General features: G+C 36.6%; 9 protein-coding genes, 2 long non-coding RNA genes and 1 other non-coding gene across 17 annotated transcripts; 8 read left to right on the top strand and 4 right to left on the bottom strand.

Annotated features, from left to right (window-relative positions):
- The first annotated feature begins 51,861 nt into the window (after positions 1–51,861).
- On the top strand, positions 51,862–51,933 carry Trnad-guc (transfer RNA aspartic acid (anticodon GUC)). Its single transcript has one exon. It is a non-coding gene; the product is annotated as a tRNA-Asp (tRNA).
- A 4,107-nt stretch (positions 51,934–56,040) lies between these two features.
- Positions 56,041–85,118, top strand: LOC126976182 (probable serine/threonine-protein kinase clkA). Its single transcript, XM_050824429.1, has 6 exons — positions 56,041–56,156; positions 68,777–68,924; positions 75,867–76,059; positions 82,255–82,341; positions 83,373–83,450; positions 84,352–85,118. Exons 2-6 carry the CDS (start codon positions 68,779–68,781, stop codon positions 85,033–85,035), a joined length of 1,188 nt encoding a protein of 395 aa, XP_050680386.1. The 5' UTR covers positions 56,041–56,156; positions 68,777–68,778; the 3' UTR covers positions 85,036–85,118.
- A 9,676-nt stretch (positions 85,119–94,794) lies between these two features.
- Positions 94,795–95,890, top strand: LOC126976201 (uncharacterized). Its single transcript, XM_050824454.1, has one exon. It carries the CDS (start codon positions 94,984–94,986, stop codon positions 95,521–95,523), a length of 540 nt encoding a protein of 179 aa, XP_050680411.1. The 5' UTR covers positions 94,795–94,983; the 3' UTR covers positions 95,524–95,890.
- A 3,255-nt stretch (positions 95,891–99,145) lies between these two features.
- On the top strand, positions 99,146–105,761 carry LOC126976202 (lactoylglutathione lyase). The gene is made up of 5 exons (XM_050824455.1): positions 99,146–99,332; positions 99,453–99,525; positions 100,082–100,305; positions 103,672–103,782; positions 105,477–105,761. Exons 2-5 carry the CDS (start codon positions 99,457–99,459, stop codon positions 105,598–105,600), a joined length of 528 nt encoding a protein of 175 aa, XP_050680412.1. The 5' UTR covers positions 99,146–99,332; positions 99,453–99,456; the 3' UTR covers positions 105,601–105,761.
- Positions 105,762–113,185: 7,424 nt separating this feature from the next.
- On the bottom strand, positions 113,186–166,095 carry LOC126976155 (mitogen-activated protein kinase kinase kinase kinase 5). Of its 3 annotated transcripts, XM_050824371.1 has the most exons (23): positions 165,854–166,095; positions 152,332–152,535; positions 149,821–149,927; positions 148,814–148,952; positions 147,081–147,153; positions 146,467–146,657; positions 145,460–145,567; positions 144,330–144,448; positions 143,575–143,723; positions 140,994–141,105; positions 140,209–140,259; positions 134,534–134,572; positions 132,859–133,697; positions 132,052–132,176; positions 131,438–131,519; positions 130,624–130,746; positions 129,925–130,068; positions 128,539–128,663; positions 123,619–123,751; positions 121,593–121,711; positions 120,850–120,982; positions 119,346–119,472; positions 113,186–118,532 (listed from the first exon to the last, which is right to left on the bottom strand). In XM_050824371.1, the coding sequence occupies exons 1-23, from the start codon at positions 165,962–165,964 to the stop codon at positions 118,433–118,435; spliced, it is 3,453 nt and encodes a 1,150-aa protein (XP_050680328.1). In that variant the 5' UTR covers positions 165,965–166,095; the 3' UTR covers positions 113,186–118,432. The 3 variants fall into 3 exon arrangements, with proteins under 3 accessions (XP_050680328.1, XP_050680329.1, XP_050680330.1); XM_050824372.1 differs by lacking the exon at positions 140,209–140,259; XM_050824373.1 differs by lacking the exons at positions 134,534–134,572; positions 140,209–140,259.
- An 8,203-nt stretch (positions 166,096–174,298) lies between these two features.
- On the bottom strand, positions 174,299–193,072 carry LOC126976190 (seipin). Of its 3 annotated transcripts, XM_050824440.1 has the most exons (9): positions 193,054–193,072; positions 192,471–192,705; positions 186,660–186,805; positions 185,670–185,754; positions 183,618–183,735; positions 182,045–182,183; positions 178,264–178,349; positions 176,501–176,582; positions 174,299–174,953 (listed from the first exon to the last, which is right to left on the bottom strand). In XM_050824440.1, coding segments are annotated over exons 1-9 (969 nt in total). In that variant the 5' UTR covers positions 193,055–193,072; the 3' UTR covers positions 174,299–174,876. The 3 variants fall into 3 exon arrangements, with proteins under 3 accessions (XP_050680397.1, XP_050680396.1, XP_050680398.1); XM_050824439.1 differs by lacking the exon at positions 193,054–193,072 and having other exon boundaries at positions 192,471–193,047; XM_050824441.1 differs by lacking the exons at positions 192,471–192,705; positions 193,054–193,072 and having other exon boundaries at positions 185,670–185,731; positions 186,660–186,801.
- Positions 193,073–197,281: 4,209 nt separating this feature from the next.
- LOC126976158 (valine--tRNA ligase-like) lies at positions 197,282–203,600 on the top strand. The gene is made up of 4 exons (XM_050824380.1): positions 197,282–197,598; positions 198,873–198,982; positions 199,956–200,446; positions 201,487–203,600. Exons 1-4 carry the CDS (start codon positions 197,367–197,369, stop codon positions 203,570–203,572), a joined length of 2,919 nt encoding a protein of 972 aa, XP_050680337.1. The 5' UTR covers positions 197,282–197,366; the 3' UTR covers positions 203,573–203,600.
- Positions 203,601–206,724: 3,124 nt separating this feature from the next.
- Positions 206,725–216,895, top strand: LOC126976046 (valine--tRNA ligase-like). The gene is made up of 2 exons (XM_050824189.1): positions 206,725–207,114; positions 214,810–216,895. The coding sequence occupies exons 1-2, from the start codon at positions 206,756–206,758 to the stop codon at positions 216,893–216,895; spliced, it is 2,445 nt and encodes an 814-aa protein (XP_050680146.1). The 5' UTR covers positions 206,725–206,755.
- Positions 216,896–223,917: 7,022 nt separating this feature from the next.
- On the bottom strand, positions 223,918–231,184 carry LOC126976213 (uncharacterized). The gene is made up of 3 exons (XR_007731860.1): positions 230,858–231,184; positions 229,868–230,102; positions 223,918–228,227 (listed from the first exon to the last, which is right to left on the bottom strand). It is a non-coding gene; the product is annotated as an uncharacterized LOC126976213 (long non-coding RNA).
- Positions 231,185–233,900: 2,716 nt separating this feature from the next.
- Positions 233,901–235,426, top strand: LOC126976215 (uncharacterized). 2 transcript variants are annotated; one of them, XR_007731863.1, is made up of 3 exons: positions 233,901–234,071; positions 234,621–234,888; positions 234,972–235,426. It is a non-coding gene; the product is annotated as an uncharacterized LOC126976215 (long non-coding RNA). The 2 variants fall into 2 exon arrangements; XR_007731862.1 differs by lacking the exon at positions 233,901–234,071 and having other exon boundaries at positions 234,079–234,888.
- Positions 235,427–244,795: 9,369 nt separating this feature from the next.
- LOC126976195 (macro domain-containing protein RSc0334-like) lies at positions 244,796–252,778 on the bottom strand. Its single transcript, XM_050824447.1, has 4 exons — positions 252,421–252,778; positions 251,095–251,187; positions 249,609–249,684; positions 244,796–245,142 (listed from the first exon to the last, which is right to left on the bottom strand). The coding sequence occupies exons 1-4, from the start codon at positions 252,757–252,759 to the stop codon at positions 244,832–244,834; spliced, it is 819 nt and encodes a 272-aa protein (XP_050680404.1). The 5' UTR covers positions 252,760–252,778; the 3' UTR covers positions 244,796–244,831.
- Positions 252,779–253,295: 517 nt separating this feature from the next.
- Positions 253,296–287,260, top strand: LOC126976160 (neutral alpha-glucosidase AB). Its single transcript, XM_050824382.1, has 20 exons — positions 253,296–253,452; positions 253,530–253,764; positions 257,502–257,629; positions 265,604–265,805; positions 270,502–270,613; positions 271,708–271,852; positions 272,852–272,989; positions 273,446–273,554; positions 274,188–274,327; positions 275,684–275,871; positions 276,179–276,321; positions 276,543–276,640; positions 277,155–277,277; positions 278,618–278,783; positions 279,908–280,044; positions 280,469–280,581; positions 281,598–281,755; positions 282,868–282,981; positions 284,045–284,154; positions 284,885–287,260. The coding sequence occupies exons 2-20, from the start codon at positions 253,531–253,533 to the stop codon at positions 285,093–285,095; spliced, it is 2,769 nt and encodes a 922-aa protein (XP_050680339.1). The 5' UTR covers positions 253,296–253,452; position 253,530; the 3' UTR covers positions 285,096–287,260.
- Positions 287,261–288,358: the final 1,098 nt, after the last annotated feature.

Raw genomic sequence — 288,358 nt, 5'->3', positions numbered from 1 at the left:
TGCTTATAAAAATGGTTGTTTCTTAAAATTTTAATAACTTTTTAATTAATGAAGATATCGAAATAGTTTTAGATAAGGACAAAATGTCTTACAAATAAAACATAGAAGAGTTAATCGAAATCTATCCAGTCGTTTTTCTGTGACGCGCACAAATGAAAAACTATCATTTTACTTCAGTAATCTAAGAGTCTTAAATCTTTTGTAATCTACATCTGTAGATTACAAAAGATTTATAATTATTTCTATTTGGTAGGTATACCAGTGGGAGGCACCTTTGTACCGGATGCCGGCTAGATTATGGGTACCACAACGGCGCCTATTTTTGCCATGAACCAGTAATGTATAAGCATTACTGTGTTTCGGTCTGAAGGGCGTCGTAGCTAGAGAAATTACTGGGCAAATGAGACTTGACATCTTATGTCTCAAGGTGACGAGCGCAGTAGTAGTGCCGCTCAGAATATTTGGGATCTTGAGCGGCACTGCATTGTTATGGACAGGGCATATCAATTACCACACAAAATACAATACAGCCAATTTCTGGTCAAAATTCTCTTATAAATATAAATCTCATTACGCTTATGACAGCAATTTTGTTAGCGCAAAGCGAGCAAAACTTTCTAAATAAAATTTGAGACGGTCATATAAGCGATAAGTTTCAGGTGAAACTTACATGGAATTAAGTTAGGACAAGTCTGTGCCAGATTTTCGTAATATGTTCCTATGAAACTAACAATAGCATAACTTAGCGCTAAACTTAATTGCATTACCCACAACCCAGATTTTAGGAAAATTATGATTCGACCGCAAATTTATCTTACTCTTAAGTATTAGGCGTATTTTTTTTTAACTGACATAGAATAGAGCCCAATGGCAAGCGTCCTGATGGAATGAACCTAATGGCTTGGGACCCTGGTCGACACTCTGGCTCCTTCTTTACCAAGCTCCTTCAGTTGGTGCCGGGGCTGCTGCTTCTACTGCAGACAGCAACCGTCGCAAATAATCAAATCAAAATCACTTTATTCATGTAGGTCACGGAAATGACACTTATAAATGTCAAAAAATCAACTCTTTCATATCAAGATTTACATTTCCATCGACTTACAAATCATTGCAATTACAATATAATATGTAAATGATGCAACAAACATACTCAAACGTCAAATAGTCAATGCCTTACTTACCAAAGTTATTGAGTACAGTAGCTGCATCATCCACACACACCAGTAATAAATAAAGGTATTGTGTGAGCATTTTATAAGCAATTATATATATAACTTTTAAGAAACTGAAACCGAGTCACCGGCAACAGGATCATCCTGCCACCACAAGCAGCGCCCGTTCGCGAGCATGACGCATGAGCCAGCCATCGCCTCCCTCAACCATATTTTAGGGAAGAGGACGACCAGTCCCATGTCGCCGCCACAAGGAGTGACATTTAAGCGAGCATGGCGAAACATGTTACGAGAACTCAAGCAAACAACAATAAAAGAATCCTAATCTACATATCATGCAATACTCACCAAATACCTCTACTTACAATTTGACAATTCTGCTTAAACTTGTAATTAATATTATATATTCATATTATATTTTGACTAACAGTAATCAAAAGCTCAATCCTTTAGGGCAGGGGTGCTCTAACGGTCGATCGGGATCGACAGGTTGATCGGGAGTGCTTTTTGAGTCGATCTCGAGAAAAAAATCCGGCATATTAAACTAAAATCCGTAATTACGTACCATCTTATGAAAAGTATGCTCAGGACATGCAGTATCACGCTTCAACATCCAAAGTCACTATTTAGTTAAGCTTAGAACTTTAGAACGCGTTTGTTTTGTAAGAACCAATAAACTCGCAATTTTAAATTATATTTATGAGTTTTTTCATTGACATTTAAGAGCAGACCTACACTTACCGTGACTAAAAAAATGCATATTTTGTGCAAAACTAATATCTATGTCATCGTGACACTCTACCTAGACGACAATCCTTCATCACACATACTCGAAGCCTCTCAGAGCCGATCGATCGTAGTCTAACAATTTTGAGGTTAGCCAGCAGTTCAAGCTTGAGCACCCCTGTTTTAGGGTAATCAAATCAAAATCACTTTATTCATGCAGGTCAAGGAAATGACTTTTCTTTTTATATCCACCGCCTTTGAGGGTGAAATATGTCGGTCTCAGTGTCTTATATATTTGTCCCGTTTTTTTCGATACACTTGGGGCGTGAAGCCCAGGAGCGCGGAGAATGTACAAAGTACTATATACGCATCTCAATAGGGCTACTAGCAACCCAAGCACTGGCAGCTATTCGGATCAGCCTAGCTATCCATCGTGGAAATGCTGCCAGTATTCTTAGTACATTTCCTCGTAATAATAGTCTTAATTTAATGTCAATAGTTAATATAATTATAAGATTTGTTTTGTTTTGTTTGAATATATTGAATACTTTTTTATTTTCCGTGAGTAAACCCACCGTGCACAGCTTGTATTTCAAAATATCCAAAGAAGTAATATCAACGGTTGGGACTTAATGACAATTCCAATTCTCGCTTATTCCGAACAAAAGAAAAAGCATTAAATTCGCATAGAAAAGTTTTATCATAATTTTGATTATTCAAATGCAGTGGGTTTATTTGCAAGAAATTGAAGATCGTATTTAGAAGTGAAAGCTCATTTGAATATCAACAATATCTTTATGACAGACATTTCAGAAAAATTCGCATTCATTTTAATATTGAATACTGCGAGGTATTTATAATTATCATAGATATACAATATATCAGCCTGTAGACAAAACAGCGTCTGAGAGAGAAGAACATCTCTAGCGGAGATAGAAAAGGACACCGAATCTATTGTTAATGTAACCGATTTATGTTCATGAGTCGTAAACAGTCAGCCACGCTTGGCATTAGCCTGTTAGGCTGCGTCACATCAACTGTATTACATATTCTTTGTATGCCCCGGGGAAGCACAAGGCATGCTTACAATGTTACCCCTAAAAGTTGCGATATAGTAATTAGTACACACGTAAAGAATTACATTTGGTTTTCTTTCTTATTGTAATGTTACTAAATTTTGTCTCCTATCATTAACCCCATATTATAACTCGTCTCAGATGAAGAAAACCAAAGCAACAGATGTAGCCTTATCTGTTCTAGTTTTAAAATGGAAATGGGCTGGACATAGACAAATAACAAAAGATGAAAGATGGTCCAAAGTAGTAATAAACTGGAATCCTATAAATAGGAAACGACATCGAGGCAGGCCTAATAAGAGATGGAGCGATGCCATAGTAGAAACAGCAGGAAAGTTGCAGACAAGAATTGCAAGAGATAGGAACGAGTGAAACTTAATGGAGGAGGCTTTTAACACTAAAGGCGGACCTTATATCGAAAAAAATGACTAACAATATTAACAAAACACTTTTACTTAAACAATGAAATATTAACATATGCTTACAAATTATATTTATAATGAAATACGTAAATGTTGACATGTAAGATAATAAAACTCTAAATAAATAAGGTATCACCTAATATTTTAAAGGCCTACCGAATATACCAACAATAAATGAAGTATTCGTACACGAACGTGCACCCTCAATCGACACAAGCCGAGTATACTCAAACGAGTGTGACAAACACAAGCGCGACAGTTCAGTCAAATTCAATACCAACAAAATAAAATGCTCAAGTTGCCTAAAGAAGTTTGCACTTCAAAAATACTATTTGAAATTCAAGTAGCTTCCCATATCTGTATTATTTAGGCTATAACCATATAAAATCAAATCAGATGAATCAGATTAGGTGAACCCACGAACTAGAGGTTTACGGTACACAATAATAACAATGATAAGTCATCTTCATAAAACTGTCGTAAAAGCTGTGTGAAGCGGAGATTCATAGAAGAATTTTTATTGCTTGTTGCCGCATAAGAGACTTGAACCTTACTTACGATTGCAATTTACTTACGCCCAGAGTTATTATTACTAAAGAAAGAGAAGCTTTCCGAAGCAATGCCATTCTTGGTTCTGTAAAGATGAAACAAAAGTTTGCTCCAACCCTGAAACAATCATTTTTAGGCTTCACAAACTGTACTAGAAATAACACTAGAAATAAGGGATTGCTTGTAACTAATTCTAGAAGGCTTCATAAGATACATAATAGCTTTAAGGGTAAATGTATACACTTCTATAATAAAGTCCCAGCCACTGTTCAGGCATCTATAAATAAATTTAAATATTTTATAAAAAAATCCTCCACTGCTGAATATCTAAATGATCGGACAGCCTAAGACTAGATTGTGATTATTTTATAGCGATAGAAATGACTGTACATTATTGTATATTTTCATTGAAAAGAGCGCAAAAAAAGAATGCTGGGAGAGTTTCTTGCGCCGCTTCCTCTCTCTCAGAGCGCCATTTGTTTCCGAAGCGATAGTAGTATCTAGTAGTTATTTGAAATGACATCAAAAATAATTCTAAAGGAATCAATTTTGAGAAAATAAATGCCTTCTTATGCCTTTTTACAAACACGCAGCGATAGGTCCCTTATACGTACAGTATTCCAACAAATAATATAATTTTAGCTATGTCATCATATAGCTTCATGTTTCTGAAAAAATTGTAAAGACTACAGCCAAAGTTTATCAAGAGACTGAAAGATCGCACTTGACCACAAGGCAAGACATCCAAGCTTGGCTGGAAATCAACGTTCCAGACTTTATAAGAGCTGAAGACTTACCCTCGTAACATGTGATCTAGTGACTAAAAGACAAAACCTGCTCTAAGCGTAGAAATCTCTACAACAAGCAGCGACAAAATTTCCCAGCGAAACACTGCATAGATTCATAAATTCGTGATTTGACTTATCAAAAGCCTGAATTAAATCCAAAAGTTATGATATCAGCCCGAAGACGTCCACTGTTGGACAAAGGCTAAAAGAGGGTTTTCGCCATAATCGCCGTTCTTAGCAGGCGGGTTGGCGATCACAGTTAATGCTGATAGTCGCTGGTAAATATGCTACTGCCCATCCTCCGTTCTTTGCATCCCTTCTTTGCCTTTTAGCTACACGCGATGTTTCTAACGCGACAAATTTTAGTCGTGAATTTCCTCAAATATAACACTACTTATTATAAAGTAGCAACATTCTCCTACAAAGTATGTAAGTAAGAGAGCATTCGTTTTCCGTTTGTCGGGAACGTAATATGAGGAGCGTATATCAAGCCCCGCAAGACAGACGTGAATGAAGAATGATGTGCCATTTATATGATACGACACGATTACTTAAAAAGTCGTATAGTATTTTTATGGCTGGATTTATTACTATGCCAGAAAAAGCAATAACTCCATGACGTATGTAGAAATGGAAATATATTTATTTGCAACAAACACAATATTTACATACAGAACAAATTATACGTTAGAGTGTTTGTCATAAGTCAAACTTCCGCATAATGCTGATTACTATCGAAACCAGCGCTGATCTTCCTGTAGAACCAACAAATGACGCCACACACGAATGCCATAAGTAGCGCACGCCTTTGTATAATAAATGATTGATATCAAAATAAAGGAACATGTTATTCAATTCTTTCACCATACCTTCGTTAGCAGTACATAAAGGTGCATAAGAAGGTAGAGAAATGCCGCTCTGTTTCTAGTTGCAACGAGCATTTCCGGGTACATTGAGGTGTGCTTGCTGCCAACCTAACTTTGTGCGATAAGACGATGTTTGATGACTTATGACCCCGAACAGGTTTCCAAAGGTTCTATCTAAGAAACGGTGTCCAATATGCCTGCCATGGTATGAACAGGATCTGGCACATGCATTCTACACTCGTTGCACAATATTAAAAAATAGAAATAATTAAAAAATAGAAAAATAGAAAGATTTTGAGTCAAAGTCATTGACAGTTAGAACTGTACTAAGGTGGGTCTCTCTTTTCTACAAAAACAGTGCAACAAGGCTGTAATTAGTGAGACGTAATTTCGAGACATAACAAATTATTTTAATTAGTTTCGCCGACCAATATTTTATCAAGAAATCGGACAAGCGTCATGGAAACACCTCATGTGAAATAAGTAGAGGCATTTTGGCAGCTTACGTTTTGTCACTCGCCAAAACTAGGTGGTCGTGATCAACCAATGTTCTGATTTAGTAAGACTTAAACTTAATGTATGTTAAGTGATGCTTGAGTCGTTTTCACTATATCAACTCTCCCTATCCATCAATATTACTGTGAGTAGATTCAATTTATCTATCTTTTACACAGAGAGCGGATGATGTGAATAGGTTTACTTTAACAAAATTTCTTTGTATTAAAGGTGGTTCGTAAGGCTAAAAAGTATTTAAGTTTTCTATGTAAATAGATAGACATTGTAATAAATATCACAATGGATTTCTCTAGCATTTCTGCTATTATTAAAGGCAATTTATTATTCATTATCCTTAATATTGGCTAACTTGTCTTTCTTATGATGAAGTGGAAAATCTTCTGATCAGACTGACATGATAAACACACGCATTGCATAGATGGACCCAATCAAAGGTCCAATTCAAACCCACATCCACACACTCACTCACTCACTCACACACACACACACACACACACACTCACACACACATACACACACACACACACACACACACACACATACACACACACACACACAATTAATTGTAAATTGTAAAATTTATTCTTTAAATTAATTCTGTTTATTTTTATATTGTTTACTAAATAAAAAATTATCTGCTAAGGAAGTTGCGAGATATTCCCAATACAAGTGTCCTAAGACAACTTACTGGGAAGTCTCAACGACTAAAAAAAAATGTATATGTAATCTTTGAAATAAACGATATTATTTATTATTATCCTTAATAGATTGCAACGAGATCTCAAACAAAATAGTGCCCGTCAGATTATTAAGTGCGTGACCAAAAGCAAATCTAATTGCGGTCCGTCATTCAATTGTAATGTAAGGTCGAAGTCAGTAAAGTTTGTTTGTTAAACTTCTTGCAAGATTAACACACTCTGTGTTATCAATAAACCTGAAGTAAAGTTATTCCAAGTTTAAAACTTTGTGTCTTTAGCTCACCTTTGTCACTACAGAATTACATGACAGGGAGAAGTAATTGTAGCTAGGAGTAACTTTACACTGTGTTGATGGTGAAAATAGAAACTAACTACCCGTAATTACATATTACTTATTAGGTATTAGGTACTCAGTACTGAGAAGCGCCAAAATGGTAGCAGGCGCCATTTTCAAATTATGTCGAGGATTAATAAAACAAAGCCATATCACGATAAAAGAAAGAATAATATACTGACTTTGCCTAATGTGTTACCTAGATTGTAATGTTTACGTTTGTTTTAAGAAAATTGATTGAATTAGCCGTTATTTTGCGGAAAACCATAATTATCCAAACGTTAATAGTTTTTCTTGAGTGTAAAGCGCCTTTAAAAGAGGCATCTTCAAGAGATGTTGACAGGCCGAATTTTAAAACGAGACTGAGTCATATATAGCTCATAACATTTGTTTGGTTAAACTAAAACATTTTTTATGCAATATTTAAACGAAGAAAAGATAATAATATAATTCTATAACTGTAAAAAAGCGGCAGACGCGTCGCTATGAGCATTTACTAAAACTATTTTTACTTTAATTTACTAAATATATTTAAATACCTTAAATTATTAATAAAAAAAAAATCTTAAATATATATCAAGGAGCTTTCTTCCACGTACTACAAAGCTGTGGAATGAACTTCCTCGTGCAGTGTTTCCGGGACGATACGACATGGGTACCTTCAAAAAAAGCGCGTACACCTTCCTTCAAGGCTGGCAACGCGCCTGTGATTCCTATGGTATTGCAAGAGAAAGCGTTTTACCCGTTCCAAATTTGTCGTGTACGATATATTATAGTTATACGCATCGTGTAAAGGAACCCTCCGGCATTATGGAGATTAAAATTGTTTTTTTCGCTGACAAGACGGTGATGGCTGTTGTTTTATAAAGGGCTATAGCGTTAGTAATATTTCTGTTTTTGCAGTTTTCTCTTTATTAGACGTTTATTGATATGGATTAGGTTGAAGGATATATTATTTCGTATTGTTTTCTGTGTGTTAATATTATAAAGCATGGTTCTTTTATTTGATTGTATGTACGAATGGTAATCTGTGATAGTGCTACAAAGCTGTGGAATGAGCTTCCTTGTGCGGTGTTTCCGGGACGATACGACGTGGGTACCTTCAAAAAAAGCGCGTACACCTTCCTTAAAGGCCGGCAACGCTCTTGTGATTCCTCTGGTGTTGCAAGAGAATGTGGGCGGCGGTGATCACTTAACACCAGGTGACCCGTACGCACGTTTGTCCTCCTATTCCATAAAAAAAGTACTACTGCCTTTACAGATTAACTAATTTTAAAATACTTTTTTTTAAATAATATAATATAGTTAGTTTACACCGGGAATGGTAAAATATTATTCAGTTTTATTACTAAAAAGTGGACTTTGTGTGTATAGAATGTGTTATAGAATTTGTATGAAAATCGTGCACCGCGACTTTTCGAGTTCCACACCCGAAGCGTCCGACCGTCTGTCTGTTTGTCAGTGGACTGTCTCATAAACCGCTATATTTAATCCACAGCCAAAATTTTGACAGTGTCTGTATGCACAATCGATAAGTAAAACGAAGATAGAAAACACCAGAACTTCCGCCATGAAAATTACAAAAAATATATTTAAAAATAAAAGTTTTTAAGAATTTCACTGCCTGCTTCGATAATTTGTACGTCTAGAATAATAAGATAGAGCCTCTTGCTATAAGGCAAAGCATGACAACAGGCCAAGCTTATTACTTTAGTGTGCATGACAAGCTACGTCCTACACTCGCGAAACGGCAGTCACTTTGTGTGTGTGTGTGTGTGTGCGTTACTGTAAGTAGAGGTTAATACAGGTGTACATATCTGTCACAGTCTATCCAGACGTATAAATTATCTAAGATTCTCTAATATCTTTCTTCTTCGTGTTGGAGTACATTTCGCACGATCTGTTTTTGTTTCATTTTTAAATCAGCATGGTCATTCAGTGAATAAGGAACTGATGAAATAAACGATAAAAACGATAAAATAGTTACTCGGTGTTATAGAGACTTTGCTGTCAATATTATTCAGGCGCTAAAGTTTTTGTTTCGTTTCACACTCGAACCTACACTAATGTAAAAAGATCGTAACAAATTAAAAACGGTACATTGACGATTTTTTACAGGAAAAAGATAACCAAGAAAATGGTTATATTGTCTATATCTATTCACACACCCATCCACACACTCACCAATACATACAATCACACACACGTTCACATACATACATACACACACCCACACATACACACACAGCACATTAAGTTTAGATTACAAATAAATCAATTTTTATTATGTTATTATTGTAAGTAGTTTTCTTTCCCTTAGTTAGTTAATTATATTTATGTTAAGGTCAACTTGTTTATTATTACATCATATTATTATGTTTTTGCTATGGAAGAGCGGGGCCTCCTACTACAGGCAACTCTTTGCTTAAAAGGAGACCCCAACACTGATTGTAATATATATTTGTAATTTTGTATATTTGTCTATAAGAAAAAAATGTTTGTAAATTGATACAATTCATGAATGAATGCTAACAAGCGGTCGGTACAACATTATAGGCTACGCTAGATGCAGGCATGTTATTTTGTTTCATAAGAAACACGTGGATAAACGCAGACGACGTCGCTCGCAACAGCTTGTATTTACTTTGTTTTTTTTTTAAATGAAAATAAGAGGCGAGACGAGCAGGACGTTTAGTTGATGGTAATTGATACGCCCTGCCCATTACAATGCAGTGCCGCTCTGGATTCTTGAAAAACCCCAAAAATTCTGAGCGACACAACAACTGCTCTCGTCACCTTGAGGCATTAGATGTTAAGTCTCATTTGCCCAGTAATTTGACTAACTACGGCGCCTTTCAGACCGAAACACGGTAATGCTAATACACATTACTGCTTCACGGAATAAATAGGCGCCGTAGTGGTACACATAATCTAGCCGGCATCCTGTGCAAAGGAGCCTCCCACTGGTTGCATGCTATTGATTGTACCCTACAATTGAGCGTAAGAGTAATAATCTTTATATATATAAATCCATCGTCCTGATGTTTGTTTCCAGTGAACTCCTAAACTAATGAATGGATTTTAATGGTGATTACTTCATGGAGTGCAGTTTAGTCAAACTTGAGAAAAAGGATAGTTTTTATTTCGATTTGTGACCCGTAATTATTTTTATTTCCAATGTTTTTTTTGTATGGGCATATTTTCTATGAGAGAATAATTTATTAACGTTTGGTTTGATAGTTCTTTTGTGAGACAATTTCATTATAATAACGAGCATATTTTACGAAATAATTCTTGATGTTATGAAATATTATTGACAAATTCATAAAAAAACAGTATGTAATATTAAAATAAATATTAGAATAAATATTTTTCATATATTTTGACCTTGTGGTGTAGCATCAATACTTAATTGAAGTCAGAAAATAAAGGAAATTTCTGATTTGTAGTTTTAAGAGAGCTGTTGTAAGAAATTAGTGATAAGTCCGTACTTATTATTGGAACTAAATCTATTTCTAGATCTGGCTGTATTGTTTGTGGCTTTGCCTGTTTCATACTGAACGATTAAACAAATATTGTTTTTACGTAGTACTTACCTATACTTTATTTCGGCATTTTCTGAAAGTTTGTTGGAATAAATATATTAAATAAATTATATTATATATTTAATCAAAACAAATCTTATAACTATATTTACAATACTACGACTACATAAAATTAAAACTATCATTACGTGGAAGCGTACCAAGAATACTGGCAGCATTACCCCGTTGGATAGCAAGGCTGATCCGTTGACCGAAATAGCTGCCAGCGCTTGGGTTTCCAGTAGCCTTATTGAGGCGCGAAGATAGTATTTTGAACATTCTCCGCGCCTCTGGGCCCCACGGGCCAAGTGTCTCGACACCAAACGGCACAAAGATGTATGACTCACTGAGACCAACATATTTGCGACGCTTGCTGTCTTCGGCAGTCGAAGCAGCAGCACCAGCACCAACTGACGTAACATGGACATGAGAAGGAGCCAGAGTGTCGACGCAAGTAGCGTCCCACACCAGCGCCCTTCCCCGTGCCCAAGCCACCAGCGTCATTCCATCAGGAATAAATTGTTTTTTTTTTTACTTATTACCACAACTGTATTGGAATACGTCGTGTATTGCAAACTCGTGTCATTAAAAATTATTACCACTCATAAAAGTCATAAACTTTAATTTTAATTTATTTTACTCCTCAAAAGATTAGATATTGGTTTTTAGTTTGTGTACATATTTCGGCAAGCCAATTCCATTTACGGACGATCACAAAGGCTGGCTAACTAACTGCCTTTCAAAACGCCACCTAGCTACTTTGCCAAAATGCATGTACCGACAGCATATTCACAAACAAAATTAATTTCATTTTTCGTAATTTACACAAATCTATATGTATAAATAGAGGTGTGTGTCCCTATATTACACTTTGCATCTCAAACTACACGTCGCAAACGCATAGTGTTTGTATGTTGCAACAGGTACAAGGCTCCTATCCCATCGTGAATGATTATGCGTGTAGACGATGCTGAAACATGTGATTTCAAAAAATGTTCGATTATCATTAATCTAAAATGATTCGGATTATTCTAAAGAATTCTAGAATGATCTAGAGATATCTAGAGTTACTTGGAAAGTTTTCAAATGTTAGCAAGCCTGTACTCTAATAAAATGAAAATGTTTTAGAAATTATAGAATGATCTCGAACTTTTTTATGTGAAAAAATTGTGAAGTAAGATGTGATAGATCATTGACATTAACAAATTACCCATATAAAACTGATAAATCATTTTCTTACAGGCAATAAAAGACTCTGATTTTTTTGTTAAAAAACAAAAAACATGGTAAAAATCTGTCAGTTATCTACCTAGTTCCTTGAGGGACACACCCTCCGTAGACTTAGAAGAGCAGTGGTGAATTCGTTGCGGACACCTTTTTGTCTCAAACTATTATTAGAACAATCTATGCCAATAGTGACAACGGACTATGATGACGTACTGGAATACAGATTCAGCATTAATTGGAACTTAACGATGAATTATAATTATATTACGAGGAATTAATAATGCGAATTATAAATAGTCTTCAATATGTGATCAAATACAGACTGAATAATATAAGATTGACAGCGCTTTGAATTTCTGCTTTCACCGATGCCATGTTCATTTTGGATGCGTAACATACTTCGAAGATAAATGAATTACCTTCTGTTTATGTTGTCGGTACGATTGCCCAGCACAATCATGTCGTCACACAAATATTTGTTCGTTAGTCGCCGCAGTCGAGCGCGCCTGTACTCGATGTACTGAGCCTTTGTTCAAGAATTCACACACAGCCTGCCAACAGTTTATGCTCGCCTAGTACTTTGATTCCAGAGATCGGATCTTGTCAATACACTCTGAATTTAATTTTAGGGATTGGTTGCTTCTGATATTCACTAAAAACATAGAGACAGCCCCACCACTTTTTTTATGAAAATAAGGGACGAGACTAGCAGCACGTACGTTCAGCTGATGGTAATTGATACGCCCTACCCATTACAACGCAGTGTTTTTAACAACAGCAACGAAAAATTCAATTCTAATAAATTACAGTGAATTTGGGACATAAAAAGGTAAAGTTTCACCAAAGTTCGTGAAAAAAAAATGTTTTGGAAAAGAAAAACCAAATTTTTGGTTTTTTTAAGTTTCCATATAAATTTAAAGGTGAAAAAATGAAAAAACACCTTTGCGATTTCACTTTTTTCCATAGGACTTGCAGTTTTGCCGGAAATCGAGATAAACCGTTTTTTACCTTAAATCCCCCCCCCCTTTTCCACTTCCCGACCTCAGATCGCCTGGATTAATTTTTCCTTTCATTTTTGTTTTATTCTCTTCCGTTTCCAATGAGCTTCATCGTACTAATTGTTTTTTTTTTTCACTTTTTATCATTTTCAAAGGCTTCAGCACTGGTCTATAAATGTATGCCTAGTATTTCTAATTCCAATTCAGTTGGTTGGACCAACCTTAGGGGTATTAAGTGTTCCGTTTTAGAGTACCCCCTACCTGGACACCGCTGAGCGTTTGTCAGTTCGTCTGAAAAGGCCGGCAATGCTCCTGTGATTCCTCCGGTGATCACTTAACATCAGAACAGTATACTCTTTTTACGCTATTTTTGTAACGCTCTTTAAAAATCGTCTGACATCCAGTGCAAAAATTTATAGAGGCATTTTTCACACTCAGTAAATTCAAAAGTCTGAATGCGTGTGGTTTACAATGACCTTCCAAAACACATTAAAAAGTTGGGTTTAAGTAGATTAAGCACCTGTTTCAAAATGTACAAGTACAGTAGTAAATTGTCGTAAAATAGATAAATTAATGGCTTCATAAAAGTTCCAAGTAACACAGACTGCGTTTCACAATCACTTCACCGCTATATTTATTTACTATGACTTTGGTTATGAGGTTTGGCAACCTCGCATTCTGTAGTTCCATTTGTCAAAATGAAAAATCTAAAATAACTTTCTTATACCAGTACCTATTACCAGTGGGCGGCTCCTTTGCACAGGATACCGGCTAGAATATGAGTACCACAATGGCGCCTATTTCTGCCGTGAAGCAGTCATGTGTAAACATTATTGTGTTTCGCCGTAGCTAGTGAAATTACTGGGCAAATGAGACTTAACATCTTATGTCCCAAGGTGCGTTTAAGAACTTTTGGGTTTTTCAAGAATCCTGAGCGGCACTGCATTGTAATTCGCAGAGCGTATCAATTACCATCAGCTGAACATCCTGCTCGTCATGACCCTTAATTTCATAAAAAAAAAAAGTATCCATATATTTTTTGATTGACTTGAGATGTCATTAAGATTTTTTTATACGCTGGTTATAAAAAAATCTTAATGACTTTTAATGCGAATTTTGCAACATCTCAAGTCAATCAAAAAATATATGGAGCCACAACCTGAGAGTTGAAAATTCCAATGAGGAAGAGTCCCACTTTAAGAATAGCAAATTGATTATCTATCTACACTGGCCTTCAAAAGTAAGTATCACACTTTTAAAATTGAGATAACTTTTTAAGTTCACAAGATATACTGTCGAAATAATAAGGACTCCAAAGAGAATTTAATTTTGTACGTAAAAACTTTATAGTCGGTAACCTTCTTTTAAGAATTGGCTGAAAAAAAAACTTCAAACACAAAACCATTCCTTTTTCAAAGTGGACGTTTCCGAATTACAATTTTACCATTCATATTTTTCTTTCTGTTTTAAATTTTTTTCAAGATCGGTGGGTCTTGTTTTAAAAATTTATGCTTAAAAGCACATAACATTTGTTTATCATGCCTCTTTCAGTTGAAGAATGTGCTAGGATCATGGCTTTTCTGGAACTCGGCATCAGTATGCGTCGCACTGCAAGAATGGTGGGTGTGACGGTACGAACGGTCCAGAAGGTAAAGCGAAGGTACGAAGAGACTGGACACCATCGGATGCACCATGTAATGGCAGACCCAGGTGTACCAATGCCCGAGAAGATCGTTATATTATTTCCACTGTGTTAAGAAATCGCCACCAAAATGCAGTTGAAGTCCAGCAACAGCTACTTCAGACCCGGAGGGACTACATTAGTGACGGTACAGTGAGAAGAAGACTTGCTGAAGCAAATTTGAAACCCCGAAGACCAGCGAGTGGCCCAAAACTCGAGAGACAGCATTGAGTAGCGAGACTGCGATACGCCCGTGAACACATGCAGTGGGATGAAGAAGAATGGTCAAGAATTTTGTTTGCAGATGAGTCTCGATTCTCCCATTACACTTCTGATGGAAGGCGAAGTGTTTACAGGCGACCTGGTGAGCGATACCTTCAAGCCTGCATCTCAGAAAGAGTCCAATACGGTGGAGGCAGTGTACATGTATGGGCTTGCATATCTTCAGAAGGTCGCACAGAGCTAGTAGCCATAGAAAATGGCACCCTCACTGGGCAAAGATATGCTCAAGAGATCCTCAATGAGTATGCAGGGCCGTATTTAGCAAATATGGGTGATGGATCGATGCTGATGCATGATAATGCCCGGCCACACACGGCTCACATAGTACAAGAGTATATTCAGGAGGTCGGTATCAGCGTGATGGCTTGGCTATCAAGAAGTCCTGATCTCAACCCGATTGAATACGATTGAACACGCCTGGGATGAGCTTGGGAGGCTAGTCAGAAATCGCAGACCACCACCTACTACCTTCAGGGCACTAAAGCAGGCCCTGGTAGAAGAATGGGAGAATATTCCCCAACATCGGCTCCGAAACCTAGTATTCAGTATGCCAAATCAGCTCGAAGCTGTAATCAGAGCTCGAGGAGGCAATACCAGTTATTAAAAATTAAATAACATGTAATACATTTTAGTTGAATTTTTTTTACACTAAACTAAAAATGTCTATTTTCATTGTTTTATCTTTTTTAAGTTAAAAATGTAACTAATGTAAAATTTTAGTTTCTACGAATTAAAGCCTATAAAATTTGCAACAAACGTTTTTAATCCTAAATCTCTACCTTCTATAGTTAAGAAAAAAAAATTTGAAAAGTGTGATACTTACTTTTGCAGGCCAGTGTATATATATAAAAATGAATTGCTGTTCGTTAGTCTCGCTAAAACTCGAGAACGGCTGGAGCGATTTGGCTAATTTTGGTCTTGAATTATTTGTGGAGGTCCAGAGAAGGTTTAAAAGGTGAATTAATATGAAAGTGTTCGGAATTAAATAAAAACAACAATTTTGTTTTTCCTTTGATGTGTCCCCCGTCGTCCGATATTTGTTTTGTATGGACATATTTTCTATGAGAGAATTTATTGACGCAAGGTTTGACAGTTCTGCTGTGAAACAATTTCATTACAACAACAGGGAGCATATTTTACGAAATAATTCTTGATGATATGAAATATTATTGACAAATTAATAAAAAACATTATTTTATTTATTACTCAGCAAGTAATACCCCGCGGCGTCGTTCGCGTACGTATTTTTACACCTTGGGTTACATTACTGGACTTTTAGTAGGGATCCCTAATTTTTTTGAAAATGTTCAATAGCCTCTAACACTCGGGGATACTGTAGCTTCCCAACAGTGAAAGAATTATTCAAATCGTTTTAGTAGTTGCGGAGCCTATTCAATGCAAACAAACAAACAATAAAATCTTTCCTCTTATACTATTAGTTTTGATATACAGAACAACTTCTGTCGGGTCAACTAGTTAATTATAATAATAATAATTAAAGTGTAGTACAGTCCAGTGCTCTGTGAACGGCTGGATCACTTGGCGTTGCGTAGAGACACGGGGGAGTGATCCGAAGAGTTGTTTCACCTGATTCCCGCCGCCGATTTCATCTTCGCACGACTCGCCATTAATTAGGATATTATACGCACCATCTGGATGTGGTGGTCCTCCACAGTGCGGCTGACAAGGAATTTTCATCCACGAACTACAAAGCTGCGGAATGAGCTTCCTTGAGCGGTGTTTCCGGGACGATACCAATGGGTACCTTCAAAAAAAGCGCGTTAACTTTTCTAAAACTCCGGCAACGATCCTAAGATTCCTCTGGTATTGCAAGAGAATGTGGGCGGCGGTGAACATTACTATTGACTATTACTGCCAGCTAGATTATAGGCTCCACAACGGCGCCTATTTCTGCCGTGAAGCAGTAATGTGTAAGCATTACAGTGTTTCGGCCTGAAGAAAGCCGTAGCTAGTGAAATTACTAGCCAAATGAGACTAAACATCTTATGTCTCAAGGTGACGAGCGCAGTTGTAGTGCTGCTCAGAATTATCAATAATCAATTTTCAAGAATCCTGAGCGGCACTGCATTGTAATGGGCAGGGCGTACCAATTACCATCAGCTAAACGTCCTGCTCAACTCGTCCCTTATTTTCATAAAAAAAACTTAACATCAAATGACCCGCACGCTCGTTTGTCCTCCTCTACCATAAAAAAAATAAACTTATTAATAATTGTTATCGTATGTTTACTCTTGCTAATAATTACAAACGAATTTATGACATTAATTATCATATGATATTAATCCGAGGCCGACATCGCCGCAAATGAAACAGCAAAATAATCGGATCATATAAATAACAAACGATGAGAAAATCCTCTCGCTTCTAATAATTATTGGTACATGATATTCTATATTTTGTTTCGTTATAACAAAGAATTGATTTCCTTATTCTTATTCGGTAGCGGACTTAACTTATAATCTATATATATATATATATATAAATAAACTGCTGTTCGTTAGTCTCGCTAAAACTCGAGAACGGCTGGACCGATTTGGCTAATTTTGGCCTTGAATTATTTGTGGAAGTCCAGGGAATGTTAATAAATATGAAAATGGAATGAAATAAAAACAATAATTTTGTTTTTCCTTTCATGTGTCCCCCGTCATTCAAAAATCAAATTGAAAGAATAGTTTAAAATGAATAACTAATTAGAATCTTTCTAACTTTGTCAGGAGCTAAAAAACAAACTTAATTTTAGCTAAATATGTTTGGTAGATTAACAACAGTTGTTAACTATCTATCAGATTATTTTTATGTAGATAAATCTTAAGGTTTGTCACCAATTTGTCACAAATTAAATTTCTGAACACAACCATTCAATTCAATAATTTTTTTGTTTTATGGCGTGTGGCTGCAACAGTTGGGTGCAAAATGAAAAATGATTCAGCATTAAAAAATACATACAACTTCAAATTTTCATCTGTCTTCAATGAACACCAATTTTTGTATCGTGATTTTTATATTTTTCTGTTCCATCCACAGAAATAGGGTTGCAAGCTGGCAATATAATAATTATTGTAGTACGATACATTTTATGTAGAATTTAATATTTGGTAGGTCTGAGAATCGTTCGTCATCTACTTTTACACCTTAAAAATTTTAATTATTGATTTTCTTCTTATTACTTAATACGGCAATATCCGTACGACCGAGCCTTGCTCGGATTTTTCAGGATGTACAAAATTTGAACAAAAAAAAAAATATAGAACACCTGGATTCGGACCGGGGTCTTCTGCATTCCGGATCACCCAAAGTCCCATCTGAGCTATTATAGTCTTGTATATAGTTTTCACTTCGTGATGACCACGACCGCTCTATCAAGAGTGTAACGACCTTTACCTTTGTATTCAAATGTTATTGTAGCTGTTTTTCATTAAAACACGGATAAAACTACATTTTTTTTAAATTGAAACCAAGCTAGATCGATTTATCGCCCCCGAAACTACCTCTATACTAAATTTTATGAAAATCGTTGGAGCCGTTTCCAAGATTCAGATTATATACATATATATATATACAAGAATTGCTCGTTTAATGATATTAGATTACAAAGTTTGCTGCGTCAGCTAGTATATTATATTTATTTGAAGTACTCATGCGGGAAAACTAGTATCTTGGCGCTCGCTGTTGCGGTTGAAAAAGAGCCGTTTGCCCATAATAAAATTACGCGTGAGTTTTTTCGTAAATGAAACCCTTGTTTGAGTGCACGCAAATTATACTTGGCACACGCAAATTTAGATAAAATTGCCAAAATAAATAAAATAATAACAAAAGAAAAATTGAAATATCAAAACTGAATTGAGGTTGACGCGCCTGATTTTAATTTATAGTTACAATTATAATTTGAGTTACAAAAGTTTAAAAACGAATATGGAGTCGGAAATAATACATAAATCGTCGCATTTGTAATACAATATACAGGGCGTCCCAAAGTTATGGGACATGAAGGGAAAGTACCTTAAATATCGTAGATAGGGTATTTTACTGAAATAAGACTTTATGTTATTTTTAAAATTTAGTAATTCTGCATTCAATGATTTTCTAAATATTACTTGCCTCGTCTGCGAATCGAACCGACTTTAATGTAAAAAAATATAAAAACACCCCTACTTTTATGATGCCAATTGAAATAATGGCCAAAAACTAATAACTCTTCTTAAGTAACATAGTATTTTAAAAGAAAGGAACAACGTCAAATGTTTGAGTCAAATTTCAAGAAAGTTATTTACTGCCGACGACGACGTTCGAAAAGTAGCGATATTATCATTCCATAGATAGCATTGATTATTTGAGGCAAGTAATTCTTGGAAAATATATGAATGCAGAATTACTAACTTTTAAAAATAACATAAAGTCTTCTTTCAGTAAAAAAACCCTATCTACGATATTTAAGGTACTTTCCCTTATATATACTATAATAGATACTATATGTATAATATGTCTATTTATTTACGGTATGTGTGGATTGATGCATATCTACTGTACTCAATAACTCTTGTGTTTATAAGTATTAATTTACTTTTTTTTCTTTTTTGCCTTACTCGTGTAAGCCTTTCAGTTTTTGACATTTGAGTATTTTTGTTGTGTCACTTTGCATATATTGAAATGATTTGTAAAACAATTAAAATGAAATTTCTTGATTTAAAAGAGTGGCAATGAGTTTCTTGCTACTTCTTCTCATTAGCTCAACCCTTTACGAAGTAGCGGTTAATTCAATAAGAAAACATATTTTTATTTTTAAACATTCATAAGTGTCATTTCCGTGACCTACATGAATAAAGTGTTTTTGAATTTGAATTTATTACATCTTTACAGGTTATTAATATATTTACAACTTCTTAGATAATTTATACGTCTAGATAGAGGCTCTTAGAGAATGCACTACAACAGGCCAGGTTTATTACCTTAGTGTGCATGACAGCTATTTCTTACACTCGGGATACGTCACTGTAGGTAATTTAGTGTGCATGCGTTGCTGAAAATAGAGGTTACCAGCTAGCTGCTATGTTTTCAACGTGTTAATAGCTGTTACAGCCTATCTGGTCGTATAAATAATCTAAGACCAGTTTATTAGAATTGTTATGAGACATACTCTTTCTATTCAAAAAAATTGAGGTTGACTGTTAACCTCTATTTTGTGCAATGTACGCACACTAGCTCAAAGTAACTAGCACACTCACACGAGCAAGAGACTCTTTCTAGATGTATAAATTATCAAAGGCTTCTACTTTTTACTTTCAGCTAGATTATGGGTACCACAACGGCACCTTTTTCTGCCGTGAAGCAGTAATGTGTAAGCATTCCTGTGTTTCGGTCTGAAGGGTGCCGTAGCTAGTGGAATTACTGGGCGAATGAGACTTAACATCTTGTCTCAAGGTGACGAGCGCAGTTGTAGTGCCGCTCAGAATTTTTGGGGGTTTCATTCTTGAAAGGATTCTTCCTGAGCGGCACTGCATTGTAATGGGCAGGGCGTATCAATTACCATCAGCTGAACGTCCTGCTCGTCTTGTCCCTTATTTTCATATAAAAAAAAACTTATTACGCCTCAGATGTCTCAACATAAACTTAAAGCTTAAATGAGTATAGTGATGGTTTAGCGAAGTGATAATTATTAATCAAATGGATGGAAAAACTTGCCAATATGTTGTCATCGAAAACCGAACGGGTGTGTGAACCGAATGGGCGTGGAGCGACCGCCCTCAGGCTATTAAATAATAAGTTTAATTGTACAATATTAATTTGTAAACATATTTTTTCGATGAAACAAAAACCGAGTCGACAGAGTTTGTTGCACCCGTTCTTCTCAGGTTTGAGGCATTAGTTTTGGAATGGGTGGTAGTGCTTAACTTTCAATAAGTGGTATCACATCCTATTTGAATAAAAATATTTGAATTTGAATTTGAACCTCTACACGTGCAAAACATAATAAACTATGGGACTTACAGCTTAAAGTTAGCACGAATAGCTTAACTAAATAAAGTGAATTGTAATCTTGTATCTGACAATGCTATGTAAATATTCAATTGGTATCGATTTCGAATGCGGTTGAACACAGTCCAACTAAAACAAAACTGCTTCAAATTTAATAAATTCCCGCTGTTTTTAATGCCAAGAAATAATAGGTTGGGGAAAAAGTATTTTTTCGTATAGTCCTTTTTGCATAGAAACCCGTTGGCACGTACATCCCCCCTCCTTTATAGCATTATCTTCAACGTAATCTAGGTTAAAAAACTTCCCTTGTCTTCTATATACTCTTTGTCTTCCATCATACCTGGACAGCATGAACCTCGACACTTCCGAAGAGACTAATTTTAATCAGTCATCCAGAGTCATTTCATTGGTTCAAAACTAGTACCGACACAGACTCCACGTGACTGTAGCCATTTTCAAAAACATGGCTTCAGATTTCAAATAGCTTACATACAACAAACATATTTTGATTTTAGTTTTTTTTTATGGATAAACAATAAGGTACGAAATGAGCTGGACGTTACGAGCTAATGGTAATTGATACGCCCTACCCATGACAATGCAGTGCCGCTCAAGATTCTTGAAAATCCAAAAAATTCTGAGCAGCAATACAATTGCGCTCGTCTGCTTGAGACATAAGATGTTAAGCCTCATTTGCCCAGTAATTTCACTAGCTACGGCGCCCTTCAGACGGAAGCACAATAACGATTACACATTACTACTTCACGAAAGAAGTAGGCGCCGTTGTGCTAACATAATTTAGCCGCCATTTTGTGCAATGGAGCCTCCCACTGGTAACGTTTAAAAGGATTATTCAAATAATTTATAGCAGTTTTATAACCAACCCTAATGTTTTGCTACACAATATATAATTATATATGTACACATGCCATTCGACGGATAATCTCATCTAAACTTAAATCCGAAAAACCTCACCTTAATATAGTTTGTGAACGGTATTATATATTGGTTATCTGACTATATTTGTAACATACAAACTAATACAAAGCCGATACCGTACAAAACATTGATTACAACTAACAAGTATTCTTCGCGAACACAATTATTTCTTTTTTCCGATCTCGTAGTTGGCAACACTTAAGTCGGCGACAAATCCTCGGGGCGTCGGAACTTTGTCAGATTAAGTTCATAACTTGCTCTTGTTGTTTTGAAACTATTGCGTTTTTATACTTACCTGTTGGTCTTAGAGTCGGTAATTTCATTTAAGTTGCACTTAAGTGTAATATTTTAAATATTTTATTCAAGGGAATATATAACTCGAGATGAGTTTGTCTCGCAAGAGATTTTTAGAACGTCAAAATAGGTTTCGAACATAAGTATATAATAAGATAAACTTTTAAGCATCTGTTTGTTTTGGTTGTCTAAAACGGATTTACTTACGATTTGACTGGTTTAGGGCCATTCGCAGGTCCTACATCAGGGTGAGTATAATGCCGTCGCAAACTATATTTCTTTATAATGTCTCACGAAAATTTTAATAATTTTGGCTGAATGATTTTCTCACGCTGAAAGTTTCTTGTTTAAATTAGTTTCTTGTATATTTTTTTTAAATTAAAGTTATATTTTTTTATTTATACATGTATATAAAAGCTAATAAAATGCTCGCATACTGCCTTTATTTTATTTACGGTACGTGTGGATTGATGTATGTACTGTATTTTTTTTATATTGACGCACTTTTTACACAAATTATCTTTCCCCAAGTTAAGCATATATAGCCTGTGTTGTGGCTTACAAGACAATGATATATTTAATACAATATACTTACTTAAACATACATAAATTCATTTAAACATCCATGACACGGAAACAAACATCCATATTCATCATATAAATGCTTGCACCTACCGGGATTCGAACCCGGGACCTCTAGATTAGTAGGTAGGATCGCTAACCACTCGGCTATACAGGTCGTCTACTATATGTATGTACTCAATACCTTTAAGTATGTTTTTGCTTAATCATTTACATTTTTTTGACTTACTCGTGTAAGGCATTTAGTAATTTAGTTATTGTTGCACCACTTAGCATATATTGTAATTGAAATAATTGGTAAATTGAATTGAATAATAATAATATAAGAACTTTTTATACCATTCTGTTTTGAAAAAAGCAACCATAGAAAATTTATTGAAGTAGGCGTTACTTTGCGGAAATCCATAATTATACAAATGATTTAAGTTTTCTTTAGTGTTAATTCCGCCAAAATTGTTTTTAAACAATTTGACACGTGTTTCGCCTCTACACGAGGCATCCTCAGGACGTTTTGTCTCGCCAAAATCTGGCACGAGACTCGTAAATCATGTGTATAGCAACCTTAGAGTTTCTTTCTCGTTCTTCTCTGAGGAAATCTGCCTTCCGAATGAGCTATATGAAAAAATTACATATTTCAAGTGTAATGCAATTTTCCTGCGAAATAAAATATTTTTGAATTAATTTGTATTTAACGTCTTTTATAACAGAATATATCTTTTTTGCTATATGCATTTGATTTATATAAGAGGAGCGACTGGGGAATAGGCTCACGTTATGGGAAATGGTGAGATGAAGATCCGCAACACCAGGGGTCTAGAGATGTTATTTTCTCAAAATTGATTCCTTTAGAATTCTATTTGCTGTCATTTCTAATATACTAGGTACTACTAAACGAATGACGCAAAACACACTGAACAAGAAGCGACGCAGGAAACTCTCCCAGTATTCTCTTTTTGCGCTCTTTTTAATCAATATATATAAAAATGAATTGCTGTTCGTTAGTCTCGCTAAAACTCAAGAACGGCTGGACCGATTAGGCTAATTGTGGTCTTGAATTATTTGTGGAAGTCCAGAGAAGGTTTAAAAGGTGAATAAATAGGAAAATGCTGCTAAATTAAATAAAAACAACAAATTTGTTTTTACTTTGATGTGTCCATACATAATTTCTATGAGAGAATTTATTGACGCACGGTTTGACAGTTCTGCTGTGAAACAATTTCATTACGACAGCAGGGTGCATATTTTACGAAGTAAATTTTGATATTATGATATATTATTGACAAATTCTATAAAAACATTATTTTATTTATTATATACAGAACAATGTCTGTCGGGTCAGCTAGTAAAATATAAAATATTGTACTGTCATTGTTATTGCGATAAAATAATCATAATCTAGTCCCAGGCTGTCCGATCACTTAGATATTCAGCTGTGGAGCACTAGGATTAACAACAGAACCTTTTTTTAATAAAACATTTAAAATTATTTATGGATAATGCCTGAACAGTGGCTTTATTATAAAATTGTACTATTTTATGTATAGTCACAGAATAATCTTATAAAACATATGCGTCTTGATACAGCCTCTTCCTGCTATGGAACCGATGAAAACAGGCCAGATTTATTACTTTTGTGTGCGTGACAAGCTACGTCTTACACTCGCGATTTGTATGTCACTTTATGATTTATAACCAACTGAGCTGAGCGTCCGAGTACCGCCTCGTTATAAAATTCTGTTTGCTTCGTTCAACTCTCAGGTTGTGGCTTCATCTACAGGATCCACTTTACAGTTGATAACCTGCTCAACCCCAATTTTTGCATATTAGAAAATTGACTTGAGATGTGGCTCTTGTAAATCTAAACAATATGTTATGTTTTTAAAGTGATAGCCCTCACTTCTAGGATTAATACACAAATAAAATTTGAAAAACAAAATTTTATGAACGAACGGTTAGCTCAGTTGGTTAGAGCACCGGCACGGAACGCCGGAGGTCGTGGGTTCGAATCCCGCATCGTTCACAAAATTTTGTTTTTCAAATTTTATTTGTTTTATTATATATTTACTTTAAAAACATAACATAATGTTCATACATATGATTCTACCATATCGATCTTGATGAACAGTAAAAAAATTCTATTAAATATTACAATAATGAACTTAATCTAATGAAAGTCAAACTATACACATACGTTACATGTTATTAATACCATTGTACCTTTATTTGAATATCCCGAATGTGCGTTAAAACCATTTTAATCAGAATTATATCTCTCAAACAAATCTCATTTCGGGAACGCTATAGAGTGACTTTCGGAAAATGCGGTTTCAAGAACAAACGTTTAGGGATGTGCTAAATCTATATCGATAATCGATAAGTTGGCTTCGATATTCGTAGTTCGACAGGTACATCATTTGATGCTCACATTCACACAAACTATATATAAACTAAGAAAATTTATTGAATTAGGCGTTACTTTGCGGAAATCCATAATTATACAAATGATTTAAGTTTTCTTTAGTGTTAATTCCGCCAATATTTGTTTTTAAAACAATTGGACACGTGATTCGCCTGTACACGAGGCATCCTAAGGACGTGTTGTCTCGCCAAACACAAACAAGACTCAAACTTGAGACTGTAAACACGTGTCGAATTGTTTTAAAAACAAATATTGGCGGAATTAACACTAAAGAAAACTTAAATCATTTGTATATATAAACTATTCTTACTACGACATTTAATAAAAGTGTAAATAATATTTTTATAATGATATATCTGTAGAGTAAAAATCTTGGGGGGAGGCAACTTCCACTTCCAAACGTAATGCATATAGGCAATAAAAAAAAATCCAAATCGTTACTTAAGCGAAGTTTTTGAATCTCCATTTTGCACGAGATATAAATAAATGGATTTCGAAATATTATGGTTTATTTTTTCAACTTAAGTTAATGGACGCATTGCTATATAATTTTTCCGTGTCACAAAACTGTTTTGACATACGTAAACATATAGTTTTGGAATGCGTTAGAACTTAGTTCAATATTGTTACGGTCATGGGCAGTTGATATCACATCAAGTAGGCAACATATACTATTGATTATTCATATAAAAAACACGAAAGTTTACTCAATTTCAACATATAAGATATCATACACGGCATAGTATAATTATTTTAATGACCAAAATTGAAAAGTTTGCCTTTGTCTTGAATGTCTGTCCCGGTCTACAGATTCGTCATTCGTCAGGTGTACAATCAACTAATTGAAATAATTACTTTTTGTGCACAATGTTATCTTTTACTCTCCTATGTATTCTATCATCCGATTGTGTTAACTTTACAGAGTGTCATAAATGTTGTAATATTTGGCCAATAGAAAATGCAATTATGCCTGCCCTAAATGATTACCAAATTGCTTTAAACACCTCAAACTAAAATGCATCTTTCTTTGCGCAGATAATCTATTTTAGTCAATCAACACATTATTTTATTATAATATCGATATATCTTTCAGTTCTGCAGCATCACTATATACAATGTAAAGGATCTCACATACAAACCAGAGTAAACTAGCTTTTTTGAAAGTGGAGTGCCAAAGTTTTAATCCTTAATAAGCAAAGGAAATATCCTTTGCTTAAAAGCAATATTTTTACTACACTGACTGCCATTGGCAGATGTCATTATACAGATTTATAAACAAAAAAGGGGAAGGTACATTTTAATTAAGTTTGAAGTAAGTATTAAATTAATTAAAATTAAAAAAAAAATTGTTATAATAATGAACAGGGCGTATCAATTACCATCATCTGAACGTCCTGCTCGTCTCGCCCCACTTTCATAAAAAAGAACTCCTAGAACAAGAATACAACTTACCAATAACCACCAAGTTCACAAATGGAAAACATGCCGTCATCTTTGTTCTGAAAATCTTTCTAATCCTATAACTAATTTTGCCACTTGTTTGTATTAATAATTTAATTAATTTTCATAAAACACCTATTTTGACTTACGAATAACGTAAGATTTAAGTGTTAAGGATCATGTTTGTAAACATGGTATTTACATTTCACTAATCGCACTTTTTCTATTTGCTTTACTTGTCCAATTTACTTGTAAATCGCACGCCAAGGACTCGTAGATAGTGATTTCATTACTATAACACTAGAAGTAAGGGATAGCTTGCGTCTAATTGTAGTAGGCTTCATAAGATACATAATAGCTATAAGGGTAGATGTATACACTTTTATAATAAAGTCCCAGCAACTTTACAGGCATTAAAAATGGCACTGTCGTAATCCCAACTCCACAGCTGAATATCTCAGTGATCGGAAAGCCTGGAACTAGATTATGATTATCTTATAGCAATACCAATAACGGTACAATATTGTATATTTTATTACAAAGAGCATAAAAAAGAATGCTAAGAGAGTTTCTTGCGCCGCTTCATCTATATCAGAGCGCCACTTGTTTCCTAAGCGGTGGTAGTGTTAGAAAAGAGTTCGTTCAAACAGAGTTCTAAAATCAATTTTGCGAAAATAAATGCCTTTTATGCCTTTAAATGTGTTCTTCTCGTCACTTCTCTTCGTATACAGTGTCTGTTAGGACCGATAACATTATTTTGACCTAGTATCGCTACGTGTCCGCCACTCGTTCACTCTGCGCGTCTTAGAGCTAGAAACTAATATAAGCTTACACCCGACATCGCTCGCACGGATCACTGCACAAAGGCTCGGTCAAGTGATATTACATTTTATACTAGTACTGATACTAATATGTTCATGATTCTATAAGATATTTTATCTACACCGATGCTTTAAATGCTCTATTAAAGATTCTGAAACAGTTAGCTTATTGACAACATTAAAACACCCAATGTTCTAATAACCATTACATCATCCAAACAAGTGTTGTAATGTTGTACTGAATTTCATAACAACACTCCTATTCTTTTTTTCAATCCCTTCATGCTCTTAGAGTTTGAATAGACAGCCACATTGTTATTGCACGATGCGTGGTATCTGTAAATTTAGAGTAATTCACAAACACACACACACACACACATGCACTCACACACACGCACTCTCACCAAACCCCACACGCACAAATATCATGTCTTATTATAAATCCGTTATTAGATGTAAGTCCTACAAAATAGTATTATTATAACCTAATTTAAGTTCTGTGGATTTTGTGATGTTTTAAATAAATAAATAAATAATCTGCATGAATTTCAAAAAAAGAACATTTTCGTTTACGCGCGTTCCACACTACCAGAACGTCGCATGCCGTAAAAAAGTAGGTTATTCGAATCCCCGCCATTTTTCTTCGATATTTTTATTGTTTTGTTTACAAAAAATGAGCAATTCATTTTTAAAGCTGCAAAACAACATAATATTCAAGTGAATTTTAATTATTGCACTATACAAACTGTAAATTACTACTAAAATAAATATTTTTTTCATTAATACTTAGTTTATTTGTATATAATCGGTAATGGATGATATAAGTGTTACTACGAGGACTAACTGTTTCAGAACCTTTAGAGGATTCATATTCTGGGTGTAGATAAAGTCTTGTATGCAACTGTTGATAATTAGGTATTAAAACACTCAAGTGATACTATTATCACATTCGTGTTTTAATACCCCTTATTACACAACAGTTGCATAAATAACTAATATCGCTTCATCGTGTGTCTTCGTGTGTTCAAAGAGTGTGATGTTTTACCTGCCTGATTTCTTCTGGCGAATTACGCGTTACGCTACGAACTAATACACCATTATTTTGTTCCGGATTTATGGCGTTCCACATCATCATTAAACGGGATCTATCTTTATCTTTATCTATCGGTCGCCCAAAGGTCATAATTTGACCATAGCTCGTAAACCTTTTAAGATATAACGTAATGATGTTTCTTCAAAAACAGATGAATTAATTATTTAATCTTTTAAGCTGAATTTTGACTTCTGCCATTAATCTAGTCTTGTTTGAAATTATTAAAAAGGACGTAAACAGTGGTTGGATTATCTTATTTTATTTATTATATATTTATATTAATTTTCGTAAATATGATACAATGTTATTCGTTTTACCTTTTGCACATCTTCATGTTAGCTTTCTCTAATTTCATAGTATCGACAATCGGCTATTCAGTCATAATTAGATATTCTCCCTTTATTATGTGTCTCAAGAGGCATTTTTCTACTTATTTGTAGCATCACAATACATATTTTGTAATCAAGATATTTTTTAAACAATGAAGCTATAAATGTTGGTTTAAAAGAGTGGCTGTGAGTTTCTTGCCACTTCTTCTCATTACTTTTTTGGATACAGAGATTTTTGGATAAACATTGAATAAATTTCACATTTGGGATATGCTCGAGAGATTGATTAAATCTGTTTATAACAAAACCTTGACCAGCTTCGAATTCCTGCAGTGACTGCCACGCTAGACATACTTAGGTACAGCAAACCATCAAAAACGTGATCCAAAGACTACCAGACCAAACGCAGACAGTTATTAGGGTTAGAGAAGAAAATATGCATTATTGAAAACTACAGGGACTCACCAAAATCAAACAGTCCGAATTTACAAAGACCGTAAACTCCAGTGTTAAATTTTGTTAAACTGTAATCTTTGATAAAATGTTATTATCAATGTGAATATTCGAATATGAATAATTGATCTAAATGGTTAAGCGGATGTGTTCAGGTCGGAATTGGTCTAAATACTTGGGTCATGTTTTCATAGGTACTGATATTTTTTTTAAAAGCCACACAAGGTTTGAGTACCACAATACAAGATCCTCATCTTGAGTGTTTGACGTTTGAGTATTATTTGTGTTGCTTTGATGACGACGAAGCTGTGAATGTTGATTTAAAAGAGTGGGAATTAATTTCTTGTCACTTCTTCTCGATAAAGCACAACCTTTTCCAAAGTGGTGGTAAATGTAAATATAAAACTTTTGACTTTCACATGTATCATTTCCTAGGCCTACATGAATAAGGTGATTTTGATTTGATTTAATATATTTTACCTGTACATATATATATATATGATTTAATCTGGTGCACCCCCGCATCATCTCCATCGATTTGACCGTATGCAACGCAGAGCAGCTCGAATTGTTGGGGACCCAGTGCTCTGTGAACGGCTGGATCACTGTTGATTGTGTGTCTTCTACTGCATTTATCACGGAAAGTGTTCCGAAGAGCTGTTTCACCTCATTCCTACCGCCGAATTCTACCTTCGCATGACACACCACAAGTTAGGATATCATCACCACCATCTGGATGTGTGGCGGTCCTCCGCAGTGCCGTTTTCAAGGAGTTTTCTTCCACGTACTACAAAGCTGTAGATTGAGCTTCCTTGTGCCGTGTTTCCAGGACGATACAACATGGGTACCTTCAAAAAAAGCGCGTACACTTTCTCCTCGGCAACGCTCCTATGATTCCTCTGGTGTTGCGGTCGGCAGTGATCACTTAACAACAGGTGACCCATACGCTCGTTTGTCCTCCTTTTCCATGAAAAAAAAAACAATATGTATATCTATGTTTTACAGAATATGTTTAAGAAAACTGTTTATTTTTTTATTTTGGGACTACACTGACTTTTTCAGTTTATGAGATACAACCGGACATACATACGGGCGGATGGAGTAAAGGTTTCGTATGCATTTCGTATGAACGATAAATATAAAATAATCATTGCATTCTACTTTAATATAGATTGGTATTGTAACAAAGGCGTATTGGAATATGTATCAAACAACACAGAAATTTATATGTTTTCAATACTGTGAACACGGATATAGAAGCAGGATATAGTGACTGAATACGACTACGATTTTAATTCTTTTATTAAAATGTGGCACCTAAAAAATATTCAGGATTTCAGGCATACTATGTGCAGGCATTGGTTTTCTAGCTAGTTAGGCACTGTGGCACTATACGTAGACTAGCTTTGGGATAAACTTACCGGAAAGATTTCTTACCAGAGATATTTCGTATCTAGAGTAAAGAAAAATTTTATGGGTGGGTGTTAAAGTTTGAATATAAAATAACCAAATTAAACTAAATTAACTTTAACACTATATTCATTAGGTTCATAACGAGGTAGGCACTGCCTAAGAAAATATTAAGCTGTTCATATGTTCAAAGTAAGATTTTAAATCAGATACCAATAGTCACGACATCAATAGAGCACGACAATACTTCAAGCCGGCCCATATTCTAGTGCTCTACAAAGCGCAGGTCCGGCCACACATGGAGTATTGCTGTCATCTCTGGTCTGGCGCACCCCAGGATCAGCTCGACCCATTTGACCACGTGCAACGTAGAGCAGCTCGAATTGTCGGGGACCCAGTGCTCTGTGAACGGCTGGATCACTTGGCGTTGCGTAGAGTTCATTGTGTGTCTTCTACCGCATTTATCACGGGGAGTGTTCCGAAGAGCTGTTTAACCTGCTTCCTGCCGCCGAATTCCATCTTCGCACGACACGCCACAAGTTAGGACATCATCCCCACCATCTGGATGTGTGGTGGTCCTCCACAGTGCGGTTTTCAAGGAGTTTTCTTCCACGTACTACAAAGCTGTGGAATGAGCTTCCTTATGCGGTGTTTCCACGACGATACGACACCTTCCTTTAAGGTACCTTCAAAAAAAGCGCATACTCCTTCCTTTAAGGCCGGCATCGCTCCTGTGATTCCTCTGGTATTGCAAGAGATTGTGGGCGGCGGTGATCACTTAACAACAGGTGAACCGTACGCTCGTTTGTCCCCCTATTCCATAAAAAAAAGATACAATTTCGTTAGACTAAAATTTAATTATCAACGATACCAAAGAAACTTTTTTGTACAATTCTTTCGAAATACGTAACACATTTGTTTTGTACAGTTTCCTACTAACACTTACAGACTTACGGACTTAATCGAGTAGTTACTGGTGTTAAGATTATCACATTTTCTAGAAAATTCACTAGTGTGCCTATGAAGAATATATATTTAGAGGCAACAGTTAACATATTGTTTACTATATTCGACTTACTTGAGTTCTGTGTGCCGTTGGTCATTATCCTTCAATAGCTCTGACGATAAAATTAATGTTTATTCTATCACTAATTTAGCGCATAATTCTTTTTAAGTGAAAACATTATAAGTAAAAATAAAAGTTATGCGTAACTTACAAAAAACAACATGTTATAACCAAAATATTATGTTTGTTGCTATTCAAAATACTCTTCTTTACATTTTAAACAATTTTTAAAACATTTTTTAAAACAAGAGGACCACAGATCTGTCGGCATGTTTTCTACATGGTGATTGAACGCTATCACTGCCTCTTCGGAATTAGTAAAAGTGGAACCTCTCATCAAATCTTTCATTTTGGGGAAAATACAGAAATCACAGGGTGCTAGGTCAGGGTTATGTGCATGATGGGTGACGAGTTGTAGTTTTTCGGAAGCTAAAAATGACTTACTTTTGTTGGCCGTGTGTGATGAGCGGTGTCATGACGTAGGAGAACGCGGCGTTTTGATCGTCTATCGTGAGTTTTTTTTAACACCCTGGTTAAAAAGAGGTAAAACATGGTATAGTCATTTATTTATTTAAAGTCATAGTTAAAACCTGGGTAAACAAATGGTAGAATACCACTCGGCATTAACACTCTCTTGATCTTCAAGTGGAATTGTGTCGATGGGACCCGTAGCTGAGAAAAAAATGCGATCATTTTTTTACCAAAGTTCCTCGCCTCCCTCACTGTTGTTGGCCTGTTCTCATTTTCAAACACCCATTCACAAGATTGCTGTTTTTTTTTCGGTTTCCAAACAATAAATCCACGTTTCGTCTCCTGTGACAATGTCATAAACAGCATTAGATTATCCGTAGTAGTACTTTATTAGCATCTGTGAGCACCATTCCACGTAAGCCCGCTTCTGCTCCACTATCAGTTCATGAGGGATCCAACGACAACAAAGTTTCCGAACTTTCAATTCTTCGCGTAGAATTTTCTGAATTTGGCTCATACCAATCCAATAGTCCTCGAATTGTCTCATAGGTAATCCGCGGCTTTTCTTCAATTAGCCGCTTAACAGTAGCCACATTATTTTCGTTAACGGCAGTTGAAGGCCGCCCTTCACGAAATTCGTCATCTAAAGAAACCCGACCTCTCTCAAGTTCAGCAAACCATCGCCTCACGGTGCTCAAGCAAGCTGCTTCTCTCCCAAAGCATTTTGAAGACGAGCGGCACAGTCTTGCGGAGAGAGAGAACTTTTAAAATCATAAAAAATCATCGCTCTAAAATCTTTTCGACTTAATTCCATTTTCGTTGAGTACGTAGAACTTTGATGTGTGATAAAGGACAATTGACAAATGATATCCCGTATTGTTTTTATTATTACTAAGAAGGTTGCAACGTTACAAAAAATATAATAATTAATTCAAATTGTTCCGACTAGCTAGAAGTGCAAAACTTTAAGTGTGCCTCATACCTAAAAATTGTTTAGGTAAAGGGTGGACAAACGAGCTTTCCCGTTACCTGAAGTTAAGTTGATCACCGCCACCCATATTGTCTTACAACATCACGGGTGCGTTACTAGCTATATAGAATAGTTTACGCGCTTTTTTTCAAGATGTCCATGTCGCATCGTGACATGACTGATTCTTCCAGATTCCTTAAAATCTTTATGTATCATATTCTTTATCTCCTTCTACTATTAAATAAATGTCAGGTGCTATATTTGAAGATTTCTATTTGAAGTCAACTTTCTTAAGTTTTAAAAAATGATAACATCTAGTGTTTCTATATCCGAACAATATGCAGAGACACGTATAACCTCTAAAGTCCTTAGTATCACGAGGCGTTCGCGCTTGTACGCGGTATTTTTACGCGATTTTATGTGTATCGTCCCTGTATCGTGCACACGTGCTTTATTAGGGGACTCTCTACATATTATCTGATTCTATTTATAAACGGATAATACTGCTTTTGGAATTGATTTTTATGAAAAAGGACGATAATAGAGCAACTTATGCGAAGTCATTACTGCCGCCGACACCCTCTTGCAACACCAAAGGAATCACAGGAGCGTTGCTGGCCTTTAGGGAACATTTTTTAACAACGCTAATGGCTTGGAATTTTCATGAGAAGTAAAATTAAATAACATTAAAAATACAAGTTAGCCACCGATCATAATTTTCCACGCACCTATAGAGATGTCGTTTAAGGTTGTCGAGATGGCGAAAAACGAAATTTAGATAAGTTATCCACATTTGGATCTCGGAGTAACTGAGTGTGAATTTTATATACGTGTATGTGGGCTCCTGTTTACACTATTAAGACCCCTTATGCCAACCCAGCATTCAAAACAGACCCACTTGCCTGGTATGTTTCTTGGACAAACCTCGTATTTCCGAGGATTTTTGCCCATTGGTCGACTAACTTGTACATTCCAGAATCTATGATAGAATATGAACGATGTTTCATCCTGAAACAGATATTATCTGCACGCAGGACTGTCCGTTATGGGGATTGTGAAAAGGTGTTTGTTTGTATGTGTGAGTGTGTCCTGATATTCATATATCGTGATTTAAGTGGACAACGTTTCAGACCGTATCAAATGTTTCCCACTGAATTTTATGTATTTTTGGTAAGACAGCAAATCCCTGAAAGTATAGTGGAATAGGACCAGTATCCTGTGTTATTTTACCGGTTCATCCGCGGAATCACTAACCCACTGAGCTGTTGTGTCCCTTAACCCATTGTTGAATCATATCGATACCAGAGGTGATTCGTTCCGTGGATTGGTGATATGATGGATTAGCACTACAATGTGAGCCTGCTGCAAGTATTGCCGTACTCTATTTATGACGTCCAGCTTTTTCGAAGCCAATTTAGCTTTGCCGTCCAGATGACCGCAAATTTGAAAATTACAGATTTGTTTTGAGAGCAAATATAAAAAAATTACAATATAATTAGTAACGTACAAATGTGTCAAGTCCCTCATTATCTAAATAGGATCACGTTACACATATTCGATCCGCTCATTCGGGATCAAATCGATTTTGAGAAAATCAGACAATCAGTAATATGTTACCTATACGTAACAAGTTGACAAATCAGAACTACACACTACATACATATTTATGTTATTACACACGTTATATATGAACGTATATAAAAATATTTCATTTTAATTTAATAGAAAAAACAATAAATGCACTTTTTTCATAACAACATTATTGCCGGCGAAATTATAGCGTCGATTTTAGAGAATTTCATCAAAAAATACTTAAATTTTTTATCTGTCTGATCTCATTTACTGAGCACAAGCTAGTTATAAACGTCGTTAAAATAGAAACTATTTTTGATATCAATCATAACATTGCCACCGGAAAACAAGTGGTCTGAAAAAGTCCTAACTTTGCAATATATTTCTGAAAATTACAATCAATTAAATCACGTTACTTAATGATGATTAACATAATCTCAATAATTATAATATAATACACTAATAATGTCATCTGAGCTGTCAAACAGATTCTTTAATTCTTGAACAGATACTTTCGCTACATATCAGCGCTTTCTACTCCATTCCAGCCGAAGGAAGTGGTGCAGCATTGATGCTAGACCTGTCTGATGTCTCAATACAGTAATAGAACAATACTATAACTTCATACTAGAGCGCCCGAATAGACGCACACATACACACGATTTACAAGGTCGCTAAGCAATCTTGGGAAGACAAAACTATTGGTCGTTGTCCGAGTTATTCCCGGTATCCACCAAAGCGGAGAGGAGATAAGAGCTGTGCAAGGCGGAGATGTGAGCTAAGAGAGATCGAAATCAGTCAAGTGATGCCTAGATCAAATAACGCTTTCGGGTATGCGAGGTGCGGGTAGAAGGCAGCGGCCTCTTGATCGCTCGAGGCGGCACATAATTCTGTAGAAAAATGAGACATCTCCTCTGAGAGGAGAAGTGGAAATAACGAAATCTCATCGGTTATCAAAATACATCTCCTTTCGGAAACGTTTTTTGTATGTACCAACCCTAGCACTCCGCCCAAACGCCTACGTTTCTCCTATAAATTTACAGGAGACCGCTGAGTTGAGCTACTGTTCTATGACTTGTATTGTACCAGTGTCGGTGTTTCGATGTCGCAACCAATCACAATGTTTTAATCTGAATTTAGTAATCAATCAAAATTTATCATTTATCATCAAAACTTAAATCTGCAAATAGTATATTACAAAGGCCGGCAAATAGGCAATTGCAGATCGAGTATGAATTTGGAGGCCGAGCCGTAGGAGAGGACTTCAATAAATTCGAGGCAGGCAATTGCCATTTCCCGCCGAGGCATATATAGTGCTTTTCTCAAAAGAATGCAGGGAAATAAAACGCACATTTTATAGTATACATTAAATTTAATTTACCTTTGACTTCGCTGGAAGCAGGTTTTCCATTGTCAATTTGGGTTCTGATCATAAATATGGTGAAGTACAACCAATCTCTATTTCACTCTCTGAACCACTGGAACTCATTTTAATTATAATTAAATTTATGTTTATTATTTAGGTATGTAAATAACATATCAAGACGAATTTTCAGCTTTGCCGCCATTTTTTTTTATCATCTGTGCCGACAGGCAAACTCATTTATGGCTATACAGCCACGTAAACGCAATTTGTACTAAGTAAAGAGACTATGGCATGACAAGAATGACAAAAGAGATCCGATCAAAGAGTATTTAATAACCCCAGCACACCGTTTCATACAACATTGCAGGAGCGTTGTAATGTTCCAAATTCAAAAAACGCTCCTGCAATGGATTTGATTTTATTTGTCCGAAAATTCGATACCTCACGTGTTCTTTTTTCGAAAATAATGACAATATTTCCATGCATGTTTGTGAAAAAGTATTTTGTTTATATCATTCCCTTACAACAAAAGCGGGCACAATTTGAGATTTGTTCCGCGTTGTTGACCAGGAAAAGAGATTGCTTGAACAATTAAGTTGGTATTTGTTCAGGTTTTGTCCAGGTTTCAAAGTTTGGGAAGAAGCCAATACAATTATAGAGACAGAGCTGTTGATCTGACCTGCTGACACAACCATAGACCTACGAATTGTTTTATACAATTAAACAAAGCAACAATATGTTTATATATTTTCAGATTTTAATACTGCTTGTCAAGTACATGTCGGTTTGGGCTGAAAATAAAAATAAAAAAATAAAAAATACTTTCCCACCTTTCTAGGAAGAAAAAAAATCTATAAATAATAAAAAGTAAATACTGGCTAATCATGCTAGAATATTGATTACATTCATTACAGCCGGAGGACGTCCACTGCTGGTCATAGGCCTCCCCTAAAGATCGCCATGACGATCGGTCCTGCGCAGCCCTCATCCAACCTACTCCGGCGATCTTGACCAGATCGTCGGCCCATCTTGTTGGGGGCTTACCAACACTACGCCTTCCGGTACGTGGTCGCCATTCGAGGACCTTACTGCCCCAACGCCCATCTGTCCGTCGAGCTATGTGCCCTGCCCATTGTCACTTGAGTATCGCAATCATTTGGGCTATGACGGTGACTTTGGTTCTCCTACGGATCTCCTCATTTCTGATGCGATCTCGCAGGGAAACTCCGAGCATAGCCCTCTCCATTGCCCGCTGAGCAACAATGAGCTTACTTTGCGGATATCCATAATTATCAAAATGATTTGATTTTTTCTTTAGTGTTAATTACGCCAATATATGTCTTAAAACAATTGGACACGTGTTTCGCCTCTACACGTGGCATCCTTACGACGGGTTGTCTCGCCAAAATCTGGCACGAGACTGAAGACGAAGAAGAAGACTGGCAGTCTCGTGCCAGATTTTAGCGAGACAACATTTTTTGGAGAATTTATTAGATTTAAGATAAATAATTAATGAGAATATCTTTTGTTTTTTAGAATCTTAAGTCTTTTGTTTTCAGTTTATCAAATTGAACTGCATTGTAAATCTTAGTTCTTGGTTGCATCAGTCTTCACAATATATGATATCAATAAGATTTGAAGCAATTCTTTGACCTGTCTGTTCAGCTATTTGAGGAAAACGATGTCTGTACTCGATTACTTCTGCACAATGAAGTTGAAAGCTATCAAGAAGCTCTTATTTAGCAAGACATTCAGATATTTTTCAACCTGAGTATTTGGCTGAGTATAACCTTTGTTCAACTTATTGAACAAAGGTTATTTTCACGGTGAGGATCTTAACTCTTCTTAAACAATCAGCTCAGATTAAGAATTGTAATAGAACTCCGCTGCGTTTCAACTAGATACCGTAGGCGTAGTCGCAAAGTTCGGCAACTACGATTTATGAATACAATTGTAAATTGCACGAGCATAAAATTATAAGTATTGTAAATGTTATTACTTTTAAAATATAGCACGAAAAATAGTTGTTTTAAAGATAATGTTACTAGAATATAGGATATAAATTTGCGCAATACGAACTCAGTACTAGAATATCTAAACACTAATTAATACAGGCAGTAAATGCAGGTCTTGTGATAAGTAAGAAAATAGCTTGACTGAGCTTCGTTTGTAAGTACTACGCATAATAATATAATAATAATATTGACACACTTTTTACACAAATTATCTTGCCCCAAGTTAAGCATATATAGCCTGTGTTATGGGTTACAAGACAATGATATATTTAATACAATATACTTACTTATACATACATAAATTCATATAAACATACATAAATAAATTTAAACATCCATGACTCGGAAACAAACATCCATATTCATCATATAAATGCTTGCACCTACCGGGATTGGAACCCGGGACCTCTAGCTTAGTAGGTAGGATCGCCAACCACTCGGCTATACAGGTCGTCAAACAAACGTATAAAGCGATGTAATATAAAAATTCAGTCAAGTGCGAGTTTGACGCATACACGAAGGGTTCCGTACTTCATAGTACATGATGCAAGACTAAGTATATATCTTTATACCTTTCTAAAATTAACATTATATTTATATTTAAAGTGGCTATTTCTGAATATACCTTGTACTTGGAAATAGGAATGACAGGGGTGAAAAGTGGCTACAAATCTGCGCTGAAAACCACTAGTAGGACGTTCAGCTGATGGTAATTAATACGCACTGCCTATCACAATGCAGTGCCGATCAGGATTCTTGAAAAACCCAAAAATTCTGAGTGGCACTACAATTGCGCTCGTCACCTTGAGACATAAGATGTTAAGTCTCATTTGCCAGTAATTTCACTAGCTACGGCGCCCTTCAGACCGAAACACAATAATGTTTTAATTTGCGAATGCGTGCTCTATAAGTTTATAGGTCTACGTTATATATGGAGTGTTGCCAACATAGGAAACAATGGGCTGCCCGCTGAATCGCTGATATTGTAACAGTCGATCAATACATACATACATATATTCAATACCTACCGCTTACAGAGAAACGACAGCTATCGACGGCTTACACCGACCGATAGCTCATGTTATAAAGGCATAAAAAGGCATTTATGTTCTCAAAATTGATTCCTATACAATTATTTATTTTTGATGTCATTTCTAATATACTAGATACTACTACCGCTTCCGAAACAAATGGCGCTTTGAGAGAGAAGAAGCGGCGCAAGAAACTCTCCCAGAATTCTTTTTTTGCGCTCTTTTCAATAAAAATATACAATATTGTACAGTCATTTCTATCGCTATAGCACAATCATAATCTAGTCCCAGGCTGTCCGCTTAGATATTCAGCTGTGGAGTAGTAGGATTTACGTTTGTCGTAAATCCTACTACTCCACAGCCATTTTTTAATAAAAACATTTAAATTTATTTTTAGATATTGCCTGAACAGTGGCTGGGACTTTATTATAAAAGTGTATACATTTACCCATGTAATATGATTGTAACATGATTGATAAAAGTCCGCGATGGCGTATTTCTATCCATTAAGGATAACATACATCCATTTTAATATTTTAGAAATTTGCAATTATAAAGCGATTATATGAAAACTGTATGTACAAATACGATATTACACAAATATAATTTGAAAAACAACAAAATTATATGAACGATGCGCGACTCGAACCCACGACCTCCAGCGTTCCGTGCCGGTGCTCTAACCAACTGAGCTAACCGTTCGAGTGACGCATCGTTACAAAATCTTGTATGCTTTGTTCAACTCTCAGGTTGTGGCTTCATATACAGGATCTACTTTACAGTTGATAACCTGCTCAACCCCAATATTTGCATATTAGGAAATTGACTTGAGATGTCGCTCTTGTAAACCAAAACAATTTGTTATGTTTTTAATAATAATAATCATTTCATTGTTACATATTATAAAATCTTGCAGAAATACGTTTCTGTATCATTTTTAGCTCATTAACTTTGATTCATTAACCAACTTCAAAAAAAGGAGGAGGTTCTCAATTCGTCGGTATTTTTTTTTATGTTTATTACCTCAAAACTTTGGACTGGTTGAACCGATTTTGATAATTCTTTTTTTATCTGAAAGCTGGTGCTTCCCGTGTGGTTCCATTAGAATTTGGTCCAAATCTGACAATGACAACAATGACAAAAAGATAAAAGTCTTTAATTTGCTATAAGTATGTGCGCGACAAATTTACGAATAACTCAATATTGCACCAACCGATTTCGATAATTCTTTTTTTAATGGAAAGGATATGCTTGAAGGAAAGTATGGTTAGGTTCAGATTCACTAAAAATCTAAAAATTAAATAAAATTTTAACAAAAAACAACCTATTTATAAATAACAATAATTACTAGAAGTAGATTAATTATAAGAAGAAGATTGTATAAAAACACGCAATTATTTTCATACTTTTTGTGCATATTATATCTATTGTTTTGGAATATATATCCTATGACATTACATCTATGCAAAAAAGCTTTAAATTATTGGCTAACTTGTCTTGCTTATGATGAAGTTGAAAATCTTCTGATCAGACTGATATGACAAACACACGCATTGTATAGATGGACCCAAATAAAGGTCCAATTCAAACCCACATGCACACACTCACTCACTCACACACACACACACAATTAACTTTAAATTGTAAAATTTGGTTTTTAATCATTTCTGTTTATTTCTATATTGTTTACTAAATAAAATGTATCTGCTAAGGAAGTTGCGAGATATTCTCAATACAAGTGTCCTAAAACAACTTACTGGGAAGTCTCAATCACTAAAAAAAATGTATATGTAATCTTTGAAGTACACGAAATTTATTTATTATCATTATTATTTATTTATTGTTTTGGAATAGTGTTGTTGAAGTCGGTTGTTTTTTTGTTAAATTTTTTTCATGGCTTTAGACTACATGATTCCCGAATACTTACATCATATTTTTTTTCTCTTAACAGAAAAATGTCTGTTGGGTCAGCTAGTCTGAACTAAATAAATCGCTATTACAGTTCACGATGCCACAGACTGTGCTCACGTCGTGATAAGAGTACAATACAAATTAGTTTCAACCTGAATCGACAATCATGAATAACTTGTTTCTATTATTTTACTTCCGCACTGATCTCATAATTTCCTAGTAGCATAATATTTTGACAACAGATATTACTTTCAATTGTTAAGATTTTTTGCTGAGTTCTGTTGTTGTGAATATAGGCCACAGCTAGCTGTTTATCACTAAAAATAAGTATATGTTTAAGAGGCCGTCCCGTAAAATGACTGATCTCGGTCAATTTTGTTCCGTGATTCTGAGAATATGTTTCCATTATCAAAACTGTGCACGTTATGGATAGCATAACTCTTCATTTTGAATGTGGCTGGAAGGGACTTACAAATAATCTTCACAATAAATGGTAATCCTTAGATAATCTATGCCATTTTCTTCAAAAATGACGTCAGAGTTTTTTTATGGAAAAGGAGGACAAACGAGCGTTCGGGTCACTTGGTGATAAGTGATCACCGCTGCCCACATTCTCTTGCAATACCAGAGGAATCACACGAGCGTTGCCGGCCTTTAAGGAAGGTGTACGCGCTTTTTTGATCGACCCATGTCGTATCGTCCCGGAAACACCTTGGGAGCCGCACTGTGGAGGACCGCCACACATCCAGATGGTGAGAATGATATCCTAACTTGTGGCGTGGCGTGTGAAAGTGGAATGGCAGTAAAAGAGTGAAGTTTGACCATCGTTTCAGTGGAACTACGAGAAGGTTTGACTATATCACTACATATTATAAAACAAAGTCCTCAGCCGCGTCTGTCTGTCTGTCTGTTCGCGATAAACTCAAAAACCACTTCACCGATTTTTATGCTTTTAGCACCAATGGATAGTGTGGTTCTTGAGGAAGGTTTTTAATATATAATTTGTTAAGTTTTAGTACACGTATTTGCATACAATAACGATATTTGTTGGAGGTCTCGGAAAATATTAAGCCGTCTGGGAGCTTTCAACGGAAAGTCTGTCTAAACCCTTTGATATAAAACAAAATAATGTATGATGGAATTGTGTATCCTATATAGGTCTACAGAAAAGTCCTCGATGGCATATGTCTATCTTTTAAGAATAACATACTATATCCATGTTAATCCCACTCGTATGAAGTATAAACTGGATGTGACATACGCGTACACCGGAAAAGGACAAAAAACCTGTCATCATCATTATATCAGCCGGAAGATGTCCATTGCTGGTCAAAGGCCTCCCCCAAAGATCTCCAGGACGATCGGTCGTGCGAAGCCTTCATCGAACCTATTACAGCGATTTTGATGATCTCGTGGGGGGCCTACCAACACTGCGTCTTCCGGTAGGTACGTGATCGTTAGTCGAGCACTTTAGTACCCCAACCGCCATCTGTATGTCGAACTATTTGCCCTACTTACTGCCACTTCAGTTTCGCAATAAATAACACTTTTACATATTAATGGAATTCTTTATCACGTTTTCAAAAGCTACTTACTGCTCTTATTATATATTTAGAAGGCCAAAAATATTTTAATTAAAAATCATACTTACGTTTGAAAAGAAGTGTTTTCTCAATAACTCTCAGTACGGCAATAGGCTTTCGCAGTCTAATACATTATAACATTCCATGTTTCTTAATATGAGTTGCGCGAAATACTCAATTACTGTGTTGGTCGCAAGTGAAGGTTGAGACTAACAAAAAGATCATAATCTCTGACAAAGAAAGAAAATATTGTTTTCGCCTTTTTTAGTCCTAACAGTTTAGTATATTGTGATCTCGTTCATGCACAGTACTGGTATTTATTTATCACATCCAGGTGTATTCTTCATCCTAGAAACATTAGAAGCAGTAAAGAAAGCGCAAACTAGAGCAAGAAAAATTCAAATTATGTGAAGTCAAACTATCCTCGAAATCATTTATGTTACTATCGAGTTCATAGGGAATATCAATCCCAATCATCGTACAGGCCATGCCTAGTTTGGGTCAGGATAACAAAGAGACAACATAATTTTTAATTATTGTCAATTATGTCAATCACAATTAATAAAGGTAAAAATTTTGAAGAGTTCAATTAGAACTTTTTTCAATAATCTGGACTTATACGTTTCAAACTTCGAATCGTAAAGATCTTTGTCGACGCCCCTCTCGGAACGTCCGACCATTGCCTGGTCAGGAGTGTAGTTCCTATCCGACGCCAACGTCGCAGACCACCAGCGACCCGCCGCGTTTGGCACTACAAGTCAGCAGATTGGGATAGGATGCGTTCCTTTTTTGCATCCTACCCTTAGGGCAGGGTTTGTTTCCCTTCGGATGATCCTAGTGCCTGCGCCGTTGCAGTAGCCGATGTGATACTACAGGGTATGGATATTTTTATACCAAACTCTGTAGTACCCATCGGTGGCAGATCACAGCCCTGGTTCGATGCGTATGTTAAAGCAGCATCTGACTGCAAAAAACAGGCGTATCGAACTTGGGTTGCGGCGCTGGGCACAAAGGATCCGCACTGCACAGTTCTTAAGAGGAAATACAACCGTGCCTCCAGATTTTTAAGCACCAAATCGCCCGTGCAAAGTTAAAACACGTCGTCAAAATCGGCGAGCAGCTTTCCAGTTACCCGACCGGAACACGCAAGTTCTGGTCGTTGTCGAAAGCTGCTCTTGGTAACTTCAGCCAGCCGTCCATGCCGCCGTTGCACATGAGGAATGACACCCTGGCCCATACGGCAAAAGAGAAAGCCGATCTCTTGTGCACTCTTTTCGCCTCCAACTCGACTTTTGACGACAACGGAAAAACACCGCCGACCATCCCGCGGTGTCAGAGCTCTATGCCTGAAGTACAGTTCAGACAGAAAACTGTTAGGCGAGCTCTGTTTTCGTTGGACGTCAGGAAGTCGAGCGGGCCGGATGGCATTTCTCAAATCGTGCTTAGAACGTGTGCCCCTGATTTGACGCCGGTGCTAACGCGTTTATTCCGGCACTCTTATTCTAAAGGCGTAGTCCCTGACTCATGGAAGTCAGCCCTTGTCCATCCGATCCATAAAAAAGGAGACAGTTCGGATCCGGCAAACTACAGGCCTATTGCTATTACCTCCCTGCTCTCCAAAGTCATGGAGAGCATAATTAGCCGTCAGCTCTTGGTATATCTAGAGGGTCACCAGTTGATCAACGACCGACAATACGGGTTTCGCCATGGTCGGTCGGCAGGTGATCTTCTGGTATACCTAACACATAGATGGGCAGCGGCTATTGAAAGCAAGGGGGAAGGCCTGGCAGTTAGCCTGGATATAGCGAAGGCCTTTGATCGTGTATGGCACAAGGCGCTCCTCTCCAAACTTCCATCATTTGGGCTTCCCGAGAGCTTGTGCAAGTGGACCTCCAGCTTCCTCACTGGGCGCAGCATACAGGTCGTTGTCGACGGATATTGCTCGAACCCGAAGCCCGTGAATGCTGGAGTGCCCCAAGGCTGTCTGCTGTCTCCCACGCCGTTTCTTCTGCATATCAATGATATGTTGGACACCTCCAACATTCATTGCTATGCAGACGATAGCACTGGTGATGTCGTATACACTGGCCATGCAGGTCTCTCTCGGGAAATCGTCGACCAATGCCGGGATAAACTTGTGTCTTCTATCGAGTCCTCTCTTGAGAAGGTCGCGGAATGGAGAAAATTGAACCTTGTCCAATTTAACCCCCAGAAGACTCAAGTTTGCGCGTTTACCACAAAAAAAAACCCCATTTGTCGTATCACCGCTCTTCGAGAACACTTCTCTTAAAGCCGCGCCTAGTATCGGAATACTGGGTCTCGAAATCTCGAGCGGTTGCCAATTTCGTGGTCATCTGGAAGGCAAAGCCAAATTGGCTTCAAAGAAACTGGGCGTCATTAATAGAGCACGGCAATACTTCAAGCCGGCCTACATACTAGCGCTCTACAAAGCGCAGGTCCGGCCACACATGGAGTATTGCTGTCATCTCTAGTCTGGCGCACCCCAGTATCAGCTCGATCCATTTGACCGCGTGCAACGCAGAGCAGCTCGAATTGTTGGGGACCCAGTGCTCTGTGAACGGCTGGATCACTTGGCGTTGCGTAGAGACGGCTTCATTGTATGTCTTCTACCGCATTTATCACGGGGAGTGTTCCGAAGAGCTGTTTAACCTGATTCCTGCCGCCGAATTCCACCTTCGCACGACACGCCACAAGTTAGGATATCATCCTCACCATCTGGATGTGTGGCGGTCCTCCACAGTGCGGTTTTCTAGGAGCTTTCTTCCACGTACTACAAAGCTGTGGAATGAGCTTCCTTGTACGATGTTTCAGGGACGATACGACATGGGTACCTTAAAAAAAGCGCGTACACCTTCCTTAAAGGCCGGCAACGCTCCTGTGATTCCTCTGGTGTTGCAAGAGATTGTGGGCGGCGGTGATCACTTAACAACAAGTGACCTGTACGCTCGTTTGTCCTCCTATTCCATAAAAAAAAAACTACCTGCATATTTTCGATCCCTTAAATATTTAAAAAATAATTCCGGAAAAATATTTTCATGACCTCGGTTCGAAACGTATTCATAATTTTGTTTTCATATTTTTTACACGTTACATGCTTACGATTTTATTATAATGTATATACTATAGATACCATAGTAAATATTTTAGATATAATAGTGCAATATTGAATTATAGTAAAAAGTAATTCCAGGTCAAAGCTCTCGTTAGAAAGATTTTTACGCAAATCATTCTATATTCATAAAATGTTACAATAACGCGGCGTGGAGCAATAATGTTTATTAGATTACGCGTTTATAATCATTAATACTTGTAAGTTATACCATTACTGCATAGAAGTGCTTATAAACATATTTACAATAACAATTACTTGAAATAAAAAAAGCTATTGCAGCTACTCTGAGGATAATTCAATATTAGGACAGATTCTTTTTTCAAGCTGTTCCTACTTTGAGGATAATTCAGCTTTGGCAACGACATCCAATGTAAGAACAGATTCTTTTTTCAAGCAGGTCCTACTTTTAGCATAATAGTTCAGCTTTGGCAACGACATCCAATGTAAGAACAGATTCTTTTTTCAAGCAGGTCCTACTTTGAGGATAATTCAGCTTTGTCATTGACTTCAGAAGAACAGATTCTTTTTTCAAGCAGGTCATACTTTGAGGATAATTCAGCTTCGTCAACGACTGTTAATATAAGAATAGATTCATTTTTATCAAACAGCAGAGTAAACGAACGAACGTGTCATGTTGTGAAAAGTGATCACCGTCACACGTACTATTGCAACACCACAGAAACACCGGAATCATAGCCTTTTAGAAAGATGTTAACTATTTGTTTTTAAAGGAAAACATCGTGTGACGGGCGCTGGTGACCAAGATAAGATAAGATAAGATCATTTATTTGTAGTCATGGGTATACATAGATGTTTCAAATCACAATAAAAGTTCTCCATTCCTTGCCCGCATGCTGTGGCGTACAAATAGTAATTTATAACAAATCAAACAAATATATTTATACACAATGACAGTTAATTGATATACATATCAATAATTGAATATTTTGAAATAACATATAACAAGTGAAACTGGTAAAAAGATATTAAATTAAGTAAAATGATATTTAAGAAAATGTTAATTGAGTGTTGTATCTGAAAAGAAGTCTTTTATGGAATAGTATGATTTTGTCACTACTAGCATATTAAATAGTTTCTTTTTAAAACACGTCAACTTAAGTTCTATGATAGCTGTAGGTATCTTGTTAAATATTCTCGGCGCCATTTCAAGAACACTATTGTACATCGAAGCTGTGTTGCTGCCACGTAAACGTAATCTATTCTTGCTTCTCAAATTAATATTGTGGATTTGAGATGTTCTGACAAATGTATCAGGGTTAGTTTTTACAAATAATGCTATTTCATAGATATATAGTGAGGTCAAAGTAAGAATTTTAAGTTGATTAAAGAAGGGTTTACAACTATCCCTTATTTTAAGACTACACATTGACCTAATGCAGCTCTTTTGGGCTTTAAAAATTATATCTAAGTTGGATACAACAAATCCATGATACGCTGTCAGAACAGTTTGTCTATTAGCGACTTTTGAAAGCTCATGAAGTGCGTACGAGAATTTACTTATTTTCTTACTAAGTTCTATTGCATGTGCCTTCCAATTTAATTTACTGTCAATTTTAAGTCCTAAAAATTTTGTTGTTTCCACACTTTCTACAACACAGTAGAGGTTCTCGAATTATTTGAAAAACGAATTTGGCATTGCAATTGCAGAGAACGAACTTTGGACTTTTTTTTAATAAATTCTAGTATAAAGTCTATAAATTTTGGTACAAGTTAAAATTGTATAACATAATTTATTTACCCTCATTCGTCGCCTTACAGTTAATACCCCATAAGTGTTCATGTACGAATGCAGTTGTCTGGTGTCAAGAAAATAGTTGTGATATCCTACTAATATTATAAATGTGAAAGTTTGTATATCTGGATGTATGTTTGAACTTCTTTAACGCAAAATCTACTGAATAGATTTTGATGAAACTTTACAATAATATAGCTTACACACCAGAATAACAAATAGGCTATAATTTATAAAAGTATCGTGTGAATTATACAAAATATAAAAGAAGTGTGATTGTTACTAATGAATACAACTAGCGCCATCTCTTATCAACTAGCAAGCAAAAGATCAATGCAATTTATATGGCAAAACAACGTTTGCCGGGTCAGCTAGTTCTTTATAGATAGATCGGATATGGCAGCGTGTGTGACAGAATTATTTTAAGTACCTTTCATTTGGAGATAGTAAATTTAATTTATAATTAAGTTAATTTAATTTATTTTATAATAATTTAATTTTTAATAATAATATTTTATGCTGTTAAAAGATGTAAAAAAAACTGGACGTATATATAACAATTATAACATAACTTTATAAATTCTGAGCAGAGCACACTCCAATTGGTCTCAATGACCCTGTTAATAGTAAGCAATAGTAAAATTATTTTCTTAAATCAATTATATATAATGATCGATACTTTATTCAGACAAAATAAATCTTATAATTATACTAGTGGACCCAACAGACGTTGTCCTGTACACACGTCTTAAATTTGAAAAATTGGTCCAGCCGTTAGGAGGAGTTCATTAACATACACATGAGCAGGAGAATTATATTATATAAACGGAATTGAGGATCTAAACCAATCTCAGATTCACTGAAACAAACAAAAAAATCATCAAAATCGGTCCAGCCGTTTAGGAGGTAGTAGTTCAATTGTAAATCTAAACCATCCTCGAATCCCCCTAAAACTCACACAAAAAATAATAATAATACCAAGAATACTAGCAGCATTTCCACGTTGGATAGCTAGGCTGATCCGTTGACCGAAAAAGCTGCCAGCGCTTGGGTTGTCAGTAGCCCTATTGAGGCCGAGAAGATAGTATTATACATTCTCCGCGGCTCTGGGCCCCACAGGCCAAGTGTCTCGACACCAAACGTCACAAAAGATGACGACTCACTGAGACGGACATATTTCTTAGGTTAACTGTCTTCGGCAGTCGAAGCAGCAGCCCCAGCACCAACTGACGTAACTTGGACATGAGTAGGAGCCAGATTGTCGACGCAAGTCGCGTCCCAAACCAGCGCCCTTCCCTGACCCCAAGCCACCACCACCTTAAATGTATTATATAATTTTTATACAAGTTGTTACAGCAAAAAAACCTATTTGAGTAACAATGCTTCCCACGACGTAACAACTTAATTGCTTCGAGTTTTTTAAAGTATGATACATAGTCCCTTTCTGTTGTATGCGGATAGTTGGAACTCATTATGCTTAAAACTTTATTATACAAGTTTTAAACATATTTAGTTCCAACTATGGACGATAGATTTCTGTTATTTTTTGTAAATAAAAAAATTAAATGGTTTCTGCTTTACACCACAGGACAGAGAATAAACTTTATCAATGTGAGGTTAATAATACGAAATACAAGTTCTATTTACATAAAGAAATAATATTTGTAACTTGATAATTTTCTAGAAACTGTATTAACAATAATATGTTAACACCAGGAACAAACATAAACTTATTATGCCTACTACTGGGCTAAGTCGAGTTACAAAATGTTTTGTTTGAACATCAAAAGAATTATTAAAAACATTTGTGTGTTAAAGGTTGCTATAACATAAATGACAAGTCTTAATGATACCACAGATTGGGAATGTAGCGACCGCCCTCAGGCTATTAAATAATAAATTTTAATAACCCATTATTATTTCTAGTAGAAATCTTATGTTTTATGCAAGAAAGATGATATTAATTCTATGTTTATTTGCAGACATATTTCAATTTTAGATTGAATGTTATTTAAAATCCATTTATTAACATATCATCATCATCAGCCGGAGGACGTCCACTGCTGGACAAAGTTTTGCACCACGATTAAATTAAAATTAATAATTTCCAATTTATTACATATTCCATGAAAAGAGCATACTCTCACCTTAAAGGCCGGCAACGCATCTCATGACACCTGATGTTGCGGATGTCCATGGGAGGTTGACTCACCTCTCCCCATCCCTTGTAGTCCAGTCATTTAAGCTTAAATTAGGTAAGAATCTCGGAATTCGAGATACCCAGCTGTAAGTCTGTAAATACTTGTATATTGACACCCTAAAAGTTGTCTCAAAACCTACATATGGTAGGGTGTACGCAACTATTAAATTTGAAGGTCAAAGGTCACAAAAATCAATTTTTTTTTTCACTTTTTTTGTAAATATCTCATTTCCTATAGGTTTTTTGCTATTTGTATTTATTATCAATATTGTAGAATACAAAATTATCTACAAATTTTGTTTAAAAAATATTTTATATGGTGAACCGTTTTCGAGAAAGAGGGCGGAGAGCGCGAGGTCACAGCATCACTTCAGGTCAACCGGTGCCTCCGGTCTTGAGACAACTTTTAGGGTTTCAATATACAAGTATTTACAGACTTACAGCTGGGTATCTCGAATTCCGAGGTGAAATTACTATAATGACTGGACTATTGAGCCTCTTGCCCCCTCTTATATAAAAAAAATTACATAACATACACAAATCATTTCTTTTAAATAATCAAACAAGAAAATTTTTTAAATAAAAAAGCATGTATTTATGTATAAGGCTCACCTTCCATTCAGTGACAAAAAAGGTTGGTAGTTGTAGAGATTGCCAAAATTGAATCTTTATTATTAATATTTGAAATTTAATTATTTTTTAAATACAATCTAATTACAGTATAAACATGTTGAACTTTCCACTAAATCCATTCAATTTCACTTATACACTCGCCTCAGAGCCTCACACCAGATGCAGGCTCCTTTGCACAGGATGTCGGCTAGATTATGGGTACCACAACGGCGCCTATTTCTGCCGCGAAGCAGTAATGTGTAAGCATTATTGTGTTTCGGTCTGAAGGGCGCCGTAGCTAGTGAAAGTACTGGGCAAATGAGACTTAGCATTTTATGTCTCAAGGTGGCGAGCACAATTGTAGTGCCGCTCAGAATTTTTGGGGTTTTTCAAGAATCCTGAGCGGCGTTTCATTGGAATGTGCAGGGCATATCAATTACCATCTACTGAACGTCCTGCTCGTCTCGTCCCTTATTTTCATAAATAAATAAAAAAAACTTATAAAATATACACTGAATTAATATTACACACACGTCAGCTGTATAACTACTGATATACTGCTATATGCATTTCGGTGACGATTTAATATTGTGTGCGGTAGTCGTGAGCATGTCGGTGACGCGTAGCCACAAGATTTTCCCCTACCAACGCGGCTACAGAAGTTTTCACTTTAAAAAAGAATAGTTTTCGGAGTGTATAATTTAAGGGTAAATATAAACACTTCTATAATAAAGTCCCAGCCACTGTTCAGGCATTATCTATAAATAAATTTAAATGTTTTATAAAAAAATTGTCTCTGTCGTAAATCCTATTACTCCCCTGCTGAATATCTAAATGATCGGACAGCCTGCGACTAGATTGTGATTATTTTATAGCGATAGAAATGACTGTACAGTATTGTATATTTTTACTGAAAAGAGCGCAAAAAAAGAATGCTGGAAGAGTTTCTTGTGCCGCTTCCTCTCTCTCAGAACGCCATTTGTTTCCGAAGCGGTAGTAGTATCCAGTATATTAGAAATGACATCAAAAAGAATTCTAAAGGAATCAATTTTGAGAAAATAAATGCCTTTTATGCCTTTTAAGCAACTTTATTTCATTTCATTTAGATGCAATGATAAATGAAAACGAATCTTCCCTTCACTGTAAGCCATTGACTGCAACTATGTATGGTGCAAATTCGGCCTCACATGGAGTACTGTTCTCACCCCTGGGCGGGTGCTCCCCAGTACCAGCTTCTTCCATTTGACCGCATACGATGAAGAGCGGCTCGAATCATCGACGATCAAGTCATCTCCGATCGGCTTGATATCCTTGGCGTTGTGTAGAGATGTGGGTTCTCTCTGCATCTTTTACTGGATATATCACGGGGAATGGTCAGAGGAGTTGTTCGGGTTGATACCAGCAGCCGAATTCCACCACCGGATATTACGTTATAATGCGAAAGTCCGCCAGAATAAGAATATAAATTTTAAACAGCAAACATCATCTTCGGTAGTATAGTGGTAAGTATCCCCGCCTGTCACGCGGGAGACCGGGGTTCGATTCCCCGCCGGAGAGAAAAATTTTTTGCTCTTAATATTTTTTATTATTTCGTTTTAGTAGCTGTGCTTAATAGTTGACTCGCTTCTGTTTCGACTACGATTGTTTTTTTCAATTTCGGCAGAATGCGATATTCCATCCTCATCATGTCGACGTCTGGCATTCTAGAACTTTTGGGTTTTGTGAGGAAATTCTTCAAATCAAATCAAATCAAAAATATTAATATTTCATAAATAAATCATATTACACTTGAAATATGTAATTTTTTTCATACAGCTTATTCGGAAGGCAGATTTCCTCAGAGGAAATTGAGCAAGAAACTATTTGTTTGGTTACTCTTGTCAAAACAGATTACGTGTTACAAGTTCTTATTTTTCATTTACAAATCATTTCAATTACATGACATATGCAAAGTGACTCAAACGTCAGAAACTAAAAGGCTTACGGCCGTTCCTAATATTCAGTCTATCTCTTACTTGAGATAAAAATCGTAACTATCGTTGACTTTTCTGTCCCAATAAACTTATCGACGGTAAGTCACCTTATCCGTACACGCTGTCTGTCAATGGGAAGACGCATAGCCTATCAGCGATAGAAGTTTGTATGGGAATTGCAAATCACGCGTCCCAATATAAAGCGATAGGAATGACTAATCGGGTATATTGGGACAGCTTCAGACTATTCACAGCTAATTACTGACAGTAGAAGGTAGTAATTTATCTCTATCTGTAGATAGGATATTGGGATCGGCCGTTACACGAGTAAGTAAAAAAAAAGTAAAATAATAATGAGTACAGTAGATGCATCAATCCACACATACCGTAAATAAATAAAGTCACCATGCGGGCATTTTATTAGATAAAATATATAAACATTTTAATTTTAAGATAATTTAATAAAGGAAATAAAAGGAACGTGAAGCAGACTTCCCGGACAGCCACTCTGTCAACTCAAGAACCAATATGACTCACAGACCTTGAAGCATAGAGCACACCCCCACACCTTAAAGGCCGGCTTCTCATCTCTTGACACCTGTTGTTGCGGATGTCCATGGGCGGTTGCCTCACCTCATCCTCATCACTTTAGCCTCTTGCCTGTTTGCCCCCTCTTATACATAAAAAAATCTATGCAATTTTTTATAAAAAAAAAATAAGCAATCTCTCTCACATCTTAGGAGTTTAAAAGGCATTTATTTTCTAAAAATTGATTCCTTTGGAATTATTTTTGATGTCATTTCTAATAACTACTAGATACTTCTACCGCTTCGGATACAAATGGCGCTCTGAGAGAGAAGAAGCGGCGCAAGAAACTCTCCCAGCATTATTTTTTTGCGCTCTTTTTAATAAAAATATACAATATTGTACAGTCATTACTATCGCTATAAAATAATCACAATCTAGTCCCAGGCTGTACGATCATTTAGATGTTCAGCAGTGGAGTAATAGGATTTACGACAGGACAATTTTTTATAAAACTTTTATTTTTTAAAACTCTTATTTTTTTAATATACAAATTCAATTGGTAACAAAACTTATGACTATCAAAGATTGATTGAGTTCGAACCTGTGACTCTCCAGAGATTACTACGTCTCCAACCCTTTCACCGATCTGAATCAAAATATAAGAATTTAAAAGTTTTATTTATGTAACAATATTGTATTTATTAGATAAGGCAAGTAATGATAAGGAATATGGAAGTTCATGTCATCCGTGGAACGCTGTTAAAAACAAAATGTAAAAAAGAAAAATATTTTATGATAAAATATTGCAATTGCGATACATCTTCAATCTACCTTTTTATCTATAACAGTAGAAAAACTAAACTTTATAAAACTTATAAAAATATGTGGCTAGGAATAAAATAGACTCGGCAGGCTCTGTAAGAATAATACTAAAATCCTTTATTTGCAATAATATTTATAAATATTAATAGTTATTTTTTATTAATAATAGTAAGATATAGTCCAATATTAAATCTACCAATTTGGACTATTGAATTTTTAGTGCCATTTTAGCATCTACAGCTGTCTGCATTTTATTTATTTATAATATTCTATTTACCTCATTCAATGAATATGATATTTTCAACCATAAAAAAATAAATAAAATGAAAGTATCAAAGTGCTATATAAAAGGATTATAATCACTAAAGTTTGTCCTCTCTTGACAACCCTGCTGAGCATTCGAATATAAGTTTAAAACCAAACTTAGACTATTAAAAGGCATAAAAGGCATTTATTTTCTCAAAATTGATTCTTTAGAATTCTTTTTAATGTCATTTCTAATTTCATACTAGTTGATACTACCGCTTCGGAAACAAATGGCACTCTGAGAGAGAAGAAGCGGCGCAAGAAACTCTCCGAGCATTCTTTTTTTGCGCTCTTTTCAATAAAATTATACTAAATTAAAAATTGCAGTAACTGTTCAAAGATGTATACGTACAAATATATATAGTTTTATACATATTATATTCCATTTTGTCACGTCTGTTTTTTGTTCCTAAATGACCTGGCCATTTTCATTTAAAAAAATATGACTTATATATATCATGTGTATGTTTTGTCTTTTGAGTCTTTCTTTGAACTTTATTAAGAGTGCTTCTTTCAATATTGTGTTGACAGATTTCCAACTCGGTAGAAGAGGTAGCGAGATAATACTGCAAAACGGCCAAAATTCTATAACTATGTTCAACGCTGACTGAACCTGTTACTTCTCTTCAGGACCCGTTGGCTAGTTTGTTCTTCCCTTCTAATAAAATCAGACATGAACAAAACAGTTTTTCATATATTTTTAAATTCGTCTATTTTGAAATATTAATTCATTTAAACGTCTAGATAGACTATGACAGCTGTGAAAACGTCGAATAAAATACTTACGGCCTTACAAAATTGGTATAAAGTTATAACTAAGCATAAACAAAGAATATGCAATATGTTTACAATATCGTTGACAACACTGTCAATACAATGATAATTATGAAGTTTTCCGAATGACAAGCAGCCTTGCAAATAAACGCGGGAAACTTTATACGTCCGAATTAACCAATCGTAAGCAAAATGTCTAACTGTATAAACATTTTGCATTTACTTGGTTTATGATTCGTTATAACTATATGTCAATTTTATTTGTAAGGCCGTTAGACTTTAGAACTAACCTCTATTTTGAACAATTCACGCATACTAACACAAAGTGTCATACAAATCGCGAGTGCAAGACATAGCTTGTCACGCACACTAAACTAATTTTCCTGGCCCGTTTTTATCGGTTGTCTATCAGCTAAATACTCTTAATAGTGATTTTCATTATTATAACACTAGAAATAAGGGATTGCTTGTAACTAATTCTAGTAGGCTTCATAAGATACATAATAGCTTTAAGGGTAAATGTATACACTTCTATAATAAAGTCCCAGCCACTGTTCAGGCATTATCTATAAATAAATTTAAATGTTTTATAAAAAAAATGTCTCTGTCGTAAATCCTATTGCTCCCCTGCTGAATATCTAAATGATCGGACAGCCTGGGACTAGATTTTGATTATTTTATAGCGATATAAATGACTGTACAATATTGTATATTTTTATTGAAAAGAGCGCAAAAAAAGAATGCTGGGAGAGTTTCTTGCGCCGCTTCTTCTCTCTCAGAGCGCCATTTGTTTCCGAAGCGGTAGTAGTATCTAGTAGTTATTAGAAATGACACCAAAAAGAATTCTAAAGGAATCAATTTTGAGAAAACAAATGCCTTTTATGCCTTTTTATCTAGACGTATTAATTGTCTGTAATTTAAATATACCTAATTATTTGAATGATTTTTGTACCACTTACGGAAGTTTGCTATTTTATAAAGAGATAAAAAAAAGTAAGATAATTATTGTACTAACTATTTCAGGACCTTTATTTAGTCGGAATTATTTTTTTTATAAATCTAATCTTGTCTAATAACAGGTCAGAAATGGCTCCATCCTTAGATCTTTAAGCGTGCATAGTCTAGGGTTCAAAGCAAAATCAGCAGAAACACTTAATGCGACAAAGTTACAAAACTTATAATAGGGTGTACTTTCTATAAAAAGAACTTGTATTAAAACGCTTGTTCGGTAGTGGAGTGTCATTGCTCGGTTCGCGCGCTTTTGATTACAGACGCCATATTGTTATTTTTCTCACTAAAGAGTTTGCGTGCAAAAGGTTTTATATTTAGTGATAAAAGTGATTTTTTTTGTGAGATATTTGGAACACTTTGTAAGCAGTAAGTATACCTAAATATTATATTTTACTAGATGAGTAAATATTAGACTAAAAAAAGTAAATAAGCACGCTTTAAAAACGTATAATTAATTTAAACGAATATAGTTCGCTATAGAACGATACTCCATATTTAAAAAAATATTTTTTTACTAAAATTTATTCTACTTTTATAAAGAACATCAAAATATGTACTAATGACCAAACAAAACGGCTAATTAAATTAATTTTTTAATTTTTTAATTAATTAACAACATTATTTAAAACTTTATCATGTTATGTAAAATATGGTATAGTTACTACAATTATGTTCTATTTTATTAAAGTTATTTTCATATTAATTTTAAATAATTAATAAATTTTATAGCACAGTATTTGTATTTTTTTTATGAAAATAAGGGACGAGATGAGCAGGACGTTCAGCTGTTGGAAATTGATACGCCCTGCTCATTACAATGTAGTGCCTTGAAAAACTCAAAAATTCTGAGCGGCACTACATTTGCGCTAGTCACCTTGAGACAATATGGCGCCCTTCCGACCGAAACACAGTAATGTTAACACATTGCTGCTTCACAGCAGAAATAGGCGCCGTTGTGGTACCCATAATCTAGCTAATCCCCTGCTAAGGAGCCTCCCACTGGTTTAAATAATAACTTTAATTTTTTAACGTTTAAGGTTAGATAGCTCTACCCGTGTTATCATTTAATGTCGCCACTATAGCGACACGCTGTAGACTGAAAGAGCCACTTCAAGTGTTGTTCAAATCAAGCTCTATACAATTTGCTCTTTATTACTTTTAACAAAATATTTAATAAAACAAAACTTATAACTATATTTACAATATGACTACATAAAATTAAAACTATCATTACGTGGAAGCGTACCAAGAACACTGGCAACATTTCCGCGTTGGATAGCAAGGCTGATCCGTTAACCGAAATAGCTGCCAGTGCTTGGGTTTCCATTAAGGCGCGAAGATAGTATTTTGAATATTCTCCGCGCCTCTGGGCCCCACGGGCCAAGTGTCTCGACACCAAACGGCACAAAGATGTGTGACTCACTGAGACAAACATATTTGCGACGCTTGCCGTCTCCGGCAGTCGAAGCAGCAGCCCCAGCACCAACTGACGTAACTTGAACATTAGAAGGAGCCAGAGTGTCTACGAAGTTTGCGTCCCGCTCCAGGGCCCTTCCTCGTGCTCATGCCACCAGCGTCATTCCATCAGGACATGAACATGGAAATATGGACGTTTAGTTTCTTGAATGTTCTTCTCACGAGCTCTACTTTTTCCGAACATGTGGTAGATTCAGTAATTTGAAAAGAAATATTTATAGTTGCGATTCAAAAGCGCTTTTTTTAAAGCCTAATTGAATAAAATTTATTTGACTTTCACTTTGTTCTTAAAGAATTAATAAGTGGCCATCAGAACTTTTTATATGTAGGTATTTCACATATTATACCACAGATAAGAAATGGACCGACCGCCCTCAGTCTTTTGAAATAAAGTTTATCCTAACGAAATTCAATTGTAATGAGATCTCATTATAAAAATGAATGGTGTCCTATCGAGTCTCTGACGACTCGATAGGACACCAGCAGAACGAGCATTTTAACCTAAACACATTGTCCGATTAGGTACGGCCGGACCATCGGACGGTCCGGCGGCACTGCCTGGTCACTCCGGACAAATATGGTCCGCTACCAGACTGCGTTCGATGGTTCAGCCGTACCAAATCCGATCATGTGTTCAGGCTATTATGGTGACAGCTCAGTAATGTTTCATACGAAATAAAGTGTTCAGCGAACCAAGAGAAGATTACATACATACATACATACATATATAAAATCACGCCTCATTCCCGTAGGGGTAGGCAGAGACCACTTCTTTCCACTTGCTACGATCCTTACATACTTGTTTCGCTTCGTCCACTTTCATTATTCCTTTAATACATGCTCTCCGGTTTAGGGTACTCTTGACCTGGCCTTTTTTCAAGACATCTTTTTGAATTTGATCTTTTGATTTGATTTCGAAACGTCCGCCGAGGTCTACCCTTTCCAACACTTTCATTCACACTGGCCTTATACACTTTCTTCGTCAATCGTTCTTCATTCATTCTCTCGACATGTCCAAACCATCTCAGCATCTTTGCATCTCAGCAAGAGAAGATTTCACTTCAAAAACCCTTGAAATTGTAAACCAAATTAGATTCAATATTTAGATAGCCACGTAAAGTAAATTCACGTCGTTGCAGTCTCTGACGGCCAATCGTATAAATATTTAACAGGGCTTTATGTATGAATTTGCCATTTGGACGTACTCAGTACTTTGGATTAAAATAAAACCTCCTTTGGTGCGAGATTCACAGTGAAACTTTTTCGACGTGACATCTAGAACATTCTAGATTTAAAAATGAAAATTGGATTGGTATTTCTATTGGGTATTTGACTATAAAAATGATGATGTATACTGAAAATAAAATTAAAAACAAACAAAGAAATGCAAGGTAACATATATTTAAAATTTTGGAGTAAGGGTCTTCTGTCCTCCGTATCTCCAAAACAAAAATTTGTATAGAGTTACTACTATGGCGGAACTAATGTGTGACGTCACATTTTATGAAGGCTATCCAATCAGAAATATTAAAATCCTCATAACTTTTTTGCTATTTGATCGATTGTTTTACTTACTTTAAAAAAAATACTTTTTTTATCGTTTTAAATATGAATTTACAGTTGATAACCTGCTCAACCCCAATATTTGCATATTAGGAAGTTGACTCTGTAGATGAAGCCACAACCTGAGCGTTGAAAGCATACAAGACCTTATCAACGGTACGTCACTCGAACGGATGGCTCAGTTGGTAAGAGCGCTCGCACGGAACGCGAGAGGTCGCGGGTTCGAGTCCCGCATCGATCATAATATTTTATTTGTGTAATCAATACTTTAATTTGAGTTTGACACGCAATTGTGTCTTCATACGGCTTCGAAAGTTAAGATGGACTTTCAAAATAATACTTATTTTGCAATACGAGTTCCGGCATGGATCTAATGCAGCAGAAACAGTTCGCAATATCAGTGCTGTGTTTGGAGAGCCTCCGTAGAGGAAACTTATGATTTATCACTTAGAGTGTTCCGAAGAGCTACTTGATTTCTTCCGCCGAATTCCATCTTCGCACGGCACGCCACAAACTAGGATATCATCACCATCTGGATGTGTAGCGGTCCTCCACAGTGCAGTTTTCAAGGAACTTTCTTCCATGTACAACCAAGCTGTGGTTGAGTGATGATGAGTTTCCAGGAAGATAGGACATGGGTACCTGTGATTCCTCTGGTGTTGCAAGAGAATGTGAGCGGCGGTGATCACTTAATATCAAGTGACCCGTACCCTCGTTTGTCCTCCGAATGAAACCCGAGGAAGACCAGCTACTGAAGTAAATAATGATGAATTGAATGCGATGGTAAAAGCCGATGTGCATTGAACTACCGAGGAATAAACAACACGGTTTGATATGAGTATACCTACAATTTTGTCCCATTTGCATCAAATAGGTAAAATAAAAAGGGTTGAAAAATGGGCTCCCCATGATTTAGGTGATCTATTTCATTACGTTACGTTAGCTACTTATTTGTTTAGAGTTTTGACAGACGCCGCAAAAATGCCCTAGAGCGAAGCCTACCTAATGAAAAATGGAAATGTGTGCTGGAACACATAGTAGAAATGAAACTTCAACGGACAATGTTAACACAAATACTTCAAAGAATGAAACAAAAACAAAAAATAAATATTAAATAAAAATTGAAACAAGAAATATTTCCAAAATAATAGTTCAATTAAATTTTGTTTGTAATCCCAAATAAATATAAAAATTAAGATACATATTTAAAAAAAATATTTCAGATAATATTTTTAGATGCATTAAAACATATATTTCAAAAAATAAAAATTTTACTATAATGTCAATAAAAAACCCTTGGTCAGGGGTGTGGGGTTCGAATCTTTTCTCCTTCTTAGGCTACTAGAGCTTAAATCTGGTGCATTAATTAGACTGTGCGGCCAAACTGACCTAACACAGGATTTGAAGATAATGACAAAACCTTATCCTTACTACAATTTATGATTGTTATGTGACATGCGATAGATGGGCGAAAAAATTTAAGTGTTCTGACTTCGGACAATAATGACGAAACTCCCAGTGAGACAGTCCCCACTTGTCAGCCGATCTTCACCGTTATTGCTCCATGACTTTTCACGGTTCGAGAAAACCGTTTTAACTCTAGGATCAGTAATCCCAGATTCTGAAATCTTTCACCATCTTCTGTATTCGCTAGAATTGGCCCCCATCGACTTAATTTTTCCGTGATTTTGACAATTTTTTAAGTGATAACATCTTATGGGAGGGTAGACCGCTTCGTAACGTTACGCGTTTCGGCGCCAGTATGTCTGGCTTCCCTTTCTCTCACGCATACGACAGCGGTAGGCAGGCTCCTCCTCTCTCACTCTTACCTATTGTTACTTTTATAGGATTGAGTAATGATACTAATAATGTACATACCACAGAGATAGATCCAAGTAGATAACAGAATAAGAATTCAAACGAAAAGACATAATTGGCCTTCACATGTGCTGGCAGAATAGTACGGTTGTTGACTTCGATTACCTAAATAAATATATTACACCTTCCAATTCCAATGATTGAATTTTCTGCACAAAACTGTAATTTTATACCTTATTCCCTGATATTCAAATTTATTCGCGTTGAGAGAAAGTTGAAGTCTTTTACTTCTTGTTTATTTAAAACCCAAAATCCATAATGTGGGAATTAATGTCATAAATTAAAACACGGATATTGATACTTAAATTAATGTTTTAATTACATCAAACACTTTCACCAATAAACAATATCAATACCTTGTATTCTTACAATATTATGAAAGTAAAAGATTTTGCAAGTCATTGCGAACTCGAATGTATAAAATCGTAAAATAAATTTGTAAGTACCTACATACCTGCTTTATTACAAAAGACGTAAAATTAAAGACTAGTACTGCTTCTAAATATCTATATATTAATATTTAAGAGCTTTAACGAATATAATCGATGCTTCATATACCTAAATATAAGCATTAAATAATTAAAAAAATATCGCTTAGAAGTCGTGCAGCATGATTTCAATTTTACGGTTTGTTTTCCGAGGAGCTGCTTCAACTGATTCATAATGATTGTTTTTAATTATTATAATAATCTATCTATATATATAAAAATGAATTGCTGTTCGTTAGTCTCGCTAAAACTCGAGAACAGCTGGACCGATTTGGCAAATTTAGGTCTTGAATTATTTGTGGAAGTCCAGAGAAGGTTTAAAAGGTGAATAAATAGGAAAATGCTGCTAAATTAAATAAAAACAACAAATTTGTTTTTCCTTTGATGTGTCCATACATCATTTCTATGAGAGAATTTATTGACGCACTATTTGACAGTTCTGCTGTGAAACAATTTCATTACGACAGCAGGGTGAATATTTTACGAAGTAATTTTTGATGTTATGATATATTATAGATAAATTCATATAAAAACATTATTTTATTTATTATATACAGAACAACGTCTGTCGGGTCAGCTAGTATTATATAATAATAATAATAAAGATAAATTAATGTACTTCACCACTCAAAAGAAGATATTTTTTACTGGCAGAAGGCAGTTTATGAAACTTAAGCTCGAAATTGTTCAGTATATTATTACTACATGATTACCATGATTCAAAATGATAAGTTGAAGAAGTGATTATTATAAGTTATTATAACACAAATAAAATTTGAAAAACAAAGTTTTATGAACGATGCGGGTTTCGAACCCACGACCTCCGGCGTTCAACTCTCAGGTTGTGGCTTCATCTACAGGATCTACTTTACAGTTGAAAACCTGCTCAACTCTAACGGTTAGCTCAGTTGGTTAGAGCACCGGCACGGAATGCCGGAGGTCGTGGGTTCGAATCCCGTATCGTTCATAAAATTTTGATTTTCAAATTTTATTTGTGTGTTAATCCTAGAAGTGAGGGTTATCACTTTAAAAACATAACATATTGTTTAGTTATTATAAGTTGAAGCGACGTCGTCCACGTGGATGTTATAAGCAGAAAAAGTACCGTGCCTTTATATGCATTGACTAGCTGACGCCGCAAACGTTGACCACATATATTAATAAAAAAATTTGGAAAAAAAAAATTTGGGATATAAAAAATAGATCTTGGCCGATTCTCAGACCTATCCGACACCCACACAAAATTTCATATCATACAATTCGATACAACCCTTTCGGAGGAGTTTGGTAACAAACGCCGCGACACGAGAATTTTATATACTAGATTTTAAACGTTTGACGGCTAGGAGTATACAGTACCTAACCAATTTTTTTGTTCCTAAGAATACTAAAAGTTAGGTAAGCGAAACAACCGATCCAAAAGTTTTAATCCCTGTATCCTAATATATATGTCGCAGGGAAATAATAATAACAGAGATTGGTCAATTCCCTAACGGCCGTTCCCAATATTCACTCTATCTCTTACTTGTGATAAAAAACGTAACTATCGTTGACTTTTCTGTCCCAATAAACTTATCGACGGTAACTCACCTTATCCGTACACGATGTCTGTCAATGGGCCGACGCACGTATAGCTTACCAGCGATAGAAGTTTGTATGGAAACTGCAATTCACGCGTCCCAATATAAGGCGATAAGAATGACTTATCGGGTACCTATATTGGGACAGATTCAGATCATTGACAACTAATTACTGACAGTATAAGGTAGTAATTTATCTCTATCTGTAGATAGTATATTGAAAACGGCCGTAAGTGATTTGATCAAATCACGGAGTATGTTTGGTATGTTTGAAGAACAACACGATTTTATCATTTCTCTGAACAAATCTAGTGATGTGATAAAACGCCAAGGTTGATTCCGTGAAATGACATTAAGTAACGCCACTAGAAGAACTTAGGATGTAAAAGCGAGCAACGGGAGCTTCGGACTTAAGTCATACTCCGACCCGGACAGGTCAGGTGGAGGGGATGGCCCGCCAACCCCTTCCCTATGAGAGAATTTATTGACGCACGGTTTGACAGTTCTGCGTTGAAAAAATTTCATTATGACAACAGGGGGCCACGGACTAGTAAAAAAAGAAGGACTCCGAGCCGTGATATTAGCAAGTAAAGCACCTTTATGCTAGTGTGTGTGCGGTTACGGGGTATAACAGTTACACAATTTTTTCTCCCTTAAATAATCTATATATAACTATGTATAACTATACACAAATATTTTTATATTATTGTTTTTACACTTTTTCACAACCCACGACGGCATTTTTAATATATTTTATTGCGACGCAAACTGATGTGTCACAGACGATGGCAAATTTCATAATGGCGGCCGATCGTCTTGTATTAGTGTAAGTGTATGCGTGAGGCTATGTATTTACACGTTTACCGGCTTGTTTTGGTGCCTCACTGTTATGTAAGGTGACACGGAGTCCTTATTTTTTTTTTCTCGTCCGTGCAGGGGGCATATTTTTAGAAATAATTCTTGATGTTATCAAATATTATTGACAAATTCATAAAAAATTGTATTTTATTTATTATGTACAGAACAACGTCTGTCGGGTCATCTAAGTAATTATACCTTTCGCATTTTCATAAAATAATACATTCTTGAACTCTTCAAATTACAGGTTATTGATTATCTATCATCGTATATTCCCGCCATTTTCTCACGCGCGGGAAACAATACCGTTGCCATGACAACGACAGTATGGCGACCGCGTTCACACGATACAATGATGCAATCACGATAACAATGTTTTTCCATGGTTCTCCTTTTTTGCAACTCCATTGATTAGGGCTTTGATAAATACGGAAATTTCACTACAGTGTTAGATTACTTAGTTTGTTTGTAAGAACGGGAAATGGTTCTAGTTTATTAAAGCAATACTAGCAATATTGATAAAATGCTAATTCCTATATTAAATACAGACAAAAGTTTGAGTGCAAGACATTTGGCTTCACTTGGGAAGACATTTATGAGTTTTAATCAAATAATGTCGATTTTCTTTTGGTAGTTCGGTTTTACAGGTTACGGTTGGTATTATTATTAATTTATTAAATACAAAGAGAATAAATACTACGTACTAATTAAATTACTTAATTATAATTCCGAAGACGCCACAGTATATAACTGCCGTAAACCAAAAACACGTTAAACTATATTTAATCTAAACTTTTTGTTGTAAAACTTGCAAGGTGTAATGAGAGTTAATCTGCACTACTCGTTACTATTCAGTGACTGACATGTAGCATTATAATGTGTACATAAATAGGCTTACAGAACAGGTATATGCTGATAATCACCATTCGTAAAGGATGCCTTTGCGTTAGATATCCATGAAAAAATTATATACCAGATTCTACCGGTTTTACCACTTTCCGTTTAACAAAACACTTACATCTACATGTTTAATTTTATATATTTTACACAGATTGTTATTGTACACAATGTTAGATAGATCATCGTTAACTTCAATATAATGCAGCTTGGTTTCTTTACACTTTGAATATTAGGGAAGTTTCATCCAACAACAATATTATTTTTCATTTCTCATACTCGGAAAGTAATGTTGTTTTGATCTGATTATTAGGTAGAAATTGCTGCTTCCCTGCATAGAGAGGGAAAAACTCATACAAATTACTTCCCACCTAAGGGCCGGAATGAACTTTAAAAATAGAACTGCTGTCAGCTGTAAAGAGTTTTATGTAAAAACAAACTAATAAAAAAAATATGCTGCGGCTATGTGACTTTCTAAACAGCCAGTGTGAACTTAGCGTAAACTTCTTTGAGCGGAATAAGCCGCAATAATTACGCGGCGAATTCCATATTTAAAATTTAAAAAGTTGTCATAAATTGTCCTAATTTGACAACTAATTTTAAATAGGTAGGGGACATGGGTATCAGTGGAACATTTTTTTTTTTGTACTGATGTTTTGGATTGAGTTTCTTCTTTACTGACCAAGGTTTTTATTGTAATATGCTAAGGCATTCCTAATCTTTGGGATACGTGCTTAAAATGCCTATTTTATAGTTTAGTATCCTTTCTATGATAGTTTTTTCTAGTGCAGGGAATTGACCCAATGGGACCCATGCACGGGTTACAAAGAATCAGGGTTCGGGCTACAATGGATCAAATGGGGCACTCTGAATCACACGTATTTAAAATTTAATAAAACTTGTTTTTATTAAATAAATCTCTTTATTAGTTTAAAAAAGATATAATAATTAGTCATAGCTTCTGTTTTTAATCAGTCTATAAAGTTTTTAAATCACAAAATAGTCTTAAAGATCAATCAATCTAGAAAGTAACTAAAGATAGGTTTAATAACATAAAAAGTATAGATATTTCATATTACAAAAATTTAAATCTAGGCCACAGTAAAACAAATATGAACAAATAAGGTATCCAAAAATAAATCAACATTAAATATTATGTGATCAATTTTTAATTTTATGGCCTATTTCAAACTTTTGAACATATTTAGAATAGAAGAGAAAACTAAAACTTAACGTAAATCTATGTTTGTAAAATCAACGTCGAAATAATATAGACCTTGAGTCCTTTTTATGCTCCCAGTATACCCAGGTTTAGGCAATATCAATTTAATATCGAGCAATGTGACCGTGGCAAGATCTGGAACAACAGGCAGGTGAAATTTGTTTGAGTTTTTGACTGATTCCTAAGAAAACTGATCTCAGTCTGTCCACCCTTTTCTCCTATTACTTTTGCAATGTAATAAATATTTTTACTCTTCACTTTAAATAATACTAATACGAAGTCCCCTTCTTTTGGCAATTTATCAGGATTAATGACTTGAAACTCAGCTTCCTCTTCAATCACAGGTTCTTCTTCCGAATAGATGCTCATTTCTTCGTCTTCTTCACTGGAGCTATTATTTAAGACTTTCATAACAGCTTTAGCCTGTATCTTAGTCTTTTTTCGCTTATGCATATCTTCTACTCTTTTTTAGATTTGGTCTTTTTCGGGTGTATCTGTAGCAATCATGGTTTTACCTTTTCGTCTTGCTGCTCTACTACCTTTTCTAGGATCAGCTTTTCGTAAGCCACGAAATTCTAAAGGACTAATGAATTTCCTAGCTTGTGCATTTGAGCCTATAAATGTACTAGAAGTTGGCGTTGAGCCATTAAATGCAGTGCAAGGTGGTTCTACAGTAATTGTTTAACTGGTGTACAAGACGCTGGTTCAGTTAATAGTTGATGAAAGAAAATATTTTCTGAAGGAGATATCAATGGCACTAGTTCGACGTCATTTGAGGTTTCAATATCTTTCGAAGCTGATTTGGCAAATTCTGCAGATGATGTATTTTGATGGTCGGCTAAAGACGATGTTTCGTCATGAACAATTGCGGATGATAAGTTCTAAAGGCAGAATTGTTGGTGAAGGAGTTCTTGTTCTGTTCTCGTCATTGTCGTGTCTGAAAATATCTTCTTGTTGTCTGTCGTCTGGGTTTTGATAGAGTGGTCTGTCGGTAACTTCACTGGGTGCGAAATCCTCGTCAGTAAAAATATCACTGTTGAAAGGGAAAATCCCTTTCGCCATCTCGTATGCAAGCTTACGTATACGTGGCATTTTAACCTGTAAAAAAAGTACTTTGAAGATCGAAGCTCTTTGGGGTACAATGGATCGTGATCCAACGAAACCCATAACAACATGATTCACTGTAACCCAAGTACCAAAAACACAAATAATATTTTTTACATTAAATAATTTGCTTTTTTCCTGAACCTCAGTACGGTTCTATACGATTGAGTACATATATATAAAGAAAAAATGCATTTAATAAAAAAAAATCCAAGTTACTTTGCAGTAAGACAATTTTAAGTAGCACGTAAAAAATTTTTTGCGTACTTACCTACTGATTGATGCGCTATCGCGCGTCCTCCCGCTATGATGGAAAGATTGCGACTAGTTGGGCCGCGCGGGGTATGGAAGAGCGCTATTGAAACCATCGCGTGTATGTGTGGGTGCTATAGATACAGAACTATATTAAATGATTCACTGTTCCCCGTGATACACTGATACCCATGTTCCCCTACTACTAATATTATTATAAATTTATTATTATAAATTTATTAATTAATTAATAAATAGTTTAGATACACAACTACTTCTTCCTCATATTCGAAATTAAAAGTAAAGTGCTTAACACGGGTAAAGGAATCAATTCCTACTTGGACTATAGCCGCCCTTGCTGCGCTCGGGCGTCTAAATAGGTACCTCGGGAATTGATTCTTTCGACCCTAGGTTAACAATCTACTCTTTATGTGTTTTTATAGAAGGTTATGTTGACTTTTAAGGTAAAGGAGGAAGAGAATCGGTCCAAGAATAGACCCTTGTAAAAAGAGTTCCAGGAGATCTTTACTTTGCCTTTCTAAATTCTATTGTATAATTATATGAAATCAGAAGATTGAGCACAGTTCATTCTACCCATAATAGCATTCTGACCATGTTAAACACAATCAAATACCTTAAATAAATCACGAAAGATAATATCAAAGGAATTCTGTGATTCTAAAGGTATCCTAGGTATTAAAAATATTCTTGATAAACTCAACAACTATCCCTTAGTAAAGTCAAATTGTTTCTTAAGGAGTAACTTCTAAAATATTTCCAATAGAAATAAAGTTATTTGGGTCAGAAATACTTTTGAAATTTAATATTCATGTAATCTTACTATTTTTAAAAAGGTCAGGAAACTGGACATGCTAAATACAACTATTACAAGAAAGGGTGCTTTAACATCAATTATCGAATTAATTATTCTTAGCGAAATATTGTTCATTATACAAATTATGTTATTTGTATTTTGGGTATAAGAATTAATTAATTTTTTAGTCACTTTGTTTTAAAGTACCTAATTGTTTGAAGCCGGTATTATTATTTTAAATAGACTGAAATGTCTCACTGCATTCAGAGAAACATGGTAATTATGTTCTATCTCAATTTTGTACTTATCACGGACTAGTAAATAAATAAGGACTCCGTGTGTCACCTTACATAACAGTGTAGCACCAAAACAAGCCGATTAACGTGTAAATACACACCCCCTCGCACACACTTACACTACTACTACAGGCCGATAGCAGCCATTATGAGAATTGTCATCGTCTGTGACAGATCAGTTTGCGTCTCAGTAAAATATTTTAAAAATGCCGTTGTTTAAAAGTAAACAAACGATACTATACAAGTATTTATGGCCATATATGATTATGTAAGAGAGAAAAAGTTGTGTAACTAGTATCCCCCGTAACTGCACACACACTAGCATAACGGTGCTTCACTTGCTAATATCACGGCGCGGAGTCCTTTTTTTTACTCGTCCGTGGTACTTATTTGGTCTTCATAAAACTAGGTATGTTGATAACATATTATTATTATTTATAATTTGTACTATGTTGATGAGTGCCTTTATTTTTAAGTAAATTCTTAATTGACAAAGTCTTAAAACTAAATGACTTCGCTGATTTTTTTACTAAAAAAATAATTATTAAATTTTTACAGCTATGTATATCCAGTTCTTCGTGATGCTCTTCACCAGGGTATGGAGTCAGGAGTTACCAACGCCATCGAGTCAGCTTGCTCCACGGCACTTCAATTACCATCCGTATATGCTAAGGCAGTTCTTGGAAGAAACTCCTGCACCAACTAAGTGAGATTCGTACACTAAGTTTTGAATTCAATATTTTTATGAGCTGTTATGCGTTGAGCACTTTATGTTTTGGGTATTGGTTAAGAGTGAGCCTGTTTAGCTCATATTATTGGCCAATGTTCTAGGAAGTTTTTAAAAATAGTTACAAGCCATAGGCTCCCTATTTCTTTTTTATACATTTTCATGAATTTAGCTGGAGCAGTAATCTTGAACTTACGACTCAATTCTAAACTAGTTCCGCATTGTCTAAGCTATTCATAGTTTCTTATGTGGTTATTGCAACTGTAGTTAATAATTATCAACAATATATATAAAAATGGATTGCTGTTCGTTAGTCTCGCTAAAACTCCAGAACGGCTGGAACGATTTGGCTATTTTTGGTCTTGAATTATTCCTGGAAGTCCAGGTTTAAAAGGTGAATAAATATGAAAATGCTTGGAATTAAATAAAAACAACATTTTTGTTTTTCCTCTGATGTGTCCACCTGTCCGTCGTTCAGAAATCAAATTGAATGAATAGTTTAAAATGAATAACTTACTAGAATTTATATCTTTATAACTTTCTCAGGAGGTAAAAACAAACTTAATTTTATATACAGAACAACGTCTGTCGGGTCAGCTAGTCAACAATTAAATTAACTAAAAGTCTTCAAAAAAATTATAAAAAAGTCCGAAACCCCAATTAGGTGAAAAAAGCGGATAAAAGGGGAAAAAATGAGTATCTCCTAAACTACGCAAAATCGTAGAACATACTCATCACCATGAAGCTTTCAAATTTTAGCTTTGGACGTCAACTTCTCGGCCATCCTGTATATAGGAATACAGAGTAGCATTTCGTTGTGATGTAAAGGTTTCAAAAAAAAAATTTTCTCAAGTATAGTTTTGAATACCCAGAGTATTTAAAAATAATAATACTGATAAACTCTTACACAAATTATCTCGCCCCAAACTAGGCATAGCCTGTACTATGGGTGCAAGACAATGATATATTTAATACAATATACTTACTTACTTAAACATACATAAATACATATAAACATCCATGGCTCGGAAACAAACATTAATATTCATCATATAAATGATTGCACCTACCGGGATTCGGACCCGGGACCTCTAGTTCAGTAGGCAGGGTCACTAACCACTGGACTATGGGGTCGTCATTAAATACCTTAGTATTGTTCTTGTTTCTTCACGTAGCAGTTTTTACTACGTCTTTTTGCGTTATAGTGTTGCTGTGAAAGTCATTAATTTATTATCTAATATATAAAATTCTCATGTCGCGGTGTTTGTAGTTAAACTCCTTCCTCTTGAGTGCATATTGGGTAGGTCTGAGAATCGGACAATATCTTTCATCCCCTTAAATGTTAAGGGTGGTCCACGCCAATTTTTTATTTTTTTTTTTTTGATTACGAGTCAGCATTAAAGAATACATACAACTTCAAATTTTCACCCATCTACGATCAACAGTTACTTTTGTATCGCGATTTTAATATCGGCAATACAACGTTTGCTGGGTCAGCCTGTTATTAAGTAAAAATTGGTAGGTACTCACTAAAACTATATTTTGTTACCGCGTCAAAATTTAATTTACTTAAACATTCCTACCGAGGTATATCGTGTGCAACTGGTGGTTCGAGGCTGCGACGGAATTTAAAAGTTAAATTTTTCTCTCACCCGAAATAGTAATGATAATTTTCTATTACGTCAAGATTATTCAATTATTAAAACGCTATATACTTGCAAAATAACCTAAGATATAAATATATTATATTTATATGACCACAAAACGAATCGCTTTTTTTTTCTTATTTATCTTTCTCCATGATGGCTAGATTATAAAGTACTGATATAAAAGCTAGTTTAAGTTTAAAAAAATAAGTATTCCGCGGGAAAAATTAAAACGCCATTTGAATAAAGTTAGATTCAATGGTAGGATTGCCGTGTAATCTACGCGATAGAGTTACGAAAAAGGTCTAGTCAAGTGCGTGTCGGTCCCGCGAACAGCTTTTTGATTACTTTTTAAAACAATCTTTTCAAACAAGCAAATCAAATCACTTTGTTCATTTAATTCGAAATGACACTTATGAAGTTCAAAAGTTTTCGGTTCTTTTTATATTTACTGCCACATCAGAAGGGGTTGAGCTATAATGAGAAGAAGCTGCAAGAAACTTACTGTCACTCTTTTAAATCAACATTTACAGCTTCATTGTTTCACAAATAATTTTAAAAATTGTAGATAAAATTATGATTATACAATTGTCACACCTTAAAAAAAAGAAAAGAAAGAAAGGTTGGCTTTGCTTAAATCCCTATGGTATATATACTTTAAAAAACAGATGCTAAGGAGTTGCTTTAAGTTGGTAGATATATATGTTACGGGCAACGTGATTAACTGGGCATTATTAATAAGGACCGGCCATTATTAATAATGCCCAAGAGCGATGGGCAAAGTGATTAATTTATCACTTTGACCGGCCATTACTAATAATGCCCGAAGGCCCATAATAATACAGTGTTTGAGATAGCTTGAATTTATCACTTATTATTTTCTTAATAACTTTCTTGCACAGTCCTTAATTATTAGATATTTTTGTTGATTTTTCTCAGCTTACTAATTTTTAAACTATTTTTTCTGAAGTAATATATTTGTCAAAATAAAAGTAGTTAACTAATGATGTTATTACATTTTTAACTGTTTATTTTTTAACTACTTTGTTCAATAGTTTATTTTTTGCGATCTTTTCATGATAATTTTGTAAGTTTAATTTCAAATATTAAACAAAAACACTACAGTTCACTTATTTTATTCCTTTGCCCAAGATAGGATGTTTTAGTCACTTTGTCCAATTGAGTCGGGCATTATGAATACAGACCGGACATTATTAATAGTGCCCGGACTTATCAAATTGCCCGTAACATAATATGCACACACACAAAATATCTTTCTATACAGGATTAAGAAATTAAACAAAAGGATACAAGAAACGAAGTAAATACATTTATTCAATAAATAAATTTATATAAACATTAAGGCTATACTTATTACTATGTATTTTAATTCATTGAGATAGTTAAATTACATTCACAGTTTAGTTAATAGCACAGTAGTAATAGTAAAAGTTACAATTAATTTAACGTCTTCAAAGTTTAATCACAAGTTTTATAGTTCTAGAGCAAACTGTCACGTAAGCGAATCGAATCTCGAAAATGAAATAGTAACACAATATATAATGTGAAGTGATACATAAGAAAATACTCAAAAGTCAAATACTCAATACCTTACTCGTGTAAAGTCAAAAAAAAGTAAATCAATGGCGGCTCTTTAAGAATTATTAAATTATTAAAGTGAAACTTTTATTACATCGTCTCAAACTTTTTTGTTTGTGTGTTGCATGTCGCGTGACGGTCGGGCGGCGCCTGTAGGTCGCATATTGGATGCAATTGCGTTCGAGTGGAAGAGTAGGTTCGAACCCCACACACTTGATAAAGTTTTTTTTATTTTATGAAAATGTAAGCATAATATTGTTTTTTTTTTCTCATTATCTTGTAAAAACCAGTTTTGCTCAACGTTTTCCTGCATTTGCCTTTCCTTATTTATTTAGTCAAAGTCTTAAAAACTTGCTTACAATAACCCACTAAGATTTTTCAAAACGCACACTCACACAAACACATCACACACGCACACTGACACATACTCTGTCAGATCACTACTCAAATCATAAATAAATATTTTGCACGTGCTTAAACACATAGATAATGGTTACTTATAACATATTATATTAATTTTAGAAAGGAGTACTTTACTTCTATCAAATATTTTCAGAACTCATTTAAAAATTTAATTTGAAGCTCACTCATGAACCGGTTTTGTTACTTAATTAATTGTATTTGTATGTTCACTTGTTTTCCGCGATACAGGTATGCCTAGTGCGGAAAGCGCTGCTAATTTTGTATTTTTATGTATCCATTTTTGTTAATAAATATATTCCTTTCTTTTCTTCTATGCTGATATTAATACCTATGTTATTTTGTGAAAAAAAGTTTCACTTGCATCGTGGTTTCATAAAACCACACAATTGCTTTTTTTTGTTTGTTTTATGTCAATCTGTTAAATTTCAGCTTTAGCATTCTTAGAACATCCCGCTGACAAACAGACTGAATGACACCGTGTTCTTAATAAAATGTTGTGTCATGTTGGTCACCTTTCGGGCAAGGAGTCTTAACAAGCCTGTAGCTAGGCAAACCCGCCAAGCAAACTATTGCGTTCTCATAATTCTTCTCAGACAATTAAGATGCCTATAGATTAGCAGTGAACGCGATCAGAGCGGTCATTTGGCTGAATAGTTGAATGTTTGACCGGGTATCGAATACTAGTACTATTGATTTCTCATTAGTAAACGTGGATATACATTATACAATACTGGATATGCCACGAGTTACGGAAGGGAACAAATCTAAACCCCTCTCTACCACTTTGATGTAGGGTTATGTTAATCGGTTGTATTTGGTCATACAATATTTATAAAGTTATGTACTTTTGAAATAGTTTTCTTTTTATTAGAAAGCGAGAAAGGGCGCTATAACAATAATATACAAAAATTTGGAATTCTAAGTTAGTTTTCGTTATTTTTCAGTATGTTTGTTTTATTATTACTTTGTTTTTTCAGCAAAACTTTCTACCTGAATAATTCTGTTTATGAGATGTACTGACAGACAGCGAAGTTTTAATTGTAGGATTCCCGGACATGTTTGAATTAGGCTCAATTTTTAAAAATGAACTCAAACACCTTGCCATCAATTTACTATAGAAGGCGCTAAAATAATAATTAATAATTCTGCACATCACACTCCAAAAAACTTGTAGAATAACGACAAATAGCTATTTTTCACAGTTGAATTTCATGAATCTAGATCCATGTAAAGTACCCAATGACATTCTCTTCATATAGACAATGCACCTCATACAAAATCATAGCCGAAATATGGCAAATGCCACAAATGACATCATAATAAGCTTCGACTGATTGCGTCGTATTAAAAAACTTCCGCTTTTTGCATATCAATCTTATATAATAAGATAATCTTACAGATGATAAGTCAGACCATCTTTTTGTTTTTGAGTCGGTAATGTATTATTTAGGGTATGTTCCGATATGCACTGCGACCACTGTACAGTGTCATATATTTCCCTAGGTTACTGCGGCAGTATACTGGCAGTCCATAACGGAACGAATTTTTCTACAGTGATAGCACTGTGCAGTGCTCGCAGTGCATATCGGAACATACCCTTAAGCAATTTTTATAGCACACTTAGGCTTGTTGATTGACACACAGTTGACACACGACTAAGGAGAAAAGTGTGCTTACATTGGCCTTAAGCACACTTTTGCCGTTCCGTTATCAGACTGCGAATGATATGTCCATATGTATAGAACGTCATTGAAAGTACCCTATACATTTTTAAGCCAGCAAAGTGTTCTAATATTATCTTAAATGGGCATGAGAAATTTCAAAAGCGTCGAAGCGAGTGTGACACAAAAGTGTGGTGACAAATATCAATTTGAAATCCATCCTCTATATTTGTTTGTTGATTGTTCTACTCTACCTAAGTGCGGTGCACAGGCAGAACTTAAATTATCCGCATCAATTGGCTATATTTAACATTTTTTTTTAAATAATTTGTTTAACTTATAGGGCTTTTTATATTTTTATTTTAGTTTAGTGCTATGAGCTATTCTAATAAAATCTATTCTATTAACCCACCGCCACATGCGACAATGTCAAGTATCGCCCTTCGCTGGACTATTGAGTGCGTTTATCAAGGACTTTGGTATATTAAAACTGGAATGGACTTCCTCACACCAAAATGGTTTGTTATTATTATTTAGTTCGTATCTATTTGGCCCTTTTAATATTTACAAATCGTTTCTAGTTCTTTATATCTGTGATTATTCATTACACCGACTCATCACGATTAGGACGGAATTTCAGTTATTATAATATTGTTTTATAAGAATTATGGTGAGTTATGGTAGTCTATCGAATAATGGTTTATTTTCGTATTTTTGTTTCACTTTGTTCATCACTTTACATTACATGCTGTAAATGTTTTAAAATTTAAAAGAGTAGCAATGACTTTCTTGCCACTTCTTCTCATCAAAGCTCAATCTTTTCCGAAGTGGAGGAAAATGATAGAAAAGTATAACAATTAAACTTCATAAGTGTCATTTCCTTGACCTAAATTAATTTTAAATAAATAGATTTTGATTTGATTTTACTTGAAATTACTGTGTAAATAATGTTGTTATTTATTAATTATTTAGTAGCGGGTTTTTAAGTAGCTATTTCTTCAAAGGATAAGTAAGTGTACCTTCTGTATTATTTTTCTTTATTCTGTAGCATTAGTGACGACCTCAAGAGGCCCCAACCTCGTTGGTTGACGGCGGACATAAAACATGTAACTATTGCATTTTCCTTTAATGCCATCTCAAATGTTAATATCTAAAATAAAATAAAATGGCAGTTGTAGAGACTGCCGACAGAAGTGAAAACTTAAAACTAAAAAGTATTAAAATTTGAAATTTCATAAATTATTAATTTCAATTTATTTTTAAAACAAAATCACTATTTCAACAATGCACAGTATATTTGACTAAATCCATTCAATTCCAATTATAAGATATACACAGCACTAATGTTGTACAATACGTCAGCTGTATAGCTACAGATATACTGCTATAAGCATTTATAGTGATGCGAACTCACGAGATTTCACCCATCCAAAAAGTGTTTATCTATATAGGTACATATAATTATTTATTTATTGCGTGTGCCAGTCATTGCCGCGAACCCATAAGACGTTCTTCTACCAAAAAGTGCCCAACACGGCTTAAGAAGTTTTGACTTCAATAAAAAAATCAAAATAATCATTTAATATTTTCAGACAAGGCCCGGTTTTATTCCCTAATAATGCGTCTCCACCCCCAAGGCCGCCTCTCATGGTGACATCGAGGCCTCTCGCAGAATCCGTGGCCAGAAGCGAACTGAACAATTCAATAGCAGCTTCATCTTTTTTAGATCCTGTGACGTATAGGCCGAACTATTTGGATGACCTCAATTTTGTAAAAGAATACGAGGTGAGTAGCCTTACTGTTTTTGTTTTAAAAGAAACTTTATTTTTGGGTTATTAAGAAATATTTTACTAACCCCCTTATTCATAATAGTCTGCTAACTTAAAGCATTGCTAATTCTCATTCTGTCTTCTTCTATTAACCTAAGTCAGAATGAGAAAAACCACTCCTGAGCGGCTGTTTAAAGTTAGCGGACCATTATGAATAAGGGGGTAAGTATTTTTTTATAAATTATTTATCAATAATATATTAATATATTATTATTTATTGCGCTTAACATAATTATTAAATAAATACAAACTTATTAATAATTTCCATCAATAATTGTATTTTCAACATTACATTCATCCATAGTTCCAACAATTCTAAACTAGAAAGACAAAAACTAGAAGACTATTTCTATTTCACAAAATTTTACTGTTTTCATTTAAAAACCTATTTCATTTAGAAAACTTACAGAAGGTCGGTCGAGCTGGTCGTCAATTGTCTAATAAGAAAGTGTCAATTTAATAGTAATAACAATATCTTTTATTTGACACACACATGAAACATTATATTGTTACAAAAATAAGAATAAAAAAGAAAAGTTATAACTTAAACTAACCTAGAACATATTTTACAAAGAATAAATAAACAACTTTCCCAAGATAATATTATATAGCAGCTGTGTGGCAGTGTGTGTCAATAGGAATGCTACTCAGGTTACCTGTGACAATTGGTCACAGCACTGGTTATCAGTAGCTCCCGTTTGACGTTTGACGTCGCGGTGATGATTAATAAATTATTAGGCAATTATAAATATTTATCGCAACATAATATTATTATAAATAAATTACGTGACACGTTGTTTGTCCGCGATGGAGACCTACACTAATGAACAGATTTTTAATGGGGATTACTTCATGGAGTGCAACTTGAGAGATAGGATAGTTTATATTTCGATTTGGGACCCATAATTATTTTTATTTTCAATATTTGTTTTGTATGGACATATTTTCTGTGAGAGAATTTAGTGACGCACGGTTTGACAGTTCTGCTGTGAAACAATTTCATTATAACAACATGTTGATATATATATTGAATCTTGATGTTTTGAAATATTATTGGCAAATTCCTATAGAACAGTTTTTTTTTACTATCTGCAGATCAACGTCTGTCGGGGCAGCTAGTATCATATAATAAAACAAAGAAAAATTCCAACCTAGTATTGTTAATGCCTATTATTTTTAAGCAACCAGAGCCACATATAATATAAGGCCAAGCTCTAATAAATTCAGGAAATTAAACACTGTAAGCTCTTGTTCTAAAGATGAATGAATTAAAGTGACAGTATGTGTTATTACTTGGGACGTGAAATAACTTCAATTACATGCTATGTGATTGATACCATTTCAAACCCCAAATAAATGATTTTACTGAGTGTGATAAAAAAGGATTTGTAAATAGGTTCACTTAATAAAAAATGAGGATATCGAAGAGTGATGGAGAAACAAACACCTGCCCTCAGTCACAATACTGTGAGTGATCAATCACGACGAAGGGCGGAGGCCTGAGGGCCGGCGGAAGAAATAATATTACGGGATCATTTCCGCGATTGTGGCCACTAAATACGCGGTTTATTGATGAGAAGCTGCTAAACGCAACGTCGTCTGCATTCACTTTTCGCTATGGCTGTATATCCAACTTCAGTAATCTGCAGTGAACACATTTGCTCTGTTCACCAACCAAAAGAAACTGTACCAAGCTTTAAATTTGATGCTTTTAAGTATTTGTTAGCTATTTTATAGTTGAAGAACTCACAATACCATAAAAATACATGTAAATTCGTTTTGTCCTACATATTTTAATACAAACTGCAAAGATATAGAACCATATAGGAATAGAACTAAATAATACATGTTGTGCTAGTATACTATAACATACCAGGCCGGCCTTCAAAATGTTAAAATCCGCTTTTTTAATCGTCACTATGTAAAAAGCATTTGACAGTTGGAGGACATAATATTAACATCGTTGCGGTAGACGTAGGACGACACAAAATATTATATCTAGACTGGCGTAAGTTCTGTTAAAAATAAAAAGGCATTTATTTTTACGAAGTAATTTCATTTCATTTTTAATCTTAATAAAACTGTTTTGTATTAACTTATTGAAATTTTGACAATAAATAAAATAGAATTCTATTTGCAATTAAATGCAGGCCTTTGTCTGGTGAGAGTCTGTGGATTTATGCACTGTATCCATGTGAAATTTAGTCATTGCTTCTAGATATTTCTTAATCACACTCTACGTCGCCGTGTCGTTTAAAGCGGGCGATGTCTTCTAAAACTGACATTAATTTACAGTCCAAGTGGTTCAGATCTGGGCTAGACGAGTGCCGGTCTTCAGCTCTTATATGGGCCGTAACGTTGATTTCCAATCAAATTTGGGTAGTTCTGCCGTCTGACCAGACAGGCAGTCTTGTTGGACCTGTTCTTACAAGATTTATAAAAAGCGTATTACTAAGAGGTGTCAGAGCACCATCTAAGACAGTCTCTTGAATCACTTTGGTTGAAATCTTCACTCCTTTTACTCTAAATTAAGACGCCTTACATTAAGAGATGACGGATGCCTATCTTTGCAAATGTCTTGAATATGACCGACGGCTTCATATCAACTTTATGCAAGACAACCACTGCAATTCTGTTTTTTTACTTCATTATTGTGATTTAATATGAGCCTCGAAAACATACGGAAAATGGCAGAAAATGATCGAAGTTTTTTACATAATAATCCCGTTCCAAACATGAATTCAAAAGAAAAATAGAAGTTTTTAAGTTGTAACTGTATTCCAAATTAAAATATTTTTATTCAAAATAAGATATAAAATCATATTTTATTGAAGAAAAAATATCATCCATTTGAAAAGATATTATTATATAGCCTGAGGGTGGTCGCTCCATTCATAATCTGTGGTATCATATGAAAATTATTACTGTTATAGTAACATTTACCACATAAACGTTTTTTTAACAATTATTTGTGGCAAAACCAGACAAAATTGTACAATTTTTTTTTTTCAATGTAAGTATAAGTCGGAATCATTGATTTAAGTATGTATGTATATTCATATCAATGGTTGATTTGATTTGATTCATTTTTATTTGTGGGCAACAAATAAAAATGCAGCCTTTTATATTTTGTTCTATTTCATAAAATTAAAAACAGTAGTACACACTTTATACTAACTGAAAACATCATAAAAGCGAGGTACAAAATATACCAATATTATTTAAATACAATTTTTTTTCTGTATTCATGAAATAATAACTAAGCATAATAAAACAATAACAGAATATTAACATAATTCAATATCTAATTCATAAAATTCTTGTGTCATGGTGTTAAACTTTGAACTCCTCCAAAACGGCTTGACCGATTCTCATGAAATTTTGAGTGCATATTGGGTAGGTCTGAAAATCGGACAATATCTATTTTTCATCCCCCTAAATGTTAAGGATGGTCCACGCGAGTTTATTTTTCTAATTTTTTTGACATTTTATTTTTAAATTTGTTTGATTATGAGTCAGCATTAAAAAATACATACAACTTCAAGTTTTCACCCATCTATGAGCAACAGTTACTTTTGTATCGCGATTTTAATATCGGCAATACAACGTTTGCTAGCTTACAGCTAGTAAATATATATTTGTATACAAATTACTCTGGTAGGTAAATGTTTGATTAATTTTACGAAAACTAGCGTTACATGACAGCTCAGTTTAAACACTTAATTAAAGTACTCGGACGTTTTCACCATATTTAAATAGTAGCTGTTATATTTGCCGATGCTTTATCGCTACTTTAATGGCCTTCATTGTTTGGTATCATGGACGAGTCATTGCGACCACAAAACAACACCGGATAGCGAGGCGTGTGCCGGGACAATATATTATAACGCTGAATATATTTCCTTGTGCTATTCATTACACCATTATTTCTGCATCACTAAGCCTCTTACAGAATTATATTTGAATTACAGTGAAACGTCTACTGAACAAATCTTAAAAATGTCCGTTGTACTTTACACGTAACTGGCAGACCCGACAGACGTTAAAAAAAAAATGTGAATGGAATTACGTAAAATCCGTCCTTAGCTGACCTCTACGCGGCGAAAGGAATATTAATAATAAATAATAAGGCCTCATTTATTCCAGAACTCTTTTTACACAAAGCGAATTATTAGTAGGACATATCATTCGCAGTCTGATAGAAGAAATGCAAAAGTATGCTTAACGACACTTTTCTCCTTAGTCGTGTCACATGAGTAAAAAATACGGGTTCCACTAAAGTGAAAACTTGAACATTAACATTGTGCATTTTTGAATATTTTACAATGGTTAGGGAATAATTTCGCATGAATTGCTTTATTTATCAGTATAAAAGTATTTTTTTCGTTAAATACAATATTCAATATTTGTAGGGTGTTCAATGATTATGAGGAAATACTTCTATCTCGGAGCTCAGTATCAGGAGTCAAGATGGATGCATTATAAGAGAAGAAGAATGTGTGCTTAAAAGATGGAAAGAGTATTTTGAAAGTTTGTTCAAAAGAGAGGAAGTGCATGAACAATATCCGTTACCTTCTATTGAAACTAATATAAATGTTGATGAAAGTGAGATAAGCATGGATGAAATAGTGAAAGCATTGAAAAGTATGAGATTAAGAAAGGCTGCAGGGTATGACAGGATTACCGTCGAGATGCTGAGGGCTGGATAGTGGCTAGCCAGCTGTACCGGCTCTTCAATTTGTGCTGGGCAAGTACCAGGAGACTGGTGTAAAGCTGTAATCGTGCCATTGTATAAAGGAAAAGGGTCACGGTAGGACTGTAGAAATTACCGCGGTATAAGCCTTCTCAGCGTCGTCGGTAAATTGTATGCGAAAGTATTGATTGAAAGAGTTGTGCATGAAACAGACGAAAAAGTATGGGATGCCAAAGCGGGATTTAGAAATGGAATGGGAATGAAATGTACGGATCAGGTCTTTTTCTTGCGATGCATAGCCGAAAAGTTTTTGGCTAAAAACAAGAAGGTCTGTTGCGCGTTCGTGGATCTAGAAAAGGCCTATGATAGAGTGGTGAGGAATGAATTGTGGTCAGCATTGTCCGCGACGGTGTGAATAATGTCCTCATACGAGCATTGCAATATCTCGATAGAGATTCTAGTGCTTGTGTAAGGATAAACGGGGCATACAATGAATGGTTTAATATCGAAAAAGGTGTCAGACAGTGATGTGTAGCGTCACCGTGGCTGTTTAATCTGTTCATGAACAATTGCTTGACAGATTTAAAAGAGAATGAAAGTGGGTTGAGAATGAATGAGTTACTCGTCAAATGTTTTCTCTATGCTGATGACCAAGTATTACTTGTATCTTCGGCCGAGTAGTTGCAGGAGATCGTAACTGCTATGAATGGAGCTTTTGATAGAAAGGGAATGAAGATGAAAGTAAAGAAGACGAAAGTGATGGTGCTTGAAAGAGATGAGGTAGTGACAGACTGCAATATAGTGATTAGAGATGAAAAAATTTAACAGGTGAATGAGTTTGTGTATCTGGGTTCTAAATTTACAAGAGATGGATAATATGAGAGTGATATTGAAAGAAGATTGAGTGCAGGAAACATGGTGAGTGGTGCTTTGCACTCCTTTATGAGCAGGCAGAAGGTGTCTAATAAGGCTCGTTTGGCTGTGCATGAGGGGGTGTTGGTTCCAACACTTATGTGCGGAAGTGAAAGTTGAGTATGGCAGAAGAAACATGAAAGCAGAATAAATGCAGTTGAGATGAGAGCGTTGAGAAGTATGATAGGAGTTAAACTGAGTGACAGGATAAGAAATAGTGAGATAAGGAAACGTTGTGGTCTGAAAGAAGATGTTGTGACAAAAATTGAGAAAGGTATACTGAGATGGTTTGGACATATCGAGAGAATGAATGAAGAACGATTGACGAAGAAAGTGTATAAGGCCAGTGTGAATGAAAGTGTTAGAAGAGGTAGACCTAGGCGGACGTTTCATAACATTAACCTTAACCGCGCGGCCAAACTGAATTGAAAGCAGTAGTTGAAATAAATAATAAAACTTCACCCCTGCTACAATCGATAGATGGGCGAAATAATTTGATGCGAAGTAATCAACGTGTCACTTTAATACTGTTTTATTTCATTTCAGACGCAGTCAATTTCACCATTGATAGATTACAACAGTTATGTGCAACCAAAACCAAAATTGCCAAAGAAGAACTTCGCTTACGGAACAGTATGTATACCTAATTTGAAATAAACCGAGTGATTTTGAACATGTTATCTACTACACGAATATTAATTTTATTAAAAGAAGTTAGGTAGCTAAAAATTACAAAAGTTGTTCCCTATCTAAGTATAAATATTTCGACATTCAATAATTCAACCTAACGAATTTAATAGAAAAAATACTCGCCTTTTAAAGAAAACATAAACATTTTCATTTCTATTGAAGGTATCACTAAATCTTTTTTCATTTTTGTCCATGGTTGATTTATCATATTACGTGCTTTGTACGTCTGTTAGCGGGCTGTATCCTTAGATAATTTCTACGTCTATAATTATAGATTGTGACAGATGTTAACACGTTGAATAAAATAGCGGTGAACTGTTAGCCTATATTTTCAGCAACGCACGCACACTAAACAAAAGTGACTAACGTATCGCGAGTGTAAGACGCAGTTGTCATGCACACTAAAGTAATAAACCTGTCCCAGGCTATTGCCCATGTGTTGCAAGAGGCTCTATAGACGTATATGTAAGGATGTATCTTATTAACAGCAATAGTAAGACAAGAATTGCCGCTATAAAAATAATATTTGTTTTTTAATAAGATAAAAGCTGCGATAGTGAATTCAAAAAGTTATTTTACTGTGTGGCCAATCAAAACGCTTCCGTTTAATAATGTTTCATTCCTTAACATAAATGAATGTTGCCAATTTAAAGATAATTTAACCTTTCACAATACATTTACGGCCTTACAAATAAACTTGGTATAAAGTCATAACTGATGACAACACTGTCAATACAATGATAATTCTGAAGTTTTCCGAATGACAAGCTGCCATGCAAATAAACGCGGGAAACGTTATAAGTCCGAACAAACCATTCGTAAGCAAAATGTCTATTTGTAAACATTTTACATATACTTGGTTTATGCTTAGTTATAACTTTATGCCAATTTTATTTGTAAGGCCGTATATATTTATTTCATATCACTTAAATTACACTTGACTTCGAAATTAATATTTCATAAATTATTTCCAGAATAATAATAATTACAATGGCTATAACAATGGCGCCGGCCGCGGCGGTTCGTCTGACCAAGATATTGACTACAGCGAGGTACAATTATATACATTATTATAATACACAGATGGATTTATTTCTTACAAAATTTTTTACAGCATGGGAAGCCTTCAGCGGCATATTTGCCTAGGTTGAAGTAGAAACGTGCAAGCATTATAGAAAGGGTTTGAATGGCGCCGAAGCTATAGTCAGACAACTTCATGCACGACCGTTTCACGGGGTGACAGACGACGGCCGGGACGGGGTAATAAGATGTCAGCGGGTAGCGTGTGGTGTTGCGGGGAAGGGCAACGCGTGAGACTTCCGTCTGTCAACCCGTGGGACGGTCGCGCACGAAGTTGTCGGACTATAGTAAAATTACGGGGCTATGGAAACTCAACATGTCTCATGGTTACGAGCGCAATTGCGATGCAGCACAGAATTTTTTTCAAGAGTCCTTAGGAGCACCACATTGTTATGGACAGGGCGTATCACTCACTATATAGGAAGGATAAAAGGATAAAAAAAAAATTTTATGGATAAAGAGGGCAAACGAGCATACAGGGTTATCTGATGGGAAGTTATCACCCTCGCCCATACTACATGTAACACCAGAAAAATCACAGGAGCGTTGCCGGCCTTACAAATGATGCGCTTTTAAGGGTAGGTTACACATGCCGCATCGTCTAGGAAACATTACGCAAGGAAACTAATTCCATAGTTTGATAGTACGGAGAAGAAAGTTCTTCGAAAACCGCTACGGGAAGAACGCCACACAGTTAGGTTGTTAGGATATTTGTGTTTGTGACGTGTATTGTGAAGGTGGATCTACTTTTATCTATTTTTCTCCTCGACCAGAACCACCTTGACTCTTCTCGTCACTAAATTACACTGAGACTGAGATAAAAAAAATTAAAATCGCTTGAACAGATTTTCTTATGTATTTTCATATTTTCAGGCGCAAAATTACGCATTTTCATACGTTGTGAAGGACCAAAAAACGGGCGATGATTTTTCTCATAAGCAACAAAGTCATGGCTCAGCAACCAACGGAGAGTATAGAGTTCGTCTTCCAGATGGTCGCGTCCAAATCGTCTCTTACACCGCAGACGACAATGGATATAATGCTGATGTTCGTTATGAAGACGCCAAAAACGAGAACTACTACAACCAAAATAACAATCATCAAATTAACGATTATAGCAACAGGCAAACAACAAACCTTAATAACTACAGAGACGAGATCCCAGTTAAAGAAAATCAATACGATTCAAAAGAACTTTACGACTATCCTGATTATAAAAACTCAGACGATTTCAATCTAATTACAACAACATTTAGACCAGTAACAAACAAACCATATTTTCTTTCTACATTAAAACCAGCTTACGACGAAATAAAACATCTATTTACAACGCCGAATTCTTTAAATATTGACATAAATAGTCCGTCTTCGCCAAATTACGACTCTGCCACAGATAATGTTGTATTAATTGGCGGGAAAAACCGTTACACAGACTATACACATTTGAATAACTTGAATTATCTGTCTACACCTACGCGCCAGCCATCAACGTACTTTAATTTAAATAATAAGTATACCTCTAACACTTTATTAAGCGACAGTTTTATTTCTAAATAGGTATTATACATTGGATTATATAATTGTACATAGTTAATTGTTTGTGTTGTGATTTATTTAAATTATACTGTATTTTTAGTAAACCTATGTTTCATTATTTTAAATTTGTAATAGATAAATATTTTGGCCTTTAGCTACAGAATGAAGTGCAAATAAATAAAAAAACAATCTTATGTATGTCCTTCTTCATGATTTAAACCATAGCGTCGTCGTTCATAAGCTTGATAATAAAGACACAACAGTTGTGTTTTTTGTGCTTGTTAATTATTTGAAAAAGTTAAATATCAAGTGAAACGAATTCTTTGATCCTTCAGCTAGGTGGCGGGTTGTCTAATTGACTTTGGATTTGGTTACGTTATAGCTGCAACAATAAAACTTATCCCCCGATTTTTAAGGGAACCTTTTAGTCACGCTGAGCACTTTATTTTGTGGGTATTGAATGAGACTTTCCTAGGTGACCTTGAAAGCCCAATAGGAAATATACTCGGTAGTGGATTATGGATGCAAGTTAAAGAGGTATTCACGTCCAAATAAAATGCTTAAGAATTCTTAGAGCATAAACCTACACCGGTAGCTATATTTGCATACTACAAATACTAAAACTATCAAAAACCTGGATCGTTCGAATTCGATTTCGATAAAATAATTTAAAAAGTAACTTCACGGAGCGAACTGCACTTCACTTCAGTCCACATTTAATACGGCAATTTATAGGGAGGGTGGAATCGGGAGTCTGTAAAAAGCAGAGTCAATACATTTTAAAATATTTTCGTCACAGTATGTCCCCGGATGGCTCTGATCTGGCAGACCGCCAGTGGACTCAGCGGGCGCGTGACTTGCACGTCCAGTGATGTGCTGCATTTTATCGATAATCTCTATACTTAATTTGAGTAAGGTTAAATTTCATTTCATATGATAGTATTCCAAATAATTATTTGTGAATGCATAAAAATTTAATTATTAGAGAATATGACATTTTAGTTGCGTACACGAGAAGCTGAAAAACTAAAATTTCACAAAATCTTCAACGGGGTGCAACGTTGATTATATTATGATTTCTTACTCAACCTCAATTTCATTCAGTCCTTGGCATGCTCACCTTACCTTTTGAACTTAATCACAACTAAATTCACGAATGACGGCGGATGAAATCAAATCAAAACAAAATCAGTTTATTCAAGTAGGTCACGGAAATGGCATGAATGTCAAAAAACAAAAATTTCTTATTGAATCTACCGCTACTTCGTAAAGGGTTGAGCTAATGAGAAGAAGTAGCAAGAAACTCATTGCCTCTCTTTTATATCAAGATTTACAGATCATTTCAATTACAATATAATATGTTAAATGTAAAATGATGCAACAAACACACTCAAACGTCAAATAGTCAATGTCTTACACGAGTAAGTCAAAAAAGTAAATGTAAATTAATACAAAAGTTATTGAGTACAGTAGCTGCATCATCCACATACACCATAAATCAATAAGGGTATTCTGTGAGCATTTTATAAGCGATTATAAATAAACATGTATATATCCATACATATATCCATACATATATATATACACAATAACTTTTAAGAATCTGAAACCGAGTCTCCGGCAACAGGATCATACCGCCACCACAAGCAGCGCCCGTTCACGAGCATGACGCATGAGCCAGCCATCGCCTCCCTCAACCATATTTTAGGGAAGGGGACGACCCGTCCCATGGCGCCGCCACAAGCAGTGACATTTAAGCGAGCATGATGAAACCTGTTACGAGAACTCTGCAAACAACAATAAAATAATCCTAATACATCCATATAATCCTACATATCATGCAATACTCAGCAAATACCTCTACTTACAATTTGACAATTCTGCTTAAACTTGTAATTAATATTATATTTTTAGTAACATTAATCAAAAGCTCAATCCTTTAGGGTAATCAAATCAAAATCACCTTATTCAGGTAACTCAAGGAAATGACTTCCTTCCTGAATGAAATCCAGCCAAAGGTCTCAATTGTTGTTCTTTCGCCTCGCTGTGCATTCCTTAGTTTGCTTTCTGTTAATCACTATATGTATACTCGGCCTGTTACGCATCCATTATATTGGATTAGGAATTACATTTATATGATTATCGTATTGCAGTCATTACTTTTTCAATGAAAATCATGTTCAAAGAGACAGGCCTATAAAAACATATGCATCGATATCATGGGTAATCACTACTTAAATCATCATTTTTTGAAATTATTTCGTATGATATCGATAACGAGTTACATCACTACTAGAATCGTTTGCAATAATCGACAGAGCATAGACCGCAGCTAGCTCAACCCGACTTATCTTGATAGCTTGTACATTGTACACTTATTTTACACTCTTTTTTAAACAAAGTAAGTTACATCTCGTAGAAACAAGATCTAACTTTGAATTATGATGACAAGACTAAAACCAGATACATATTTTATACGTGTCTCTCTAAATCTTTACGTATATCTAGTGTTCAAGGAAAACATCATTTATAAGGTTCCATTATCCAAGGTCACAGTATCAGGTAATAATAGGTATCCGTCTCATAGTTAGTCAGCTGAAATTTTTATAATGTATGTTTTATTCTTGTCTATACAACAATATTAACCAGTCAATTTTCAGACATGAAGGCCCGTACTACTTAAATAATTTTACGTACTTCTTTCTAATAACTAATAACTTTCTGAAAGAAAAGTGTTATAACTTGTACGATGGTACGGAACCCTGAGTGGCACTAATTATGTAGTTCTTTTTCTATTGATTATTCGTGAATCATGAGCTCTTCTCATCATAAGGACAGTTGAAAGGCACTTAAAATTATACTGGTGTTTAGAAAATGGCATGCTCTTCAGAAAAGATTATAAATTATAATCAGATCATAACTAGAAAATGATATCAAAAATATTCCTTTCCAAGCACATTTGCGTGAATCGAGGTTCACGAACAGCAATTTTTTTTTACTAGAGCTTCGTTAAGAAAGATTAGAAAATGTATCATGATATATTTGGGCCGAGGTGATGAGCCCTGCCCATTACAATGCAGTGCCACTTACAATTCGTGATATTTCCAAAAAAATGAGCAGCACTGCAATTGGGTATATCACTTTGAGACATAATATGCTAATTCTTCATAGACTTACAAATGTACTAAGGTATAGAAAAACAAAGCGTGAGAGAGGGATTACCAAGAGCCTACGAGCCTACCCACTAAACACCACCTGAGGTTGTCTTTGGGAATGCGTTCGCTAAGCCTTTATCGACCTCTCTTGGGGAGAGAGAGGTGCAAGGGTGTGCCCTTGGGATTATCCACTGGGATATTATACAGAAGGTGCTATCTGATTGAGACTAGTGACATCGGAAGGATGATCACAAACGGGGATTATTGAATCGGCCGAAAGCCGCTGTTTAATACCCTGAGAAATAATATACCTAGATATATAATAAGTAGACGTAGTGTATAATATATATGACAGCTTGTCATATCTCCGCTGTAATTCTCTTTGTGTATCACAACCCAACACACTGTAATATTAACAAAGCACCAGTAACTCGGTTGATTGATGGCTTCCCCAAAACTTTGCGGCTTCACAGAGCTTCGCTCCGCGATGAGCTAAACTAAAAGCTGTCTTGCAAGAAGTGTTTCTCAAGCAAACGTGAATTATAGTTGAAATAGGAAATCGATAATCGAACTTTGTACACAGTTTTTGATATATGCAAAGTTATTTAATAGTTTTAGTGTGGGAGTACTCCAGTGGGAGGCTCCTTTGCACAGGATGTCATGTATTATGGGTACCACAACGGCGCCTATTTCTGCCGTGAAGCAGTAATGTGTAAACATTACTGTGTTGCGGTCTGTAAGGCGCCGTAGCTAGTGAAATTACTGGGCAAATGAGACTTAATATCTTATGTATCAAGGTGACGAGCGCAATTGAGGTGCCGCTCATCATTTTTTTGGTTTTTATAGAATCCTGAGCGGCACTGCATTGTAATGGACAGGAGGTATAAATTACCATCACTAATACTAATAACACGTAGGTACTAATATTCCTCGCCTGTTCTTATCGGTTTTCTAATCTAGACGTATAAATTTTCAAAGCAATCAAATAAGGGCTTCTGAACATGCCCTTCTGAACGATTCTTTCCAACTGGTGGCTTAAGAAAATCTTAAAAGAATCATTCTGCTAATCTAATATATAAAATTCTCGTGTCACGGTGTGCGGGACCGAACTCCTCCGAAACGGCTCGAATGATTCTCATGAAATTTTGAGTGCATATTGGGTAGGCCTGAGAATCGGACAACATCTATTTTTCATCCTCCTAAATGTTAAGGGTGGACCACACGATTTTTTTTACATTTTTTTTAAATTTGTTTGATTATGAGTCAGCATTAAAAAATACATACAACTTCAAATTTTCACCCATCTACGATCAACAGTTACTTTTGTATCGCGATTTTAATATCGGCAATACAACGTATGCTGGGTCAGCTAGTAAATATATAACAAAACATTAATACGTGATGCGCAAAATTTAGAACTTGCGTGCATAGATCATATAGATTTGGCATTGTCAAAGTTGTCATAGTAAAGTAATAGAATGTGACGTATTTATCGTCACAGGTATAAGTTACAGGTATTCAAATATCACCGGTTGTCACTGTGACAAGATGTCAAAAATATCAGGTATCAAAAATAACGACTATTATTTGAGTAACAGCTGTTACTGGTTACTGATAGGACTATTTAGTAACAACTAGTATTTTGTGACAGGTATTTGTCACTGTTACTTTTAAGTCACAGTCACCGTCATACCTTGTATCGCATTATGCTTAGTACGTATAAACTCTTAAAGTAATGCAGAAAGCTAAAACGAATATTATGCACCATGTAATAGAAATAATTCAATCATTGTCTACATTATTTTTATAAATGTCAAGCAATAGTTAGAGGGTCGGTTACCAAAATACAGAATTTAACGATTAAGAGATCATTATTCACATAATAAATTATTTCTTTATTTTTGTTTGTTGGAATCATAGACTCAGAATACTTATAATAGTGTATAGATGCGTTTTCAATTCTGATTTGTCAATGTGTGCGTTAGCTAGTTTAATATTAAAAATATCTGTATTATACACGTAATGTAACTTTTGCAAATGAGGAATGACACCCTGGCCCATACGGCAAAGGAGAAAGCCAATCTCCTGTGCGCTCTTTTTGCATCCAACTCGACTCTTGACGACAACGGAAAAACACCGCCGACCATCCAGGTGTCAGACCTCTATATCTGAAGTACATTTCAGACAAAAAACTGTAAGGCAAGCTCTATTTTCGTTGGACGTCAGGAAGTCGAGCGGGCCACATGGCATTTCTCCAGTCGTGCTTAGAACGTGTGCCCCTGAGTTGATGCCCGCGCCGGTGCAAACGCATTTATTCCGGCACTCATATATAAAAGGTGTAGTCCCTGACTCATGGAAGTCAGCCCTTGTCCATCCGATCCAAATAAAGGAGACAGTTCGGATCCGGCAAACAGGCCTATTGCTATAACCTTCCTGCTCTCCAAAATCATGGAGAGCATAATAAGCCGCCAACTTTTGGTATACCTAGAGGGTCACCAGTTGATCAACGACCGACAATACGGGTTTCGCCATGGTCGATCGGCAGGTGATCTTCTGGTATACCTAACACATGGTGAGGCGGCGACTATCGAAAGCAAGGCTGTGTGCTATCTCCCACACTGTTTCTTCAGCATATCAATGATATGTTGGACACCTCCCACATACAATGCTATGCAAAAGACAGCACGGGCGATGCCGTATACACGGGTCATGCAGATCTCTCTAGGGAAATCGTCGACCAGTGCCGGGAGAAACTCGAGTCTTCTATCGAGTCCTCTGTTGAGAAGGTCGCGGAATGGGGTAAATTTAACGTGTCCAATTTAATCCCCACACTCCAGTTTGCGCGTTTACCACTAAAAAACCCAATTTGTCGTATCACCGTTCTTCGACAACACTTCCCTTACAGCCTCGCCTATTATCGGAATTCTGGGTCTCGAAATCTCGAGCGAGCAGCAAAGCCAAATTGGCTTCGAAGAAACTGGGTTTCACAAGTAGAGCACGGCAATACTTCAAGCCGGTCCACATTCTAGCGCTGTATTTGTACAGGTTCGGCCACATATGGAGTATTGCTGTCATCTCTGGTCTGGTGCAACCCCAGTATCAGCTCGATCCATTTGAGCGCGTGCAACGCAAAGCAGCTCGAATTGTCGGGGACCCAGTGCTCTATGAACGGCTTGATCACTTGGCGTTGCGTAGAGACATAACTTCAGTGTGTGTCTTCTACCGTATTTATCACGGGGAATGTTCCGAAGAGCTGTTTCCAGTGAATTCCTGGCGAATTCCACCTTCGCACGACACGCCACAAGTTAGGATATCATCCCCACCATCTGGATGTGTGGCGATCCTCCACACTGCGGTTTTCAAGGAACTTTCTAGCGCGTGAATGACCTTCCTTGTGCGGTGTTTCCGGGACGATACGACATGGGTACCTTCAAAAAAAGCGCTTACACCTTCCTTAAAGGCCAGTAACGCTCCTGTGTTCCCTCTGGTGTTGCAAGAGAATGTGGGCGGCGGTGATAGCTTCGTTTTAAAGTCACATCCGCTATCTCTGACCTCGAAATGGGTGTTATATTTGTAATTGATACTCCCGAAAATCTAAAAAATTATACCCATATTGATTTTTTTAAACAGTCATATCCACCATCTTGTATCTCGAAATAGATGTCAATTGTTCTTAATTGACACTCACGAAAATGATAAAATTTACCCATCTAGACATGTTCGTGGGATGACTGTAGGGAAGAGTTTCTTAAGACTGTGGCAGAAGTGAAACTTCAACGGAAAAAGTTTGAAAACAAATATTTCAAACTTTCCCGTCAAACAGTCATCTTGAAGACTATAATATTAACATTATACACTATATAGCCATCATACATAGACTATACTTAAAAAAATACGCTTTTTACTTTTTTACGCTCCGCAATGCCACACAAGGAACTTCGTTCCAAAAATACAGTCGAATTGAGAACACCCTCTTTATTGAAAGTCGGTTAGAAAAATAACCTGACAACCCTATTGCTTCAATGAAGTGTAAGCACGTGTAGGTATTTTATCAACAAGGCTTAGTTTCCATACTGTTTCATATGTCTACTGTGACGAGCCCGTAATAATAATTGCGTCATAAATACAAAATTATTTTATATTGTACTAAATTCGGTAATAAGCAGAATATTCCACAATAATTGGCAGCCCGATTGCAGAGCTCTAGTTACGGAGGTACCACAACAAGATAATAAATAATGTCAACACTGGCTCGCTGTTGCCTAAATAGAATATTCAGATGCGGTCGAGTCACTGATCACTATCTAGAGATGTTACATCATTGAGTCGATAGTTTTGTTTGCAATTTGCATTACTCTGATTTCACTTCATTTGTGATTTGTGGAAATGCAATACTTATCTGACACGTGTAGGATGAGACAAGTATAAACGTGACTTAAATATTTTTTGCTTCGTGATTATTATTCAGTAGTACTTAAATTTAAATAAAATCATACAAATTAATATTGACACTATCCATTCATATCTTACATATTATTTAAACGAGCAATTCTTATAAATATTTTTGCATCTATATTTTGCCTATCTCTTATCGTTTTCTACACGGGGTTTTGGGGGTGCGAAAAACCGATCTAGCTAGGTTTCTTCATCTTTGGATACATGCGTGTATCGAGATCTCGGTCTAAGTCCGAAATAAAAATGCTATGGTAGAAGATCTCTCACTAATTAAATAGGTTCTCCAGTGAGTCGGAGAAAAACATCTCACCGCTTAAAGGTATCGGTGACCCATTCATTGGTGAAATTGACTGCAGACGTCAACAATTATATTCCTTGCATTGAAATTATTAAGGAATAACAACAAGGTAAATAAGCCATATGAAAATCTATGTGTAAACATAGATAAGAGTAATCTCTACGTAAAGATCGGGCGCAAATAATATGTATTATAGGTTACTAATATAAACCCTAAATGAACATACACTTATAAGCCATTTTACTATGATTGCTATTCAGAACCTTATGTTCATTAGCTGCGGACTGTCTAGCTGTCGGCTTTCTTGAGTCAAGGAACTATCTTAATATTTTTATTAATCTATCATCTTGCATTGAGTATAAATTTCTAGTTGCCTTGCGACGGAAGATCGGAGAACCAAATGCATACTGTTTCAATAGACAATTTTCTGTTAAGCAATCATAACATGCGGCGAATATATTTTACGCTCTTTAAACGGTTAAGATATCTACAGGAATTACTTGAATGATAATATAAAAATTTGAGATAGTTCCTCGCATTTTGATTTTCATATGTAAACACTATTAACTACGCTTTCCAAATAGCACTATTTTATTTCTTACAATATACCTAATCATTAATTATCATTTAAAATAATAGAAATAAAAATAGCGGTGTGCCCACACTATAGCAACGAAAACGTTATCAAGACGAATTTAATTAATAATTAATTAGTAAGTTAATTATTCGAAATACAACTATGTTCACCGTGCGAGTATCCCTTAGATGCCTGTGCGACTAGTTTACCCGAACGATCATTATATAGCTGAGCGTAACGGCCCAGTTTCATTCAATACCTATAAAATAAAGTGCTTAGTGCGCCTAAGGAAGTTTTCTCTTCAAAAATATCAAAATAGTAATACTCTAAACTTTACATCGTGATACAATTCAATTACTGACTTACCCCAACACTAAATAAGAAAACAAGCGCTTTAAAGCGAGCACAGTTTACATAATTGGCGCGTTTCCCGCTGCAGCGCACTTCACACGTCAACTCTTTTGTTTTCAGCCATTAAACTTCCAGTTAGAACTCTATTGAATAGCAATGAAAGTTATAGAAACTTCAAGACTCTGTATTTACTGCGGAACAAACCGCCAATTTCTACTTAAGCACCTTTACAAATTTGCGCTGTTTGTTCTTCTCTTATAAGGCTGCCTCGCTTTGCAATCTGATTAATTATAATATTATAATACTTTGGTTTAACCGCCAGGCTTAGCATTATTCTTACTTACGTACAGTTAGATAGGTTTACAGCTTTAGTGATATTTATCACTGTTTTATAATCGCTACCATGTGTAAATGTATGATTAAAAACTTGGCTTTAATTAAGCGCTTTCGAATCGTCAATGTGAATATTTCTTTTAAATTACTGAATCTACTTTAAGTTCTACTAAGAGGCCCTAGTTGGCCGGATCCGAACTGTCTCCTTTTTTTGATCGAATGAACAAGAGCTGACTTCAATGAGTCTAGGACTACGTCTTTTGAATAGGTGTGCTGGAATGAACGTGTTAGCACCGGCGCGGCGTCAACTCAGGGGCACACGTTCTAAGTACGATGGGAGAAATGCCATCCGTCTCGCTCGCACTAATTTTAATAATACCTACCGCCAGTTGCAGAAAGCATCCATAAAGTTAATGTTTCATTAAATATAATACCGTCACTTTCATTTTCGTTTTGCATGTCAAATATAGCATGTGATATAACGAAACATGAATAAATATAAATGCTCTGAAGATATTCTTTCTACAACTTCGGCGGTTCTGACTTCTAAATTTTAAAATAGGACTAAGGCCTTGTATCTAATACCGTTAAATAAATTAAAAAAATAACTTTCTAAAATATTATTTTGAATTTGAATTTTCTGTTCTAAAAAGTCATGTATGTATCTAATTGTAAGTATTGAACTTTTTCTATTATTTATAAGTTAATATGATATTTTATAAGTAAAATAATGAGCTATCGACGCCATAAAAATATCAATTATCGATGCATATTGAACACATACTGGAAGAATAGCTATTATGGACATAATATATCAAAGGGATCCAGTAAAGTTGTACATTCAAGATATTTACCGCGCTAAGGCAACAGAACATAAATATGTTTATAAAATATTCGGTAAAAGTTTTAAGAACATTAGGATACACGGTGTTGTAACGGAAATGATCCACAATAATTCTAACTCAATGATTTTAGAACTAAGTGACCCAACTGGATGTGCACAAATACACTATGACACTTCCAAATGTAATACAAGAATTAATTCTTCGTGTATGAATGATTTAACACGTAGCTTTGCTAAAGCATCAAGGATGTCTTGTGATGATGTAGATACTATGCACTTCATGTTAGATAAAATAGAACAGAAGTATAAAAACCCAGTTGATTTTGAAGAAGGAGATTTCTTATCAGTTCTAGGTGATATATTTGTAGAAAACTTGAAAGATATCAGAATAATTAATGCATATGAATGTAAAAAGACAAATGTAGACAGGGATATTGTATGGCTTGAAGAGTTGAGATATGTCTATGATAAATTATATATCAAACAGGGGATTTAATAGATTTTAACTTTAATAAATTATAAAAAAAAAATGGACTAGAGAAGTAACAGAGTTGTATGTAAGGGATGGGAATCATAAAAGAGAATGACAAAGACAATGGCCCAAGCAAGAGGCTAAGTGTGTGAATAGCCCAGCTAAACTAAGGGGGAGACCAATTAGAAGATGCACAGACAAGATTAAGAAAGCAGTAAGTAGGTAATAGAAATATATGGACTAGGGCAATGTAAGATGAGACAAGTTGGAAAGAGTCGAAGGAGATCTTTGCCAAAAGGCAAATACACAGGGAAACGGATGAACAAGAGTTGAAATGAAAGTAAAATTTCAGAATTAAGTTTTGTTATAAGTAAAGCATTGTCTGAATAAAGGCCATTTTATTTATTATTGATAATTATATAAATATGCTTTTTCTCTAGATACTGCCAAACATCTGTTAATATAAATAAGTATATAAGTTATCTACAGAAATAAATGCAGCTATAGTATAATTTATGTTATATTATAATTAATAAAGTTATCAAAACAAACCAACATGTAGTAAGAATTAACTTAACTAAGTGGATTTATGACCAAACAGGCAATAATTATTAATAATTATGTTTTAATATTATAAACTATTCTGATACTAAACATTTGTAAATAATGCTACACTACACAAAAGTTCTCAATATTTATACTTACAACATAAAATGTACATTTATAATCTCTTTAAAAATATTCAGAGAATTAAAGATAAGGATCTAAAGAGGTTTCATTACAATTTTTGTTGACTTAATACTTTTTTTTAATTAAATAACTTGATGCATGTTAAATTCTGTTATTAATAAAATACTAGTTGATTCTCCAATTTCTTACCCCATTTTGATTTACAAGATAAAATAATATATTAAGAAAATTTCAAGATCTGTGTGTGGTCTTATCTCTCTGACAGACGTAACAGATTAACCAATATATATTCTATCTTAATAACAAAATATATATATTGTACAATGCCACTATGTTTACCATAATTGCAAATAGATAAATATTTCTATAAGCCTTGAACATTGGCTCTCGCTCACACTACAAGTGAAGATGAACATGTGCCCCTGAGTTGACGCCGGTGCTAACGCGTTTATTCCGGCACTCTTATTCCAAAGGCGTAGTCCCTGACTCATGGAAGTCAGCCCTTGTCCATCCGATCCAAAAAAAGGAGACAGTTCGGATCCGGCAAACTACAGGCCTATTGCTATTAACTAAAGGCCGGCAACACTCTTGTGATTCCTCTGGTGTTGCAAGAGAGTGTGGGTGGCGGTGCTCACATAACACCAGGTGACCCGTACGCTCGTTTATCCTCCTATTCCATAAAAAAAAAAATTATCTCCCTGCTCTCCAAAATCATGGAGAGCATAATCAGCCGCCAGCTCTTGGTATATCTAGAAGGTCACCAGTTGATCAACGACCGACAGTACGGCTTTCGCCATGGTCGGTCGGCAGGAGATCTTCTGGTATACATAACACATAGATGGGCGACGGCTATTGAAAGCAAGGGGGAAGGCCTGGCAGTTAGCCTGGATATAGCGAAGGCCTTTGATCGTGTATGGCACATGGCGCTCCTCTCAAAACTTCCATCATTTGGGCTTCCCGAGAGCTTGTGCGAGTGGACCTCCAGCTCCTCACTGGGCGCAGCATACAGGTCGTTGTCGACGGATATTGCTCGAACCCGAAGCCCATGAATGCTGGAGTGCCCCAAGGCTGTGTGCTATCTCCCACGCTGTTTCTTCTGCATATCAATGATATGTTGGACACCTCCAACATACATTGCTATGCAGACGACAGCACTGGTGATGCCGTATACACGGGCCATGCAGGTCTCTCTCGGGAAATCGTCGACCAGTGCCGGGAGAAACTTGTGTCTTCTATCGAGTCCTCTCTCGAGAAGGTCGCGGAATGGGGTAAGTTGAAAGTTGTCCAATTTAACCCCCAGAAGACTCAAGTTTGCGCGTTTACCACTAAAAAAACCCCATTTGTCGTATCACGCTCTTCGACAACACTTCCCTTAAAGCCTCGCCTAGTATCGGAATACTTGGTCTCGAAATCTCGAGCGATTGCCAATTTCGTGGCCATCTGGAGGGCAAAGCCAAATTGGCTTCGAAGAAGCTGGACGTCATCAATAGAGCACGGCAATACTTCAAGCCGGCCCACATTCTAGCGCTCTACAAAGCGCAGGTCCGGCCACACATGGAGTATTGCTATCATCTCTGGTCTGGCGCACTCCAGTATCAGCTCGATCCATTTGACCGCGTGCAACGCAGAGCAGCTCGAATTGTCGGGAACCCAGTGTTCTGCGAACGGCTGGATCACTTGGCGTTGTGTAGAGACGTCGCTTCATTGTGTGTCTTCTACCGCATTTATCACGGGGAGTGTTCCGAAGAGCTGTTTAACCTGATTCCTGCCGCAGAATTCCACCTTCGCACGACTCGCCACAAGTTAAAATATCATCCCCACCACCTGATGTGTGGCGGTCCTCCACAGTACGGTTTTCAAGGAGCTTTCTTCCGCGTACTACAATGCTGTGGAATGAGCTTCCTTGTGCGGTGTTTCCGGGACGATACGACATGGGTACCTTCAAAAAAAGCGCGTACACCTTCCTTTAAGGCCGGCAACGCTCTTGTGATTCCTCTGGTGTTGCAAGAGAATGTGGGCGGCGGTGATCACTTAACACCAGGTGACCCGTACGCTCGTTTGTCCTCCTATTCCATAAAAAAAAAGATGATACGTGTGACAGTAAAAGAGTATTATACTGAGTCTACAAGTTGCTGATCTTGAAAGTACCCCGGGTTTTGACTTTTGAAAACGCATCTTTCGCTCCACAAGGAGCTTGGAAAGTTGGAAGGATTGCAAATTGTTTTTACGGCAATACACAGATTGGACAATGAAATAGTTCCATCTAGTAGTACAAATGTATGGTGCCAATGACTTGTTGTGGAAAAGAAAATCCCACAATGAATGTATGATAAATATTTAAATATAATTGATTCATTCATCAACATCTTTTTTGTTTAGAGTTTTTATGAATTAGATGATGAATCAATGACAGCAGCAGCTACCAGACCATGTGCAACCACATTTACAAGCAAGTTTAGAAGAAATAACTGGTTTGGCCATCAATAATTTATTAATTATTGAGATTCATGTATAATAGAAGATCCAAGTTGTTTGTACCTAGTAATAAGTTAATAAAGTTATGCCTTGTAAAATATATCCTGACATTTTAAGAGATAATTTTCCCATCGTTCCCGGGCGGATAAAACCCACGCTACGCCACTGTAACAGTCTTAACGCAAGGTTGAATCAGGTATTCAATTCATTTCAATGCGGCCGCTCCTATTTTTTGCATTTGTAGCGGGCAATGACAAGCTCGATGTGAAGCATGCAGTCAGCAACACTGCTTTTGCGATTGCCTGCCATGCGACAAAATAAATAATAAAAATTGCTGTCAGCAGTAAAAATCAAACCAAAGCTAGAGTTGGCTCAAAACAAGGTCTTAGTAGCCGAGCTATAAACACCAAAAAATATTGTTTATTTATTGGGCCAAATGTCAAGCTGACTGCTGATTACTAATATTGTCAATGTCAGCTCACAGCTGTCCAGCTGTTGTTTCTTTACATGAGACGACACTGGTTGGACCGAATAATATTTTTATTTTTTAATTAATTACGATTGATATCCTATTGTACTCTTAGCAGTCCGCAAACAAAAACATCAAAAATTAACAATCTACGTTGTTTCACACTTTAGCCTCTCGACCCATATTGATCATTAAACCTGTAAGTAATGGACAACTTTCTACTACTACCGGCGTAACTTGTTCATCTTGTGAATTGATAAGATCTTACTAAGGCACAATATACTTCAGAAACTTTGATTTAATATTATTTTCTGTTTAGAAACATGGCTGGTGAGGGTTTTGCACCGCAAGAAATTGAAGCATTATGCCAAACTCCAAACCCTTCTACCAAGGTATGATGACATATTACATTATACATTTAATAGTCACAGTAAACTCAACTACGCTTGGATTAATGAACAATAAGTTGAATTATCATTTAATTCAAACCTCCTAGAACGCGAAAATAATTAATCAGTTACGATGTAGCAATTCATTTGAAGATCTTACGTATTATGTTATCTTTGATAAGTAGGTACATAAAATAGATACATACAGTTCACATGCCGTATGTAGTGATGGTATATGATCACCACAACCCATTCCTCATCATGAGCTTACATAGTGTCAAATAAATAGACACTGTGGTGACAGTGATATAAATAAAACAAATGAGAAAAGCAAGATGACACATATTTAGAAAAATCTACATCCAATCTTTGAAAATAGTCATTTTGCACCCTGTTCATCTTGCAAAAATAAAACTCAGTTGCTCAACTGCAATGAAAACAATTTTTGAGCAGTAGTGAGTTTTTAGCTTCTAGATTTCTTGCTTAACACAAACTTAACACTTAGCTTAATGCAACAAAGGCGCAAGAATGATAGTAAAAAATTCACTAAAATTTCCAGGACTTCATGTTTCAACAGACAATGTATCGCATCAAAGACCCTAGGAAATCAATTCCATTTTACACTGGTGTTCTCGGCATGACACTGCTCAAGCAACTGCACTTCCCTGAAATGAAATTCTCTCTGTTCTTCATGGGCTATGAGAACCCAGCAGATATTCCAAAGAATGATGCAGACAGAACAGCATGGGCAATGAGTAGAAAAGCTACATTAGAGTTGACCTAGTGAGTATACCAAAACGTATGTATCTATCTGAGGATTAATATCACCTGCAATCAAGTTAGACCTTATATATCTATTCCAACTATACAGGTTATAAATACCTGGATAATTAATTCCTCAATGGACGCCATGCAATTAACAACTATGTTTATTTTACAATAGTAGATTTTTAGAGTATACACTGAGTAGTTAGCTGTTTTAGCTAATTTTATTTTATTAAGTGGAGAGGTGGTAAACCCAGTGGAATCTTCTGTTTTTCTTGGTATTACTCTTGATTCCAAATTGCAGTGGGGCCCCCATATTGAAGGATTGGCGAATAGGCTAGTTCTGCAGCATATGCGGTTAAGAAAATTAGACAGTTAATTGACATAGACACGGCGCGATTAGTATACTTATAGTTATTTTCATAGTATTATGTCCTATGGTATATTGTTATGGGGCAGTGCGGTCAATATTACTACCATCTTTGTGCTGCAGAAGAGGGCTATTCGCGCTATTTATAACCTAGGTCCTAAAGAGTCATTAAGAGAAACATTTTAACTGTTGCTTCTCAATACATTTTTGATAATGTTCTGTATGTTCATAAGCACATTGAAGAATTTTCCAGAAACTGTGTCATTCATAATGTTAACATGAGGAACAAACTTAAACTTGTTATGCATACTACTCGGTTGGGTCGAGTTAGTAAGTCTTTTGTTGGGCGATGTATATGCTTCTACAATATGATTCCAGAAAATGTACAAAACAAATATGTAACGAAATTTTAAAGAATTGTTAAAAACGTTTGTGTGGGAAAGGTTACTATAGCATAAACCACCACGGAATGGGAATACAGCGAACACCCTCAGGCTCTTTAATTATAAATGTTTATTGTACGATATCTCATTGTAATCCATATTTTATATAAAAAAAGCCCGCTGAGTTTCGTGCGCCCATTCTTCTCAGGTCTGAGGCAGTCTCTTTTGAATGGGTGGTAGTTTTTGACGTTCAATAAGTGATTTTAAATCCTATTTTGAATAAAAATATTTGAATTTGAATTTAATGCATATGCCGGTATGTATATGGATAGTTAAGTCTTGGGTAAAATCTGTATTACGCTCAAGTACATTCTGCTTTTTACTTTGATCGTGAGGAAATAAAAAAGATAACCGTATAATTGTAAATTTATTTGAGGTTGTACAACAGAACCCCACTTGCTTTTATCCTTATAAACCTCTCGCGCTTCCACTACATTCATCACTCTTTTCATACCTGCTTCCCGGTTCTGGGTGGTTCGGACCTTTCCTTTTTTCAGAATGTCCCTAATTTGGTCGACGAATATTAAAGTCCTACGAAATATTTTGTGACCGCGACGACACACGCTTTCCTTTCATACCTGCTTCCCGGTTCTGGGTGGTTCGGACCTTTCCTTTTTTCAGAATGTCCCTAATTTGGTCGACGAATATTAAAGTCCTACGAAATATTTCGTGACCGCGACGACACACGCTTTCCTATGTTTGATTTCCTATATTTGATTTGTCATTCTTTCTTCACTCATTCGCTCCACTCGCTTCCTCTATTATTTATTTATAATTTAAAAATGAAGATGGACATGGATATTCAGGTAATATTAAAGATTGGATATTGAAATTGGCGGTTAGGGAGACGAAATGAAACCAATGATAATGATAACAGTATAGATTATTCAATTCACATAATTATTGTTAACTGTAACAATGAGATAATACCATTTTTTAATGATAACCTTTGGGAGTTTGGATTGTTAAGAGAGCGCGCGGTGACACGATACCGAGGCGATACGACAACATTACGCGCGCACGCCACATTACCACTCCTCGAGTATGTATATAGAAATACGTGGCACGACGATAATATTATACATATACTAGCTGACCCAGCAAACGTTGTATTGCCGATATTAAAATCGCGATACAAAAGTAACTGTTGATCGTAGATGGGTGAATATTTGAAGTTGTATGTATTTTTTAATGCTGACTCATAATCAAACAAATTAAAAAAAAATGCCAAGAAAATTAAAAAAATAATGCCAAGAAAATACAAAAAAAAATTGGCGTGTGGGTCCACCCTTAACATTTAGGGGGATGAAAAATAGATGTTGTCCGATTCTCAGACCTACCCAATATGCACTCAAATTTCATGAGAATCGGTCAAGCCGTTTCGAAGGAGTTTAACTACAAACACCGCGACATGAGAATTTTATATATTAGATATAATGATATACCGCGATTCTCTCGCTCGCTCGTGGAGATGGCGCCTTAGAGTTACAAGGCATCTTAAGTCTTGGGCTTTTGTTATATTTTGTTAATTTCTATAACTAGAAAGATGAATGTTTATTTAATACATATAGTAGGTAAACATAAATACAAATAACTTAAAATAACCTTATGAAAGAGATAAACAAAAACTGAAACATACTATATGTGCCATGTAACTCACGCGTAAGAATTCCGTAGGACATGAACATTTGTAAGGCATTAACTATTTGACGTTTGAGTATGTTTGTTGCATCACTTTACATATTATATTGTAATTGAAATTTTGATTTTTGAGATTTGAGATTTGTAAAACGATGAAAATGTAAATCTTGATTAAAAAGAGTGGCAATGAGTTTCTTGCTACTTCTTCTCATTAGCTCAACCCTTTACGAAGTAGTGGAAGATTCAATCATTTTTATTTTATTTTGACATTCATAAGTGTCATATCCGTGACCTACATGAATAAAGTGATTTTGATTTGATTTGATCTACATCTCATTTGTACGTGAAAATGGCGCACTTTTGGCCCTGTTGTCACATTAAGGCGAAGAGTAAGCAGAAAACACGCAAACATGGTGTTTTTAGACAAGTTTTGTGATGAAAGTATAGCATTTCGAGCTGTGAACACTACTTAATCCTGTTACACATATCCTTAAGTATTATTTGTAGGTTGCTTATGCTTGCTGTTGGTTATAGTTAACACTGCCGAGCCTTTTTGAACTACCACTTTTCTTTGAACTTAAACAAGCTTTTTGGCATGGCGTGACGCATTTTTTTGGTACTTCTCTCAGAAAAGTTATTCTTATAGCTTGTACTTTTTTGTGTAGGTTCATTTATTCAGATTAGTAGTGAATAACGAGGATTGTAAGCATATAAACTGTTTTCCACGCAAGAATTTTGAAAATTTTGGTTTTGTTACATAGATGGCGTGCCGGCAGCCGTGAACTCCTATCGCTCAAGGTCGCTGGCATTTAGTCTCGCCTTAACGAAATGTAGTGAAGTGCTACCATACGGTAGCACTTTCCTAGGTGTTGATTTGGTTGCTGATTCTGTTTTTGTTTAAAACTGTACAATGTTATTTAATTTTTCCAGTAATTGGGGAACAGAAAATGATACAACAACATACCATAATGGAAATTCTGATCCAAGAGGTTTTGGTCACATCGGTATCCTGGTGCCTGATGTTGATGAAGCCTGTTCTAGGTGAGCATATAATACTTCTAAATAATTGTCATTTTTCAATGATTATTTAATTAATGATCACCATTTGATCGTATCTCACCACACACAATCAGCTCAACACATCGATAGACGCGGGGAACCAAGGTGAGGATACCATAGATTGGGACCGCCCTCAGACTATTAATAATACATTTTATTGTACGATTTTACATTGTAACCATATTTTTATAAAAAAAAAGCCCGCTTAGTTATTGCGCCCGTTCTCAGCCTTCAAGACCTTTTCGAATAGATGGTAGTTTCTCACTCACAATAAGTGATATTTTATTCTATTTTGAATAAAATATTTGAATTTGAGGGGCTGAAAGTATGACCTTTCGTGCTATGTTGTCAGTTAAAAAAGTAAAGAGTTACAGTTATCCGGATGTACCTACCTAATTGAAGTAAAACCGCTTTTGGGACGTTAGGGAAAAATCATCAGAGTGAATTTTTACGATGCGCGCGCACACCGTCACGCATATTCGACACCCTGACGTTAGCTGGTCAACTAGACCATTTGTATCATACTTCAGCTACCAAGCCTATTGTAACTCATACGTCTACTAAACCGGAACCAATGGACGAGAATTAAATAAATTTTTAATACTACTTCTAATATGGAAAAAAAAACATTTCCTTGTTGTTTTAAAATATTTTTTTTGGGTTAAGAGCATGTGACATATGTAAGCAATAGCTACTGCCTAATATTTTAGTGCTTTGCCTACGGCTTTACTAGGCATCTTAACATTTTAAGGTTAATGCAATTACTTATACAATTACAATACAAGAACTGTGCATATTTGTCCGGGGCGGTATTGCCACCAATAGAACGTTATGTGGCTCCCACACTGCTTTTATAATATATATATAATATGTTTATAAACAATTTGAAACATTCGTGTTTATTAGCAAGTATTAGTACATACTTACATTTGATCGCATGTAACACAGAGCAGCTCTAATTGTCGGGGACCCAGTGCTCTGTGAACGGCTGGATCACTTGGCGTTGCATAGAGACGTCGCTTCATTGTGTCTTCTACCGCATTTATCATGGGGAGTGTTCCGAAGAGCTGTTTAACCTGATTCCTGCCGCCGACATCCACCTTCGCACGACGCTCCACAAGTTAGGATATCATCCCCACCATCTGGATGTGTCCTTCACAGTGTGGTTTTCAAGGAGCTTTCTTCCACGTACTACAAAGCTGAGGAATGAACTTCCTTGTGCGGTGTTTCCGGGACGATACGACATTTTTTGAAGGTGCCCACCTTCAAAAAAGGCGCCTACACCTTCCTTAAAGCCCGGCAACGCTCCTGTCATTCCTCTGGTGTTGCAAGAGAATGTGGTCGGCGGTGATCACTTAACACCAGGTCACCCGTACACTCGTTTGTCCGTTAAAGGTCTTTTCCATAAAAATAAAATACTTGAAAAAAAAAACTTTGTAGTACGTAGTTTTGCAGAACTGTGTATTAAACTAAATTTTAATACTTAAACATTTCTATGCCAGTATTGTGGTATGCAACTACAAATTTTAAGAACAATATAACCACGATTCATGCAAATAAATAAATTTAATTTCCTTTTAAGCTAATTGTGTCTGTATGTGTAGTTCACATTAATAACATCATATTGTTATCGGAATAATGTGTATAAATTTAATTGAATATTATTTTAATTTCAGGTTCGAGGAACAAGGCGTGAAGTTCATTAAGAAGCCGCAAGATGGCAAGATGAAAGGTCTCGCCTTCATTCAGGACCCCGACGGATATTGGATCGAGATATTCACAACAAAGAGTGTTGCTTAACTCTTTTTTTATAAATCAAGTCTATATTTAGGGTTGCCTGCCTCTACTATGAATGGGTACGCTAACATATAACACTAATATACTATTTTTATATACCAGCCATACTTAATCATACATAACACAAAATATAAATACCTTATATTTAATGTAGCATAACATAATATCCTACAGCAACGTGAAATCCCATACCGAGTCAAAGGTTGCATATACAAAGTTTATAAAATTCATATAAACTAACACTAAATACATCTAATTCTTGGTGCTGAGCAATAAGGCCATTAAGCAAGGCAAGTAACGAGGTAAAAACATACTGGAATGGGCAATGAGTCAGGTTAAAATATAATAAAAAAGTAACATATTGTTTGAGCAAAACGTCGTTTTAAAAATATAAATGCATGGCATTGTTTTATTAATCTGTATTCTTTATTAATACTCACTAAAATCAGATATACTCTACTTCATCCTGAAATAGTTGACAACCCTGTTTGACTTACCTGTTACATAATCAAAACCTAACCCCACAACAAGGTAGTGCAATCGTAAATTCGAAGACTTAGCACTCCAGTTGCGTACTAAAGATAATTTAGTTCATTAAACTTATTACGAGCAAATTAGTGTGCAAGCGATTCGTTGAACGAACGCTACCGCTAAAAGGTCAATGACCGTTATTTCTGTTTTACGAGCGACTCTAAAGCACTTACAAAGGATATAGTCTATAGAACACAAGTTATTCTAATATAATTTTTTTCCACTTTTATACTGTCGTTATATGTTTATTCAATAATATGAATTATATTCTGCAAAATGTTATTTAGTTATTAGATTGAATAGTTTTTATAAGAATAAATGTTTATATTGAGTTGATGTGTGTTTATTGACCATTATTTTGTTTGTTCTTCAATTTATACATACTGTTCAGTTTGTATAAAAACTGAACCTAGTAAGTGACATGGCAGATTTACTCCTATATCCCTTCTCATTCCGCAACTAAATTCAAAATATTTTGTCCCTATCCAACATCCTAATATGATGCAATCTCGCATCCGAGTAGGTAATTAGTGACTAATCGACGCATTACAGACCTTAAAGTAGTTTGCAATTCACTTAGTGAAATTTTGCCTAACTGTATCGACGCTCGCTCTACATAACATTATATTTTGAAGAAGAATTTATGAAAGGTGCTTTTAAAACACAATTAATTTCAGAATCCTTTATATAAATGCCGGCCGGCTGAGTGACCAGTAGAATCAGTAATAGTTTTAGTGCTGTGTGAACACGTGGCGGCGCAATTCCTTCGAGTCATCAAAGACAATCGAGTTGCATGTACCTATGTCTTTCCACCTTCATCTTAAATCTTTATCATCAGTTCTGTCGGCAACTTGGAAAGTTATTTTGATTTGGAGGAAAACACTGAACCAAAAAACTACGTATTAAGCTTAAAGTACAGTCCACTTAAATTTTTAACAGAATATGGTAAATATAAACCTCCAATTAATAAATACTTAAATAAAAAAATAATCACCACATACTTTAAAATTAATGTAATAATCAATATAGAAATGAAAATATAATAATTTTAAAACTTGTTTGTTATTGCTATGAGTTCCTACTACGCTATATTCTTCTAAAAATAGAACGATACGAAATTTGGAACCCACTTCTCTAGATTATCAAGTGTCCATCTGTCAATACCATCATTCACAGGAACGCCTGGAGGAAACTAAAATCCAATACTTTTACATTTTTTTACTTGGAATTAGTTACCTCATTGTTTTCTATGTATATATTTATATTACGCTGTAAATTGGGTTAAACAATTAAATCTGTATTTCCTAACATTGATTATATCGGTAAGTTTAATCAAAACAAATCTTATAACAATATTTACAATACTACGACTACATAAAATTAAAACTATCATTACGTGGAAGCGTACCAAGAATACTGGCAGCATTACCGCGTTGGATAGCAAGGCTGATCCGTTGACCGAAATAGCTGCCAGCGCTTGGGTTTCCAGTAGCCTTATTGAGGCGCGAAGATAGTATTTTGAACATTCTCCGCGCCTCTGGGCCCCACGGGCCAAGTGTCTCGACACCAAACGGCACAAAGATGTATGACTCACTGAGACCAACATATTTGCGACGCTTGCTGTCTTCGGCAGTCGAAGCAGCAGCCCCAGCACCAACTGACGTAACTTGGACATGAGAAGGAGCCAGAGTGTCGACGCAAGTAGCGTCCCACACCAGCGTCATTCCATCAGGACGCTTGCCATCGCGGCGGGTAATACCATTTGGCACTAAAACAGCTGGTATATTAAGAGCGGCAAATGCCCTGCGGATGACTTCATTAATGCTGGTGTGACGACTGATACGGCCTGCCGATTTTAGGCAGGATAACCCGTGGCGTCCAAGAGCATCTACCTGAACGCCACATCTACATTGATGTGGTTCATTCAGTTTTATACCTAGCCGGAGTGATACGCATATTGACAATGTCATATTGTCAAGTAGCGTTCCAATCGGCGCAGAAGGCAAGGCTTGTAACCAAAATCCCGACTCATTTTCTGTCACGGCCAAAAGACGAGCACGCTCTGTTATGTCAGTAGATGAGATCAATGGATCATCAAAGGCTGACTTACAAAGAAGTGCGTCCCATGTTTTTTGTCACTTTAAATCGTCTGGAAAATTTTGAATGTTTGCAATATTTAGCCAAGCATTGTTAGCTTCGTTCAAATACATAATCTCTGAGTTACCTGGTACATGATTTACAATTCTAGTAACCAAAGGCTGCGCACTATGAACCTAAGATAGAAATGCTGGTAAGGCAACGCCCGAAACTTTGCGAGTACCCAAACCACCAAACCGTATCGGTAAAGAGGCTTGAGACCATGCACGATCTGTAAACGCGCAATTCAAAACGGTTTCTAAAATATTTTTATGTGAAATATCAATCACATCAAGCAAATTTGGAAATTTCCATAACGGGCTAGACCTTAAGAGGTACGTAAACTGGAACAAATAAACAAGACCGAATAATAGTTAAGGCCATATGAGAATTAATTTTCAATAATCTGTCCGAAACGTTATTAAATTTTTTAATGTGATCGTTTAAGATCGTTGGAATTGAAACAGGAAATAATGGAGCTCCAAGAAGGTGAAGTGACTTCTTATTCAAAACTTTAATATTGGGGGCCAGAACATTAAATTTATTGGTAATATCAACCCGGTCTGAAATTTGGAAATTTTCGCCGATAAAAAGCTCGCATTTCGAAAAATTTAACTCAAGGCCGATTGAGCTTAAACTTTCTATTACAACTTTCAAATCATCTAAAACAGAGTCCACTTCACCACCCAAAGTACCATCATCCAAGTACCAAACATTAAATTTTGATTTTAGTTTCGTTATGGCGGAATGAATGGCAAGGCTAAATATTGCTGGACCAAGAGGGTCGCCTTGCCGACAGCCAACAGAAGACCAAATATTATGATTTTTGAATAATAATTTGGATGGTTTACTATAACATTGCCAAATATAATGATAGATTGAAGGAATTGAATTTTTAACTTCTCTCAGCAGAGCTCCCCTATCAACAGAGTTAAAAGCATTTTTCACATCTAATTTTAAAAAGACATCACCAGAGTTCCTCTCCAAATAAGTTCGCGCAGCGTGGACTGCAGCTTCGCAACCACTTTTGCAGCCGAAAATAAAATAAAATTTAAAAATTTTAAATAAAACATCTTTAGACGTCAATAAATTTTATTTGCAATAAAATTTGTACAGACAATTGATCGTAACACGTATTCATTAAATCTTATCGCCTCCTCTAATTTATAAAGAGATAAAACTACTTACGAGGAAAATATATTTCTACTCACAATTTGGAATTTTTTAAATCTACGCATTGTCAATATTTTGTACGAGGTCAAACTACAAAAATATTAAGCAGAGATACCTATGCTATACGAATGCATTTAATGCATTTTCTGAGCTTATAAGGAATATATTTTCAAATATTTAATAATTTCACAAATTCTATATGAATCGAAACTCTTTGGTGTTATTAACAGAATGTATCGCTCCATAACGGAATTTTAAATTTGTAAATACTACGTAATAAGAGGCGGTATTGCAAAAGTAAAAATTGAAATTTACTTTAGTATGAAACGTGCAATGATTTGATATAAGTTTGAAATAGTAGTAAATACAATATGGCGATTGGCGACGACGTATAATGCAGCTAAGCATGAAAGCGAACAGTTCCTTAAAAAGTAGTGGATTTCGGCTATCTCTGTTTTTTTACAAGATTATAGCTGTCATATGTCAATCTATCAATGACTGCACGTTTCATACAATCGAGTGAATCGCTTTGTTATTTAGAGAGTTTCGCTAGGCTGGTAGGTTAGCTCTATATTTGGGTCAAATCATAGACTAAGAAAAACAACGTAAAGACGACCTGACAGACCGATAAAGCGCGATCAATTTTGATTTGCCAATACTAACTAGTGGTTAACTAGTAAATCTATGGATCAAACAGTATTGCACTGAGCCATACCGCTTACCTATAGAGCTATCTAAGCATAAAAAAATTTAGTGAACTTACACATGACTTCTGTGCTAATCTTATAAAAGATATCTTGCCAAGTTATATGCCTACAGTTGAATATGCATTCTTTATGTAACTACCTGTCTACTACAGATGCTCCGGGAAAAGGGGGGCATGTCTGCCGACACTGTCTCTTTCTGGAGAGTGATCAATATTACTCGACCAATTCTATGTGTAAGTATGATAAGAGTAATATATTGAAATTGTTACTATTATAATTCAAGATCGCCCATATGTCATAACCCGAACATAATTGTTAACGCTAATAAGGTTGTTTTGTTTATCAGTAGGTGAGAATAATTTTATCAAATAATTAATATGGCATTTTCACTGTGTTTTTAATATTTTTGTACCTAATGAACGCTAGAGCGAGTCTGCTTGCGTAATGAGTGTACGTTTAGAATGGTATGCAATATGTTGCTAACGTTTGGCACGCGTGCTACGCCCACTCGACCTACATCTAGATTTATTTCTGTGGTTGTACCTGCTGGGAACAAAGGTTTTCAATCCTTTTTCAACTAGTAACCGTTACTTGGTCCTTCAATTATTTTATAGTGTTGCATACAAATGTTTAACTTTCACATGGCCCATATTAGATTACAGCGCCTTCTAGCTGCCATATTACCTACTCTGTACAGTCACATATAAAATAGTTCACGGTATCAGTAGACACTTTGTAAGTCAGTTTATGAGATAAGTAGAGGTTAAATCCTAAAATGATTATAATATATCTGACGAACGTACCGAATTGCATAAACTCCGGCTTAGAGCGATACATTCTTCTTATAATATCTTAAAACTATGGTTTAATTTTAAAACAGCCGATTGTCAGTCCACGTGCCGAGAGATACCTACGGCAGATTTGAAGAAGTGGATAGCTTTACAAGACAGTTATATAAACTTATACATCTACTACTAACTAGTTTCAATAATAATAAATGCTAACGGAAATATTATTAAACACTTAAATATAAAGATACTTAACGTATTCTTAATTAAAATGTTGAAATAATTCATAATATTTTTTATAATGCGTTTGGGAAAAAAACAGGATGAAGTTTGGATCTCAGGGGAAATGATATATCACTTAGATTTAGATATATCTAAGTATTTATTTCGGTTTTTCTTTACAAAACGTATTGTACATCGATAAAAATAAAAACTATGTATTTTAAATTATTGCACACGGTGGTGGTAGCATAAAAATATATCTTAAATGTTAAATTGATTCTGATATTTTTAGGTCCTATACTAATATCAAAGGCTTGCTGCCTTAGATAGCCTGTCTTAGTAGAAATCATTGGCGCGCTAATTAAAAAGGCGTTCTCAAAGTTCCTTGCTCGAGTGTTATTATCCTTGTTAGTTAGCCTGTGATGTTCATCTTTCACCGGACCTCTCTGTGCCTCATAACAAATTCAAGATGACCAATTTCAAAATAGCCTCCATGGAAAAAAAATCTTTTACAAAATAATTAATTAAGAAATAGGTACATAGTAACTATATCATTTACAATGGTGTGTGGCCTTGAGCGGTATTTTTATTTTTATAATTTAAATTAACGTCGGCAGCCGTTTGTCTCCAGATTATTCGAAAGTGAAACTTATACAACTCAAAGTAAAATAAAGCCTCTCAGTCGCAGGCTATCGGCCATTTTGATTTACCTAGAGCATGAACATATTTTATGTGTAGCACGCCAGACATATAATAAACCATACTGTGTTACACCACTGACTTTTTCCGGTTAAGCCGAGTGTGCAAGCGAGAGCGTAATAAGCGATAAAGAGGCATGATTGGCCTGAGGTCAGTGCCGGATTAGCCACGTAGTAAAAGTAGCAATTGCTACGGGCCCCGCGCGAAAGGGGGCCCCGCATATTTAAACCATCTCTTTCTAAATCCTCTCTGCTTGAACGTAATTTTTTATTAAGATGTGGTTTATTGAAGTCACAAAACGTGAAACTTTTACAATTAAGACAGTCTACGTCAGACACTCGGTAACCGACTATTTTTAATATAGACCAACGGCTCTCTGAAAGAATTTGCTACAGGCCCCGCGTTTGCTTGATCCGGCACTGCCTAAGGTGGTTTAATTTAATTAAAAAAATATATTTGAATTAACGAATGCTATCGAATGTAAATTCATCGATACAAAGAATAATTTTCAATTAACTCCTTTGTATTAGACGACATAATGATAACTCAGTGATTGATTCAATTCAATTCGTATTTTGTAATTGCAATATTTTATGTAACGATGATAAGTTGCATAACGTGAAGTACGAAACACATCATAACAATCTAGTTCTTAATATAGTTTTTATTTTGTAATTAGGTTAAAAGACATGGTATTAATACATTATCTGCACCTTAAAATAACTGGTAACTTAACAGTCAAATAAGTATTTGATATTCAATTTATTGTCTTTGTATGTTAATGGAACTACTCACACGCCCAAAGCCAGGTTGAAGTATTCACATAATAACCGTTCAGGGCCCTTTTAACAGACATTTGTTCAATAGAGTTGTCACCGACAGTGATCTCTGCAGGGTTGCAACTCTACGCGGTGACATCAGAAGTGGGATGACTTGATGGGGATTGTTGCGACCCCAACAAGATAATTACGGGCACAGTAGTAGAGTTGCGGAAAATAGATATAATTTAATTTGACCAAACAGAAGCCGATGCTGTGATCTATAAGGTGCTGATAGATGCATTATCGTATGTGATGTTTGTCGTACTTGTCAGAATACATCTAGCAGAAGAAGTTGTCAATTCTGACGGACCTCGAAATATTCACAATTGCCTTGGAAAGGACCTGCAGACGCACGATATTGGTATTCGGTTTTGAAATGAAAATCAATTTTTGCGAAGCGCCCTCCCAGTAATTTGGCAAAATATTGTTCACTTATAGTTTCAAAAGCCCGAGCGAAACAAAGACCACATTTTAAAGAAATCAAACAATAACGCAAATAAAAACAAAAAGCTGAAATTAAAATTTTATTAACTAAATAAAACTGGTTCCGAGTTACACTTTGTTAATTTCATTAAATACAATATCATATCCTTAAATTAGTTAAATAATATACACAATGCTGTATGATAATGTATTTATATAGTTTGTCATACGAAAAACGTAAGTTTAGCCTAGCTCATTGACCTTTGGACAACACAGCACTAATGTTATCTGATACATAGAATATTTAACCAAAAGAGACATCGCTTGGATGAAGCACTGTACAAAATAGTATATAAGGATGCTTCTTGATAGAAGTAAGGCAAACCTAAAAAATATGTCATAAATAACATGACATAACTGAACTAAGCCATAACTCGCGTTTGTCGCTAAAAATCTGTCGAAATGACGTTTCTAAGTGATCCGTTAAAGTACTTTTGAAATATGTACAGGTTTCATATTTTGTAATAATGCATTAACCGTTAAAAGTTAAGCGTTCATTGAGCCAATAAGCACCTGTCAAGCAACAGTAAGCGAGTGGCAAAAAACGAACGAGTGATTTAAAATTTCATTATAAGTAATATATCTAACAGCATAATAAATCTAGATTTATTCTTCTATGATATTAAATCATAATAGTATTAATATATTATATACATACTATGAACATAATAATACCTCGTCAAATCGCCCAATTTATGTGCAAACTTACACTTACTGACGCGGTATGTGACAACATACTCTCAATTTTGACATGAGGTAATTCACACAAATACTAAATCACAACAAAATAAGCTCAATGAGTGAAAATTCAAACTAGACTATTTACATATACAACGAAACCTTTTCGCTGTCAATATCGTCCCGTCCGCAGTTGGTTAAATACTCCATGATTTGAATAATACTTAAATATATGCAATAATACAACCAAAGAAGTGTTTAGTGAATTTCATGTTAAGACACTAGTCATTAAATCAAACTTAAATATTCTTTATTTATTTATAACTTTAAGTTTCATAGATTTTTTTTATTAATTAAGAACATAGTTTTTGTGAAAAGTGCATTACTGCTACAATCAATTAGCTGGATTTTAAGCGATATTTCATAAAAGTAGGTAAATTAAATAATTAAACTATTATTTCTCTAATGCCAACCTCGCCAGTTTCAACTTAGACAAAGCATTGATCAATTCTTTGTCTATGGTAGGTACCTCCGTCAAGGAGCAAGTAAGCTAAATAGGCAAACAACACCTTTAAATTTATCCCAAACCTAAACAAATTTATTAAACTGTGCCAAATTTTCGCGTATGTGAATTAATATAGATTATCGTCAAGGAATCGTTATGTCTAGGCTATTTATACAGATAAAAAATAAAAAAATAGTGATTAAGAGAGCTTGTTGAACTATCTAGATAAAGAATATCCAAGTTTAATAAACCAATAATTATTATAATGTAGATTTATATCTAAGCGTGCTATAAAAATACGCCATCAATAAATAAAACGAAAAATACAAGTATAACAGAAATAAGCTATTTGTAAATGAAAATACATGCAAATTACTCATATCACGTAATCCTGCATTAAAACAGGGAAAAACTAAGACCTAAACCCGGTACTAGATACTTTTAAAACACCACTTGGTATTTTGACAGCTACAAAGCCAATATGGCGGCTATTCACATAGACAAAGAGTAAAACAAACAGACTGTTCATTCCATTGGCGGTTTTTACAAAAATTAAATACACTATTCTACTATACAATTGACTATTATTAATTGGAATTTTATATATTTACAAATCAATACCATTATACTTCTATAAACTATAATGGATGGGGAATGCGTTTGGCTTTCTATTGATAAGATTACGTTTCAACAAAACGAAAGACAACATATAGTACAATAATAAACTTTTATTATAGTGCGCGGTTAATCGAATAGATTATTTATATGACATATTCAATGTATTCGTCCTATGTTTTTAAATAATTATATTAATTTGTGCATTAAATGTTAAATACACATATGTGTATGTACTTCAAGGAGAATAAAAACTGAAGATAAATTAATCGTGACCGCCAACCAACACAAACGTAATCCCCGCCTCAACTAATTATAATAACATAATAAATTGGTTGTCTTTTTAGTTCATTATTTAACAATATTAAATCACATTTCACGTTGAATCGTAGTTCAAACGATTATGAACAAAAACTTACATTTAGACAGAAGTGATTCGACTTAGATTCGATTCGTGATGGTTCTCATAGACGAAGCTTACACAAAATAAGTGACACAGAGAATTTTTAAGGGCATATATTAGAGAAATTATGACACAATCATCATCATCAGCCGGAAGACGTCCACTGCTGGACAAACGCCTCCCCAAAAGATCTCCACGGCGATCACCCTCATCCAATGTATAACCGGCGATCTTGACCAAATAGTCGGTCAACCTACCTAACCAAAGCTACCAACACTGCGTCTTCCGGTAAGTGGTCGCCATTCGAGGACTTTACTGCCCCACCGGCCATCTGTCCGTCGAACTATGTGCCCTGGCCACTGCCACTTTAATTTCGCAAACATTTGGGCTATGTCGGTGATTTTGATTCTCCTACGGATCTCCTCATTTCTGATTCGATCTCGTAGGGAAACTCCGAGCATTTTCCTTCTCCATTGCCCTATGATCGACCGTGAGCTTTCTCATCAGGCCCATAATTAGCGACCACGTCTGCGTACCGTAAGTCATCACTAGATACACACACTGGTTGAAAATCTTCATCAACAGACAATGTGGTATGACACAATAGTGGTGATAAATAGTCCAAACAGAATTATTTTATGGACGTCTCCATAAGTACGCACCAACGGCTTTACAGCACATAGACGTCTAAAACAGGTAGGAAGATCTATAAATAGACAGAAGCCACTAGGGATTGCTAACGATATGTTGTTTTTTACCTGGCCAATGAGCGTTTTGTATCCGCGCCCGCTCACCTCAATTGTCACTGAATTGATTGCACTGAGCATATAGTATAATAGATGTATTTGGGTTAAAAGGTCACAGATACGCCCGCTTTGTTTGTATGTTGTTTATCAGAAACCACAAGTTAAACAGCTGAAATTTGGGAATATTTTGACTATTGCCAATACAGCTAATAATAAAAGCCAAGACCGCAAATTATAAAATGGCCGCCGTGCAAATAAAAATAGTGTTTTTTATTAAATTCATATTTAAAAAACTTCGTGTTATATATTATACTCAGGACTCTCGTATTTGGCCGCTTAAATATTTTACAAATCTGCGTATACCGTACCGAATCCGCGACTTGTGTAAAAATGTGCAAACGTGAAAAACTAACATCAAACAACGTTCATGTACTAAAAATTATGAAGTTATCACATACCTATGTAATATTATAAAGGAAAGCGTCTACATATCAAAAATCGAGAAAACACCTATTTACTTTTAATTTACGGACCTAAATTCAAGACCCAGGTGGGACTAGTAATACATTGTTAAAACGTGTTAGTTTAATTTTAAGGTTTGTCATACCTGGCTCGCTTAGGATACTCGCACACCTGCCTTAAATTACTGATAACAAATTTGATACTTTGCTGCGGCATTATAAATGCACCAGTGTACTAAATGCTACCAGCGGTTATTTTTTTAGTAAGAAGTGATATTGACCAAATAAGCTAAGCCCCGCCCCCTACTATGCAGTGTCGTTCAGGATTCGTAAAGAAAATCAAAAATTCTGCGGCACCTCGATTGCGCTCATAAGGTTGAGGCATAAGATGTTAAGGCACAATAGCACAGTACTATCTGTTATGTCCTTCAAATCGAAGCAAACATAGTGTTTACACTACTCCCTGAGGGTAGGAATAAAAAAGTGGTGCCTGTCTAGCTGGCATACTATGCAAAGGAGTGCATTGTATACCGCTACGGATCTTTAGCTGTGATTGTTATCGTGATATTAACGCGCACGAACGTTGAGTGTACGGTCTCCAAGTATGCTCAACACCAATTAAATTCAATTTTTTCCTTCTGCGCATTCAGTCTAGAGACCACATCGTTCTTCCCCGTCAATTTAAGATTGAATATCTCATCTGTCTATAATAACAGCGGTGCCCACACCCATCAAACCAGAATCAAACATAAGTTCATCGCTAAGTTCAGGAGCAGAAATGAGTATTGTGTCAGTATTGCCCCCCATGAACAATGTGTGTTTAAGTATCTATTGTCTTTTGACTTTTCAGACAATATTATCACTTACAACAGATTATTAATATTATCAATTTCTTGATATAACGACGTTGTTTCAAGCGTCATGATCACGGGTCGATTGAAGGGTACTTGATGGTTATTGGCAAATAAATGGATGTACTCCCTTTCTCAGCTTTTTTATTGAATCACACTTGATCACAATCTACTAACGCAACTATTAATTGTACTCGACACTAATGGTTATAGATAACAATAGAACTACTAAAATACTAAAATAATGGATTTCATCTTCTTTTTAAGTGTGCGCTAATGTGCTAACATAGATTATAGAGCACAGGTCTGCTACAATAATATGAAGATAGCGATAAATGACTTTTAATTATAACATTACAATTAATACCATAAAATGTCTATTACATATTGCTTTCAATCACACACGGAATGGATTAGGGCAGTGTTCAATCGTGACGACATTAGTCGGTTTTATTCGATGGTTTAATTTTTTTTCAGTTTTTCGGATCTATTGAAGGAAAATGCGAAAAGTCGTATGTATATTTCGAAACATGAAATTGACCTGTTGGGTCAAAACCCAGGTAGCGCGGTAAAATTAATACCTTCGCATAATTAAACGGCAGAAGTGTGAGACAAATACAGCGTCAGAAGTGGGATAATCATAGAATTTAATTATTATATTATTTTTAACTACAAAGTTATTTTTTTTAAATCAGACTTGATATTTTTTATTTCACTAGACATAACTGGCAAAAGTTTACATCATATCACATTCTTTTGCTGGCTATATGCACATTATGTTTGTCTCTATTTAGTGTCGCTTTTTCGTTTCATCTAGTTTCAAATCACAACGGCGTTAAAGAGGTTTTCACTTATGATAATACGAAACGCAATTTCCACACACAGAAACCATCCGCCAAAATACGTTTTCAGCGGGAAAATCGCTTTGTATTAAATTATTGTTGAAATAAAACATGGTTATCCAAATGAGGTTAAAAAATAACACTGGCAAATTTCCCGCGATTCCCACGGGAACACTAGTAGGACGCCTCGTGGCCAGCTAGTATGTACAGATCATTTCCGTCCTCACCGGACAGAGTGTTACTGTGAACTGAGTGGGATTCCAAAACGACGACTCTGAAAGGAAAATTATGTAACGTTAAGTTTTTTATTACTAACAATTTCGTTATGGACAAGATCGACCACTGACCCCAAGAAGCACCCCTTTTATGTGCATGACACATGGACAAGCCATTGCTTCTCTCGCCAAATTTTAGAAGAGGGAACGACCCGTTCCACGACACCACCGCAAGCGACAACTTTTAAGCGTTAATGACCAGCCAAAGGAGCAAATAACAAAAAATAATTATGTGTATAACAAATAATTGTTAAAAGCTTAAATGATTTATACGTCTAGATAGTCTGTTGCTAACGATAAAAACAGGCCACACATTTTGTGTGCGTGATAAGCTACGTCTTACACTCCCGATTTATATGACACTTTGTGTTAGTGTGCGTGCATTGCTCAAAATAGAGGTTAACTCTAAACTCAATTTTTGTTGGTCTTTTTCAGAGCTGTCATAGTCTATCTAGACGTATAACGGCCATTCCCAATATTCAGTCTAACTCCGGTTGTAACTCCTACATGAGATAAAAATCGTAACAATCTTTGGCTGTTCTGTCCCAATAAAATTATCGACGGTTACTCACCTTATCCGTACACGCTGTCTGTCAATGGGAGGACGTATAGCTTACCGGCGATAGAATTTTGTATGGAAATTGCAATTCACGCGTCGAAAAATAAGGCAATAAGAATGACTTATCGGGTATATTGGGACATCTTCAGATTATTGACAGATACTTGACAGTAGAAGATAGTAATTTACCTCTATCTGTAGATAGTATATTGGGAACGGCCGTAAATGATCTAAGGTTAAAAGGTTCACCCACTTGTCGTGACCCAGCAGTCGGTAGCGTCGCGACTGATCGACGATCTCTTGCGTCACGTCTGCGTTCCGCAGTGATCTACCCTGAACCCCGTGTCGGTGGAACGCCAGCACCGAATCAGCGAGGCATACTGCAACAGAAAGCATTTTTTTTTTTTGGAGTAGAAGGACAAACGAGCGTACGGGTCACCTGGTGTTAAGTGATCACCGCCGCCCACATTCTCTTGCAACACCAGAGGAATCACAAGAGCGTTGCCGGCCTTTAAGGAAAGTGTAAGCGCTTTTTTTGAAGGTACCCATGTCGTATCGTCCCGGAAATACCCCACAAGGAAGCTCATTCCACAGCTTAGTAGTACGAGGAAGAAAGCTCCTTGAAAACCGCACTGTGGAGGACCGCCACACATCCAGACGGTGAGGATGATATCCTAATTTGTGGATTGTATAATATTTACACTTCACAAATATTCATTGACTGTTACCTCTCCATATGTTCTTGATAATGTTATGTATGTACATAGGCACATAAGCGAATTTGCTAGAAACTGTCATAACCGTAATGTAAACACCAGGAACAAAAATAAACTTAAAAAGCCTACTACTTGGCTTAGTCCAGTTAGTAAGTGTTTTGTGGGGCGATGTATATGCTTTTACAACAAGATCCCAGAAAACATTCAAAACAAATGTATTACGAAATTCGATTAAAGGTTATATATATAACATAAATGACTTTCTTAATGATACCACAGACTGGGAATGGAGATTTATTGTACAATTTTACATTGTAACCATATTTTAGTAAAAAAAAACGAAGCCCACTAAGTTTCTTGCGCTCGTTTTTGACTTTCAATAAAGAGATATTATATTCTATTTTGAATAAAAATATTTGAATTTGAATGACAACTATACAAAATTAAATTTCTAATCATAATTTATGAACTATGCGGGACTCGAACCCGCAACATTTCGGGTTCCGTCCGAGCGCTCTTACCAGTGAGGCAACCGTTTGAGTGACATATGGTTCGTAAATCTTGGTATGCCTTGTTCAACTCTCAGGTTGTGGCTCTATCTACCTAGCCAGTAATGTTATATTATTGCAAACCCATTATCTCAACCAAAAAAATTGACTATTTACTGTTAATATGTTCGTATCCCCAATTCCCCAAGCCGCATTCGGAAGTTTACTAACTAATGTCATGTCTTCACTAATGTCATGTTGCTTTGTGAAGGTTTTAGAGTTACGTTAATTTTTAAAAATATAAAGTAAATGAAACTCTTTTTAGTAGTCCGTACTCTTTATTTACCTCCTATGTATCTTCTTATAAAAGTTAGCAACCTTAGCAGCGACATAATATAGTGACCTCAGAGCTAGCAGGAATACTTTTAGGACACAAAGAGAGGCTGATTACTGTCATTATTAGAATCAAAGATAAGTTTCGAAGTAAACGGAAAAAAATGAAAAAAAAAATCTGCAGAATAGGACAAAATGGGGATATACGGAGTACACTCACATATGCTGTCGATCTGGAAGTCGAACTCTATCCTCTGCAGCAGTTTGCTACGCTTGCGGTCGTCAGCACGCCGGGCCTCCAGCGCCGGCAGCACCGGGATGATGTCCACGATGTTCTCGTGACAAACCAACACCTGCGCACACATTCATCATCATCACTTCAGCTGAAAGACGTCCACAGCTGGATCAAAGGCCTCCCCCAAAGATCGTCATGGGCAATCGGTCCTGAGCTGCTCTCATCCAACCTATTCCGGGGATCTTGACCAGATCGTCGGTCCATCTTTCGGGGGACTACGAAAAGTCTTCCGGAACGTGCTCGCTATTCGAGGACTTTACTGCCCCAAAAGCGACATATTACCGTCTAAATCAAATCAGAATCACTTTATTCATGCGTTGAGCTTTTTTTATGACAATAAGGGACAGACGAACAGGACGTTCAGCTGATGGTAATTGATACGCCCTGCCCATTACAATGCAGTTCCGCTCAGGATTCTTGAAAAATCCCAAAAATTCTGAACGGCCCTACAATTGCGCTAGTCACCTTGAGACAGAAGATATTAAGTCTCATTTGCCCAGTAATTTCACTAGCTACGGCGTATGCGTATTATACATTACTGCTTCACGGCAGACAAAGGCGCCCATAATCTAGCCGGCATCCTGTGCGAAGGAGCCTCCCACTGGCTCCTTGTAGACGTACAAATTATCTAAGCTATACCCAATCTACTTGGTGCAGGTTGTACTCACTGCATCCTTGCTGAGCTGGTGCACAGCCCGCAGCGTGTGGAGTCGCTCGGGTCGCGGCAGCACAGTACTGGAGCCGCCCGACCTCATCTCCAACTCGTCCGAGTGGAACCAACTCTCTCCTGATGACAATTTACATGATTAAGCATTATTTTTCTTATGGGTCCGTGCAACCTTTACGCATGAATGATATAAAACTAAGTCTGCACCTAAGACTTAAAATATATTAGCGTATAGAGAACCTAACAACTTGATCATCTTTATATAATATATAATTCTTCTATACGTGTGTTGACAGTGAACTCCTCCTAAACGGCTGGAACGATTTGAACGAATTTTTTTGTGTGTATTCAAGTGGATTCTAGGATTATTGATTGGATTCACAATTGAACTCCCTCCTAAACGGCTGGACCGATTTTGATGATTTTTTTGTGTGTTCCAGTGAATTTGAGAAATGTTTAGATTGTCAATTCAGTCACATATATAATACTCGTGCCCATGTTAGTGAACTCCTCCTAACGGCTGGACTGATTTTTCAAACTTAAGACGTGTTTACAGGACAACGTCTGTTCGCTGGTGATTTATAAAAATAATTTTAAAAACTCATTAATTATTTTGCCTTGGGGACATTTATATGTTAGTACTCCATATCAGTTAGAGCTTAAATTTAAAAAGGTTAATATTATGACTGTTTAATGTCAGTTGTATATTTAATGTTAGTTATACATACTTAATTAAGGTACTTTTTTTACTCGTCCGGATACACGAGTAAAAAAATAAGAACTCCTTGTCACCTTACATAACAGCGAGGCACCATAGCAAGCCGGTAAACGTTTAAATACATAGCACGCATACACTTACACTAATACAAGCCGATCGGCCGCCTTTATGAGAATCATGAGAAGATCAGTTTGCGTCGCAATAAAATATTTTAAAAATGCCGTTGTGCGTTGTGAAAAAGTGTAAAAACAATAATATAAAAGTATTTGTGGATATATGATTATCTAAGGGAGAAAAAATTGTGTAACTGGTATACCCCGTAACCTCACACACACTAGCATAAAAGTGCTTCACTTGCATATACCACGGCGCGGAGTCCTTCTTTTTTACTAGTCCGTGAAGAACATAACCTAAACTAGTGAACATTTTTAACCAGTTTTTTATGTTAAGTGATCACCATCGCCCACATTCTCTTGCAACACCAGCGGAATCACAGGAGCGATGCCGGCCTTTCAGGAAGCTGTACGCGCTTTATTAGAAGTTACCCATGTCGTATCGTCCCGGAAACACCGCACAAGGAAGTTCATCCCACAGCTTTGTAGTAAGTGGAAGAAAGCTCCTTGAAAACCGCACTGTGGAAGACCGCCACACATCAGCCTAAGTCTGCGTTGGTTATGTGGGATTCACGTGAAAACCTAAGTGCCTACCCACTAAACACCACCTGCAGTTGGCTTTGGGCAGGTGCCCTCTAAGCCTTCATCGAAGGCGACCTTCTCTTGGGAAGAGAGAGGCATTAGCGGCACTCCCTGTGGAGTATCCGCTGAGATTAACAATACATTGATTCGTCTTCATTATACTAATAACAAAAAGAAAAACGATAGCGCGAGCTAGTTGTCAGACAGAGTCATCTATCGTTATATTTTAACACTACAAATAATATTAAGACACACCTGGGTCTTCCGCGTGGGGATGATATCCTAACCTGCGGCATTGCGTGCGGCAGGAATCAGGTATATTTTGTTTTTTTTTATTGTCATTAATTGTTTTGTTGTTAATCGCAATGTAGAACATACGGCACTCCACACAAACCCAAGTGGTTTATGGGTGCTATTGTATATATATTGTTATATATGTTCCTTATAATAAATAAATATATATTTTGAAGATGTATTGTTAATATTATATTCTACTAACTAGGTTAGTTTCAAGAAGGCACATCATGGTACTCAATGTGAAAACAGTGCCTATAGCCCCTTCAGTGATCACTCTAATATTAGGCAATAGCAACATTTTTATCACGTTCCCTCACCTGAGTTAATATTGATGAGGTTTAGCCGCATTGGTTTCCTGGTGACACCCACGCACAGCAGAGGATACTCCAGCTCCGGCGTGATGACCAGCTCGAACGTGAGCAGAGGAGAGGGCAGCACGCACTCTATGTTCTGTATGTCAGCAATATTATTACATTGATCAGCTGTTAATGCAGGGGTCTTCAAACAAAAGCAAAATAATGGTTATTTATGCTGATTTCAGTGAATTTTCTGAAACCTAGTGAAACAATCTATTACAATAAGTGAAAATTTAAGTTTAGAAGTGAAAATTTAAGTTAATTTACACAGACCTTTCTTTCGACAGAAGTTGTAAATAAATAATATAATAAAAATTCTTTATTGGTTTTAACAACAACTTGTAAAACAGTTATAGTTTTTTAAACCAATTGGTTTTGTTAACGCATTAACTGTTACGTTGTCGCTAGCAACGTCATGAAGTCATAAGATATATCAATTACTAATTACATTACAAGTTGTTAATAAAAAAATATTTCGGACAGATTATATCTATATCATCCATAGCCAATTTTGCATTAAAAAAGGTATACAACATTACTTAATTAGATAACATTAATAAGTAAAAAGAAAATTTATATAAATTAGAATTAAAAAGTATAAATTAAAATTACAAATGGAAAATTAAAAATATTAAAAATAACATTATTATATAAGAAAAAATTTTGGTATATTTCGGTGGTAATGTTTTACCGTTTTCAATATACAATTTTTACGATTATTATATAATCTCGTCAGAAATCCCGCTGTAGCCCTACGCATTACAGCATAAAAATCGTCAAGCCTGTGCATCGCAAACATACCCGACGCGCTACACCTCCATGGCAACCCCAGTAGAGACCGAAACGCATTGTTATATTGCACTCTGAGAGCGTCAAAGGTGGCTTTGGTGTAATTGTACCAGAGCTGAGAGGTGTAGAGTGCCTGGCAGTAGGCTTTGAACAGGGTGACCTTTACTTGTCGGGAACAGCGGGCGAAACGCCTAGCCAGCATATTGCTTTTTGCTGCCAGTGACCGTCTCTGTCTCTCTAGGTCCTCATTATCTTTCATCGTCTCACTTAGTACATGTCCTAGATATTTAAACTTAGTCACATATTGCAGTTCGGAGCCACATAGTTTTATAGGCAGTACATTTTCTGGACCTTTTTTGAATTTAAATATCATAACTTTAGTTTTAGACACATTATACAATAATCCATGTTTTTCCGCATTTTTTTCACAAATGACAATAAGGCTACGCAAGCCGCAGACCGTGGGACTGAGCAGAGCCATGTCATCAGCGTAGCTCAGATTGTTAACGCTGACGCCTCCAATCTGGCAGCCTGCCCTAGCACTGCTCAGTTCCCCGATCAGTTCATTTACATAGATGTTAAATAGAATCGGTGACGTCAGACCACCCTGCCTAACGCCGCAATTTAACCGATAGGTATCGGAAAAATTAATTTGCCATTTTACTTGGTTAATTTGGTTTGTATACCAAAACTGTAACAAATCCACTATCCTGCTAGGTACTTTGGTAGCTCGCAGTTTATTCCACAAAATATTGTAATTAATAGTATCGAATGCTTTGCTCAGATCCAGGAAACATCCATATACGGATGTTTCCCGAGTGAGATAATAGTTAACAGTACTTTTTAAGGCAAAAATGGCTAAGTCTGTTGATAAACCGCTACGAAAACCAAACTGACCGCAGTGTAATTTGATATTGCAATTTAAGTGGGATATTAACAATCTCTCAAAAATTTTTGAAAATATTGTTGTGAGAGAAATAGGGCGGTAGTTTTTAGGGTCGGAGACGTCACCATCTCTGTTTTTAACGATCGGTATTACATTCGTTTTCATCATATTTACAGGGAGATAGCTATGATCGATACATGAATTGTATAATGTAGCCATTATCTCAAAGAGCCTCGGGCCACCGTATAGCACATGCTCCACACTGAGGTGGTCGTGGCCCGGGGACTTGCCACGCTGCATGTCACGCACGCACCGCGCCACTTCGTCAACTGACACGTGTAGCGTGCACGAGTCGCCCGCGCCCGCGTCGCCACCGGGGTGTGACTCAGCGGTAGGGCATGCGCCGATTAAGGGGCAGTCTACACGGAATGTATTTACAAATAAGTTTGCTATATCTTTATGGTGGTGTAAACCACCCACCGACACAGGAGTACTACATTTAGGCTTTAATTTATTCGTTTCCTTCCAAAATTTTCCAAAGTCATTATTTCGTCTAAAGGTTGCAATTATGTCCATTTTAATTTTGTCCTGATTGGATTGGCACCATTTTAATTTTTGCTTAAATGTTTTTCTAGAATTAGCCATTTCTTCATAAATATCTCCATGAGAAGGACGTCCATGCCGATTCCAAATCAGAAATGACTGTCTGGCCTTGGCATGGGACTCCCTCACATGTCGATTCCAGCCCACCACTGTCTTTTTCCTGGTTTTTGTTCCTCCTGTGTAGGTGTCAGTGGCAGCCCTAGTCATACATTCAATCATGCTAGCATATAACGAATCTATATACTGGTGGTGATCACGCATGTTACAACAAGTACCATAACACGGTAAGTTATTATATTTATAGTTATCTAGATATTGACTACATAATTCGGTATAATTACACTGCTGGTCTGAGGTCCTATATCCCCATTGAATTTTATTAACATGTATTTTATTTAAAATAACACTTTTTGGTACAATTACGTCAAAATCGAATTCAACAGCTAAAGGAAAATGATCCGACCAATATACATTATTGAGTACACGCACGCCCCTGAGCGCGCGCAGGGCAGCACTCGTTACTACGACATGGTCGATCCAGCTAGTCGTGCCATGCGCGTCGCTGAGGTACGTGTATGTACCTGACGTAACACCTAGTGTACTCACATCCGCACAAGTCCAGTCTCCCTCCTCGCATTAGGCAACTAATTCACGACCAAATAAGCTATTTTTATGTGACACATCACCATTAAAATCCCCGAGACATATGACACTTTCTACGTCATCATGTGACGCGATCACTGCACTAATTACTCCTAAGCATTCGGTAAACATAGGTAGGTTGTCCGCGGCCTCTGTGGGCATGTACACTGAGACCACTATGATACTGCGACGCGCGAGTTCTAAACGGACTGCTGCCACACGTGGGTTACCACAGTCGATATGGTTGACTGTAGGGAAAATATCGTTTCTCCATAGTATGGCGATGCCTCCGTAGGGTCGACCCTTGAGAACACCACTCGTCGTATCGACCGCGGACACACCATACGCTCCAAACTTGTCATCAATAGTGTTCAGGAAGTCAAGATCATCAGGTAGGAGCCAGTGCTCCTGTATCGCGATAACCTGATATTCACTACATAGATCACGAATATGCTGGCAGGAACGTTTGACCGATCGGCAATTGAATGAGATTTTTACATTTTTACACTAGTCATTTTTGTTTACGGCTGTATTCTCAACGCCTATCAGTGTAGAGGGCTGATTAGCGGAACAAAAGATCGAGCGGTAATAGCGTTTAGGTCCAAATTGGAATAGCCTGAACTCTATACCTACTGGCCAAATATCAGCTGACAATAAGGTATTTTCTTCCGACTTATTTACTGTGATTTTGAACGATGAGAAGTCAGACTTTTTGAATTGAATCAACTTTTCAACCCTTACAGGCTCAACGTTGTTTTCTAGTAGAAAATCAGTAATATTATTGTCGGTGGTTTGGGAATCGAACCTGGACGCGTAGATGTATGACAGTCGTGGCGCCACCTTAATATTGCTCGATGCTAAAACTGCTGTCCCAACTCTTTTTATAGATCCCTGCGATATAGTAAGTGTCTTGTTCTTAGGTTTATTTTTTCCTGTGTCTTTTCTTGTTAATAACGGTCTTGAAACCGCCTTCTGTGTCAAAAAAGCTCGTTAGGCTTTCGGAGTTGGGGCTACTAGTAATAAGAGTAATTTGCCTTTTATCCTTTTGTTTACCACTCTTGGGTAGCATAGCAGAGGCGGCGGCCGTGGAGTTTTGGCGGACACGGCCTTCGCGAGCGCTATGATGTGGCGATGACGGCGGTGACAGCGGGGCGGGGTAGCGGCTTGACGGAGGGGCGGGGGTAGCGGGCGTTGTAACTCCGACCGGTTTCGATATCTCCGGCGGCGGCCTCGTAGATAATTTTTCGTCTACCCTCAACTTCTGGTTTTCGTTTAGATTATTCGATTTAAATTGGGTTTTAAACTCGTCCAAATCAGATGACGTCACGTAGTTGGTTTTAATAGTGTTCACGTCTTGTTTCAAAATCAACAGATCCTTTAGTAACGCTGTGGCATCAACGTGATCAAATGTCACAGGGGGAAGTCGGTGCAGGTCCTTCGCCACAAAGATGGGCAGATCTTCAGGATCTGTTTCCTTAAGGATCCTCACGATCTCTTTCAGCGTCTTCTTTTGATCCCCCTCTCTTTTCCTGGTTATCCTCTGTTTGGTAGCCTCAAGGAGAACTAACTTTGCACTTTCGATATCGGATTCCTTGAAACCCGATAAACAAACTTGAATAAGACCAACTTCATCCATAAGGCACCGTTTACACTGAATGTAAGCTAATAACTCATTTATTATTACTTTACAGCTACTGCAAAGACTCGTCATTTTTTTTAACAATAAAATTTATCGGTAGGCACGTATACAGTCACACACGTACCAACTAATAAAATACATGACCGCGCACGACCGTTGCGCGTGACTGACTATCACACTATTATTATTGTATTCGTAACTTAACCTACGCGTAAACCAACGGAACAATATTCAACTATAATTTATTTCAACTGAACAATACTCAACTATAATTAATTAATGTAAACACCCGAACAAAATGTGTGTACATATAATGAATTACCTTGAGCAGCATGAACTTCCGGAGTGGGTCGTACCACTGCATGAGGAACAGGCCGGCGGGCGTGGCGCCGCAAAGGTACTTGTAGCCGTTGTACGGGTTGCGAGCCACCGCGCAAACCGTGCAACCTGCCATGGACAGACTCACAGTTGAATAACGACTACCTCGCATCAACAGAATCCAAAAGTGAAATCACGACATCATCATATAAACAAAGTACAACTAGTCTTAAACTTGGCTTGTACATACTCAAACTGAAATCATGTCAACCTTGGATATACAAGAACGCGTGGAGCGAACGAGTGAAGAAAGAATGACTTATCAAATATATAAGGCAAGTGTGGAGACCTCGTGGAACATTCGTCGACCAAATTGGGGACGTTTTGAGAAAAGAAAAGATCCGAAGCACCCGCAACCGGAAAGCATGTATGAAAAGAGTAATGAATATAGAGGAAGCGCGTGAGGTTTGTAAGGATAGAAGCAAGTGGCACTCTATTGTCTTTGGCCTGTGCCTACCCCGGCGGGAACAAGGCGAGAGTATGTATATATGTATGTTGTATATACAACCTGGCATGTACAAATTCTATATGAAATGATGTAAGCCTTATATGTAAAAAATTAAAGTAGAAATGACCTACAATACAACCTGGTATGTTTTAACTCAATATGAAATAACCTAGTATGCACAAATTTTAAGTAAATTGCCTAAAACATTCAAACTCAAAATATCGTCAACCTTTTAATTATGTACAAAGTAGAAATTGAAAGGCATGTGCAAACTCAAAGTTGAATAAAGTCAACCATCGTTATCCTGTGATTTATTTGGTATTACACTTCCATGAACTACAGTAATCATTTAGAATAAAACAATTAAGTAAACCTAAAACCTAACAAGTAAAGATTACATAAATATTGCATATCGGCTTAGTTCTGTAATCCAAAAGGTGTCTGATAAATCTATGATATCAACACTGTTTTCACAGCTGTGCATAAGAGAGACAACATTACCTTTGACCACGGACTACATAGGTATTGAGATAGTTTACGGGCATTTGCATTTTTTTTAATTTCTAATTTAAAGCTCGTTTAATACTTATCACAATATTATTTTAGTTAATTAGTAATTAATTTAATTTAGTTCTTCCTTTTTCATAAATTAAAGGAAATAAAAGAGGTTCCCTTATTTATCTTCATAAACAAATAACAATAAACAATTTATATTGAGCTTATTATATTATAGAATACTGAATTAAATATTATTACAGGAAAAGAAGAAAGTCAAAAATAAAAAAAAAACCTAGGTGCTATATCGCAGCTCACATGTAAAGTGCCCAAGAAGAAATAATTAATATAAATAAAGCGGCCATTGTCTATGTTCGTTAGTCCTACCTCTGGTGTCCACCACTCTCGTGGAAGGAGCGAACCTCCGTGGCAGGAGTCTCGGTGGCAGCACCCTCAACGACCTGCCGCCACCGGATTTACCGCTACCGGTCAACGCCAGGAGCTCGTGCCTGTACAGTGATGGCGTTTTACCTGAAAAATTTTGTGGATTCAAAAGGGCGAATTTAGGATTTTTGCAATAAACCGCTACCATATTTATGTTCTCCTGGTGTCTATGTAGTAATACGTCATGCGCAAGACGACAGAATATATTAAGGTATTCTCGCATCATACATAAAGACACCTCTTCTTCAACTATGATCGCCTGGTACCAAAACACTGAATAATGCTTCCTATATCATTCTCTCCCATCTTATGAATTTATGTGTCTGTCTGTTTTTACTGTCACTTTTACGTTTCATAGAATTTCAAATCACAACGATGCTAAAGAGGTTTTCACTTCAAAAACATTTAGAAAAATCAATCTATAAATCTATATGAACATTGTAATAATATATGTTATATTATGAGGCGCGGCAAGGGAGTTATTTAGCACACATTGCGCTCGTGGAAATATTATTGAACAATCCTTCTGGAAGGACGTAGAAGGTTTCCTCCATATTTACTGAACGTACAACGCACTAAGGAAAAAAGTAGCTATGGTTGCGTAGAAGTTTGTAGTGGTAAGGCAGTCATACAATTACCTACCCGAGAGTGACATTAGCACGTCTTTGATGACATGCATCCAGATGGTTCGCCGAGGACACAGCTGATCCATAGCGGTCTCGTGCAGCTCGTTCAAGTTGAGGGTGTATATGCCTTCCTCCGCACCTAACAAAACATGCAACACCGCTTTATTAGCTTACCAGTGGGAGATTATATATACATTATGTGTACCAACCACAACGGCGCCTAGTTCTGCCGTGAAGCAGTAAAGTGTAGCGCTGCTCAGAATTTTTGGGGTTTTCAATAATCCTGAGCGGCATTTCATAGTAATGGGTAGGGCGCATCAATTACCTTACTGATATAGCAAGAATTGTCTATTTTAGCTATTGTCATAGCGTTATGTTGTATGGCATTATACTATGGGGTAGTGCAGCGGAAGTTAATAATATCATCATACTTTAAAAGAGAGCTGTGCCATATACCAAATGAGCCCACGAGAATCTCTAAAGGAAAATATCAAAGATATTCATATTATGACCATGTACGGCCAATATATTTATAGCAATCTCTTGCACGTACATAAACATTATAATTTATACGGTGAAATAAGCGACAACCATAATTTAAACACGACAATCGCTCAGCGCAGTTTTCAGTAACTCTTTCATTTGAGATACATATCATTGGTGTTCAAAGAAATCTTTTCATAGTGGCCATTTCAAAGGGACAAACACAACAGGTTTTCCGTGGAAATAATTTGGATATATCCATATCCAAATTATTTCCAGATTCTATAGTTTTGCAGGTACTGCAAAACTATAGAATCTAATTGTTAAATATGATAATAACATCTCACCGATGAGGACGTGTTGATCCCTGGTGTCCGGATGTATCCAGGAAGCGGTGCAGTTTATCCTTAGTGGACATCCGTTGAATACCTGCCGAGTGGAATAAAATCGTCATAAAAAGGTCCGATAAGATTTTAATTAAAAGTGGCACAACAGAGCAAAACAAATTTTAAGAAGAACCATCTCATCACGAGAGTATCATCAACTCTCGTTCCGTATTTGTTCTCAGTTTTCCTCACAAAAGATTAACTAATACTATAAATACATAAGTGTTGTAAAAATCGATATTTAGTTTAGTATGAAACGTGCACGTGCCGTCATTTGGTGACGAGGTATAATCCGGCTAAGTTTGAAAGCGAACAGTTGCTTATAACGTAGTAGATTTCGGCTATCTCCGTTTTTCACAACATTATAGCCATCATCTGTCAATCAATCATTTCATAAAATCGAGTGAAACGCTATTTTCTTAGAGAGTTTCGTTGGGCTGACAATAGACATAATAGGAACATTAAAAAGAGGTTCATAAAATAGCAATTCTTCATTCAAATATTTGACTTCTGTATCTGTCCCTGCCACTGGGGTACACTACACCCTACACCAGACCAGAGTAGCAGTAAAGTACCTTAGAGAAACACGCTCCCATGTGCACCTTCGGAGTGGGCGGCAGTCCGTTGGGCGCCGGTCGGACAGGGCTCCTGACACGCCTCGCGCGAGACCTACGCGGTGGCACCGGGGGCGTACTGCTACCTAACAGATGCAATAATTAATAAACTATAGAAAAAAATGCGTGCGTACAGAGTACACATGTCAGAAGTAAAACCTGCATTGTGCATGAACCTCTAAGCTGCATATGAAGACACATGATTTTAACCGTTATGAAAGATATTACTATCATCGCTACCATACTTATGTTCTCCAGGTGTCTATATAGTAAGAAGTCGAGCGAATGACGTCAGAATATATTAAGGTATACTCGCGTCACACATAAGATAATCTCTTCTTCAACTATGATCGCCTGGTACCAATATACTGTATAATGCTTCCCATCTCATTCAAAAAACTATATTAACTATAACCACAACAGCATTACGTTGCCGTATGACATTCCACAAATCTTTATGAAATATTTGTGACCTTACAAATAAACTTGGTACAAAGTTATTCCTGAGAATAAACCAAGAATATGCAAAATGTTGACTATTTCGCTGACAACACTGTGAACACAATGATAACTCTGAAGTTTTCCGAATGTCAAGCAGCCTTCAAGCAGTCTAAACTAAGAGAGATCTTTAGCAACACATTATTGTCCGTGTGTCAATTTTTCAGGAACACGTAGAGAAAGAACACGTGTGAAGTTAAAATAAGACTAAATACTACCTAAGGCGGCCCTATAAATAAAGGTTTTCATATGCACAAAAAAGTAACTCACCCTCTGCGTCCAATTTCGCCTTATCCCTCTGACTGTCCGACAGACTCCTCTGCCTTTGACTAGCTTTCACCTCCTCTTCGTCCTCCTGCTTCGAGCTCCCATCGTCCGCCATCTTGAATATTTCGTCCACAGACGACGTCTTCCGCTTATCGATCTCACACTGACAGAACTGGCTCAGGTCTATCCCGGTGGAGTCAGAGTGGTGCCTGTTGTGCCGCTTCCTGTGCTCATACTCTCCCATATCCAGACTCCTGTCAATCCGCCTGCACAGTTCCTCGTCAGTCCCGTTCGGTTTCTCGGCGTCGGAGATCTGCAGGCGGTTGGCGATTTGCAGCGCGCGAAAATTCGATACAGATATCTTTTGTTTCTTACAAGTATCACAGTACACGATGCCCGAATCTTGGCTCTGGTTTGGACATTGTCTGTAGTAGTTCAGAATGTCCCCGTTTGAGTGGCAGGCGTCACAAGAGCACTGCGCCACAGACCTCTGCAGATCACTCAAAGTATTCACGTCTTTGGATTCCGGTTTAGGACAAAGTCCACACTCGCAGTTAAAATTTCGCGTTTTCGGCGCTTCCGAAATATCAGCTTCTAACTGGTCCGCGTACATTATATCGTTATCACCCATCCTCCTACATAGCGGGTCATCTATCGACACCGTAGAAACTGCCATCGGCGATTGGAAGTTCGTTAAGCTCTGGTATACGTTTGTGGTGGAATTATTCAAATAGTTCTGCTTTAATTGTATACATTGCGACAGGTGATGATCGTGGATGGATAGCGATGAGTTGCCAGCTTGCGCCATCGCCGCCGTATCCGCTGTTAGAGGTAGTGTTGCCCTGTAAAGTAAAACATTATTACCAAATTGGTAGACTATGGACATGAGAGGAGTTCGCTGGGTTGATGCAATGCTGTTAGCAAGGCGGGGTATATGTTAGACACGTCTTGACAAGCAATAAATATAACAAGTGGTGAATGGTGATTAAATAACAAAAAAAAAAACGAAATCATACGAACAAGTACTAGAAACATTAAATGGAATTACAACAACGCATGCAAGGCATTATTACTATACACCATGCTACAATCTAACAATATAAATAAACAAATATAAATGATACCAAAATAAATAAAACTCTACATTCCTTAAAACATATTACAATACTATTAAATTCTACATTCAATATTTATTATTTTAACAAAAATACATTAAAAAAACTACACAAACATACAAACTAACAAAGCGTACCTAATATTTAATATTCTAATTATACCCATACAGTAAGTATACGAAAAAACATGTGCTGGCAGATTTCGGAACTATATATCTTTATCAAAATAGTATAAGCAATCTGATACTTAATATAAATTGTCAAAAAATAGGGAGTAATCCAACAGAAACAATTTTTTACTTAGAATAATCAATTGAATAAAAAAGTGAAATAGTATGAAGATTTTAAAAGAAATTAAAGTTATAACATTCATATTTTCTAAATTAATTACTTGACATTTATTTTTGGTGTCATTTAAATCACAACTTTTGGAGAGAAAATCAAAATTCAAAAGCTACTAATTTAGTAGATCTGATTTAGAATCTGGCAACACACGATCAAATCTACCGCAAACCCACAAAAAAGTATCAAAATTTCAGCCGTTCTCATGCGTTGTCGTTTACCTGAGCATTAACTCTTCGTCAATATATTGCAAGAGGCTCCTAAAACAAGAAACACAGCTTACAAAACGTGGATCACAAGCACTAAGGGGCATTGACAAATTGGTGTTTACAATGACATACCTTTGATAATTACAGTAGTGTAGTGAGTGTTTATATTTATGAGACTGGCATGGCGTTTGGCAATTCTTAACATTATCTACACTGGCCTTCAAAAGTAAGTATCACACTTTTAAAATTGGGATAACGTTTTAAGTTCACAAGATATACTTTCGAAATAAAAAGGACTCCAAAGAGAATTTAATTTTGTACATAAAAACTTTATAGTGGGTAACCTTTTAAGAATTGGCTGAAAAAAAACTTCAAAAACAAAACCATTTCTTTTTCAAAATTGACGTTTCCGAATTACAATTTTACCATTCACATTTTTCTTTCTGTTTTAAATTTTTTTCAAGATTGATGGGTCTTGTTTTAAAAATGTATGCTAAAAAGCACATAACATTTACTAATCATGCCTCTTTCAGTTGAAGAATGTGCTAGGATCATGGCTTTTCTGGAACTAGGCATCAGTATGCGTCGTACTGCAAGAATGGTGGGTGTGACGGTACGAAACGTCCAGAAGGTAAAGCGGAGGTACGAAGAGACTGGACACCATCTGAGGAGACCTTGTAATGGCAGACTCAGGTGTACCAGTGCCCGAGAAGATCGTTATATTATTTCCACTGTATTAAGAAATCGCCACCAAAATGCAGTTGAAGTCCAGCAACAGCTACTTCAGACCCGGAGGGACTACATTAGTGACAGTACAGTGAGAAGACTTGCTGAAGCAAATTTGAAACCCCGAAGACCAGCGAGTGGCCCAAAACTCGAGAGACAGCATCGAGTAGCGAGACTACGATACGCCCGTGAACACATGCAGTGGGATGAAGAAGAATGGTCAAGAATTTTGTTTGCAGATGAGTCTCGATTCTCCCTTTACACTTCTGATGGAAGGCGAAGTGTTTACAGGCGACCTGGTGAGCGATACCTTCAAGCCTGCATCTCAGAAAGAGTCTAATACGGTGGAGGCAGTGTACATGTTTGGGCTGGCATATCTTCAGAAGGTCGCACAGAGCTAGTAGCCATAGAAAATGGCACCCTCACTGCAAAGATATGCTCAAGAGATTCTCAATGAGTATGCAGGGCCGTATTAGGCAAATATGGGTGATGGATCGATGCTGATGCATGATAATGCCCGGCCACACACGGCTCATATCGTACAAGAGTATATTCAGGAGGTCGGTATCAGCGTGATGGCTTGGCCATCAAGAAGTCCTGATCTCAACCCGATTGAACACGCCTGGGATGAGCTTGGGAGGCTAAGTAGAAATCGCAGACCACCTACTACCCTCAGGGCACTAAAGCAGGCCCTGGTAGAAGAATGGGAGAATATTCCCCAACATCGGCTCCGAAACCTAGTGTTCAGTATGCCAAACCGGCTCGAAGCTGTAATCAGAGCTCGAGGAGGCAATACCAGTTATTAAAAATTAAATAACATGTAATACATTTTAGTTGATTTTTTTTACATTAAACTAAAAATGTCTATTTTCATTGTTTTATCTTTTTTAAGTTAAAAATGTTACTAATGTATAATTTTAGTTTCTAAGAATTAAAGCCTATAAAATTTGCAACAAAACGTCTTTAATTTTAAATCTCTACCTTCTATAGTTAAGAAAAAAAAATATTTGAAAAGTGTGATACTTACTTTTGCAGGCCAGTGTATACTAATATTATATCATTAAACGAGCAATTCTTGTATATATATAATCTGAATCTCGGAAACGGCTCCAACGATTTTCATATTATTTAGTATATAGGGGATTTCGGTAGCGACAAATCGATCTAGCTAGGTTTCAATTCTAAAAAATGTAGTTTTATCCGTGTTTTAATGAGAAACAGCTACAATAACATTAGAATACAAAGGTAAATTTCGCCACTATATACAAGACTATAATAGCTCAGATGGGACATCGGGTGATCCGGAAAGCAGAAGACCCCGGTTCGAATCCAGATGTTTTATTAGTTTTTTTTTGTTCAAGCTTTGTACATTCATAAAAATTCGAGCAAGGCTCGGTCGTCCAGATTCTATTATAAATAGGTAAAGTTTGTGAGGTGGTAGAGGGTAATCTCTGGATCTACTAAACAGTTCATTCTTTATTAGTTTTCATGTAATATTTAAACTTGATTTATATATTGGATACAGCACCTTACAAACTTACTTGTTATTTATATTACAGCCATTGAAAAATACTCAATTTGATTAAAAAGAGTGGCCGTTGAGTTTCTTGCATGTTCTTCTAACGAGCTCTACTTTGTTCGAACATATCGTACATTCAGTAATTTCAAAGAAATATTTATAGTGACGCTTCAACGGCGCTTATATTAAGCCTAATTGAATAAAGCTTATTTGAGTTTGATTTTGAAAATTCCGCTACCAATAAAAAGCCACATAAATTGTGGCACAGGCTTCTTTGTGGTAGTCGGAGATGCAGTCTCAGAAAAAATGATCGAACGAAAACATTTGTAATTTTAATTTATACTTTTTAATTCTAATTTATATAAAATTTCTTTTTACTAATTAATGTTATCTAATTAAGTAATGTTGTATACCTTTTTTAATGCAAAATTGGCTATGGATGATATAATCTGTCCGAAATAAAATATTTTTATTTTATTTATTTATTTCTTACGAAAGCTGCCTTAACGACGAGAGATATATATTTGTTTTGTATATTCTTGTGTCAGTATTGGAACAACAACTAATATGGCTACACTGGAAAATGCAGAAGTCACGGATAACAGCTAGTTTAATATATAAATATTTTTAAGTGTCCTAATAGAATTTTGACATTTGATCAGTTTGAAATAATTGTAGTGTGAATTAAAAATAATACTGACATAAAATTAATAATTATAAGTTAGTCATTATATTATACTATGTAAATAATAATGTTATTCATTTGAAAACCAATCGAAATTCCAATAAATAACAAAAATAACACAAAATTTAAATAAAAAAAATCATAGTTAGTAGCGTTAAGCAAATTTTGTTACCCTAGAAATAATATTTGACGGTGATTTTCAAAAATTTTCTTATCTATTTTATTGACTTTCAAGTGTACTATACTAAACTATACTAGATCTAGATAATTTACTGATTTTGACGCTGTTTTTTGTGAACAATAAATCAATGAATGTGTGTCTGAAGTGTTTATATTGTATGATGCAAATCAAATCGCAATGAAATGGCGCTCGGAAAAGCCATACATCCCTGCAAATTTAATTGTTTACCCGAATCTGAAAAGTGGCCATCCATAAATCACGTCCCACAGATTTAATAAATAAAATAAATAATAAATAAATATTTTTTTTTACATTCATTCAGTGTCATTTCCGTGACCTACATGAATAAATTGATTTTGAATTTTTTGATTTTAATGATTTTTGATTTTTGACCCCTCCCCCGTCCTTGTCATAGCTGGTTAGATTTGTGAGACCACCCTCTTTAAGGGGGGTTATAGGTAATACCTATCAAATCAAAGGCATGAGAATTAACAAAACATAAAAGAATATTACGTTTGCAAGTTGCAACTACTGAGGTATGTAGTTTAAATTTAATGTTTTAATACTTAGATATAAAATATTTAATTTTGAAAAAATGTGATATCAAAAAATTTGGAACCTGTCCCCACCCCTTGTCACACAATGTCACACTTTGTCGACCCCCTCCCTCCCCGTGTGACATAATTTATGGATGGCCCCATACCACAATATACTAAAAATATATTTTGGTATTATTGACTCGGTAGGCAAAAAAATCAATATATACATACATGCACACAAAACAAAACCATAGAACAATCAAACAATGAAAATAGCTTCAAGCCAAATACTATTCAGATACTGCTGAATCACATCGGAGCGGAGGTTAGTACGAATTGTTACTTTGCTCCAAAATAAAACAAGAAGGTACCTGAGAAGTTGATATTAGTGGGGCTTTATGGAACAAAGCGCCTTAAAGCGGTTTGCAGTAGAGATAGTAAAGATTTTTGACGTGAATTCGTCTTTTTTTTTATGTGAATAAGGAACGAGACTATCAGGACCTTCAGCTGATGGTAATTATACGCCCTGCCCATTACAATGCAATGTCGCTCAGGATTCTTGAAAAACCACATACATTCTGAGCGGCACTAGAACTGCGCTTGTCACCTTGACACTTAAGATGTTAAGTCTCATTTGCTCAGTAATTTTACTAGCTACGGCGCCCTTCTGACAGAAACACAGTAATGCTTATACATTACTGCTTCACGGCAGAAATAGGCGCCGTTGTGGTACCCATAATCTAGCCGGCATCCTGTGCAAAGGAGCCTCCCACTAGTAATCTACTAACTAAACCTACTTCAATAGTGGGAGACAATCAAGTAAAGTGATGATAACAAAATATGGATATTCTGTTTGGTTTCTTAGCTTCATATGCATATCCAAAGTTTAATTATATTACTCGATAGCCATGTTTGACTATGAAAGAAATTAAATTATTAAAACTTTCGTGAGACATTAAAAACTTTATTTCGCTAAAACTGGCTGTTTTCAGCGGCCGATTCACGATTTGACGGAGTTGTTACCAACTACAGACGCGAGAAAAAGTTTGGAATCACTTACGTCGTTAGTCCTTCACTTAATCCGGGATAGCTTCTTAAAAACTGGCTTGATTTTAATGAATTCGGTATCAGCTTAAAGTTAAGAGTTGAACCTTTAAAATGATGTCATTTTTATGATAAATAATTAAAAAAAATTTTTAGTAACAAGATAGCGCGAAACCAATTTCAAGTAAGTGATTCCAAACTTTTGCTCGCGACTGTAGTTTCAGACCATTCGGAGGTCCTTCGTTTTCAGACAAATAGAGAAAGACATTGTTGTGTTGAGTGAGTAGGGAGCGCCAACATTTTGAGGCATTTTCACGCATGTTGAAATGCGTCTTTATAAAGTGAGGACACAGGAAGACGCGAAATAAACTTAATATATTTATTATATTTAAGTGATTTAAATAAAAATTTACCGACGATGCGGGCACAAATCAACGCCTCTCGTGAAACGCCCTAGCGATTTAACCCCTTGAACAAGCGTCCGAATGACGCAGGATCATGAGCAGGATTTATTTTTATTTAATTCTAATTTGATTATTATTCTAATCCCGCATTAGTTTACTTATTCAATTTGTTTTTTTTTAAATGATATCCCCCACTTTTGAAATTAATTATACAAATTAAATTTGTAAACAAAATTTATGAACGATGTGGCACTCGAACCCTTGACTACACGGGTTCCGTCCGGGCGCTCTTACCAAATAAATTTATTTTGTATAGCATATTTGTTGATTTTTCTTCTGTAAGTGACAATATATAAACCTCAACGTTAGATATTAATTTCATCTTAATAACTTTACGAGTTTCTAATAATCATGTAGGTCACGTAGCAAACAAAAACGCTTAAAAATAAAGCACCATACACAAAAAAACATGTCATAACAATACGTATAACTAAAAGCCCCACAACTTGCAAATATTTCACCACACAAGTCAAACAATCGAAAACAAATTCACGAAAAATGAAAACACGTTTTCTTCCAAATAAAATACCTCAAACTCATTCTCAAAATATCATCACCAGTAACGACCCGACACCACTTGCTAAATAAAAAAATTCAAATTTAATAAAAAAAATATAAAATAAAATGACGTGTCCATATGGTTGATTCTGTATAAAAAAATAATATATCATCCAAGATAGTAATTGACATATATATAATCTTTTTAAAAGTGGCATATATTCAAATATATTAATCTCAATCATATACTCAAACTAAATAACATAAATAATAAACCATTACAATTTAATTAATTTAAAAAAAAATGAACAGTATGAATAAAAAGGCACCCGGAGAAAATAAGACAAAATCAAGCAGGGGGAAACGTTGCGGCTCCGGCGAAGATGAACATAATGCGCGAAGATTTAGGTATAAAAATCTAATGCGAACAAAAATGTTAATATTAACCTTTCGTGAAGTATTTACGTCGTCCTAAGGGTCTAGTTGACTTGGACATACGTTGAATTTTTTGTATCGAGGATACTACAACTAATCATGTTCTGAAACGAAGTGAACAATACCTTAGTAATTTCACCAGCAACACCGAACTTTAAAAGATTTTTACCAGATTTACACTTCGTTTAATTCTAACGTATAATCTATTCGTACTTATTGACAGACACTTAGAATAAACATCTAACAATAGAAAAAGAAAAAGTTGAAAGAGTCAATAATTTCGAATGTAAATGTTGAATGTTTTTTTTTCCATATCGGACACGTCATTCACGTACAGCATAATATATAAATAGAGCCGTGTTACAATGCAACATAACTTACTTTTCGCTGTTAGACATTGTATCGGTTGAAAGCTCGTGGGTCAAGGGGTTATGTTTCGGGCAGCTGATCAACGAAGCGACGCTCCAGTCCTCACTCGACTGTCGATGAAACGCTGAAAAATAAAAATAGTTCAAATATATTTATTCAAAATAGGTTAGGATATCACTTATTGTAAGTCAAAAGCCACCAACCATTCGACAAAGTATAACTCAGACCTGAGAAGAACGGGCGCATGAAACTCAGCGGGCTTCTTTTTTTTTCATAAACAATATGATTACAATGTAATATCGTACAATAAAACTTATTAATTAATCGCCTGGGGGCGGTCGCTCTATTTCCAATCTGTGGTATCATTAAGAAAGTCATTTATGTTATAGTAATCTTAACCGCACACGTGCTTTTTAACAAGTCTTTTGAATATCGTAATACATTTGTTTTGGACATTTTCTGGGGACTTGTTGTAAACGCATATATATCGCCCCACAAAAGACTTACCCCCTTATTCATTAAGGTCCGCTAACTTTAAACAGCCGCTTAGGAGAGTTTTTCCTCATTCTGACTTAGGTCAATAGAAGAAGACAGAGTGAGAATTAGAAATGCTTTAAGTTAGCAGACTATTATGAATATGGGGGTTACTACCTCGACTTAGCCGGGTAGTGGGCATTATAAGTTTATATTTGTTCCTGGTGATAACATTATGGTTATGACAGTTTCTAGTACATTCACTTATGTGCTTATGTACATACATAACATTATCAAGAATATATTGAGAGGAAACAGTTAAGATTGAATTGGTCATACGAGAAAGAAAATATTCGTTGGCTACTAGGGTTTCAATACACCGGAGTAGAAAAAAGAAAGAATGAAAGAAAAAGGATTATTTTTTCAAAATGCCTGACACTTTTAACCAGTGGGAAGCTCCTTTGCACAGGATGCCGGCTAGATTAGGGGTACCACAACGGCGCCTATTTCTGCCGTGAGGCAGTAATGTGTAAACTTTACCATGTTTCGGTCTAAAGGGCGCCGTAGCTAGTGAAATTACTGGACAAATGAGACTTAACATCTTGTCTCAAGGTGACGAGCGTAATTGTAGTGCCACTCAGAATTTTTGGGGTTTTCAAGAATCCTGAGCGGCACTGCATTGTAATGGGCAGGGCGTATCGATTACCATCAGATGAACGTCCTGCTCGTCTCGTCCCGTATTCTATGGCCGGAATGGCCGAAAATAAAAAATATACCCTTTTATGGTCGGACTATCTTAATAATTTTATCTAATATAATCTTAATGAACAGTTGTATATGGTAAGAAGACGTTATTACCATACACTAAGAATATGCTTGCGTATAGACTACCTGACCGAAAATTCGTGACCAATTTTGATTTCTCTAATATTTAATCTCTGAATATTAATTACAATACTAAGGAGCTAATGCCAAGAGTGTCTGACTGTTTCAAACATGTCGTGTCATATTCGTTCCTTTCTGGTTTTCTCTCTCGCACGCATTGTTTGACTATACGGTAGCATATTGAAAGTCTGTGCTAATTGCGCAAATGTTATTCTAATTTTAAATTCAAAATATATTCATTTTGTGTTAGTGTGGATGATGGTTATGTGAAGGTGTTAGTGTGGATGATGGTTATGTGAAGGTGTGTGTGTGTGTGTGTAATGACTTGGTGTATGTGTTGTAGAAATTTTTTAACTTATAATATTAAGTAAGTTTTCAGATTCAGTGTAGTCCAAGTGTTTCAGCCAATTATAACTATACTAAGGCCAGCGAGACGAGATAAAGAATGTAAACAAACGGACGCTACTGAGTTGCGATTATTATCTCTGTCCCTATCACTCGTATGCAATAATGAAGTCAGTTGGTTAACGATAGCTGTCGTTGCGTGTTTCACGTTTTTGCGTTGTCAACATTTGTTGCGCCATTTTGTGAACAAGTTCATTCCTGTTTTAATTGCGTTCGAAGTCATACTTGATATTTTTTTTTTTTGGCTGTTATTGTGAGTAGTTGTTGCAGTAGACAACCTCAATAATATATCAATTCTTTTCAATATTCAAGGATATCGTTGAAAATGATTTGAACCCCTGAAACTTTCTTTACATTATTTATCACTTGTTGGCCTTCCTATACACTTAAATAGATGTCGGCGAACATATATTTGAGTTTCCGTTACAACTGTGTTCCTTATATCCAATTCAGCCGGAAGACGTTTACTGCTGGACTAAGACCTCCCCTAAAGGTCGCCATGACGATCGGTCACGCGCTGCCCTCATACAACCTACTACGGCGATCCTGACCGTGTTGGTCCATCTTGTCTTCTTGTTCTGGCACTGCGTCTTCCGGAACGTGGTCGATGGCGAGGAGTTTACTGCCCCAACGGCCATCTGTTCATAGAGCTATGTGCTCTGCCCGCTAACACTTCAGTTTTGCAACCATCTGGGCTATTTCAGTGACTTTGGTTCTCCCACAGATCTCATCCGATCTCGCAGGGAAACTCCGAACATAGCCCTCTCCATTGTCCACTGGGCGACAATGAGCTTCCTTCTATCGCTCTACATAAACTTGGTGTACTGACCATCTCTCTCGATGGTGTCGCCGCTGTTGTGCAGCTGGGCAGTGAGATTCATCACGTTGGGTGCCCCCACGAGGCTGATGGCGTCGTCTGCGTCCAGGTTGATGACGGGGGAGTCGTATCCGCGCCGCCCTGCCATATCCTCCATCAGTCTGACGAACAAAACACAAATATCAACCGTACAACACCATATACACTATTGTATTTTTTTTAAATGTATTTATAAAAATTCAAAACAAAAACCAATTAATAATACCTTACTATTTTATCCTATAATAACAAACCACGTCAAACCAAACGTTTTTAAAACTACCCTCAACTTTGTTATTGACTGCGCAAATACTAACCAGTATTATGTATGATTGACAGATGTCATTTATTTTCTTTAAAATATTGTTATATTAACTTTTATATACTGAAGTAACAGTAAAACAATGTCTCTGCAAGTAACTAGTTTTAAAATACAGGCACAGGCCTAGTTTAATGCTAGTGCCAAATAAAATAATATATACATTATTTTAATCAATTATTAGATTACGGAGTCATATGTAAAACCTTAGATACATTCGTTTTAATTGCTTATGACTTATGCCAAACCTTCACGTATCTTCAAAGCAATGTTTTTTTAAGCTTTTCGTATTAAATTTGTAATTTTTTATTGTTTAATTGATGATCAGTGAATGCGACATGGTTCCGTCCCCATCCCAACACGCGGGGATCATATCACAATCGTCAGAATATTACCCAATGCTGCTCACCTAATTCTGGAAGCGGGAATGTCACTGTGGTCACGTGACAGCGTGGTGACGTCACGCTCCAACACGCGCCGCCGTCCTGTCTGCCGCGAAGCGATGCGTTGCGGCACGCTCGATATGCCCTGGATATCGCGGCAATAACACAATTATTAATTAAAATATTATTAAGACTTTTTAAATAAATACTAGGTCGCAACTGTATCCACGTAGATTTCACCGTATTATTATTTCTGTTGCGGACGGAACCCAGTTTTTGATTGTAAATTATATACAGTCCACTAGTTTGTTAGTTTCTCTATAGTATCTGTATAAGGGTTGTTAATGTCATATGTAAATACATAAAGGAGTAATGTTTTTGAAGCCTTACACTCTCACTTAAAGGTAGAATTATATTGTAAACAAATTATTGTTATTAAGAAAGCAGACACGCATTGCGCAGAGCGGGGAATGCGAGACAGGGCAAGTGTCGCGCAATGCTCGAAGCCGATTGGCCATTTTAAAGTGTTCCAATCTTACGGCTGCGACCGGTATGTTGTTTACTGAATCAGGGCACTAAAACCCGGCAGTCGTCTGAAAAGAAAAATCATCCTGTGTGTGTGTGTGATAAAATGTTTCATTCCCACCGGACGAAGAAGTTCGCCGTGTGACAAGGAGAAAGCAGCCCAGTTCGAGACCTACATCCCGGTAAACAGAATGAAGCATCGCGCCACCCATTTCGTCTCACCCCCACCACCAAAGCTTTCCACCGATGACCCCTTCAGCACTTTATGCGATTAAATGTTTTACATTGCTGCTTATGGACCAAGAATATTTAAAACAACTGGAGTAAAATGTGGCAATGTATAGGATATAGCAGTCGAAGCTTATGACGGTGTAGTTTCTGGCATGTTCCATATTTCGGCTTTGTTTTTATACGACGCGATTTGTCTATATGTCATGTCGTCATTGGACAAACCACTCTCTTGACCTCTGACATTGCGGATATCAATGAAATGTTCACACCCACCATCAGGTAAGCCACTATACCAGTCGCACACTGTGGACACAGTTCAAAGTCCAAACAGACAAAGTCAGGTTGTAGGCTAGTTAGTAAATGTTTGTTATGGATTGTAATAAAAACTATGTGAGCATACCCCATCTTCATCCAACTCCTGGCTATTGCTATGGCTTGGTGGGTTGGAGTATTTCTGCAGGAGGTCTATCGCTAGACGCTTGTTCATGTCTTGTTGGAAGAACTGATGCTGAAAACATTATAAGAAACTTTTAACTTAGTCTTTTCAGGGATTTTACACAGTTTTTGCGGGAAAAATATTGCCTCATGTCACATTGTGAGAAATTCTCATTGAATAGGTCAGAATCATCTGTCAAAATTAATTTATGAAAGTAGGTATGTTATTTACAGAGTATTTGCCATAAAAAATACAAATTTATCATAAAAACATGAGAATTATTTATATTTTCAAAATTAAAATCATAGTTTGATTATCTTTATGTCACGTGACCGCAAACGCCGACCACCATTTTCTTACGTCACTATAGCAGAAACAATTTATTTTAAGCAACACGCCACGTCATTTTTATTTATAGAAAAATCAACAAGGTTTGCACAGCACATTTGATGTTTATTTGTTCATGTTATTAAGACGTCACTATTTATCGATTTTTGAGCAATTATTTTGAGGAATAAAAAATACCAGTTGGCTGTCGATTCTTTCCAATCATTTTAGAATATATTAAAAAAAACGGTTTGCACTGCACCGGGAGTGCCGCCAGAACTTGAACATTAATGTTGTACATATTTATATATTTTGGAATGGTTAGGGATTAATTTCGCACCAATTGCTTTATTTATCAGTATAAAAGTACTAGCATTTATGTTGTTAAATACAAGATTCATTATTTACATAAAAAATTAAACATTTCAGAACGATTACAATTATTTTACATTAAAAAGTATATCTCTCAGAAAAATCAATTTTCATTCATACTTTCAACGACTGTCTTACGAATTTTCGATCAGGTCTCGAGTCCTGATGCGAGTTTAACATTTTATACCCTACCCAGGAAAATTGCTCGACGCCTCTAAACAAGTCTTCATTTAAAAAATCGTAGATAAGTGTTTTGAGTAATACCCCCCTACCTGTAATAACTTCTCCGCTGTGGGCCGTTTCTTGGGGTTCTTGGTGAGGGCCAGTTTGAGGAAGGCGTGGAAGGTCTGCGACCAGCGCTCCCGCTCCTTGAGCTGCGGCGGCTTGAAGCCCGACTTGGACATCAGGAAGAGGACCCGCATCGGATGCAGCTCAAACATCGGGGGCTGAAGCTCTGCTAGTTCTGGAATGTCGATTAGGGTTCTGTCAGAGTGGTGTTTTTATAGTTCCGTATCAAAAGCGGAAGTAACAGGAACCCTAAAACAGTCCAGTGTCTACAAATTTATTTGTACCAAAATTCGACCCGTTCCTCTCGGTTTCTAATATACTAGATACTACTACCGCTTCGGAAACAAATGGCGCTCTGAGAGAGAAGAAGCGGCGCAAGAAACTCATAAGCCGGCTTCCTGTGCAAAGGAGCCACCCACTGGTAAAATTATTATGCTTATTACACAAATATAAATATTATATAATCACAAACAACAAATCACTCGTCTCCCAGCATCATGTACAAGAGCTCTAAGATATGGCATTCAGCTTGGATAATCTCATCTATGGCACCGGCAGAATCACCAGACACCGAGTAGGTTTTGCTCTGAAAACTTACCAATAGCAGTAATACCGCACGCCCAAATGTCACACAGTTGGTTATAACCACCTTTCTTCTCGACGGCTGCAACCTGTAATGTTAAACATTCAAATTAAACCATTATTATTCATTCAATAGTCGCATTGATAGTGAATGAAAGAAAATACATATGCTCAACGTCGTATCATATTCTCATTTTTTTTATATGAGAGGGGGCAAACGGGCAAGAGGCTCACGGGATGGGGAGAGGTGAGGCAACCGCCCATAGACATCCGCAACAACAGGTGTGTCAAGAAATGCGTTGCTTTTAAGGTGGGAAGTATGCTTTTTTCTTGAAGGTCCCTAAGTCGTATCTATTCGGGAAGACCGCTGCCAGTAGTTGATTCCACAAAGTGGCTGTGCGAGGCAAGAAATTTCGAACAAAACGCGCGGTTGTGGAATGCCAGACGTCTACGTGATGCGGATGGTACTTTGCACGTAATGTCCGGTGGTGGAATTCGGCCGCTGGAATCAAACCGAACAGCTCCTCTGAGCACTCCCCGTGATAAATGCGGTAGAAGATGGAGAGAGACCCACATCTCTACGCAACTGATTCTCTTATCAAGCCGATCGGAGATGACTTGATCATATTTACGTTTATTCGATATTTATAAGCCCGGCAACGATCTTGTAATTCCTCTGGTGTTACAACAGAGTATAGGCTGCGATGATCACTTATTTTCCATAAAAAGAAATTGGCTGTTTGTAGAGACTGCCAACAGAAGTGAAAACTTAGAACTTCAAGTATTAAAATTTGAAGTTTCATAATGTTTAAAAACAATAAAGTTATAAATTTTAATTTATTTTGAAAACTTTCATTTCAATAATATATTAACCAAACAAAAACACTGCACAGAATATACACATTAAACTTTTCACTAAATCCATTCAATTTCACTTAAAAGATATACACAGCACTAATGTTGCACAATACGTCAGCCGTATAGCTACAGATATACTGCTATAAGTATTTGAGTGACGCGAACTCACGAGATTTGACCCATCCAAAACGTGTCAAGTATATCTGTATTTTTTTTATATTATTTAATACTGCGTGCGCCAGTCATGAGCATGTCGGTGACGCTCGGTGGTGCGAGCCAATAAAAATTTCCCCTACCAAATTCAAATATTTTTATTCAAAATAGGATGTGACATCACTTATTGAAAGTCAAAAAACTACCACCCATTCCAAAATGAATGCCTCAGACCTGAGAAGAATGGGCGCAACAAACTCAGCGGGCTTTTTTTTTTCATAGAATAAATATGTTTACAAAGTAATATTGTACAATTAAGCTTAATATTTAATAGCCTGAGGGCGGTCACTCCATTCCCAATCTGTGGTATCATTAAGAAAGTCATTTATGTTATAGTAAACTTTGCCACACAAACGTTTTTTAACAATTCTTTTGAATAACGTCATACTTTTATTTTGAACATTTTCTGGGATCTTGTTGTAAAAGCATATACATCGCCACACAAAAGACTTACTAACTCGACTGAGCCGAGTAGTAGGCATCATAAGTTTATGTCTGTTCCCGGTGTTAACATTATGGTTATGACAGTTTCTGGCAAATTCACTTATGTGCCTATGAACATACATTACATTATCAAGAATATATTGAGAAGCAACAGTCAAGGTGTTAATTTCTTTGAAAGTGCCCAAGAAGAAAAGTGCCCAACGCGGCTAAACCACAACCAAATTAAAACCTCACCTCAGGTGCCATCCAGTACGGGGTTCCAATAAACGACTTCCTCTTGTTAATGGTGGCAGTAATTTGTGCCGAAACGCCGAAATCCGCCAACTTGACATCGCCGCACTCAGTCAGCAGAATGTTGGCGCCTTTAATATCTCTGGAAAAATAGGAATTTTACCAGTGGGAGGCTCCTTTGCACAGGATGCCGGCTAGATTATAATAATAATATTGACACACTTTTCACACAAATTATCTTGCCCCAAGTTAAGCATATATAGCCTGTGTTATGGGTTACAAGACAGTGATATATTTAATATAATATACTTACTTAAACATACATAAATACATTTAAACAGACATGACTCGGAAACAAACATCCATATTCATCATATAAATGCTTGCACCTACCGGGATTCGAACCCGGGACCTCTAGCTTAGTAGTCAGGGTCACTAACCATTCGGCTACCACAATGGCGCCTATTTCTGCCGTGAAGCAGTAATGTGTAAGCATTACTGTGTTTCGGTTTGTAGGGCGCCGTAGCTAGTGAAATTACTGGGCACATGAGACTTAACATCTTATGTCTCAAGGTGACGAGCGCAATTGTAGTGACACTTAGAGTTATTGGGTTTTTCAAGAATCCTGAGCGGCACTGCATTGTAATAGGCAGGGCGTATGAATTACTATTAGCTGAACGTCCTGCACGTCTCGTCGCTTATTGTTAGTAAAGTTAATAAAATTATGTTGTGACGATATGGAATGTTCTGTTTCGTTCTAAAAAGCGTCTTTATTTAGTGCGAATTGGATGAGACTGTAGCTCAATTCCCACAAGATGGACCTATGATCTGGTCAGGATCGCCGGAATAGGTTGGATGAGAGCAGCGCACATAACTATTTAACTAATTTATCTAACTCACGATATACACAACTATTTCTACTGAGACGTGTGTATGTAGCCTAATAACAAGCTCCTTGTCAACATGACAGTTGACATTGACAGTTGACAGCGGTTATAACCTGCACTCACCGATGCATCTTGCCCATGCTGTGCAGGTACGAGAGGCCGGTGAGCGTCTCGCGGCACATGTAGGCGATCTGCAACTCGCTCAGGGGGCCCGTCACGTGGTATATATCCTGCAAATATTAGCACAAAGTAAGAGGTGGAACATTAATATACTATATTCAGACAGTACACTGTCAGTATATATACGAGAACCTCCTAACCGCTCATAAACAGATTAGCCAATTAAGAAAAATTAGTCATGTACATAATGTCAATACTCGAAACAAACATAAATGATTTGCATATATACAAGAGATTTCCACCTATATATTGACTCATCACGATATCTCTAGAACCGCTAGGCCGTTCCCAATATACCATCTACAGATAGAGATAAATTACTACCTTCTACTGTCAGTAATTAGCTGTCTATAATCTGAAGCTGTCCCAATATACCCGATAAGTCATTCTTATTGCCTTATGTTGGGACGCGTGAATTGTAATTTCCATACAGACTTTATATCGCTGGTAAGCTATACGTCGTCCCGTTGACAGACAGCGTGTACGGATGAGGTGAGTTACCGTTGATAAGTTGATTGGAACAGAAAAGTCAACGATAGTTAGGATTTTTATCTCAAGTAAGAGATAGACTGAATATTGGGAACGGCCGTTAGTGACTTGAAATTTGGTAGGAATATTCCTTTCGCCGAGTAGAGGTCACCTAAGAACGGATTTTACGAACTTCCATCCGCAAGCGATTTTTCATTATTTACAGAACAACGTTTGACGGGTCAGCTAGTAGGTATCAAGTTTTATAGTGAATAAATATTTATTTAAATTTAAATTTGAGTACAACATAGAAAAGCTTCCTTGGCCAACCAATCACACGACACCTGCAGTTCAAACATATATGAGTCGTTCTGAAACCAACCAACAGCAAACCAGCGCTCTACAAAGCGCAGGTCCGGCCACACATGGAGTATTGCTGTCATCTCTGGTCTGGTGCACCCCAGTATCTGCTCGATCCATTTGACCGCGTGCGCGAGCAGCTCGAATTGTCGGGGACTCAGTGTTCTGTGAACGGCTGGATCACTTGGCGTTTCGTAGAGACGTCGCTTTATTGTGTGTCTTCTACCGCATTTATCACGGGGAGTGTTCCGAAGAGCTGTTTAACCTGATTCCTGCCGCCGAATTTCACCTTCGCACGACACGCCACAAGTTAGGATATCATCCCCACCATCTGGATGTGTGGCGGTCCTCCACAGTGCGGTTTTCAAGAAACTTTCTCCCTCGTACTACAAAGCTGTGGAATGAGCTTCCTTGTGCGGACATGGGTACCTTCAAAAAAAGCGCGTACACCTTCCTTAAAGGCCGGCAATGCTCTTGTGGTTCCTCTGGTGTTGCAAGAGAATGTGGGCGGCGGTGATCACTTAACACCAGGTGACCCGTACGCTCGTTTGTCCTCCTATTCCAATAAAAAAAAATAACAATTTTCTACAGATATCAAATATATAATTTAAACTTCCCACCAAGACATAATTATATCATATATAATTAATTTTGAATATAAAAACAAATGAATGGTACTTAATAAAACAATAAGTACTTATACAGTTAAAAGTAATATACGTACAACTTATTATTAATTAAGTCTTATAATATTTTTTATTCTTATAATATTAAAAGTTGAAAACATCTAATTCAGAATAATTTAAACCACCCCCGACCACCCTTAACATTTAGGGGTATGAAAAATAGATGTTGGCCGATTCTCAGACCTATTCAATGTGCTCACAAAATTTCATGAGGATCGGTCAAGCCGTTTCGGAGGAGTACGGGAACGAACATTGTGTCACGAGAATTTTATATATAAGATATATACTATTTCACATATTTTTTTCTTTTAAGAGAGGGGAAACATGCAAGAGGCAGGCAAACACGTGATTGGAGTGGCAACCGCCCATGGACATCCGTAACAGCAGGGGTCAAGACATGCGTTGCCGACCTTTAGGGTGGGAGTATGCTCTTATCTTGAAGGTCCCAGAGCCGTTAATTATTTTTTGGGACTGGAGAATCAACAAGTGCTTACCACTTGTTTTTTTTTTATAAAACTAAGGGACGAGACGAGCAGGACGTTCAGCTGATGGTAATTGATACGCCCTGGCCATTACAATGTAGTGCCGTTCAGGATTCTTGAAAAACCCCAAAAATTCTGAGCGGCACAACAACTGCGCTTGTCTCCTTGAGACATAAGATGTTGAGTCTCATTTGCCCAGTAATTTCACTAGCTACGGCGCCCTTCAGACCGTAACACAGTAATGCTTATACATTACTGCTTCAAGGCAGAAACAGGCGCCGTTGTGGTACCCATAATCTAGCCGGCATCCTGTGGAACGGTTGATTCTCGCTTTTGGATCTCAGTCTTTCGGATATATTATAAAATTTAATTATTAAAAATTGAGTTGATTATTTCACCATTGCCAACATAACACTGACACTAGACATTTATTAGCATGATTTTTTTTCAGTTCATACCTGCAAACTCCCACCACCACAATACTCCATGGAAATCCAGAGCTTATCCCTCCTCAAGTAGGAGCCATAGTAGGCAACGATGTTTGGATGCCGGCAGTCCTTCATCATCAGGATCTCCTGCTGGATGATGGCGAAGTCATCACCCGGCTCCAGCTTAATCACCTTGATGGCAGCCAACTCGTTGACGCCGTTGAGACGTTTCGCCTGCAAACATTGTAACGAACATAAGATTGTCTGCTGAACATATTTTATAGATAGTTACAAAAATATAGAAGGAGGCAAAATATATCGGATCATTTTAGCCCTGTTACTCTGACGGTATGAAAATAGGCGTATTTAGATCACTTCACGTCATCAGAGATGTGATACAGGGCATTCGGTTTTCTTCTGTAATATTGAGGGTAGGATGGTTTGAATGTTCGACAGAAATGTGGTATGGCCTCCTTCAATATTAGATGCTCATGCCTCCAGCTCTGTCTTTTTGGGTTTGGTTGAGGAATGCCATACGTGGTGGAGGTGAAATTTCGACGTGATGTCTGGTGTAGAAATTCGGCTGCTGGTATTACCTGAACAATTCCGTCGAAAACTCTTACATGCTTTAGATATCGCCAAAGACTAAGCCTATACGAGATGGCTTGATTATTGGGGTCCCGCTAAGAGGTAAAAAGAAACACTCCATGTAAACCAATTTTTGCTCCTTAATTAGACGGTGTCTTAAATTCTTTCGCCTTACAAATTTTTTAAAGGCCAATTTAGCCTAACATTTCACGGGATCAACGATCTGAACGCCGTTCTTTGTATCAACGCTTTATATAGTTTGCTGATACAGGGAGAGGCTTTGAGGGGAGTGTGAAGAATATATATAAGAAATTCTGGCACAGCCGGTGTAGAATCGTCGTCTCCCGTGAGACATTTTACCTGACAGATTTGTCAGCAGGTAACAGGAAATAGAAAAAACAAACTGCATATTTTATTGCTCATTATGATAAGACTTTCGAAGAATCGACACACAGCTTCTAATATCGATCGCTCCACGTATCTGCCTCCCTCGAGTGATGAGACTCGTGACTAATGAACTCTAACGAGGGCCGCAATCATCGTGCCCTACTTTATATATTTACCAATCGTTGTTGTTGCCGAAACGCGCGCCTCAATCTATTTAATTTACAGGAACCTAAAACATTCATTAGGTTACGGCAATATTTGCAGCATTCACTCTCGGTATACCCGGTTCCCGTTTTACTTTCTAGAGTCACAAGTGCCTTTTTTATCTGTATAGAAGACCTAGGGCATAAACGTGCCTACGGGCTTTATCTGATGGTAAGTAATCACCGCCCACGCTCTCCTGCAACACCAGAGGAAGCACAGAAACGTTGCCGGCCTTTTAGGACGATGTACGTGCGTGGAAAAGTCGAAAAAGAAGCTCATTGTAGGTTCAAGCCCATGGTAAGTGGAAAAAAGCTCCTTTGAAGTCGCACTAGCGACGAGTGGAATAGCGGGCACTTTATGCTAGTTTGCGGTATGTCGTGTGAAGGGGGAACGTGAATCAGGTCAAACTGCTCTTTGGAACAAATCTCCGTGACAAATTCGGCAGAACACACACAATAAAGCGAGTCTGTACGCAACGCCAAGTAATCTAGCCGTTCACAGAGCACTTCATTTACTTATCATCTGCGACAATTCGATCAGCTCTACACGGATTGCACAGTGAAATGGTTCGATCGAATGGTTCAAGTTGATAGTGGGGTGCACCAGACCAAAGAACAAATCTCCATCTACTAAATCTAATGGGCATGGATTTTAAGCATTACCTAGAAGCATAACATTTATGACCTTCAGTTTTTTCGAAGCCAATTTGGCTGACCCTTCAGAATTACCACTAAATTGGCAATCGCTCGAAATTTAGAGACCCAGACCCAGACACTACGGGGAGTGTTGTCGAAGAGCGGTAACACGAAATGGGTTTTTTGTGTGGTTAACACGCAAACTTAAGTCTTTAGGAATTAACCTACAGATCTGTATTAATATTATAAACCTTAAGTGGTTTTTGTTTGAACGCTCATCATGAGAATAGAAATCGACTAATGTAGAATTAGGCTTATCCAGTAAGCCAGTAAATATATTTTTTTGTCAATTAGTCCGGAATAAAAAGAGCTCCTGAACTGCTTCACCCGCTTGACGGTTAAAACATTAATATAATGTTCTACCATAATATTGATTAAAACATCTAAATGCTCTTTTGAACCATGATACTATTTTATGCCTATATCTTTATAGGTTTATGACAAAAATATATTATGGAGCACAGCAAAGCCAGTACATTAATATAAAGGATTGTATATTATTAAGTGCACATTTCATTAATAGGCACGATACATTGAACCATACTGAGTCAGCCATCGGTCTAACTGTCCGGAGGGGACGCATAAAACAATAACGATTGTCATCCACATGTTACATTACGCCTTAGAGTATGTAACCATCTGGAGACGGTTTTTTTTATGTGATTAGAAAGGCAAACGATGGTTCTGATTACATTCTTGCAACATCAGAGGAATTACGAGAGCGTCGCCATTTATGTAAATAAAGAGGCTTTTTTTCGCAGGATGCCGTCTATTGATACCACAGCGGCGCCTATTTCTACCGTGACGCATTATTCATGTTTCGGTTTGAAAGGAGCCGTAGGTAGTGAAACTAATAGTCAATTAAATTAATGAGACTCAACACTTCATGTCTCTAAGTGATGATCGATTGCGATGCCGCTCAGAATTTTGGGTTCAATCAAGAATTCTGAGTGGCATTGCATTGTGATAGGCAGGGCGTGTCACAAATCTTAAGGTAAAAGTCTTGTATGTCTCGCCATTTTTCAAAAAGAATGTATCGACTTGGAAACACCCCGCAAGGAAGCTCAGTCCACAGTTTAATTGAACGTGGAAGGAAATTGCTTGGAAAACGCACTGTACTGGAACGACACACATCTCATATTATGTGTATTGCAATGCAGGAAAGAATTTTATAGAAGTATAGTTGGGGTACCATTAAATGAACGATAATATTGTAATTTCTATCAAAATTTTTATTCGCAGGGAAAAGGCACTTTAGAATAAAATCTTATAGTAAAATGTATTAATTATTTGGCCGCTCATTCTGTGTCGATTGTCGAATAACCACTTGTTAAGCTCAATCAGTCAGTGATATATACGCCGATTCTTTGACATTCCCTCAATTTTAACTTTTAAAGCTTTATTTATGATTTGCGGTTCTAATTAACGTAATAGGTTTAAAAAAGTTAAGCAAAAATTATAAAGTTAAACAGATTTATTAAAAAAAATTGGCTTAATTTAGCTCCAAATGCTTTAAGTAATATAAAGCACGCTGCTTCTTGAAATCGGCTTCACACGTTACCCCGTCTTGAAATAGTGTACTTGTTTACTTAATTATAAAAATAACTCCTTTAGACGGTAGAAATGGTGAATCTTATTAATATTAAAAAAAAAAACTATTTCTAACTATAATTAAAAAAGTATTTTTTTAAGATTACATTATTCGTCTACTGTCGGTTACATACTCTTTGGCGTGAGCAATAAGCATGTGGGATTTAAGTTATTTTTTACAGCTTTGGAGCCAGATGATTATTATTATGCAGAATACAGATAAACAAATTAAAATAATCTGTTTTTAATTAGTACTAGCTGACTTCATTTATTATATATAATAAAGTAATACGAAAAATAAATTTTTGGGGTATAAAAATAGATGTCGACCGATTCTCAGACCTACCAAATATTAAAACGTACATAAAATCTACCAACTATATGTAGCCAAAATTATTATTTTTTCACCTCCGGAGAAAGCTCGAACGGTATAAAGATTCTATTTAGTTATTCATTTTAAACTATTCTTTCGTTTTGATTTGTGAACGACGGGGGACACATCAAAGGAATAACAAAATTGTTGTTTTTATTTAATTCCGAGCATTTTCATATTTATTCACCTTTTAAATCTTCTCTGGACTTCCACAAATAATTCAAGACCAAAATTAGCCAAATTGATCCAGCTGTTCTCGAGTTTTACCAAGACTAACAAACAGCAATTCATTTTTATATATATAGATATTTTCCATGACCTTTTGAGACTAAAATAGACACAATTACCTACTAACAACTACATAAAACACGAAAACCATTTCATTTTGTGATATTCAAAGACCACTGATCGAGAAAGATAGTCACAAAAGACTCACAGAAATTTAAGGTGGTTTGGTCATGTTGGGAGGGCGGATGGAAGTAGACCGACTGGACAAACTAATAAAGCTAATCTGAATGGATTGGGAGTGTTGATAAAGGCCGACATAGGCACGCGAGGAGAACATTCCAGGATCGGGTGGAGATCTATTAAAAAGGGAACACGTCCAGTGTATTCAGCGATCAATCCTTGGAATATGATTTGATATTTTGAAATGGAAAATCTATTTGAAGAAGCCTCTCCAGTGACCACTCTCCTATGGCGAGGGTTGCAACCAGGCAAATTAGCTAGCTGTAAGTGTTGAAATTTTTTTTTGACAATAATAGGACGAGACGAACACGACGTTCAGCTGATGGTGATTATTGATACATGCTGCCCATTACATTGCAATGCCGCTCAGGATTCATGAACAACCCAAAAATTATGAACGGCACTAAAATAGCACTCGTCGTCTTGAGACATAAGATGTTAAGTCTTATTTGCCCAGTAATTTCATTAGCAACAGCGCCCTTCAGACCGAATCACAATAATGCTTACACATTACCGCTTCGCGGCAGAAAAAGACGCCGTTGTGGTCGTCCCAGTGAAGTCCCAGGCCCAAGGGTGTCATAAGAGGCGACTAAAAACATTTACCAATTGGAGGATTCTTTGTACAGGAAGCCGGATAGATTCTAGATAGGTTTCGGTATGAAGGGCGCCGTAGCTAGTGAAATTACTGGGCAAATGAGACTTAACATATTATGTCTCAAGGTGACAGGTGGTAAGAGGGTCTATCTAGACGTAAATGATCTTAGATATACACAAGTTAAAAAAAAAAACTAAAAAAATTAAGCATTAAAAATTATTTTATATTATAATTGAAATTTATTTTTAATATACTATTTAGTTTCGTTTTCTATTAAAGCACACGCGTTTCGGTTTTTTTTAACTATTACTTGTTTTACTAATAGTCTATACTCAATATAACTACTGCTGTTATGATATATATTTTTATCATCCATACCAAAATAATTACAAGAGTATGGATTTAAATTTCAGTAGGCTTTGGTACAAAATGTTCAAACGCCCCGCTTTGCCCTTATAGTGCCTTTCTGTCAATCGTGTTAATTAACCAACATAAATATCTATTAAAAGCTGTTTAATGCAACTATTCGATGCCATCGTACGAAGTCATAATACGATATTGGATAAGATCTAGAGCTCCAACCCTTCGCCCGTACACCGCACCCCTGACTAGACTTTAGTCGCGACGTGTCTTTACAACAGACAGCCGGTAATGGCATTTCATACGGATTTATTAGCCGCCAACACGACGACAATATAAATTGGAAAATATTTAATACTAACAATTATGAAAATAATGTATATATTGTATATCATTTACCAGTGGGAGGCTCCTTTCCACAGGATGCCGGCTAGATTATGGGTACCACAACGGGCCTATTTATGCCGTGAAGCAGAAATATGTAAGCATTACTGTGTTTCGGTCTGAAGGACGCCGTAGCTAGTGAAATTACTGGGCAAATGAGACTTAACATCTTATGTCTCAAGGTGACGAGCGCAGTTGTAGTGCCGCTCAGAATTTTTTTGTCTATCAAGAATCCTGATCGACATTGCTTTGTAATGGGCAGGGCGTATCAATTACCATCAGCGGAACGTCCTGCTCGTCTTGTCCCCTATTTTCATAAAAGAACATAATGTCAAAATAATTGATTTTTAATGTCCAAATGCGTGTAATAACTATTTATAGACATACATAAAAATCCAATTAGGAGATACAAATCCATTCCAGTTAACATTATTAATTTAAATGTAACCCTGTCTTTCATCGCGGCTTGACAAGCCAACCGATTAGTATTTAGTATGGCCCAAAACATTACCGAATTCCAAAAGAAAAATTTCTCGTTCGTGGTCTTCGTTCGTCATCTTGTGTGGTGTGGTGTTAAATATATTTAAAAGTTTGATGATTATTGTTGCACCACTTTGCATATAAAATATTTTAAATAATTAAGCAGGTGCTATCGAGCCTCTTGCCACTTCTTCTCGCTATTGATTAAATTTCGAATGTAAAACTTTGACATTCATATAAGTATAATTTTGGTTCTAAGCGAATAGATGCACTTTAAATGGATTTCAAGACATCGCACATCAGCGATTTCGCATTCTGTGTGAAGTAGCCTTATAGCGTTCAGACAGGCGTAAACTCTAGTAGATAACTGAATGACTCTCAATTTCAATATTGCGACGACAGCAAAGGGCGAGGAATCTTTTATAAAATACTTTCACTGTGAAATATAAAGCTTTGGACGAGCAATAGGATGGTTTATGAAATAGGATTTTAAAACATTAGCATTTATAAGCTCTCTAGATAACTAGATGTGTATTGCGAACTTCACTTCCTTTTAAGAAGTATAAATGTTGTGCCTCTCAGGATTCTTAAAAAAATCCTAAAAATTCTGAGCGGCACTACAATTGCACTGGTCTCCTTTAGACATAAGATGCTGAGTCTCATTTGCCCAGACATTTCACTACCAACGGCGCCACGTTCACGGCAGAAATAGGCGTCGTTGTGGTACCCATAATCCAGCCGGCGTACAGTGCAAAGGAGCCTCCCACTGGTAGATTATTATTATTATATTATTTATTACTTATTCATCCTACTCATCCATAAAAAGGACAAATAAGTTGACAGGCACTCACAAAAATTGCTATTGAATGGTTTTACACACTTGCTATCTCTATTACCTGGTACTGGGGTAAAACGCCCTTTAGCTACGAATATACAGATACTACCTATGTTTAAAGTGATATATATATATATGAGATATATATACTATACTATACTTGTGGGATTAAATATACAAATAAAATTAGTGACCAAAATTCGGACTCAAACCCACGCCTCGCGGGATCCTTCCGAACGCTCTTACCAACGGAGCCTCATCTAAACAATTGTTTCGATTTGCAACAGCGACATCTCAAGTAAAATTCCTCATATACAATTATTGGGGTTGAGCAGGTTATCAACTGTATAGTAGAACCTGCAGATGAAGCCACAACCTGAGAGTTGAACAAGGCATAAGATTTACGATCCATGCGTTACTCGAACGTTTGACTCAGTGGTACAGCGCTCGGACGGAATCCGAGAGGTCCCGGGTTCGAGACCCCTCACTGGCATTCAAGCGACCAACTGTTTAGCGGAAGAAGTGTAATGGCAGGTACTGTCCCAGACAAACATTGCATAGTCCAGGCTTGTTGAAATCTATGGCTTAAAAAATATAATGAAAAATATCCAGATTCCGCGTGGGCTGTCCAGCGTATCTAGGCATTGTCAATGACAGCCGGTTCGATGCCCGGACAAGGTCAATGGGCCTGCGACGAGCGAAAGTCCATTAAAGCCAACGGTGGGTGTTAAGTATTTAAGGCTTACCTTAACGAGTTTTGTTAATCTACTCATTGTGTGAATTAAATTGAACCAATTCCATCTGTATACAAAATCAGAGTTTGACTTCTTCTATCGACTCCAAAACGACTTGATGTTTTGTATGAAATTTTTAGGAAATGATTACCTTTCAGCAGATGTCGTGACTTCGGAGCTAGCGGCCCGGGTTCGCTTCGTAAATAAGCCATTATTTTCTCGTAAAAAGTAAAGGGTAAAAATGGTTATGGTAGGCTATATCTAACAGATAGAGATATACCATTGCTGACATTTTTGTAGACGTAAGCGTTTTGGATATTGAAGAACGTCTGCAGCTATAGTGTGTGGTAAAGGTTACTATAACATAAATGACTTTCTTAATGATAACTCAGATAGGGAATGGAGCAAATCCAGGCTCTTTAATTATATATATTATAGAAAAAAAAAGGCCGCTGGTTTCTCAAGTCTAAGGCGTACTATTTTGAATAAGTAGTAGTTTTAATTGGTGTTTGTTGACGTTCAGTGATTATAAATCCTATTTTGAATAAAAATATTTGAATTTGAAAAAACTTTTATCAAACCTATTTTTGGCGGATTTGTCTACTTTTTGCATTCTAACTATGCAATGGCCAATGCTTTTATTTAGATATCTAATAAATTTAACAAAATCGTTTTAGCACTTTGGTATATGGTTGCAGACAGACAGACGTGGAGAAGGTCTTTCCACATGTAATGATGGTGATTAATCACGAGTAGTTAATAAAAATAGCTGAGCGAGCACAAGTGCCGTGAACCGGTCGAACATACCGGGCACCGGACGATGACCCCGCACCTATTGGAGGCACGTGAATCACTTTGGCTTTGAAGTAATTACCTCTGGTTCACAGACCAGGCAGATCAGAAAACATCAGTTGCTTTTTGGTAGATGTTAAGGTCAACAAAAGTTCCAGATTTGGGGTTCCTTACACGAAGAACAACCAGGAACCCTAGACTAGACTCAGACGTCTGTCCATCCCCCTGTCTGTCAACGGGCTGTATTCACGGTTGCCAGATTGCCGAGAATGAATGCGCGATAGTCTCGAAAATATGTCGAAGCAACAATCGACGACTTGTAGTAAATTAGAACAATTGTATTTAAGTCCATTCAAGGTTTTAGAAGATTTATCCCCTAACGCGAACTATTTTAAAAGGAAATAAGGGAGAAATTGTACGTAAAATTATAAATTACCATAAATGTTAACATTATATAAGTATAAAAAAAACATTAGCTATAACTTTAAATTTTCTTTGTTTTTCAATGTTTCATTTTATTTAATAGAGTACTTTTTTAAATCGTATTTTCCTTTTTAGAAAATAGGTAATAATTAACCTTTATTTTTTTAAATAATGTGTACTAGGTACTATATTTCAGAAATAAGTACGTATTTTTTTTTTGTTTTCGTTATGCATAAGGAAGTGTGTAAATTTGAACATTCCGGAATCTGCACCCCGTCAGGAACATGGTAATCCTATCTATCCAAACTAACTGCCAAGCCGTCTCCCTTGCTCCTAATGACCGCGGCCCATCTATGTGTAAGGTTGGTATATATTAGAAGTTCGCCAGCTGATCAACCATGGCGAAATCCGTAACGGCGGTTAGGAAACGAATCGTTACTAAAATTGCCGAGACGGCAACAAATATTCTCCTGTTATGGATTCTCGCCGTACTTGATTTATAAAAGGACGTACAGACTAGAGACAAACTATGAGACTATATGTATGTTTCAAATGTCGTAGAATTGGTGACAGTGACCAGTAAAACATTTATTTATCCCAAAACAATGATATTACAATGAGCCTCTATAGCCCAGTGGTTAGTGACCCTGCCTACTGAGCTAGAGGTCCCGAGTTCGAATCCCGGTAGGTGCAACACTAACATTTATATGATGAATATGAATGTCTGTTTCCGACTCATGGATATTTATAAGTATTTATGTATATTTAAGTAAGTATATTGTTTTAAATATATCGTTGTCTTGTACCCACAGTACAGGCTATGCATAGTTTGGGGGAGGTGATTTTTGTAATAGTGTTTCAATATTTATTTATTTACTAGCTGACCCGACAGACGTTGTTCTGTATATAATAAATAAAATAGGTAATGTTTTTTTATGAAATTGTCAATAATATAGCATAACATCAACCACCACAAAAAAGCAATCATAAAAAATGCACCCTGTTGTTGTAATGAAATTGTCTCCCAGGTGCTGAGAAAGTTATAAAAATTCTAATTAGTGATTCATCTTCATCATCTTTCAATTTGATTTCTGTACGACGGAGGACAAATCTAAGGAAAAACAAAATGGTTGTTTTTATTTAATTCTGAGCGTTATCATATTTATTCAATTTTTAATTCCTTTTAAACCTTCTCTGGACTTCCACAAGTAATTCAAGACTAAAATTAGCCAAATCGGTCCAGCCGTTCTCGAGTTTTAGCGAGACTAACGAACAGCAATTCATTTTTATATATATAGATTTATATAGTAGTATAGATTAGTATGTAATTACGAAATTAGGACATAGTGTGTCTGTGACGTCACAGAAACTGGAAGTGTCAATAAAAACAAAATTAATGAAGTAACCTATTCTATGAATCACTAATTGTGAATCATACTATGCTAGAAGTGTCTTGGTTCGATGAGCACAAGTGACCACAGACCATTAGTATATCACTATTTATATTGTTACAAAAATTCGTGTTATTTCCGAGCGCCCGGCCGCGACATTCGTTCACTCAGTTTTTATTTATGGAAGAGGAGGACAAACGAGCGTACGGGTCACCTGGTGCTAAGTGATCACCGCCGCCGTCATTCTCATTCAGCATCAGAGGGATACCAGGAACGTTACCTTCCTTTTAGAAAGGTGTATGCAATTTTTTTAATACATATGTGGTACTTCATGTCGTATAGTCCTGGAAATACAGCACACAGATTACCTTTAACTGCATCATTGGTTTATCTTTTGGGGCCTACTAGCACTGCATCTTCCAGTACTTGGTCGCCCTTCGATGAGTGTACTGCCCCACCTTATCTTCTGTCAAACTATGTGCCCTGCCCACTTCCAATTCAGTATGAATATCTATTATTGTTGGTTGGGAAAATAAGCACTTAAATTTGTAGATCTATTGTGCCCCCTACATGTGCTTGGATGCACGCCCTAGAGATGACTTTGCTCATTGTGAGGTGGCAGTTGGGCAACATTTAAAGAATTTTTCCCTTGTATATTCGGAGTTTTCGGAGTTCAATTTGTAACTAAGAAAATCACATCCTCCAGGCCTATGATCTTTAAGAGACACAGCATCCTCAGTGGAGACAGGTGGGATAGGTCCTCTGTCTAAATATTGAAGGCCTTGAGGCAACTCCTCATATAAAGGATATGTTTAGGATCCTTGTAGGCCTCTTAGCAAAATCTAGATAAAGTGAATTCACTGAGGCCTATTTTTGCCAAGTGACCTTTGAGTTTGCACTGCCCAGAGAGCAAGCCTGTGAGGGTTTGTAGCTAACTCCTGGTTAGGTTTATGCAAAACCTTAGGAGAAAAACCAGTTGAACAAAAACATTTCATACAAACAGTACCTTAATGATAAGAGATATATACGATAGTTTTGTATAAATATATGTGGAAGCACTGGTGCAAACAATATGGTTACTCTGGTGAATGAGGATGAAGTTACCGTTAACAGCTAGTTTGTTCTACAATAGTAAAAATTTGTTAGTGTTTTCATCATTGACGATGCTGTGTTATATATCATCAGGTATAAATACTGACTGTATATATCACAACTACTCAAGTACAAACAGTTCTGCACTCTTGCTTCAGTTTTTTAATTGCATTTCAGCCATTCCTTGGATCGGAAGGTTAATTCCGAAATGGCAATGGGCCCCAGGGCACTAGATTTATTAGGTTTTCTACAACTTCTGACCCTTATTTGTTTATAAGATGATTGATTTTGAATGGTTTAATAGTTTGTTTGTTCAATAGCTTTCAGGTACATTCACTTAAATCATCCTAATTAAAAGTAATCTATTAATACTACGTAAAATAATATGCATTGGCAGAACACTGCGCGAGCGCCTAATAACAGCGATCTAAGGGCAATCAGAGTTTCCCAGAATGGAATGGTTAATAATATTATTACACATGTGCAAAATTTCAGCTGTCTAAGTATCATTGTTATATTTATATTATTGTGAGATACAACACAAGACAGACAGACAAAATGGATGGATAAATAGACAACTGAGTCTTAGTAAAAGGATCCCTGTTTATAACATTTCAAGTATGGAACCCGAAGAAAACTCAAGTTATTGTTAAACCTTGTAAAAGAAATGTTCAACTAACAAATTTAGTATACAATTGAAACAAACACACTTATCTGCATGATAAGAAGAGTTCAGTTCAAATTCTAATAATCTTAATTCAAACAGACTTACTGAAGAATTTAATATTCTTTATTTTCTTATTAATCATTCTGAATTTTTTTATTTACTGTATATTTAGAAAAAATATTATTATAGTAGTGAAATTATTGTACCATGTAAAAAACTTCTAACTGATTCTGTCTTCAGGCGGCAAGTGATGTCATCGTGATCAACAAATTTGTCATCTTTAGATGTGTTTCCAACAAAATTATTAATCTAAGAATAAAATAATTTAATAAGTTATCATTAATAGTAATGCAATAATTTGTAACTACATATATATGAAAAAAATTGTATATAAAACTATTTCTGTACCATGTAAGAATATATTTTCAGTTATTTTAAAATATTGGTAATGTGGCTTCAATAAGAACCACAGTTCACAAACAATAACAGTTATAGAGTTATATCATCTACAACTTTCCATTTTTCTTGTTATTTTGTTAAGTTATTTAGGAGGTTCGGCAAATTTCTAATCACACCATATGACTCAGATTGGAGCAATTTTGTATGCATATTATTTTATGTGTAGCAATAGATTGCATATAATTGGGATGATGACCATGCAAAATAAACCATCTTATAAACAGAATAACAGTCAGATTTTGGTGAGGGAGAAGGTGCAGTGCAGCACTTTCAGTTTTGGTGTATCAGAAAAATCAAGTACCACTGCTGATTTTGGAAGGTTAAGAAACTAGTAATGGTACACCTAGGTGTTAGATTCTTACACAGCTTCTGTTGACTTATTTCATTATCATAGATATACTTAATCATAGATTTCAGACTTTCTCACAAACAACACTGCATCTCATATAGATAATAAGACTATAATATTTTAAAATATATGTAGCTTATCGAGATAGGAATTTCTGGTGCCCAATTCTAAATAAGTCCCACCAGTATTATGAAGTATAAAATAGATATATACAAATATTTTTATAACTTTGATTCATATTTTACATGTGAGCTCTAGAACATTATTTCCACAAAAAATTGTACTTTAGATATTGTCAATGTATTTTGACTAATGTTTGCATACTAAAGTTACACTGGCCATTTCTTTTGGTAAGATATCAAAATACTTAAGATACTGTGCTTGTTATCTTGTTTATGTAACAATTTCAACAATGAGCAAAAATAAACATAAGCGGTAAAACGAATCTACGTGAAGGCCAACACATGCGTGCTATTTATAATCACTTCAATTGTTTTATTATTAAATATTGTAATTATCAATAATTATTTTGTATAGCTTACGGAACATTTTTGGATATCGTATAAGTTATGCGCGCAGTGTCCTACAAACCGTTAGTTCTATTATCATATACGTGATTAAATTATCAATTATCAACCAATCTTCGATAAAGGCTTTTAAAGATGAGAATTTAGAAAGCATTGTACCTTATATACATCTCCGTAGGTCCCAGATCCAATCCTCTGTATGAGTTCATATTCATCTTGTGGATTTCTACGTGATATATCTGAACTTAAAACACCACCACTATGCGCCATAATCACTAGCGAACACTATTAAGACATTTATTTACACTTTCATCTCATTATTCATATAATTTTAATGCAAGATCGACTATAAATTAATTATTTTTACAACACAAAGCTCAACCTAAGGCATGATATGACGTCCACTGACAAAGTTATCTGACAATATTTTTTATTCACTTTGTCAGAACGTCAAAAGTCAAAACCTTAAATGTAACAACTTCAACGTTATATTTTTTTTATTTTTTAAGCTACGAGTAAGAGCATAGTTTTAGTGCACACCGAGTAAGTAGATCGACACAAAATCCTCACAGCCTTATTCGATTACTTGTTTTAGGAAGTGCTATTTCCCTATAAACTTATAGAATGAAGGAGAATAATGTACCCACCCAATATTCGGTGAATTGCAATTGTTACAACATAATTATATTATATGAGACATCATATAATATAATTAAAATTTGTTGGTATAAATTAGACTTTAAATGTCCATTTAATTCGAATAACAACTTCAAACTGTTGTTTCTTTTGTCTGTTTTTTACTATTTATTTAGTTTGGAATGTGGTGAAATATATTTACTTTATTAATATATCATAGTTATATTTTATATCATAGATAACCGATCTCGCATTTCAAGTTTATGGGTTTCTGTCAGTAGTAGTTTTCAACAATTTTTTTATAACTTTTCGTTCTATGATGTACATGTATTATACATTGCTGAGAAGCTTATTTCATTGCCATTTTGTTGAAGGTTTTTTGAACATGAAACGTAGATTATCTCGACATACCTAATATAAAGAATAAAATTCTTCGGATTTATGTCGTGCATTTTCTACCTTACCCAATATTTTGCTTCTAAAGGTTTTATAAATTATGCAAAGAATTATTATTCAATAATAACTATATTAAATTTCCTATCGTTCAGTATAAAAATATAAAGCCAAGAAACATCTATTCCTAAAAGCAATCTGTGTTCATCGTCAATTTCGTGGGTGTGTTTCTCCAGGAATATCTCAAATTACTACTGTGAAGCCTCTAAATTTTAGTTTGGTGAAAAGTAAGAACAAATAAAGTAAATTATAAAACCATAAACACTTAAAAACAAAACAATTTTTTTTCTTTAATAATCCACTTTTTTTCCAAAATATAACTGTTTTTCAACTTTTGTCGAAAGAAAGGTCTGTGTAAAATGAAATAAAACTTCAAATCAAATAATTTGCACTTATTATAATACAATGTTTAAATAGCATTCAGATAAATTCACTGAAATCTAAGAAATCTGAACCTTAGCTATAAGCATTCTTTCTCTTACACGTAAAATAATACGTATAGATACGCGCTCACGAGCGTATTTAAATCGCCCGGTAAACAAGCGAGATTCAATGTTTTAGAGCCCGGAACTCAAAGGGTTGGATGAATATCGGCCTCCTTATAGTTACAACATTTGGTGTTGCATCCTTAGCAATAAACCTTTTTTCTTGCTTATATTTTGAGTTCTACATAATATACTTAGAATATTCTAGTTTAGCGTATATCCGTATCGCTATGATATAGTAGTTTTTGCTTGTGCAATAAATATTTGAATGCAATATAACATTAATTCATAATTCTTAAAAAATAATAATAGGGGAACCTTGGCACTATGTGTACCTAGGCTATTAGGCTGGTTTCGAAAATTCCCGCCATGTTAAAATCTATTGTCTAGTGTATTCTGTACGTAACTACTGACTATTCACTTACCGCCATTAAGCTGGTGTTTAGTGTTATCGACGTTAAATAGTTTTTTGGGGAAAAAAGTAAGTATTTTTAAATGCTTTGAAGTCTGATAGTTTTACCACTTTACACGTCTTTTAACAGTCACTGAACTGTTATATGCAATTGGTTCTTTTCTTTAACAAGAATTAAAATAATCATAAAATTACGAGATAAGTCACCCCAAATTATTTGATTTTTGTTGAAGTTGGAGTGTATTGTAGCTTGGTCAGTTACATACATACAGGCTAATTATAAGTATGTCTGGACAAAAAACTGCCGTATTATTGTGCGCAGGGACGACACTTCGCCTCCTATACCTACATCATGTATTTCCGATCTGTCAAAGATGGCATAACCGTGTTACTTAGGACTTGTTATATTTCTTTATCTTTTTTACATACTTCTTGTAACAATTTCAAAATAATAAAATACATTTGTACATTTAAAACCAACTACACTATACATAAACATAAACTAAATCAACTCAATCACACATATAAACTGCATTACAGACATAACAACTACATTCAGATTTATGGAAACAAAACCTTATTACACACACATTATCTCATTTTCCAATTTACATTAATACAGTATTTAATTTCACATAAGTATCAACCGATTAGTTATCAGAATATTACCTATTTAAATAATAAATTATATATTAATAACATAAATAAAAATGGATAGCAATAGTAAAGCATTAAAAATTTATTATCAAAACGCTCTGGCACCCTGGCCTAAGAACAAAGACAAAGCTATTTTATGATAATTTGTTACTACAGAACTATGATATTATACTTATTACTGAGACTTGGCTACATGATGGGATATTCGATGCGGAACTGTGTTGCGATAGATATAATGTCTTCCGTTTGGACCGACGGTCACTTGGAGGGAGGAATATGGTTCTATGTCTATCTAGCATACAAGCACGTGTGCGGCCGGAATTTCATGTTGATAATTTAGAATGCATATGGATTACCGTACCCGCTAAAAATGTAGGGTCTCTATACAACATTCATATAGCTTTGACTTATATGCCCTCAGATCTGCCATCAAAAATACACACCCTACTTAAAATAGCCTCAGACGTCCAGAATACTCACCCTAACGACAACTTGCTGATAGCAGGTGATTTTAATTTATCATGTGTTGATTGGAGTCTGAATACTCACCCTAAAATATTAAAAAAGGGTTCAGTTGAGGTACAAAAGGCTGCACACAACCTAATTACTGATCTATCTTTCTTTGGTCTTTCTCAATATAACACAATTACTAATAGCTGCAATAACACATTAGATCTTATATTCTCAACTTTCCCTTTAATAATACAGAAAGCTAATTATCCCCTTGTAAAAGAAGACGTTTTCCATCCCGCATTAAGTATTACAGCCCCTGATATACATGTCCCTCCATTTATACCTAAATCTAAAATTAAATTTCAATATAGAAAAGCAGATTATTTAAAAATTAATAATTATTTAATGCAAACCGATTGGTCTTTTGTGGTTGAGGATATCGATTTGCAAAATGTCATTACAAAGTTCTATAAAATTATCAACGATACTATAGAAACATATGTGCCAAAAACTCGCTCTAGTATTAGTACTTATCCAATATGGTATTCTAAAACACTTATAAATTTAATTAAAGAGAAAAATAAGATACACGCCAATTGGATAAAGCACTGAAATCCTAACGATTACGCAGACTTTTCTGAGCTGAGGAAAAGGCAAAAAAGTGTACAAGATAAATGTTATAAAACGTATATCAACTTTGCACAAAATAAGATTAAAACCAACTCTAAGATGTTTTGGAGCTATGTAAAGTCCAAACGAAGAAATTTTTCTTCCTATCCTCTACAAATGACCCTTGGTACTTCTCAAATTATTAACCCGGTTGATATATGTACAGCATTTAATAATTTCTTTACCAAAAATTTTAATCAACCATTACCAAGCTATATCTTTGATAATAGTATTGATAACTGTCCGCAATCAAGTATTATTCAATCAATAGTTGTTACAGAGAAAGAAATAAGAAAAATCATTGTTCATCTCGATAAAAACAAGGGCGCTGGTACTGATAACATACATCCAATTTATTTTACTCACACGGTCAACAGCCTTACATACCCTATCACATTGCTGTTTAATAGATGCCTACATGAGGGATATTTTCCGAACATCTGGAAAACTGCTCATATTGTACCAGTTCACAAAAAAGGGTCAAGGGTACCTATAGAAAATTACCGTCCCATATCGATACTTAATGTTTTCAGTAAGTTAATGGAAAGAGTTGTTCATACGCATATTTATCCTGCGCTGAGTACACTAATTCCTGAAGAGCAACATGGTTTTATGAAGGGGCGGTCTACAACTACTAATTTAGGCTGTTTTATGGACTATGTTGTGTCAAGTATGGATGGTGGGTCTCAGATTGATGTGATCTACACAGACTTTGAGAAGGCATTCGATCGAGTGGACCATGTTATTCTCTTGCATAAGCTTTATGAATTGGGTATTCGGGGTAACCTTTTGAGATGGAGTCGTACTTACAAAATCGTTCCCAAGCTGTATTAGTAGGAGGCTACTGCTCAAACTTTGAAATCATACCATCGGGTGTCCCTCAAGGCTCAATTCTGGGTCCCCTTTTATATGCTTGCTATCCTTATGATATAAGTAAATGTTTTCACTATGCAAAGTTCCTGATGTACGCCGATGATACTAAAATCTTTATGACAATCAAAGATAATTTGGACTGTTCCAAACTGCAAGCCGATTTAGATAGACTTACTTGCTATTATAATTGTAACCGCATAGATGTCAACCATGAAAAATGCATCTATGTCTCTTTCACGAGAAGAAAGTTTCCAACAGAATTTAGTTACCAAATTAATCATCACCAAATTGATAAAAAACAAGTAGTCAAAGATTTAGGAGTACTTCTGGATGAAAAGCTAATATTTGGAGAACAAATAGATACAATTGTATGTAAGTCATATAAAAGTTTAGGATTCATCTTGCGCGTAAGTAGCCCCTTTTCTGACTTGGATTGCATCAAGGTTTTGTATAACTCATTTATTAGAAGCATTCTTGAATATTGTAGTATTATATGGAACCCGCAATATTCTGTCTATATTAAGAAATTAGAAAGTATTCAGAGAAAATATGTGAATCACCTTAACTTTAGGACTCACAGTTATAATAAAGGTTATGAAGAATCTTGTAAGCACCATCAACTCATTAGTCTTGAAAACAGACGTATCCTTCTTGAATTATCTCTTTTACATGGGCTTTGTCACGGTTATGTAGACTGTCAGGAACTTACCACTAAAACTTTAAATTTTTGTACTCCAAAAAGACGCTCTAGGCACCACATGCTTATTTCCTATTCCTCTGGTGTCCTCAAATTACGCACAACATTCTATAATAACTCGATTACATAAAACCTATAATAATAAGTTTAGTTCGGTTGATATTTTCTACCTCAATAAACTCAAATTCAAAAATGAGATATTAAGAATATTAGTTGAAACATAATTTTATGATTTTATTAAGATAGTTCATTTCATGTTAGTTAGGTATCTTTTCATAGTTTAAAGCCTGTGTTATTATCACATTAAAACGAATACACACACATACATACACCCACACACATGCGCACATGTATATGTAATTGTATACTGACTAGCAAATATCCGAATACATTCATGGTGTTTTACTGTGTCGATTGCTTAAAATTAAGCCCTTTAAAATGTTAATCCCTTTTGGCTGTCAGATCACATTTATATGTATTAATTAAATATTTTTAAGAGCTGTGGATTATGTATAAATAAATAAATAAATAAAATCTGGCACGAGACTGAATCAAAATTTAAATGAGCCGGAAGCCGCTCTTTTTGATTGATACAGGTCATTCACTCGGAAACAATAATAATTTTAATGTTTTACATACATGTGAAAAAGGATTTCACTTAAATGTGTTAGAGCAATTAGAAATAATAAAACACAAAAATAACATGTTTACATTGTTGAATGAACAAACAAATTTAGTCCAATAACCTTTGCTACGTGTCTCTTCCGGGGGTAATACGTCACAACAGCCGACCAATCACAGCACGTCATTTCATGAGACGAGGGTATAAAAGAGCGGCTTCCGGGCTCCGGCTCATTTGATTCAGTCTCGTGCCAGATTTTGGCGAGACAACACGTCCTGAGGATGCCTCGTGTAGAGCCGAAACACGTGTCGAATTGTTTTATAAACAAATATTGGCGGAATTAACACTAAACAAAGCTTAAATCATTTGTATAAACTAAATTACACAATATTCCTAAGTACACCATAGTACTGGCCTAGGTACATAGGGTATGTTGTACCTAGCCATAAATCCTTTTTTTCGTTTTAATTATTAAAACACATTTAAGTATGAAATATACATTTTTGATATTTTGGTGGTGAATACTGAAGTAATTGTGACATAGAAATCTCACCATAAAACCAGCTATATATCTACTAACTATTTGCTTTATATATGCACACGCTTGGTTAGGATCTACTAAACCAGACATTATGCCTCCATTTCTTCTAAGTTATCAATAATATAGCCGTCACTTTCACTCTCATTTGCATTATCAGTTCGTGAAGTTGAAGCAGTTATATTAATATAATGCAGTGAAGAACACATCAAAATACTGACTTTTTCTTGGGTTTCGTGTTCGTCTCCACACAGTTTCCCGATCAAAACGATTTTAGTTCCATGTTGGACAACAATTTCTGAAAGATGCCACCACGCATTCGTATAGCCCTAAAAATAATTCTGTCCGGCGGCCAACTTTAAAAAAAAAGATCCCAAATTCGTTCTCTGCACTCTCGAGAACTTCGGATAGGATATCCATATTGTTGAAATCATAATAATCATAATAGTTTTATAAATAATCGCTGGCAACGGCATAATATCGTTTCATCGAGTTTCAAATCACAACGATCCTAAAAAAGTTTCATTATGTTTTTGTAGGTACTAGTAATTGAAATGTACCTAACTAATTATAAAGCAAAATCATTAAAAATGTCACATTAGTTACATAATTTTTAAGCGAAGCTTTAATACGGACGTGGGCTCTAATCTGTGCTAAGCCGAAGCCTCAGATTTTCACAGCGTTACACGCCAGCGTGGCTATCCATTTGAGACTCATACATCTTTATAGTGCTCACGAACGAGCAGTGACTCACGCACGAGTTTGTTCGTCACTTCACCGATCCGACAGATATTTTAGAAATGGAGAAATATAAAATATCTGTCTAACTAACTAAACTAACTATTATTATTATGAAATTACCTACTACTTATTCATGATAGCTACCTAATACCTATTACTTTTTACTTATGTAGGTTCAATGGTTGTGTTTGCCGTTTCGTAATTAGACCAAGAGCCGACCGCAAAAAGGTGTTAAATTGTCAATATAATACCTTTATTGAAGTAGGCGTTACTTTGCGGAAATTCATAGTTTTCCAAATGTTTTAAGTTTTCTTTATTGTTAATTCCGCATCTTCAGGACATGTTGACTCGCCAAAATGCACAATTCGCCTAGTGCGAAACACGAGTCGAATTGTTTAAAGGCAAATATTGGCGGAATTAACACTATAGAAAACTTAAAACATTTGGATAATCTTAATATATATAAATTACGTGACACGTTGTTTGTACGCGATGGACTCCTAAACTAATGAACGGATTTTAAGGGGGATTACTTCATGGAGTGCAGTTTGGTCTAACTTGAGAGAAAGGATAGTTTTTATTTGGATTTGGGACCCATAATTATTTTTATTTTCAATAATTGTTTTGTATGGCCATATTTTCTATGAGAGAATTTACTGACGCACGGTTTGACAGTTCCGCTGTGGAACTATTTCATTATAACAACAGGGAGCATTTTTTACGAAATAATTCTTGATGTTTTGAAATATTATTGGCAATTTCCTATAAAACAGTATTTTTTTTTATAATCTACAGAACAGTGTCTGTCGGGTCAGCTAGTATAATATATATAAGAGGACGTGTGCAAGTCTAGTTCGCGTCATGGTTCTGTTCAAGCTCGTATATGTACCTACATAAGTACCCATGTAAATAGTTCCTACTTTTTGAAGGACAAACTGAACATGTCGTGACTTCGAACGCATTGACTAGATTTCGCGTAAAAGTTACATTTTTATTATTACTTTAGTTAACCAGACGTTTGGTGACCATTATAGATTACGTTTTCAGGGGGACTGTTTTGAAAGGTCACGATACGTCGGGTTAACTAAAATAACAACAAAAATTTAACTTTTACGGAAAATCTATCATAAATCAACACTCCCTCTCGGGAACGAGAGCTAAAATCTGGCGGGTCACACCACTCGGCCAACCTTCCTTGAATTTAGGAGTTGAAATGAATTACACAGCGGCGGCCTGTAAAGCAACATGCGAAAGATGGACGGAAAAATTTGAAGCGATGTAATAAAAGTTTCACTTTAATAATAATTCTGTCTATATGGCAAATATTCGCACGTCATTCTTTTTCATTTACATTAAAAATAAAAAACATTACATCTCAACATTTATTCCCAACATAAAATCTTTACCATAATTTAATAAATAGAAATTTAAATGTATGCAATCTCAAAATAAAAATATAAATTTGTACTAAAATAATACTAAATGTCATTTATTGCAATAATATAGTGAAAGAAAACCGTAAATAACTATTCCAATAAACATTTCCCTTAATTCCTGTATCCTATAAATATAATATAATATGTATACATAATTACATATCTTTGTAGATAGTTTATACGTCTAGATAGTCTCTTGCTGTTAGGCGATGCATGACAACAGGCTAGGTTTATTACTTTAGTATGCATGACAGCTACGTCTTACACTCCTAATAAGTCATTCGTTTGTTATAGTGTGCGTTTGTTGCTGAATATAGAGCCTGGCAGTTCGCCGCTTTTTCGACATGTTCACAACTGTTACAGTCTATCTAGGCGTACCTATAAATATATAAGGATTTCATATAATATGTTTTTGATTTCTCAATTCTATATTTATATATATCAGTCTAAAATTTTTGAGTTAACTCGTTATATTAAATAAATAATTCCATCTAAATTAAATTAAGATAATTAAGTCTTCTTTTCTTTTTTCTCCAGATTCCGAAATTCTTCTATCAATGACTCTTCTTCTAAGAACGGGAACGAATCTGAAATTAAAAATAATAATGCCAGTGAGCATAATTAATACGACAGGTATTAATTAGTGTCCCATAGGTTGTAATTCATAGTTATTTTAAATAAAACGTAATCGTTTTAAAGTAACCGTATAATTACGGTTACTTTAATGGAAATAAGGTCTAAAGAGCGTACGGATCACCCGCACACATTCTCTTGCAACACCAGAGGAGTCACAGGAGCGTTGCCGGCCTTTAAGGAAGGTGTACGCGCTTCTTTTGAAGGTACACGTACTTCATGGCGTATCGACCCGGAAACACTGCACTAGGAAGCTTTTATTTTAAATTATATTTTTTCATCAATAATTATAGAAGATAATAGGTAAAATATATGATCCGTTTAATCGTGTACCCCCTTATTCATAATGGTCCGCACGTAACTTTAAACAGCCGCTTAGGAGTGTTTTTTCTCATTTTGACTTAGGTCAATAGAAGAAGACAGAGTGAGAATTAGCAATGCTTTAAGTTAGCGGACTATTATGAATACGGGGGTTAGTATCAACTGAAATTTTGAATCTGTCATTTATATCACTTCCTGTGCTGTTTAGTATAGGTGTCACCGACAGCCCGCTGTGCAGAGCCTGCATGGAGGCAGAAGAGACGGCCGCACACATCATTCTGGAGTGTAGGAGTGTGGCCACATACCGGGCCAAACACCTGGGGTCACCGAGGACTCTCCCCGAGCCATGGGTGACATCAGAGGTTTGATTAACTATCTTGAGGAGCTGGGATGGCAAGATTAGCCACCCACCACACCACGCAAAATAGGCGCGCCATAGTCGTCGAGTTGCGGATAGTAGCCCGTGATAACCTATGATCATCTCAAGAGGTTCTCACTTAATAACTAGATAAAGGGTCAGTAGTCAACAGAAAGCAGCTGTTTTGGGAACGGCACGCATCGTGCGGAAGTTCCTCAATATGTCGCCCTAACCACCGGCGGAATTGTCGTGAACCAACGCCGGCGGGACTCTATTTTTTATATTTGTAATATTGTTTTTTATAAATATGTTATATATATATAAATGTAGAAAATAAGATGAAATTGTAATAAAGAGAATAATAATAATAAATACGATAATTAATAATGATAATGATAAATTTATTGGCTCTTTTGACTTTCAATAAGTGATTTTATATCCTATTTTGAATAAGTTACAATAAATAGTATGAGTTGTCTTTAATGCGACATACCCCAGTGGTTTTTGCCATTCGATGTCCCGATTCGAATCCCGTTAGCGTTTTATTTACGTGTGAGACATTTTGAGGTTAGATTTTGTTATCGTTATTTTCTTGAAAACTGTGCATTACCTTGTAATAAGAGTAGTACCACTTTAATCGTGGACCAAAGCTCTATCAACTAAATTTTACTGCCTCCAAATTCATGGTAAGAGATACTAAGTCCAACGCATTTAGTCACCTTACACACGCTACCAGATCCTGGTATGCAATTTATTACTGACTCGTTAGTAATAACTTATTCTAGTATGTTACATGATAAAATTAAAATTTTATATAAATACCTTCTCGCTCCAGTTTCATTTTCCCAACTGACTTTTCTTCCTTTTCACTTTTCTCAGTTAGAATTTCTTTCTTCAATTTTCTCTGAAATGAATGCATTTATTAAGAGAGAGAACAACTTTTTTAAAAAAAGTTTACACAAAAAGCTTTTTCTTAGAAGCCACGCGTGTTTTCTTTTTTCAAGATATTGTTATTGACATATTATATATACATGTAATAAAATTAAAAAGTAAAAACTTTACATTGAGTATTTTTATGAAGAATACTTGCTGTGTCCTAAAAACCAATACCAAATACAAGAAAGTTTATAGACTTTATAGAATTTTTGTCTCAACCAGCTTGGGTGAGCGGGCGCGGGATACTGAATGCTCATTGGTCAGGTAATAATCACAACATATCGAGGTCCGAGAATCGGCAAACATCTATTTTTCATACCCCTAAATGATAAGGGTGACCCACCCCTATATTTTTATTTTGTTGACATTTTTTATAATTATTTTATTATTATGATTCTACATTAAAATATACATACAACAACAGATTTTCACCGTTCTACGATCAACACCTATTTTTCTATCGCGATTTTTATATTATTCTGTTCCATCCACAGATCCACAGATCTGCAATCCGCAATGCAAGATAGCAATCGAATATTATAATTATTGTAGTAGATATATTTGGTAAAAAAAATTTTAACTATTGAATTTTCTTTTATTACTTTATATGTCAATACAAAGTTTGCTGCGTCAGCTAGTATTATATTATGTACTAGCTGACCCGGCAGATTTCGTACTGCCTTAATCGAATAATAAAATAACTAAAGTTTTGTATAAAATAAACTTAAAACAAAATACAATACTTAGTACATTATTTTGATAAATCTCGTAAGTATACAAATGATTTAAGTTTTCTTTAGTGTTAATTCCGCCAATATTTGTTTTTAAAACAATTCGACACGTGTTTCGCCTCTACACGAGGCATCCTCAGGACGTGTTGTCTCGCCCAAATCTGGCACGAGACCTGTTTTAAAAACAAATATTGGCGGAATCAACACTAAAGAAAACTTAAATCATTTGTATAATTATGGATTTCCGCAAAGTAACGCCTAATTCAATAAATTTTCTTAAATCTCGTAGGGTTCAGCCTGCGTTTGTAATGTAAGCGGCAAAAAATGTTATTATTTACGACATCACATTAGAAACCTCAAAAATAACAGTATTTCTACACTATTTAATTGATGTTATTATACATATAAAACTTCCTCTTCAATTACTCTATTTATTAAGAGAACCGCATCAAATTCCGTGATATAGAGACAGAGAAAGTGACTTTGTTTTATACTATGTAGTGATAAGGAAGGCATTGATTAGACGCCTATGGATTATAAGGTTAATAATAAGGTGATATAGATCAAAAAAGTGTTAATGCCGAGTCGTATTCTACCATTTGTCTACCCAGGGTGTTAAAAAAAAAGTTCTCTCCTACATCATGACAACGCTTCTTCACACACGGCCAACAAAACAAAGTCATTTTTAGCTTCCGAAAAAGTACAACTCGCCACCCATCCTGCACAAAGCCCCGACCTGTGATTTCTGAATGTTCCCCAAAATCAAATATTTGATGAGAGGTTTCACTTTTACCAATTCCGAAGAGGTGCACATAACAGTAATAAATTGATACATATATGTTCAAGTAATAACAGGCACGTGAGTATTACCATCTTAAGTGTTATGGTGATTTTAAATTAAGAACAAAAACTCCTCACCTTTATAAATTCAGCCAATCCGTCTTGCAAGTGATACCAGCTCAGTATGAACACAAGAGATGTGAAGAACAGATTTGTACAAATACCTGCAAAATGAAACAAGTTACTATCTGTCTCATTATCTAATATATAAAATTCTCATGTCGCGGTGTTTGTAGTTAAACTCCTTCGAAACGGCTTGACCGATTCTCATGAAATTTTGAGTGCATATTGGGTAGGTCTGAGAATCGGACATCTATTTTTCATCCCCCTAAATGTTAAAGATGGTCCACACGATTTTTTTTTTTTTTTTTTTAATTTCTTTGAATATGAGTCAGCATTAAAAAATATATACAACTTCAAATTTTCATCCATCTACGATCAAGAGTTACTTTTGTATCGCGATTTTAATATCGGCAATACAACGTTTGCTGGCTCAGCTAGTATATATACGAAGTTATTATCAGTTCGAGTTGGGGCAGTGCGGCCGATATTAATACCATCTTTGTGCTGCTATTCGCGCTATTTATAACCTAGGTCCTAAAGAATCATTAAGAGAATTTTTTTAAGAAATAATAATTTTGATTTATTGTTCTCAATATATTTTTGATAATCTTAATATATTATATAAATTACGTGACACGTTGTTTATACGCGATGGACTCCTAAACTAATGAACGGATTTTAATGGGGATTACTCCATGGAGTGCAGTTTGGTCCAACTTGAGAGATAGAATAGTTTCTATTTCGATTTGGGACCCATAATTATTTTTATTTTTAGTATTTGTTTTGTTTTGTATGGACATAATATTTTCTATGAGAGAATTAAGTGACGTACGGTGTGACAGTACCGCTGTGAAACAATTTCATTATAATTCTTGATGTTTTGAAATATTATTGGCAAATTTCTATAAAACAGTACTTTTTTTTACTATCGTCGGGTCAGCTGGCTTTTTTATGTTTATAAGCACATTGAGGAATTTTCTAGAAACTGTGACATTCATAATGTTAACACGAGGAACAAACATAAACTTGTTATGCCTACTACTCGGTTAAGTCGAGTTGGTAAGTCTTTTATTGGGCGATGTATATGCTTCTACAATATGATCCTAGAAAATGTACAAAACAAATGTGTTACGAAATTTAAACGAAAAAAAAAATTGTGTGGGAAAGGTTACTATAGCATAAACGATTTTCTTAATGACACCGAAGACTGGGTATGAAGCGACCACACTCAAGCTTTTTAATTATAAATGTTTATTGTACGATATCACATTGTAATCCATATTTTATACAAAAAGAGCCCGCTGAGTTTCTTGCGCCCATTCCTCTCAGGTCTGAGGCAGTCTTTTTTGAATGGGTGGTAGTTTTTGACGTTCAATAAGTGATTTTGAATCCTATTTTGAGTAAAACTATTTGAATTTGATACATAGACAGAATACTGTATTAGAACAGTACTTTAACTTCATACTAGAGCACCTGAATTGATGCACTCACACATACACATGATTTACACGACCGCTAAGAAATCTTGGGAAGACAAAACTTTTGAGTGCCACGCCGTACGCCATGGAGACGGTCGTCAACTAATCAACTGCCGTCAACGAAAATAATGTGGCTACTGTTAAGCGACTAATTGAAGAAAACCTGCGGATTATCTATGAGACAATTCGAGGACTATTGGATTTATTGCTTTGAACCCGAAAAAAAAAATAGCAATCTAGTGAATGAGTGTTTGAAAATGAGAACAGGCCAACAAAAGTGAGGCAGGCGAGAAAAGTTGGTAAAAATATGATCGCATTTTTATTCTCAGCTATGGGACCCATCTCCACAATTCCACTTGAAGACCTAAAAGTGTTAATACCGAGTCGTATTCTACCATTCGTCTACCCAGGGTGTTAAAAAAAGGTTCGCGAAAGACGACCAAAAAGCCGCATTCTCCTACATCATGACAACGCTTCTTCACACACGGCCAACAAAACTAAGTCATTTTTAGCTTCTGAAAAAGTACAACTCGTCACCCATCCTAAACAAAGCCCCGACCTAGCACCCTGTGATTTCTGAATTTTCCCCAAAATCAAAGATTTGATGAGAGGTTTCACTTTTACCAATTCCGAAGAGGTAATGAAGCGTTCAATCAGCACGTAGAAAAAATGCCTTCAGATCTGTGGTCCTACAGTTTAAAAAAATGGTTCGATCGCATGAAAAAATCTTTAAAGTGTAAAGAGTGGTAGGAGAGTATTTTGAAGAGCAGTAAACATAATATTTTGGTTATAACTTCATTAAAACCCAAAAAAAATGTTTACAAATTTCTGAAGCTTGTATCTTCTGTACCTAGGCAGTCCGTCCGGCAGTACGGAAGTCTCACTCCGCAAAATCAATTAAAGAAATAGGTACTCTTGCGTCTTCTGACGACATTAGGGTTGACTTCTTTATCTAAAACTGTGCCTACCTAGTATACGTCTATCTTATAAAAATAGCTCTGTTTTTTCTATAATATAAATAGGTAAGTAATCGTAATTTTAAATCAATATTCCTTCGTTATCAAACCTACATTAGTTGCAGATAGTAATGTATGCGTTCCAACGACTACGACATAGTGAATTGATATATAGTAGAAAAATATGTAGGTAGCTATTATGAATGGCAATTTCATTATAATAATAACCACTTTAAATTCGATTGTTTCCACGTCTTTAGGAAGCTTAAAAATATTAAATTTGGATCGCAATGACCTTTTAATTAATATTTTTTAAATATCGGTCGGATCGGTGAAACAAAGCTCGCGCGTGTTTCTCTGCTCGCTCGTGAGTCCCTACTGGCTGGTCTACTCTGTAGAGGCCACCGCACGTACTTACGATTTCGATACCTACACGGGGAGTGGCCTGACCTAGGGTTGATAAAATCAAATTTTTACATAAAAGCGATAGTGTTTCAAGCAAAAATAGTTCGATGAGCAGAATGAATGCAGATACCTACAAGCATGCACATCTAAAACAGCTGACATAAAAATAAAACTGTCATGATTTTGATCGTTATGAGTACCCACTTTTTCTAAGAAAATGTGACGTGACGAACACAAAGTACACACTCGTGTGACATGTATTAGTATATAGCCATGCCCATTATAAACCAGAGTCGCTCAGAATTCTTCTAAAACACAAAATTTAGAATTTAGCGGCATCGCAAATGCTCTGTCACTAAAATTTATGAGTCTCATTAGGCCATCCACAAGTTTTATGTATTTTTTAACTAATTTGTGAAACCCTGCCCACCCGCGGTGACTTTACAATATTTTAATTTTATTTTTATATATCTCGGAGATTTATTTGGATTTAAAATCGGGCGTCACGGTGTTGGTATCCACCATGTTGTTTTAAGTCGATCAGTGCGCACAACGGGCGCGGGCGCTAGCTTGAAGACGACTGCGACTTCTCAATGAGCGCTCTACTGATGGACAATAATAATTAACTTCAATCACGTCACCGTCAGTGACGTACACAGTGACAACTTCAAACACACTTTGAAAGATGACGTTCGCCATCAGTTCAGCCCAATACACAGAGTAGAATATAATCATACAGGCCATATTACTTTTATATTCTAATTCTCTGACATATATATGGTTATAAATTGAATATATACAGCTAATTTATTTTTTTTAAGTTTCACTTGCACCGTGGTTTCATAAACCACAAAATTGCTTCTTTTTCAATTAAAATCCTCACCCCAATTCCTTCACATAAAGCTAAATGATAATGAGTAATAATGCGATAGGAGCATGCTTACTAAACAGTCTCACCAATGAGGGCAGTCGTCTTTGGCCAGAAGTACATCGCGTACCGCAGGCCTGCGAAGTGAGCTTCGATGTGAAGTTCGCACGAGTGCACTTGTACGTAGCGCGACTGTAATTCAACGTACGCATCAGTCACTGGGGAATTCTGCAAGAGTGAAAACAAAAGAATTCGTATTAATTTCGATCAATGAAGAATAGTAACGGGATTCCGTTTCGAGAATTTTATGGTTGAGTTCTCGTGTCAGGCTTCGTCATGCTCGCTTAAATGTGGCGGCGATGTGGTACGGGTCGTTCCCTTCCCTTTAATATGGTCAAGGGGATGGTTGGACCATGCGTCATGCTCGTGAACGGGCGCTACTTGTGGTGGCCGGATGATCCTGTTACCAGAAACTCTGAAATGAAATGATTTATTTGTATGAATCGTGGTAACATAGTTGTTAACAATTAATTGGTGTACAGCACAATTCGCCAATATATCGGCATACAAATATTTGATTGTCAATATTGGAATATCATATTTAATTTATACTTATACGTTCTTAATACACATTACATAGCTTTAATTCAATGAGATAATATAAAATAAACATTAGTTTGTAGGTACCTCTCAAAAATTACATTTGAATACTATTATTTTTGGCTAAAGAATTCTTTTAAACTATAAAAGCATTTATCTATTAGCCAAAATTTTAATTTTTTATGCATTAATGTTTTAGGCATCTCTCTAATATTCTTTGGAAGGTGGTTAAATACCCTAATACACATAACATTTGCGTTATTTTGATGAAGCGCTGTTCTACAGTATGGCATGAGAAGGCGAGTTGGATCTCTTAATCCTAATACGGAATAGTCCTTTGCTGGTTTAAAAAGTTCACCATGTTTTTTAATGAACATACAAATTTCTAATATATATAGACCAGTAAGCGTTAACAGACGGTGCTTTTTGAATAATGGTCTACACGATTCTAGAGGACTGACATTGCATAAAGCTCTTATACATTTTTTTTGTGCCAGAAAAACATTTGAAATATTAGTGGAGTTTCCCCATAGTATTAACCCGTACCGTAAAACTGACGCAATATAACCGTGGTATGCAGTAAGTGCAGCATTAAAGGATACAGTTTGTCTGAGCCTTCTTAAAGCTTCAGATTCTTAAAATTAAAGTTGTTATATTTTTTTAAATCGCTAAAAAAATGCTCGCATTTTATTTATTTACAGTGTGTGTGGATGTTGCAACTACTGTACTCAATAACTTTTGTTTTGTATTAATTTACATTTACTGTTTTGAACTACTCGTGTGCGGCATTGACTATTTGACGTTTGAGTATTTTTGTTGAATCACTTTACATATTTTGTAATTGAGATGATTTGTAAAACGGTGAAGGTATAAATGTTAATTAACTCCTTTAGGAGTGGCAACGAATTTTTTGCTTACTTCTTCTTCTCATTAAAGTGGAGCTTTACGAAGTGGCGTAAAATTCAATAAGAAGGTTATTTTTTGACATTTACAAGTGTCATTTCCGTGACGTACATGAACTTTGAACATATTGTACGGCAGTAACAGACAGAGTTACCTTACCACATCATCCTCGAAGCTATTAAACAGCTCCACTTGTATCCTCTGTGTCTCTTCATCCAGCCCGCTTACAAACAGCAGAGAAAACAGCGTCGTGCGGATGTAGTGATGCAGTTTAGATCTAAAAAATTGTCAAATTTACTTTAATAATGACACCTACAGTAAACGCGTGAGTTGAATGCAGAGTTTAGGAATGCGATAGTGTGCTGTGACCTAATTATAATTACTGACGACAATAATCAAGATTGTGTCGAAAAACCGTAAACAATTCTTCAAGTCGACCATTTTACACTAAATTAATAATGTGATTTTATAAATTTTTTCATCATTTTAACCATTAGATTTAATTATGAAATTAAATCTCAAATATTTGGTCTGCCTTTCTTCAACACACATGTCTAACGGCCATTTTCAATAACGTATCTGTAGTTACGGATACATTGCTATCATCGTTTAATGAGAAGGTCTTATATATCCATAGTTATGTCCAATATAGTTATATTATTAGTTATAGTCCAATGCAATCTGTCAATAGGTTATTGAAATGTAAGTAACCGTAAATGGATAGATTTGTCTACTTCCAGTAAGTTAAACTAAGGATAGATAGGTTATTGAAAAGGGCCGTAAAACATTTTTCGCCATTTCTCGTGCGTGGCGATGAATAAAAACTGTTTTTTTGGAACGCAGCCTAATGGACTCGGATCAGTTATAAATAAAATCATAAAAATAAAACGGGATCGCAACTTTAGTATTAACGCGATAACACTAGTAAGGCAACGACTACGACACAGCACTACACTGCAGGCAGGACAGGCGTGCGGACAGCGGGGGATATGCTCCCTCTCATTATCTCAGGCCCCGAGTGCATTCAACTCGCGCGCTATCGGTACCTAATTTGCGCACCGGTACATTCATGTGATTTTCAATTTGTGAAAACACTGATTAAACTACTCACACATCTTAAATAAAGTCAAACAGTATTTTTAATAACTAAGTAACTAATACCACAGAGTAGGGACGGGTACTTTCATAATAACTAATACCACAATACAAGTAGTAGAGTCTCTTAGAAATTTATACCTACGTCTGGGCAGAGCGCTACGCACTAATCTTTGGCACTTACAAAAAGATTGACGACGCGGACGGCGCGGCCGGCGTAGCGAATCTAACTCGTACGGCGTGGCAGTCAACTGTTTTGCCTTCCCAAGATTGCTAGCGGCCGTGTAAATCGTATGTATGTGTGTGTGCAACAATTCGGGCGCTCTAGTATGAAGTTAAAGTACTGTTATATTACAGTATTATGCTAATACTGTCGATTCGAAAAAATCACTTTTTTTCTACTTCGTAACTAAGAATGAATCACCGACGCTACTTGTCTTTATTTATACACCTTTTGCCTGTTCTATTTCCTCCGAAATTATCGTGCATGGTAGTCTTCAGAGTTACATATGTCATCCTAATTCAGTGGCTATCCTTTTTAGTTTTTAACTTGTTTTTTTTTTAATAATTCATAAGCATTATAACATATCCAAAAAAATTGTAACTTATTCAATGACCGATTTCATTAATTTATCCAAGTTTAAGTCCAACATAAATCGCTGAAATCGCAACAGTTTTACCCACTGTTGTATCTATTTAAATAAGTTTCACATTTCTTTGAGGATTTCTTAGACGCTGATAACATTACATATACATCCACATCTAGATCTATGGATGAGTTAAGTAAACCTGACGCAATTTCATTATTCAGAATAGTATATAAAATAGTTTTATATCAAATGAAAGAGATATAATCTTTTATTTATATGCATGTTACGTGTTCGTCTAACAAGCAAGCTTAACTAAAATCAAATGAACCCTATGCTCGCGCAGAAATAAGGCCTTTCATAAAGGTCTCCGCGATGATAGACCCTGTGCTGCCCTCATCCAACCTGTTCCGGCGATCATGACCAGATAATCGGTCCATTTTGTGGGAGACCTACTAACAACAACGACCTACTCGTTCAGTGATGACTAACTAAACACTTAATATAAACTGTATGTCTGCATACCTACCTGTATGTCAGCATGGCAGAACGGCATGAAGAGGACACAAGGGTTCCACCTTTTGCTCTCATCTGCAGACACACCATGAACATGCCTTGAAATTTTAATTAAAAAATATAAATATTTTTTAATAGCAGACAAGCATCTAAGTGGTGGTTTTTGAAAATCAAATTTAAGTATGTTTATTTATTTAAATCGGTTTATCAACAAAACGATTTTAGGACCAGCTAGTTTTTCCTAGGCCAAATCAGTTCATCCTTTGGCGATAGGATCTGATTTTAACGAGGCTCAACTATTCAGCCTAGGCTAAACGGGTTTGTCCAAAGGCCGAAAGTAGAAACTAGTTTAAGCTAGTCTGTACCGATTTATCTTATCGCCTAAAGGATGAGGAAAACATTAGTTTGTCTTAAGATCGGGTTTGGCTGGTAACAAAATATGCGCTATGCATGCGCTCAAGGAGGAAACTCGAATGTGCGGGGGCGAACCGCTCGCTGTCGGTTTTTGAGGCCGCGTCAAAGGAGCTTCTGTCATTCCCTCGCGCGACGTTAGGACGGCTGTAGGAATTGGCTTGCGAGACGATTATGCAAAAATGAATAATTACATAATGAAATTGAAAAAGGTATGGCAGTCTAGTATAGAAGTCTCTAGGTACCAGAAATTTTAAAGTTATTACTAATTTGGTTTACAAGAATGAACTGGTCCAACTGCCGGGGGCTGTTTAAGCTGGATCGACACCCGCACGCATCAAACGCGGTCTACTAAATATACCTAAATCAACTCGCGCGGCAAATTAATGTCAACTCGGGTCAAACATTAGCTCGCAATTAATTTGTACGCCTGGCAAATAAAAGAAAAAAATCAATATGACGAATTTCAAAATGGCCGCCTCGCGAATAAAAAATGATTCTTGTATGAAACCTTTCGTATGCAACTTCAGCTAGCACTTAATCGGTATTTTCTTTGTCATGTTAAAATTTCTCTGCAGATATTTCAACTCACCCAGCTCTTTATTACTTGGTGACTCAGGCACATCCATCACCAGTTTGATTCTGTAGGGCTGTCCAGACATTAGTACATAGCTACCCCTGGTTAGCTGTACATAGGCATATGGAAATGAACATATACCAGCCTGGTCTTCACATGATCTGTAAATATTATTACCATATCTAAAATAATATTATAAATGTGATATTTTTTTTGGAAGTCCTCGTCCGAAGCTCTGTCCTCGGGGCATAAAAAGAATAGGGAAATCCCAGGCCCGATGATGTCGTAAGAGGCGACTAAGGACATTTACCAGTGGGAGGCTCCTTTATACAAGATGCCGGCTAGATTATGGGCAACATAGCGGCGCCTTTTTCTGCCCTGAAGCAGTTATGTGTAAGTATTATTGTGTTTCAGTCTGAATTACTGGGCAAATGAGACTTATAAACGTCTCAAGGTGACGAGCGCAATAATGTAGTCCGGCTCCGATTTTTTGGGTTTTTCAAGAATCCTGAGCGGCACCGGGCAGGGTGTACCATCACCTGAACGTCCTGCTCTCGTCCGTCATAATAAAAAGAATATCTATAAATTCTATCCTACCGTTTTACAAATATTATACCTAACTATTAGTACTATTAGTAGGGTAACTACATATTAGTTCTTATTACACTTAATTGAGATATTATAATGTTGAGTAGAATTGGTTTTAATGGCTTATTATTGCGAACCAAATGTATTATGTACGTACATTCCTATCTCTATCGTATTATCTATAATATTCTATACTGTAAGGTAGGTAATACCTAGTCAGGGAGTAAGATCCATCAGATAATACATAACTTCAAAAGTTGACCACATAAACATTACGAGGATACAGAAAACGTTATTCTAGTACTTTAACACACAAACACACACACACACATAGAGATCTTAATGTAATGTAAATCTGAAAATCGCGTACATCTTCCTTAAAGGCTGGCAACGCTCCTGTGGTGTTGCAAGATCACTTAATATCAGGTACCCGTACGCTTGTTTGTTCCCAATCCTCTTTCCCATCACAATTAATATCTTGCAACATTTGCTAGATTCCACAATGATAATATACATACGACATTGAATTCTTTGGTTTTCATCCAATCATCGTTGGGTGCTTTCAGTACTTTGGGAGATCATCATATATTCTTAGAACTGTATACTTTCGTTTAACTATAATTAAACGTATAAGATATTATTACAAAAAAAAAATAAACATGGCTTAGACACGTGTTTTATTAGACAGTGACTTACAATAACAACGTCTAAAATGAATTTTATCTTTTTCTATCACAAACAGTGTTTAGCTTGTGTTTAACTAAAACGTTGTTAAACACAACATAAACTGAAGTGTAAAGGAACGCAATCTTTGTCGGACCTGTGCTTTGTAAAGCACTAGAATGTAGGCCAGATTGAAGTGCTGCCCGGCATATTTTTATGACTCCCATTTTCTTACACACAACTTTGGCTTTGCCTTCCAGTTGACCGCGGAAGTGGCAATCCCAATACTTGTCAATGCATGGTGAAGGGAGGTGTTGTCGCAGTGCGGTGAACGACAAATGGTCTGTTTCACTTAGTATTTTCTTTGATTAACGTGAGTGTAACACAATTTAAATATAACACTTTTAAAAGTGTTAAGACGCGTGTGATTTTAACTGTGATATAACATTAATTTTTGGTTAAAAGATATTATACATTTGCTGCCTCGAGGCAACAAATGATGCGCATAACTTCATAATGAGAACTTTCTCGACTACTGCCAACCGCAGTCCCCCTGAAAACGTGCTCTGATAAGGTCACGAAACATCAGCTAAAATTAGCAATTTGTAACATTAATGCAAAAAAGTGTTTTATTTAGACAAATGGTCTGGTGGTTAAATTGAACAAGGTTCATTTTACCCCATGCCTTGACCTTCACAAGAGAGGACTCGGTATAAGACACATGTTTCTGGAAGATTCGAAAGTAAGGCCATGTGCTATACAGGATCCAAGGCCTTTGCTATTTCCAGACTAATTACCAAGCCTTATCCCATCCTTTTGATAACTGCGCCCATAAAATATTGATCGATAAAAGATTGCCTGCCAACATAATGGCCGTTTCGTATTAATTAACAATTACATTGAAAGAGCAAATTACTGTTCTTTATTGTCAATAGTGACGTGCAGTTGGTCAAAAAAATTTATCGAATGTTTGTACATTCGATAAATTTGTATCCTAAAATAATTTATTTATTAAATTATGTTGGTCTCAGTGAGTCATACATCTTTGTGCCCTTTGGTGTCGAGACACTTTGGCCCATGGGGCCCACAGGCGCGGAGAATGTTCAAAATACTATCTTCGCGCCTCAATAAGGCTACTGGAAACCCAAGCACTGGCAGCATCTCGGTCAACGGATCAGCCTAGCTATCCAACGCCGAAATGCTTTTAATTTTATGTAGCCATAGTATTGTAAATATAGTTATAAGATTTGTTTTGTTTGTATAAATAAGTATAATAATCCTTTTATTACATTGATTTCTAAACTATATTAGGGTCCCGCGAACATTTATTTTTTATTTATATAAGATTGTAATTGTTTTGGTGTACTTACTTATTTACCACAAAACACGGCATTTGTTTTTCGAAATTCAAAATTTTTAAAAATGAAATCTAATACTATCGTCACATAGGATCTTTAGCCAGCACAACTACAACCTCCGGCAACTAGCGTCAATGCTCAATGCAAAACAAAGCAGTTTCGACTTGACATTGCTTCTAAAAGTACAAATTATGAATGCACTGCGATTGTGATATAGTTTTGACCTGGCTTTGGATTTCGGATATTGATACTGCATTACTGTTGACCCTTGCACGTTAATTTGGACTCTGTTTACGCCCTTTGTTGTGAATTTCGTCGATATGGCCGAACGTACGCAGAGAACTGTTCTTAACAGTCAGACACGTGAGTTCGTTATAGGCCTTTGTAACTATTTCGGTCGTGAATCTCAAAATGGAAGGCCAATTTTACCTATAACGTCAGTGGTGGAAAGCGTAGCTGATGCGCTTAATATTGGACAACGAACTGTTAGACGAATAACTAAAGAAAAATATGGCGAGACTTGCACAGAAGAAAATAAACTTCACACGCCAAAAATAGAGAAAACGAGGAAAACCAGTCGTAGGCATCGATAGCTTTGATGCCGATGCCATCCGAAGACATGTGTACGGCTACTATTTACGGAAGGAGTATCCAACAAGAAAAAAGTTAGTGCAATCACTGAAGGAAGCTGGATTATTCTTCGGTGGGGAAAGTTCTTTAACGAAGATTTTGAAAACCGTTGGATTTCGATACAAACAATGTAACAAACGCAAAATATTGATGGAAGTATTTGATATCGTGATGGCAAGATATAGTGTTTTACGCCAATTGAAAGAAATTGAAAATTGGCAAAATTTTGGGTTTTTGGATGAAACATGGCTTAATGCTAACCATACTGTAAACCGTTCTTGGACCGATGACACTGCAGCATCTACGTCCAAAGTTCCTGTTGAAATAGGATCGCGACTTATAATTTGTCACGCCGGAACCATCAACGGGTTTGTCGAGGGTTCTCTCATGGCTTTTGCGTCAAAAACCACTGGCAACTATCATGAAGAAATGAATGGAGAAAAGTTTACTGAATGGTTTACCTCAATGTTGTGTAGCCTCCCTGAACCATCTATTATAACTTTTTATTTGACTTACTCGTGTAAGGCATTGACTATTTGACGTTTGAGTATGTTTGTTGCGTCATTTTACATATTATATTGTAATTGAAATGATTTGTTAATCGATGGAAATGTAAATAGTGATATAAAAGAGTGGCAATGAGTTTCTTGCTACTTCTTCTCATTAGCTCAACCCTTTACGAAGTAGCGGTAGATTCAATAAGAAAAATATTTTTTTGACATTCATAAGTGTCATTCCCGTGACCTACATGAATAAAGTTATTTTGATTTGATTTAATTTTGGACAACACTCCATACCACTCGATGCAAATTGACAAGCCACCTGCCCAATCCCAAAAGAAAGCTGATATCGTCGCATGGCTTCAAAAAAAGCGTCAGCGGAATTAGTACATCTTTTAAAAGAAAACAAACCATCGAAGATCCGATAAGTCATTGACAAAATAGCGTTAGAACATGGGCACAGAGTTATACGGTTACCACCTTACCATTGTGAATATAATGCAATTGAGTTGATGTCGGCTCAAATTAAGGGATATGCTGCAAGACGCAATACACAACCCCCATTTACCACAACAAAAAAGCTAAAAATATTAGAAGAATCTTGTGAACATGTGACTAAAGGAGACTGGGAAAAGGTTGTGAATAGAACTGTTAAATTAATAAGGGAAGATTATGAAAGATATGTGAAAATAGATAATATTTTAGAAAACAAACTTATAATTAATGTAGGTGATGATTGCAGGGACAAGAGTGAAAATAGCAGTATGGACGAATCTGATTAAATATTCAGTTCGTTCAAATATATTAAGTATATATTTATATTTTTTTTATTAAACCTTTTTAATCAGGTACTACTTGCAACAAAAACTAATAGATTTGATTATATTTTTTTCAAGAATAAATTGACATTTCACATCACTATTATAATATGTTAAAACAGCCATCATAGTGTGCCACTAGTATAGTGAATTTCTAGGTATTGATGTAAACCCTCTGGTTGAAATTGAGTTTTTATTGCTTTAAAAACTTTTTTCGAATTCTTTACAACAATATCAACATCTGGGGTCTACACAGAGTCCTTTATTATACAGGGTGTCCCAAAGTTATGGGACATGAAGGGAAAGTACCTTAAATATTGAAGATAGGCTATTTTACTGAAAGAAGACTATGTTATTTTTAAAAGTTAGTAATTCTGCATTCAAAGATTTTCTAAAAATTACTTGCTTCGTCTGGGAATTGAACCGACATAAATGTAAAAGAAACCCCTACTTTTATGATGCCAATCGAAAGAATGGCCAAAAACTAATAACTCTTCTTAAGTAACATAGTATTTTCTCTATATTTAAGGTACTTTCCCTTCATGTCCCATAACTTTGGGACATCCTGTATAGATCATCAAAGTTATTAAATGTATATTTGAAACACTGCTATTTAAAAGGAGCAAGGAGGTGGATTTCTTAGTTTATCAATATCAGAAGAGTGAAATAATGAATAAAAACAGTAATTCAATTTTTTTTTAATTCCCCTTAATTATAAGAGTTCTGCACCACAACAAAGAAGTTAAGAGTATTTGTATTTATATAAACAGGATATATTTTTCAAGTGGGTGTGGATGGGCAAATCCAAAATTATAGGGAATAGCGAAAAGTACTCAAAGTAATCTCAGACCCGATATTTATAAAATCTAAAACAGCATATCCATAACCTATGTGTGTTGAAGTATTACAACTTTTATTTTTTATTTGATAGTGTCACTAATGAGGATCTAATTCTTGGAAGTAATAATATATAGCAGACTTAAGTAAAATGTTGGTTTTAATAAGCCACTTCTAATTTCAAGATGTTCACATCTGTATTGTAAAAATGAGTTTCGTTTAGTTTGTTTCTATATAAAATGAACACCAAACACAAATGAAGGTGTAATAAAATCCAAAAGATAAAAGGTAAATTATTATTTCTTGTAAGATAACAATTATTTTGACTGAAAAAATATTATATTGATGGTAAAGTTTACATGGCTCTGTGTTCAGACCATAGTTTATTTAATATTAGTTGAGTATGTACCAATTTTGTAATAAAAAACTTACTTGAATTGTAGATGAACTGGCCTCACATGTGTAACATTGGGCATATATGTGTAGTAAAATACTATATACATGAATACAGAAATCCACAAAATAGCCGAAAGGAACACAGCTATAATTCCGCCTCTATAAATTAAATCTTTAACACTTGTTATACTGTCATTTGTCTTTTTCTTATAGCCAATATATTGATCGGTTACGAAAGCCTCAACGGGCTGCCGAATGAACTCTCTGAACACTTTAAAAGGGTTTAAATATGCTAGTAAAGACATTTTCGTGATACGGTTATAAAAGGTTTGGATCGCGCATTAGAAACAAACTACGACATCAGATTGTGGTCAAGGGAATTGAACTAGGATGTAACAGAGATAACATTGATAAAATATTAGCTACTGTTATCGCACTTTATTACAGTTTGAAACACTTCGATTTCCAACGACTGTACCAAGTGACTGACCGTGAATAGATAATATTATTTTATAATAATATTATTAAACACTTTTTGAGTTGTATGTTGTATATATATTAAAAGCGTTTATTTTAAGTTTAATATTCCACAATGTTACGAGCTAGCACACAATTTTACTATAAAAAACTTTATTTATTTTTAAATTCTAGCCGGTTCAGTTGCTTCACCAAATTAGTTGACATTTTAATTTAAGCTTTGAAGTTTGATTATATTATGTTTTTTTTTTTTTGGATTTTATGGCCTGGTAACGAAAGATTATATTATGACAATAATTATTGACATTATAATCTCTCTCGTGAAAAATGACGTCAATTATTGACAGTTTTGACGTTTTGTTTTGACGTCAATTATTGACGTCATTTTTTTATGGAATAGGAGGACAAACGAGAGTACGGGTTACCTGGTGTTAAGTGATCACCACCACCCACATTCTCTTGCAACACCAGAGGAATCACAGGAGCGTTGCCGGCCTTTAAGGAAGGTGTACGCAATTTTTTGAAGGTACCCATGTCGTATCGACCCGGAAACACCGCACAAGGAAGCTCATTCCACAGCTTTGTAATACGTGGAAGAAACCAACTTGAAAACCGCACTGTGGAGGACAGCCTCACATCCAGATGGTGGGGATAATATCCTAACTTGCGGTGTGTCGTGCGAAGGTGGAATTCGGCGGCAGGAATCAGGTTAAACTGCTCTTCGTAACACTCCGACCGTGATAAATGCGGTAGAAGACACAAAATGAAGTGACATCTCTACGCAACGCCAAGTGATCCGGCAGTTCACAGAGCACTGGGTCCCCGACAATTCGAGCTGCCCTACGTTGCACGCATACAAATGGATCGAGCTGATACTGGGGTGCGCCAGACCAGAGATAACAGCAATACTCCATGTGTGGCCGGACCTGCGCTTTGTAGAACGCTAGAATGTGGGCCGGCTTGAAGTATTGCCGTGCTCTATTAATGATGCCCAGCTTCTTCGAAGCCAATTTGGCTTTGCCCTCCAGATGGCTACGGAATTGGCAATAGCTCGAGATATCGAGACCCAGTATTCCGATACTAGGCGAGGTTTTAAGGGAACTGTTATCGAAGAGCGGTGAAACAAACTGGGTTTTTTTAGTGGTAAACGCGCAAACTTGAGTCTTCTGGGGATTAAATTGGACAAGGTTCAATTTACGGCATTCCGCGGCCTTCTCAAGAGAGCTCGATAGAAGACACAAGCTTCTCCCGGCACTGGTCGACGATTTCCCGAGAGAGACCTGCATGGCCCGTGTATACGGCATCACCAGTGCTGTCATCTGCATAACAATGTATGTTGGAAGTGTCCAACATATCATCGATATGCTGAAGAAACAGCGTGGGAGATGGCACACAGCCTTGGAGCACTCCAGCGTTCAAGGGCTTCGGGTTTGAGCAATATTCGTCGGCAACGACCTGTATGCTGCGCCCAGTGAGAAAGCTGGAAGTCCACTTGCATAGGCTCTCGGGAAGCTCAAATGATGAAAGTTTTGAGAGGAGCGCCTCCGTGCCATACACGATCAAAGGCCTTCGCTATATCCAGGCTAACTGCCCAGCCTTCCCCCTTGCTTTCAATAGCCTTCGCCTATCTATGTGATAGGTATACCAGAAGATCACCTGTCGACCGACCATAGCGAAAGCCGTACTGTCAGTCGTTGATGAATTGGTGACCATCTAGGTATACCAAGAGCTGGCGGTTAATTATGCTCTCCATGATTTTGGAGAGCACGGATGTAATAGCAGTAGGCCTGTAGTTTGCCAGATCCGAACTGTCTCCTTTCTTATGGATCGGATAGACAAGGGCTGTCTTCTATGAGTCAGGGACTACGTGTTTTGAATGTGAGTGCCGGAATAAACGCGTTAGCACCGGCGTCAACTCAGGGGCATACGTTCTAAGCACGATTGGAGAAATGACATCCGGCCCGCTCGACTTCCTGACGTCCAACGAAAATGGAGCTCGCCGAACAATTTTCTGTCTGAACTGTACTTCAGCATTGAGCTCTGACACCGTGGTAAGGTCGGCGGTGTGGTTCCGTTGTCGTCAAGAGTCGAGTTGGAGGCGAAAAGAGCGCACATTATGTCGGCTTTCTATTTGCCGTATGGGCCAGGGTGTCATTCCTCATGTGCAACGGCAGCAGGGACGGCTGGTTGAAGTTACCAAGAGCAGCTTTCAACAACGACCAGAACTTGCGTGTTCCAGTCGGGTAACTGGAAAGTTGCTCGCCGATTTTGACAACGTGCTTTGACTTCGCCCGGGTCATTTGCCGCTTAAATAATCTGGAGACATGGTTATATTTCCTCTTTACAACTTTGCAGTTTGATACTGACACGGGAGTGGGTCAGGGATTGGAAATAATACTCCGCTTATAGGAACGAGTCTTTATTTGCGTTCACTTTTTCTGAACTTGCGCTTCGCCAGTCTGCCGCTGTTCCTCTTGTGGGCGGCGGTACCTTCAACGCGTCACACCGCACCGAACACTAAGTCTCTTCTGTCTTCTTCTTCTTGGAACACTTCCACTTTTCACTGCTTCTTCTTTTCTTCTGCTTCTTCTTCTTTACACTTTCGAGTCAGAACTAGAACTGCCGTAGGCCACGCTCAGTACGGCTTATATACCCCCGGATCCGTTCTATTTTCAAAATGATTCTCCCATTCCATCTTTAAATTTAAATTGTACTAGAAAATTCTTTTAACTATTTTTATCCTGCTTACACATTTTCCATCCCTTTTTTTCTGTTCGATTTGATCCTGAACTTACTAGAAATTTCCTTTAACTTTACAAAACCCAAAAAAATCCATACACTGGTAGGTGTATCGAACCCGGGTCTACAGCGTCTAAAGTAAACACTTTTCCGCTGAGCTTCGAGTATTGCTGACGGAGCTGTTGAAATTAACAATGTCTTGAAGTTTGACAACTCTCGTCATATACTTCGAAGGGTTGCTACGCAACAATACGCATGTTTTTTGCAGTCAGATGCTGCTTTGCCTGATGCATCAAACCAGATCTGTGGTCTGCCACCGATCGTTACTACAGATCTTGGTGTAAAAATATCCATGCCCTGTGGTATCACATCGGCTACTGCAACGGACGCAGGCACTGGGATCATCCGAAGAGAAACAAACCTTGCCCCAAGGGTAGGATGTAAAAAAGGAACGTATCCTATCCCAATCTGCTGACTTGTAGTGCCAAACGTGACGTTAGCGGTGGATAGGCACTACACTCCTGACCAGGCAATGGTCGGACGTTCCAAGCGGGCCGTCGACAGAGACCTGGTAACTATCTGGATGTGTAGTTAGCAGAAGATCCAATAAGGACGACATGTGGCTGTCCACATCCGAAAGCCGCGTTGGCGACTCAAGCAATTGGGACAGACCATACGCCAATGCGAAACTATGCACAGATCGCCCTGCGTAGTCTGTGGTACGTCATCCAAGCCATTCGGGATTGTGCCCGTTGAAATCATCCAAGACTACGATTTCAGCGGAGGGGATCTGTGCAAGCACGTCGTCTATTGCCGCTTGAACGCAGCCCATGAGATGATCGGTTTCTGCGTTACCACTATGGGACCTGTTGACACACGCATAGATGAGGACGCGGTCCTCTAAATCTACGCAGAGCCAGAGAGTAGACAGGTTCCCACCTTAAAATTGCCGAGACGGCGACAGCAGATATCCTCACTAACGTACACACATACCCCGACATGAGGCAAAAAATTATGCTCAATTTTGTACCCGGGGTACGTTAAATATGACGTATCGCTAGGTCGAAATATCTGCGTCTCCGTAAGGAAACACAAGGCCTTTGTTACGGCGCCTTGGCTACTGCAACGGCTCAGGCACTCGGATCATCCGAAGGGAAACAAACCTTGCCCCAATATATATGTTGGTTTTTTGGTAAAAGTATTTATTTACTTAAGGTATTAAACTTATCTATGATACTTGCTAAATTACTATATTTAATGGTTCTGCTGGTGAGTACGCGGATCTCTACTATTAATTAGTTAAAATGGTTACTCGGACCAGTCCTGTAATGGTTATAGGCAAATGGTTAATGGTAACTAGGACCGGACCGATCAATGGTTACTCGCGTACTGCGTTACTAAAGGCAACACATGGTTTTATTACAATTAATTTTATCTACTAAGCAATATTTGTAATATAATGTTGTTCGATGGATTTACTTCGAACAAATAGATTGTTTTATCAACTATCTAATATAACGAACAACTCTTGCGATGGCTGCATGGCTCTGCCTATGCCTTTTTCATTTGGGAAGAAGAATCAAATTTGACAAATAAACAATAATATTATTGAAATTTTGCAATCTTTGAAAACCGCCTGCTGCAAGTGTTTGAAATAGTATTTTATGACGAGCTTATATAAATGTTTGATATACCGGTGTATTAATTTATTTTATAATGGTGTCAAAAATATGTGTTTCCAATATGTATCAGAGTCGATTTATGTCTAGAAGTACAAGAATTGTTATTACCGACAGTTTACCTGCTCTTGCTTACAAACCAAAAATCGTTGAGAGAAATAAATATGATAATTGGGAAAATAAAAAAATATTCGAAGCTAAGGACAATGATGATCCTGTTTTTAGCATGGTCCTGCCTCCACCAAATGTTACTGGAAAACTTCATTTAGGTAACCTTTGTTACATAAATTTTCTCATTTCAATTCGTTGGAATAATCATTAAAAAGCATTAAAATCAATATAATGTTGTGTTAGGTAAATAACCTACCATTTCGGTAGGTTATTTAGCCAAACCAACCACTAAAGGTAATTTATCAAACCTATTATGTCACCAAAGACCCGTTTAGAAAAAAAAGTGTTTAGTTGTGTTGTCTGTTTCCATGCACAGGGCTGTCGGTGAAAACTATATTTAACAGATGTTTGTTAATGGGCATGTGACTTTAGCAAGAGAAAGCACTCACACTATGCATCTACTGACTTCATTCCTTCATCTTACCAACTTAATTGATGCAGTTTTGGAGTACATTCATTGTGACAGATAAGAAATACACAGGAGTGTGTATTTCTTATCTGTGTTCTTGTCATCTGAGTGTGTGAGAGGGGTTTTAATATAAAAACTCACAATTTCGGCAGAGTTTTCACTAAAAATTAACCGTATGAATAATACTGGAACTTAAGAGATCCAACTCGCCTTCTGATGCCATACTGTAGAACAACGCTTCATCAAAATAACGCAAATGTTATGTGTATTAGGGTCTTTAACCACCTTCCAAAGAATATTAGAGAGATGTCTAAAACATTAATGCATAAAAAATTTAAATTATGGCTAATAGATAAATGCTTTTATAGTTTAAAAGAATTCTTTAGCCAAAAATGATAGTATTTAAATGTAATTTTTTGAGAGGACAAACTAATGTTTATTTAATATTAAATTATAATTAAAACTATGTAATGTTTATTAGTGACATATAAATATAAAAATTCCAATATTGACAATGAAAAAATATTTGTATGCCAATATATTGGCGAATTGTGCTGTACACCAATTAATTGTTAACAACTATGTTACCATGATTCATACAAATAAATCATTTCATTTCATTAAGTTTATATAGGGCGCATATTATACAACTATTAATTGGCACTGTTGTAGTGCCAATTAACTTACACAAATCAAGTTAAATTTAATTCAACGAAAGATCTGAATATGATATGCTAATATTGTTATTTATGATCATCTTTAAACTGAAGTGATAATTATAAAATAACATTAGTAACACAGTAATGAGTAACAGTAGTTAATTATATTGCTGACACTTGTATTTATGAAACCCTAAAAATCACAAACCTAACTCTTAACTATTTAATTATATAGATAAGCCAGTACCTAGAACGAAGGTGAATAAATGAAATCCAAATCAAAGTTATATTTTTCTAATTCTAGGCCATGCATTATCATGCACAATTCAAGATGTGATTGCTATACGGAAACGATCACTGGGTCATAACGTCACGTGGGTTCCAGGTACTGATCATGCTGGAATCGCTACACAGGTAAAAAATGAATGAAATAAAACAGATTAAAATATTTAGTTTTAATATTTTTATTCAAAATAAGATTTTCAAATCATTTCATGTTGAAATCTACCACCCGTTCATAAAAACGTGATGAAATTATGTGCAATGAGCATGATATAAGAATGAGTATACAAATTTACAAAATGAATTTGGAAGGAAGTGTTATGAAAGAGCCACCTAGGAGTTACTTCCAAAGACAGCTAAGAGATGTTTTAAAAAGTGGTCAAGATAGAGTAGGACTGACATACAAAGAATGCTCTATGTACTTTTCAAAAAGTTTTGTAAAATAAGCAAGAGTGGCAATTATTACAATATGTATAAATTTTGATCAACCATTCTAATATTTATTTATTTATATATTTGGGCAACTAACAAATTACACTCTTTACATGCTTAAACTTAAAATATAATAATGATATGGATAAGAGTTAATTCACTTATAAGCTACCACAGCATTCATAATTTTTACTATGCCTTTAGAACAGTAATTTTAAAAACTAAAATCTAAAATGTGTCTGTGAAATTTTAATTCTTTATCAAAACAAATTCCGAGGTCCTTAAATTCAGTAACATTCGATAGGCCTTGAGCATTTAGAGCATATGTATTAACTGTTGTATCTTTATTACGAGTAAATTGCATTGTAAAGCATTTGGATGTATTTAAAGATATATCGTTCAATTTGCACCTATCAGTCAATCTCTTTAGATCTTGTTGATTGATTGATTATGTTATTGGCCTTTTTTACAAGTATTATTGTTAAAACATAATATATATTATTATATTGTAATTATTCTATATTAAAAGTGGACTGTATATTGTATTGATAGGCCTGTGAAACAGAACAGTGTTTATATTGCCTATCTTTACTGCTTCTTGCTACTAACAATTACAATACAAATAATTTTGTACAATAATTTAATAATATTTTATTTATTATATTGCTTTCAGAGGGTAGTTGAAAAATATCTCAAATGTAAGCATAATATAGATCGCCATGACATAGGGCGTGATAAATTCAATATAGAAGTGTGGAAATGGAAAGAAAAATATGGTAACACTATAACAGAACAACTCAGGCTGATGGGATGTTCATTGGACTGGTCAAATGAAATATTCACAATGGATGAAAATCATTCTCACGCTGTCACTACTGCATTTATAAATTTGTTCCAAAAAGGAATGATTTACAGAAAGAAAGCCCTGGTAAATTGGTGCAATGCCTTGAAATCTACAGTGTCCGATATTGAAGTAGATAATATAAGCATTGATGGGTTAACTGAAATGATGTTGCCAGGGTACAAAAAAGCAGTCAAATTTGGACAAATGTATACATTTCGATATCAGATTTTTGATAGTAATGAAATAATTTTGGTGTCAACTACAATGCCAGAAACTATGCTGGGAGATACAGCTATTGCTGTACATCCTGAGGATGAAAGGTATGTTAAGCAATAATCACCCCAATAGTGCTGTATCCAAAGGCTGTGCCAAAATATAGTAATCCCATCCCTCCACCGGAATAAATCAGCCATCCTTAAAGAGTTTACCTGATTCCTGCCGCCACAATTAGTATTTCCTCCCCACCATCTGGAAGTGTGGCATTCCTCCATAAGCCGTGGATTGGCCTTCTATGTGTGGTGTTTCCAGGACAATACAACATGGATTGCTTCAAAAACAGCACCTACACTTTTCTAAAAGGCTGGTAAGACTCCTGTGATTCTGTTGTTGCAAGAGAATGTGGGCGATGTTGATCACTTAACATCAGGTGACAACAGGGCTCGTTGTCCTCCTTTTCCATAAAAAAAACAAATCCTGTTACTAAGATTCTATTATCCACCTGTGTCACAAGCAGTATCTAATAATCATTTAATGAGACAGTGACTTCGGCTTGATTTACCAGATTAATTTATAACTTGGTATTATTATTATTTATATTCTTGGTACGCTTCCACATAATGATAGCTTTAATTTTATGTAGTCATAGTATTGTAAATATAGTCATAAGATTTGTTTTGTTTAAATAATAAATTTCTTATATAAGTTATAACTACAAAATTATAATTTCGTATTATTTACTTAGTGTTGATGAGCACTTCAACTTCAATCGTGTTCTATCTTAAGCACATGAGGGGTTTTTCACAAACGTCTTAAAGTACAAAAGGTTATTTATATCTTGTATGATGGTATGTCCTGATCCTTGAACGACTCGCACTTGACTGCTTTCTTATGCCGGATCGGATCTTGAGGTTTTTTTGCTGAGTCATCTGAGCCATCAAGTCATTTCCTTTAATTATTTTGTGGGTTGTAATGCCATATTTGTGTGTGAGTGTTGGTCGATTGTGTATATAAATGTTAATGCAATTTCGTACCGATATGTAATAGAAATAATATTTGCTCTGATTTTGCTGAGGTTTCGTACTTATTTTGAAAATAATAATTTTCGAAGGATGATAGCTTATAATTCCGTCTCTATTTCCAGGTATACACATCTTAGAGGTAGAAGAGCAATACACCCATTCAGGGATTCATGTATTCCTATTATTTTTGATGAATTCGTTGATATGACATTTGGTACTGGCGCTGTAAAAATAACTCCAGCGCATAGCAAAGTTGACTACGAAATTGCTAAACGCCATAATTTAAAGTGTATTGAAGTGATTACTGAAAACGGTACAATGAAGAATGCAGGAAAATTTGATGCTTTAATGAAATACGATTGTAGAGAACTCCTGCTCAAAGAGCTAGAAGATTTAGGTCTTCTTTATGAAGTAAAGTCGCATCAAATGACGTTGCCTATTTGTAGTCGAACAGGGGATGTTATAGAATATTTGCTAAAAGAGCAGTGGTTTCTAGCATGCAAAAATATAAATATTAAAGCAGCGAAAGCCGTAAGTGATGGCCAATTGAATTTCGATCCAGAAAACTGTGCGAAATTATGGGAACATTGGACAGGTGACTGTAGAGATTGGTGTATTTCAAGGCAGCTTTGGTGGGGTCATCAGATACCAGCATATAAATGTAGTGTCGATAAAGATTTTGTCTGGATCGCAGCAACTAACGAAACAACAGCAAAAGTTGAAGCTTCCAAGTTTTTAAGAACTCTCCCAGATATGATAACAGTTGTTAGAGATACAGATGTTTTGGACACATGGTTTTCTTCAGGTGTTTATCCATTTTCGGCATTTGGTTGGCCTGAACATAACTATAAACAAAAATACAAGAGATTCTATCCATTAAGCCTTATGGTCACTGGCCACGATATACTTGGCTTTTGGGTGCATAGAATGGTCATGTTAGGTTTGGAGTTGACTGATAAATTACCGTTTCACAAAGTCCTTTTACATGGAATCATTTGTGACAATAAAGGTGCAAAGATGTCCAAAAGTAGAGGAAATGTTATTGATCCAGTTGATGTTATAAATGGTTTGTCTATGGAAGATCTTAAAGAAAAAGCCGCAGAAGCACACAAGGAAGGCGGACTTACGAAAGAAGAATATAACAGAGCATTAGCATTTTATAAATCTAATTTCACTCAAACGAATGGAATACCTGAATGTGGTGTCGATGCTTTGAGATTTACGCTCTTGTCACACGATATAAAATCACGCTTTGTTAGTTTTGATATACATCAATGTAATGCAAATAAGCTGTTTTGCAATAAAATATGGCAAAGCATTAAATATATTCAGTTATCTTTTGATAAGTTGAAACCGACTGATAATGAAGTAACAAAAAGTAATTTGACATATTTTGATAAATGGATTCTCAGCAGATTATCGGATATGGTTCATATAGTCAATAAATCGATGGATGCACATGAATTTCATACGGCAACAAAAGCATTGAAAAAATTTATTTATGGCGAGTTTTGTGATATTTATTTAGAAACAACGAAACTTGGGTTCGACAGCAATGATTCAAATGTATCTTACGCTCATGGCCACACACTTTCAGCAGCTTTGAGTACTGCTCTGAGATGTCTCTCGCCATTTATGATTTATTTGACTAGTGAAGTTATACCGAAGATTCCTCGCTTTGAATCTAATATCATCGTAAATTTTAATGATACACATAATGATTTTTTCGATTTTCCCAGTTCGAAAGATTTTGAATGTTGGAGAGATGTCGAGTTGGAGAAGGACGTAGATAAACTTCTCAGTACTGTATTTTTAATTCGTGAACTAAAAGGATTTTATGGAGTGTCAAACAAAATAAGACCTAGTGTGGTACTTAAAAGCAGCGATAGTAAATTATGTAAAAGTATACAAAATAATTTTTCAGTTGTCTTAGCTTTATGCCGATGTAGTAATATAGTATTCGAAGAGCAACCAAATGTAAGATATGTCAACTCATTTTTAAATAAAAGTACTGAAGTGTTGCTAGAAATCAAAGGAGACGATGTTGATAATACTATATCAAAAGCGAAAAGTAAGTTGCAGAAAAAAATAAAGAAACTTGAAGAAAATTTGGAAGTGATAGATAAAAGATCAAAACATCAAGATTTAGACATGGAAAAGATTATAGCAAAGAGAGAAGAATTGAAGCGATTGCAAAGACTGATGTAATGTTATAAGAAATATAGACTTTCATAGATTTATTGTTTTTAATTCGTAGTCAAGGAATTAGCAATGTTAATATTAGTATTTTGATCATAACTTAAAGGTGTTGTTCTTAAATATACTTACTTTTAGGTGTAGGTCACCTAATGGGCATTAATCACCGCCGCTCAATCTTTAGAGACAGAATTACTCGAGCGTTGGCTTTTAGTAATAACGTATTTTGCCTGACAAAGTAAATTATGTGTAGAATGGGGACAGCTTGTTACCGTAACTACCTTATTATGCGGCGGCTCAAACAAATAGGGCGGGGCCTGCGCATCTTTGTATGGCGCTGTCCTTTGACCGATGCCGCCAATCGCGGTAATTATAATTATTGCTTTATAAATAACACTTGTCTCGCTCTGTCACTCAGTTACCCGTCTCTCGCGTCTGGATATACTAAGTGTTTGTTAGTTAGTGATAGTTTTTGTGCGATATGTACTCAAATGAGTATTTTAGGTAGGGATTACTAACAAAATTATACACTCCCGCACGGTTTGAAGTTGCCGTCTCGCTTTCCAGCGCCTGCACATGCTATAGTAGGTACACCACGGGCAGCGTCCATGAAACTTGACGGGGCCACCACTTTTTGCGCGTCTTTCGGCAGTATCTCCAAGAAGCATACGGCACTCCAGAGATTAGGCGAGGTGGTCCTGTCGCTTGGCCGCCACGGTCTCCCGACCTCACGCCGCTCGTTTTTTACTTTTGGGGACACGTGAAGTGTCATGGGGGGGCCACGACCAGCTCGGACGCGTCCACAGAATGTTACTTGTCGCGCAACCATAAATTACTATAGTGCTAAATGGTGGCTCACTCACTAGGCTGCCAGACGCCAGTCCGTCCGCCAGTGACGTTGCCACCTCATTGCATGCAACACGTGTGCACTGTTGTGGTTTGACTTGATTATTTTAATTGCAAACGATGAATAATTTCGATACAGAATGGTTTATTATCGAGATTTAAAGTAGACCATCAATTTGGGGTAATTCCTCATCAGATTATTCCGATAGAGATTTAAAAAGTAGGTACCTAATGTTGGGAGGAAGTTGTAGATTTGTTTAGAGAATAGGGGTAAACCGTTGAGCAAAGAAGGAGCTCTTTTCCTACATACATACAAGCAGTAGTGCTATCTCTTCGGGATTCATATGTGTCGCAATGTGGTGTGGCGACTCTGGTAGCATACGTACACCACAGTGCCGAGTGGTGCGACTGGTTGTACCTCCGTGGTGTGCTTTTGAAATATAGCCATAACCCGAACGCTTGGAGCTGACTCAACCTTGCTTTCACCGACGCAGCATCTGTCCTTCAGGGTCTGGCAATTGCTTGATAATTCAGGTTTAAGTTCATAGCTCGATTCGGTCAGGAGAAGTGCGCGCGGTAGGGTCATATGGTATATGTACTATAACCATATATTAAACACTCAATTACTGTGAAGTGAGTATCAGTTCGATGGGTGACGTGAAACAAGCCAAGGTTTTCACAGTTCGACAGGGTTGCTGTCGGGGTTCGGCATGGTTCCGCGTCATGGTGAACGGTTGCTATTAACATCACGTGATTCATGGACAGCTCCTTATATTTATAGTTCAACCATGACGCTTTTAAATCAAGTTACTAATAGCACGTAATAGATACGATATGGACAGCAAACAAAAAACCAGAGCGTAATTAGAGGACAACAGAGCATGCGGGTCACCTGGTGTTAAGTGATCATCGCCGCCCACATTCTCTTGCAACACCAGAGGAATCACAGAAGCGTTGCCAGCTACGGTTGGAAAGCCACACATCCAGATGGTGGGGATGATATTCAATTTGTGACGTAGTATCGTGCGAAGGTGAAATACGGCGGCAGAAATCAGGTCAAACAGCTGTTTGTATTTTTTCTCTCCGTGATAAATACGGTAGAAGATTTAATAAAAGTAGGATTGATAGGAAATAAAAGAAAAACTTCTTAAATATATTATTTTTATATAATTTCTCTCATTTACACAACTTATAAATAATATTTAACGTATAGGTAACAATAATGATATTTCCTATTTTTATTTTGCAGCCACATTTCGATACTTATTCATAATTATAAAAATGTATAAATTTTATAAAGAATCTATGCGAAAAATGGATGGAACAGAACATTTTATTAAGGCTAGACTCCCAAAAATAATTTTAAAGGTGGTCTTTCATGCTCTGAAACCTCAGTGCGATCTTGGAATATTCACAAGTACGCCCCATTTGGGCATAGTATTAGTTGCCGCACTTTGCGACTATGCCAGCAGTATCTAGTTGGAGCGCAGCGGAGACCAATCCATAATCTTAGATTATATCATTTTATCTAGACAGATAACTGCATCCGTGTCAGTAAACAGATAAAGTCATGTATACGTAATAAGAAAAACAAATAAAATATATACCTTGCATATATCTCATATAATCGCGTATCCATTTAACTGACGTCCGGATATTAATCTCTACTATAATTTTTTTTTTCATTTCTCATACTCGGAAAGTAATGTTGTCTTGATCTGATTAGTGGGTGGAAAATGCTGCTTCCCTCCATAGAGAGGGAAAAACTCATACAAATTACTTCCCACCTAAGGGCCGGAATGAACTTTAAAAATAGAACTGCTGTGAAGAGTTTTATGTAAAAAAGAACTAATTAAAAAAATGCTGCGGCCATGTGACTTTCTAAACAGCCAGTGTGAACTTAGCGCAAACTTCTTTGAGCGGAATAAACCGCAACAATTACGCGATAAGTTCCATATTTGAAATTTAAAAAGTCGACATAAATTGGCGGGATACTAATGAAATATAATAGGTATATAATAATTAACAACTAGTTTTATTTTCCTCATATTCGAAATGAAAAGTAGAGTGTTTAACTCGGGTAAAAGTATCAATTCCTACTCGGACTATAGCCGACCTCGCTGCGCTCGGGCGTCTAAATACCTCGGGAATTGATTACAATACAAATAATTTTGTACAATAATTTAATAATATTTTATTTATTATATTGCTTTCAGAGGGTAGTTGAAAAATATCTCAAATGTAAGCATAATATAGATCGCCATGACATAGGGTGTGATAAATTCAATATAGAAGTGTGGAAATGGAAAGAAAAAATATGGTAACACTATAACAGAACAACTCAGGCTGATGGGATGTTCATTGGACTGGTCAAATGAAATATTCACAATGGATGAAAATCATTCTCACGCTGTCACTACTGCATTTATAAATTTGTTCCAAAAAGGAATGATTTACAGAAAGAAAGCCCTGGTAAATTGGTGCAATGCCTTGAAATCTACAGTGTCCGATATTGAAGTAGATAATATAAGCATTGATGGGTTAACTGAAATGATGTTGCCAGGGTACAAAAAAGCAGTCAAATTTGGACAAATGTATACATTTCGATATCAGATTTTTGATAGTAATGAAATAATTTTGGTGTCAACTACAATGCCAGAAACTATGCTGGGAGATACAGCTATTGCTGTACATCCTGAGGATGAAAGGTATGTTAAGCAATAATCACCCCAATAGTGCTGTATCCAAAGGCTGTGCCAAAATATAGTAATCCCATCCCTCCACCGGAATAAATCAGCCATCCTTAAAGAGTTTACCTGATTCCTGCCGCCACAATTAGTATTTCCTCCCCACCATCTGGAAGTGTGGCATTCCTCCATAAGCCGTGGATTGGCCTTCTATGTGTGGTGTTTCCAGGACAATACAACATGGATTGCTTCAAAAACAGCACCTACACTTTTCTAAAAGGCTGGTAAGACTCCTGTGATTCTGTTGTTGCAAGAGAATGTGGGCGATGTTGATCACTTAACATCAGGTGACAACAGGGCTTGTTTTCCTCCTTTTCCATAAAAAAAACAAATCCTGTTACTAAGATTCTATTATCCACCTGTGTCACAAGCAGTATCTAATAATCATTTAATGAGACAGTGACTTCGGCTTGATTTACCAGATTAATTTATAACTTGGTATTATTATTATTTATATTCTTGGTACGCTTCCACATAATGATAGCTTTAATTTTATGTAGTCATAGTATTGTAAATATAGTCATAAGATTTGTTTTGTTTAAATAATAAATTTCTTATATAAGTTATAACTACAAAATTATAATTTCGTATTATTTACTTAGTGTTGATGAGCACTTCAATCGTGTTCTATCTTAAGCACATGAGGGGTTTTTCACAAACGTCTTAAAGTACAAAAGGTTATTTATATCTTGTATGATGGTATGTCCTGATCCTTGAACGACTCGCACTTGACTGCTTTCTTATGCCGGATCGGATCTTGAGGTTTTTTTGCTGAGTCATCTGAGCCATCAAGTCATTTCCTTTAATTATTTTGTGGGTTGTAATGCCATATTTGTGTGTGAGTGTTGGTCGATTGTGTATATAAATGTTAATGCAATTTCGTACCGATATGTAATAGAAATAATATTTGCTCTGATTTTGCTGAGGTTTCGTACTTATTTTGAAAATAATAATTTTCGAAGGATGATAGCTTATAATTCCGTCTCTATTTCCAGGTATACACATCTTAGAGGTAGAAGAGCAATACACCCATTCAGGGATTCATGTATTCCTATTATTTTTGATGAATTCGTTGATATGACATTTGGTACTGGCGCTGTAAAAATAACTCCAGCGCATAGCAAAGTTGACTACGAAATTGCTAAACGCCATAATTTAAAGTGTATTGAAGTGATTACTGAAAACGGTACAATGAAGAATGCAGGAAAATTTGATGCTTTAATGAAATACGATTGTAGAGAACTCCTGCTCAAAGAGCTAGAAGATTTAGGTCTTCTTTATGAAGTAAAGTCGCATCAAATGACGTTGCCTATTTGTAGTCGAACAGGGGATGTTATAGAATATTTGCTAAAAGAGCAGTGGTTTCTAGCATGCAAAAATATAAATATTAAAGCAGCGAAAGCCGTAAGTGATGGCCAATTGAATTTCGATCCAGAAAACTGTGCGAAATTATGGGAACATTGGACAGGTGACTGTAGAGATTGGTGTATTTCAAGGCAGCTTTGGTGGGGTCATCAGATACCAGCATATAAATGTAGTGTCGATAAAGATTTTGTCTGGATCGCAGCAACTAACGAAACAACAGCAAAAGTTGAAGCTTCCAAGTTTTTAAGAACTCTCCCAGATATGATAACAGTTGTTAGAGATACAGATGTTTTGGACACATGGTTTTCTTCAGGTGTTTATCCATTTTCGGCATTTGGTTGGCCTGAACATAACTATAAACAAAAATACAAGAGATTCTATCCATTAAGCCTTATGGTCACTGGCCACGATATACTTGGCTTTTGGGTGCATAGAATGGTCATGTTAGGTTTGGAGTTGACTGATAAATTACCGTTTCACAAAGTCCTTTTACATGGAATCATTTGTGACAATAAAGGTGCAAAGATGTCCAAAAGTAGAGGAAATGTTATTGATCCAGTTGATGTTATAAATGGTTTGTCTATGGAAGATCTTAAAGAAAAAGCCGCAGAAGCACACAAGGAAGGCGGACTTACGAAAGAAGAATATAACAGAGCATTAGCATTTTATAAATCTAATTTCACTCAAACGAATGGAATACCTGAATGTGGTGTCGATGCTTTGAGATTTACGCTCTTGTCACACGATATAAAATCACGCTTTGTTAGTTTTGATATACATCAATGTAATGCAAATAAGCTGTTTTGCAATAAAATATGGCAAAGCATTAAATATATTCAGTTATCTTTTGATAAGTTGAAACCGACTGATAATGAAGTAACAAAAAGTAATTTGACATATTTTGATAAATGGATTCTCAGCAGATTATCGGATATGGTTCATATAGTCAATAAATCGATGGATGCACATGAATTTCATACGGCAACAAAAGCATTGAAAAAATTTATTTATGGCGAGTTTTGTGATATTTATTTAGAAACAACGAAACTTGGGTTCGACAGCAATGATTCAAATGTATCTTACGCTCATGGCCACACACTTTCAGCAGCTTTGAGTACTGCTCTGAGATGTCTCTCGCCATTTATGATTTATTTGACTAGTGAAGTTATACCGAAGATTCCTCGCTTTGAATCTAATATCATCGTAAATTTTAATGATACACATAATGATTTTTTCGATTTTCCCAGTTCGAAAGATTTTGAATGTTGGAGAGATGTCGAGTTGGAGAAGGACGTAGATAAACTTCTCAGTACTGTATTTTTAATTCGTGAACTAAAAGGATTTTATGGAGTGTCAAACAAAATAAGACCTAGTGTGGTACTTAAAAGCAGCGATAGTAAATTATGTAAAAGTATACAAAATAATTTTTCAGTTGTCTTAGCTTTATGCCGATGTAGTAATATAGTATTCGAAGAGCAACCAAATGTAAGATATGTCAACTCATTTTTAAATAAAAGTACTGAAGTGTTGCTAGAAATCAAAGGAGACGATGTTGATAATACTATATCAAAAGCGAAAAGTAAGTTGCAGAAAAAAATAAAGAAACTTGAAGAAAATTTGGAAGTGATAGATAAAAGATCAAAACATCAAGATTTAGACATGGAAAAGATTATAGCAAAGAGAGAAGAATTGAAGCGATTGCAAAGACTGATGTAATGTTATAAGAAATATAGACTTTCATAGATTTATTGTTTTTAATTCGTAGTCAAGGAATTAGCAATGTTAATATTAGTATTTTGATCATAACTTAAAGGTGTTGTTCTTAAATATACTTACTTTTAGGTGTAGGTCACCTAATGGGCATTAATCACCGCCGCTCAATCTTTAGAGACAGAATTACTCGAGCGTTGGCTTTTAGTAATAACGTATTTTGCCTGACAAAGTAAATTATGTGTAGAATGGGGACAGCTTGTTACCGTAACTACCTTATTATGCGGCGGCTCAAACAAATAGGGCGGGGCCTGCGCATCTTTGTATGGCGCTGTCCTTTGACCGATGCCGCCAATCGCGGTAATTATAATTATTGCTTTATAAATAACACTTGTCTCGCTCTGTCACTCAGTTACCCGTCTCTCGCGTCTGGATATACTAAGTGTTTGTTAGTTAGTGATAGTTTTTGTGCGATATGTACTCAAATGAGTATTTTAGGTAGGGATTACTAACAAAATTATACACTCCCGCACGGTTTGAAGTTGCCGTCTCGCTTTCCAGCGCCTGCACATGCTATAGTAGGTACACCACGGGCAGCGTCCATGAAACTTGACGGGGCCACCACTTTTTGCGCGTCTTTCGGCAGTATCTCCAAGAAGCATACGGCACTCCAGAGATTAGGCGAGGTGGTCCTGTCGCTTGGCCGCCACGGTCTCCCGACCTCACGCCGCTCGTTTTTTACTTTTGGGGACACGTGAAGTGTCATGGGGGGGCCACGACCAGCTCGGACGCGTCCACAGAATGTTACTTGTCGCGCAACCATAAATTACTATAGTGCTAAATGGTGGCTCACTCACTAGGCTGCCAGACGCCAGTCCGTCCGCCAGTGACGTTGCCACCTCATTGCATGCAACACGTGTGCACTGTTGTGGTTTGACTTGATTATTTTAATTGCAAACGATGAATAATTTCGATACAGAATGGTTTATTATCGAGATTTAAAGTAGACCATCAATTTGGGGTAATTCCTCATCAGATTATTCCGATAGAGATTTAAAAAGTAGGTACCTAATGTTGGGAGGAAGTTGTAGATTTGTTTAGAGAATAGGGGTAAACCGTTGAGCAAAGAAGGAGCTCTTTTCCTACATACATACAAGCAGTAGTGCTATCTCTTCGGGATTCATATGTGTCGCAATGTGGTGTGGCGACTCTGGTAGCATACGTACACCACAGTGCCGAGTGGTGCGACTGGTTGTACCTCCGTGGTGTGCTTTTGAAATATAGCCATAACCCGAACGCTTGGAGCTGACTCAACCTTGCTTTCACCGACGCAGCATCTGTCCTTCAGGGTCTGGCAATTGCTTGATAATTCAGGTTTAAGTTCATAGCTCGATTCGGTCAGGAGAAGTGCGCGCGGTAGGGTCATATGGTATATGTACTATAACCATATATTAAACACTCAATTACTGTGAAGTGAGTATCAGTTCGATGGGTGACGTGAAACAAGCCAAGGTTTTCACAGTTCGACAGGGTTGCTGTCGGGGTTCGGCATGGTTCCGCGTCATGGTGAACGGTTGCTATTAACATCACGTGATTCATGGACAGCTTCTTATATTTATAGTTCAACCATGACGCTTTTAAATCAAGTTACTAATAGCACGTAATAGATACGATATGGACAGCAAACAAAAAACCAGAGCGTAATTAGAGGACAACAGAGCATGCGGGTCACCTGGTGTTAAGTGATCATCGCCGCCCACATTCTCTTGCAACACCAGAGGAATCACAGAAGCGTTGCCAGCTACGGTTGGAAAGCCACACATCCAGATGGTGGGGATGATATTCAATTTGTGACGTAGTATCGTGCGAAGGTGAAATACGGCGGCAGAAATCAGGTCAAACAGCTGTTTGTATTTTTTCTCTCCGTGATAAATACGGTAGAAGATTTAATAAAAGTAGGATTGATAGGAAATAAAAGAAAAACTTCTTAAATATATTATTTTTATATAATTTCTCTCATTTACACAACTTATAAATAATATTTAACGTATAGGTAACAATAATGATATTTCCTATTTTTATTTTGCAGCCACATTTCGATACTTATTCATAATTATAAAAATGTATAAATTTTATAAAGAATCTATGCGAAAAATGGATGGAACAGAACATTTTATTAAGGCTAGACTCCCAAAAATAATTTTAAAGGTGGTCTTTCATGCTCTGAAACCTCAGTGCGATCTTGGAATATTCACAAGTACGCCCCATTTGGGCATAGTATTAGTTGCCGCACTTTGCGACTATGCCAGCAGTATCTAGTTGGAGCGCAGCGGAGACCAATCCATAATCTTAGATTATATCATTTTATCTAGACAGATAACTGCATCCGTGTCAGTAAACAGATAAAGTCATGTATACGTAATAAGAAAAACAAATAAAATATATACCTTGCATATATCTCATATAATCGCGTATCCATTTAACTGACGTCCGGATATTAATCTCTACTATAATTTTTTTTTTCATTTCTCATACTCGGAAAGTAATGTTGTCTTGATCTGATTAGTGGGTGGAAAATGCTGCTTCCCTCCATAGAGAGGGAAAAACTCATACAAATTACTTCCCACCTAAGGGCCGGAATGAACTTTAAAAATAGAACTGCTGTGAAGAGTTTTATGTAAAAAAGAACTAATTAAAAAAATGCTGCGGCCATGTGACTTTCTAAACAGCCAGTGTGAACTTAGCGCAAACTTCTTTGAGCGGAATAAACCGCAACAATTACGCGATAAGTTCCATATTTGAAATTTAAAAAGTCGACATAAATTGGCGGGATACTAATGAAATATAATAGGTATATAATAATTAACAACTAGTTTTATTTTCCTCATATTCGAAATGAAAAGTAGAGTGTTTAACTCGGGTAAAAGTATCAATTCCTACTCGGACTATAGCCGACCTCGCTGCGCTCGGGCGTCTAAATACCTCGGGAATTGATTACAATACAAATAATTTTGTACAATAATTTAATAATATTTTATTTATTATATTGCTTTCAGAGGGTAGTTGAAAAATATCTCAAATGTAAGCATAATATAGATCGCCATGACATAGGGTGTGATAAATTCAATATAGAAGTGTGGAAATGGAAAGAAAAATATGGTAACACTATAACAGAACAACTCAGGCTGATGGGATGTTCATTGGACTGGTCAAATGAAATATTCACAATGGATGAAAATCATTCTCACGCTGTCACTACTGCATTTATAAATTTGTTCCAAAAAGGAATGATTTACAGAAAGAAAGCCCTGGTAAATTGGTGCAATGCCTTGAAATCTACAGTGTCCGATATTGAAGTAGATAATATAAGCATTGATGGGTTAACTGAAATGATGTTGCCAGGGTACAAAAAAGCAGTCAAATTTGGACAAATGTATACATTTCGATATCAGATTTTTGATAGTAATGAAATAATTTTGGTGTCAACTACAATGCCAGAAACTATGCTGGGAGATACAGCTATTGCTGTACATCCTGAGGATGAAAGGTATGTTAAGCAATAATCACCCCAATAGTGCTGTATCCAAAGGCTGTGCCAAAATATAGTAATCCCATCCCTCCACCGGAATAAATCAGCCATCCTTAAAGAGTTTACCTGATTCCTGCCGCCACAATTAGTATTTCCTCCCCACCATCTGGAAGTGTGGCATTCCTCCATAAGCCGTGGATTGGCCTTCTATGTGTGGTGTTTCCAGGACAATACAACATGGATTGCTTCAAAAACAGCACCTACACTTTTCTAAAAGGCTGGTAAGACTCCTGTGATTCTGTTGTTGCAAGAGAATGTGGGCGATGTTGATCACTTAACATCAGGTGACAACAGGGCTTGTTTTCCTCCTTTTCCATAAAAAAAACAAATCCTGTTACTAAGATTCTATTATCCACCTGTGTCACAAGCAGTATCTAATAATCATTTAATGAGACAGTGACTTCGGCTTGATTTACCAGATTAATTTATAACTTGGTATTATTATTATTTATATTCTTGGTACGCTTCCACATAATGATAGCTTTAATTTTATGTAGTCATAGTATTGTAAATATAGTCATAAGATTTGTTTTGTTTAAATAATAAATTTCTTATATAAGTTATAACTACAAAATTATAATTTCGTATTATTTACTTAGTGTTGATGAGCACTTCAATCGTGTTCTATCTTAAGCACATGAGGGGTTTTTCACAAACGTCTTAAAGTACAAAAGGTTATTTATATCTTGTATGATGGTATGTCCTGATCCTTGAACGACTCGCACTTGACTGCTTTCTTATGCCGGATCGGATCTTGAGGTTTTTTTGCTGAGTCATCTGAGCCATCAAGTCATTTCCTTTAATTATTTTGTGGGTTGTAATGCCATATTTGTGTGTGAGTGTTGGTCGATTGTGTATATAAATGTTAATGCAATTTCGTACCGATATGTAATAGAAATAATATTTGCTCTGATTTTGCTGAGGTTTCGTACTTATTTTGAAAATAATAATTTTCGAAGGATGATAGCTTATAATTCCGTCTCTATTTCCAGGTATACACATCTTAGAGGTAGAAGAGCAATACACCCATTCAGGGATTCATGTATTCCTATTATTTTTGATGAATTCGTTGATATGACATTTGGTACTGGCGCTGTAAAAATAACTCCAGCGCATAGCAAAGTTGACTACGAAATTGCTAAACGCCATAATTTAAAGTGTATTGAAGTGATTACTGAAAACGGTACAATGAAGAATGCAGGAAAATTTGATGCTTTAATGAAATACGATTGTAGAGAACTCCTGCTCAAAGAGCTAGAAGATTTAGGTCTTCTTTATGAAGTAAAGTCGCATCAAATGACGTTGCCTATTTGTAGTCGAACAGGGGATGTTATAGAATATTTGCTAAAAGAGCAGTGGTTTCTAGCATGCAAAAATATAAATATTAAAGCAGCGAAAGCCGTAAGTGATGGCCAATTGAATTTCGATCCAGAAAACTGTGCGAAATTATGGGAACATTGGACAGGTGACTGTAGAGATTGGTGTATTTCAAGGCAGCTTTGGTGGGGTCATCAGATACCAGCATATAAATGTAGTGTCGATAAAGATTTTGTCTGGATCGCAGCAACTAACGAAACAACAGCAAAAGTTGAAGCTTCCAAGTTTTTAAGAACTCTCCCAGATATGATAACAGTTGTTAGAGATACAGATGTTTTGGACACATGGTTTTCTTCAGGTGTTTATCCATTTTCGGCATTTGGTTGGCCTGAACATAACTATAAACAAAAATACAAGAGATTCTATCCATTAAGCCTTATGGTCACTGGCCACGATATACTTGGCTTTTGGGTGCATAGAATGGTCATGTTAGGTTTGGAGTTGACTGATAAATTACCGTTTCACAAAGTCCTTTTACATGGAATCATTTGTGACAATAAAGGTGCAAAGATGTCCAAAAGTAGAGGAAATGTTATTGATCCAGTTGATGTTATAAATGGTTTGTCTATGGAAGATCTTAAAGAAAAAGCCGCAGAAGCACACAAGGAAGGCGGACTTACGAAAGAAGAATATAACAGAGCATTAGCATTTTATAAATCTAATTTCACTCAAACGAATGGAATACCTGAATGTGGTGTCGATGCTTTGAGATTTACGCTCTTGTCACACGATATAAAATCACGCTTTGTTAGTTTTGATATACATCAATGTAATGCAAATAAGCTGTTTTGCAATAAAATATGGCAAAGCATTAAATATATTCAGTTATCTTTTGATAAGTTGAAACCGACTGATAATGAAGTAACAAAAAGTAATTTGACATATTTTGATAAATGGATTCTCAGCAGATTATCGGATATGGTTCATATAGTCAATAAATCGATGGATGCACATGAATTTCATACGGCAACAAAAGCATTGAAAAAATTTATTTATGGCGAGTTTTGTGATATTTATTTAGAAACAACGAAACTTGGGTTCGACAGCAATGATTCAAATGTATCTTACGCTCATGGCCACACACTTTCAGCAGCTTTGAGTACTGCTCTGAGATGTCTCTCGCCATTTATGATTTATTTGACTAGTGAAGTTATACCGAAGATTCCTCGCTTTGAATCTAATATCATCGTAAATTTTAATGATACACATAATGATTTTTTCGATTTTCCCAGTTCGAAAGATTTTGAATGTTGGAGAGATGTCGAGTTGGAGAAGGACGTAGATAAACTTCTCAGTACTGTATTTTTAATTCGTGAACTAAAAGGATTTTATGGAGTGTCAAACAAAATAAGACCTAGTGTGGTACTTAAAAGCAGCGATAGTAAATTATGTAAAAGTATACAAAATAATTTTTCAGTTGTCTTAGCTTTATGCCGATGTAGTAATATAGTATTCGAAGAGCAACCAAATGTAAGATATGTCAACTCATTTTTAAATAAAAGTACTGAAGTGTTGCTAGAAATCAAAGGAGACGATGTTGATAATACTATATCAAAAGCGAAAAGTAAGTTGCAGATAAAAATAAAGAAACTTGAAGAAAATTTGGAAGTGATAGATAAAAGATCAAAACATCAAGATTTAGACATGGAAAAGATTATAGCAAAGAGAGAAGAATTGAAGCGATTGCAAAGACTGATGTAATGTTATAAGAAATATAGACTTTCATAGATTTATTGTTTTTAATTCGTAGTCAAGGAATTAGCAATGTTAATATTAGTGTTGTGATCATAACTTAAAGGTGTTGTTCTTAAATATACTTACTTTTAGGTGTAGGTCACCTAATGGGTATTAATCACCGCCGCTCAATCTTTAGAGACAGAATTACTCGAGCGTTGGCTTTTAGTAATTACGTATTTTGCCTGACAAAGTAAATTATGTGTAGAATGGGGACAGCTTGTTACCGTAACTACCTATTATGCGGCGGCTCAAACAAATAAGGCGGGGCCTGCGCATCTTTGTATGGCGCTGTCCTTTGACCGATGCCGCCAATCGCGGTAATTATAATTATTGCTTTACAAAATAACACTTGTCTCGCTCTGTCACTCAGTTATGGTTATGGTTTGTAAAGTGGCTTTGATGCAGTTCATTTCAGCCCTGTTACACTGCGACCAATGTGATCTATTGTGATAGCCACTGTTAAACTATAGCTCACTGCAAACATTGATTCTTTTCATGAATCTTATTATGTCTTTTGCAGTGAGCTGACGTATCTCAAATGGTTGAAGGATTGGACTTCCCAAAGAGATGCTACGTATACGCATTAAAGGACCACATTCAGAGAGAATGTGTAGCGGGGTTTCATCTGCACTATTACAGAATCTACACGCTCTGCAATCTCTGAGACCTAAGATTGAGAGGTGTTTGTTTGATCTGCAGTGCCCCGTTAATGTCCTGGTTAATATGCGTAAGTTTTCTCTACTTAGCCCTAGTGCCTCATTTGCAGCCTTTTTGTTGAAGGCTTGGATTAGGGTTTTGGAATGGGTTAAGCCCGGAGTGTTGCTCCAGAGTTTAATGCACTCTTGTAAACATGATGTATCAAGGGTTGATTTAATAAAACTCCTTGGGACACCACAGAAGGGTTCAGGGCCAAATTGAGTGCTTTTAGCGCCAATTCTTGCAAGTTCGTCGGCGTATTCATTGCCTTCGATTCCTGCATGTCCTGGAACCCATCGAAGTGTAACTCTGTTCATTCCTTCCAGAGTATTCAGTATAGTCCGGCAGTTGTCTACAAGCTTTGAGACTGATCTGTTGTAATCTATAGCGGATAGAGCCGCCTGACTATCTGTGTGGATATAAATACACTTACCGACGTAGCCTTTATTTAGGATGGTGTCCGCACATTCTATTATGGCGTATACCTCCGACTGGAAAACGGAGGCAAGATTTCCCAAGTTGACAGATTTGCCAAATTTGGGGCACTCTCCGAAGATTCCACAGCCAACGTCAGAACCCGACTTGGATCCATCGGTATACCATTTAAGGCTCCCTTTTTCCAAGTAATTCGATTGTTTAACCAGTCCTCTCTTGTGGGGAATTCAATACTAAAGTTGCTGATGAAGTCAAATTTCGTCACTCACCATGTCTAATACAGGACTTCTCAGTAAGGATTGCTCAAATAGCCGCAGCGAGTTTGAGAGCCAGTTAGTCCGCATATGGGTCATTACTCTATGCATGCTGGCCCTCGCCTCCTTTTGTAGATATAGGTTTAGGGGCGGCAGGTTCAGAAGTGCATTTAGGGCTGCTCCCGGCGTGGACGTCATGGCTCCTGTTGTTATCGCGTATGCAGTTCTTTGAAGGCTTCCTAATTTGGCAATAACGGTCTTTTGGGCAATTTTTCTGCACCAGACCACAGAGCCATATGATATAAGTGGTCTTACAATGGCTGTGTACAGCCAAAGGGCCATGTTGGGCTTTAGACCCCATTTTTGGCCGACAAGACGACTACAACTACTTAAGGCAAATTTTGCCTTTTGCACAATACCGTCCACTTGACTATTCCAGGTAAGTTTCTGGTCTAAAGTAAGTCCCAGATAATTTACCTTGTCGGAAAACGGTATAGATCTATTATTCAGTCGCGGAGATATGAGGCCTTCCAACTTCCGCTTCCTTGTGAAAGGAACCAGGACAGTTTTGTCAGCATTAACCGCCAGTTCATTTTCTTGGCACCATTTGGATATTATGTTAAGCGCTTTTTGTATAAGGTACGAGATGGTACTTTGGCTGTCGGCTCGAATCATTATCACTAGGTCATCAGTATAACCTTGAGTGTCAATTCGAAGTTCATCCATCTTATAGAGAAGCCCATCAATGACAAGGGTCCATAGTAGAGGCGAAATGACGCCTCCTTGTGGACATCCTTTTGTGGTCATTACATCAAGAGAGACACCATGTAGCCTCAATCTAACAATCCTACTTGAGAGCATCGACTCAACCCATTTGACCGTGGTAGAGTCGGCCATTTTATCGGCTAAAGCCTTAACTAAGGCCTTTATGGGTGTTTTATCAAAAGCTCCTTCAATGTCTAGGGAGGCGCAAAGCGCAATTTGTTTGTCCTCAAGTGCCCTTTCTACCCTGTCTACGACTTGAAATAGGGCGGTTTCAGTAGATCTACCTCTACAATAGGTATGTTGAGTACGGTGGATGGGGTTATTAGGTAAAACCTTATCTCTGATGTACCTGTCTATCAACTTCTCCATACCTGTCAATAAGGATGAGGTAAGGCTGATTGGTCTGAAGGATTTTGGAATTGAGTAGTCCTTTCTGCCAGCCTTTGGAATAAACAGTACCTTGACCTTAGTCCACTGTTCTGGGATGTGTCCACATGCAAAACTCGCTCTGTAGATCCTGAGTAAATGTGGAAGGAGAATGTCAATTCCTTTCTGCAGGAAGATAGGAAGGATGCCATCCTCCCCACTTGCTTTATAGGGTTGGAACGATTTAATTGCCCATTTCACCTGTGCCGGTGTTATTACTTTGGCGGACATACACCAGTCCTCCCTATGAGTTCTATATGGTGTACTCGCCTTAAGTTCTTCAACCTCAAGATTGAGCGCTCCAGGGAAATGGGTTGAGACTAGAAGTTCCAAGGTTTCCTTCTCATCGGATGTGAAGGTCACATCTGGTCTTTTCAGAAGTCCCAGTTGGTTCGGGCGTGTTTTCGAGAGCATTTTATGAAGTCTTGCACCTTGAGTCGTACTCATGACGTCCTCACATAGCTTCCTCCATGATGCTCTGCGGGCCCTCCTTATTTCTTTATTGTATTCCGTCAAGGCTTTTGTGTAAACTGACCAGTTCTTGGTGTTTTTAGCCTTGTTGAATAATATTCGGGTTTTCTTTCTAAGGTTTTCAAGCTTAGAGTTTCACCACGGTACTTCTCGATTCGAGGTCTTTGTTTCTAGTGGACAGCTCGTTTCATAGGCATCTATAATACCTTGCGTCAGAGCCGACACGGCTAGATCAAGGCTCTCTACGGACTTGATACTCTTCGGAATTGATTCTAGGTTCCGCCTTAGGTTTACCTGGTAGGTGTCCCAGGTAGTCCGTCTCGGATTCCTAAAGGTTATGGTTCGGCAGTCAAGAGTGGCTGCTAAAGAAAAAGTTATGTGTTTGTGGTCGGACATGGAGTTTTCATTACTTACCTTCCAGTTTAGGATATGTCTGGCAAGATTTTCCGTAGCGAAGGTTATGTCCAAAACTTCCTGCCTTGCTCTGGTTACAAAGGTAGGAGTACAACCTATGTTAAGAAGGTCAAGATGGTTAGAGTTAAGGAATCATTTAGAATCTCACCTCTATTATTGATGTTAGTGCTCCCCCATGCGTAGTGGTGAGCGTTGGCATCGCACCCAACCAGTAGCTCGGCCTTGTGCTTCCGCGCATACTCCACCACAGGCCTGATGATGTTGGTAGGGTCACTGTGTTCTCCGGGCAGATAGGCCGAGCAAATGATTACTCTAGACCCAGTCCACCCTTAGAAATTTACATAAGCCGCCACTGAGTCTTCGGAGCATAACTCTATAACAGGCAAGAACTCAACATTTTTGTTAAAGATTATGCAGGCTCGAGGCCGCATAATGCCTGGAATAGATGCCTGATGCCTGCCTCTGTCAGTGCTGGAATAGATATAGTTGTGGTACCAACTCTGGAGGTGCCCGGAGCGTTCTGTACCCCTACCTGGGCCAGAGCCGACCCTTGTGCGACTGTTGGGTCCGTAGAGGTTGCAAGAAGTGTTGGTAGTTCCACTCTTAATTTTGAAGCTGACCCTCTTGAATCCAATGATCGCTTTGGACACCACAGCTTTCAGGGCTTCAGCAGACGGGTCGCCAACGTTGAAGGTCGTTACTCGACCTCCTGTCTCGACCCTGTCATATAGCACCTTCCAGAGCTCTGTGTTGAGTCCTTCGTTCTGTACCCGCAGTAGGGAGAGCGCTTCATCTACGCTAGATGCTTCGCTCTCCGGAATAAAAGTTGTGACCGTTTGAGGTTTTGGCAGTTCTTTCTCGTCCATAATGGAGAGCTGCGCCTCGGGCCACGGTTTTAAATTGGGAACTTCTCCCACTAGCCAGTCTTGACTTTTTTGATTAGCGCACGTGATCAAAATCCAGCCTGGCCTGTGTGAGAAGCCCAGAAACTTAGGCCCCGTACCCTTGTGGTCATTTTAGAAATGGCCAGGATTAGGGCTCGGTGGACAAGTTTCATCTATTCCTCACTCATAGCGTCCGAATTACGGATCCCTAATCGTGTGGAACCTACTGTGTCCTTATAGCTGGGTTTAATGACACCAGCTTGCTCGGTCTGAGGAATCAACCTACTCGTTTTGCGAGGTTGCAACTTGGGAGAGTCTTCTTCAGAGCGTGCGCGCTTTAGCGCTTTCAGCTCAGGGGTAGGCCTCTCCTTTAGGATTTGGTCCCAAGGCTTCCTGCATAGGGCGAGGGCCTCTTCGGCTCCTACCCCAGCGATCAGTTTCTTGTACCTCTTCCTAGCGGCACCTCCCAAGCGGTTTCGAACCCTCTTGGGAGCCTCATCAGTCTGGGCCGTCGGTTGGGGCAATTCGGAAGCGCTTGATGCACTTTCCTCTACCACCTGTCTCGGCTCCTCGACATTCGAGTGTGACGCGCATGGAGAGGACAGCAAAGCCCTCTCCAAAGCGTCTACTATTCCATCCTGGGAATATTCTTCCCAGGAGGAGACTAATGGGTTTAAGTTTTTTTGTTTGTTTTGGTCCATATAAGTCCCACGAGTAGCTAGGGAAAAGAAAATCACGGACAGCAGAGCCCCGCATGCCGCCCGAAGGGCTGGGTACTACTCCGATTCGCCCCGGTTCCGGAGAGACACCGTTTAAGACTGAGCAACCCCTCAGCCACGCATCCATCGGCACGGTATGTATGACACCTTGGATTGGGTTTTTGAGAGATTCTTAGCCATCAGCCAGCAATAGACCATATTTCTACAGAAATTCACTGACAGATACCCAGGATGCACCGGCCAGTAGTCTTCATTCCGGGAGAATAGAACATTCCACCTCGGACTGAAGGCCCTTTAGCACACGTGGAGGTAATCTCTCGTAGCACCCCCTGTCACTCAGTTACCCGTCTCTCGCGTCTGGATATACTTAGTGTTTGTTAGTTAGTGATAGTTTTTGTGCGTTATGTACTCGAATGAGTATTTTAGGTAGGGATTACTAACAAAATTATACACTCATGCACGGTTTGAAGTTGCCGTCTCGCTTTCCAGCGCCTGCACATGCTATAGTAGGTACACCACGGGCAGCGTCCATGAAACTTGACGGGGCCACCATTTTTTGCGCGTCTTTCGGCAGTATCTCCAAGAAGCATACGGCACTCCAGAGATTAGGCGAGGTGGTCCTGTCGCTTGGCCGCCACGGTCTACCGACCTCACGCCGCTCGTTTTTTACTTTTGGGGACACGTGAAGTGTCATGGGGGGGGGCACGACCAGCTCGGACGCGTCCACAGAATGTTACTTGTCGCGCAACCATTAATTACTATAGTGCTAAATGGTGGCTCACTCACTAGGCTGCCAGACGCCAGTCCGTCCGCCAGTGACGTTGCCACCTCATTGCATGCAACACGTGTGCACTGTTGTGGTTTGACTTGATTATTTTAATTGCAAACGATGAATAATTTCGATACAGAATGGTTTATTATCGAAATTTAAAGTAGACCATCAATTTGGGGTAATTCCTCATCAGATTATTCCGATAGATATTTAAAAAGTAGGTACCTAATGTTGGGAGGAAGTTGTAGATTTGTTTAGAGAATAGGGGTAAGCCGTTGAGCAAAGAAGGAGCTCTTTTCCTACATACATACAAGCAGTAGGTAGTGCTATCTCTTCGGGATCCATATGTGTCTCAATGTGGTGTGGCGACTCTGGTGTCTACTTTGGTAGCATACGTACACCACAGTGCCGAGTGGTGCGACTGGTTGCACCTCCGTGGTGTGCTTTTGAAATATAGTCATAACCCGACCGGTTGGAGCTGAATCAATCTTGCTTTCACCGACGCAGCATCTGTCCTTCAGGGTCTGGCAATTGCTTGATAATTCAGGTTTGAGTTCATAGCTCGATTCGGTCAGGAGTGCGCGCGGTAGGGTCATATGGTATATGTACTATAACCATATATTAAACACTCAATTACTGTGAAGTGAGTATCAGTTCGATGGGTGGCGTGAAACAAGCCAAGGTTTTCACAGTTCGAAAGGGTTGCTGCCGGGGTTCGGTATGGTTCCGCGTCATGGTGACCGGTTGCTATTAACATCACGTGATTCATGTACAGCCCCTTATATTTATAGTTCAACCATGACGCTTTTAGATCAAGTTACTAATAGCACGTAATAGATACGATATGGACTGCAAACAAAAAACCAGAGCGTAATTAGATTACAACAGAGCATGCGGGTCACATGGTGTTAAGTGATCATCGCCGCCCACATTCTCTTGCAACACCAGAGGAATCACAGTAGCGTTGCCAGCTATGGTTGGAACGCCACACATCCAGATGGTGGGGTTGATATTCTAATTTGTGACGTAGTATCGTGCGAAGGTGAAATACGGCGGCAGAAATCAGGTCAAACAGCTGTTTGTATTTTTTCTCTCCGTGAGAAGATTTAATAAAAGTAGGATTGATAGGAAATAAAAGAAAAACTTCTTAAATATATTATTTTTATATAATTTCTCTCATTTACACAACTTATAAATAATATTTACCGTATAACAATAATGATATTTCTTATTTTTATTTTGCAGCCACATTTCGAAAATTATTCATAATTATAAAAATGTATAAATTTTATAAAGAATCTATGCGAAAAATGGATGGAACAGAACATTTTATTAAGGCTAGACTCCCAAAAATAATTTTGAAGGTGGTCTTTCATGCTCTGAAACCTCAGTGCGATCTTGGAATATTCACAAGTATGCCCCATTTGGGTTTTAGTAATAGTTGCCGCACTTTGCGACTATGCCAGCAGTATCTAGTTGGAGCGCAGCGGAGACCAATCCATAATCTTAGATTATATAATTTTTTCTAGATAGATAACTGCATCCGTGTAAGTAAAGAGATAAAGTCATGTATACTTAATAAGAAAATCAAATAAAATATATACCTTGCATATATCTCATATAATCGCGTATCCATTTAACTGACGTCCGGATATTAATCTCTACTATATTTTTTTTGTATTCCTGTTCATAATCTGTGATTTTCGATAATTAATTCTGATTATAATGGTGGTATGGTTCTATGACCACAGTGCTCTGTGGTCATGGAGTAGCAAAATGGTACTGAATAATAATATGATAGAAATCAGTATTTTTTGTACATTCATTTGTCTACTGTAGACCTTAATAAATATAAAAAAAATCTTACATCCTTTCCATTGCTTAAAGTTAGTGAATTAAATAAATAAATAAAATTTTCATAAATAAATAAAAAATTACAATGTAAAGAAAATAAAGTACTAGATACTTTTTTTTTCTTCTTAAGTAGTAAGTATAGTATAATTATATTTTTTATCTACACCCATGCTTTAAATCCTCTTTAAAGATTCTGAAACAGTTAGCTTATTGCCAACATTAAAATACCCAATGTTCTAATAAGCATTACATCATCCAAACGAGTGTTGTAATGTTGTACTGAATTTCATAACAACACTCCTATGTTTTTTTTCGATCCCTTCATGCGCAAAGAGTTTCAACAGACAGCCACATTCTTATTGCTCGATGCGTGGTATCTGTATGAATTTCAAAAAAAGAACATTTTCGTTTACGCGCGTTCCACTCTACCAGAACGTCGGCCGCCGTAAAAAAAAGTAGGTTATTCGAATCACCGCCATTTTTCTTTGATATTTTTATTGTTTTTTTTTTACAAAAAATGAGCGATTCATTTTAAACACTGCAAAAGAACATTATATTCGAGTGAATTTTAAAATAAATAATTGTTTCATTAATACTTAGTTTATTTGTATATAATCAGTAATGAATGATATTAGGTTACTACTAGGACTGGTGTTTGTTCCAGAATCTTTTAGAGGATTCATATTCTGGATGTAGATAAAGTCTTGTATGCAACTGTTGATAATTAGGTATTAATACACTCATGTAATACTATTATCACCACAATCCACATTCGTGTTTTAATACCCCTTATTACACAACAGTTGCATAAATAACTAATTTATACTTGTGTCCTTCTAATATTATTATTGCTACATAGTATATTTAGTTTATGATATGTTCTGTACTTTCAGTTGGGTCTTGCATCCTTAACACTAAAGGGCACTTTGGGCATTTATGCAAGTTTTGAATTGTACCATACCAGATACAATAATTATTTTCATATGAATAATTTGTTGTGTTAAAAAATTATAAAACATTTTTTCTATATGCTTATGCAAAAATTAATTGTCTAGACAATAAAATACAAAGTATTAACTATTAGGCTGCATTTAGTGCTCGACCGACGGTCAGCGCTGACACAGCAGACATAATATGTACCAGTATGGAAGCTAAGCCTTGTTGATAAAATACATATTATCTACACGTGCGTACACTCCATTGAAGCAATAGGGTTGTCATGTTATTTTTAACCGACTTCAAAAAAGGAGGAGCTATGTGGGGCGTAAAAAAGGAAAAAGCGTAAGATTTTTATGTATGTATATGTGATGGCTATACAGTGTCTAATGTAATATTATAATAAATAATACTGACACACTTTTTACAAAAAATATTTTGCCGAAAACTAGGCATATCCTATGCTATAGCATATGGGTATAAGACAACGATATATTTAATACAGTATACTTACTTAAACATACATAAATACACATAAACATCCATGACTCGGAAACAAACATCTATATTCATCATATAAATGATTGCACCTACCGGTATTCGAAGCCCGGATTAATAGTCAGGGTCACTAACTATTCGGCTATATTATGGGTCGTCAAAATTATAGTCTACATGATGACTATTATGCAATATTTTTAAACAACATTTTATTGAATGTTGTTCTTTTTCATTTTTTTTTTCGGAAATATTTTCTTTACATTTTCGCTGAAATATTACTTTGTCCGTTGAAATTTCACTTCTACCACAGTCTTAAGAAACTCTTCTTTGCAGTCATCCCACGAACATGTCTAGACGGGGCAATAATCGTTTTCGCGAGATTCAATTAAGAACAATAATTAACATCTATTTCAAGATAAAAGATGGTGTCATTATGACTTTTTCAATAAAATTTCGAGGTTTTCAGGAGTGTCAATAACAAATATGACATCTATTTTATGATCCAAGATGGCGGATGTGACAATTTGTATAAAATCAATATGTGTATCATTTGCTAGATTTCGAGAGTTTCCACACAATTTTTATTTCAAAACACAAGAATCATGAAAACAAAAACAACTCATGATAAAAAAGTTAAAAAAATTCATGTAGCTCCAACTTTGGATTTACATTTTGACATCACTATCGGTATCAAAATCCTCAAAAACTATGGAATCGACACCTATGACAAATGAGTTCTCGTTTTCTTGCAGCCGCCATCTTGGATTTACATTTTGACAGCACTTACAGTTTGAGCACCCTCAAAAACCTTGAAAACAACACCCATGTTACAAAAATTGTCAATTTCCTGTGGCCGCCATCTTGGATTTACATTTTGACAGCACCCTCGAAAACCATGAAAACGACACCCGTGAAGAAAGTTGGTAATTTTTTGCAGCCGCCATCTTGAATTTTCATTTTGACAGCACTAGCTGGTAATGGTTTCAACATCCACGAAAATTATGACAAAACACATGTAGGTAACTATTTTTTGTCCAAAATAAATAAATATAAAAAACATCCACGTAAACCAAACAATACTCATAAAAAATTGATAATAAATATTGCAGCCGCCATCTTAGTCTGTGAATTATGTTCACGAATTGATTATAATCTATCTCACCGACTTATAAGTACTAATTAAGTATAATAATTGTATTACAATAAATCATTCTTATATACTATACTACTTTATAGTTTAAAATACGAAAAACCGGAGTTTAGATGGAGCCAAGTTCAAATAGCCGAATACCACGAAATACGCTGGAATTTTTAAAAAGATCGCGGAAATAAATAACAACGTGACACTCGCTACTGCAAGACCGCGAAATCCGCTTAGGGGACTCTTCGATGCGCATTTTTGTGTCATTTCGAACGTTTGTAGGTAGTTTCCATACTGGTAAATACGTCGACTGTGGCGCTGACGTCGGTTGAGCGTAGCGCGTACAGCGTGGGCTAAACAGTTACGGAATAAAATACGGAGAATATATCACTCTTACCCAATTATTATAGTGTCAAATTAAAGGAGAAATTTATACTGCATATTCGAACATGCCAGAATACGAATATTTGTTTACGATTTTTGATCACGTCGACGACGAGTACGATTCTCGTCAGACGCGTAGCAATTCATCAGTGCTGGACTGGACGCGTTCATATGTTTTCATAGTAATAGCTACTCTCAACCGACATCAGCACTGACCATCGGTCGAGCACTAAATTCAACCTTAAGTATATAAGTGCTGCATATAATTAATAATTATTAGTGTGTACTTTGTTGAAACAGCTTGAACATAATGGTGTTCACAGGGTCGTCACTAATTTTAATTTAAGGCTGCATATAATTAATAATTATTAGTGTGTACTTTGTTGAAACAGCTTGAACATAATGGTGTTCACAGGGTCGTCACTAATTTTAATTTAAGGCTGCATATAATTAATAATTATTAGTGTGTACTTTGTTGAAACAGCTTGAACATAATGGAGTTTCACATTGTGTACACTGGGTCGTCACTAATTTTAATTTAAGGCTGCCATCTTTGTTTTCATTGGCACATATAACACATTTTTTCTTTGGTTTTATTATTTTACCCTGAGAAGGGATCTGTTCTAAGTAATGTTGTTCTGACACTTCTGAAAAGAATAAATTAAACTTTAATAGGGTAAGACTTAGAATCTCTTATCACAAATATGGAGGCAAAAATTTTGTAGTTGATAGATCTTTGTTTCACCTTTCTTTCTAAGGTAATGCAGTTTTCAAGAAACCAACAAATAAAAATTCTAATATAAAACGTTCTATTCTAAACGGGTACGTAAATAAAAGGCAACATGAGTGCTGACATGTCGACGGGAGGCTAAAAGCTATCAATTGTAAATTAAAATAGTGAAATGAAATGTAACAAAAAAGTAAACACCAATAATGTAAGTAAAAAAATTGGTTTGGTTATGTTACAACAGTTTCCAAAACTGAACTCTACGTATTTCCCCCCTTTCCCTTGTTAGGGAGAGGGACCTTCCCACTATTAAAAATGTTATAGTTTGACTTCCTCCCCTTGTGCTAAGGGATAAGTTTTTACCCTTTGATGGGTGATATGTATGATACTTCAATAAACCTACAATTAGAACTTAATACATTAATTGGTGCCACATACTAAAAATATATACAGTTCTACTTATTTATAAATTAATAACACAACAAATTAGACGATTAGATTTCCTTTGCACAGGATGCCGTCTAGATTATGGGTACCACAACGGGGCCTATGCGCCTATTTCTGCCGTGAAGCAGTAATATGTAAACATTGCTGTGTTTCGGTCTGAAGGGTGCCGTAGCTAGTGAAATCACTGGGAAAATGAGACTTAACATCTTATGTCTCAAGGTGACGAGCACAATTGTAGTGCCGCTTAGAATTTTAGGGTTTTTCAAGAATCCTGAGCGGCACTGCATTGTAATGGGTAGGTCGTATAAATTACCATCAGCTGAAAACCTGCTTGTCTCGTCCCTTACTTTCATTAAAAAAATAGATTGATAATAATTTATTCTATTCTTCCTACTATGGCTCCTGTGGAAGGTATACCACAAGTTTGCCAATGTCACGTTAAGGTAGACCACCAAGCTTAGAGTATTCTTTTACTAATTTTAATGGTATTGATCGGTGCTTAAGATTGAAACAAGTTTTATTTTCTTATACCTGAAACAAATATACATGCTGTTAGGACTATAAGGGACAAACACAAATATAATTACTTAAATTATTTGATATAAGTACTTAGTACTATTTACAACTTAATCTTATTTATTTTAATATATTTACAAAAAATATATACAAAATCTAGACCACATTCACACAAGGAATTGTCCCTAATTCTTATTTTAGCCAAAAATACTGGCGTACAAGCATGATTAAAACGTAAACGACAAATAGTTGAAATCACTGACTTGTTGGGAATTTTAAATTTCGAGAACCAAGGTTTCTGAGGAATTACGGGTTGTAGATCTCCATAAAATTTGCCTTTACAGTTTTTGGAAACTTGCCAAATGCTGGACCAACTCTCTTGCAACTTGGGTTTCAGGATGGGATAATAATTTATATATGAATACATTATTTTAGTTTTCATTATTAGTACAACAAGCATAAGCTTTTAAATAGTGTTTAAATTATTAAACTTACTGTAGAAGATAAACTTAATGTAGAGATAAGTTGTCTCACAGAAAACACCTTGAGGAAAAGCATGTAGAGTAACAAAAAAAGATGGATTATCTTGAAACATACCTGGGCTTTCCGAAAAGTCATTTCTTGTCGTACCTTTTTTTTCTACTCTATGACACCTCATATGTATTGTTAAAAGAAACATATCAGGAAATTTGTTCGCACATTTGGCACATTCATACAACAGTTCGGTATTAATGTCAGGCTGATTTCGTATTACACCCCCTGGATGTATTTCTAGAACAGGCCAACTATCTAGGTTTGATGTAGATAATACCTCTGAGGAATAACATGATTTCTGAAATAATAAACATAATTTTTAAATTATTCTTGTGTGTTTTATATTGTTATTATTATTAAATATATTGTTGTCTTACAACCTATAACACAGGCTATATATGCATAGTTTGGAGCAAGATAATTTGTGTAAAAGGTGTGTTATATAAAAAAAGAAAATTCTATGCAATATCCAAAAATAAAAAAATATAATAATAATAATAAAATTATCCTTGAAGAAAATTTAAATATACAAAATCAACTTAGTATAAAAATTAGACATAGGGGAGTACGTCAGCTTATTCTGTTTGAAATAATAATTTCATGCAGCACTGGTTTTCAGCCATACCCATCTCCTTAAGATATTAGGTGGGATACATAGTAGAGAGGGTAAACTAATTACACTTTAAAATGTGTGCTATATATATCCTTTAAGGATAAAAGCTTAACCTGTTTCTGTTGGAAAAGATAAAATACAACTAGAGCTTCTTTTGTTTATAATATTGTATAGCTGCACAAATTCTTGCTTTCTACTTTACTGAGGAGTAAAAAGAGACAAGATAATATGTAAAATAGAAGAGTAAAAAAAGAACCTTATTTTTATCACCCGGTGTAATATAAGATATTATTTCATTAGATATTCTTAGTTCTGTTGAATCGCTAGAACCTATAAGATTAGTTCATAACATACTTTTGGTTGATATAATTAACAATGATATCATAGTTTACTTTATTGAGGCATAAGCTGAGCCAACACTTTAAATTAATATATCTTACCGACTTGTCGTCTTCTTCAATTGGATTCAATACATCTGGTAAAATATAGCTTGGGTCTTCAGCGTATTCAATTTTGATAAAAATAGGCTCGCTTACGATATTATTTTGGTCATGGCCTTTATCACATTTATCTATTTCATTCTTAATAGAAGTTTCGAATAAATTCTCAGTTTTAACAGCTACATCTTGAGAAATTTTATTTGAATCTGAATTCAGATTATTTGTAAACATCTTCTCAATGTGTAAATTATTCTCAAAACCATAGAGTAAACTATTTTAGGCCTTCAGTTTCTTTAATGTGATAATAGTAGTAATGATTTGTAATCACAGAATAAAACTTTAATAATTTTAAAGTACTTAAATTAAAACAACTTCTATACATAAAATTAACAAGAAACTTGTAAGATAAAAATTAGGTATTTCAAGATCTTGCACACATCTTTTTTTTTTTTTTTTTATATTAATTCGTTCTTTCGAACAGGCTATAGCCAGGGGCCTTACTGCCTTGTCGTTAGTATTTTCATTTCTTTGGTATTTATTATTTTCACTATTTTGTTTTACAAAAAGTCCAATCCAGTTTTCTCATTTCATCTTACATTATTTCCATTTTCCTTTTCCAATTATGTATATTCGATAGCGAATATTTATAGTAGTTTCTTTCATCAAATCCAATCCAGTCTTAAAGTCATCAGTTATTTTACCATTTCCGTTAATGTATAATTCTCTAAAGAATATTTTCCATATTTTCCTTTTAGTAAGTCCAAATCCAGTAATATAGTCTCTAATAATTTTCCCCTTTTCTTAAAGTCAAATCCAGTGTAATTTGCATAACTTTTTAGAATAATACCTACCTATTTACATTATCTGTTCAGTTCGCGAATTGCGCTATACTATTACTAGTTGTATATGTACAAGTTATAACGTATTTACATAATTATAAACAAATTTACAACGTATGTATCTACAAATTACAATGTATTTACAGTACTACATACAAATTTATACAAGGACATATAAGTTGATGTGTCCTTTAATAGATCTATTACTGAGAGCGGGATTATATTGGGTGCACCATATATTTCCAGTAGCTCATCCATCAGCACAAGGCGCTGTATGCCAAAGGACGAACAATCAAAAAAGATGTGATCCAGAGACTGATCTTGTTGCTTATTACAATGGTCACAAAAAGGAGAGGAGACAATTTTTTTGCGATGAAGATGAAAATTCAATCGATAGTGACCAATACGCATTCGTGTTATTGTAGTATAGAACTTTCTGTGAGCGTTATTTTTAAACTTACAAAACCAGGGTGTGCTATTAACGGGATTATCTAACAAAGTATACGAATGAGCCTTATTTTCAACTTCTGTACAATTGTACCAATATCTTCCCCAAAGAAGAGTCATACGCTGTTTTAGATTACTTATTATATCTGTATATGGTATGTTAATGTCTAGATCTTTGCAATCAGGATATAGGGATAGATCGGATATATTAATGATAGTTCTAGCTAGAAAATCAGCGCTTTCGTTTCCTGCTACTCCTATATGGGACGGGACCCAAACGAAATCCACTTTAATATCGATTAAACATAGTTCGAACCACAATTCCTTTATAGCAAAAATGATGTAATTGATGTTAGCACTCATTTTGTTATTTGACAAACTTTTTAACACACTCATACTATCACTAACTATTACCCACTTCTTATTAAGTTGATTTTGTTTCTTAATATGCTTTAAAGCAAAAAGAATAGCGACGGCTTCAGCAGTAAAAATACTGGCATATCTATTAATCTTAAAGCCAATACCCTTCCTAATTTCAGGAAGGTAGATTGCAAAAGAAACATTATTATTGTTTTTTGAGCCATCCGTATAAACAAATTTACAATTAGACCATTCTGACAATAATACATGAACCTCCTCTTTTGAAGTTAAATTTGGATCTATTACAAAATTAATTGCAGAATATTTACATCGAAAAGAACCTGCATGGCAGGGAAGTATATCATTATTCCGATGAATATTTAAATCTTGTAGAAATTTAAAAAATGAAGAAAAATCTTGCAAGATAAACAACTGTCTCTGAAATGAAGACGATTGATAAGCAATAAGATTCTTAAGAAGATTGTTCGTCGGCAAGCTACAGAGCTTTAAAATAAATCTTTCTTTAAGATAACTAAATCTAATACACAAAGGAGGAAGGTTGGCCTCGATTTGCATAGCAGCTATTGGGCTAGTTTTAAGTGCACCCAATATTGTACGCATACATTTATTTTGTATTTTATCCAGACTATTAACAATTTTGCTGTCTGCGGCGAAACAATGAAAGCCATATTCAAAATGACTACGAATAAGCGATTTATACAAAATTAACAATATTTTAGGGTCCGCTCCCCACGACGTTGCACACAAAGATTTTAATACATTATAAGCTTTATTCGCTTTAATTATAACACTATCTGTATATTTTTTCCAAGAAAGAGTTGGAGTAAATGTTACACCTAGAAATTTTATGTCACATGAAATAGGCAGTGGAATGCCATTGTATAAAATGGGAGGCAATATGATGCGTTTACGACCAATCACAAAGACTTTTGATTTGGTTGGATTTATATTTAAATTAAGATAAGAAAAGTATTGATATAAATTTACAAGTGCTTTATTAATAGTAGCGGCTAAATTAATCAGATCAACTCCCGATACATAGACGACTAAGTCATCTGCATACTGTAGGTTTACTATATTTGGCCCCAAAATAAGGTTCAATCGTCTTATGTACATAATAAAAATTAAAGGAGACAATATTCCCCCCTGACAAACACCTAGAGAAGAAAGTCGTGGTCCATACAAATGTTTATTAAATTTTACATATACTTTTCTGTCAGTCAAAAAGGATTGCATCCAATTTATTATTTTACCTGGTATCCCTAACATTGATAACTCGTCACAAAGCACGGCAATATTTACACTATTGAAGGCACCTGAGATGTCAAAAAATACAGACAAAAGATATTGATTACTTGCTAAACATTGATGCGCATCAAGCTGTAACTGCGCTATACTCTCCCTAGAAGACCGACCTTTGCGAAAACCAAACTGATTATTAGGCAAAAGACAATTTTGTTCTATAAGGAACTCGAGACGTTGTTTTAGAAGCTGCTCAAATATCTTCCCAACACAAGACGTGAGAGCTATAGGTCTATAAGAGTCAGGTAACATTTTATTTTTGTCTGGCTTTAAAACTGGGATTAAACAGTCTGTTTTCCATTCTGCAGGAATAGTATTCTCCTTCCATAGGCGATTAAGATTATTTAAAAAGATGTTGAGACTGTGGCAATTAAGTTTTTTGAGTAAAATATATGGAATGGTATCAAGACCGAAAGATGTATCTCTTCTAGTAAATAAAGCGGATTTTAGTTCTTGTAAAGAAAAAGGCTCTATCAAATATTTATTACTATCATTAACAACATTTACATAGTTAGTTAACTCATTTGATACAAAGTCAGAAGTATACTTTTGTAGAAAATCTGGAATCCAACTATCATTCAACACACTGTCAGGAATGTAAGTTTTGTTAAATTTGCGCATGTATTTCCAAATTGAAGACAAAGGAGTACAACGATTAAATGAATTGCACAAGCCTATCCAGCTATTTCTTCTTTCACTTTTTAAGATAAGTTTTTTTAAAGCCCGCAATCTCTTAAACTCCACATAATTTTCATCAGTGGAGTTGTTTTTAAAATTAATGTAACCATTTTTAGCATTTAAAACTGCTTCTGTACACCTCTGATTCCACCAAGGCGACCAAGGATATTTAAAAGATTTTTGTGAACAAGAACTAGTAGCATTATTACTATTAGAACTTTTGGAAAACAGACAGCTAGGGATTGACTGCTTGGCAGCAGAAAGTAAAATATTACAAAAGGAATTAAAAGCATCTATTGAAGATAAAGTGTCAAATTTAACATCATCCAAATAAGAAACAACTAAGTTACTATACATATTCCAATTCACCTGCTTATAATTAGGGTGAGTGGGCAAATGTAGATTATTACATAATGTGTTTTGCAAACTAATACTATCACTACTTACTGCCATTTTTATTATTACAGGGAGATGATAACTACTGCCCAGAGGACTGTCAATAACTGACCAGTCGCATAAAAGAGCCAAAGATGGAGTTACCAAAGTCAAGTCAAGAGCATTAGGACGCCAAGATGGAGATCCTATTGTGGTAGCTTGACCATTATTCATAATAACAAGACCATTCTCATCTATAACCTCTAAAACATCTTTACCTCGAGGCAATGTATCAACACATCCCCACAACATGTGATGAGCATTGAAATCACCTGCAAATATCATTGGCTCTGGAATGGACTTAATTAAACTGTTTAAATTGTTTTTATTAAATGGAGGATTTGAATTGGAAGGACTGTAAAAACTCACAATACTCAGTTCTTTGTTATTAATTTTAATTTTAATGCAAACATTTTGTAGAGCACTATCATAATATGTATTTATGTTAGAAAATGTGATATTATTATGAATAAAAATTGCTACACCATTGTGTTTATTACCACAATCATTCCTTATTGTGTTATAGCCTTTTATTAAAAAATACTGATGTGGTTTTAACCAAGTTTCCGAAATTATAGCAATATGGATATGATTTTCATATAAAAACCTTGTAAAAATAAGCCTATTACTAATAATACTTTGAGCGTTCCACTGCACTATATTCAATGTATCCATAATAACAATTAACTAGGTGTCTTTTTTCTAAAAGTGTTATTCAGAATTTCCTTAATACTATTTGAATTTATAGTTAACTTATCTTTATTTGTACAAATTTGTAAAACTGCTTCAACCAAGAGGTTCATAAATTTGTCAGATTTTATAAGATTGCTCAGGTGTGTGTCAATATACTTTGAGTTTAATTGAGGGAAAGCAGATTCATTGAAGAGATCTGAGTATCTAACACTACGGGACTTCACTTTGTTTTCTTCAATTTTTTGTTTTTTCAGAGGACAGGTAGATGAGATAGCTATGTGATCTCCACCACAGTTGGCACATTTTGTTAAAGTTTTTGGACACATTTTAAAATTGTGATTGTCAGAACATATGGAACAAACTTCATTGTTTCTACAAAATTTAGCAATATGGCCAAATTTCATACAGCGTAGACACTGTTTAATAGGGGGTACATATACATTAACCTCATGCCTCCAGTGATCAAGTGTTACATACTCAGGTAACAATGTTGATGCAAATGTGACTGCAACAGTTTGCGTTGGAACAAAGGAGACAACACCCTGTGGGTCCTTTACTCGCCGCATGAACCTTCTCACAGCAATAACTTTTTTACTCGATGCAATTAATTGATGAATTTTTTTGTTGGAGTAATCAGTGGGAACAGAAGTAAGAACTCCAGTGACCTCCGTTTCAGAAGCCGGAATTGAGGCAACCATCTCCAACTCGCTAAGTAACTTTTCATTTTTTAAAAATACATTCGCATTGTTAGGCAGGTCAAACGTAACACCAACTTTAAAAGCATTAACGGACCTCAGGTGCAACACACCCGATACGCAATGCCTTCTGATTCCATTTGACAGACCCAACCTGTCCTTGTCTGATATTTTGACTTCACCCTGCTTGCGATTGAGAAATACAATAAATTCCTTCTTATTTGAATTTTCGTCGTATAACCTGTAATAATTTGTCGCTCTATAAGGGGTATACTTCTCTTTATCCTTTCTTCTTACAATGAGACGTTCAGTCACCTCCGCGTCAGATACCGAGGATTCGGATAGGGGAAGTTCGTCTGCTGGTTCTGCGTCGCTCTGGCCGTTCTTCGGCCTTTTACCTGTACGCTTCCCCATGGCGATGGGGAAGCGCACTTAACAATTTATATATACAAAAATCGAATATTTATAAACCAGGATAAACAATTTACAAGTATGAAAAATATATGCACTATGAACAATAATTTAAACAAATTTTTTTTGTATAAGCGCGCCTTCCTTCGTTCACTCGTTCCCGCCAAAACTGCTTGCACACATCTTGTTTTCTCTTGTCATTTGTCAAAACAAAACACAATGAGTACTAACTAACTGTCAATGACACATCAAACGTCTAATATCGTGTGTCAGTATTTTATCATAACTTTTTTTTTGATTTTATGGCCTGGATTTTAGCATAACTAAAAACTAAAGAGCTATAGACAATTTCTTTTGTGAATGTGATCTACGTAAAGGAAATGTGGATCTTTGTTCTTCAATAGACGTTTAATGCAACCTACTTCGTCCAATTTTCTACTCCTGAAGTTCCCCACCCAACATCCTTAATTGTCACCTCTGTTTTAGTTTTCACTCCTTTGGTAAATATTTTGTGTAAAAGATATTAAAAAGAATAAGATTTTTTTTATGAAATAGGAGGACAAACGAGGGGGTCACCTGGTGTTAAGTGATCACCGCCGCCCACATTCTCTTGCAACACCAGAGAAATCACAAGAGCGTTGCCGGCCTTTAAGGAAGATGTATGCGCTTTTTTTGAAGGTACCCATGTCGTATCGTCCCGGAAACACCGCACAAGGAAGCTCATTCCATAGCTTTGTAGTACGTGGAAGAAAGCTCCTTGAAAACCGCACTATGGAGTACCGCCACACATCCAGATGGTGTGGATGATATCCTAATTTGTGGCGTGTCGTGCGAAGGTGGAATTCGGTGGCAGGAACCAGGTTGAACATCTCTTATGAACACTCCTTATGATAAATGCGGTAGAAGACACACAATGAAGCGACGTCTCTACGCAACACCAAGTGATCCAGCCGTTCACAGAGCACTGGGTCCCCGACAATTAGAGCTGCTCTGCGTTGCACGCAGTCAAATGGATCGAGCTGTTACTGGGATGCGTCAGACCAGAGATGACAGCAATACTCCATGTGTGGCCGGACCTGCGCCTTGTAGAGCGCTAGAATATGGCCCGGCTTGAAGTACTGCCTTGCTCTATTGATGACGCCCAGCTTCTTCGAAGACAATTTGGCTTTGCCCTCCAGATGGCCACGGAATTGGCAATCGCTCGAGATTTCGAGACCCAGTATTTCCGATACTAGGTGAGGCTTTAAGGGAAGTGTTATCGAAGAGCGGTGATACGATAAATGGTTTTTTTTTGTGGTAAACGCGAAAACTTGAGTCTTCTGGGGGTTAAATTGGACAAGGTTCAATTTACCCCATTCCGCGACCTTCTCGAGAGAGGACTCGATAGAAGACACAAGTTTCTCCCGGCACTGGCCGACGTTTTCCCGAGAGAGACCTGCATGGCCCGTGTATACGGCATAACCAGTGCTGTCGTCTGCATAGCAATGTATGTTGGAGGTGTCCAACATATCATTGATATGCAGAAGAAACAGCGTGGGAGGCAGCACACAGCCTTGGGGCACTCTAGCATTCACGGGCTTCGGGTTTGAGCAATATCCGTCGACAACGACCTGTATGCTGCGCCCAGTGAGGAAGCTGGAGGTCCACTTGCACAAGCTCTCGGGAAGCCCAAATGATGGAAGTTTTGAGAGGAGCGCCTTGTGCCATACCCGATCAAAGGCCTTCGCTATATCCAGGCTAACTGCTAGGCCTTCCCCCTTGCTTTCAATAGCCGCCGCCCATCTATGTGTTAGGTATACCAGAAGATCACCTGCCGACCGACCATGGCGAAAGCCGTATTGTCGGTCGTTGATCAACTGACTTGACTTCCATGACCATGTCAGGGACATTGCCCTGTACTTTTCCCGGGGCGTAAAAAGAATAGGAGAGTCCCAGGCCCATGGGTGTCGTAAGAGGCGACTAAGGGCTTTTTAGAAGTGGGAGCGTCACGCTGCCGTCTTTTGACATCAGCACAATCGGGCCAGACTCGTCCGGGTTAATTACCACACTCGCACAGAATACCAGCGTGAAGTAGCGGCCTGGTGCCGCTATGTTTCGCATAGGTTAGTGTCGAGGACCGGTGGCCAGCCGTGGCTCATGCCGGGGTATGTGTGTACGTTTAGGAGGATATATGCTGTCGCCGTCTCGGCAATTTTAAGGGTAGGGACCTGTCCACTCTCTGGCTCCGCGTGGATTTAGAGGACCGCGGCCGCATCTATGTGTGTGTCTACAGGTCGCATAGTGGTAACGCAGAAACCGATCATCTCATGGGCTGCGTTCAAGCGGCAATTGACGACGTGCTTGCACAGATCCCCCCCGCCGAAATCGTAGTCTTGGGTGATTTCCACGGGCACAATGCCGAATGGCTTGGATTACGTACCACAGACTACGCAGGGCGATCTGTGCATAATTTTGCATTGGCGTATGGTCTGTCCCAATTGGTTGAGTCGCCAACGCGGCTCCCGGATGTGGATAGCCACATGCCGTCCTTATTGGATCTTTTGCTGACTACACATCCCGATGGTTACCAGATCTTTGTCGACGCCCCTCTTGGAACGTCTGACCATTGCCTGGTCAGGAGTGTAGTGCCTGTCCGACGCCAACGTCGCAGACCACCAGCGACCCGCCGCGTTTGGCACTACAAGTCAGCAGATTGGGATAGGATGCGTTCCTTTTTTGCATCCAACCCTTGGGACAGGGTTTGTTTCCCTTCGGATGATCCTAGTGCCAGCGCCGTTGCAGTAGCCGATGTGATGCTATAGGGTATAGATCTTTTTATACCAAACTCTGTAGTACCCATCGGTGGCAGATCACAGCCTGGTTCGATGCGTCAGTTAAAGCAGCATCTGACTGCAAAAAACAGGCGTATCGAGCTTGGGTTGCGGCGCTGGGCACAAAGGATCCGAACTGCACAGTTCTCAAGAGGAAATACAACCGTGCCTCCAGATTTTTTAAGCGGCAAATCGCCCGTGCAAAGTCAAAACACGTCGTCAAAATCGGCGAGCAGTTTTCCAGTTACCCGACCGGAACCCGCAAGTTCTGGTCGTTGTCGAAAGCTGCTCTTGGTAACTTCAGCCAGCCGTCCATGCCGCCTTGCACATGAGGAATGACACCCTGGCCCATACGGCAAAAGAGAAAGCCGATCTCTTGTGCACTCTTTTCGCCTCCAACTCGACTCTTGACGACAGCGGAAATACACCGCCGACCATCCCGCGGTGTCAGAGCTCTATGCCTGAAGTACAGTTCAGACATAAAACTGTTAGGCGAGTTACAGGCCTATTGCTATTACCTCCCTGCTCTCCAAAATCATGGAGAGCATAATTAGCCGTCAGCTCTTGGTATACCTAGAGGGCCACCAGTTGATCAACGACCGACAATACGGGTTTCGCCATGGTCGGTCGGCAGGTGATCTTCTGGTATACCTAACACATAGATTGGCTGCGGCTATTGAAAGCAAGGGGGAAGGCCTGGCAGTTAGCCTGGATATAGCGAAGGCCTTTGATCGTGTATGGCACAAGGCGCTCCTCTCCAAACTTCCATCATTTGGGCTTCCCGAGAGCTTGGGCAAGTGGACCCCCAGCACTGGGCGCAGCATACAGGTCGTTGTCGACGGATATTGCTCGAAGCCCGTGAATGCTGGAGTGCCCCAAGGCTGTATACTGTCTCCCACGCTGTTTCTTCTGCATATCAATGCTATGTTGGACACCTCCAACATTCATTGCTATGCAGATGACAGCACTGGTGATGCCGTATACACGGGCCATGCAGGTCTCTCTCGGGAAATCGTCGACCAGTGCCGGGAGAAACTTGTGTTTTCTATCTAGTCTTCTCTTGAGAAGGTCGCGGAATGGGGTAAATTGAACCTTGTCCAATTTAACCCCCAGAAACTCAAGTTTGCGCGTTTACCACTAAAAAACCCAATTTGTCGTATCACCGCTCTTCGACAACACTTCCTTCAAAGCCTCGCCTAGTATCGGAATACTGGGTCTCGAAATCTCGAGCGATTGCCAATTTCGTGGTCATCTGGAAGGCAAAGCCAAATTGGCTTCAAAGAAACTGGGCGTCATTATAGAGCACGGCAATACTTCAAGCCGGCCCACATAGTAGCGCTCTACAAAGCGCAGGTCCGGCCACACATGGAGTATTGCTGTCATCTCTGGTCTGGCGCACCCCAGTATCAGCTCGATCCATTTGACTGCGTGCAACGCAGAGCAACTCGAAATGTCGGGGACCCAGTGCTAGGTGAATGGCTGGATCACTTGGCGTTGCGTAGAGACGTCGCTTCATTGTGTGTCTTCTACCGCATTTATCACCTGGAGTGTTCCGAAGAGCTGTTCAACCTGATTCCTGCCGCCGAATTCTACCTTCGCACGACACTCCACAAGTTAGGATATCATCCTCACCATCTGGATGTGTGGCGGTCCTCCACAGTGCGGTTTTCAAGGAGCTTTCTTCCTCGTACCACGAAGCTGTGGAATGAGCTTCCTTGTGCGGTGTTTCCGGGACGATACGACATGGGTACCTTCAAAAAACGCGCGTACACCTTCCTTAAAGGCCGGCAACACTCCTGTGATTCCTCTGGTGTTGCAAGAGATTGTGGGCGGCGGTGATCATTTAACAACAGGTGACCCGTACGCTCGTTTGTCCTCCTATTCCATAAAAAAAGGGACTACGCCTTTGGAATAAGAGTGCCGGAATAAAGCGTTAGCACCGGCGTCAACTCAGGGGCACACGTTCTAAGCACGATTGGAGAAATGCCATCCGGCCCGCTCGACTTGCTGATGTCCAACGAAAACCGAGCTCCCCTAACAGTTTTCTGTCTGAACTGTAGGTACTTCAGGCATAGAGCTCTGAAACTGCGGGATGGTCGGTGGTGTTTTTCCGTTGTCGTCGTCGTCCAGAGTCGAGTTGGAGGCAAAAAGAGCGCACAGGAGATCGGCTTTCTCTTTTGCCGTATGAGCCAGGGTGTCATTCCTCATGTGCAACGGCGGCATGGACGGCTGGTTGAACGCCGTCTATGCCGATTTTGACTTCGCACGGGCGATTTGCCGCTTAAAAAATCTGGAGGCACGGTTATATTTCCTCTTAAGAACTTTGCAGTTCTGATCCTTTGTGCCCAGCGCCGCAACCCAAGTTCGATACGCCTGTTTTTTGCAGTCAGATGCTGCTTTAACTGACGCATCGAACCAGGGCTGTGATCTGCCACCGATCGGTACTACAGAGCTTGGTATAAAAATATCCATGCCCTGCAGTCTTATCCCACATGTCACATCGGCTACTGCAACGGCGCAGGCACTAGGATCATCCGAAGGGAAACAAACCTTGCCCCAAGGGTAGGATGCAAAAAAGGAACGCAACCTATCCCAATCTGCTGACTTGTAGTGCCAAACGCGGCGGGTCGCTGGTGGTCTGCGACGTTGGCGTCGGATGGGCACTACCCTCCTGACCAGGCAATGGTCGGACGTTCCGAGAGGAGCGTCGACAAAGACCTGGTAACCATCGGGATGTGTAGTCAGCAGAAGATCTAATAAGGACGGCATGTGGCTATCCACATCCGGGAGCCGCGTTGGCGACTCAACCAATTGGGACAGACCATACGCCAATGCAAAATTATGCACAGATCGCCCTGCGTAGTCTGTGGTACGTGATCCAAGCCATTCGGCATTGTGCCCGTTGAAATCACCCAAGACTACGATTTCTGTGTAGGGGATCTGTGCAAGCAAGTCGTCATTTGCCGTTTGAACGGCCTCCGGTCCTCGACACTAACCTATGCGAAACATAGCGGCACTAGGCCGCTACTTCACGCCGGTAGTCTGTGCGAGTGTGGTAAGTAACCCGGACGAGTGTGGCCCGATTGTGCTGACGTCAAAAGACGGTAGCGTGACTCTCCCACTTTCAATAAGCCCGTAGTCACCTCTTACGACACCCTGGGCCTGGGACTACCCTATTCTTTTTACGCCCCGGGAAAGCACAGGGCAAGATTGAGTTGTAAATATAAAATTAGGTAATTTTAATTAATAATCTTAGTATTTATATTTGTGTATGTTCAGGTATAAAATAAGAAAATAAAAACTTTGCTTCAATATTTAGCACTACCAAATTAGCAAACAAAAACTTTAAGGCTGAGATTTTAAGTTCGTTCTTAGACTATACTTACGTTAATGATTCTCGAATATCTTTATGTCAATCCCTCCATATTCCTGCTGTATCTCGTGTCAGTCGGCTGACATATTAAATTACATTCTTCAGTTATAATGTATGGCCGTCATCCCCCACCTTCGCCTTTTCCAGCGTGTTTCACTTTTATAATAATAACTAGTGGACCCAACACACGTTGTCCTGTCGGAAATTTCGGACACACGTCTTAAATTTGAAAAATCGGTCCATCCGTTGGGAGGAGTCCACTTAAATACACATGAGCAGGATAATTATATTATATCGACGGAATTGAGAATCTAAACCAATCTCAAATTCACTGGAACACACAAAAAAACATCAAAATCGGTCCAGCCGTTTAGGAGGTAGTTTAATTGTGAATCAAAACCATTATCAAATCCACCTGAAGACACACACCAATCTCAAATTCACTGCAACACACAAAAAAATCATCAAAATCGGTCCAGCCGTTTAGGAGGTAGTTCAATTGTGAATCTAAACCATTCTCTAATCCTTTTGAATACACACAGAAAGTTTCATTAGAATCGGTCCAGCCGTCTAGGAGGACTTCAGTGACATACACACGCACACAAGAAATATATATATAAAGATAATAATAATAATTTTTTATTTGCGAAAAACTGCCACCAAATTTTTTACAATTACAATAGATATGAACAATTAACATTAAATAAAGAAAAGAAAAAAATAACAATACAAATGTTAAAAAAACAATAAAGACAGAGATTTTTAAACAATAAAGAGAGAGAAAACATGTACGGATTATTTAATAACTAGAAAACGAGGCAGCAGCGCGATTCGCAAAAAGGAAAGTTCTCAGCAAACGTTAGGACGTATTTTCCTAACACTGATATTATGAATTTCTATTTTTTTTTTTCGTGCAAGCTATTGTGGTAGTAATGTGTGAAAAAATAATTATAATATTTAAATATTTATCTTTATCAGCGATCAGAAGGCATGTATCATCTGCAAATTGATAACACATGCAGTAATTTATGCATTTATGCATATCATTTACATATGAGAGAAAGTGAAGAGGGCCCAGCACTGAGCCCTGCGCTGTACCTTCTGTAGATGATACATGCCTACTATATGCAGTATCGATCTTAACTGTAAAAGTTCTATTATGGAGATAATTTTCGCACCATTTTAATAAAGGTCCACGAACACCACAACTAGCAAGCTTCTCTACCAGGTGTTTATGCTTCAAAATCTCAAAAGCACGCGAAAAGTCAATAAATAAAGCCAGCACCTGTTCTTTCTTATTCAGATGATTGTTGACTTCATTTGTAAATTTTGACAGAAGATCAAATGCGCCTTTACCAGCCTGAAATCCAAACTGATCTGGATGCGCCAACTTAAATGCGCTCTCTTATAAGCCTCGTCACGCCTTTTATTTCATACATCACCAAATAGTTATAAATAGGCTGCAGCGATCGCTAGATATTTTTAAGACGTCCATTTCTTTCGAGCGTTACAACTAATGAACTAAACTAACCAATTGGAATGATGTAGAAAGCCGCTCTCGTATGCTCGATCTTCGACAGACATTTTGTCTCTAGGCAAACTCCGTGAATGTGGAACACGCTTTATTGTATCATGCACCCTATGATTAATCAATATAATATAGATGTGGTGTACTGCAATTCGCACAATTCTGTGTCTCACAATTCAAATCATATCTAAATATCGATATAAATGAACAGTGTATCGTTTAATTGTGTGAGTAAATAAATATATCTTGAATTTGAATTAATGAAACTGAGTGTCTTACGAAAAACGATGAAAAATTTTCAAATTACATTTTCTGAATAATATCCAACTTAGAAAAAACAACAACATTATAAACAAAACTTTAATGAAAACAAAACTATACATTAATCATTATAATTCCACTCATGAACGGGAAAGTACACTTGCAACAACGTTTCGTAAATATCAACATCCACTTGCATAAAAGTACAGAAAATGACTCGTCCCACGTCGGTATTCTGTTCTAGAAACTGTCGGGTAGTTTGCAAGGCAATGTGTGCAGCCAGCCTGTTCGGGAATCCATATATACCAGTTGAAATGCACGGAAATGCAACAGATTTAATCTGGTGCTCCTTTACAAGAGCAAAACAACTCTCATAGCATGATCTGAGTTTTTGCGCAGAGCCATCTTGGGGGCCTACAGTATGGATGACATCTGTAAAAAACATGAAAAATTAAAACGAGATGCTTAAAATACCATCAGCAAATCAATCTAGTGGTAGATTTTTGGCCGCTCAGCTGATTCTAGCTTACGCCATTGGACCGAGACCTTAGTTTACTGGTAGAATAAATAAATAATGAAACCATTTAATATGAAATGTTCTGTTTACTGTGGCATTTAATCTAAGGGGTCTTGATTTTTTTATTTGTTTTTAGTAATGTCTCCGCATTCTACTTCATATCCGTGTATTTACACAATAATTTTATCGTACAGGGTTTTTTAACACAGTGTATAGACGATAATGATGCATGGTTCTTGTCTGGTTCTACACAGGTCACCAAAAAATTAAAATTGTGTAATATTATGTTATATATGATCCTTTCCGGATCGGCGCGCTCCGCCGCTCGATGTACACCTTAGATCGGCAAGTGTTCGGCGTTTGCGCAGCGTTTTACCCGTGCGTATTATTTTACGTGTAGTTATAAAATTCTTATAACTAGGGTGATTTCAGTGACTGTTGCTGAAAGCTATTGAAACAAGCTATAAGACCATGTATAAATTATTCATATTGTCTTTCTTTTTTATTTCACACAGTTTTTTCATTCGACAATAAGTAAAATAAAAAATAGGTATATTTTTAAATAAATATTGTTATTATTGTTAATTACTTGTTTTACTTATTCCTTTTATGTTTTTGTAATGAACATTATATGTTCATTATAAAATAAAGCCAAACTCTCCACAAAGAATAATCTTCGTGCAAAGTCTTGATAACGACCGCTCGCTGCGCAGCCCGGGAACAAGTGAACACATAAGTGCTTTGTCCGTAAAGCTATGACGTCGAATATTGGTGGCCTTGAATCGTATCGGATCGAAATGTGTATGGGACTTCACTCGTTCATAACTGCGTAGGCAAATAAACCATCTTGTACACCTAATAAGGGTGAAAACTGGAAGAGGTAAAAGAGTGCCCCGCGGCACAGCCGCTCTCATTGTTTTTTGAATTACCAGTGCCCACGGGCACGTCCGATGCGGAACGGAAGATGAGTACGGTTTATGTATTAATTACTGGACTGTATAAAGTCGCTACTAGATATGAAATAACTGGGATAATTTTGAAAGAGAGCACTCGGACGCCGCTGTAACTGGTCTTCTGGGCCGATCGGCGCAGTGATCGGGCGAAGAGTTAATCGACCTAAATTACAATATTAAAACAATAATGAGTACGATAAGATGTGTGATAGAAAGAAACAAGGTGAAATCAATTATTTCTTAGGTTAAAACTTAGTAGGTATCCGGTACCCACGAATTAGGAGGTAAAAATATAGTAGTGATAGAGCTTTACGATTATAATGCTACCACTCTTATTACAAGGTAATGCACGGTTCCAGATAAAAAAATCATTATAACCTAACGTCAAATGATGACCTTTTTAAGGGTTGGGAAGGTTCCCCCTCCCCTGCCTAATTTATAAATGGGGAGGATAGAAAGTGAATTTAATTTAAAATTAATAAATAAATATTGAAATAATATCGGGAAAGCGGTATTTAGGATGGAATATGTTAATGGTTAACGTTAAATATTGATGAAGCCGTCTAGTCTGTCCCAGACATTTTTTACGTTTCATTTCACTGTTTTTAGCATCTCGCCGCCATGCCAGCGCCCAAGTAGCGTTGTATTTACGCGATTCACCCGTTTTAGGTTAGAATTTTTTTTCTTAATTTTATTGAAAACGGTGCATTACCTTGTAGTAAGAATGGTAGCATTATAATCGTGGACTAAAGCGCTATCAATTACAAATTACAAAAAATTTTACTACTAATTCTAGGGATACTAAGTACAACCCATTTCATATTTCAATTAAGTGTTAGTAAATAATTTAATGCTTGCTATTATTATTAATAATAATATATATAACACAACCGACTTTGTAGTATTAAAAATAGAGCGTCTTTTGTTATTGGCGATGTCTATTTATAATTCCTTTTAAAAGGGGACGCTAGCAGCGTTATTCCATACAAACGTATTGCCCTTTTGCCCACTCCCTGGATAATGCTTCTAGAGAGGAGATTTTTTGTCAAAAATCTTGATATGCTAAACCTATGTCTGTACGTTTTGTTCTTTTCAATCAACTATCGACATAAGAAAATAAGACTCTTTAAACATCGTAGAAAATGCCATTTTTATACCGCCCTGTTCAGACGAATAGGTAACAATTTTGAAAGGTTTTTAAGAAAAAAGGAAAACGTACCGACATAGACTCATTCTTCCTGAAAATATTGTATCAAAAATTTTTTTGGTAGGTTGAATATTCTAGAGGAAAACGGGGGAATACGAAACCTCTATTTAGTAAAAAATTTGTTGGTAAAATCGGACCCTATCGCACTCTTCGAGGAAAGGCTGGAGGTGAGGAGCGTTGGTTGAAAAGTCCGGAGTATAACTTGCACATAATATATAGTGCATCGCCCAGAAACTATGGGTTTGCTTGTCAATTTAGTAGAATTTATTTATGGATATTTTTCGTGAATGTGAGATGTATTGTATGTAGTGCGTGACTGATGATTATATTAATTTATATAGAATAAATCAATGTAAGTTACCTGCAGATAGACAAGAATGTATAAATTATACACGCAATCACAAGTATAAGGGCGCGTATCCACTGACACGGAGCTGGACGAAACTGAACTTGAATTGATCAATCACAGCTGCTTCCATCAGCGATATGAAGTAGAGATTTTGAGTAGGTAAACTGTGATTGTTCAATTCATGAACCGCTAATGTATATATATAAACATATTAAAATTAAATATGTAAAAGGGGGTTCTTATTATTACACACAAAACATAATATAGTTATTTTCCAAATAATTAAGTAATTTATTATCTTCAATTTTATATTGCATTTTACTTCCACAATGGAACCATCATTTATTAGGCAATCAGGAGTAAAAAAAACCATTTATGGTTATCCTCGAATAACCCGCTTTTGCCATTGTCCTGTCCAGTTTACTTCGTACATACAGTAGTACAGTGCTCCCAAATTAATAATGCGCATAGAGATCTTCGCCACTTTTCGGCAACGGTCGGGAAAGACGATATCTATATAGAGTGGTAAAATGCATCACTTTTGCATAATTTAGTAGAATTATATTACAATAATAATAACAAGAGGGGTGTGTAATAGGAGCTCTATATAATTCCACATAGACTGAACACGTGCATTGGGCAACAATACTTAAAGACGACTGACTGACCGGCTACCACAGCCGACCGCCCGATTTGTTTTCGTATTGTGAACACATGATTTGACTCCTATTTCTTTCGCACAAGGTGCAAAATGCAAGTGCATTGTTTAGGGCTCTTATGATTGAATGATTCGGGTGTTTCCGGGAATACGCCCATTAGCGAAGATCTGTATGCGCATTATTAATTTGGGAGCACTGTACCGTACATAGTATAGATTTGTGAGTACAACAATGACTTTAATAATTGCGCAATAATTGAGGTTTTTTTTTTCGTAGCTTTTAGACTTTTCCAAAATTTTACGCATATACGTTACGCTTGGGCCTCTCTAAAGCCTACAATTCATCATCACTCTGGTCAATTGTAGAATGTTGAAGCCCTTCAGGTTTTTAACTATAAATTTAACTTATACAGAGGAGACATATCTCTTATCAGGCTCTAATTCTAGCCGACCTAACTACATTCGTTTCATTATGTAATTTTTCAATACTTTACATTCGTGTTTGAATGTAAAATGTATCATCATCACGACAAAGTCGTTCCCGCTGTCTGTCCCTATGTATGCATAGATCTTTAAAACTACGTAACGGATATTGAGGCGTTTTTTCATAGATAGGAGATGTAGTGTTGGTAGGCCCCCCACAAGATGGTCCGGAACAGGTTGCATGACGGCATCGCTGGACCGACAGGCGATCTTTAGGGGAGGTAATTTGTCCAGTAGTGGACGTCTTCCGGCTGAACGATAATGATAATGATCATAGTAGAGAAACACTGATCATTTTAAAGTTTTCTAATGTGATGTCGTAAATGAACACATTTTTTTGACACAGGACACAAATGGTAGGTATACTTATGTCTATCTCTTAGGGATAACCCACAATAACCATATTTATCCTTTACTATTTACGAGAAATAATGGCTTATTTACGAAGCGAACTTAAGCAATACACCATATTAATCCTTATAAAATTCAGCATACATTGTGCATTTAACATAGATCAACATGGCCTTTTACAGCGTTAAATTTTAAAATTTAAGTAGGAGTGTTAAGTTATCAATTTTATAATGGTACTATGTTATCTTTGCCTGTATTAAAAATAAAGAAGTTCTACTTCATGCCGCTTGTGGTGGTAATTATAAATTCGCCATTCGCTCTAGCTTGTTTTGGCAATGTGATCAAAACAATTCATGCTCAGTTATTAAAGGTTAACTTACGTTTTGCAGGCAAGTCATATCCACTAGTTATTCTCGCTTCTCCTGTTGGACACCCTCCAATCGAGTTGCATTCTGCCTACAAAATAAATTAGTAACAAAACCATTTACAGTATACTAGTAATATTCACTCTATCAAAATTTCAACTGTCAAACTGTAAGGGTTGGGTTATCCTAAACCCTCTCGTCCACAGCGTAACGTATGGTAAAGAAAATATGACAGCCTTATAAGTTACGGCAAAACCAACGGCTGAGACAAGGCAGGTACGGTAACACAAACACAAAACAGTGGTAGCAGAGTACTTGAATTTCATACTAGCGCACCTGAATCGCACGCACACATACACACAATTTACACGGCCGCCAAGCAATTTTGGGTAGACAAAACTATTGAGTCCCATGCCGACGAGATTAGTCGCTGTCCGAGTTAAATTAGCTTCGCCGCGCCGTCCGCGTCTTCAATCTCTCTGTATGTACCAACCCTAACACCCTACACACTTAGGTATAGATTTCAACGAGTCACCTGAGTTATGCTACTGTTCTTTAACTGTACTGTGGTTCCACTGCGTTTTTTTGGCCAATCTGCAGGAGGTGCAGCGTGAATAGGAAAACAGTTATGATGCCTTATGGAACTCAAAGATTTACCAGAGGATTTTCTTTACATTTGATTTCTTTGCATCATAGGCCACTTACTGTTATAATGAAATAAAAATCGCTTTAAACAGGTCTTGAAGCAAATGAATGTCAAAAGGTTACTTCTTTTCAGCATTTACCACCACTTCGGAATAGGTTGAGCTTAAACGAGAAGAAGTGGCAAGAAACTCAATGTACAAGTAAGTACAAAAAATTACATGTTAATTAATAAATAAAAACACAAGAAGTTTTGAATACAGATGCATCAATCCATACACTGTAAATTTTTTTTTAATGAAAATAAGGGACAAGATGAGCAGGAGGTTCAGCTGATGGTAATAGATACACCCTGCCCATTACATTGTGAGTGATTTTAATCCAATCAGGATTCTTGAATTCTGAGTGGCACTACAACTGAGCTTGTCACCTTGAGACATAAGATGTTATGTCTCATTTGCCCAGTAATTTCACCAGCTACGGCACCTTTCAGACGGAAACACAGTATTGCTTACGCATTACTGCTTCACCTTAGCCGGTATACTGTGCAAAGGAGCCTCCCACTGGCATAATAAATATATAAATAAAGAGATTTAACTTACTAATGATGAAACATGATAATTAAGTTATTTCCCATATTTTAGGCCTTTCTTGGGTCAATGTGTTTGGTATTGCACTATTTATATTAATTTTAAACAAAATTAGGTTACATACTTATACCGCCCCAAAAACATTTATGTGTATACAATACTGATGAAAATCATGATATGTGTACACACCGTGAATTAACCATAGATTTTGGAGTCTAAAAACGTGTTTCATGATGATGTAGCTGTAAAATTAATTTTAATTTATTTACCTGTAATAAGGGTCCTGCAGCTCTATGAATTGCACCATCTACGCCACCACCAGCCTTTAATCTTGAATTTGCAGCATTAACAATGGCATCAATCTGGAAGTGGGTATTGGATGACAAACTTGTTTGCATCCAAATGTCATTTTACAAAAGTTAGAAACGAAGTGAAAAGAAATTAAAGAATGAATATTATTTTGACTGCATAACAATAGTTAATGGCCTAATGGTTAAGGTTTTAAGGTTCTGAGAAAAATATCACAGACAATTCGCAAATACCTTGGACACCTTTTCCAAAAGTAACCTAAATAGTCTAAACTAAATAAGTATAAAAATAAACCTACTCATTTCCGCACTTGGGGTTGAAGGCTGCATATTATTCACCCCTCACATCTTAATTAATAGGGATGCATATTTTTAATGCAGCCCCATCAACTGTAAAGTAGATCTTGTAGATTTGACAGACAACCCGAGAGTTAAACAGGCATACCTAGATATACAGAGCATGCATCAATCAGACTGGTGGCGTAATCGTAAGAATATAACACAAGAGACACAGGTTTGAGTCTCAAATCACAAATTTAATTTTAATTTTGGTGCAAAAATAAGTTTGTATTACCATATTATGTTAGACAGGGAAGATACTGTATGAGTAAAAAGTATTGTATATTATTGAAAACTAGAAACCAACATTAAATATTGAACATAACACTTAAAAAAAACATCAAAAATGAGGGCTATTTTTAGCAGTCAATGTCTACTGCAATGATGAAATGTAAAAAAAGGACAAAATAGAGACATTCAAGGGGTTATTAAAACAAACGAAAGTATAAACTGGATATTATATCGAAATGTAAAATTCAATCCACATCATGTTGATATCTGACATTCTACAACTGGATGTTTTGCAAGAAATTTCTTGCCTCACATAGTCACTTGGTGAAATCAATAACCAACTGCAGTTTTCCTAAATCTATACAACACAGGGACTTAAAGGCTGGCAACAAATCTCTTGACCAGTGTTGTGGATAATCATGGGAGTTTTCCTCACCTCTTCCCATCATTTTAGCCTCTGGCCTGTTTAGTAAAGTAAGATTTTTCATAATTTTAAAACCTTGAACTAAGACATAAAATATTTTTTACAATTTATTTTTTAAATTAACTACAATCAAGATAATTCATCTTGAATATTCTTAGAATTCATATCCTTCCATATGGAATTTTGGATAAAAACTAAACTGCTAGTGCTAACTTCAGAGAAGTGCAATTTCCTTGATCCCACATTACATAAATGTGTTTATAAAAATAAGAAACAATATTCAAAATACCTACTTCTAACTTTGTGATGTCTCCTCTAAAAATTGAGACTTTTTCAGCTAACTCTGCATTCTTTTCTTCGTTTAGTTTTATCTTTCTAAATTCGGTCAAGTCTTCTTGAGTATGTTTTTTATTCTCGATATCTTTACTGCCGGCAACATATTTGTGCCAGGGGTCGACTTTATCTAGGATAACATATTCATTTGATCGATAAGTTTTTCTCTTGTCTTCGATGGAAAGCGAAGAGATTTTGATTTTTTCAGTCATCCAGTTTGACGTCATTTTAACAATTGAGTATTTCCGAAAATTTCCATTTGTTGCAAAAGCTAACCAACAACTCGGGCGAATCAACATGACACCTGGTTCAAATTCGTTTGACGTTTGATTAATGTTAAAGAGTATATATAGGGAATAATGTACAGGTATAGGGAATAATGTAATCTAAAGGGAAATTAATGTACGGATGTCAGGTCACCAGGTGGATCGACTATTCTGTGAATAGTAGCTAACTTAAAAGTTTGTGTACCACAAATTAGAAATCTCACGAGATGGAGGTGGAAATCCGATTTCCACTTCTCTTGCCATCGGAGTCTGATGAAAGAGTGCAACAAGAAAGAAAATGGTCGCCCACCGTTTCAATTTCTTTAAATTTCAAAAATTGCGCGTGCACTTTCCTATGATTCTTCTGGTGTTGCAAGAGAATGTGGGTGGCGGTGATTACTTAACACCAGATGACCCGTACGTTCGTTTGTCCTCCTTTTCCATAAAAAAAAATACTGGACGATTGGACATTGGCATTTGACAGCTTGTGTAATGGAAGTTTCAAAGACGTGATCTGTCAATAGATATATCAAGAAATGTCTTTAATTTCAATTTGACAAATAATTTTCATCCACGTAACGCAAGTGTTCATAGCGTTGTATTTAATTATTCATCTCAATTTAATATTATCTAATAAGTTTTAAATAACTCGCCGGTTGAAATGAAGTTACAATTATAGATAATTCGTACACAATATTGTATATTTTCTTTCAGCTGTTTGATCAGGTACAATTTGAGTATTTTTAAAATCTAGTACCGGTCTTTGTTTAGGAACTAGTTTTAATAAAATTATATTTTTCCAGGATGAGACTGATAAACATTGCACTGGTCGTAGTCTTAACTGTACACAGTACCTTTTCTGTGGACAAGAACAATTTCAAGACATGCGAACAGTCTGGATTTTGTAAAAGACTTCGTAATTTAAAACCGGAAAAATCGCAGTACTCTTTAAATTTAGATAGCGTGTTTGTTCATGGTAATGTGCTTTCTGCTGAAGTTATAACGGTAAATCATGATACTGAGAACAAAAACGTGCTGGTAAGTATTGATGATGTTTACTATCTTAATCAGCTTGTAGCACAAAAGTCTAGCATGACCATCACTTAAGTAAACGTAATTTTGTATGGTGTAGAGAAACAACTTCATACACTCCCTGTCTTGATGGTTGATACAGATAAATGGACATTAAATATAGACATTATGCAGGCACATGAAGACTGAAATTATTCCGCATTAAGCTGAGAGATAAACCTAACCTAACCTAAACTACTAAATAAACCAACCTGTGAAATATTTTAGTACCTTGTTAAGATGTATTTTTTCTCTAAAATAAGGTCTATTGTTATTGGCTTTAAACTTTAATAATAATCTAATAAATGGATTATCATATCTTATAAAGATAGTATCATAAGTTGCTAGGATAATATATAAATATATTTTGCATGAATTATACTAACCTTCCATAGACTACACAATCATATAAAAAGTGTGAGTGATACAATGACTTCAATGTGTAATTGTAACATAATATTATGTATTCATCATTTCATGTAATAGGTACCTATATTATGTTATGAAATTTTATCTTTAAAAAAACCTGTAGGTTCTCGAGTTCATATTTCTCATTTATCTTTTCAAATTAGTGGTAGTGTCTGAATTTTAATAAGTGATACAAATATCCAACATTTAATAAAAAAAATGACTTTTCTTCCCTTATATAATTTTGATACACTAGAATGTTTCATCTGTATGTAGTTTGAAACAATTGTTTAGGGGATAGGAGATGAAACAAGTCTATTATCACCAATGCAAGTACAATGTACAATACAATATTTTATTAAAATGAGCGCAATAAAAGAATGCTTGGAGAGTTACTTGCACCTCTTCTTCCCTCTCAGAGTGTGATTTGTTTCCGGAGCGGTAGTAGTATCTAGTATATTAGAAAGGAATTCTAAACGAATTGATTTTAAGAAAATGAATTCCTTTTATGCATTTGTTAAATGCATGTGCTCAGTTGCAACATCAGATCTCCACTCCAGCTAAATTACTATCAGAAACTATTTCACTACCATTCAAATCAATTATGTATCAAATTGCAATGCCAAATGATTAATTAAGTTTGTGGTATATTATTGTGTTATTGGGTCTGGGCAATTTCTTATGGCTAAAAAAATATAATAAAAAATAATAGTTCATACTTCAAACATTTTCTTTCAAAATAGGAATTTAAACCACTAATTAAAAAATAGCATGCATCAGACCTGAGAAGAATGGGAATTATGTAAAAGTCTAACTAAACTTAACCTTAACTTACCTTGTAGTAGACATAACAAGTATGTTTCTTTCTGGTGTCAACATTGTGATTATTACAGTAAATAAAATTTACTAATTTACGGACTTTGAGAGTCATACGAAAATTTGTGTACAAAGATGTGAAATACAATAAAGAATATTATTAAATTGTGATTGGTATCTTACAGTATGCTCTATTAAATACACATTAAGCAGGTTATTAAAACTATTTCGATACAATATATAGTATTCTATATTGTATTATTGGAGTGGTAGTGCCATGTTGGGATGATCAGAATTAGGCCGGCACACCTGGAGAAATTCTTTGCCACTGTGTTTCATCCAATGTGTGGGGTAGCCGAAGGCCTAACTACCTCCTCCCCAGATACAAATAGCAACACAGACTAAAAATAGACAACTCCAGGCTATGTAGCCCTCGAGAATCCTTCCCTGGGTGTCCACAATTAGGACCACCCTCCTCCACATTTGCTGTGGACTTTTGCAACATCAGGGGGCTTTGCTTAAATTTAAATGCTGTCCACTTTCACCTGGAGACAGCGAAGCCGGGACAGCTCTTTCTAACTGAGACACAGATACACTCTTTGGCTGATATATCTTACCTCTCTTACCCGGGCTATAATCTGGAACACTCCTTTATAGCGAAAAGAAAAGCCCGCGGGGGCTGGCGTGTGGGTTTAAGTCAGGAAGGATGTCTGTTCTTGACGCCTGAGTTTTCTTGAAGGACAGGACCTATCCATCATCTGGCTGCATGTAGACTGCGACGACCATCCGCGAATCTCCGCATGCCTGTATAGGTCCCATAGTGGTAATGCAGAGACTGACCAATTACCTGATTAATTGCGCGAGTGGAGCAGTGTGTTGGCAGAGACGGAGATACATTGCGATAGCGTGAGGAACGTAGCAATGAGCACCGCAAGGAGCATAGTGTGACGGCTTATTAGAGCTTTTCTTGAATGGGCGAATTTGCCGCGATTTTCTCGTATGTACCAACGTGCGAGCATTAAACATTTTCGCTTCAATATTTTGGCGTTAACTGACGTCACTAGTATCACGTTAACCAGGCTAGCTATTGGGCGCCAATACATCCACAAGTATTGCGCGAATTCAAAATACCCGCGTTAATAGCTTGCACTTCGCCAGACTCTTGATTCGAGATTCTAGAAACGTCATGTTACATCCAGTTAACGCCCAAACTCATGAGCGAGTGTGGGTATCGAGGGAAATGGTGTCCCCAAATGCTCCCGCGTTGGTAGACTCCTTCTGTACCCAACGGTCGCACGTGATATGCACAAAAGAATCGCGGCGAATTCTCTTCTGGCCAAGCTCACAAAGTCAAAGTCAAAGTTTTTATTTGCATAAACATGCTAGATTGATGTTACATAAATATTATTAAGTACATGTTTGCCACATTTATGACGTGCAAATTTTATAAAATACATTTCTAAATCATTAGTTACAATAATATAAATTTAACAAAAGATTAGTAGCAGTATTATATAGTACTAGCTGACCCAGCAAACGTTGTATTGCCGATATTAAAATCGCGATACAAAAGTAACTGTTGATCGTAGATAGGTGAAAATTTGAAGTTGTGTGTATTTTTTAATGCTGACTCATAATCAAACAAATTTAAAAAAAAATGTCAAAATAATAAAAAAAAAAATCGTGTGGACCACCCTTAACATTTAGGGGTATGAAAAATAGATGTTGGCTGATTCTCAGACCTCAATATGCTCACAAAATTTCATGAGAATCGGTCAAGCCGTTTCGGAGGAGTACGGGAACGAACATTGTGACACGAGAATTTTATATATAAGATATAGTCAAGTTTTTAGTTGATAATATTCGTCTAATGAATATAAGCAGATTTTACTAAGGTATATTTTCAATTAAGTTGAGAAATTCCTATTTGACGATACCTCTCTTATTATTTTTGGGATGTGATTATAGATTTTTATGCACATACACAAACAGATTAGGATTGGTGTATGTGGACAATGCAGCTACTGTACTCAATAACTTTTGTATTAATTTACATTTTTTTTTTACTTACTCGTGTAAGACATTGACTATTTGACGTTTGAGTGTGTTTGTTGCATCATTTTACATTTTACACTTTACATATTATATTGTAATTGAAATGATCTGTAAATCTTGATATAAAAGAGTGGCAATTGCTACTTCTTCTCATTAGCTCAACCCTTTACGAAGTAGCGGTAGATTCAATAAGAAAAATATTTGATTTTTTTTTGACATTCATAAGTGTCATTTCCGTGAGCTACTTGAATAAACTGATTTTGATTTGATTTTTTGATTTTGATCACAAGACAAGTATGCATCGATTTTATTGCATCACTACAGAAGTATCAGTGAGCGAGACAGACTTGCACTTGTAACGGACAAGTTATTGTTAACAGACATAATAGATTACATTGTCTATAATTATATTGTTTCTCTTGCAGTGGCATTATGCTTTGAAGTTGTCAGCACTAGTGGATGGCACATTCCGTGTTGAGATTGATGAAGCTGAACCACTGTATCCTCGGTACAGGACACAGCTGTCTCTGGATGGTGAACCTAAACCAGATTCGTAAGTAATAATAATTGACCACAAATATGAAATTAACTTTGTTAAAGAAGGCTTAACAATTAATCCTTAAATCAGGCCTATAACACAAATAAACAACACATAATCTCACAGGGTATGTTGTTTCGTAATCCAGAACATTCATATTCCTTAATTCAAGAGAAACAAACAATAACTATAACTTATTATGACCTAACAAAAAACGGTAAGTTTATAAATAATGGGTGTAAGAAGTTTTTGAATACTCTTCTCCGCCCAACAAGAAGATCGGTCCTGTTCACATCTATAGTAAGTTCTTTCTTAGATTGAACATCGAAGCTGCAGGAAGAAAAAAACATATCTCTTGACCACTTCCCTTCACGTGAGAATCTTGCCCGTTTGACTCCTTCTATATAAAGAAAGTCTTGTGCTGCTAGGTGTTCCTCGCCCTGCCACATGATACGCATATGGCATCTGCACTATAATAATAATAAGTTTCTTTATTGGGGTAACAGATGCCCATATTTTGTTACAATTTCTACGATTTGCGTAATATAATTAATTCTACATAATAACACAAAATAGCTTTGGTAACAATACCAGACAGCGGGTTTGTATCGGACAAGAACTTGAATGAATCGCTGCAATATTGGCGAATCCAGTTTGACCATACTGAGTGTAGTTGGTCCACAGCCCCCCTGTGTAGAAGGTTGGACAGTAGGCTTTAAACAGCGTAATTTTTGCTTCCTTGCTACATCGGGCGAACCTTCAGGCCAACATATTACACCTTACGGCTAAGACTCTTCGTTCTCGATTTGTGTCCACCTGGTCCCTAAGGTCCTCCGCAACATAATGTCCTAGATATTTGTACTGGGTGACTCGTTTGAGTAAAGTCCCATTGAGTACGACTCTAGGCTCATATTGCACTTGCTTACGAGGGGCCTTAAAGATCAAGTATTCACTTTTGGGCACGTTTTACACTAGCCCATGTCTAGCAGCGTACTCCTCAAGTGATTGAAGCAATTCTCTGACCGAGCCGGCCGTGGGACCCAACAACACCATATTATCTGCATAGCTTAGATTATTTACCCAAGATGCCGTCTATCCAGCATCCGACTGGCTTTTTGTTGAGTTCCACGATCAGCTCGTTCACGTACAAATTGAAGAGCTTAGGCAAGGTTAACACCCCCTGCCTCACCCCGCACTCCAACCCGTACGGCTCAGAGAGCTCCCTTCCCCACCTGACACTAATGTAACTATGTAAACCATAGAATACTTAGGACTTAGCTTATTCTTATAATAAGAATACTGATGCTATGCAGGACCTTTTTCATATGCATTGTACGAGTGGAACATCGCACATCACGTTGAGCCCTGTCAGCCGTTGCGTTGGCGCGTGCGGTGTGCCCGTATTTTCCCCCAGTTCACGTTCGCGCATCAATCGGTTCGCGTGTGCTCATAATGATTTACCATTTTTTTTTTTTATGGAATAGGAGGACAAACGAGCGTACGGGTCACCTGGTGTTAAGTGATCACCGCCGCCCACACTCTCCTGCAACACCAGAGGAATCACAAGAGCGTTGCTGGCCTTTAAGGAAGGTGTACGCGCTTTTCTTGAAGGTACCCATGTCGTATCGTCCCGGAAACACCGCACAAGGAAGCTCATTCCACAGCTTCGTGGTACGAGGAAGAAAGCTCCTTGAAAACCGCACTGTGGAGGACCGCCACACATCCAGATGGTGGGGATGATATCGTAACTTGTGGCGTGTCGTGCGAAGGTGAAATTCGGCGACAGGAATCAGGTTGAACAGCTCTTCGGAACACTCCCCGTGATAAGCGACGTCTCTACGCAACGCCAAGTGATCCAGCCGTTCACAGAGTACTGGGTCCCCGACAATTCGAGCTGCTCTGCGTTGCACGCGGTCAAATGGATCGAGCTGATACTGGGGTGCGCCAGACCAGAGATGACAGCAATACTCCATGTGAGGCCGGACCTGCGCTTTGTACAGCGCTAGAATGTGGGCCGGCTTGAAGTATTGCCGTGCTCTATTTATGACGCCCAGTTTCTTTGAAGCCAGTTTGGCTTTGCCCTCCAGATGGCCACGGAATTGGCAATTGCTCGAGATTTCGAGACCCAGTATTCCGATACTAGGCGAGGCTTTAAGGGAAGTGTTCTCGAAGAGCGGTGATACGGCAAATGGGGTTTTTTAGTGGTAAACGCGCAAACTTGAGTCTTCTGGGGGTTAAATTGGACAAGGTTCAACTTACCCCATTCCGCGACCTTCTCGAGAGAGGACTCGATAGAAGACACAAGTTTCTCCCGGCACTGGTCGACGTTTTCCCGAGAGAGACCTGCATGGCCCGTGTATACGGCATCACCAGTGCTGTCGTCTGCATAGCAATGCATGTTGGCGGTGTCCAACATATCATTGATATGCAGAAGAAACAGCGTGGGAGATAGCACACAGCCTTGGGGCACTCCAGCGTTCACGGGCTTGGGATTCGAGCAATAACCGTCGATAACGACCTGTATGCTGCGCCCAGTGAGGAAGCTGGAGGTCCACTTGCATAACCTCTCGGGAAGCCCAAATGATGGAATTTTTGCGAGGAGCGCCTTGTGCCATACACGATCAAAGGCCTTCGCTATATCCAGACCAACTGCCAGGCCTTCCCCCTTGCTTTCAATAGCCGCCGCCCATCTATGTGTTAGGTATACCAGAAGATCGCCAGTTGACCGACCATGGCGAAAGCCGTACTGCCGGTCGTTGATCAACTGGCGACCCTCAAGGTATACCAAGAGCTGGCGTTTAGACTTAAACCAATTGTTCTTAAGTCTCGAACTAATTTAATTTATAAACGATACATAAATTAATCTATACGGCAACCATAACACCGTACATGCATATTGCGAATATATATGTATCGGTTGCCTCTCAAGGCGAATCGCAAAGCGGTGGTGTAACCCGTAAACCTTGTGAATTTATAGCCTGAAGGAGATCACTCGATATTCTTATAGTTGTAGTGAGTTTGGTCGTTAGGGGGAAAATTTAGTGTCCATTTTTTCATATAAACATTGTGGACCATTTTCTCCTGGTTTTTAGCTCCAGATCAAAATAATTATTAAATAAGATCAATAATTATTACTGTTTCTCTGTTTACCCTTTTTTTTTCTATTTTTGATTATGTGAGCGCTATTATAGTACTTTAAAAAATAGCTTCATCATACAAGCCGCAAGCAATGAAATACAATTCCGACAACAATAAGCCAAAAATTAAAACAGTTCTACTTTGAATATTTCGTTTCAAGTAAGATTCCAAAATTTTGTTACGATTAGTTAATTTTTGGAGGAGGGTATTGCCGTGAGCGAAACCCTGATTTTTGGGTTTTTATATTGGCGATTTTTTGTTGTCCTTATGTCCCTAAGTCTGTCCCGTGTTAGCGCGACGTTTTATTGTTTTAGAATTATTCAATCTGAAAAAGGCCTTAGGCTGAGATCTATAGCGTATATTCAGTCTATTCCTAACTTAGGTGAGTTCAAGCAATAGCTCGAGAGTCGACAAACTCGCGTCGAAAATAGACTGGAATCGAGGGGAGCCTGCTCCATCACTTTGTTTTCGTGTATTTTTTTCTACATGATGGGTCTGACGTGAAGTTTGCCGAATAAGTTAGCTAGAGTTAAGGGCTCCTTCATAGGTCTTGGTATTCAATTTTACAATAAAATATAATAAAACTAGAACTCACTGAGCACAAACATAAAAAATATATTAAAGCTTATTTGACAAAGAATGCGGCACTCAATTGAGATTTTAAGTTTCATTTGCCCAGCAATTTCACTAGCTACTCAACATAATTTCAGTTAACATTAGATGAACGGTAAGTTCGTTTGTCATCCTCTTCCTTAAAGAATTATGTTTGTAACATACAATAAATATATACCGTATTGAATTAAACGAAACTAGATTATAATTCCATTCCATAATAAAAGTAGTTAAATACTTCATTGAACTTAAATGGTGCGAACAGCGTATTAAGGTCATTAACATCTTTACATGTTATAATAAAATCGTGACAAATTAAAAGTAATGTTATAAGAATATTTTTTTAATAAATAACAAACAATATCAAATCCATGATAGTTCATGTCTCGAGGTGACAGTGAGCGCAGTTGTAGTGCCGCTCAGAATTTTTGGGTTTTTCAAGAATCCTGAGCGGTACTTTGCTTGCATTGTAATGGGCAGGGCGTATCAATTACCATCACTTGAACGTCCTACTCGTCGCGTCCCTTATTGTAAAAAAGAAGTGCTTTTTGTCTGTATGTATGTCCGGGCAATACAAATACTGTACATAATAACTCTGTGGTTTTTTTTTATTAATTTACATTTATTTTTTGACCTACCTACTCGTGTAAGACACTGCGTAGGTATTTTAGTTGCATCACTTTACATAATATAAGTATTTAAAATAATTCCCACCATCTGGATGTGTGGCGGTCCTCCACAGTGCGGTTTTCTAGGAGCTTTCTTCCACGTACTACAAAGCTGTGAAATGAGCTTCCTTGTGCGGTGTTTCCGGGACGATACGACATGGGTACATTCAAAAAAGGCGCGTACACCTACCTTAAAGGCCGGCAACGCTCTTGTGATTCCTCTGGTGTTGCAAGAGAATGTGGGCGGCGGTGATCACTTAACACCAGGTGACCCGTACGCTCGTTTGTCCTCCTACTCCATAAAAAAAAAATTAAAATAAAACTCAACCTTTTCCAAAGTGGTGGGAACTGGTAAAAAGAAAAAGCTTTTGACATTCATAAGCATCATTTCCTTGACCTAATTGAATAAAGACGTGATTTTGATTTGATTTGACAACTTCGTTCCAAAAACCCTTTTTATTTCAAAGTATATCAAGTTTTCCAACAGGCCTGTTCTCACTGACTGTCTAGTTCAAACCTTGATATTATCCTCGGCTATATCCTTTGTATGTAAAGGATTATTTGTTACGCTATTTTTCATCAATTTCAAACGCCCTACTTAATTCCGAACAAAGCTATAAGACACAAATAAAATTTGAAAAAACAATTTTTTTATGAACGATGCGGGATTCGAACCCACGACCTCCGGCGTTCCGTGCCGGTGCTCTAACCAACTGAGCTAACCGTTTGTTAGTTCATAAAAATTTTGTTTTTCAAATTTTATTTGTGTATTAATCCTACAAGTGAGAGTACCTTTCTTTTACACTTTCGGTTTTGGTGTATCTTAAAAATCTAGTGCCCTGGGGTACTTGCAGATTTCGGAAGGTTAAACCGAGTTCCTAGGACAATAAAATTATTAAGAAAAAATCCTAAAGAAATTGACATGTGAACTATTGCATCTCAATATTATAATCTTGAAAATGTAATATATTATGAGAATAAACACATATGAATTTTCTGGAGACTGTGATGATGATCATCACAGGTATCACTAGGAACAAACATAAACTAGTAATGACTCCTATTTGGTTCAGTCGAGTTAGTATTTTATTGGTCGATGTATATGCTTTTATCTACACCCATGCTTTTAATTCTCTATTAAAGATTCTGAAACAGTTAGCTTATTGCCATTAAAACACCCAATGTTCTAATAACCATTACATCATCCAAACGAGTGTTGTAATGTTGTACTGAATTTCATAACAATACTCCTATGTTTTTTTTCGATCCCTTTATGCGCAAGAGTTTCAACAGACAGCCATATTCTTATTGCTCGATGCGTGGTATCTGTATGAATTTCAAAAAAAGAACATTTTCGTTGACGCGCATTCCACACTACCAGAACGTCGCGCGCCGTAAAAAAAAGTAGGTTATTCGAATCCCCCGCCATTTTTCTTCGATATTTTTATTGTTTTCTTTACAAAAAATGAGCGATTCATTTTTAACGCTGCAAAAGTACATCATATTCGAGTGAATTTTAATTATTGCACTATACAAAATGTAAATTACTACTAAAATAAATAATTGTTTCAATACTTAGTTTATTTGTATATAATCAGTAATTCATGATATTAGGTTACTACTAGGACTGGTGTTTTAGTGTTAGCAGTAAGCTAACTGTTTCAGAATCTTTTAGAGGATTCATATTCTGGGTGTAGATAAAGTCTTGTATGCAACTGTTGATAATTAGCTATTAAAACACTCATGTGATACTATTATCACTTACACATAAATCCACATTCGTGTTTTAATACCTCTTATTACACAACAGTTGCATAAATAACTATTATAACATGATCCCAGAAGATATACAAAACACATGTGTTGAGAATTTTCATTGAATGATTAAAAGACTTTTTTTTTTATGGAATAGGAGGACAAACGAGCGCACGGGTCACCTGTTGTTAAGTGATCACCGCCGCCCACAATCTCTTGCAACACCAGAGGAATCACAGGAGCGTTATTATTTGTATTATAAAGGTATAAACATGCTATATTCCATCCGCATTACATTGACGTCTGGTACTCTTCAACAGCGTATTGCGAGGAATGTCTTGCATCGCACAGTTGTTTTGTGAAATCCTTCACGAAAAGAGCATACCCCACCTTAAAGGCCGACAACACATCTCTTGACCCCTGGTGAACGGATGTCCATGGCGGTCGCCTCACCACTCACCATCACATGAGCTACTTGGCCGTTTTCCCATCTTATATAAAAAAGCCCGCTGAGTTTCTTGCGCTCGTTCGTGTCTGACGCATATATCTTTTCGCAAGCAATGTTATCAAGCGGGTAGTTGTAACGTAGCGATAATTCTCGTTTCCGCATTATTTAAATATTTCAAACGGCGCTAAATGCTTTAATGACGTCGTTATATTACGCGCCGCTCTGACAATCTCCAGCGACACTCTTTTTTAACCGACTTCAAAAAAGGAGCAGGTTCTCAATTCGTCGGTATTATTTTTATGTTTATTACCTCAAAACTTTCGACTGGGTGAACCGATTTTGATAGTTCTTTTTTTATTTGAAAGCTGTTGCTTCCGAGTGGTCCCATTGTAATTTGGTTCAGATCTGACAATGGAATCCATGCGAAATTCATAAAAGTCTTAAATTTTGCTATACATACGTATAGCAAAGTGGATGATAAATTTACGAATAACTCAATATCGCGCCAACCGATTTGCTTAGGTTCTGATTACGGAATCCATGACAAAGTAACGGAACATTGTCTGTAATCAAATTGCAAAGTTATATTTACACATATATAATATTTACATATTTTTAGACAAATTGTTAGTTAGTGTACTTCAAATTCACTAAAAATCATAAAATTAAATAAAATTTAACAAAAAAACAACCGCCTTAAAAACACAATTCCAAAACAATAGACATAATGTGCACAAAAAAGTATTAAAAATAATTGCATATTTTTATACAATCTAATTAATTAATCTTATTCTAGTTACGGTTATTGTAATTTTTGGAGTCGGTGTCATCCAAGATAGGTTTGTAACTACATACATAGTTATAGGTGAGATGTGCTTGAGTCGTGAGGAGGCGAGAGCGGGTTGCAGCAGAATGACACCGATTCCAAAAATAAAAATAATACGATTATTGTTACTAGAATTAGATTAATTAATTAGATTATATAAAAATATGCAATTATTTTTATACTTTTTAGTGCACATTATGTCTATTGTTTTGGAATAGTGTTTTTGAAGGCGGTTGTTTTTTTGTTAATTTTTTTTATGTAAGAGGAGTAAAAACCAGCGTTCACCGCTAACATTCTTTGCAACACCAGAGGAATCACAAGAGAGGACGCGCGTTTATTGAAGGCCCATGTCGTATCGAAGAAAGTTCTTGTAACTATAATGTTATTTTTTTTTACCTCTTTATTCTTATTTTTAATAGAGCAATATTGTAATGTAAAAATCCATATTTTTGTGATATTCTTCATTGGAAGACCATAATACCTAGCTTCTGTAGTTTCTTGTGGTTGTATGGTATGTAAAATTACTATTTGTTTTGTTGTAGCCTCAAACTGGTCTCCAAAGAGAACGGTCAAATAACTGTCTCCAATTCGCAAGGGTATAAAGTGGTGATAAGAGCTGAGCCTCTCAAGTTCACTTTCCTGGACAAGAATGGTGAAGAAGCCGTAGTGTTGAACGATAACGCTCAGCTGTTCGTGGAGCCGTTGAGGGTGAAGAATTCTGGTGATGAGGAGAATGCTGTTGAAGTGAGTTCTTGTTTAAAATTATTGAAACTAGATATATTAGTAATGACCACTGGTTTTATACAACTGTTACTGCTATAAGCCATATTTTTTTGTTCACTTTAACTTTATAAGTATTTTTTGAAGTGAAATTTACTTATTTTAGATGTACCCACAATAACTCTACATTAACAATTGATTTGCACTTACATAATAATAGGTTGGTTATTCTAATTTGGTACATAACATTTTAAATAAGAAAAAATTAAGTAACTTTAATCTTTATTCTAGAAACTATACAATGTAAATAATTATAATGTGATTAGTGTGAAATTACAAATATAAAAGTAAGAAATAATAAGTGGTTAACAATCTAATACAAACTATTATCTACCATGGTCGTGATTTTTTCTAAAACTTTTTTTCTATATGACCAAAAACTTTTTTATACGCATTCAGCACTGGATTTAGAGACATCTCAACTTCACAGTGGTTCTCTCGCATTGCCTACTTTGGAAACGAGCCGGCTTTTACGGCTTTTACTTTTTTAATTTTGTGACTAAAATTATTATGTTACTGTGCTGGCAATCGAATATTAACTGTCAAATAAAACCTTTATATTAGTAGTAGAAGAAGAAAAAAATTAACTTTGATTTTTTCACTTCTTGTAGTCTCAAAACACAATTTAGTTTTCTCTACCGCACACTAAAAATCCGAGCCATGCCTGCAATTTTTTTTAAAGGGGTTCAACTAGGCCTCTATTCTTCTCATAATATCCACAATTACCAATAATTATAATATAAATGGATAAATAAATAAGATGGCGGATAATTGCAAAATGGCGGCCATACAAAAAATGTGTCTCTCGTAAAAAGTATTTTAAAAGTTAATAATGTTCATATTATATTACTTTTCTATGGAAAAGGATGACAAAAGAGTCCGTTGTCATTCCGTCTGTCTGTCATGGGGTTGTATCTCTTAATTCGCATTACGGAACCCTCTCGAACGAAATGTGTGCGACCCACACCTAGTTTCACTAGTCAATATTAATGTAAAGGGGTCAAGTCTCAAGTGCAAGCGACATAATTACAGCTGGTTATCTAAACGCGTGTGGTGTCAACGATCCCAGGATTTATCTTAATACGTGACTGATAATTTACGTGCTTATCTCCGCACAGCTGAGTACAAATTCATACACGACTCGAGTTATGTTCGGACGATCATAAAAGGTCTTTTAAAAAATTATTATTTAGTACACAAATAACTAATTAAATTATTATTAAATTAAATTAAATAAGCCATTTATAACTAATTACAATAATATTAAAACATCTTTTACTTAAAACAAGACTGGAGCGAAAGTGAACAATAAAAATATTAAATTAGAGACAATCGAAGTTCAGCGTCCATTCACATGTGCAATCTGCCATTAACCTTTTTTACACCGATGGGGCCCCGGAAACGCTCGCTTAGATCTTTTTTTCATGAAAATAAGGGATGAGACGAGCAGGACGTTCAGCTGATGGTATTTGATACGCCCTGCCTGATTACAATGCAGTGCCGCTCAGGATTCTTGAAAAAACCATAAATTCTGAGCGGCATTACAATACTAGCGCTCGTCACCTTGAGACTATTAAGTCTCTTTTGAGACTATTAAGTCTCATTTCTCATTGTATTCCGGTAAATTAATTTAATTATACGTCTAGATAGACTACGACAGCTGTGAAAAAGTCGAAAAAAATTGAGTTAACCTCTATTTTGAGCAATGCACGCACACTTTGTATGAAACCTGGCCTGTTTTTGTTGGTTGTATAACATCAAGAGACTATCTAGATTCTAGACGTAAAAGTTATCTAAGAAGACCCGGTATAATCTCGTCCATTATTTGGAAAGACCATAGAGCAACAAGATTAGAAGTTAGTGGAAAGTTATTATGCGGAAATCCACAACTGTTCAAATGTTCAGTGTAAAAATCGCTAAGATTTCTCTTTAAACAATTCGACACGTGTTTCGCCTCTACCCGAGGCATCGTCAGGAAATGTCGACTTTTCAAATTCTGGAAACAGCCTTTTATACCCTCGTACGCTTGGGACACTCTGGATACGCTAAGTCCTTGATGGACTTGTTCGGAAGTGGTATGCAAAATGGCAGTAGTAAGAATAACTTAAGAATTTCAAAGTGGAAAATGATTGCTATATATTTTATTAAAAAACGACAGTTTAGGTAAACAAAGACGTACCAATGAAATGTTATAAATAATAATAATAATATTGACACACTTTTACACAAATTATCTAACCCCAAATGAAGCATATAAGCCGGTGTTATGGGTTACAAGACAACGATATATTTATAGTTATTTATGCAACTGTTGTTTAATAAGGGGTATTAAACACGAATGTGGATTTATGTGTAAGTGATAATAGTATCACATGAGTGAGTTCGAATAACCTACTTTTTTATTAAGGCGCGCGACGTTCTGGTGGTGTGGAACGCGCGTAAACGTAAATGTTCGTTTTTTGAAATTCATACAGATACCACGCATCGAGCAATAAGAATGTAGCTGTCTGTTGAAACTCTTTGTGCATGAAGGGATCGAAAAAATAAACATAGGAGTGTTGTTTTGAAATTCAATACAACATTACAACACTCGTTTGGATGATGTAATGGTTATTAGAACATTGGGTGTTTTAATGTTGGCAATAAGCTAACTGTTTCAGCATCTTTAATAGAGGATTTAAAGCATGGGTGTAGATAAATACAATATACTTACTTAAACATACATAAATACATATAAACATCCATGACTCGGAAACGAACATCAATATTCATCATATAAATGCTTGCACGTACCGGGCTTCGAACCCGGGACCTCTGGCTTAGTAGGTAGGATCGGTAGTTATATTCTGGTGAAATACATAGTTGCAGGTTGTGTAACAGTTTCCGCCTTTTAAATATACTGATATAGACAGAACATAATATTAAGGCGTAGATTCACGTCCGCCGTTACGGTTAATACTAAATCACTACTTAATACTAAAACACTACTCTGTGGTGAACTATGACTCAATGCGGCTACGTCACTTGTAACACCTTCTTATTTAAATTTATATGTTAGTAGCCATTTAATTATTTGTATGTTCTTCTCTCTTGCAGGCTTTGTTCGTCTATATGCTAATATATTGTAAGTCTGAGAAATAGATAGCCACAGAGTTCGTATAAATGCACTACTAAATATGTGTCACATATGATTGACCTCACGTACCTAATTAAATATACATTAATCAACATTATTAATATGATATAACAGCTGCAAATGACGTTATCATTTTTATGTGTAAACATAAATTATATTCGTATATATGCCAGCGATCTCTTTGTTGAAACATGCAACTTTAATACCTGCTTAAGGTTAGCTATAGGTTTGTTAATTATCTCGTTCGATAATTTTAATAAGAAAGTACTAGAAGTGACATTCATTCATTTAATTCCTGTATCCCCTAGCTGGGGCAGAGGGCACCCACAGCGCATCTCCATCGCGATCGGTCCTGAGCATCCCTCTTAATTTCACTCCAGGTCTTTCCGATGTCTTTCGCTTCGTCAATGACAGTCCGCCGACAGGTTTGCTTTGGACGGCCACGTTTGCGTTTTCCTTGAGGGTTCCAATCTAGGGCTTGCCTCGGTATATGGTTGGGATCCCTCCGGAGTGTGTGGCCTATCCAGCACCATTTGCGGCGTTTTATTTGTTGGTCGATTGGGACTTCATGACAGCGTTGCCAAAGATGATCGTTGGAAATTTTGGTGGGCCAGTGAATACCGAGGATATTTCGAACTCATCGGTTAACGAAGACCTGAAGTTGATGATAGACGGCCTTGGTGACCTTCCACGTCTCACGCCCATGCATCAATACGGTCTTTACGTTGGACTGGAATATTTTGAGCTTAACGCTCCGTGTCAGTTTGATGCCGTACGGATCGGAGCCGTGCGAAGGTTGCTTGTGCGACGAGAAGTGACGTAGCCGCGTTAAAAATGTCGCCTAGAAGTTGACTTATTTACCACTAGGGAGTAAGTTGTGATTTAGCATTAATCGAAACAACTAGTTCAAAAAAAAATTCAAATTTAAAATTTCTATATTTGTAAATCTTTGTAGATCTTGGGAAAGGAGGGAGAGGAAATAGGAGGCCAGTTTTCGCCGTTATTTAATACTTATAACTAAACCAATTTACACTATATTGGTTTTACATTTATTCAGACCTAGCTAGAACTCTGTGTGCGTGTGTGTGTGTGTGTGTTTACGCTAGTGTTCTGTGAGCTCTAACCAATTGTGATGTGGTAATGCATGTTTGTAACGTTTTATGCTGAGGCAATGAGGCAATACTCTGTGAGTGACTTACGACTACAAGTCGACCGGAGGGCGGGGTTTATTCCGTCCTTCAGTCCGCGTAGCCCTCTGTAGAAACTATCAGATACCTCTTGTATGTGTTGTTCTAGTGTTGGGATGTTTTTCTTTACATGAAGTCGTTTAAGATTTGTACGCGGGTGGGTCCGGTAGATGGTTTTAAGGGATCTATTTTGCACAGTTTGTAGTTTACGACTAGTTCAACTTATTGTGAACACTCTATAATTATAGGCAGTGGAAGAACTCGAAAATCCTTGATTTAAATATTCTGTTTGTGGGCATAACAGTTTTGAAGGTATTAATGTTCCTTGTGTATTCAGAGCGATGAAGGCGCTTGGAGTGAGTCGTTCAAGTCTCACCACGACAGCAAACCGCGCGGCAACGAGGCCGTGTCCCTCGACGTGGCTTTCCCTGACGCGGACCAGGTCTACGGTAAGAGCTCACACATACGATTAATTTCTAACGGCCTGTTCGTATATTTAGTCTGAATTCTGAGTTTGTGATCAAATAGTTCTACTTTAGGTAATCCACTTTCTACTTATAGCATGCCAATAATCAATTTGTTAGGGCAAGAGCCCGTGAACCCCAGACCTACGTTATTTTATAAAAGCTGAAAGAATGTCAGCGCATGCTCCCACCACAGGTAAGAACGATGGACCATAATGGAGTTGGGTAACAGTGGCTTTGGCAAGTAAATGGTTCTAAAGGTGTGTAAAATACTGATCTAAATACATCAAATAATAAAGTGCGAGCTTTCGGTACTACCTTCAGAATATTATTAAAAATCATGTTATTCATTGCCAGACACTTAACATCGTGACAACCCCTTGCCAGACAAGCATTTAGGGTAGCTGTAGGAGAGCGCGAGCCTTTGTGAAAGAAAATCAATGAGAACCCTTTGGTTAACCCTCAGCTGCAGCCTACCATACGTTTGTCAGCGGGTTGAAATTTCGATAGTGTGTGTACCTATAAATTTTGCCGCTACATGTTGCAACAACGTCATCTCTTACAACCAACATCTGAATTTCAAAATAGGCCGGCAAGCAAATGAATTCAAATGCTTTTGGTACAATTGTACGGTAGTGTTGTCAGTTTAATGCAAACGGTTTAATGCAAGTACTCGTTATTACAATAGAATTTTATACAAAATGAAGGATACGAGCAACCACTGTTACGTGTCTATAAAGCTAATCTGATAGATGCATCCACAATATTGTGGGTGATATAAGTTATACGATAATGATATAACGTTTTAAATGCCTAAACATCCTCTCGACCCTCTTCGTGTGAAGGGTCTCCGTATCCACGGGTAGTTCGGACGTCAGCCACACGGCTTACACCATGAGGGACAGGGAAGAGTTTGATGATGCGGCCCTCACGCCAGCATAGTGTTGGCAGGTTGACCTCCTTTAGCAGCACTAGATAACCGACAAATATTTTGATTCTGAAAAAAATTGTGACGATTCATAAACCCCCTTAATATAAGCAGTCTTTAGTAGTGTTTATTTTATGTTATTATGTATCAGGTATTCCGGAGCACACCGACAAGCTGAATCTGGCAACCACGACTTCCGGCGAGCCCTACCGCCTGTACAACCTCGATGTGTTCGAGTTCGAGTTGGACAGCCGCATGGCGATCTATGGAGCCATACCCGTGCTCTACGCGCATGGGTAATTAACTATTAACATGTGTGAAATGACCTTCTGCGATTTATTTAACTTTCTTTATGAGAAAAAGTGACGATCAAGGTGTTCATCTGATGGTCAGTGATACACTCTGCCCATTACAATGCAAATATATAAATATATTTATTATAATATAACAATAATATAGTTCATAAAGGGGCTATGACATGGGGAGAAGAACTGCTAAGAATCTCCCAGTCCATCTTTTAAATCATATAACAAAAATAGGTGGCCTGCGCTCAACCAGACAAGAACCAAATCAAATCAAAATCAGTTTATTCACGTAGGTCACGGAAATGGCACTTATGAATGTCAAAAAAAATAAAATATTTTTCTTATTGAATCTACCGCTACTTCTTAAATGGTTGAGCTAATGAGAAGAAGTAGCAAGAAACTCAATGCCACTCTTTTATATCGAGATTGACATTTAAGTACATCGATTTACAAATCATTTCAATTTACAATATAATAGTGTACGCGCTTTTTTTGAAGGTACCCATGTCGTATCGTCCCGGAAACACCGCACAAGGAAGCTCATTCCACAGCGAAGTAGTACGTGGCAAAAAGCTCCTTGAAAACCGCAATTTTATATTATTTTTACCATAGTTGGTTCTAATATTAGGTAATACAAGGTGTCTGGCGCGAAGTAATACGTTTGTTGTGAAGCCCTTAACTTTAGATAACCTATTAAGGGCACGTACAGTTTATTCTTTTCAAATCTGATTCGTATTCTTGGATATATTCTGAGCAGCATCGCAATTGCGGTCGTCACTTCAAGACTTAAATGATTAAACAGAGATTAAAATGTTTCTTCTCCTTATCCTTAGGTAATTTCACCAGCTTCCGACTTCTGACTCTTGTTAAAAAGAACGTAAACAATGATTGACAAATTTTATGAAATTTACTAATTTAGAATATAACGACACAAATTCTAGATAAGTCGAGATACGACCCGTTTTAGTAACAATATTTTCTTGTTTCTAGATCAAAACGTACAGTGGGCGTGTTTTGGCACAACTCCGCCGAAACTTGGGTCGACATTGTGAATTATGGCGACGAGACTGTGGTCGGTTCATTGGTGAACCTGGTCACCGGAGGCCAGAAGCGAAGAGTGGACGCCAGGTGATTAGACCAATCTGTTGAATAGTAGGTAGCTCGACTATTGTTCCAACAAAGTGTACGATGAACTCCTGTCACGTACGGAACAAAATATATTCATGGTGGATTATTAGTTAAAAACGTTATTTATCGCAATTTTTTTATTTTTATTGCTCTGTGGAATCTGTTATATTTTTTATGTAAATAAATACTAACAAATACTTCAATAATTTAGGAGAATACTCATTAATGTAAAATTAGATAGAAAATAATGAATAATAAATTATCATAAAATAATACAAGATCATTTGTGTGAGTGTACCCAATCACTAGCTAACACACACATTAACAAATCAAAATTATTGTTAGTCTATGGGTTCGACCGTGATAGATAATGTCTTTTTTCACTTTTAAGGCAGCTACCTCTTAATCTTGTTTATATTTTTTTATTAAAAACTCTAACGGTGTGTATTGTTTTAGGCTGATGAGTGAGAGCGGCATCGTGGACGTGTTCGTGATGATGGGAGACCGACCCTCGGACGTGTTCCGTCAGTACACCAAGCTTACAGGAGTCGCCCCGCTGCCACCGGTATAACGCATTTTTATATCAACTGATGTGCCCAGCGGTTTCACCCGTATTATTTTCCCTGTGATACCCCGGGGTATAAAAAGAATACGGAAATCCCAGGGTCGTAAGGACAATCACCATTGGGAGGAGGATGCTTTGCACAGGATGATGGCTAGATTATAAATACCACAACGATGCCTTTTTCTGCCGTGAAGCAGTAATGTGTAAACATTATTATGTTTCGGTCTGAAGGGCGCCGTAGCTAGTGAAATTACTAAGCAAATTTTTTTTTATCATATTACATATACCGATATAAAACTAGGTCAACTTAGCATCTAAAAAAACCACAAAGGTTAACTACTAATGCTTTAACTCTTAATAATACGTCACAACTTATGCTATAAATTAAATGAAAAACAGTGAAATTATTTTAAAAGACATAAAAACGAATAACTTAACATCTTATGTGTCAAGGTGACGAGCGAAATTGAGGTGCCACTCGGAGTTTTTGGGTGTTTCTAAAATTTTGAGCGCTACTGCATTGTAATGGGCAGGTCGTATCAATCACCATCAGCTGAACGTTATGCTCGTCTCGTCTCTCATTGTCTGTGTCAGGATGACAAAGCATTTGTACAATATGTGTGGTCTCTGCAGCGGTTCTCGCTGGCCTACCACCAGTCGCGCTGGAACTACGTGGACGAGGCCGACGTGCGCGCCGTCGACGAGGGCTTCGACGAACACGACGTGCCTGCCGACGTGCTGTGGCTCGACATCGAGTACACCGACGGCAAGAAGTGAGGACCGACCTGCCCGACACACGCTTCACACATTCACTCAAACTCAAAAAAACTTTATTCAATTAGGCTTAAACTTTTGAATCGTCATAAATATATCTTTTAATTTACTGAAACTACCATATGCCCAGAAAAAGTAGGGCTCGCGAGAATATCATACAAGAAACTCAACAGCCACTCTTTTCAATAAATATAGTATTTTACAATTGCTGTAATGCGATTTAAATATCAAATATTGAAATATAAATTATCGTAAATTGGATGTATCAACCTTTAGAGCTTGAATTCATTGTTTGTGTAAGAATGCTTCGTGAACATGGTGGTCGTGATTACAGTTATAATTAGTAATCGCATCCAACAAATACAATAATTGACAGCTATGACTAGTCGACCTAGCACCACAACCGGTACCCGTCGCAGCTTACGACGCATGGACCAGTCCTGTATCTATCTCGGATATAAATATTTATTTATTTTTTATTTTAATCGGCTTAACTGACGGTTTATTGGTGTAGTACCGAGTAGTTTCGGACATTCGGAGGTCCTTTGTCAGAGTCAATGTAGTGGGTACGTGATAACTTCCCGTCTCATACTGCGGATTTGCGCTCGTAGTACGCGGCACCTAATCGTATATTAATAGGTCGTCAGAAAACGTATACATCAACTTATACAGATTACATTCTAATATTCATTCAAATTTACACCTTATTTCGTGGCAATAATGTTCAAAGTCTATTATGTGTACGCTCATTAGTAGTACTAATACTACGTCACGCACAACGACAGCAGATGGACACGAACAGGAGGCAAGACAATTTTGTTTAAGTAAAGTATGTAAAAACGTCAAGTTAGTCACACAATTTTGTTAATTCAAAGGGGACTCACTCGAAATACCACATTCCATCACTTTCTTATTGCGTGGCGTTGTATACAAAGCGCGGTTGAAACACAACTGAACAAATAGATATATGCTCTAGATAATTTTTGAACGTGATTGAGAGTCTAGTTGTTTATGGTACGTCAACGAGACGATATAGCAGTGTATGGCGGCCATTTTGGAATTCGCCATTTTGTTTTATCATAAATCTTTGCTTATTAACTATTATATCCTTTTTGATTAGGGACAGTTGAAGAGGGGACCTGAAACACGGCGCCGCCAATTGCGCCAGCTAACCAAACAAACAACAAATTTGAACATGCTAAAATATGTATATTGACAACTTAAAGCTATAATACTTAGCAATTATTCTATAATTTTTCCTTTGATATATCGCTTTGTTTAGAGACATGTAAAGGCCCGGTTAAAAATTAAATCGACTAGTAGACTTATGACTTACTCATACCCATGTTTTATAGATACTTCACCTGGGACCCCATAAAATTCCCTCACCCTGCTGAGATGGTCGCCAACCTGACTGCAAAGGGCCGGAAGATGGTGGTCATCATAGATCCCCACATCAAGCGGGAGGCTGGCTACTTCCTGCACGAAGACGCGACGGAGATGGGGCTCTACGTTAAGAATAAAGATGGCAAAGATTATGACGGTAAGGTATTATAGGATGCATGATATACATGCAATATATCAGTTTAACTGTTACCATTACTAAACTCCTGAAAACAAAAATTGATTAAAATTATCAATTGCAAAGAACACCCTTTAGTTTGATTTGAAAATTTCCGTAATGTTGGTCAGTCAAAGTTATTCCAAGTTTTAAAACTTTTTGTCTTAATCTTACCTTTGTCAGTACAGAATTACATGTGAGGGAGAAGTAATTTTAAACTTGGAGTAACTTTACACTGCGTTTATTAAGAAGTCTCAGCTTGTGTTTAAAATAATAATTCGATCCGCAGGTTGGTGCTGGCCAGGTTCTTCGTCATACTTGGACTTCTTCAACCCAGCGGTGATCAAGTACTACACGGAGCGGTACAAGTTCCAGAACTTCCCTGGAACAAGCAAGGATGTCCACATCTGGAATGATATGAATGAGCCAAGTGTGAGTATCTAAAGCGCGTTCCACATTCACGCGAGATCCTCGCCAATAATGTACGTGTAATATGACAAGTAACATGTGTAATATCCATTTTGAGTGCATTTTGGCCAGTCATTCCAACCAGCCCAGCTCCTTCCAGAAGGTCAGAACACTCCTGGGGTGTTCACAGACTTCTCCGAGCGCAGAATGAGTCAGTCAATGAAAGTAACATTTGAATTTGGCAGGTGTTCAATGGACCAGAGATCACGATGCCCAAGGATTGCAGACACTACAAGAGCCCGCAGGATGGTGAAGAAGGGATTGCCTCCTTCTGGGAACACAGGTAATTAAATGTTCATGGTTCTTTATTTGCAAGAAACCATTATAGGTTATCTTTAGCTGCTGAATATGTTACAATTTTTTTTTTTTTTATTTATTTATTATATAAAATTGTATACTTACATAATTACCCAAAACGTTAACAAGCTAGTCCCACACATACAAAAAAAATACAAAGATTGTAAATTAAAGGTATAAAATAATACAAAAAATGTCTAGTCTATCTAGGCGTATAAATAATTCATTACTAAAATTAAAATTTGTAAACAAATACTCTAAGCTTGGTGGTCTTATTAACTTATTCTTTCCACACCGTACACATAAGCCACATTAGGAAGAATATACTAGAATATCATGATTCAGTTACTGATGTTTATATAAATAGATCCCAACACAGGCGATAAGCTTAACGGGAGACACCTGCCCCTAGCTTTTTAGTGCTTTTTGTTAAAGAAATAAACAAACTTATTATTATCATTATTTGTTATTAGATAATAATCGTTAATGTAATTCCATAGACACGTCCACAACGAGTACGGGTTGTCGTACATCAAGGGCACGCATGAGGGTATGATGGCCAGGACAGATGCGCACTACCGACCCTTTATACTGTCCAGAGCTGTCTTCGCGGGCACTCAGAGGTGAGTCTGTAACGACCAATTGAATTACTTTTAAATAAAATACTTTTTTAGTAAAAGTAAATAACCGACTCACACTTGACTGGTTTATTTAATTCCTTTTTGTACTATGCATCTAATAAAATAATGGAGGTCTAACCTGCATTAACAGGGGTTTTTCTTGTAATCGAGTATATTGAAAACAGTTAAATATTCTTGTTTAATTGTATTTGGGCTTGAGCTGATGGTCTTGATACTAATGCAAAATAATAAAATATAATTCCTCCATAGTCCGAGACTTTGTGCACGACCGTCCTCCGCAAAGAGGATTTATATCCTCTTATACTACGTAATAAGAGGCGCGACTGCCGAAGTAAAAATTTATATTTAGTTTAGTATGAAACGTACAGTTATTACAGGATGGCGATTGGTGACAACCTATAATCCGACTAAGTTTGAAAGCCTACAGTTTTTTACAAGATTATAGCCGTCATCTGTCAATCTATCAATGACTGCACGTTTCATACAATCGAATGAATCGCTTTTTTAACCGACTTCAAAAAAGGAGGAGGCTCTCAATTCGTTATGTTTTTTTTTGTGTTTGTTACCTCAAAACTTTGGACTGGGAGAACCGGTTTTGATAATTCTTTTTTTATTTGAAAGCTGCTGCTTCGCGTGCGTCTGGACCATTGCGATTGGTCCAGATTGCAACCATGAGAAAACCATAAAAGTCTTCCATTTGCTATAAGTATGTGCGCGACAAATTTACGAATAACTCAATACCTGGCCAACCGATTTCGATAAGCTAATTAAGACAAGTCGGTTGTTTTTTTGTTAATTTTTTTATTCATAAAGAGTTTCGCTAGGCTGGTCACCCGGGGTGACAGACGGGGACGGGGTAATAAGATGTCAGCGGGTAGCGGGTGATGTTGTGGGAAAGGGCAACGCGTGAAACTACCGTAACCCGATACCGTCGCCGTCTGTTAGCCCGTGGAACCGTCGCGCGCGAAGTTGTCGTACGATAATCACTTGTCATAAAAAAAAAGCAAAAATCATTGAAATGATTTATTCCTCGGGCTATTCTACGTTTTTAGAAAGAACAATTTTGTAAAAATCTTGCAACAATGGCTTTGACAGTTATTTATTAAATAATAGATATGTCTGTATGAGCTTGAACCTTTTGCCTGTCCTAATAATGGACGAAGAAACCAAAAAAAATAAAATAACGAATGACGCAAACGTCAGAAAATGGAACCAACTTCAACCTGCTACTTTTGTGTTCAAGTGATGCGCGCGCATCTTAATATTTCACTCTCTTCATTTTTTTTTCATAACGTGCCTAAAGAAGTATAACTTTTTGTCAGGTTTGCGGCGGTATGGACCGGAGATAACATGGCAGAGTGGGGTTTCTTGGCTGCGTCAGTGCCCATGTGTCTGTCGCTTGCTACTGCTGGAGTCAGCTTCTGCGGCTCCGACGTGGGCGGCTTCTTCAAGTACCCCGACGCTGAGCTGATGACGAGGTGGTATCAGGTATGGGGAACGACTAGATAGTAGAAATAGCCCTGCATATCAGAAAGTTATTGGTGGGATCATACTCAAATGCTTGGTATAAAGTATGACAGACCTTTGATTTCCGAGATATGTATGTTTGTAAAAAAGAATAAAACATTGTTTAAATCAGCTAATGATTTAAATCCGCTGAACCGACGTGATCCACACAGACTCGTTGTACATGATGATCCCAAAATTACTTAATATATATTATAAAAGTTGTGAATGTAATTGTGTTCGTGTTTATTATAAGTTACCAAGTAGTATTAGTTAGTTAATAGTTATGCTTTTTTTTTTATGGAATAGGAGGACAAACGAGCGTACGGGTCACCTGGTGTTAAGTGATCACCGCCGCCCACATTCTCTTGCAACACCAGAGGAATCACAAGAGCGTTGCCGGCCTTTAAGGAAGGTGTACGCGCTTTTTTTGAAGGTACCGATGTCGTATCGTCCCGGAAACACCGCACAAGGAAGCTCATTCCACAGCTTCGTGGCTTATAATTTTTATTGTGTTAAGGAATTCATGGATAAGAAATTCTGATATTAATGGTATTTAGTTAATTGTTTGCCTGCTAGGAATAGTGCTAGCAAACCGTATAAGCTCATTATTATAATATTTTAACACTATTGTTTACTATGGTTTTAGCAAATAAATATATGTCAACTTGATGTGTTAATAAGTTGGTAGTGCACCAACGTCATGAATTGTCATAAGATATCCCAATTAATAATAACATTTATTTAACTACTGTTAATATTAAAATACTATTTAATATGATTATCACTATAATTAGAAATAACTATAATAAATAGCATATTATATTCGGATCTTTAGTTAACTTGATTCGTGTTAGTTAGTTGGCACTACTGTAGCGTTAACAGTTGGTAGCATCGTTACGGTAGACGGTCGTGCCCTATATAAGCCAGAGCGCTCAGTTCGACGCAACATATCTCATTATAATTGTAACAGTTTTATTATTATGTGCGTTTAAATAACCAACCCCTTCTACATGTATAATTATGAAGTCGCTTTGTCTTTTTTGCATAAAAATAGTAAGGACGATGCCCTAATTATGACGTCGATGTACTTTGTTGTTCGGTAGGCGGGAGCATTCCAAGCGTTCTTCCGCGCCCACTCTCACATCGAGACCAAGCGCCGTGAGCCGTGGCTGTATGACGCGACCACCCTGGCGCGCATACGAGACGCTGTACGCCGCAGATACGCCCTCCTAGACTTTTGGTAAGTTGTGCTGCATGAGGGTTGTCTGGTGGTTGGGGACTGTCGATAACCAAGCTGATATATAGCACGAACAGCTCTCTTTTGCAGAGCAAACACTATGTCAATGTCAGCAGCATGACCCCACAGTAAAACATCGTGAGTCATGATGCTGTGAAAATAACTCAAGTACCTACACTAATCTAGCGGTCGCTACATTCCTGTACTCTCTAATCTGTCTGACAGCGTATGCAGCAGAGCTGAGTCTATCTGCAAGTTGGGCAATATATGGACCCCACTGAAGCTTTTCATCTACCGTGATACCCAAGGAGACCGTAATGTCCACAAGTTCCAATTTCTGGTCATTTATAAATACGTTGGTTTGTACCTCCGCTGTATTTGGTGTAATGAACCGTATAAAGTCTTAATCGGTGAATTTGTATCTCAGGTACACGTTGTTCTACGAGCACTCAATCGACGGATTGCCGGTGACCCGGCCGCTGTTCCAGCAATACCCACAGGAACAACAGACCTACACCATAGACAATACCTATCTTTTAGGTGAGTAGGTTTTATTACATTTAAATAAATCCTAATATCGCTATAGAACGAATCTCCGCATTAAAAAAAATATACTTTGTTTTTGCCCTGTGCTTCCCCTGGGCATAAATAGGGAAGTCCCAGTCATTTAAAAAAAGCATTTACCAATGGGAGGCTCCTTTGCACAGGATGTCGGCTAGATTATGGATACCACAACTTTTTCTGCCGAGTATTGTATAAGCATTACTGTGTTTCGGTCTGAAAGGCGCCGTAGCTAGTGAAATTACTGGGCAAATGAGCAAGCGCCGCCCTCGTTGCAACACCAGACATTTACAGGAGCGTTGCCTACCTTCAAGGAAGGTGTACGCGCTTTTATTGAAGGTACCCATGTCGTTGAAGCTCATTTCACAGCTTTGTAGTACGTGGAAGAAAGCTGCTTGAAAACAGCACTCTGGAGGAGCGCCACAGATCCATGGTGGTGGGGATGATATCCTAATTTGGATTTGAAGGCAGTGGAATTCGGCGGCAGGAATCAGGTCAAACAGCTCTTCAGAACAGCCCGTGATAAATGCGGTTGAAGACACACAATGAAGCGACGCCTCTACGCAACGCCAAGTGATCCAAGCCATTCACAGAGCACTGATCCCCGCCAATTTGAGCTGCTCTTCGTCGCACAGAGTCAAGTGGTTCAAGCTGACTGGGGTGCGCCTGATCAGAGACGACAGCAATACTTCATATAAGTTGGCAATCGCTCGAGATTTCAAGACCCAGTATTCCGATACTAGGTGTGGCTATTGGCATTATTCGTCTTCATTCCATTATAAGTTCAAAGCGAAATAGCACTTCGCAACAACGCTTTAAAACCAGAAATCGATTGAGTCGAATCGTATTTCTAAGTGCTTCATATTGACTCACTCGGATCACCGTGCGAATTTCAATATATCGCATATTGACTTGTTGGTACGCCACGTGTTAAAGGAAATGTTGTCGAAATGCGGTGATACGACAAATGTGGTTTTGTTTAATTTAATTTGCAGGCGACAAGCTGCTGGTGTCCCCGGTGGTGGAAGCGGGCGTGAGCAGCGTGAAGGTGTACCTGCCGGGACGGGAGCGACGCGAGCTGTGGTACGACGTGGACACGTTCCAGCAGCACTCTGCCAACGGGCACATACACCAGGACGTCAACATTGGCAAGGTTCGTGTACTGATGACGGACGCATTGCGTGCATGTCTTTCCAGGCTCTCCTGAGAACTCTATGAGAAAAGTAAAGTATGCATTTATTTATTTTTTAGTTCGGTTTTCTATAAAAAGCGTGTTTTTTAGTTTTTTTTAACTATTATTTTATATCAAATTAGTGTAATTTCATCGGTCCTTGATAAATCTACAAAGTTTGAACGAAATCTAGCCGTTTAAAGTGGGTCAAAATCGCGCCCAAAGAAGTCGGTTACAAACATACAGGTGAAGCTAATAAAAAGCGTATAAAAAAGGATGTAATGAAAAGGACAGCCACTCAGCATTTTTGGGATTCAAATAGGGACACTTTTAACACTGATTCTACCAAGTCGACCTGTTGACAGCAGCCGAAGACAACACGGTTCCTTTTGTTATAGGTTGTAATTGTAATAATTGTAATGTTTTTTTTTTTCTTATTATTGAAGCTGTTTATTCTCTGATTATTATTTTTTTTATGCCTCTGAACACTTTTGTTTCTTTAATAGAAATTATTTCAGTTTCTTTTTATAAGAGAACAAAAAAAAATGTCGGCACTTAAAATAATGAACGGTATTTATGACCACACAGTGAAAAATGTGTGGAAATCACAAAGTGATGAATGAATCAATTTTTTGAAACGAAAACTTCTTTAGCCGCGTCGGGTACTTTTTATTTCTTTTTTTCATGAAAATAATGGACGAGACGAGCAGGTCGTTCATCTGATGGTAATTGAAAGGCCGGCAACGCTCTTGTGATTCCTCTGGTGTTGCAAGAGAATGTGGGCGGCGGTGATCACTTAACACCAGGTGACCCGTACGCTCGTTTGTCCTCCTATTCCATAAAAAAAAAAGATTCATCAATATAATTGAGTATAAAAACCTCTGGTAAAATTTGCTCTGACTGATTTTACTCCTACGGATATCTTCTTTTATTAATTTTAAAGCAAGAGTGTTTAAAAACTTCGAATATAATGCATGTGAATTGATCGTGACACTCAGTATCCCTTGTTATAATCTCGTGTGTAACAACCAATATACCACAATTCTGTAATGCTCACATTTATGTTTGAAAATACTATGTTTACATGTTAATAGATCCCGGTGTACCAGCGCGGCGGCACCATCATACCACGCAAGGAACGCGTACGACGGTCCTCCACGCTGATGACCAACGACCCGTACACGCTACTCGCCGCTCTCGACGTCAACGTGAGTACCTCCATTTCAGCCGGAAGACATCCACTTCTAGACAAAGGCCTGGTACAAATATCGCCATGATGATCCTGCGCTGCCCTCATCCAAACTATTCCGGCGATCTTGACCAGATCGTCGGTCCAACTTGTGGGGGCCAACCAACACTGCGTCCGGTACGTGGTTGCATTCGAGGACTTTACTGGCCCAACGGTCATCTGTCCGTCGAGCTATGAGCCCTGCCCACTGCCACTTCAGTTTCGCAACCATATATGGCTATATTGGTGAGTTTAGTTCTTCTACGGATCTCCTCATTTCCGATTCGATCTAGCAGGGAAACTCCGAGCATAGCCTTCTGAGCGAACATGAGCTCTCTTATTAGGACCATAGTTAGCGACTACGTGAGTACAGCCCACTCGATACCCGCAAATTAGTAATGCGCAGGAATAGACTCACACACCCTCGTGATTTCATCTGTTTTTCGTTAACGTCGCAATATTCTCGACAAAATTTTCAACGATCGTCTTTGGCAACGCTGTCATAAAGTCCCAATCGACCTACGAATAAAACGCCGCAAATGGAGGTGGATAGGCCACACACACTCCAGAGGGATCCCAACCATATACCGAGGCAAGCCCTAGACTGGAACCCACAAGGAAAACGCAAACGCGGATGTTCAAAGCAAACCTGACGGCGGACTGTCACTGACGAAGCGAAAGACATCTGAAAGACCTGGAGTGAAATTAAGAGAGATGCTCAGGACCGATCGCGATGGAGATGCACTGTGTAAGCCCTCTGCCCCAGCCAGGGGTAAAGGCATTTACATCGCCCCCACAAAAGACTTACTAACTCGGACTTTAAAATATCATTCTAACCGCATTTAATTATAATCACTATAATTAATATATATTAAATGCCAAATTCGAATTAGTGCTGTGGTTATTTAGCAATTCCATATCACAAAATATTGTGTCGGTTCAATAATTTAAATTAAATAATAATCCATCATCTCTATTGAATTTTTTAGTTTCGGTTTCGGCTTTTTTTTAAAACATTTCCGTTGCGTCGTTGATTTTCGCAGGGCACGGCTGAAGGCACGCTGTACATAGACGACGGCGAAACCTTCGACTACAAATCCAACAAGTACATCTACGCCAAGATCACGTTTTCTCCAGACGCCATGACATACAAGTGAGTCATTCTTTATTTTTTTCACGTGAAATTTTACTCAGAATGATTTCAAAAGGAAAGAAATACGTGCAGGAACACATATCTTATAAAAATACACGGTAGCCAGTAGCAATTGCTTACGATATGTTGTGATTATTACCTGACCAATGAGCGTTCAGGACCTGCGCCCGTTCACCTCAGTTGGTTGACTGAATTGTTTGCATTGCAAATATAAAGGTATTAAGATATACAAATTTAATTTGCACCAAAATTTTAATTTTTTTTAACACCTTAGTGGTAATGCTTAACTGATGGTTTGTGAACAAATTAATGGCGAAAGAGGAAACCCCACCCATAAACACTTTGCAGTCAATTTGTATCCTTTCTATGTCACCTAATGAAACCCTCAATTCGAGCAAGTATTTAAATATTTTTATTCAATATAGGATTGACTATCCTCTATATCCATATTCGAAAAAGCATGCCTCAGACCTGAGAAAAACGGGTTTTTTTTTAAATAAAAATATGGTTACAATGTAATATCGCACAATAAAACTTATTATTTAATAGCCTGAGGGTGGTCGCTCCATTTTCAATCTATGGTATGAAAATCATTTATGTTATAGTAACCTTTAACCACACAAACGTTTTTTAACAATTGTTTGGGAATGCATTATACATTTGTTTTGAATAATTTCTGGGATCTAGTTGTAATAGGATAAACATCGATCTACAATTACATTAATTGCAGATTACAAAACAACGCGCATTACCCGACCCGCACGTGGGTGGAGCGAATAGTAGTGGCGGGTATCAAGACTGCTCCCAAGTCCGCGCAGCTGATCCAGGGAGAGTCCCGGAGCGCGCTCCACATGACCATCCACCGCGGGAACGACGTCCTGGTGGTGAGGAAACCCGGCGCCAAGATGGCCGCCGACTGGGAGATACGGTTCACGTATTGATGGGGTTCGTGGTGGCACGTCGCCGACAGAATACAGACATAGCTAAGTGCAATACCATCTTAGATAGTACAGATTTACCACGAAACTCTTAGATAGTACAAACCTAAATTGACATCCAAACGCAACGATGCAAGTGGCTATATAATCGCTTATTTTAAAATTTCATTAACAGTTAAACCACACCCATGTTCTAGCCATATTGAATGTTTACATTCAAAACATCATTCTACCCGCATTTAACTGTAAACGTACTAGTGTTAAACGTCAAGTTCGAATTTATGGATGCGGTTATAGATATTTAGCAAATACAAGTCACATTATATCCGTTCGATAATTTGAAGTCACACGGGGCATCGCTGCGTCTTCCTATATACTCATTAAGAATGAACTTCTAACGATATAATATATTATATAGTATAATTATTGTAATTTTTTCTGTCTGTATGTTGAGTTGGCGACGTTTTTGAAGTTACATATTGTTGTATGTGTTGGGTTGTACCCAATGAATGTTTTAGTAAAGCATTAAGCTTTAAATTATACAATTAATTAGTGATGATTTAACGCAATTGTGTTTTTGTATTCCGAACTGTCATTGGTTGGATTCTATATGATATTTGGCTTTAATTGAAAAACTGCCGCCAAAGCGTACAATTACCACTTCATATACTTTACATTTCTGTGTCCATTTCAAGATTATGTACAATGCCACACTTTATACGAACAAATTAATACCTCTTAGTAATCTATACATTGTACATCTTATCGGAATGGTACATAAATGTAAATTTCCGCACTCTAAAAAGACACACATGGTAAAATCTACTTTTAGCAAATTCATCAAAAATAATATTTAAATTTTCCCTACTAATTGGTGATTGTTGCAAAAAAATTTAATTAATTTAAATTTGTGGTATTAATTCTTAGTCGTTTTAGTAGTTCCTCGCTTTTATTATTGGAATAACGACAAGCTACTTTGCTCCCACTGCAAGTAATCCGCTATCAGTCGCGCCCGCACCTTCTTTTGTAGCTACTCAGTATTACTCACGAGTGTGGACAACGAGTGCGCTGCGCATAGAATTAATCATTGTCGCCCGCCGGTATTCGATAAAAATCCACAAAAAATATCGGTCACTTTTATCGATTCAACTCATTAGATTATTCTTTAGCAATGATCGCCAATCCCTACTTTATATAGATCTTAAACAGATTGAATTTGTCAGAAGTGGTTTTCCGCTGTTTACCCGAATTTTTTGTTTATTAGAATCGATTAGTGAAAGTGTACAGGCAGGGTACAGTTTTATAATAAATATTGAAACCCGCCTCCCATTTTTAATGCTCCATCTAATTTCCACTGTCATACGATACTATAAGCAAATATATTTAGGGTAGAGACCTACATTTTAATGGGTCAGTTACGGTAAAAACATTCTACAATTTTTATATCATTTTAATACATTTGAATAAAATACGTTTATATCTCAGTTTTTCAGGGCTCTCGTGAAATTTTCGATATAATTTTTATAATATTTAAGATTTAAATTTTATGATGCAGAGATTATGCAAAAGACTTACAAAGATTATACAAGATAATATCAAAACCCTTGTTTTATCGCGTGACAGTGTGTTCAGTTCAGTGTTTGTTCTTAAATAATTAATGTTTTTTTATATTTGAAATATTTAAATGGCAACCATGATCGAGTTGATATAGAGCAAACTAGTAAAAATTTACTCAGTCAAATATTGAATTTATTTGATGGAATGAATCGTTGAAGATAATGTTAGTGCAGGAATAAAGATGAATTCAATTTAATGAAATAAGGAAGGACTGCAGCTAGGCGAGAGACTAGCGTTATCAATGTTTCAGCGTTACATTTCGTTGCATCGGAAGAAAGAGAGCCACATATCGGTCATACTACTTCCCCGTTTTAATACAGTGTGCTGTATAATAATTTGTTAGTTACGTTAAATTGAATTCAGTTCAAAACATGCTACAAACACGGTCGTATTCTGACATAAAATAATATTGCTCGTATATTTATATTTTTAGCAACAATATAGTTTTATTTGTACATTTTACAAATCAGCGTTAAATGTTGAATTATACAGACTATTTAACGTCAGAGTGTGGACGTTCCTCTTGTGATAATAAAACAATTTTAAAATTACTTTGTCTTTTATTTATTAATCTACAAATGCTGATCCGGTAAATGTTGTATTGCTATGTAAGTTAAATACCCCGCGCCCGCTCATTGTATGAATTGTCATATGTACAGTGCTCCCAAATTAATAATGCGCATACAGATCTTCGCCACTTTTCGGCAACGGTCGTATTTCCCGACCGTCGGGAGACGATATCTATATAGAGTGGTAAAATGCATTACTTTTGCATAATTTAGTAGAATTATATTACAATAATAATAACAAGAGGGGTGTGTAATAGGAGCTCTATATAATTCCACATAGACTGAACACGTGCAGTCGGCACCAATACTTAAAGACGACTGACTGACCGGCTACCACAGCCGACCGCCCGATTTGTTTTCGTATTGTGAACACATGATTTGACTCCTATTACTTTTGCACAAGGTGCAAAATGCAAGTGCATTGTTTTGGGCTCTTACGATTGAATGATTCGGGTGTTTCCGGCGAATTAGCGAAGATCTGTATGCGCATTATTAATTTGGGAGCACTGTAAAATGTTATTCACTGAATTATTTGGATTGCCAATATATAGGTACTTCTAAGTGCGAGTCGGACTCTCTTTTATTTTAGAAGTTAGAGGGGGGGGGGGAACCACTTTGGAAGTGTCGATCGCGCAAACTACTCAGTTTAGAAAAAATATATATTAGAAACCTCAATATCATTTTTGAATACCTATCCCCATATCGCCACACGTATGGATTTGATGAAAAAGGGTTCTAAGTATGGGGGGGGCTAATTTTTTTTTTGCGATTGCGATGCGATTCACAGAATACATCTACAGTGGCTGTGACATACGGACGTATGGACAGACATGACGAATCCATAAGGGTTCCGTTTTTTGCCATTTGTAAGTAATCATCATTAACCAACATATATAATAAGTCCTCCGAAACGCGGTCAAAAAAAATTTCAATCGGTTCTGTAGTTTTTGCAGTAAAGGCAAAATCTGTCTCTCCATTAATATATAATTATAGATATGATATACTATACATACTATCTAAACATCTGACCAGCTAGCTAAGGATGGTGCCTCATCCCCCTTCATAGGCCCTAAACCCTTT

This window comes from Leptidea sinapis, chromosome 39 (assembly GCF_905404315.1).
Source record: "Leptidea sinapis chromosome 39, ilLepSina1.1, whole genome shotgun sequence".
In the NCBI taxonomy this organism is placed as follows: Eukaryota; Metazoa; Arthropoda; class Insecta; order Lepidoptera; family Pieridae; genus Leptidea; species Leptidea sinapis.
The sequence above is the reverse complement of the archived record's forward strand: the minus strand, read 5'-3'. Positions and strand labels throughout refer to the sequence as shown.

Bases quoted from the DNA above. Each gene is read 5' to 3' on its own strand.
- LOC126976182 (XM_050824429.1), top strand. From the start codon at position 68,779: ATGTATATCCAGTTCTTCGTGATGCTCTTCACCAGGGTATGGAGTCAG. The intron at 82,342-83,372 runs GTATGTATACCT...AATTATTTCCAG, and splicing joins AGAACTTCGCTTACGGAACA to AATAATAATAATTACAATGG. The intron at 83,451-84,351 runs GTACAATTATAT...TCATATTTTCAG, and splicing joins AAGATATTGACTACAGCGAG to GCGCAAAATTACGCATTTTC.
- LOC126976195 (XM_050824447.1), bottom strand. From the start codon at position 252,759: ATGTTGATTCGCCCGAGTTGTTGGTTAGCTTTTGCAACAAATGGAAAT. The intron at 251,188-252,420 runs GTAGGTATTTTG...ACCCACTTCCAG, and splicing joins GAGACATCACAAAGTTAGAA to ATTGATGCCATTGTTAATGC. The intron at 245,143-249,608 runs GTAAGTTAACCT...TGTTTTTTACAG, and splicing joins ATATGACTTGCCTGCAAAAC to ATGTCATCCATACTGTAGGC.
- LOC126976046 (XM_050824189.1), top strand. From the start codon at position 206,756: ATGGGATGTTCATTGGACTGGTCAAATGAAATATTCACAATGGATGAA. The intron at 207,115-214,809 runs GTATGTTAAGCA...CTCTATTTCCAG, and splicing joins GTACATCCTGAGGATGAAAG to GTATACACATCTTAGAGGTA.
- LOC126976160 (XM_050824382.1), top strand. From the start codon at position 253,531: ATGAGACTGATAAACATTGCACTGGTCGTAGTCTTAACTGTACACAGT. The intron at 253,765-257,501 runs GTAAGTATTGAT...TTTCTCTTGCAG, and splicing joins CTGAGAACAAAAACGTGCTG to TGGCATTATGCTTTGAAGTT. The intron at 275,872-276,178 runs GTAAGGTATTAT...TTCGATCCGCAG, and splicing joins AGATGGCAAAGATTATGACG to GTTGGTGCTGGCCAGGTTCT.
- LOC126976202 (XM_050824455.1), top strand. From the start codon at position 99,457: ATGGCTGGTGAGGGTTTTGCACCGCAAGAAATTGAAGCATTATGCCAA. The intron at 99,526-100,081 runs GTATGATGACAT...TAAAATTTCCAG, and splicing joins CTCCAAACCCTTCTACCAAG to GACTTCATGTTTCAACAGAC. The intron at 103,783-105,476 runs GTGAGCATATAA...TTTTAATTTCAG, and splicing joins GTTGATGAAGCCTGTTCTAG to GTTCGAGGAACAAGGCGTGA.
- LOC126976158 (XM_050824380.1), top strand. From the start codon at position 197,367: ATGGTGTCAAAAATATGTGTTTCCAATATGTATCAGAGTCGATTTATG. The intron at 198,983-199,955 runs GTAAAAAATGAA...TATTGCTTTCAG, and splicing joins ATGCTGGAATCGCTACACAG to AGGGTAGTTGAAAAATATCT. The intron at 200,447-201,486 runs GTATGTTAAGCA...CTCTATTTCCAG, and splicing joins GTACATCCTGAGGATGAAAG to GTATACACATCTTAGAGGTA.
- LOC126976190 (XM_050824439.1), bottom strand. From the start codon at position 192,739: ATGTCTTTACTAGCATATTTAAACCCTTTTAAAGTGTTCAGAGAGTTC. The intron at 185,755-186,659 runs GTGAGTTGAAAT...TAAAATTTCAAG, and splicing joins ACCAAGTAATAAAGAGCTGG to GCATGTTCATGGTGTGTCTG. The intron at 183,736-185,669 runs GTAGGTATGCAG...ACAATTTTTTAG, and splicing joins TCTGCCATGCTGACATACAG to ATCTAAACTGCATCACTACA.
- LOC126976201 (XM_050824454.1), top strand. From the start codon at position 94,984: ATGGACATAATATATCAAAGGGATCCAGTAAAGTTGTACATTCAAGAT.
- LOC126976155 (XM_050824371.1), bottom strand. From the start codon at position 165,964: ATGGCGCATAGTGGTGGTGTTTTAAGTTCAGATATATCACGTAGAAAT. The intron at 148,953-149,820 runs GTGAGTGCAGGT...CTATTTTTCCAG, and splicing joins AGCATGGGCAAGATGCATCG to AGATATTAAAGGCGCCAACA. The intron at 120,983-121,592 runs GTGAGTACAACC...ATGTGTGCGCAG, and splicing joins ACCAGCTCAGCAAGGATGCA to GTGTTGGTTTGTCACGAGAA.